Raw genomic sequence first — 244,835 nt, forward strand, 5'->3', positions numbered from 1 at the left:
CCTAGAAGAACATTGCAATAACAAGACATCAAGCTTTTGAGATGAATCCATTTATTCACCATGTGCCATTTCCTGTGAAGTGATTACGATAACCCCTCTGTTCACATCCCTCTTTAACCTCTCATTCACAGTGGTTCCCCACAGAGGCACTGGGCTTGATTGATCTGGCACTGTATGAATGCCCGTGAATGAGCTCCAGATTGTCTTTAAATGGGGATGTGGGGTTTTATGTTAGAGGGACCAGTGCCATGAAGGTCAGTTCACATAGCTGTGTCGTTTGCTGATGGAGCTGGAATGCAGTGAGATCGCTCAGCTTTAAGGGTGACAGAGAAGCACAAGGATTCTGTTTCTTCAGCAATAAAGCTAATGGCTGAAATAAAGAATTTGAGAAATTCAGTTTATTATGGTCAAACATCTATTTCTCCACATGCACACTTTGACTTGTGCCAGATTCCATTATTTTAATGGTGTATATTTTATTTTCTGGCTACTTTATACATTATGCTTTATTTGAAATGTTGATTACTCCTAACCAAGTTTGAAAATGAACAGCTATAAATATATACAGTATTTACATCAATACTACTACTAATAATAATAATAACAATAGTTGTGTCATGACAACTCTCGGAGTGTTTGAAATGGTAATGTATGACAATGTTAATGTTTGGTCTTGGTGGAATAGATCTGCTACTCTGCTGCTGTTAGGATAGGATAAACTTTATTTGTCCCCAAAGGGAAATTTGTCTTGGGAAAAGTGCTACAATGTTACTCTGACCAATAACATAACAATTAAACAAACAAAACAAATAAAAACATACATTAAAACACAACAGTATATAGATATAAAATTCAAGATATGCAAAGTACAAAACACAGAAAAGTGCTAAAGTGCTATATGTGCATTGTTCTTGGTATAATTCAGCAATTTTATCGAAGCAGGAACAAATGAAAGCTTCAGTCTATAAGTTTTACACATTGGCATTCTCAGTCTCTTTCCCAATGGCAACAGCTGGTATTCGCTAAAAAGAGGATCTTATTGTTGATTACTGCTGCTGCTGCAGAGCAGTACAGGGCTTGCTGCTGCCAAAAAAACGAACTTTCACTGTTGGTAGTTTCACTCTAACTATCTTTGTTCACATTACTTAAAAAACTCATGTAACTACATGAACTTAACATTGCTGAGTGAATTAATGTTGACATAACTAACTGGGCAGTGGATCTGTAGTTCCCAGCATGCTTTGCAAGGGACTGCATTAGGAGAGTAAATTTAGGCCCCGTTTACACTAGTGTGTTTTTGTTTTAAAATGGCGTTTTAAAATGAAAACGATCCTTGTCTACCCTGGCATTTCCACAGTGTTTCAGAAATGATATCCGTCTACACTACACGGCCGAAAACTTATGTCACATGACTGTTCACGCACACTGGGCATGCGCGTGCAAGTGTAAACAGTTGTCTCTTGCGCATGTAGGCAGCTGCAGTATTAAAAAATGCAGAGTTTAACTGCACAACGGCTGCTAAAAATTACAACAAAGCCAGCAAAGATTGCAGTTCAGTCTCCATGTTATTGTTTACACGGTCGTCAAGGATACGCAGAGCGAATGTGGGCAGCCACACCATCGTTTTCAAAAGTCTCCGTTTTGGTCCGTTTACACTGAAACGCAACCTCGGCTTTTCCAACTAAAACGGGGTCCGCAGTGTTTTCGAAAGTCTCCATTTTCGAGGTTCGAAAATGCCGGCGGAATGTGTAAACGACAGGCGTAACCATATCAAAACGTATGCATTTTAAAACAAAAACGCACTAGTGTACACGGGGCCTTAGGAATTAAAGTGTTATTTTATGTGTTTTTCAGTAAAGGGAAAGATGTTGTTATTGTTTATGTTAGTGTTTAATGTTCAGTTATGTTGGACATTTAGAAGAGTTTCTGTAATGTTTAATTTTGTGGTTACCATTATGCAGAAAAGTGTTGCCTGTGTTTAGGACTCATATTCGGTTGTTAAGTCTGACGTCACGCGGCAGCGCTTCCGGGTCCAAACGCTCTAATTCATACCACAAGAAAACAACAAACGATGCTAATATACGCACACAATGTGGTGTAATACTATCAAAAACTAAGAATCGTAACCTTTATCTCCTTACCAAAATCCCAGATGGCCAGACAGTGATTCATTTTTTATAAATCGTTAAAATATTAATGTCTGTGACGTTGTGAGCATGGAGACCGTTGTGTAGACTGTAATTTAAATGTTTAACTTTAAAATGTTAAATGTTTACTATGAATAAATAGCGCTCACAAACGGCCGTTGCAATTGCATTCTCAAGTGAAACAAGTTGAGGCTTGGACCCAGAAACGGCGTTCCTTACGTCACGACTTAACAAGCGGATACGCATGTTTAGGATGGAATTCCTGCTCTCAATTCAATTGAGTTTGTTCAATGAATTATTTTTTAGTGCATTTTGTAGAGCAAATAGTTAATTTAATAAGGAAATAAAGTCAATAAATGTGTTCACCTTACGTAATAAACAACATTATAAAATAAACTGCACATATAAATATTATGTAACAGTGACAAATTCAAATTATTTGTATTTACGCAAAGAAATTTTGTCAGCTTTACTGAAATTTCTTTTGTTCATACAACTAAATTGTTAATTGTTAAAATTACTCAATATAGTTGCGTGTAACCACTTAATATCCAACAATTCATTTTTTTGAGTGTACATACATGACATGCTGGTGTGATTAAGTAAGATATACTGCTGCTGTACAATATAGCTGATACAGAAGGAACCAATAAGTTGCGCCCTATTAAAAACGACATGATTGCAAGCAGATTGAATAAGGACCTATCAGCCTGCGCCATCTAGAGTTTCATGGCAGAACTTTGCATTAATAGTAATTTATTGTGATTGTGTTCCTGACAGTATAGTGACACTCTTGCATTGTGGTATTAATACTCCTTTCTCCCTTGTTCTTGAGGATGCAATCATAATTCTGCTCTTCGTTTGAGGAATAGTAGCTCTCTTTGCAGATATTTGTCACATTCCCCATTATATCAGCATTTCATTACCATTCATTAAAATTCTCCTTTCAACCCTTTCTTATGGGATTGCAAACTAAACGCATTTTAATTTGCTATGGCAGACCCAAATGCCTTTGAATGTCAAAGACTTCAGCTTCAGCATGCATACTAAGTCGCGTCTAACAGTAATCACACTCGGCTAACACGACGGCAAGTCCCAGTGCAAGACAGTCACTGTGGACAAAACACCCAATCTGGATGGCAAGGACAACAAGAATTTCCATACTGTCAGAACAGGTGGCAACAACACCTGCTTCCAAACTTTTTAGTAATTTGTCACATTTAGCAGCTGCGTAGAAATAAGTTCTGATGTATTCAAAGGCAGGTTGTACTAGGGGAAAATAATAAAGAACGAACAAGAGACAAGCCCATGCAGCAGTCCGTGTCGTACAGGCAAACGCAGAAAGGAAAGAGTACGACGACTTCCCCATTAGACCTTGCCTATGATCTTGGTCATTGTTCCACAGCGTCTAATGCCATTAGACAGGAAAAGAAAACCTTACAAACAGTTAAGCTGACAGAATCTGAATGAAAGTGAATGAATAAAAGATAAATATCCGCATGAACGGATAGACACAGAGGGCAAAGCCGGCAGCCCCTCTCATCATAAAGTCTGTGTTGGAGAGGCAGCCCTTGCTGACTGTCTTATCTTATTGAGAGTCTCATTAGCATAGAAATTACTTCAGGCAGAGGCAGAGAAGCAGGACCCAGCACAGGTAACTCTCAACTCTCTCTTTCCATTAGTATGGAGAGAAACAGAAGATGTGAGGAGAGGAAAAGTTGAGTAAAAAGACAAAAATGAAGACTGGCTGAGGGCAACGAGAGGGAGCGGAGGTAAGGGGAAAAAGGAACAGAAAAGCGGAATACAATGTCATTTGGATAACCAAGCGATTCCTTCTCTCTTTTGATGTTTTTTCATGGTTGCATAAAGACTCCAGCCAGCGACTAGTTCTGTGAGAGTAGTTCTAAAGGAGGCAGAAAGACAAAAGCCACTTCGTTAACGGAAATGCAATGTCAGCACAAAATTGTTGCGTACATAACTTTGGTACGTTTTAATTAGTGGATAACAGAAAAATACTTTTGTGAACAAAATGCACTCCATATGTCACAAAATGCATTTTGTCCAGGACATGCTCAATCTTTAAATGAGATATGTATTTTGTCCATCAAACATTATCTGGAATCGGATCACAACACTTTGTCAACAAAATGATTTTGTTTATTGCATTTAGTGATTTTGCATGTCACAAAATTTATTTATTCCATGATTTTGCCCATTCTGTGAATGAGATATGTATTGTGTGATCTAGAACATCTTTCATGGACAAAATACGTATTCTCGCCAAATGCATGTGACCAAAAGAAACAATACAACTATTTGAAAATCTGGAATCCTAGGGTGCAAAAAAATCAAAATATTGAGAAAATCGCCTTTAAAGTTGCCCAAATGAAGTCTTTAGAAATGCATATCCACTCACAAAAATAAATTTGATACATTTACAGCAGTAAATTTACAAAATATCTTCATGGAACATGATCTTTACTTAATATCCTAATGATTTTTGGCAAAAAAGAAAAATCGATAATTTTGACCCATACAATGTATTGTTGGCTATTGCTACAAATATACCGTGTGACTTATGACTGGTTTTGTGGTCCAGGGTCACAAGGTGTTTTCTTAAATGAAGTTTACGTTTACATGCTTACATTTTGAGGATGCATTTATTCAAATATAAATACATAGCTGGTATATTTTCTATCACTCCCTAGACATCAAACCCATGACTGTGGCATTGGTTGCACCATGCTCTACTGTATGACATGAAAAGTATAAATCAGTTTTTGGGAGTGCCGATTTTTCCATCAATGGAATGCAACTTGCTTTTGTTTTTCTGTGTACAAACTGCATATTGTCATGAAATACTGCTTTTCGTGTCACACAATCCATTCAGCTGATGAAATTAGTCATATTACACTTAGCGCCCCATACATCTGAGGCTGATTTTGGTTAGGCTTATGGAGACTCCAAACTCTTAACAGGCAGGCCAGTCCATAACCGATGTGACAGAGCAATGGCTAGATCGAAGCTTGCTTTAATGTACATGCTCTACAGAGGCACTTTGAAGATCTCCACTACCCATTCCAATTAGAGCCCCAAAATGGACTCTGTAATGAACATAAACAAATCAGTTTAAAAAAGTGCTGTTACCCTTAATATTTGCTGTAATGTGATAATTAATAAGGAAAGACAAAAACTTGCTTTGTGTTTATCTTGGTAATTATTTTTAGAACCCTGGGGGAAGGTGCCTGTGTCAGAATCCTTCATTAATTCTGCGCTGTGGCTTGTAAAGTAGTTTTAGTCACTGCAGAGTGAACATGATAAATAAAGCCACAGGTAGCAGTGAGGTAAAGCCCTGCGGATGAGTCTGCGCTTGCTGAAAGCTCCGGTATGCAGCCTCTGCTCACCCACACAAACAAAGACCTTTAGAATCATTTCAGTCTGCGAGCCAACATGTCGAGCTGCGAGAACAAGAGGGACCGGAAACAAATTTTGTCACACTGCACTACGTTGTGTGAACAATTTATGTAAGATGTTAAACCGAGCTTTGGATGAGAATGCCTATAACCTTCATTAAGGTCAAACATCCACAAAATAGAGCTAAATTTACATTTACATGAAGAAATGCAGCATTCCCACGTAGCATTAGGTGAACAGGCTGTCTCAGTCTTGGGTGGGCCCAGCCGAGGCACTGAGCCCACTGCAGTTACGGATATCAAGAGTCTGTCATCATCTGTGAAGTGCATTGACCCCGGACTAAACACACATGCTCCAGTATTGCTCAAATTCATCCTTGTCAACTGCAATGGATGATGTTTCTGAACAGCCTCTGGTGCAACGGAGCATCACAGGCCAGACCACAGGAGGACTGCACCACTGTTCATTATAACTGCAAAAGTAGGGGGAGAAAAGGCATTGTGTTAAGACAGACAATGCAGGGACCGACATACCTATTTAATCTAGTATATATATATATATATATATATATATATATATATATATATATATATATATATTGCAGTCTAGTGTATACTATATCAAATCTAAAGGGACATCAGGACCCAACCACAATAATTAAGTATGCAGTAACAGGTTATTTAGTCCAAAACTGGTGTTCAGGCCTCATTCCTTAACCCACAAAGAGCAAAACACAGACACTGATGATGTTTTTTAAAGTGTTTATTATTCTTAAGTGTGAAAAAAAAAAAACACACACTTTAAAGGGAGAATTCAGCCAAAACTGAAAATTATGCCATGATTTACTCACCCTCAGGCCATCCTAGGTGTTTATGACTATCTTCTTTCAGATGAACACAATCGGAGATATATTTAAAAATATCCTTAGTCCTCCAAGGGGGTTAATAAAGGCCTTCTGACGCGAAGCGTTTTTGTAAGAAAAATATCCATATTCAAAACTTTATAAATTCAAATAACTAGCTTCAAGCGGACGACCGTACGCAGAAATGCGCAAGTCAATTTGTGCCAAATGAGTAAACCTCTGACAGGATGTATGACGCAGGATTTAGGAGTATTGTAAGCTTAGTTTAGATGCCTTTCGGGCTGTGCAACAAATGTAAGCTCCTCTTCTCTTATATCGAATTCCTCCGAAATTTCTCTTTAAAAATTATTGTTTTAGACTTGTAATCTGTGACCGGTGATTTGTTTTGCTCTATCCGCTGCGCCTCCGTGTGTTTCATTACGTTGTGTGTCAGGTCAAAGGATACTCTTCCGCCGCAAATCGACTTGCGCATTCTGCGTACGGGCGTCCACTGGAAGCTAGTTATTTGAATTTATAAAGTTTTGAATATGGATATTTTTTTTACAAAAACGCATCATTTCGCTTCAGAAGGCCTTTATTAACCCCCTGGAATCGTATGGATTACTTTTTTTTTTTTATGGATGGATGCATTATTTTTGGTTTCAAAACACGGCCCCCCATTCACAACCATTATAAAGCTTGGAGGACTAAGGATATTTTTAAATATATCTCCGATTGTGTTCGTCTGAAAGAATATAGTCATATACACCTAGGATGGCTTGAGGGTGAGTAAATCATGGGATAATTTTCATTTTTATTTTACTATCCCTTTAAATGTTTTTACAAAGTCACTGCCAAAAAAATCATGATGTTTATGTATATTTTATTCTGACTTGGAGTAAGTGAGCTAACATGCTGGAACTTCAGTATGTTCATGTCAAAGCAGCCATTTGACACACTTTTCATTGGGCACTGAAGATTATTTGAAATCTATAATTTACTTAATGACATTTGTTGTGTGAAACACATTCAAGACAGAAATTACAATTTTCTGTCTTGTATTCATTAACATATTCAAATTGGAAAAAAAAGAGAAATAAATAAGTAAATAAATAGGACACATCAGAGGGCCGAATTTATTTCAGTATTGTGACTTATTTTCAGAGTAAAGCGGAATATTAGAGGGCATGGCTTGTGTTTTTCCCACTGGAAATTGATTGGATCTAGAAAAGTAGACGTTCCGTTCAGCTCGCTTGTTTGCCACAAGACTAGTAATGTGCGCTAACAAAGTAAATAGAATCAATTTTGATTTCATGCTCACTTTAATAATAATAATAATAATAATAATAATAATAATTAATAAGAAAGAAAGAAAAAATAAAGTTAACAGGCTTTAGTTAAAGGGTTAGTTCACCCAAAAATGAAAATAATGTCATTAATTACTCACCCTCCTGTCGTTCCACATCCGTAAGACCTTCATTAATCTTCGGAACACAAATTAAGATATTTTTGTTGAAATCCGATGGTTCAGTGAGGCCTTTGAAATCGGCCATCACTATATAAGTCGTTATTTTGTTTTTTATGGCGCACCAAAAATATTCTCATCGCTTTATAATATTAATATTGAACCACTGTACTCACATGAACTGATTTAAATATGTTTTTAGTACATTAATGGATTTTGAGAGAGGAAATGTTATTACTGGCCATGGAGGCCTCACTGAGCCATCGGATTTCAACAAAAATATCTTAATTTGTGTTCTGAAGATGAATGAAGGTCTTATGGGTGTAGAACGGCATGAGGGAGAGTAATAAATGACAGAATTTTCATTTTTGAGTGAACTAACCCTTTAAATCACAGCCCCAAACCTTGCTTTTCTACTTGCTAGTGAGTTGCAGGTGATGTAGCTGCTTTTTAATATATTTAAAATGTAGAAACACCATCTACTCCACTATGCTTCATACAAACCAGCTTTTCAGCCAAGAGGTCAATCTGTGATGTTTTTATCCTCTACTGGACAAAACGTTTTTGCACTACTACGCAAATTTGTATTTCAAAGTTCTCCAAACACTTCAATCCACATTTGATTGGACTAAAATATTTGTAGTGCAGGATAAGCCATCAATATTTCTCATCCATTTTCCTGGAAGAGAATGTCATGGCAATTTTCGACTGTAATTTTAAATGTGTATCTAAAAGGTCACTTTTAGTCAACTTTTATAAGTACACTCGAATACTAATGCAGGGTCTCAGAGATCATTTTTTATCTTAAGTCTACTGTCTACTTTGTCTACTGTCTACTTTATGCAATGAAAAAAAGTCCATGTTTCTATACTAAACCTGGGAATTGAGAAAAATATTATTTGAGAGGAAATACTAACTTGGAAAATTGCTAAATATGATCCAAAACAAGTCAGCAATGGTGGATAACCAGTGGCAGAGACCATGCTGTGTGCTGGGAGATTCAAATTGTAAATCCTCAAGAAATTGAGAGTGATAGAGTAAAGACCCCAGAGGATCTGATGTGAGAACTGTCAGATTACACACCCTCTCCAAGGCAGAGGAATTTCTGTACGTTTACGACTTGTCAACATGCTTAATTACGAACGGCGCAGTTAGAGTATGACTTTTCACTATGCAGCTACCTCTAAATGACTAATGGCTATAATGATATGATGATAATGAAGTGATTTTCACTCTGCACAGGGTTATGATGAAAGGGATCATGAAGATAAAAGAGTGAGAGCTGAACGGATACAGGTAAAAATGTTTCCAAACATCCCCTGGGAACACAACATGAAGACACCAAAGTCCCAGCGTGTCAGAATGAGCAGAGAGAAAGCCCTCACACAGGTGTGACAAAAGATTATGAAACTTAGGATGGGGGGCAGAGGGAGGACGTGGGCAGAAAGGGCGGTTCAGAGTGAGATGGCAGCAGATAGGAACAGTGATGGTGAGTGACAGGCTCAGACAGAGGGAGGAGAGTTCACACAGGGATGAAAGGACACTTACATAATCAGAGGCTGGATCATGATCAGGCAGCGCTCGCTCTACCTCACTGCCTCTTCAGCACGAGCTGCTGTCGGGGAACAACTACATAAACATGAAGAACACCAATTAAATGTGCCGGAAAGTTTATGACTCCTCAGAGAGGGGAAAAATAGAGAGACAAAGCCAGGCTTCTGCTGGTGTATTCCTTCCGAATAACTTATCTGTTCATTCTGTACTCTGGGAAATATTTATAGAATAAAAAGTTTCCTATGAAGTTTTCTATATTTGATGAGTGTTTTTATAATTCAAAAGCTCAGAGCTATACCACGCTCTCTGAAGATTACCACTGATTGACAAACATGGGTGTTTGAAGGCAAGTAATTACTATTCTCTCGCCGTATCATTTTGGGAGTTATGAACTAGACCCCTATAAAAACACCAGTAATTATCAGTTCCAGGGCTCCTCGTAATTAGCATCCCAGATGCTTCATTACTGATCACAATAGCGGAAAGGATCATTTCTCTCCATCTATACCTTGCACTATTCCCTTGTGTTTTAAGGGGAGGCACAGCGGTGTGCTCGATTCATATTGTTGAAGCGGCTGAAGTCAGTCTGGGTTAAATCTTCTCAGTGGGTCCGTGATGATGCCATATTATTGAGTTTGCTGGAGGAGAGGGCAGTGGAGGGACGAGAGCCACTGAAATGGAACAGAACGTCCATGAACAGCATCTCTCCGCAAAATACCACTAATATAAGAGCACATCAGCAGGAGAGGAGAACGCTTTCATCCATCTGCACCTATAATGATGCTCAGAGAAGCATAGAAAAAAAATTGTGTTGGGGAAGCTACTCAAAAAATAAAATAAATAAAACAAAAACGTCAGTAGCCAAGCTATAAACTAGGCCTACTCTATATTGAAAAAAATAGCAAAGCTTATCTGAATGTTTATCTAGTTAGAAGCTACAGAGAAAAAAGAATAGCTTGCAGTTACTTAACAATATTCATGATATATGGGTCATTGACAGATAAGGATTTTAAAAGTGTGAAAAAACATAATCGAGATATAATTAATTTTGAAGTTTTATTAAGTGTTAACAATGAGATTATGTGTTTTTTATAATCAATTAACACTGCTTTTGTCATTTTTTACAAGATTTGTCACCAAAAAAAGTCATTTCGGTTTTATCGAATGACACTTTTGGTTATACCGAATGATAAAATTTTCAAACAACGCTAACAGGCTGATATCTAATTGGCTTGCTAGCTAGCTAACAAAGGGACAATCAAACATTTTATATTTAGTACAAGTTTTTAAAATACTACAACATTTTCCATGTTTTATAGCGGTTGTCCCGAATGTTTCGGGACATGTGTATGAGCAAGTGTAAACATGAATTTTTCAAATTGTTAAGAGAGAGTTAGTAACTTTGATTCACGACCATGTGGTCCTTTGCATGTGTCTGAATGATGTCACATCCTGTCACATGATACTGACCGCATGACTTGATCCAAAATGGTCCCTTTATATTGGTTACTCCAAATGACATTAATGAAATTCATTTTTCCGGACATTCTTTCTAATAACAAAGCAATGACTTCTACACATAATTTTAATACCATTTTGCACTATGTTGATATATGATGTTATAAAATCATGCCAGAATAAAAAAATCTGTACATTTATTACATTTTAAGATATTTTAATCACAAATGAAATGGCTTTATTGGCCTTTAGACGGTTAAACCGAATGACCTTTTGACACTTCAAAATCTTTAAAATACCTTTTATATGTAGCAAAATATAAACCTTTTTGATTCAATAAAAGAGATCTAGTTGTACTACCTTACATACGTTGGATGTCATATCTTTGTTTTTTATTATCATTAAGGCCTTTGGACAAAAAATGACCCGGCACGTCATTGACCCATATAGTAAAGTTTAGTATAATTAAAATCTCCAAAATAAGAATAAAAACATATTGTAATAAAAACATATGTCTTGAGAAAATGTGACATTACCTCTAGATGACATCATAATGGCAAATTCATTGATCTATATTAATATGAAAATAGATCAGTGGGCAAAATAAGAATCTAGATAAGGTTTGTCCAAGAAGTTGCTAGATTTGTCCCTAAACTTTTGAAAAAATTCTCAAAAGGGGCGGGGAAGTCACTAAATCTAGAGACAAAATCCCTAAATTGGCAACACTGCCTCATACATATCAAGTTGTTACAATATAAAATTGTATTTAAGTGAGTACACATAAGATATATGTAGGCTCCAAAGAGTCATTCTGATTGCCACACGGGATATTGCTTGTTCTGATTGTAAACAGCAGTAAGAACATGCATTCAAAAAGGTATTTTGCGCCCTTGAAAGGTGAGAAGACCCTTACTCGGTTGTTCAAAACAAAAGTGAGCACCCTAATCCCTTAAGGAAGGCCTCTCATTCGAGACCATTAGCGAATGGTTCACGCGATGATAACTAAACTTCAATGTAAGTAATTTTACCTTTTATATCATGATCCTGTGATCCTGATCTTGGACCAGTGATCCTGATGGCGCATCCTGGAGATTCGTTTTGAACACGACGAAATTTGTTCTAAAAGCATTCTGAGATTTGAACCCTGAAACCAACGTGAAATATCCCTTAAAAATATAGACAATTTGTTTAGGCTATTTGTTTTTTAGCTAAATTTATCAAAACGAAGAGACAATAACCATTTTGAATATATTTGAATTAGAAATAAGAGATGCAAGGCTTTTAGTCACAAAACCTATTTTCAGCAAGAGTTGGATTTTTTTAATTTTCACTTTTGTGTTATTAAAATAACACTCTGATTCCAATTAAGGTGGAGTGATGTATAACTTCGACTTGAGTGTGGTCAGAGCTGCTTTAAAGTCCCCCTGAAATCAAAATGTAAGTTTTTTTTAGCTTTTAATATGAATATGTTAGCCTTAAGGTTATGAATAAGCTGGTGTGTTCCAAAACAATGATAAAATTCACATTTGAGAGATATAAGCATTCAAAACTTACAGCCTCTCACTTCTGCTAAAATGGATCATTTTTTTACAGTCTATGAGTTGGACACTTTCTGCCATCTATAGTGATGCACACACTGTGTTTGCATACTTTATCACAGATGAAGTGGATTAGATGCAATATTTGTCAAATACAGACAGTTCAGTTGTTTTCTTGAAGCAGCAGAAACACTTTTCATTCAATACTTTATGTACTGCTGAATACAGCGGCTGTATGTAGGCTACAAAAATAAAGTCACATAAGCCTATACCAGTGGTTCCCAACCCTGGTCCTGTAGAACCCCCAGCACTGCACATTTTTGATATCTCTCTTATCTGACACACCCATTGGAGGTCTTGGAGTCTTCACTAATTAGCTGATGAGCTGAATCAGGTGTTTGATTAGGGAACATCTAAAATGTGCAGTGCTGGGGGTACTCAGGACCAGGGCAAAGAGCATAGAACCCAAGAGGCGAAACTCTGATGCTATTATATATATATTTTTATAAATGCAATTGTAATAAGCAAAAGTTGTTTTATTCCATGTTTCTTCAAGAAGGTGAGTGAAGAGGATTTGTTTATACTATCATAGAAGATTGTTTTCAAATAACCTCAATTAACTAAATCCATGAGCTAGTTACATAAGCTAGTTTAACTGATTTTTTGTTATGATGAGAAAGTACTGCAATCCTATGCATTAGTATGTCTGAGATCATCTTCAGTTGCTAAATGTAAGCAGATTTTACATTTACAGATGCTCACGACTGCTAAAACATGGAATACAACACAAACACAAAATCACGGCTTTTGTTGCTACTAGCTGCTTCTTCACTCAGCATGTTAAGACACACAGGAATAAGTGATTATTTCTCAAAACATCAATTGCTTTTAATATTTCTCTGTTTTGTAGTAATCAAGAGAAGTGTTATCATTGCTGAAGAAATGGCAGATTTTAATCCCCAGACACCGAGTACTGCAAGCCCTGAAGAAATAACACCATAGACATCATCTTTATTATACTTCTCTGACTGAACTAGCAAGGAGCTGTTGGAGCCAATGAGAAAGCTGGTGAGTTCAAGTAAAGTTTGGCACATTCAGTTAGACCATGTTACCTTTATTAATAGATACTTGTATACTATTTGCTCTTTACAGGTATAAAGTAAACCTGAGTAAAGCTACTTTAATGATTATTTCTAAGCTTACTGAGCAACGTAAACTGCTGTCATCCACATCACATCCTTGCTCTAACCGACGTTACCAGAAGAATCCTTTCAGCGTGGCAGATATTCGCAAGCGTCTGGAGTGAACTTATGTAAGTAAAGCAAAACATTTCTGATTTTATTTTTTTTTCTTATTTGCTTTTGTAAGGATATCTTAATGAAGAAAATGTAGGGCAACAATGTTAACGTTAGCAACCTTTTTTTTTTTTTTTTCTGTCATCACAGTCCTACATTTTATAAGTGTTGCTGCTTTTTGTTAAGCGCACTGATCTGAGAAATGTGATTTTTATTCCTACATTCATGTGAATTAACTAGCAGTAGCTTTATCTACGATTAGTAAACCTTTACAATCTGTCTTTACATGCAGGCTGAACTGGATGCTTACTGAAGAGTGAGCTTCAACACTTAAGGTAACTTCAATTGAGTTGAAATGCAAGTTGCGTGACGTCTCCTCAAACAGACAGACTTGACTTTCTCTTTTCTTCATCCACTGTTGGTTGTACACTTGTGTGTTTTTGGTTTTCTAGGTTTGTACAAAGTTACACCATATCGCTGAAAACGGCACACATCAACGAGATTTCAGAGACTCTGCGTGACGTTTTAAATGTTCATGATCTTCAGGTGAGTTGAAATTTGTCAACACTAACTACTTCCATCACTGTCTTCATTGTATATAAAATTAAGTTGGCTTGCTTGTTTAACATGTTAATTTTTGCTTGACTTTGAAGGGTGTGCATGATATCAACATGAAACGCACTGTAGCCCTCCGTGCTCCTCGGTGTACCTGTGTGAGGAGGACCCACAATTCTTCAAGACTTGAAATGTAAGTATTCAATGCATTAACAGAATTGCTATTATCGGTGAATGTAACTGTCTACTTTTAGCCTACTAAGTGAAACTTGCAGTTGGACCCTCTATGCTTATTTCAGGAGGCGTTGGGAGAGCCGGACATCACTGATTTTGTCATTGTGGTCAACGAAAGCACAAGTCCATCAAGCACTGCAGTTGTTATAGAAGATGATCTTCAGTTTTAGCATGTTCAGAAGCACTTATTCACACAGTCACAGGGTTTTAAAATAAAAGACTAATCTTCAAAAAAACCTTCAATTGTACAGCTGGAGGTTTATTTATTTTTTATTTCTTTTAGGTTTTTTGTTATTGTTTGTTTTTTGAGTTAGTATTTTTATGTAATGAAGTACTGCAGAGGTGCCAGGATCTACCTGCCTGCAGAGTTCAGCTAAGTTATTAAGCTAATTATTTTGCTAAATACAAATTATTTTGCTGTTGTTTTTAACAGCAAAACTTTTTCCATTTACCAGTGTGTTTAAAACATTTCAAATTTGTCTATACTTATTACATTTTACAGTCTGTGTATAAGTAAATACCGGTGTATAATTTTTCAAAATGTGGTAAATATTTTATTTACAATAATCGTATAACAACTGCTGTTATTTGAGGTAATATAGTTTTGTAATTGTTTTGTAAATGTCTTCATGCCAACCGGATCGAGTGAGTTCTTTACAAGTAGACATATAATTGCTTTCCTAATAATGTGATGTTTGTATAGATTTAAGTAATGTTATGTATTATTTAATATGTAAGTAAACGTTTTGGCTAGGTATCAAATTTAAATGAAAAAATGTATGAACAGTATGGTAGATATATAAATGGGGCTGGGCCGTGTCTGGCGCGCTGTGCGCATTATTAACGGCCCAATACCGGCTTGATTGCGGCAGTGTCGGCAAGGTAACGGCTGCTGCGTCTGGCCCGATTGATTCGGGCCGGAATCGGACAGTGAATACACAAGCATCCGGTCCGATCACTGCAGACAGAAGCGGGCCGAGCGGTAAGTCTCCGGCAGGCGATAATCTAACCGGAACTGGGCAGTGTATTTTGCTATCTGGAACAGTAAATGTTGTATTGTCTTAGCCTATATATGTTTTATATTATCAGTTGTGGAATCCAACCATTACACATCTGAAGTAACGTAGTTAGCCTACTTTATTGAGTATTTCCATTTTATGCAACTTTACATATTTACTATTAAAAGTAAATTAATAATTAATAAAGTTAAGATCATGTTTGTAGCGTGATCCAGGGGATTAAAGTGGAGTAAATTACTCCACTAGGTCTGAAATATATACGTTTTAATGCCCTGGATCATGCTACAAACATGATCTTATAGAACATGATGCATTGCTGTGTCTGTTATCCCATAGTTTCCACTTTTGGACACAGTGGCTGTGCTTTTTTGTTTACATAGTCTTGCTTTAACGGACATTAATATAAGACAACACTGCAAAAACAGTTTACTGTCAAGCTGTTATATTCTGTTATGTATTTATTGTCCAACATTCCCAATTTTTCTGATGCATGTCCTTAATTTAATTTCATATGTCGGTATTAATTCAGTGTTTACAATGCTAATACTTGAACTTCAAATAATTTCAACCCAAACTGACTGGGTTTCTAGAGAGCAAAGGTTTTGTGGAGAAAAAAAAAGTGGAAGACTTAAACACAAAGTCTGTAAAATAAACCATTAAAAGGATTTGATGATCACTAGTCTAGTGTTTGTACGTTATTCTGTGTTGCCATCATTCAGGTTTTAAGCTAATTTAAGCTTTAATGTATTTTTTTTTTTTTTTTTTTTAAACAAAGCAGCTGATATTGCCATAGAAACTAGTGGACTGCCGAGTCGCTTTCACCCCAAAATGGCGGAAACGCAGGGCTGCTGCTGGGCACCGGTGTTGCAATGGAACGTTCTATTGAGTTTTGCTTCTTGTCAGTGTATATTCTTTGACCATGGTTAAGAACCACTGGCCTATCCTATTTAAATACCAGTAAAGTGGGTCTATATTTTTATCAGTTTTATTTTGATAAACACGACAATATAACATTAAGGTCACATGAAAAGAGTTTTTAATGTTATAAAAACATGAATATTTGAGCATTAGCTGAGGTGACTGTGTCAGAATAAATACAAAACACGTGATCGTTTTCTTCGGTGAATCCGGCCAATGGTGGAACAGCTGTGTCATCATCAGAGCTTGTGCAGCCACTCTGGAGAAGCTGTGCAGAATGAGCCAGCCGGCTGCTCTCGAATCGCTCTCTTTGTACTTTGTATCTATGATGATATCGCCTACTTCGTCACAGTCACGTGGAGTCGGCGCAGTCTCAATTCAGACAAAATGTCTAACCGGCATGCACAGCTTCAAGTCAGATGCAGATCAGTCTGCGCAGCACCGCATCAAGTCGAACACACTGATGCTGAGTCTGAAATCACATACTCCCTTGAGTAGGTACTTATTTTTAATAAGTAATTACTTATACTACTAAAAAAAAAGCATGTTTTATATATTCTATAAATGTTTGTAGTATGAATATAATCCGGACGTACTACATTCGCCATGTTATTATCATGTGACCTACCAGCATCAGTTGCATCGCTTCACTGATATTCACAAATCTCCTGTGGCCTCATAAGTAAAGTGTCCATGGAATGCACACTTCAGACTCTTGCCAGAAGTAGCTCCGGGTAGTTTTCGCCTACTCTTTTATGAGTACTGTGAATTTGGACATACTTCTTTTATCACATACTGTTTTTTGCCTACTATAGGGAAGTATGCAATTTCGGATGCAGCCCTAATGTCGCTGCTAATGCTGCCTTCATGTGCTATCGTAAATTTGATAATTCCCACTTCTGAAGTCGTGATTACAAGCTCATCACGTTCAAATGGGAGGGCGTTCATGTGCAATTTTTACGTAGGAAACTCGTATTTACGATAATTCCGAGAGCATGTCAAGGCAGCATAACTACCCAAATATTGTGGTATTCCGCCATGTTTCTCACTAACATGCCCCCAAATCGTAAACTCGGGGCTCAAAGAAAATCTTGAGCTTCCCACTGGTATTTACGACTTTGTGGTGGTGTTCAAGTGCATTACACTCATAAATACAATCTTTCCAACATGACTTAAACGCACCATAAGAAGCTACAGTACTTGCTACCACCTCACTACTGAGAAATGCAGTTCATCTAATAGCTTTGCTATGTTTAGCCCTGCTAAATTGGCCATCCACTGTCTCCTATATGCAATGTGTTACAAATATGAAAAAGGTAAATGAACATGCTGTTCCTGGTTTGCATTTTTCCCTTTTTGTGTACTACGTTTGTCTGCTCACAGCGAGAGAGAAGCCCTCCCCTTCCACACCATGTCTGTGACTGTACACAGGCTGTGTGGAAGATCCCTGGAGCCTTTGTAATAACTCTCTCGGCTTCATTAGCTCCATGCGGGCCCGCATGCTTGTTTTCATTAAAACGGGAGATTGCTTTTTAAATTGTTTTACCTCTATAAGACAGGACAGCCGGACCACTTATCACAATTAAAGAAAAGAAAAAAAGCATGAGGCTCCCTCTCTCTCCACCTCTCTGTAAGCGAGTGCTACCAAATCCAATAAATCCTTCCGTCATGCATTTCTCCTAAACGTTTTCTAAGATACAATGAATGAAATAAATATCAGACGCTGGGCCTTTGTCTTTTTTTCATCTTCTCTTCTTCAGAACGAGAGTGTTCTCTCTGTGGAGGAGAATATCTCTGCGCTTTGGTGTTTGCCATGTGCGAGAGAGCAAATTGTTTTGCAGTTAATTAGGGATCTTCTTTAAAAGCGAGAACAAACAGCACAAGGAGAGAACACTAATTGAGGAAGAACAAAACGAATTCAAATCAATAGCGGCTTTTCTCCGTTTGTTTGCTCGCTGCACAGGGAGTTGCTGGGAGAATTGAGGGGCATTTAGGGGTGGGGGAAGTGGGAGGGAAGCCACCACTGGGATATAATGCTCGCTAAAACACACACCATGCACCCAACACAGCTATAATTACATCCCATACAGAAAAGTGGGAGAAGGGGCGCGTCTGTTGGTCTGTAAATCTCACTGCAGGGGCCTGCTAGGATGTCATTAGAGGATGGATAAGGGGCCGTTGCACAAGGCCTGCACACCACGAGCTGTGACGCTTAAGAAACAACGCATAGATAGTAGGGATGCACCGATACCATTTTTTAACGACCGAGTACGAGTACCGATACTTTTTTTGTAGTACTTGCCGATACCGATGCCTATACATTTATTAATTTCTCTCTCTCTCTTTTTTTTTCTTCTTTTTTTTTGATGTTGCAGTTTTCCAAGCACAACACAGTGAGACTAATGAATGTAGGACAGCTTCATTATTACTCTAATAAAAAAAAGTAATAATTTTTATGTGCTTGTCACAAACTTAAAGAACAAACATTTCAGTGTCCAATAACCTTCAAAGGGCATAATTACCAATATATATAATTGTTGTTATATAAAAAGAAATGTACAAACAAATTACAAACAATACAACAAATACTATAGAGATACCAATTAAATAAACTTGTTTTTCAGATACAGTAGGTTTATTTACCATGTATACATTTATTTAACATATTTTGTTGTTTTATTAACATTAATGACAAATATAGGCTACGGTCCCTTTAAGACCGAATCCATGGATACTGACACATATCCTGTTTTTACCCAAATGTTTACGTCCACTTAAGCCATAACCGACTGTATTTACGTGAGATACTCCACATGATGGACATTTTGAAAACTATGTTTGCATTTGACATTCAGGCGCGAGGAGAACTGATTGCGCGCTGTCTGAGAGAACTGGGATCGCGCGCAAGAAAGACAGAGCGCGCACGCGAGAGAGAGCGCTTCTGGTCTGTGTCATTCAGCGCGATTCCGCCTATCCCGCCTTCACTAATCGATAACGAATTGTGATTGGAAGCATGCAGTTCGCAATGTGTGGGTTGTCATCATTCATTTTGAAGTATTTCCACACCTCTGAGGCTGACATTGTTTCTGCTGCTGCCGCCGGTGTCTCTGTGCACGGAAAATTCTGTCAGTTACGTCACGTGAGGTATCTTTGGTATCGGGGGTATTTTTACGAGTACGAGAACAAGTACATGAGCTTGGTATCGGGCCGTGCATCCCTAATAGATAGTCTACTAATTGTGCGACTACATACGACAAAGAGGCTGGGCTGAAGAGGTGATTACATTAGCAACAGCAGTGGACATGGCGAGGTGAGACTGTGGCTCACCTGGCGTAGATATATTAGGATGCTGATTGATATTATTTGCATTCAAGTCGGAGAGATCAGTTGAGAGATCAGACTTCAGTGGTTCAACCTTAATTTTATGAAGCAACGAGAATACTTTTTGTGCACAAAAACAAAACAAAAATAACTTAATTCAACACTCTTTTGTGTCATTCTCTTACGCTGTTTACGTCCAGCGCTCCCAGGTTCTACGTCAGAACGCCGACTCATTATTGGCCGGCTCCTGCGTCAGCATCACTGCTCACATGATCAGCTTTGGCCAATACTGAGCCGGCATTCGGACATAAACACGGAAACCTTCACTGTGCTTACTGTGTCATCTGCGTAAGGATAATGGCAGGGAAGAGAAGAGATTGTTGAATAAAGTCATTATTTTTGTTTTGTTTTTGTGCAAAAAAAGTATTCTCATCGCTTCATAAAATAAAGGTTGAACCACTGAAGTCATGTCAACTGTTTTAATTATGTCTTTAGTACCTTTCTGGACCTTGTGTTGATTTTATTGCTGTCAATGGATGAGTCATATACCTCTCGTTTTTTTTTATCAAAAATATCTTAATTTGTGTTCTGAAGATGAACAAAGGTCTCACAGGTTTGGAACAACATGAGGGTGAGTAATTAATGACAGAATTTTCATTTTTAAATGCACAACCCTTTAAATGCACAATATGATTAAGATTAAATGCACAATATGAATAAGATTTTTTGATTAAAATATCAAAAAACCACAAGAACAATGTTATATGTTTTGTTGACTTGTACTTACATTATCCTAAATGTTTCCAAGAATGTTTAAATCTAGAAAAACAAGCAATTTTAACCAGGACACGGACCGTGTCCGTGCGTTGCCTATCAATCAAAGACACTTTAATATATTATGTTTTATTAGACAGGTGAGCAACTGTTTGGATACATTTGTCAACAGAAAACTAATCATGTTATATAGCTCAACACAGTAAGTCTTATTGTTTAAATCTTGTTTTCTTGATTTACATTGAGTACCATGTTTTACCATACGTAATATTGATCTGGCTTACTACAGTGTGCATTAAGTGTCTCATAGTAGCCACCGAGCAAACGCAGAGTAGCACTATAACAACTTTCAACACACAAATGTATCTAATATGATAAAACAGCACTGCTTTACCCCATTTACGCTTGCCCGGAAGAAGCGGAAGTGGCGACTGTTGTATAAAAGCTCCGCTGCTTTCGAGCCGTGTGTCATGCCTGTCTCTCATTAGCAAACACTGCAGCGGCCTCGTTTCTGCTCGAACAGCACTCTGCCTTGCTCTGCTTCATACTACAGTAACGTTAATAATCTGATCCATGAACATGATTTCTGCCCAAGTCCTGTTCCGATTCTTTTCCACTGGCTGTAGACGTGAAGACAACACCTCCCATAATTCCATCAAGCTACACCTTTATTTTGAATAAGTAATTAATTTAATGAATAACTTAATTTTGAATTAATTTACATAGTGTGCCTTTAATGAATTTAATAAAAACAAAAGGCAAAAACACACCTGATGCGCATTCTTTATTGATCATTTTGTAAAAAGTAGAGTTTGGTTGTTTGGAATTATTTTGCAGAAAACGTAAATCACCATCTTGCTCCGACAAAGTGACTTATGCTACCTTCGGAATTATCGTAAATATGACTTTCCTTGTTAAAAATTGGACATGAATGCCCTCTCAAGTCGTATTTACCACAGGGAAGCAAAAATAATTTTGATACTCAAGTTTCCGAATTGAGCGGGCCATAAACTTTAAACAGGGTGGAGGGGAGAATGATTGCTGCTGTGACTTATTGTTTATTAGCTTTTTCCAACAGCTACATTACCTTGTCTTGTCATTAATGTTGTGCATATTTACATATGAATAATTATTTAAAGCATATTGAATGTTTTATACACAGTGAGAATAGCCTGTATTTGACTGAAATTCCAGAATTGTCAGCAAGCTGACTATCTAGATAACACAGTAAATGTTTATATGGTTGTCAGTGAATGGAACGCCAAATATCATTTTGGCTTTAATAATATTTTCCCAATAAATAGGCAAGAATAAACCTTCTGTCCTCCATGATTTCTGTTCTTTCCAACAAAAAGCACTTGAAAGCAAAGAGCTCGTAATCACAAGTTCAGAAATGGGAAGTAGGACGTTTTCTGATAGCATGTGAAGGGAGCATTAAATGCACCTGCTATTGTAATTACGACTTGTAAAAACTTGTACATTTGAACTTCCCAGGAGGACTTGAATGCACCATTAGTCTGTTTTGATTGTACTGAGATGATTGCACGAGTAAGTAGGGAGGATGTATGGGAATCTCTCTCAAATGGTATGCTGATAAATGACTTGTGGGATGTAGTCATTATGAATGGTATTATTCCCTAGCAAGCTTTGCTGTCTTGTCTCTGTCCATATGTTCTCTTTTTTTAAGGCAAACTTTGGTCTTTCCTATGGCAGATTCTTTGTCATGGGGGATGATTTTAATTGGATTTATATATATATATTTATATAAAACCTCCAAAGGGGGTGAATAAAAAAAAAAAAAACAGGAAGAGAATGAAAAAGATCAGAACACAGCAGTCCCAGACAATGCCTTTGAGGCATATAATGAGCTGTTGTCAAAGGCAAATAATTTCATTAGCTGTCACAATGAAAGCTACACCAAAAGTGCTCACTCAGCAACGAGCCTCAGAGAAAGCACCAAGATGACATTTCGAGAATGAAACCTTCATATTCTCATGTGCGCACACACACACACACACACACAGCATCATGATGATTCTGACAGGAGGAGGAGGATTTAGGGTAATTATTCTCATTCTTGTTTATATCGTTTTGCTTTGTCCCAGGTCTGGAGTGCCGGACTCGGGTGAGGGAGATCTTCTTGAAGGATCAAATCATGTGGGAGTCAGCTCTGAGTGATGGCAGGCCAGGGGAATAATTTGTGTCCGCAGATTGCCCATGACTCCAGTTGCATCGTCTCATTTCCCAAACATGAATTTCTGCAGCTGATAAGATGGGACATTTCTTTGGCAGATAGCATCTTGTGCTTAGCAAAACACTCACAGGGGCTGCAGTGTCTCACATGCCTGCAAATACTGTATGTTTGTCTGAGTCACCCAAATAATAATACCTCTAGTGTGGTAAAAACACACAAACACACTTTGTGCCGTTTTAAATTTTCAGGGTCAGTTTAGATGCGGCTCCAAATTAAAGCCAACGTTAACAAGAAAATTGTATTTTATTAAATAACTAGATGTGTGATAAGAAATGCTAAAGTGCAAATTATTTATAATCTGTTATTTATGAACCTGTAAGAAAAACGGTCAAACTATTATATTCACCTTTTAAGCTACAAGAAAATATTTATGATTATCTTTAAAACCACAAAACCAAAGCTAAACTTACATTTTTTTCTTTTCTTTTTTTAATATACAAGATCTTTAAAAGATCTCTGCTATTTAGAAACTTCATGATTATAAATATGAAGGAATACAGAAAAAAAAAAAAAACATTAAATGACCACCAGAATGTGCAACTTGATGTACAATATTCAATATTAGATGTGCAATATTACAATATTAGATTAGAAACTTTTTGATGCCAAGGACCCCTAAATATGTGAGGGACCCACTTTATATAATATAATATAATATAATATAAGAGAAAAACACTGAATATTATAAAACATTCAATATATTATAAATATTACATGTTATTTTGATTATATATACAACCCGAATTCCGTAAAAGTTGGGACGTTTTTTACATTTGAATAAAATGAAAACTAAAAGACTAAAAGACTTTCAAATCACATGAGCCAATATTTTATTCACAATAGAACATAGATAACATAACAAATGTTTAAACAGAAATTTTACAATTTTATGCACAAACTTCAAATTTGATGCCTGCAACAGGTCTCAAAAAACTTGGCACGGGGGCTACAAATGGCTGAAAAAGCAAGAAATTTTGAAAAGATTCAGCTGGGAGAACATCTAGCAACTAATTAAGTTAATTGATATCAGGTCTGTAACATGATTTATAAAAGCTATAAAAGGGATGTCTTAGAGAGATGTCTTCTGTCTCTCAGAAGTAAAGATGGGCAAAGGCTCTCCAATCTGTGAAAGAGTGCGTAAAAAGAATGTGGAAAACTTTAAAAACAATGTTCCTCAACGTCAAATTGCAAAAGCTTTGCAAATCTCATCATCTACAGTGCATAACATCATCAAAAGATTCAGAGAAACTGGGGAAATCTCTGTGCGTAAGGGACAAGGCCGAAGACCTTTATTGGATGCCCGTGGTCTTCGGGCCCTCAGACAACACTGCATCACTCATCGGCATGATTGTGTCAATGACATTACTAGATGGGCCCAGGAATACTTCCAGAAACCACTGTCGGTAAACACAATCCGCCGTGCCATCTGCAGATGCCAAGTAAAGCTCTATCATGCAAAAAGGAAGCCATATGTGAACATGGTCCAGAAGCGCCGTTGTGTCCTGTGGGCCAAGGCTCATTTAAAATGGACTGTTTCAAAGTGGAAAAGTGTTCTATGGTCAGACGAGTCCGAATTTGACATTCTTGTTGGAAATCACGGACGCCGTGTCCTCCGGGCTAAAGAGGAGGGAGACCTTCCAGCGTGTTATCAGCATTCAGTTCAAAAGTGAGCATCTCTGATGGTATGGGGGTGCATAAGTGCATACGGTATGGGCAGCTTGCATGTTTTGGAAGGCACTATGAATGCTGAAAGGTATATAAAGGTTTTAGAGCAACATTAAAAGAAAAATATGTCAAAGATGACCACGAACTCTTAAGCAGCTGGAAACCTATATCAGGCAAGAATGGGAACAAATTCCAACACCAAAACTCCAGAAACTCATAACCTTGATGCCCAGACGTCTTCAAACTGTTTTGAAAAGAAGAGGAGATGCTACACCATGGTAAACATGCCCCTGTCCCAACTATTTTGAGACCTGTAGCAGGCATCAAATTTAAAATGAGCTCATTTTGTGCATAAAATTGTAAAATTTCTCAGTTTAAACATTTGTTATATTATCTATGTTCTATTGTGTATAAAATATTGGCTCATGTGATTTGAAAGTCTTTTAGTTTTCATTTTATTCAAATTTAAAAAACGTCCCAACTTTTCCGGAATTCAGGTTGTAGTATTTAATATATGAGAAAAAAATTGGATTGGATATTTTATAACATTTATTACTAAATTTTGGGAATTATATTATTATAAATATTAAGAAATGAACATAATTTTCAAATCTTTGCAGCCCATGGGGGTCCTCAGACCACAATTTGAAAGACTCAGTTGTTCTAGTCAACACACATATTACACACATATCTTCCACACAGAAACCAGACAAAAGCAGGTTTACATTGAATATCTGTATTATAAATAGAACATATTACATATTCTCTCATAAGTACATCAATAAGTTATAACTTTAATGGTTTACCTTGCATCTCATCCAGTATCTATGTGTTTGTGGCTTCCAAGACCTCACATCCTTTATCCCTTATCCCTGTAGCTGACCTCAGAGTCATAAACTGTTTGGCTAGCAATTAAGCAGACGCTCTGTGCCTTTAAGCCTGCAAAATTTTCCCTCTAAATCACTTCGCGTTCACCCCATGCTCCACGGTGTCAACTGATATATGACTTTTATTTCTCTTTTTGATAATTGTCCGATCGATACGTGGCGGCTTAACTTTCTACGGAGCGAACGGGTCTCAGACAGCATTATGGGATAGCCACACGGTGAGTATAAAATGAAGGCTAGTGACACTTAGCCCAATCAAAACACTGCAACTATTCACCTCACAGAGACAGCACCGCTACACACAAAGCACTAGAGAGGTTAGGATCTGTACAAGAGCGGGCAGAACAGATCAATCCAGCTCCGCTTATTCAGGAGTGAGAAGGCTATCGATTTATGTGTATCTAATCTCAAAGTCATTTTCATTAGAGGTTTCATCAGATACCTTTGAGACAAATGAATATGTTTACATACTAAAAAAACTGAAAATGATGCAAGGGACAAATTACAAGCCATTAATGTGTAGTGATAACTCCAAACATGCAAAACCTTATAAACAGAATGCCTTTATCTTTTAAATGAATGAGAAGGAAGCTAAGAAATAGGCCTACTTGTAATTTCAGAAGGTGCTTAGTTACATTATATACACAAAGCCTATGAGTCATCAGTGCACATAGGTGGCGGACTCGAATCACATTGCTATATACGACTGATCTAGACCGAGCGTTTGGAAATGCAAGTATGATTTTTCTGTGATTGAGTCTTTTAGTCTGATAGATATATCCAAAAGTATTATGCCTAGAGGATAAACAATCTATTGCAATCATGCAAATTAAGCATTTGAAATCACAAAGATGCTTAAGTCCCTTGGAAAATGGCACATTGTGTTTCCTACAAGGTGCATAGATACACAGTTATGTACTATTTGAATTCTGTATTGCAAGACGGCGTCGACTGCGTTTGTTCTATCCGGCTGTTTCTAATCCTCGTCCTCAAGGATAGTGAAATATGAAGTAGTAGCTTTACTTTAGTATCTTCACTCTCCCCAAACCCAGTGATATGAATCCTTCCTGAAATAAAGTGTTATGAATGATAATGACTTTTTCACTTTGCAACCATCTTGACATTTTTGTCTTTCTTTTTCCCTTTCTCCCTGAATGTCACAATAGTGAGGACACTTCTGCCAGGATTCAGCACTTCTGCACGGGATCGCCGGCTCAAGTCATGTGTGGGAGGTAATAATATTTTGGTATAATGGGTTTAAGCCAGTGAATTAAACATTAGCTCAGCTCAAATAGAGACCAAACAGGGGGAAAAATAATGAACCGCAAATAAATAATTGAAGGCGGCATTGTTGTTTTTCAAATTGCTCACTCGGGGTTTGTTGTGTTTGTTCCTCGTTTGTTGCATAGGCCCGCGTTTACCATTGTATAAACACCAACACAGAATGCAATCTCGCAACGCTGGGGGGCTACCGGCTCCCCTGAAAGTGTGAAAGGAAGAGGGAAACGTTTGACTCATGGTGAGACAGATTAGTTGAATTCTGGCTTCTTGGGAACGTGTCTGAATACCGCACAGCTATATACTGAGGTGGTCCACCTGAGCCCTTTGGTAAAATCCTGTTACAGTAATATGAGTGAGCTTTCACGACCCTGAGCATACATGTCACACACATACAGGCAGACAGAGAGATACATGGCCAGCAGTCTCTGGTGCGCTTGCTTGATTAACCCTGAGTGGGAACGACATACTCCGGGTTGGTGTAGGAGAACCCCAGGAACTCGTCCTGGTCCAGATTCATGATAAACAGCTTGTCGGTGGGCGTGAGCTCCACAGCCATTTTAGTGAACTCCCGGTCAAAGTTGCAGGTATCTCGGCTGTTTCGCTGGAAAAAAGAAAAAGGAAAGGGGTGTTAGCTGCATTCAGAAAATAATGTATACCATCAAAATCCTCAGATCTTAAAAGGATAGTTCACCCAAAAATGTCAGTTCTGTCATTATTTACTCAACCTCATGTTGTTCCAAACCTGCATGCTGATATTTTTTCCAGTGAATCCCAAAGGATGAAAATTTTGAGGAAACCAAAAAATGACAAAACACAATAAAAGCACTATAAAAGAAGTATGACTCATGTTTTCAAAGTCTAATAGGTTTGCTTGATACACTGATGGAAATTGAAGTTTTTATTTTCTGAAAATCTTCAGCTGTATTTTGCTCTCAAATCAAATACGCTGCAGGTTGGATATCAATAACATCAACCATCAATACTGTTATTGTGTGACTTCAGAATAACTGGAATATAAAGCATTGTCAAGACAGAACATGGTCACTATAAACTGCTGTATGGCGAAAGAAATCTCAAAAGTATAGGGTCGGTAAGATTTTTTTTTTTTAATGTTTGTGAAAGAGGTCTCTTATGCTCACCAAGCTGCATTTATTTATTAAAAACTACAGTAAAAATAGTAATACTGTGAATTTTTTTTTTTTTTTTACAATTTAAAATGTTTTAAAGTCCCCCTGTGGTGAAAATCAAGCTTTTAATGTTGTTCATATGTCTATCTGGTGTTTTTAACATGCTTTAAGACAAACCATGTGCAAATTCATGTCAACACCATTGCTAAGTATTTTCTCTTTAAAACTGCAGTAAACCAAAGACAGTCTCAAACCTGCGGTTTGAAATCGCTGGTGTTTCTGACGTCAAAATACTGTGTAACCAATCGCATCAACGTGCCGGCGGGCTTTAGCATTTCATTAACTGACTGCGCAAGGGACTATCAAAAGAAGGTTATCCCGGTATATTTTTCTGTTGATATGAAAAATCGGGTAGATTTTGCAATATGGCTGGTGTTTGATCTATATTACGATGTTATGATGAACTATATGACTTTCTCCACTGATGTTCTCAGTTGTTCAAAGCGTTTCTAAGGATACTGATTGTTAGAAGACAGCTGTCTGACTCGTGAATGTGAACATGGTTTGTCTAACATTAGCAACACATTATTAGCTGTTTGATAACATAGTCAAGCAAAACGCTAATCATATTAATTACCGTTATGTGTCCGACGTGTTACCATTGTGAAAAAGCGATACCATTGTGCAGCGTTTACCTCAGTAAGTTGATGGAGTGGATCTAGTCTGAGCTCGTGTGAGTGTGTGGAGGCGGGGCTAATTATTATATTCATAGATCCGTGTATAATAAATGAGGCAAGGTATAGAGTTACATTCATGCTATTTTAAAGCATTAAGATTTTTTTTCACAGGAAAAAACGTTTAAATATATAATTTTGGTGATCAAAGATGTTTTAAGGATAAAATTATTGACTTTAAATGTAATTTATTCCTGTAATGTCAAAGCTGGATTTTCAGCATCATTACTCATTAGTCTTCAGTGTCACATGATCCTTCAGAAATCATTCCGATATGATGATTTGCTGCTCAAGAAACATTTATTATTATTATCAATGTTGAAAACAGTTGTGCTGCTTAATATTTTTGTGGAAACTGTGATACTTTTTTTTTTCAAGGATTCTTGATTCAAAGGTTCTTTAATGAGGAAAAGTTCAAAAGAACAGCATATTTGAAATAGGAATCAGTTTCATGTGTCCTTGCTGAATAAAAGTATTGATTTCTTTAAAAAAAAAAACTATTTTAAAAATGTATAAAAATATAAATATTTAATATAAAAAAACAGCATATGGCTTTGGATCAAAATGAGGGTGAGTAAATAATGACAGAATGTTATTTTTTGAGTGAACTCTCTCTTAAAAATCCACAATTATCCACATTAAATTAGAAGCTGATGGAAAACAGACTCTAGGCAGAAGCCCAGCTGTGTTAAAGGCTGAAGAGGAATTGTGTGCTGAAGAAGAAGGGATTCCACTTCAGGAAAAGACACTGTAACACACAGGCACTTAAAAAGACGCCCAGGCCACTGATGAGACTCATATCTCACTGACAGTCCCCATCCAGAGCTGCTGTAGCAGACGCTCGTTGCATTGACACACTGTGCGGTACTGTTTATTTTATGAGATGCTAAAGCGTAGGCATGGCTGGCCTTTCTCTTTTACTCTATATCCCTCTATCCCTGTCTCTCTCTGCGAGAGGAGTCTAAATGAAAGGGGCAGACGGTTTGTTAGGCCCACAGGCCTGTTCTTACTGGGAGAATTCCTCTCTGCTGTGCTACTGCTGCTGTGGCCTTGTGTGCCAGCGTGCCCGAGGGAAGAGCCAGCCTGGCTCAGAGGACACACACACACATCCAAACACACTGAGTGGGAGGACTGAGAGTAAACGAACGAAATAAGGGGGGTGGGGGCTTAAGGTGGGTCAGAGTAAGCTAGACAAGGATAGAGGAAATGTGACAGAAGGTGTGAGAGAGTGGAAAAGATGGAGAGGGAAAAAACAGAGGGAAGGAGAGAGGACTGGGCCTTCTCTGGGGCTAGACATCGTTAATGCACTGCTTGGCAATGTAAATCCATGAAGGCAAAGGAAACACTGGTGTGGGGGGAGGGGCTGCGCTCAATATGCTGAGCATCAGTGGAGCAAGAAGCTTCAGCAACGCAAATACTGCAAACCAGTCCAATGCACAAATGTACACAAAGTGCTAAGCTATGTTGTCTTGTATCTGTTTGATAGAGGGTTGTGGGGATTTCATCTCAAATTAGAGGGAAGAAAAAAAAAACATATATTTCTGAATGAATGCAATTACATTGCTGTGTTCAATAAGTCACTATGCAAGCTGGTTTCTGCCTCAGAGTAAAATAAATAAATACATAAAAATACTAATAAATAAATAATAGTAAATGTGACTCTCGTACTGTACTTGCAACTCACAAGTCCCCCAATTGGGATTTTTGTTCTCACACTGTAAAAAATTAATGTGATTTTAACAGTGAAATATTGTAAAAACGCTACGGAAAAAAAATGTAAATAGGTTAACAGTAAGTTCCAGTACTATATACAGGGAAAAACTGTAAAAGCTCTTACCAGACATTTTATGTAATTTTCACAGTAAAATGCTGTAAATTTTACAATTTTTAGAAGTAAAAAACAATAAATCAATGTATAATTTACAGTCAAAAACTGTAAACTGATATTCCAACAATTCCCTGTGTGACACTCCATATTTGAAAGTATTTTGTTTAAAAAATCATGTTTCTTAATAGTTTTTGTTATCAGTTATGTACATTAGGGTTTTATGTTACATCTTCTGTTGTTTAATGAATGTCTGTTGCATTATGTAAGTGTTGTGGGTTACCATGATGGTGTTTTGCGTTTGCGTGAATGACTCTTTGCACCCTCTTTACATTAGTATATACTTCAGCTCGTGGAAAAGCTATTTGTGCTGAACTCTGATTCTTCATGTGGCTTTCTCTTTTACCACCTGCATTATTATGGTGGTTGTCAGTATATGTTAAAGGTACAAAACAGATTTTAGTAGTAGTGTGCATTGTTGAATTGACTTGTTTACATTCAAATTTTCTTGTTTGTAAATTACAGTTATACTGTAAAATTGACAGTTTGTTCTGTAAATGTGTTTACAGTTTTTCTGTATTTTTTACAAAATTATTCTGGCAACCACAGCTGCCAAAATTATTTTGTAAAAACTACGGAATATTTTTTACAGTGCATAATTGCACCTTTATCTCTTGCTTTTTTTTATTTTTATTACCTTTATCTCTTGCTTGTGAATGTTTCTCATATAATCGCATTTTTACATCTGACTATTGTGACTGTTTCTCATAATTGTGCCTTCATGTCTCACAATTGTGACTATTGTAATTTTGACTTCATATCTCTCAGACGTGACTATTTCTCGCAATCGTGCCTTCAAATCTCACAACTGAATGAATTCAAAATGATAAAAGTTATTATTTTCTGTCACTATTTATCCATGGTATTTAACAAAAAATATCTAGTCTTCACAAAACAAAACCTGAAATTTTAGTAATTAACTTTATTGTTGACCAGGTGTTCTGAACATCAAAACTTTAAAGGGAGAGTTCAGCCAAAAATGAAAATTATCCCATGATTTACTCACCCTCAAGCCATCCTAGGTGTATATGACTATCTTCTTTCAGACGAACACAATTGGAGATATTTTTAAAAATACCCTTAGTCCTCCAAGCTTTATAATGGTTGTGAATGGGGTCTGCGTTTTGAAGCAAAAAAAAAAAAAAATGTATCCATCCATAATAAAAGTAATCCATACCAGTCCAGTAGGTTAATAAAGGCCTTTTGAAGCGAATGAAATGAATAACCCCTGCAGCGATGTAGCTTATGCTATTTTTAAATATATCTCCGATTGTGTTCGTCTGAAAGAAGATAGTCATATACACCTAGGATGGCTTGAGGGTGAGTAAATCATGGGATAATTTTCATTTTTGGGTCAAAATCATTAGTTATTTTCATTATCATTTATTTACTACAGACTTGCTTTCTGGCTCACTGATCTCTATAAATATTTCAATCATGAAAACTCACTGAATAGTTTTAGCATGTTATTAAATATGGCAATGTTAATGTATTTGGTCTTGGACTTGCTACTGCTAACAGATACACAGACACTCTGCTGTGAGCATGTAAGACATGCTGCTGCTGCTGCCTGAATAGACATACATAAATCCCCTAGCAGATCTAGGCAGGTGGAGCTGGGAGAGGTGGAGGGTTTCAGAGGAAATCTGAACTACTCTACAGCAAACACTGAACCAGATTATTTAAATGATGAGCAAGCAATCTCATTGGCTGCAGGATCAGCAGAGGCCAATCAGCTTTTGTAATGCAGTAATGATGTGATTGCTTGTAGACGTCATGACTGAACTAGATATATTCACGAGTTTACACGTACATGAAATCAAAATAAAGTAATTCGTATAGTAATTTATGCGTATTTGGCGTGCTGTCCGGGGGAGGGCTCCGAGCTCGGAATTTGGCCCGAACCCAGAGTACTCCCCCTCCTTAACTGGGATAGAAACCAGCCAAGAGTGAGGTGATGGGGTGGTGGAGGGATGCTGTGAAACTTGTCGCGGGATAAAGGTGAGAGACGGCTTTATATGCCGGCTTCCTCTTGCACTGATTGGTTGATTACCTGAACGTGCGCCTCCCGAATTTTGTTAAATAAAACTTCATTTATGTCTATAGATAGATTATAGATATTATAGATCAGTGTTTCCACCATGTTTCACACTGACACACCCCTTACGACATCACAACTCTGCAACTTGTAAATTGTCTACAATTTAAATTTTGCTTGGTCATTCTGTTTTTTACTCGGAGTTACATTTTTTTTCTATGTCTATTTTTATTAATCTGAGGCAGAAACGTGGCTTTGTTAATGTGTAATCACTTAGTGTATAATCCTGGCTGTATTTTGAATCATACTTTAGTGCATACACGTTATTCTGAAAAAAAAAAAAAAAAAAAATATATATATATATATATATATATATTCTTTTTTTTGACAATGCTGCTATTCCACCATTTTCTTTTCCTGTCAAATATACTGTTATACGTAAAAAAAAAAAATAATACCTCCCATTTTGGAAGTACAATTGCTTGCGAACGGCTGTTCACACTGACTTTTAGATATCAGCACAGAAAATGATCATAGTTGCCAATATACATGAGTGCTAACCTTTCTCACAAATTAATTACAGTCTGTTGAATGTCTGCTTGGACAATAAGGCCAAAAATGAAGCCTGTTTTGGGAAAACAATGCAATTCAGTTAAGTTATTATTTCCACCTAAATAATTCAGCTTTCTGGTCAGTGTTGGGCCTGAGGGAATAGTGGGAAATTATATTAGAATATAAGAAGAAAAATATTTTAAAGGCAGCATAGCGCTCAGTATTAAAGCAAACATTCAGTACGTTTGAAGACAATAAACCAACAATGACAAAGCAGTGTGATCTCTTGAACATAGCACTTTAAAATGACAAAGAACAGGGACAAGTCGCTTTCAGGTGAAGAAGACAGAGAGAAGGATGAGAGTGCCTTCAAAGCACAGCGAAAAGGATTTACAAACAACCAGGATCACAGACGCAGAGAATACATATGACTCCAAATATTGGTATGCAGATCACATCAAACAAGAGAAAACTGGAAAAGAGACAGTCCAGAAGGGCGTTTGAGATCTCCTGGCACCTTACACATTTACACATGGATGAAAACAGCTCCAGACAAGAAGAATACAGTGGACAGGAAGAAGATATATTATACATCAACAGAAGCACATTTCCTACCTTATGTCCATTTGCTGGTTCAAGCACACCACAGCACAGCGAAGCACACAAGCCACAACTCCAGAGTGATGGCCACTAGATTACCTGGGCTCTCAAGAGCCAAACAATTCAAAGGAAAATGGCACTGGGCATTTGCATGGAAACCTCAGGACTCTGGGTCTATGCAGGCTTGATTCTGAATGGCTAGTTTTAATTCTAGTAACCATCCAACAAAACCTTGAGATTTAATTATTCGATAGATGATTAAAATGTTAGATACAACCATAATAGATAAACCAAAGTTTAATTATCTTATAAATTTGTCTACTGTTGTATGGATCCATGTAAAAGCGTTATATACAGTGCGGTCCAAAAGTCTAAGACCCCACAAGCCTGGGATTCAAAATTTAATTTAAATATGGAAATAAAAAGTTTCAACATTCTAAAACTTAATAATATTACATTAAATTGTTAATTATATAATAAAATATCAGTAACACTTTAGTTTATGGTCCAATTCTCACTATAAAGTAGTTGCTTATTAACATGCATATTACTAGGATATTGGCTGTTTATTACTGCTTATAAAGCACATATTAATGCCTTAATCTGCATGACCTTATTCTACATCCCTTAATCCTACTCAATTCCTGCCCAATACCTAAACTACCTTACTAACTATTAATAAACAGTAATTAAGTGTTTATTGAGGCAAAGGTCGTAGTTAATAGTGAGAATTAGACCCTAATCTAAAGTGTGACCAAATTATTTATATATATATATATATATATATATATATATTAGAGATGATTAGAGATAATCGGTATCGGCCGATAAAAGCAAAATTTCACACTATCGGCCGATAGTTTAAAAACAGCTGATAGTCAGGGCCGATGTATCCTGTCTATCAAAAGAGGGCAGTAAAATGCACTGAATTTGTGCTTTGTGTAAAGAAAATGCTAAGAAACCAGTTTAATGTTCAATATTAATAGTAATTATATGAATTATTAACATTCAGAAAGTTAAGAAATATTAATTTAATCTTCAAAATGTGGTTAATGTGTGTTAATATTAATTTGAGTAATGTGTTAATGTTTATAAATTGATACCAGTTACTCTGAAACAAGTTGATAAAATGGAGAGAATAAAGTGTTTATTTGTTTATTCTTTCAAAATATAATAATTAAAAATATAATGATTAATTATTAATTATAATGAAATTAATATTAATTGAAAAGAAGGTATAAAAGGCAGAACCCCCAAACTATCGGTATCATTATCGGCAGATATCACACTGAATAATCGGCTATCGATATCGGTGGAGAAATTTAATATCGTTGCATCTCATATATATATATATATATATATATATATATATATATATATAAATAAAATGCCATATGAAAAGATTTTGTACTAAGCAAATTTTATGCTGATAATATAATTTTGTATTGAATTTTTGTTGTTGTTGAAAAATCCAGACTAACAACTTTCACTTAATAATTTACCATAATCTTAAAGGCGTTAAAAGATTACAATTAGCATAATTCATGCATCCACATTTAGATAACTAAATTGGCAATTGACCTTTGGAGTTACGTTGACATGGATGTAGTGCTGGGTACCAGGAACTGAAAAAACGGTGTAAATTGTTAACATCACAATGGATCAAAGAGCATAAAAAGAACATCCAGCAAAATATTTGTCATCCTGAACCGTCACTAAATGATAAATGACACTAATTAGAGATGAATGATGGTCCAAAATGGTCTCAGTTGACAGGAATATCCATGCTAGCTTGCCATGCTGATGCAGGCCAGTGCCATTCTGTGTTGATTAGATACAGGTCTGTTTGACAAGATGAGATTAGCACGGGCACACTGAGCAGTTCAGTTCCAATAAACAGCATATGATGCACGTGGACATATAAGATAGTGGTGGATGACAGCAGAACAAGGGACGTCGGCACATTGAGAATACCAGGATGAGACGTTTGTACCTCAGCAGATCTGAATTTATTGCCCGTGGTTTCATACAGATATATAGCAAAGACAGGGTTTGAGATGCATGCTGTACCAAAACTCCCGGAGGGAAAGATAATAAAAAAGCTCTCGGGAAGGAGAGAAAAGACGAGAGACACCCCCCCGCCCCCGCCAAATCCAAGGTGCTCATTTTGCCAGGCTTTAATTCCAATCGTGATTCTGTAATTTCGTGCGATACTAAGGCACAGAGCTTTCTATAAAGGAGCGGATTAGCGGCAAGCTGATGTCAGCGCGAGAAGAGAACAGCAGTATCAAACGCTGACCTGTTTTCAGCTGATAAGCCGCACACACTTCGTGCTAACCGACTCATTTAATTTGAGGCTGCGACATTCAGAATTAATTAACACTTTTGTGTGGAGCGCCAGACTCAACTGTGTACCGCATATATGTATAAACATCAGGTTTGAATGATCTCTAGGACCCCCATTCTGGTTTTTATGTTGGTACTTACATAAGCAGGCAGGCCACATTGTACACCAACAACCCCACCAATATTCACAATAAACGTTCACAGCATGTTCAATACGGCATATAAAGCGTCTCTCTAGTTTTCACCCACCCCTATGTATGTTCTTCCCATATGTCATTGGCTGAATGGTGGTGGAACAGGATGAAATGTTCTCATGTTAAGTGGCAGGCATGAAATATGCAGAGCTTAGCGTGGGCACGTGCTGCACACCGTCCAAGTTTGTTTTATACGGCGAGGCTCCGAGCAAACTGACAAGACTTTCTCTGCCAAGCAGTTCGGAAACACATACAAATAATGCTTTATGTGATAGAATAAAATGTCACATCAGGGTCTTAGAATAGAAAACAGTCTTTTGTTTCCAGAGGTACAGGCACACTGTCATTTCAAGGTTATATACACTCAAAACTGCAATGAGGGAAACAACGCAAAACCAAACAATGGCTATTGATGTTTCAGTTTTATTTCAATGTATACTTGTGTTTTTTTTTTTTTCTGTGGAAAATACTTTGGCACAAGAAAAGCATTGAGGATTTATGAAGCAAAGCACACAGAAAGGTCAAGAGCACTCGCTATAATACTCATCTAAAATGTCTATTACGCTGAATCAGTTCTCAGTAATTCATGCACAAGGCTTCTTTAGTCTATGCACAATTTATGGTATAGAAAACACAAAAAAATCCCCCCTTTTTATTTTATTTTTATCTACAATACTGACCACATAGAATTCATAACATTCAATAACATTTGACACATTTTATTTGCTTATTTTAAGACACTTAAAAAAAAACACATCAAAGCCCTACGCTGCACTGCTCGCTGTATTTTTGGCAGTAATGACAAATGCACAGTTTTTGTTTTAACCAAGTATCTGACCTTTTTCTACAACATATCTGGAACCCTTCTCATGTGAGAAACCATTTTAGAGAGATTATCCCTTCCCTGAAATCCTATGATGAAGATATGATATGAAGCCCCAGTGGTTTCCAATAAAAGCCACTGGCCGCTAGTCAGCACGGATAACCGCTCAGGGAACTCTGATGTCTGAGAGGATCTGACCCATTTCTGTGGATGTGTGGCTCTTGTGGCCTTTCCAGTTGCATTTAGTGATACGGTATCTGTTCCACACTGGGACTTCGCTGCTGTTACCACTGACATGAACAGTGCTCGCGTTTCTAGACCAACAGTCGTATCAGAGCAGTCACCATGCTAAATTAGGGCACCGTATTAAAACACTGAGCAGCCCCTGTTGGACCCATTAACACAATGTCAGATAGCTTCATCGGACCCCTATTGTTGGCGATTATGAGCAATGTTTACACGCTCAAAATGGTTTATTTCTAAAGCTACTCTATTTAATGGTGCTGCAAATTTATATCCTGTTCTTCTCAACTTTGTCTTTGATGCTCAATATTATGTTACACACAAATGTGGTATTCCTTCACATAGCAAGTTTCAGCATATTATCACGTGGCAGGTCTCTATTGACAAGCTTCAAGATGGAATCATTCAAGCGAAGCTATATCAATGGGTCCCAACTTGACTAATTTGCTCATACACAAGCTTTTCAATGAAATCTAGGGTATCATTTTAAAATATTACCCACGGCTGACTACTCATCCTTTTGTCAGTGTAAACCCCAGTGATGTTGAAAAAAGTTTTCTGGAGATTCCAGATCGTACCCATTAAAAATCCTATCGAACATAGGGGTCAGTAATATACGGCCGATGGGTCTTTTACAGGTTATTGGCTACAGCACTAGCTCTTTTCTGATATTAGCACTTGTTCTCACATCCTACCTCAATCTGTAATTGTCTCTAGCAGGAGGTAGTTGATATTTAATATGCCTGTCAAATACCTCTCGATAAAATCCGGCTGACCTTTAAGCAGAAGTCAAGTGTTAAACAAGGAAGAGCCAACGGGAACCATTACAGGAGTCATGCTTCCTGTACGAGGGTGAGTGTTTGCTGATGGTGTGAGATGATCAGGCAAAAAAGCAGATCACTACCACAATCAGGCACATCCATTAAGCTCTATTGGCCCGTACATACACGCAAACAGGATACAGGCATCCTAAAAAAGTCAGATTTACTCATGCTTCGAGAAAAAAACTGGTAAATTTCTGTTATCTACTAGTCTGTACAATGCAAGTCAGAGATTAAGATAAGACTAGGGTGCACTATAGAGGAAACTAAAGTCATATGTATCATAAAAGTTCAGGCAAAACTATCATCAATATCATCATGCAAAAACCTTTTGAGTTTGCATTCTTTTTGAAACAAGCAAAGTATCACTGTCACAGGCTGGATAAGGAGAGCGAGGCTAGCCATTATGCATCTCGTATGCGATTCATGCACCTTTAGTGCAAATGGCTGATTCTGAACACCTACGGTGCTGCAACAGACACATCTGAGGGTAGTTTAAAACAGCGCTATGCAATACAAACCGCATTCAGGAAAGCTGTAGAGTACAAATCGAATAAAGACAAAGGCCTTTAGATTCAAACGTTCCTCCAGCGTGGATACATTCAATGGGATGTTGTGAAAGCCGGAGCGGCCTTTAGGCTAATCTACGAATATTGAAATTTTGCATGCATATGTATGGTATATAGATGGTTTAGTTTCAGTGCATGGCTGTTTATGTACATACACGTGGTCGTTTCACGGAGTGTATGGTACATAAACATAAGGAGGTTTGATGAAGAGGGGGTTTGATGGAGGGTTGGGTTAGTTTTAGGGGGTCGCCCTTAACTCTGGGCTTCCATGGCAAGGTATTCTGGGTTTATGAAGGAAAAGCCCTCAAACTCGTCTTGGTCAAGGTTCATGATGACCTCCTGGTCTGGAGGGGTGAGAACCGGTGGATGGCGGGTGAAAAAGCGGTCAAAGTTCTCTGCATCCCGGCCACACTGCAGGAGGGAGAGAAGAACAAGAGAGGCATGTAATGGATGGGGGATGATGAATATGGTCATAAAGACAGAAGCAAAAAGTAAAAGAGAGAACAAATAAAAGTATGGGAATGGATGTGAATGTGAGGACTGTGACAGGTAATGCAGGTTACTGAATAGCAATTCTGGATACATATCCTGTTAAACAGACCAGCATAATGTATGTCCCTACCAGGCTGCTCATGTAGCTTTAAAGGGATGGTTCACCCAAAAATGAAAATTATCCCATGATTTACCCACTCTCAAGCCATCCTGGGTGTATATGACTATCTTCTTTGAGATGAACACAATCGGAGATATATTTAAAAATATCCTGACCCTTCCAATCTTTATAATGGTAGCAAATGGGGCCGTGATTTTGAAGCCCCAAAAATGCATCCATCCATCATAAATATAATCCATACGGCTCTAGGGGGTTAATAAAGGCCTTCTGAAGTGAAGTGATGGGTTTTTGTAAGAAAAATATCCATATTTACAACTTTTTTATCTATAATAACTAGCTTCCAGCTGACAGCTGTACACATCGATTTGAGGCGGAAGAGTAACCCTTGACCTGACGCAGGACGTATTGACGAACACAGAAGCGCAGAGGATAGAGCAAAACAAAACACCGGTTGTGAATTAGAAGTCTAAAATGAGAAATTTTAAAGAGAAATGTTGGAGGATTTTGACATAAGAGAAGAGGAGCTTGAGTTTGTTGCACAGCCCTAACTGTGCGAGGCATCTAAGCTTACGATACTCCTACATCCTGTGTCATACATCGCTTCAGAGCATTACTCATTTGCCACAAGTCGACTTGAGCAGTATAGGGTACGGTCGTATGGCGGAAGCTAGTTATTTTAGTTTATAAAGTTTTAAATATGGATATTTTTCTTACAAAAACCAATTGCTTCGCTTCAGAAGGCCTTTATTACCCCCCTGGAGCCGTATGGATTATGTTTATGATAGATGAATGCATTTTTTTGGGTTTCAAAATCTGGCCCAAAATCATGGTATAATTTTCATTTTTGGGTGAAATAATGCTTTAAGTGATTGTTTGCCCCAAAAAAATTATTTACCATTTAAGTCATTCCAAAGCTGCATTTTTAAAGAATATCTTGCTTAAAAAAAAAAAAAAAAGTAAAAGAGTCTTACAAGTGGCCATACCACTTCAGCTCTATATTCCAATTATTTGAAGTCAGACGATCATACGATAACTTGAGAAACAGTCCAAAATTTTAATTGAAAATTTCACTAAAAATCTTAACTTCCCTACTTGAGAAGCAATGATGTCTGATTCACACATACATTATAATTTAAGTCAGATCTTGTATTTATTTTTTATTTTTAAGGAGAATTGATTGACAGGCTTTCAAGTTCACCTCAATGACTCAATTATTTGTTTGCAGTGGTTAACAGCTCAATGGAAGAGAAGATTATCAGTGAATAATGACTTCAGTCTGTTCATCAAGCCATCATACAGCATCAGAAGCCATATCAAATATAGTGCATTCGTTGTATTAATTATTTTTATGGCACTTTTGCGCTTCTTTTCAAAGCTTCAAGCTTCAGTGCCCATTCATTGTAACTGCATTTAAAATAATGACAAGCACATTATTTAAATTATCTTCTTTTATGTTCCACAGAAGAAAGTCAAGATTTGGAACAACATGAGGGTAAATAAATTATGTCAGAGCTGCAATTTTTAGGCAGATTGATCTGATGTATCTGATGAAGCTATTGACCAGCATAGGAATTCATATTAATCGTATTTGGGAAGCCTGAAGCTGGTCTCTCCATCAGGGTATTGGGTGTAACTTTGAGGATATGAATGCATGGAGGTGTGTGTGAGACCTTTACAATCATACTGATACAGAAATATGTTCCAGATGTCAATGGCGTGTTAGGGTGTCATTCATGATGCTTTTGAAAACAACAACAACAACAACAGTGAAAACAATAACAACAGCATTAATGCCACCGCAAACGCATACGCTTCAGTTCAAATGTCAGCTTTTGAAATTCCAATGTTCTATTGCGCTTCCAGTGACATTTAAATAGCTCGCTCATCATAAGGGTAAAAAACAGAGTCCACACAAGCAAATCTGTAAATGAGAATGAAATTCCTCGAACCGTTCACACATGCGTATCTCTTTTCGTGGAGAGCATCGATCAGTGGCAGTCCAGTACAACATCAGAACTCACCTTTTAAAGCCCTCTCATGTCATTTTCATGAACAGCAAGCAAAGTCAAACCATCAGAACCTTCCAAACCTGGCCAGTTCTTTACCTCTGGCCCATGATGATGTATCTCAGAATCCTCTCCTTTGGCAAACAATACTGTAGGAGCAGCCACATTAAGAGAGGAAAAATCTGGCAAGTGGTGCAAATTATTGCCGAGGAGCTGAGCTCACAATATGATGCATTTCACAATCCACGTGTTACGATATGTTCTACATATGCATTATTTATAAAAACATATTGTGAATCCATACTTTGTGACTGTAATTCTACTACAGTCATTAGAGCAGAATTAACACTAACATTGTAGATCAGATATGATGCGTATGGATTGAATATATATATATATATATATATATATATATATATATATACATACAAAGACTATAGAATAGAATAACACAAGACATGTCACTCGTATTGTTTTGAATGGGAGAAAGTTCAACGCGCAATATGGCGGAATAAGTCCCGGCTTCTAAATAAGAGCCAATCGCCGATTGATAAAGTCATTGTGTCACTGCAGCGGCCGTTAGAAGCTCCGGTTCCTATAGAAACAGTCAGACGCGCGCCTCCGAAATGAGACACAAGAGACGCGCATTTAGGACTGCACGTGCGCATTAGCTTGATCCAGCCTGAAAAATACTGTTTTTTTTTATCATGACTCGAGTGTTTAGAAACAAAATTTATGAGACCGTTGTTGTCAGATTACATTGGTGATTTCATATATGACATTTAATCGAAAGCTTGGCAAACAACTTTGGAGAATTTGATGTTTCCCCATTCAAAGAGATAGGAGCTGCACTTAAATGCTCGAGAGGCGTTTCAAAGATGGCCGCCGAGTGAAATGACTTGTCTTAAAGGGACTTTGATATATAGACTCAGGACAAATTCACAAACATTTGACTTCACTGGAGTTCATCATTTCCACCAATCAGAGTGAAGACCTCTCTAATGTCTAAAAGGGTCTCTGCTTCTAATGAGCACAATGGGTGGGCAATCAACTTTGGGTCCATTCACCACAGCTCCTTTAATACGAATTTTAATATGAACACTTTTTAAAAACTGGTAACGATATCGTATTTTTTTTCCATTTACCAATGCTTTCAATGTTGTATTACATTTAGATAACTCTAAAGAAGATTTTGACTAAAAAAAGTGCCTAAAATGGATGCTGAAATCATGAGCTTGTATTCTTTTAAAAGAACAGCATTTATTTGAAACAGAAATATTTGGTAACATGTCTTTACTGTCACTTTAGACCAATGTAATGCATCCTTGATTAATAAAAGTATTAATTTCATTTCATTCATAAAAATATATTATAATAATGTTGCACAGACGAGTTTATAATCAATCACTGCCATGATTAAGGTCACTTATCACATCCTTAAATATAGTATGTACCTGAATTCTAGGCAAACAGTAAGACCAAAATCCTTCAAATAAATACCTCCTTCGCCACTGGGCAGCCTAACAAAAGCTTGAGCCTTTAAAAGCCCCATTTCATATAGCATGAAATGACCTAATTTTCTTGACTGTACCATTAGCCCAGAATCCTTAGCGTGGGCCTGGCAGCTAACACAATAGCTTTAGATGTGGCTCTGCATTTTCAGCAAGAGGCATCTGACCACTATGTGAATGATTTACAACCAACACATCTTAAATAAGACAAAGACGCAATAAAAGCTCAGGCTTTCTTGGCAAGTCCACTTGCCACCTTTAAATGCAAAACAGTCATACACACACTCACACACACACACACACACACACACACACACACACACACACACACACACACACACACACACACACACACACAGAGTGACAGACAGTGAGAGCACTGAGGCATAAGATCTGTGTGTGGGAACCATTAAATCACCTCATGCAGCATCTGTGTACCTCTGCATTCAGAAGCTCCTCTAATTTAAACTCAATTAATGGCCCGATGCAGCAGCCACCTGACCCCGGCCGCCCCGCTGCAGATGTATTAGTATTTCCGAACGCGATCACAGGATGCTGCGACTCATGGATCTGCCCACTCACTGCCATACACGCCGTGTCACCTAGGCAAGTGAACCCACAGAGAGTCGAACGACCTGCATCTCATCCGCCCCTGAATATTGAGGCAAAAGCTTTTCGGTGTCCTCTTAAAACCACCTGTCTACAGTCATTAGCATCAGGGGGGCACGTCCACTGTGAACAGTCCCTGCTATTAAAGACACACGTGACAAGTGGCTTGTCTGAAGACCGCTGTGTTAAACACTGCCCATTTACAACTCTCTCTCACACACACGCACACACGCATCCATCGCTCACACACTTTCCCTGTCGTCCTCTCTCAGGCACACGCTCCACTTTTATTTGTGAGAAAAAGAGCTTTCCCTCTGCTCGCTCATATCTCTGAATGACTGCTGCACATTGGGATGAAGGGAGAGGGAATGAAAGGAGAATATTATTCTTTAAAGCAAAAGCTACAGAGCATCACGCTCACACAACCCATATTTGTCACTTCTGTCTACAACATGCTCTCCAACTTTCACTCTGGGCAAACCTTGCTCAAAAGACCATAGCTGGACCTCAGCATGAGATGATGGTGTCTCCACAGTGTCTTCTTAACTAGCTTAACCCCAAAGCTGCTTTTATCCATAGCCATTTACACTACGTTTATTACAGTGACAGTCTTACTGTATATATATTGTGTCTATATGCACTGTAAAAAAAATTTTCATGATTTGTAATCACAACATTTTTTTCTTTTGTCAAATTAACTTCAATAATTAATGTGGCTTAGATAACATAATATTTTGAGTTTCTGTTGATTAAACCATTCGCCTTCATTGTATTAACTCAAATTTTTCATTTCAATGAACTCAAAATTTTAAAGCAGGTAACTTACTTTTTTAAGTTAAACCAACAATTCTTTTTTACAGTGTGGAGACATACCAAGTTTCAGTAAAAAACAGAAATATTGTAAAATATTATTAACCGAAATATTAACTGTAAATAGCTGTTTTCTAATATATTTTAAAATGTAATTTATTCCAGTGATGTCAAAGCTGAATTTTCAGCATCATTACTCCAGTCTTCAGTGTCACATGATCCTTCAGAAATCACTCTAATATGATGATTTGCTGCTCAAGAAACATTTTTTATTATTATCAATGTTGAAATCCCATCATACATTTTTTCCAGGACTCTTTGATGAATTGAAAGTTCAAAAGAACAACATCTGAAACAGAAATCTGTAAAATTTTAAATATCTTCATTGTCACTTTTGATCAATTTAATGTCTAATTAATTTTGGTAAAAAAAAAAAAATCTTACTGAGCCCAAACTTACATTTTATAAACATTACTTTATGAATTGTTAAACCAAAATGTTCCCAAACTACAGTATATCTAAACAGTTACACACACAAAACAAACCTAAGTATAAACTAAATCTAAATTATAATTTAGATAATTAGTATAATTATATTTGAATTGAAAATCAAGTGCTGATTATCCATCTAATTTTATCTAAAACAAATTCATTAGAATTATATGTGGAAAAGCTGTCTGTGCAAATTGGGTTAGGAATAGTTCTTGCAGAAATAATCATTTTATCATTCAAGATTATGAACAATCACTGATGTCAACCTGGTCCTTGTCATTTTTTGGAGCTCAACTACATCCGTTCTCATTCACTTTCACTGTATGGAAAAGATACCCCGGGACATTCTGCAAAAGAGTTCGTTTATAAATTTTTGTGTGTGTGTGTAAACTATCCCTTTTATCAAACTTCCTTGGTGAAATTGGCTTCACCAAAAAGATCATGCTTGACATCATGCGTTTCCATTTTACTGGTGATCACCAAATCCAGCATTAACCAGTATTAACTAGCATAAAAACCTGACAGTATCAGCTGGACATTTCATAATGAATCTGTCACTCTCCTCACCTGGCTTTGATCCCTCTTCACCCCCACCCCATCCCCTTTGTTCCAGCAGGAACGGAGCATGACGGACAGTGTGTGTGTGTAAATGAAAGGGTGAGGCTAAGGTGACCGTGTCCAATCTGCACCGACGTAGAGAAGGTGTCGAGTGACATACAGGAAGTGAGAGTGAGCAGCGCTGGCAGCAACGAGACTGTCAGCGTTCAGAGAGCCGCCCTCCCATGGCTGGCACACACGGGCCATCACTGCCAGTCTTGTACCATGTAGGCAACAACAGTCCATCTGCTGCAGATACAGCCAGAGGCGTTCCACCTAGAGCTGGCTAGCGTCCCAAACAACAAATCAATAGTCACTTCTCACCTGCCACCAGATAATTCAACAGCACCAGCAGAGAAATGAAGAGCTCCGTATGTCGGCCCTCCCTTGTTCTGCTCCAAACCTGAGCTGTAAAGTCACTCTGACTGTTTTGCATCACCTGGGTCTGATTCCCTAATCCACCTCAATGGCATGATCCCCTGCCAGACACTGCTGTCACGCTTAATTTCAGAGCCACAGGCTGTGATGTGTAGAGGGACACTCTATCCAAATCCTACGTCAGACTACCGTGTTTCCCAGCGGAGTGAGATCTGGGAGAGGCGGAGCTCAGCATGAACGGGGCAGATTCTAGGGAGCTGTCCTCAATGACCAGCCTGCTTTCAGCTCTTTAGGTCTTCAACTACAGGTCCTGGACCTTCAAATGCACATATTAGCTCTAAAAAACAATAGTTAGCTGCCTCACTGATTACATAGGCAGCTGCCTTTTTAGGTGGCATTATAAAAGTCAAAAGTTAGCAATTGTGAATGCTCTAAGTGCTCAGGAATACTGAAGACATGAGAAATATACATATAGCGCATACATTATTGTCATTTTGGTCAATTATTGTCAGGTTTTTTTTTTTGTTTTGATGCATAATACATTGAGACCAAATTACTGATTCTTTTATATTTATTTATTATCTGTATATTTATTTGTGACACTCATTTGAATCTATTTTTAGATTATGTTTGCCACCATCTATTTATTCAAAGGGATAGTGATAGATTATGGCAAAGATTTATTTTAAATTTTGATTTCCCACCTCTATCTCAAAATGAATAATTAGCCATAAATCTTGTATATTATACTGTATATTATGTTGAGATGCCTAAATTCATGACAACAACATGAATTGACATTGACAAAAACTCATTTTAACATTGGCCACTAAAAAAAATAAAATAAAAAGGCCATAAAAAGCATCCCCATATTTTGATGAAGTCCTTTACAAGTTGCTTGTGCAATACAGAGCTGCTTCATCATTGACAAATGACAGAAGTCTTGTTTTGATTCCTACAATGGATTGTAGGTGTATATCCACCTCATCCAGTACTATTTTTGTTTTCTGTCTTATAAAGTATCCAATTACAGTGTGAGAAATCACTCACAGATGCAATGCAAAAAATCCAGCGCGTGAGTGAACTGTCTGAACAAATCAAACTGAATCGTGAACAATTTCATACCTTTTGGCAAACCATTTTAACTAATTAGATCAAAAGAGTGACTCATTCGTGAATCTTGCATCGCTAGTTCCATTTCTAAACAGCTGATGGAAAACATTTGCAATTGCTGAAATATTATTAGGGAAAATGACTCTCAGGTTGGTACTCGGTTATCTCTACTGACACATAAGAATTTTTCAGTATTTTTTTACAGTAAAAAGGGTCTACCGTCGCCCCTGCCGTAGCATAAAAATAGTGATCCATATCGGCCACAATTTTCAGTGCATCCATAATTGAATGAATTATATTTATAATCACATTTCTCTCACATTGTCCACCATCTTGGATTTATTTTCACTGCGCTTGTCGATGCATTCTGAGATGGCCTTTTTGTCTGGAGCTTGCCTGTGATGCCTTAACATGATGCCTACGGATGCCTCTTACTAAATTTTGGAAGAAAGCTTATGTGTGCATGTCTTTTTGGTCTCCACATCAGACAAAATTAGTCTTGTTCAGATCCTAATTGCCTTTGATGAAGTTTGTAAATCACGTTATTTGAGTGTCCATCCGGCATGCGGGTGTCGTCACGAAGAGGATCTAAAATCATCCGTCTTTCTGCTCAGCTAATGACACCAGCACACAAATATCCATCTGCTGCCACAGGCAGCACATGCCACGTGAACACTCCTAATCACACACACCTGAACAGTGAGATAATGTACCTAACTGTGCAAGAAAGTCTGAAAAACCAAAGACAGGAATGATTTCAAGCAGAAAATTCTGAAAAAAGAAAAATAGTTGACTTTGCTCCCAGATTAGCCATAGTGAAAGGTATGCAGTGGTATTAAAGAGTACAATTATCATATAATTATAGTAAAATAAAAATTAAATTACAAAAATAGCACAGTGTTGCAACTGATTATGAGACAAGCAAGAACCAAAGACGTTTAATGTCAAACACGTTGCTCTGTTTGGGCATCCCGACTACCCTGACACAGCAACATTGGCTTAAAGGTCCAGTAGGTGATCTGGGAAATGCTAACGCTAGCCTGCTAGCATTGAAAGCCTACAATTCCACCCTTCCTGCAAATCGCCGTCGAAAGCCACGCCTTCTCCAAAATACATGAACACACACACACAGCTTTTCTCCGCAAAGTGTCACAAGAGACGGCGTTAAACTACCTTGCATCTCAAAGCGCATAACATTACAATAATAATGAATGTAAACAACTTAGAGAGCTTGTAGCTGACTGCTGCAGATTCATTTCGGTGTTGATACTGTTGACATGGAAATGCATAATTCTGAATATGACTGAACAGCTCCAGCTAGAACGTCACGGGTTGACATCTCGTTATGGCGTGAACGCAGCATAAGATCGTTGTTTTGATTCGGCAGGAACTGTAAAAGGTGGCTGCTGTTTGTTTGTGGTGCTCCGTGACTGACGTCTGTCTATATAAACTCTGCATAGCATGAAACGTGCGGATGACGTATGATGTCTGCGTGAACAGGGTGTGCGAGGGTATGTAAAAACATAAGCTAACAGGCAGGTAGGACATCGCATTATTTCATTCGGACCGAATATAATAATTGGATGAACATATTATGGTCCTACACCATCCACAGAGGATATATATTTATAAAAATACATTTAGACTGTTTAACAATGTGACTGCTATCAGGATATGCAGAGACTTTCAACCAGTATAACAAAAAATGTTTCTGTAGAGAATCACCTAATGCACCTTTAACCAATGGTTGATTTTGGAGGAAATGCTATCTGTTTGTTCGTCCAGTGGAAGAAAAGGAGCCTGTCAAGGAAACCTGTTTGAAAACAGTCATTATTTCTTTTGCAATTCATTTTGGTGACACTAATGGCACAGAAATGACACGCTTGGTTTCACATTTACCACTTCAACTAAAACTAAAGCATTCAATTCAAGTGCTAAATTAAAACTCGTGACAATCCAACAGGACAATCTGTTCTCAATGATTGTGCCGAGACCTCATAGCCAGGGAGACACTGCAGAAAGGAGATCACTTCTGAGGCCAGTCTGAGTCCGAGCAGAAGGTCAGGAGGGCTGACGTGGAGGGAAGCACAATGCAGCACTGCCTGGGCAATGCCTGCTCCATCTTACAGCTCACACACACACACACGCGCAAGAGAAGCTGTCCTCATTAAGGATCTGACTGAGGCTGACAAACGCGCCTCAGCTCGGCCAGAGCCCTGGTGCACACGCCGCTAACAAAGCTAAGATGCTACTGTGCCTCTTGCTGTGGTGTGTAAGGAGGACATACAGGCTCCTCATTACATCCTACTGCTCTCCACTGCCCTGAAAGTTTTACTTGTTATCTCTGTGCTACAGTACAGCAGAATTTGACTACTTTGACACTGGCTGCAAAAACTACATGTCCAGTTGGCCAGTTTGTGATTTACACAAGTAAGACATTTTCCTGGATAAACATCCTTTGCTGGTCCTGAGACAACATCCCTGTTAACCAATCACAGCCCTCTGATTATAGGGTTAGGTTTCTAGACTGCAGGGTTGAGTGAAATTCAGAATTTAGGAAAAGAAATTTGATCCAATATATATATATATATACAAAACGTAAATTACCAAATACAAATGTCTACAGGTGACATTTCAAACATTGCTTATTAATATAATCTAATGTTTCTAGAAACAGCCTATATGTTGTATGAACACAGTTATGATTAATTTATGCTTTAACTCCATTTTAATTCTACTTCCTGAAATTCAAATTATAATTCAGTTCAAACTGAGTAACTGATGAGTTTGAATCAAGTTGAGGTCAGATTGGGCTTAGGAATAGGCTTTGGGTTGTTAATGTTGATGCAATTTTGTCTTACTTTGGTAAATCATGTCAAGCATTATGTATTAAGTATAGATAAAAGATACTTAGACTCAAATCTGAAATAACCACCAGCGATCCAGATCACAGCAACACACAAGGAGTGAATGTGAGTAAGAGAGAGAAAATATGTGTTTGTGTGTTGGAGGTGAGGTGACTGGCTGGACTTACGGCCTTTGGTTTAAATGGTGGCTGAACTTCCTTGTTCTCCAGCTTCTCCCAATCCATGTAACGGAAGAAGCCGTGTTCCCTGATGTCTCTCTCACCCTCAGGGCCACAGCCCAGACGCTTGCCTGGGTGTTTGGTCATCAGCTGAAACAGTACAGAACAGAGAGGTGAGAGGACCACTGGGTATATACTATGGCTGTCAATTGCTTAAAAATAATCAAATTAAATACATGGTATGCAGAATAATTAAAGTTCAAGTTAATCAGAATTGATATAATCTTTCTGAAAAAAGACATTTCCAATACAGGATGATCAGAGAGTAGTTTCCATCTTACTACATAATTTATGTATGGAGCATGATACATTTTTCATGAATATTTTACATATTTAAATTAATATATTTGTATATTTAAATATATTATATTAATATGTAACGCACAGAGCCCAAATATTGAGTTCAAAATACAGCCACGTTACCTGCCATAGATTTGCCCCACTTCAAAGAGTTTTGTTCAATAGTTTTTTTGTTTGGGTCAAAAATACATGTTCTATTAATATCCCTGGAGGGCATAAAACTAAAAGAAATGAGAATGTCTTTACATTTTTTAGTACAAATAATTTTTATATTTAGTTATAGCACAGCTTCTTCTCATCAGCTTCCTCTGCACACCCATCTCTCTCCCTTTTTCCCCTTCACCGACAGCTGTTTTATTCCCTGGTAGAACATGCTATGTTGAATATAACAAAATCGTTTGGCTATTTTATTCCAGTGAGTGACTTTAGCGTGTGTAGGAGAGATTAGGCGAGGGGAAAAACAACTTGCCGCTTTTTCTTCAGCGCCTCAGTGGGCATGAAAAATTGATGGCAGCAGAGAAAGTCTTTCCAGGCTCTTGTAAGGCACAGGTGGAGGTGGTGGTAGAGTGGGGGAGATGAAGGTCTCTGCTGACTGGTAGAGCCTTAACCTCAGTGGATCAGGAAGGGGCTGGGTCGAGGCCGGTCAGGATGGGTTGGATCAATCCCTGACCCTTGATGCCTTCTGGACTCATGGCGCTTGCTAAGAGGTGTGTGCTCCACTGCCCTCTGAAGCTTTGTCATCATTGTCATCATTAATGTATACAGCAGGGGCCAGGACACACTCGCTCACTGTGTGGCAGTGCTGACATGTGCAGCTGGGCCATGCTGCCACAGAGACACAGCTGGCTAATTCTCTCTCTCCATCCATATGTCCATCCATTAAAAAAAATATATCTATCTATTCAAAACACACATCCTATCTATCTATCTATCTATCTATCTATCTATCTATCTATCTATCTATCTATCTATCTATCTATCCATCCAAGGCGGCAAGGGAGACAGTGCCTCCTTAAAAAATAATATGAGAAAATAATCTATATTACAAAAATAAAAATACGCAAATATTATAAAATGTGACATTAAGAAGTGTATGAATCACTCGTTTTTCTCTAGTAACACTGTCCAACAGCAACAACAGCAGGTAAAGATACAGCGGGAGTCCACATCTCTTGTGCCTCCCCTGAGCCCATTGAGTTTCAACAGACACCCTAAAGCATGCAGTGGGTTTAGTAGGGGGTAATTGAGAATAATTTGGGGAAAATCACACGAGAAAAGGCAATGCCTCCATCACGTTATGATTGGATATGATTTGTTATGATTGGATATGACTGGTTTGTGCGATAAATCCCACCTCTTGTTTTTGTGCACGTTCGCAAATCAATCTGACCGAACAACATTATGGCATTAATGGAAAGACTAATTAAAAAGTAAGTAAACAACTGAGCCACTTAGATATCACCGCTTTACGTCACAATCAAACTTGAAATGGCCTGAAAACATGATGACTGTTGGGGGTGGGGGGTTAGTGAGCAATCAGCTTGGTGAAATTAAAGGTACATCTTCATGTTTACAGAGCTTGATGACTTATGAAAATAAGTTGACTACTAAAATAAACAGCTTCACAAACAAAATGTATTGTTTAAATTGTTACTGCCTTAAGTTATTATTTTGTTATAGATGTAAAAATCCTTAAAAAACTAAATTATATATATATAATTATATTATAATGGGTTTTAATAAAGAGAATATTAATTACATAGCACATGTAAAAATACAAAATAGAATTGTATTTGTTTTTTATGTAATGTTTATTTAACTAGGAAAAATGTGACGATGTATAACTGGGACATGAATTTACATTTGATTTATATACATACACACACACACACATATACATATATATATATATATAAAAACATTAAAAAACTGAGGACTTTGCTAAAACTACCTACCCAATCCATCCATGCATCCATCCATCCATCCATCTCTCATTTTCAGATTGTTTCTAATACAGCTGACCGCTCATTTTCACAGCTGTCCTGCTCTGAATGACAGAGCTGCAGTGAAATCTGACAGCGCAATTCAGGAGAGGCTCTAGAGGCCGACTAAAGCCAAAAACACAAGTGACCTGCAGCATTGGAGTCAAGTCAATTGCTTTATCTCTCCCTCCTGGCCTTCTTCAGCCCACTACACAGAAGTGTGGCAGGAGTGCTCTTCAGAGAATTCAGCACTGAGGCTCTTAAACTTTAACTTCGAGTTAGTGACGGTGACTCAGTTGGTCACATGAAAGACAGACAGTGATAGAAACCTATGGGATTTTATGCCTCATCGCTGTCTTTTCAAATGAACCTAAGATGGATCATGACCAAAGGTTCACTCTTACAAATAAATGTTCTTCAATGGTTTTTGGACAAATTAATTTCCATTACTTTTCTAGTCTTTTATGGTACCGGAATAAGAATTCATAATGGATAAGCATTCATCAACAATGAACAGAATTTCTAATAAATTTAAACCTATACTTTATATATGTACTTTATGTACATTAGGGCTGCACAGGGATTTTCACAAGATGCCACAGCTCTATTTGAAAAGTACATTCTAGAATGATTGCAGTGATTTGGTTGGGGAGTGCATCTGCATAGAAACTGAAAATAATAAAAGGCTTTTTACTCTGTAACTTTGTTAGTGCGAACCATCCTGGGAATTATTTGAAAAATTTGTGTTCACACTTCAGTATACACATAGGCATAATTTTCGGGTGGGACAGGTGGGACATGTCCCCACCACTTTCTTGGCGCTCGTGTCTTCACACACACTCTAATGGAGACTCTCTGTTCATTCCGGCGAAATCACAAAACAAAGTGCACACAAACGTGTCCATGCTCTTGACATATAATCCCTGGTGAACATCTTTCGTTTTAATGATGTTTTTATTTCGGTTTTTGTTTTTATTTCAATGTTCTAATTTTGATTTTAATTTCATTTTTTAAGGAAAAAAAAATTGATATGAGGATGGATTAGAACCCAGAACCTCTCTGACATGCTTAACAAAGTTCTACCACCAGACCATTATGGAACACAAGCATTCTATGAGAATCTGTGTATTTATTCACTAGCTGTGTTTACATAGACCCTAATAATCAGATTGCATTTAGACCAGTAGTACAATCAGAATGAAAAATTCACATGTAACCACATCAATCGGAATGATTTGGCCTGATCTGATTACAATTTCATTCGGATTGTAATGGGTGGTTTATTCCTTTTGTAATTCGATCGAGAGGACATGTAAACACTTGATCGAGTTGCATGTGCAATGACGCAGAAATAGCGTAATGACGCGCGGAACGAGCTGTTCTTCCCGTTGAATAAAGTGTTATAAATGAGTCCTGTCATTCAGAAATTCTCTTTTCACTCATCGTCTGTGAAGTGGAGCAGGATAACTTCCCACCAGCCCTTGTTTTCTACTCTCATCCACAAACGACTGGTTTTGGGCTCGTGAAAAGGCACTTTTACTGCTTTATAAATACAAGAAGCACGACTCAACGGTTCATGTGCTCATCGTCGCCTAATTAGGACCCGAAACAGATAAATATTAAGTCTGCTTTTTAAAACAAAGAAAAGGGGGATGGTTAGTATGCAACAACAGTGGGAAACTGTATATTTGTGAAGTGTGCACATGTCTAAAGATTAAATCCCACCAGAAGCTTGTAACATATAAACGCGCACATCAACCCGATCACTTTATTTAGCGCTCATGTAAACACTACGTTCGGATTCATCAATCGGAACCAATTCATTCAGATTGAAGGAAAAATTGTCCATGTAAACACAGCTACTGATGTGAAGAATCTCGGGACAAGTAAGTATTATAGTACATGTAAGGATGAAACTATCATGTTAAACATGACTTCTGTGTCAATAAATTAAACTCAAATGTACTATTGAAATTGGACTACTGAATTTTTTTGCATGCTATTTTTTCTGCAACTGTTATTGTACATATTGTATTAGCAAATGTGAATGATGATGTAATGGCTCGGTCTATCTTCTACTCAATGAGGAAAACTCAATATATATAAAAGACAAAAGATCTATCTACACTTTTACATTAGCTAGATTCCAACAGTATCAAGAACAGGCATTAAGCTGAGCATGCAGCATGTTCTACACTCAGATGGTTTGACAGATGGCTCAAGATACCATTCTACCGTTAGTGTATGGTGACAAGCACTTACACAAATACAGCATATGCAAAGAGAAAGCGGAAAAAAGACAGGGAGAGAGAAAGTGAGCGAGAGTCTGTGTGCAAGCTCTAGATTGGCCTTAGTCATGGCGTATCAGCCCGTATCAGGCTTGTGTCCCAAGCCTCTCTCAGCGGTGTGCTGGGCTGTGTTCCATATCAAAGAACCACAGCATCCCACTTTAATCCTATGATATCAGAGCTGTACACTCCATCAACACTGATAATACTCTTCAATTAGCACTCAGAGCACCGCAGTCGCACATATCTGCTGTTACCGCTGCTGCACGAACGATTCCTGCAGTACGCCATCCTCTGCCTCTGTTAGCTTCATTAAACAAGTCCTTAAACGCATCCAGCAGGTTATTTTATAGAATTAATGCAATATAATTCATACAAATACTGTGTCTCAAAACATATTGAGCTGTCTATCTACACTTACCAAAATGTACGACCATAATTATGGTGTCAGATGATACTTTACATGTGTGCATTTGGCAGATGCTTTTATCCAAAGTTTACCATCACACTGCATTCAAATAAATACTTTTTATTAGTTAATGAATTACCTGGGAACTGAACCCATGACCTTGGTGTTGCTAGCATCATTCTCTACTGTTTGAGCTACAGGAGCACTTGTTTTTAATATATATATATACACTACAGTTCAAAAGTTTGAGGTATTTGGGAGAGAAATTAATACTTCATTCTGCAAGGATGCATTCAACTTTTCATAAGTGACAGTAAAGATATTTACGTTATGGAAGATTTTTTTTTATTTAAATAAAATTTTATTTTCATTAAAGAATTCTGATAAAAAGTGTCACAATTTCCACAAAAATATTAAGCAGCACAACTGTTTTCAACACTGATAATAAGAAATGCTTCTTGCACCAAATCATCATATTAGAATGATTTCTGAAGGATCATGTGACACTGAAGACTGGAGTAATGATGCTGAAAATTCAGCTTTGCCATCACAGGAATAAACTGCATTTTAAAATAGAAAACAGTTATGTTACATTGTAATAATATTTCACAATATTACTGTTTTTACTGTATTTTTGATCAAATAAATGCAGGATTGGTAATCATAAGAGACTTCTTTTAAAAACATGAAAACAATTTTACCAATCCCAAACTTTTGAAAGGTAGTGTATAGTATTGAATGATGACCAAATTAATTTACCATGGCATTTCTATTATGTTGTCACCATGGCCCCATGTCTGAAAACCATGGTACTTTTTGTAAACAGCATTTTTGGGCATTAGAAATACACATATGATGCCCAAAAATGATGTCTAGGTAGGAGCAGCTTACCACGTTTTGAGACTTGTGCATCAATATATTCATCACGTCTTACAGAGAGTTTAATACACTCACTGTGCTGTTTCTCTCCAATCTGTCGATGTAAGTGGCACAAATGAATATTCCCGCAGCCGATGTTCTGTGCATAAAAGCCTATATCCCTTTCAACTAAAACCCCAGGCTCTTCAGAAGCAAGGAGGAGGATTTGCTTTTTTATGGCGGAATAAGGCATCAACATTTTGATTACGACAGGTTCAATTTGTCCATCTGTCCTCTGAAAGTCACAAGGCCAGACTAAATTAGTCATTCAATTACTGTGCTGGAAGAACGATTGCTCCGCTTGGTTAAGGGAAATACCTCATTTATATTGCATAGCTCCATTGTAGCTCTCCCGGAAGCGAGGGCGGCAGCGCCACACGCCTAAAGCCGCACTTGTCCAAACTTACAGGATTTTCCAATCTGTCTTAAATGTCAAGGATTCATTTAGTATTCCTGCTCTATTTTAGGAGATTGTTGGGGAGAGAGGACTCCAGGATCTGACACACTTGCTGCACTGCAGAATTAAGCTATTAGAGAAGTTCAGCTAGCACTTACAGCAGATCCTATGAAGGAGAGAGAGAGACAGAACTCATCAAGACAATGAGCTCTGCAGACAAACTGAGGAGAAGACAGAAAGAGGATAAGTCGAGGAAGAAAAAAATAGATGAGGGTTATCCAGAGCATCTGTATCTATGAGGGAAAATAGACAGAAAACGAAAGAATGGAGAAAAGAGAGGCAGAAGGAGGGAACAGAGGGAGGAGAGGAGGGGGTCTTTTGTTTATCAGGCTTTACCCAGCAGCATGCTGCATTTTCATGAAGCCAGTCAAAGAGGGGCAGCATTCAGATTCTGAACGCAGAGGGTTGATTCATTATTTAATGCTCACATTAGCATGAATGTATTAGTGTGCAGGTCCCTCTGGAGACACCTGCTCTCACATCTCCCTTTCCACTTTATATTCCAGAACGTGTTGTCCTCCCAATACCAAATATTTCCATTGTCCTAACTCAAACAAAATGGGTCAACAGATGGCATGTTGGGTAGATGATGATCAAAGCCTAAGGAAAATATACTCTGGTGAATCTCACAAACATTTACAGTATTTTCATGCCAATTCAGCATATTTTATTATTTGATTCTCAAATACAGTAATTTTCATAGATACTTTAAAGGCAGTACAACAGATACTACCATGATTTATAAACACTTTGCAGTGTATACTATATATATATATATATATATATATATTATGGTAAAGAGAACTGGTAAATTGAAAATAATGCCACAATGCACCATAGTGTTTTTATGGAAGTCAGTAGGTACTGTCAACTGTCTGGTATGGAAGCTTGTTTCTGCCACTAAATAAAAAAATAAAAAAGGTAATTGCGATTTTTTTTATCTCACAATTCTGACTTTTCTTCTTGTAATTGCGAGTTATAAAGTCAGAATTGCGTGATATAAAGTCAGAAATGTGAGTTATAAAGTCAGAATTGCATGATGTAAAGTCAGAATTGCATGACATAAAGTCAGACTTTTTTCTTGCAATTGCAAGTTTTATCATGCAATTCTGACTTTATCTCACAATTCGGACTTTTTTCTCAGAATTGCGAGATATAAACTCACAATTGCGAGTTATAAATTCAGAATTGCATGATATAAACTCGCAATTGCGTCTTAAAAAGTTTTTTCTCAGAATTGCGAGTTTATATCTCACAATTGGGTCTTATATCATGCAATTCTGAATTTATAAATGCAAAAGAAATGTCAGTTTTTTCCCTCACAATTGGTCATTATAACATGCAATTGTGAGTTTATATCTCACAATTCTGACTTTATATTATGCAATTCTGATTTTATAACTTGCAATTCTGACTATAACTTGTGATTCTGACTTTATATTATTCAATTCTGACTTTATATCACACAATTCTGACTTTATATCACACAATTCTGATTTTATAACTCGCAATTCTGACTATAACGTGCAATTCTGACTTTATAACTCGCAATTCTGACTTTATATCACACAATTCTGACTATAACTTGTGATTCTGACTATACCGCAATTCTGATTTTATAACTCGCGATTCTGACTATAACGTGCAATTCTGACTTAATATCACACAATTCTGACTTAATATCACACAATTCTGACTTTATATCACAGAATTCTGACTTTATATTATGCAATTCTGACTATATTACGCAATTCTTACTTTAACTCACAATTCTGACTTTATATCAGACAGTTCTCACTTTATACTTTGCAATTTTGAGTTTATATATCTCGCAATTCTGTGAAAAAAAAGTCAGAATTGTGAGATATAAACTCATAATTGCAAGAAAAAAAAGTCAGAATAATGAGATAAAAACTCACAATTGCCTATTTTATTTTTTATTTCATGGCGAAAACAAGCTTAGTCTGGTAACCAGCATTCAAAATATCCTCTTTTTTGTTCAACAGAAGAAAGAAACTAATACAGGTTTGGAACTACTTGAGGGTGAGTATACGACAGAATTGTCATTTTTGAGTGAACTATCCCTTTAATGGCCCCCAAAAATTGGCTTTGCCTTTGCATTTAAAAAAAAAAAAATCTTCTGCAATTTAAATTACTGAATGTTTGAAAATGAAAATAATATCATAATGTAACTTAGATAAATTATCTTTTTTTATTTCATTATTATTGTTGTTTTAATTTGTGCATTACGGTAATAAGAACTGGGAAATTATAATAAAGGTTTTAATGGTTCTACAAATAAACTTTCTTTATTTTTCATGTTCTTATTTATTTTTATTTGTTGACAGGTTTTGTGAGATTCACCTGGATAACAGATGTATCATGTCCCAAACACATAAGATTGTATTTGTGTCCTCCACGGCACATGCCTGGGTTTCATTTTTCTACAAAACTCAATTTTTCCTTTTCTCAGCAGCCATATGCTCCACTCTGACACCGCAGTGACAAGGAGAAAGAACAGAAACATGTAAAGAATAAGCAAATAGGAGACAGCTCCCTTTCGAGCACTTTTTAGGGAATACGTTATACTATTGACTGAGATGCCCCTGACATTCAGAGGCTTTTGTCTGGTTTTGTTGGGGCTTTATCTTCACAAAAAATAAATAAATAAATAAATAAAAAAACATTCATATCCATTCAAAGCCAGCCTAGCCGTGCTCTAGTAAAAGCAGGCAACTAACAGAGCTGAGATCCTGGGTCCTGCACACAGCCAAGAGTCATTGGCATTCCCACTGTCTGCCGTCTAAGGCCGTATGTTTGTGTACTTTTATCTGCAGGAGAGAAGATCTCTCAAATAAAGAATTAGATCATGTGTACTCGCTGCTTCACCTGCCAGTGCTGGAGTCTGGAGCAGCACTGGCCTGCTAATAAGAGAGAGAAAGAGAGAGTGAAAGAAGGATAGAAAGAGAGAAACAGACAGAACTGGCCATTTTTGAGAGGCCCGTGACGTGCATATTAAAAGGCTAGGTCAGAGGTTGTGGTATTTTTCAAGGCTGCTAAGAGCAAACTGCAATGACCACTGCCGGTATGAATAAGTGATTCATTATGCATCACATGAGGTCAGAGAATTACTGGACATTTTCATTCAAAGCAACTTATGTGAACGGCAGAGACAGTCACCTTGAAACAACTTTCTCAGGGACATGCTGATGAGTTGGACTGTATCGGCACCTTTCCGGGCCATGCGTCACTCTGAACTGAATTTGACCCTTTTTGGGTTCACTCAGGTCAAGGGGTCAAGGTGTGACTTGTTAGCATGACCCTCTTAGCCCCTGCTGGTAGATGCTGTAACTACACCATTCTGCTGCATCGTTCTCCATTGACGGTCATTCAATAAAAGGCATGTATTCTCATGACATAAATTAATGCAATTCCTTTTGCATTACGGTAATGAGAACTGGGTAAATAAAAAGTAATGTCACAATGCAATTTATATACTCTACCACTCAAAAGTTTGCAAAGCTGAATTTTCAGCATCGTTACCCCAGTCTTCAGTGTCACATGATCCTTCAGAAATAATTCTAATATGATGATCTGCTGCTTAAGAAGCATTTATTTTTATTAAAAATCTGTATTTGACGACGACCAAATAATAAAAATAATAATAATAATGTGAAATGTTTTGGACATGTCCTTGCAGTATGAGACAGGATTTTGGTAACTGCTTCAGGAATGTGATTTATACTGGCTGCTCACCCCTTTGCAGATGGCCACAGCCTCCTTGGACATGGATTTGGGATAGGACACATGGTGCTCCATGATAGACTGAAAAAGCTCATCTTCATCCTCACCATCAAACGGGGGCTGTGGAAAGAGACAGAGAGAGAAGAGAGGGTGAAGATGACAGGAAGATTCCGTTTGTGTTACTATAAATGGTCGACGATAATAACATGGATTATGTCTCGTTTGCTTGCAGTTTTCACCAGTGTCCCTTTAACATAAGAAATTTGAAAGTCATCACCATAAAAGTGCTTTTTTAAGTCTTGTTTATTTAGGGAAGACTAGAAAAGAGAATTACGACATCCTTTTGTCAGGACAGCTCAGCAGCAGCAGCCTCCCCTGGAAACAATTCAGACTTTTTTCTTCAGCGTTCAAAGCTTGACTTGTTTCAGAACAATTCATAAATAATTGACTGAGCCCGATAGGCATGAAATACTTGCCGTTAGTCTCGGGAGATTTGCAGAGCGTAATTAATAAAAACTGACCTTGAGATAGGGAGAGGTGATTTACTGCAAGCAGCAGAGAGGAAATGAAACGGAGCGAATGAGAGAAGGCCAAAAAGGCACAAACCCCTTGACGTGGGCCTTCTTGATCTGGGCTGTCATAACTCTTACCTGCCCAGCCAGCATCTCATAGAGCAAAACTCCAAAAGCCCACCAGTCCACTGACTTTCCATACGGCTGGTAAGCGATGATCTGAAACGGACACACACAGAGCGTAAGGCGTAAACAGAACCAATTACAAATGGGTAACACTCCAAGGACAACTGCAATTATTTAAATCAATCCGCGCCATCACACGTGCTATAGAGTTTCAGGAGCCCTGAAGTGTTCATGGAGCATTCAACATGTGTCACAATGTGTCTTATGCACACAATATGAAACAGCTTAAGCTTTGAGGACCAGATGACCCTGAAATCCTTTCACTCCTACAGCGTATTGTGTCTGGGTTTGGAAGCGTGTTGTTGACATGAATCCATCTCTAGCTCATGCTGCTGCTGTTACACTTGGAGCTGTACCATCTGGTGCTCGGTGAGATGAACATGAGATGTCTAATCAACGTCACTCTCTATTGCATGATGCTGCCTCTGGGTAACACACCCATTTTCTTTACTACGAGCACATGACTTATACAGTATGAGACAGCAATACAATGGTTAATATTGAAAGGATGACTTTCAGTAAAACAATACAAAGCTTACTTGGACATGCTATGTCCAGGTGGACATTTCAAAATCATCTTTTGGCATCTCATTTAAAACATCTTTTGGTAAACTCATTTTAAAACATTTAGACATTTGCATAAATGATTTCTAAAAACAACACAGTATGAGAGAAGCCATTATAAAGAATACTGCAGTTATTATATGTTATGTTTTTTATGTTTCATATTTTGTGTATCATTTATTATTAAGGTGTCTAACCTCTTGGTATTTACCTGACATTTAAGTTGAATTATCTATAATGTTAAACCAGAGCCAGTTATATTAGATTCTGTCATTATGTTAACCTAAGGACTGTTACACTTAGCACAATAAAATGTTTTATATTATTGTTCTTCGCCGTTTTAACATTTTTAATATTGTAAAACCAGCAAAATGTAAAGTCATGAATATTTAAATCAAAATCCTGTATTTGATTAATTTCCTTCTATTGTGGCACAGCGTTGCCAACATACCTCATGAATAATCTCATTACTAATCAGAAACTATTTATAAAAGGAATATTTAGACGAGGTCCTTTTTATACTACCAGTCAAAAGTTTGGGGTCTATAAGATTATTTTTTAGAAGAAAGAAATTAATACTTCAATTCAAGGATGCAATAAATTGATAAAAAGTGACAGTAAAGAACTTTATGTTTACATGTTACAAAATATTTCTAGTTCAAATAAATGCAGTTTTAAATTGTAATAATATTTCACAATATTACAGTTTTTACTCTAAATTTGATCAAATAAATGCAACCTTGGTGAGAATAAGGGTCTTCTTTCAAATAAACATATAAAAAGAGTCTACCAACTTTTGAACAGTAGTGTAAAAAGTACCTCCTCCAAATATTCTTTTCATATATAGTTTTTTATTAGTAATAAAGTCCATTTTATGCAAGACAATAGAATAAAACACTTTCTTTTCATTTTAATGAATCTGGAAAAATGATTGGTGAATCAGTCCAAATCAGACTGAAAACTTACTTTCTCACCTAGTTCAGACTCACTTGCTCACTAAACTCCAAGTTTTCATGTATTATCCCATTATAAGATTAGTCCAATTACTGACTGATGAAAGTGGGCAGGTGTGAGACCAAGTACAGTTGCAGTAGTGAAAGCCCTGGTAGATGTACTACTGCATTAGCAAATGTCCATGAATTATACACACATGAAATATGTAGGCCACTAGCTTTTCTCTCTCATTCAATACTTCAATGCTCATCAGCACACAAGCACAGGACCCTTTCTGAGCACTCACCTCAGGGGCGATGTAGTCAGGGGTCCCACAGAAGGTCTTGGTGGTGATTCCATCAAACATGTTCTCCTTGCACATGCCAAAGTCAGCAATTTTGATATGACCCTCTGCGTCCAACATCACATTATCCAACTTTAGATCTCTGATGCAGAAAGAGGAGAGACGAGTCAGAATGAGCAAGAACACAGAATGACTGTGAGATTGTGTTATTCAATTATGCTTGAGTATGTGTTATGGCTGGCAAAAATTGTGTGTGTGTCAATCATGACAACTCTCAAAATAGTTTTAGCATGTTATTGAATATGGCAATGTTAATGTATTTGGTCTTGGCAGACTAGATCTGCTACGCTGCTACTGCTGTTGATTATTGCTGCTGCTGCAGAGCAAGTATGGCTTGCTACTGCTAATAGACACTCTGCTGTGAGCATGTAAGACATGCTGCTGCTGCCTGAATAGACATACATAAATCCCCTAGCAGATCTAGGCAGGTGGAGCTGGGGGAGGTGGAGGGTTTCAGAGGAAATCTGAACTACTCTACAGCAAACACTGAGTCAAACTATTTACAGTAAATGTTGAACAAACAATCTCATTGGCTGCACACACACACTAGAGTTCTGCTACCTGACACGAGCCTGATGGGTCCCGAAGAACTCGCAATTTTCGGGTCGGTTTCGGGATAAGGTTTCATGAATATCTTTAGGTTCGGGTCGGGTTCGGGTTTGTAACTAAGAAAAACTATATAGACTTAATAAAGGTTTGCGTACCACCTGCTGTGTTGTGGCTGAATGAGCGTGTGAGTTTGGGAGCACATTTATACACTATATTGCCAAAAGTTTTGGGACGCCTGCCTTTACGTGCACATGAACTTTAATGACATCCCATTCTTAATCCGTAGGGTTTAATATGCAGTTGGCCCACCCTTTGCAGCTATAACAGCTTCAACTCTTCTGGGAAGGCTTTCCAAAAGGCTTAGCAGTGGGTTTATGGGAATTTTTGACCATTCTTCTAGAAGCACATTTGTGAGGTCAGGCAGTGATGTTGACAAGAAGGCCTGGCTCGCAGTCTCCGCTCTAATTCATCCCAGAGGTGTTCTATCGGGTTGAGGTCAGGACTCAGTGCAGGCCAGTCAAGTTCCTCCACACCAAACTCGCTCATCCATGTCTTTATGGACCTTGCTTTGTGCACTGGTGCGCAGTCATGTTGGAACAGGAAGGGGCCATCCCCAAACTGTTCCCACAATGTTGGGAGCATGAAATTGTCCAAAATGTCTTGGTATGCTGAAGCATTAAGAGTTCCCTTCACTGGAACTAAGGGGCCAAGCCCAACCCCTGAAAAACAACCCCACACCATAATCCCCCCTCCACCAAACTTTACACTTGGCACAATGCAGTCAGGCAAGTACTGTTCTCCTGGCAACCGCCAAACCTAGGCTATTAACTGTTTTGCGCATATGCTCCCGCTCTCACGCGTTCTTTTGGTTACAACACAGCACACAGCACTCAAACCTTTAACTATGAGCGAAATAAGACAAAAAAATTACGGAGGGAAGACTTATTACAGAGCCAAATGCAGGGAAAGCTGCACTACCAATTCTACCGTATATATAAGGAAAATATTCGTCAGACTCAGTCACTCCTCCTGTTTGCTGCATAACAGGTGAGCCTGGGTATTGCACACAACACGCAACACAACACAATATTTAGCTATTTTTGGTATTTTAAATGAAATGCAATATGGATGAATCAGTTTTAAATGATTCACAGAAAGTTAATGAATTCACCAACTCTATTGCTGTATTTCAATCCAAAACAATATTTAATCATCTTTCTCAAGTCATGAACTAGTCTAATAATGCAAACTTTATGGCCAAATGGCAATAAAGGATATAAAATCATTGCAATTTTCATTCACTCTTTTTATCTCAACTACACCATTAATATTCATTACACTGGCCAGCTTATGCAGCTTTATAAAGGGAAGCACAGGTGAGCTGGATGAAGGAGAAAAAAGGGCTTTGTAAAGAATTCATGAATGTTGTCTGTTTGCAGTGGAAACATGTTTTGTGTTAACAGCCTGGATTACAGCCCTACTTCCTGTTTAGGCCATCGTCCAGGGGCTGTCTTGCTACACTGGTACAAGGAAAAAGAATATTGTTTTTGTAATGAAATGAAACGCAAAACAATTCAAAACTCTGCACTGTTTGATTAAGTCGCAGGTCATGTTTAATTAATCACAACTCAAGATGTCCAATGGAAAGACATTGTGTTCTGGAAGCGAGTCGTCTAATACCCCATCCCCTCTAAAGACCGTTGCTGTGGCCATAATGTGCAGTCAATTGTTATAAGGAAGTCTCTTCTCACTTCTATGTGTGACTGATATGTGTGTTGCTGTCTGGGCTTCACTCACCTGTATATAATGCCCTTCAAATGCAGAAAGAACAGGCCTATGGCGATTTCTGCAGCATAGAACCTAAACACACACACACACACACCTGAATCAATATGAACATCTGAGCACAGGAGATTAATTAGTTTAGCTGCTTTTCTTGGATAATGTGGATGGTCAGAAGCCAGTCAGATGGTCATTATCACAAAATAAACTCCAACACGAAGTAGAACGGTCCACATAATGTGATGACTGACCAATCAGAATCTAGTATTCCAGAGATCTGTCTAATAAATAATATATAAAGGTGCATTTGATAAAGGTGCATTTGATAAAAGTGCCTTTTCTCTTGAGAGACACAGAGACTGGAGCTCTGCCCTCGGAAAAGACATAAGAGAGATAAAGCAAGCCAGATATCTGTTATTAATACAAGCATGTAGTAATCTTTTATTTATCAGGTGGCGTGTTTGTCTGTCCCATATTTTAGAGCAACATTTGAAGAGAATTAGCATTTGTGTTCAGTGACTAATGCAGCTGGGGGTGGAGCAGAAAACAGGCCTCACTACAGAGTCAGATTATGTCAAAAGATAACTTGTTTCCAGGCCAGAGCGGCAACCAGCCTTCGGCTATCGCCACTCAGAGAGAGAGAAAAACGAGAGGTGAATTCCCTAAACATGTGCAACATTTTTACAGCTTCATTTGAGCTTCATGTACAAAACTCAAGAGAGATTTGTCTGCCACAATTAACAGTGTTATTACCATTTGCGGTAAAAGTTGCTGAATGGCTTTTCAGTTAAAACAAGATGTTTGAGTGTATTATGTGAATAAATGGTGGCTATATATCCAGATACTGAAAGAATAGGGGAGGAGGAGCAAAGTAATAAGAAAATAGTAATTACGGAAGCTGTTACACTTGTCACGTTTGCTGTGGTCCAAGTCTAAGTGCAATTGTTCCCGGCACCCCCGCCGCGTGATAGAAAACGCAAGTCAATTTACTCAGACCACCTCCTACAGCGAGTCTCAGATTCGGTACCATGGTGCACTCCCTTGTCCGCATGACATCTTTCACATAACCAATTTTTCATGCGAACTGTGCCCCGTTTTGAACTAAACTGCCAGTGTGAAAGTACCATGTGTCTTACAATCAAATAAGACTGACTCTCATTATGTCTTAATACAGGCAAATAAAAGCCACTCACTGTGTTCCATACAACCATTGTGGGATTTTGCATGTGGAAACCTGGATCTATTCCACTACCAACAGCTACAGCATGCTGCAATCATTCCACGTCCTCCCTGTCATTGGGTGCTTATAATCACCCTGACCTTTGAACTGTGCTGAGCTTCATATCCAACACAATGACAACGTGGCTCTCCTCCAAAGAGACGGGCTAATTCTTTATGATAAAGGGCAGACAGCAAGCCGCAAGCAGAGCAAATAGAGATGAAGCTTGTTAGAGGTGGAGACAGAACGTGGTTCTGAGAGGAGATTACCGCAAAGGTCAGCTCAGTCATCTACTGCCAAGGTGCCGTCCATACTGAGATCACACTCAAATGCCTGTCTATTCGTTGTTGGTTTGGTCTTTCTTCAAATTAGTTACAGGGTGGTTCACAGGAATTTCAGCTTGTATGTGATGACTTTAAATGAATTCAGGACTATTCAGACTATATCACTTGTGATTGTGCTTTGTGAATGCAAAATGCTCCGTGTTCACTTTATTAGTACGAGAACCTCTTTTTCTTATACTAACTTTAAACAAAAAAGTGAAACAAGACGTAAGAGTAGGGATGTGCAATATTGACAAAAAAATGTTAATATTTTCTCGAATTTTGCCGATAACAATAATTAGACGATATTCTTCTGAGTGTGTTTTTGTGCTGGTACCTTGGCTGGTTTACGCCTGTCGTGGACAGCTGATTGCCAAAGCTCATATTCATTTATATTTCATATTCTTCATATTTTGCATGATGGTGGTTAGTTCACAGCAGTGACAGACATTCACATTTCATTAAGGGGTGCTAATCTGACTGGGAGGCATTTGTACCTTTTGAACCATTTTTAACTTTATTAGATGTATGCATCATCTTTTACGTCAAAGTCTTACATTTAATAAATAAATGTTATATAATAAGACAATATAGGGCTGTTACCAATCAAATTAAATCAGTATAAATAAAAAAAAAAAAAATCCAAAAGTTCAAACGACTGATTCATTCAGGAACAAAGTAAGTGACTGTCTTTAAGAATGGTCATTGAATCATTGACTCACCAGATTCGTTTAAAGCACATGACTCATTCAGTAATGAAACACTGCTGTGTGTTGCTCCAAGACACATGAGAGTTAATCCGTGGGTTTGTTTGGAACTATTTTCGTTGGTGAAATAGTGCAAAGACAGACAATACTGACAATACTGTGTCTAAAATATAACTCAAAATATTACCTTCTTGTTTATTGAGATGTTGTACAAAATCAATATCACAATCATGCTGATATTCTGAAAAATGTCACTGTTGCTCATGTAATGTTACTAAACTATGATACAACCTGAATTCCGGAAAAGTTGGGACGTTTTTTAAATTTGAATAAAATTTAAAATTTTACACTTTTATCCACTAAATGCTCATTTCAAATTTGTTGCCTGCTACAGGTCTCAAAAAAGTTGGCACGGGGGCAACAAATGGCTGTAAAAGCAAGAAATTTTGAAAAGATTCAGCTGGGAGAACATCTAGCAACTAATTAAGTTAATTGATATCAGGTCTGTAACATGATTAGCTATAACAGGCATGTCTTAGAGAGGCAGAGTCCCTCAGAAGTAAAGATGGGCAGAGGCTCTCCAATCTGTGAAAGAGTGTGTAAAAAGATTGTGGAAAACAATGTTCCTCAACGTCAAATTGCAAAGGCTTTGCAAATCTCATCATCTACAGTCCATAACATCATCAAAAGATTCAGAGAAACTGGAGAAATCTCTGTGCGTAAGGGACAAGGCCGAAGACCTTTATTGGATGGCCGTGGTCTTCGGGTCCTCAGACGACACTGCATCACTCATCGGCATGATTGTGTCAATGACATTACTAAATGGGCACAGGAATATTTCCAGAAACCGCTGTCGGTAAACACAATCCACCGTGCCATCTGCAGATGCCAACTAAAGCTCTATCATGCAAAAAGGAAGCCATATTTGAACATGGTCCAGAAGCGCCATTGTGTCCATTTAAAATGGACTGTTTCAAAGTGGAAACGTGTTCTATGGTCAGACGAGTCCAAATTTGACATTCTTGTTGGAAATCATGGACGCTGTGTCCTCCGGGCTAAAGAGGAGGGAGACCTTCCAGCGTGTTATCAGCGTTCAGTTCGAAAGCCAGCATCTCTGATGGTATGGGGGTGCATAAGTGAATACGATATGGGCAGCTTGCATGTTTTGGAAGGCACTATGAATGCTGAAAGGTATATAAAGGTTTCCAGACGACGTCTATTTCAGGGAAGGTCTTGTGTATTTCAGCAGGACAATGCAAATCCATATACTGCAGCTATTACAACAGCATGGCTTCGTCGTAGAAGAGTCCGGGTGCTGAATTGGCCTGCCTGCAGTCCAGATCTTTCACCTATAGAGAACATTTGGCGCATCATTAAACGAAAAAAAAATAATTTTCTCGATGCCCAGATGTCTTCAAACTGTTTTGAAAAGAAGAGATGTTACACCATGGTAAACATGCCCCCGTCCCAACTGTTTAAACATTTATGTTATCTATGTTCTATTGTGAATAAAATATTGGCTTATGTGATTTGAAAGTCTTTAATTTTCATTTTATTCAAATTTAAAAAACGTCCCAACTTTTCCGGAATTCAGGTTGTATAAATATAAGACAAAAACTCACACAGGGGCATTTTTGCCACCATATCTTGATTTTGGGGCCATTCCAACTGCATTCTACTAGGCTACATCATGCAGTGAAGGCGTGCACTAGTAAGTTGTGTGTTTGTTTGGTTTTTGCAAAGTGACCATCGATAATGTCAGATAATCACAAAACCATCGTTAAAACAATTACACTATTACCATAGACTAAACATATTGCACACACCTATGTAAAAGGACAAATAAGCTTTTTATATTTTTCATCTCATCTGCCTCAACTGAACATCTCTTCAAATCACAGGGGGAAAGATGAATAGATCTGCAGAAATGGAGATAAAAAGAAAAAAAGTAGAGTAAAAGAGAAAGTCAAAGATGGGGAGAGCAGGTTGACCTGGCCTTCGTACACCTAATTATGAATTATGCTGAGTAGACACCTCATTTCTCCAACAGGAGGGCACTGAGGAAGAGGAAGAGGAAGAGGAAGAGGAGGAGCGACAGCAGCAAGAGTGGCCCAAACTAGTTTGAGGTCACTTTTAAGTGACAACACAGCACAGCGGGAAACTTTTTCTGCCCTTTGAATGTCCCTCCTTTCCACCCATCATCTGATTGGGCAATAACAAGGAGAGCAACTGTTCATTCTACAGTGTGTGCTAGCTAAATGAGTTTAACCACATTCAACTAACAGACACACATTGGTAAGCTTATCGATGACCTAATCATTGTGCTCATCGATGAACCACTGGTAAACTCAACGGTGAACTCATCGATGAACTCGCTGGTGCATCAATGAACTCACCGGCCCTTTTCCCTCAAAAGGATCATTGGTCAGTATTGTTTTGCTTTTGATTTGATTCTGAAAATGACACATCTTTTCAGAGTGGCCACTTGATGGCGCTATGCGGAGAAAGAGATGAGAGCTGTACTTACACAGCGTGGGGCTCCTTAAACTTGCCGACCTGTTGGATATGGTACATGAGATCCCCACCATTGATGTATTCCATGACAAAGTACAGGCGGTCCTGTAGACACACAGAGACAGTAGGTTAAGAGACAAACACTGGACAGTTGAGAATAGATGACAGAAAGACAGCTGAATTATCTTGTAACATCCAGCTGAATAGAGAAAAGTTACAGAAAAGTTTCTTTGTTTTCAGTTTTCCCTGTGATCATTATTTTAGACACATAATTTTTTAGAATACAATAGGACAGAATAGTAGGTATGAAAATGTAACAATTCTGGTACCAATTATATTATGAATCCTTGATGATTCCTTTACTACAACAGAACACAGTTCTGTAAGAGTTATGTTTAGTTTAATTGTGTATTGATTTCGTTTTCCCTGTTCCTGTTTGCCTGAGTACTCATTGTTAGTCACAATGTTTTCAGATTTGAGTTACGTACCCGTTGCTTGTTATGCTGATTAGTCCCTGTATGTATTTAAGCCCTTAGTTCCTTCTGTTCATTGTTCGGTGTCACTTATGTTTATGTGGTTGTACTATTATTACTACAATCTCCAGAGTTTTACTAGTTTGATTGTAATTAAAAGCTTTTCTGTGGTATTCTCCTTTGTCGTGCGTTTGCTGCAGCCACATCTTTACAAGTTCTTGGTTCATTTTAAATTGGACAGGACAAAAGTAATAATTTACAGTAATTCAGTAACTGTAGAGCGATTCTGTTTCTGATTCACTAAAAACAAACAACTTATAAGAGTCATTCATTTGGGAATTTGATGGAATTAGTCAAGCTGTATGTTTTTGATTCATTGACAACAACATTCAGGTATCTGACAACAATAAAGAAACAACAGTTTTGAAGAGTGGTTCATAAATGTTTGACTCACTAGTCAATCACTCAGGAATGATTCATAAGAGTCATTCATTTGGGAATCCGATGGAATTATTCATGCTATGTGTGAGTGTGTATGCGTGTATATATATATATATATATATATATATATATATATCGCATGACTAATTCCATATATTCTGTATTAACAGTCAGATTGTATGAAATGCTGTTCTGTGTATTGGTTTTACTGTCACTCAACCCTCTGCAAAAACATTTACTGTTAGTGACACAGGCCTATAAAACATTTTTAACACATTCACACACACACAACTGCACATTCACAAACAAGTACACACAAGACAAATCCCAGGACCAAAATCCAGAGATCAAAACACACTGGACGTCTTCATATCTGCAAGTTTCAGCCACATTTTCCCTGGGCTCCATTTTATTGGCTTTCTTCCTGTAATGATGAGGCTTATTTTGCATCAGTTGCGGGTGGTGTAATTTCCTGCAGTAGTGGTGATGTGTGTGTGTGTGTGTTTGTGTGATGGTCAGGGGAATTAGAGTCAGGGAGGATTAAGAGACTGAAAGTGATGAAGAGTGCGAGAGGGACAGGGACTGCTAGGCAGCAGTGCTTAAAGGAGGTCCCATCACTGTCAGGAAGGAAAGAGTGCGGGCGGGAAAGAGTCTTTACCTCACTCCACTACACACCAACTACCTAAACCCCCACAACTACAACACATCAGCATACAAAACCACACACACACACATATGCACACACAAACACACACATCTGACTAACTCCCCATTATAGGCTTGAGGATAATCTACATGACTGCAGCTGTTTGGCTGTCAAATACCTCCTGTGACTGATCCCCCTCCATAAAGAAATCCCCTCCCAACACCCCACTTGGGTATCTTGCCGCTAACCGGGCTTTATTTGCTCTTAACGAACGCATGTGCGAAGGAGGAGATGATTTAGAGACGTAGCTTCATTTGAGGTCCAATGCGTTTCCAGAAAAAATCAGGCATAAAAGAGCTTCAGCCACATGACGTCACAATCTTTTCCTCCCTCAGAGTCTCCTTGGTTTCTGACTCAGTACTCTCTATCCTTTGACTCTCACTTCCTGTCTCGATTTCTCCGTCTCTTGCTATCTTGCTGTCGGTGACAGGGGCTCATGCGGTGCTCAGTAGGATGTTGAGAGACGGTGATGCTGCCTGTCACAGCTCTGCTGCGGCCACAGATGAGTGTGTGGCGTGCTGCCCCCACTGCGAGCATGTCACATTCACATGACCACACACACACACAGCATTCTTTTCGATGTACAAATTACTGCAGTCTCTAAGCACCGTGTGGGGGATGGGGAGGGATGGATTCAAGTGTGTATATGTGTGCCCATGTGTATGTTTTGTCGTGCTACAAAATGAAAGAATACAAAGTGACATGTACCCACGTTTATGCTTATGTCAAGAAGAGACGAGAAGAGAAAAGACGAAAAGAGAAGATGTGAGATGATACTACAGTAAAAGAGGCAAGAAGAGACTAGACTATGACAGAATAGATGAGACAAGACAAGAGAAGAGACAAGACTACAATAGAAGAGGTTATAAGAGAAGAAAAGACACGAGAAGAGGTGAGAAAAGAAGAGAAGAGACCAGACAGAAGAGGTGAGAAGAGAAGAAGAGAATAGAAGAGTTGAGATGAGAGGAGAAGTGATGAGAGAAAAGGTGAGAAAAGAACAAAAGTGATGAGAAGACACGAGAAGAGAAGAGACAAGAAGAGATGAGACGAGAAGAGGAGAGAAGAAGTAAGAAGTAAAACAAGACGAGAAGAGAAAAGCAGAGGCGAGTTGAGAAGGAATGAGAAGAGATGAAAGAAGAGGCAAGAAGAGAAGAAACGAGAAAATTATAGCAGGGTCGAGACGAGAAGGAATGAGAAGAGATGAGAAAAGATGCGAAAAGAGAAGAGACAAGAGAGGAGGCGAGACAAGAAAGAATGAGAAGAGATGAGAGAAGAGGTGAAAAGAGAAGAGACAAGAGAAGAGGCGAAAAGAGAAGGAATGAGAAGAGACGAGAGAAGAGGCGAGATAAGAAGAGAATAGCAGAGGTGAGATGATAATGAAGGAGAGGAGATGAGAGAAGAGGCAAAAAGAGAAGAGACAAGAGAAGAGGCGAGATGAGAAGGAATGAGAAGAGACGAGAAAAGAGGCAAAAAGTGAAGAGGTGAGAGAAGAGGCGAGATGAGAAGAGAATAGCAGAGGTAAGATGAGAATGAATGAGAAGAGATGAGAGAAAAAGTGAAAAGAGAAAAGAGAAGACAAGAGAGAGGCAAGAAGAGACGAAAAGAGAATAGCAGAGGCGAGATGAGGAGGAATAAGAAGAGACGAGAAAAGATGCGAAAAGAAGAGACAAGAGAAGAGGCGAGACAAGAAGAGAATAGCAGAGGTGAGATGAGAATGAATGAGAAGAGATGAGAGAAAAAGCGAAAAGAGAAAAGAGAAGACAAGAGAGAAGAGGCGAGACGAGAAGCGAATAGCAGTGGTGAGATGAGAAGGAATGAGACGAGATGAGAGAAAAGACAAGATGAGAAGAGAAGAGAAGAGAAGAGAAGAGAAGAGAAGAGAAGAGAAGAGAAGAGAAGAGAAGAGAAGAGAAGAGAAGAGAAGAGAAGATGCAGTACCATGGTCTGAAAGCAGGAGTGCAGTTGAGTGAGGAAGGGTGGTTTTCCTGACAAGGCCAACACTCTCTTCTCCACCATTGTGCATTCAACATCATCATCCTGGATCACCACGTCCTTCTTCAGGATCTTTATGGCAAACAGCTCATCTCCTCCCTTCCTCTCGGCCAACATCACCTACAAAATGACAAACACAGGGAGAGTGAAGGCAGCAGAGATGTTCAGAGTTATGTTCAGAGCAAACAGGAGAAAATGAGCAAAGCAACACCATAACACAATGCATGAGCTTCATTTATTAGCAGTGGATACACTGGCCTTTGACTGCGGATCAATACAGCAGCGTTTGCACTCATTCAAGGCACATTTAGAGCACGTTAGGCCAGAGAACACAGTTGGGCCAAGTAGTTGGGGCAGAGATGATATACAAAGACGGACAGAAGAGACAAAGCTCTCGTGCCAGTGTGAGGACAATAAGGAGCTGATTTGAGTGTGGCTCAATGGCACGGTGAAGGAAATCATGAGTGATGGGAGCACAGATTTTAATTGTGCTCATTTTTAGGATTGAGCCTAAAGGCACATGCACTAAAGAGAAGAAACGAGACAACTATAGAGAGAGAGGTAAAAGAGTAGAGAGAAAGACTGCAATGAGAGAAGAAGCAATAGAAATTATGCTAATATTATAAAAAAACAACAACAAAACCCATTTTAACTGAAATAAGATTTTTTTAAATTACAAACAAACCTAACAAAAATATATTTTCCAAATATAACATTAAAACAAATCAAAACACAATGAAAGTGTCTAATTAAATTCATTAACTTTAACAGTGTGTTTTAAATAATGTCAATTAAAATAAGGTGAAAACAAATAAAATAAAATAAAATAAATAATAAAATGTAAACAATAATTCCACTGAGCAGAGAGATTGGCAGCAGTGAGGCCATTCAGAAAAATCTTCTCCATTATTGAGACGTCTGTTAAAACATCTGCTACCAAACAAACATAGATGAAACATAGACGACCTAGACAAATGAAATCAAACACTGATCTCAATCACTACCAATTACCAGATTATTAAATAAAAGCACTAACATTTCAGGTTTTGAGTTTCTCTTTCTATACTACATTGCATCCATATGCAAATTAAGTAAATTTTTCAGTAGCGTAAAATAAGTTGAAACACTTAAAACTGTAGCTTTTCCAGTAACAAGCTACTTTCTTCAACAAAAAACACATTAAGGAAGTAAACTAAGGCAGTATATCCTCTCTCATATTTGTAGAGCCAAAAAAACTGATTCTTTGCAATTAATCCATTCATGTAAATAAACCCATTAAAAAAATTACTGGGTGGCATTTTAAGAATTTTTATATAGCAAGTTGATTTTTCAAGTTGTGGAAAGAGTAGCAGGAGTATCTTGTAGCTTGGAAAGCTACAGATTCCAGTTAGCTTCCCCAACACTGTTGTGTATGCATGTGTGTGTGTGTGTGTGTGTGTGTGTGCACACGTGATGCATTTAAACCCAATCCAATACGGCTGACACAGCCACAGCACTTCTTGTCACCAAACCAATGGCGCTTCATCAGTGTGTGAAAACATCTCTCAAATAACATTATTCATTCTGCGTCAAGGTGACACAGTGATATGGAAGGATATTCCAGACAATTTTCAAAAGAAATTGCAAATTGTATTTGCAATTGAGTTTTACACATGTGGATGCATACCCTGTGACATAATCCAAACGCAATTGCAAATCTTGCATTACCTTTTGCGTTTTCGATGTCGCGAACACACAATGACTGCCAAATTTCAAATGGAACCCTCTTGACAGTCGACTGTGAGTGACGTCACTTACCATACGAACACGCCCCATAGTCTAGTCAATCTGTCGTATAGTCCCACCTCTGACGCTGATTGACAGGTTTCCATGTAAGGCATTGGAAATTCAAATGATAAATGAATTGCGATTGCATTTGAGTTTTGGCAGGCTACATACGCAACGCAAAGAAAACGAAAAAGCAGACGTGGTAGTTGAGATTGCAATTAAAATATGACAGGGTCATAACTCGAAAGACATGGGAAAAACAGTTGCAAATGGACTTTGCAAAATTTGGCAGTCATTGTGCATTTGCGTAAACGAAAATGCAAACTCTAATGCGCGATTTGCAATTGCGTTTGGATTATGTCACATTTTATGCATCCACAAATTGAAAATGCAATTGCAAATACAATTTGCAATTCCGTTTGAATAAAGTCCGGAATATCATTCCATACAGTGAAAATCCTGAAAGAGGAAAAGTAATTCTTAAAGAAACTTTACGGACAGTCTGACTCTGCCTTTTAACTCTGTTGAAAATAAATGCACATATTGAAATGAGCAGAGTTATTTCAGTGTAAAGGCAGCCCCAGATGGACACCTTGTGACTGGCGATGGGAAAAGAGAAGCGATACACTTCAACATTACAGAGGACACCATCTGCTCCTCACAGGCTCTACATCCTAACACACACACACACACACACACACACACACACACACACACACTCACTCTACTCTGGCAGCATAGCAAGCAGGTTATGACCATTCCAACGCATTCATTACCGCTGCATACCTGTTTAGAAAAACGCACATCAAACAAAAGGTACGCGACTGCACACGGTGCTCCAAAGTCTCAAGGACATTGTCAGCTAGCGCAGCCACACAAAAGTGTCTGTTGGATGAGAACAGCTCCAGGATCAGCATATTCAAGGACAGAATCTGATCAATGACCATGTCTCCAACTGTGAGATCTGCATCAAACCCATAATCACACAACTGGACTCATGAAAGTGCACATTTGTCAGGCTTTGAAGCTCCTTCTCCCATTTACACTTGAAAATAATTTTCTTAATGAGCATCTTTTTTGCTACTTTAGCTTTTAGCAGCAGTCACTGATGAAGGAATGTTTTAGTAGGCTATCGACTGACAATCTATGTTACATAAAACAACAGTGTTTTTCTATTTCTATAGAAAAGAGAATACTTTTTGTGCGCCAAAAAAAACAAAATAACGACTTTATTCAACAATATCTAGTGATATGCGATTTGAAAACACTGCTTTACGAAGCTTCAAAGCTTTACGAATCTTTTGTTTCGAATCAGTGGTTCGGAGCGTGTATCAAACTGCTAAAGTCATGTGATTTCAGTAAACGAGGCTTCGTTACTTCATAAGTGTTTCGAAATTTCAATGGTTCACCATCTGGGGGTGTGACTTTGACAGTTTGATACACACTCCGAACCGCTGATTCGAAACAAAAGATTCGTAAAGCTTCGAAGCTTCATGAAGCAGTGTTTTGAAATCGCCCTTCACTAGATATTGTTGAATAAGGTCATTATTTTGTTTTTTTGGTGCACAAAAAGTATTCTCATCGCTTTAAGGTTGATAACATTAAGGTTGAACCACTGTAGTCACATGAACTGTTTTAAATATGTCTTTAGTAGCTTTCTGGGCATCTGAAAGTGTTAATTAAATAGCTGTCAATGGAGGCCTCACTGAGCCATCGAATTTCATCAAAAATATCTTAATTTGTGTTCTGAAGATGAACGAAGGTCTTACGGGTGTCATGAGGGTGAGTAATTAATGACAGAATTTTCATTTTTGGGTGAACTAACCCTTTAACTTAACTGTTAACAGTGGTATATACTTTTCTTGAAGCCATCAGCCAGCATTATTTCAACTTATTTTTTAAATACTGGGTTTAACTGCAGAATTCCTGACGAAGAATGACATTACCCATGATTTTGTAGAAAAAATCTACACCAATCAGAGAACTGGAACAAGCAAACGGCGCCCTCCCACTTCCATGAAGCACGGAGAGCAATGCAGAGTCAGTAACCCTACATTCTATATGCATCAACATCTTTAAATCAATAGTTTTATTTTTCTCCATTGCTTTTAATTAGGTTGTCATTTGCAATGCTTCATTGGACTGTTTTCCTTTCCCTCATTAAAGCTGGTAAGTTCTGAAAAACAAATACAGATTAAAATAATTATTTTTCAGACTGCAAGTTCTGGCTGACGTCAGCACTGACTTTCCTATCTGAACATGAGTGTATGAGATTGCAGAGAGCCTCAGAGTCACGTACAGACAATTGTGTCTGATGTTTGGTCGCAGCACCGAACTGGACGGGTCAGACCACGTCTGTCGTGATGTGGACGACATCAAACAGAGTCTCGGCTAATGATGCCGACAGAGGTCTAGCACTACACCTCAACATATCAATAATATCATTTTAAAATCCTGTTGCCATGGTAACTGGCAGCAGCTGGAACATGAGCCTACATGAGGATGCCCACTCACCCTCCTATTTCCCCTCTCGCTGTCTTTTAGTCCTGCGCTCCAGTAATCTTAGTTGTTTAGAGTAACCTCACAGCTCAAGACTACCTGCTGCTCGAAGCACCAGCGAGCCTACCGGATACACAGAGAGAGAGACAGAGTGAAAGACAAGAGTGAGAGTTACCTTTCCAAAGCTACCCTTGCCCAGCACCATGAGAAAGTTGAAGTCGGACAGTTTCATGCGGTCCCGGTTGCCATTGCTGTCGAATTTGGAGATGGCGTTGGAGGAAGAGCCGTCTGTTGTTTTGCTGGGACCGATTTTAGCTCTCTGTTGGGAAACAGCAAAAAGAAACAATAAGCTTGTGTTATTGTGGGGTCAGACACACATACACGTGTTTGTTTGTCTAGCATGCTGGTGACTTCCATTTGACTTCTATTGTTTTTATACTGAGCTAATGATATTTTCTTTCCCCTACTCCTAAAACCAACAATCACAGAAACCTAGGGATGCACCATATTAAAATTTTGGCTGGTAGCAATAAGCTGATAATTATTTCCATGTTATGGCTATAAACAGATAAATTAAAATATTGCACTATATTTTCTAAATAAATAAATGTATTAATAACTACTTAAAGGGGTCGTGAATTGAGAAATCAACTTTTCCTTAAGCTTTTGATATATAAGAGGTCATCATACTATAAGAATATCCTGCAAGTTTCAGAACTGAAAACTTCCTTGTTAGTCCAATAAAAGCGCTTATTGGCCCATTGAACGACCGATCCTGGAATGTGCCTATAGATAGGTGAAACCCCGCCTCCACAGAAGAAATCAACGCCTACTTCATCATTGCAACGTTAGCCCCGCCCACTGGCGTGTTAATGAGATGAGGAGGAGAGAAGAGCGATACAGGACTAAAAATAACATTACCTTTCAAAGGAACCTTATGCTAGGAATATGGTTATTTATTTCCAACAATGTGATTGTCTCAGTTGAGCTTTATTTATTTGTATTCGGTATTTTACTGTGGATTCTTTGGTAAATCAATCGCATTTCCGCGCAGGCTTTGCAAACAGACTTTTACGATATGGACTCGAAAGTAATGCAACAACATGTAAGAAACTGTGTTAATTCTAATGCCTGATCTGATATGTAATGATTCATGTACAGTCAGATGTGTCAGTAAATCAAACCAGTGACTAAACGGTCAACTTATTTCTCTTAGTACGATGAAAATAATCTGTTATTTAAACGATGATTAAATTATATAAAGAAAATGATCAAAGAACGCTCCCTTTCCAATCGTTTGAGCTGTCAATCAAACAGTGCGAGACACTCGCGCCAAAACTCCCGTTTTATTCAACGAATCTCTAGTTATATTGCATTTGCACTGTTAGTGACGATGAAAGCATTCGTTAGTGTGCAGAAATTAAGTTGCAATGACGAGATCACTGCTTTCATGCGCTCAAAAACATGTCTGAGATCGGCTTTTCATGACTGCAGCCTTTCATGCCATGATCTAAATATAATGCCATAGATCTAAATGTAATTCAGCACTTTTCATTATTAGCTAACCTTGAGAGCTGTAATGGTAAAAACGTGCTAAAAGAGAGAGTAATACTTAGCTATTTCAAATGGAAAGATATTAGCCAATCACAGCAGTGGGCATTTACACTGAAGTCTCACAGCAGGCATGCCTCTTAAAACAGAGCGCTTAAATAAAAGGGTTAAAATCAGGGTAGGAAAAATGCCCTTTATTTCTAAATTATGACAATTTTTGATGTAAAAAGCATATTAACATTACAAGTGCACCCCAAGAAACACTATAAAACCATAAAACAACAGTTCATGACCCCTTTAAATCAACCATTTTAAATGCTACAAGTGAATTTGGGCACCACAACATTATAATTCAGTATGATAAATACATATCGATTATGAGATTTGTTAAACATGACATTTAAGAGTCTTACTAAATTATTAGAGTTTTTAACATTCAGTGAGTGTTAGATGAAAGCAATATGGGTAATGTGTATGAAATAATTAGGATCAATAAATACAGATCAATAAAAAAAAACTCTAATATTAGCCGATACAGTACAGATATACCATGCATCATTTGGAGACTTATTTATACACAATTTACAAAAAGGCCAAAAATATTGATATATACATACAATATTGATGATACTGATAAATACTGTAATTGTTTTTAAGTCGGTGACTAGTTGACAGCTAATCTGTGACAAGAAAGTCACAACATTACGTTGCATGTCCACTTGTGAGCCACACTTCAAAATTGTTTGAAATCTATTCGTCTTGTCTTCGAGAATGTGCAACGATTGAGAGCACAGCAATGAGAAGAGGTTCATGAAATAGTGAAAGGAGTGCAAGAAGACAGCGAGGCACTAGGAAGCATGAGCAAATAAATAAATAAAACAAAAAACAACTGCTCCGTATGTCTTCCCAAGCACCGTCTAATCTATATTTCTCGTCTTTTTCTAATTTTTCACTTATCGTTTGCTGGTTTCCACAATGTAGGCGATTTCAGGATTTACACTTGTAGGCAAAACCTGACCCACAGACACACACAAACATAAGAACGAGCCACAGCCTGACATGACTGACATCCCTTGTTTGTTTTTCTCTGTTGATGTTACTGAATTTCTTAAGCAGGTCTATTCATCACGTCCTTGCTAAATCTGTCAAACACATGATTCAGCAAACGCTGGGTAAACCTGTCACCCAGACTGCAGATGAAGCAATTTTTGGCTATTGTGTGCATGTGTGAAAGAGACAGCATGTATCTGTAATACAAAGAGAGATATTAAATATGTCTTTGGCAGCATTTGTAAAACAGCTCTAAAGTGTTTGTTAGACATAGAGGAAGTGGGTGTGTGTCTGTTAAACTGTGGCGGTTTGTGTGTGTGTGTGTGTGTGTGTGTCTCTCGCTCTCCCTGGGTGAACGTTTAGTTTCTGGCAGGGATCTCGCTGCCCAAGCTGGCATGCTACGGAATGACAGACGGCCTGTGTAAATGTCTGTGGTTCCTTCTGTATTAAGTGTGTGTGCGGTCACAGGCCATAGTCATTAGGCCCGGTCGGCTGCAGGTTGAGGTGAATTGTACTGGCGATTTCCTTGTTCACCAACTTTATCCTTCACAGTCCACTGAGAACTGATCCATTATCTACAGCTGTGAGCCAATCACACCTACTGCAGCCTAGCAACAGGTCACGGACACACACACACACACACACACACACACACACACACACAAACACTGTCTCAAATGCTCTAAAAGCTTTTTTCATTCACAACACGTTTGCATAGCACTTGGGCCCAGGCACAAACACAACAGTGTCAAAATTTCTTACTTTGCGTTTTATGCACTGCAAACACTATTTAATATTTGTTTGTCTATCTAGCTTTTTAAATATTTATTTAAATATCTATATTTTATACAAATATTTAAAATATTTATGTGTTTTATTTGAATATTTACTTCTTACTTATTTATTTAAACCTCTCTGTCCATCATCATTTTATAGATATATTTAAAAGATATATTTAGATAAATGTTGTAAATAAATATTTATTTTATTTATTTATTAAAATGTCTTTCTTTAGAAATTTGTTTAAATATCTGTTTTATATAAATATTTTTAAATATGTATGTTTTATTTTAATACTTATTTAAATATCTTAAATATTTAAAAAATATTAAATATATCTGCATTATTTCAATATTTATTTAATAATACATTTATTTATTAATAATCAAACTGACAGGAAACTGATGAACAGATTGAATTTAGGCTTTCATTCACATATAAACATTCATCAACTCACACATCAGGTGATGTAAACGGAAGCTCAAGCATGTTCGCTTGACGTGTGCGAGAACCAACGAGGTTTGTTCTCGCACGTCAAGAATGTTCGGTTGAGCTTCTGTTTATGTTCACTGATCAATGTTTACATGTGAATAAAAGCCCAAATTTAATCTGTTCATCATATAAATCAATCGAGTCTCCTCAGAAAATTTGGACTAAATAGCTACATTCATATGGATTAGTTTTATGATCTCTTTATGAACTTTTTGAAGCGTCAAAGTGGTAGTTCTTCATTTTTTGTTCTGGAGATGAATGAAAGTCTTACGGGTGTGGAACAACAAGAGGGTGAGTAATTAATGACAGAATTTTCATTTTTTGGGTGAACTAACCCTTTAAATTACACATGCCACTAACATGATGTGATGTACAAGAGGTGACTATAATTAAAAACATGCTGAGCTGATTTCAATTCAGACACATTTTCAATCATTCCAAATGAATTTCTGCATGCGTCTCTCTTTTCCCAGGATTCCACTGTTGTTTACCAGCAGAATGAATGTGTAGGATTGCTTGGGTCCCCTCGGCCCATCCCACACGCTCCTGTCTCACTGCCCTCTCTCTCACAGCCTTTTGGAGTACATTCAATTTTAATTTTCAAACTGCTGCCATATTGTGAGGCTGGCATGCAGCTCAGTCTAGCATAGAATTCCATTAACCCAGTCCCTACTGTTCAGACGCCACACTTCACACTGTCCCTGCAGACAAACACGGACCGGCTGCCCAGCACTCAGCCGCACTCACACATCTTTGCCTCTTTTCTACCAAATAAAACTAAAATTCTGTCATTATTTACCCACCCTCGTGTTGTTCCAAACCTGTATGAGTGACTTCCTTCTGTAGAACATAAAATGAGAAATTTAGAATAATGTACCGACTAGGGCTGCACGATAATGGTTAAACTGATAATCACGATTATTTCGCTCAAAATTATAATCACGATTATTTATCACGATTATTCTATCAAAAAGGTTAATGTAGTTATGGTCTTTTTGCACATTCTTTACAAACCTACACTTCACCAAAAAGGCCTGTAGGTGGCACACCGACTTCATTTAACCAACTATGATAACTTCGTTAGATGGTAAATCAATACAAAACACATGGTTTTGGTGAGCGCTTCGTAATCTGTATTCACATTAGATTTTTAAAGCAACACAATTCGTTTGCAAATGAGACAAACCACAGATTCAGATTGCCCTGCAAATTCGTAAAGCAAAGAACAATGCTCTTTGATATGGCTAGGGACATTCTAAAATGCTTAACGTGAAAAACGCTTAACGTGGCTTAATGTACTAAGACAGTGATATTAAAAGACCGTAAACATCATAATAAACCATACTGTACCGCAAAGCAGATGAGCCCAGAATATGAACGCAATGTGTTTAGTTACACGTTAATTGTTTTCCTCCCATAGAAAACAGTTAAAGAAAAAGCTTACGTCACTTAATGTAGCCTAAGTGATATTAAAAGATCAAATTCTGCATAAACCAACTTTTCTGTATAGTATGCTTTATTAGTATAGTGTATACTAAGTTTGGTCTTTTAATGTCACTTAGTTAATTAAGCCACGTTAAGCCTTTTCACGTTAGGCATTTTCATGTTAAGAGTTTTAGAACGTCCTAGTGTCGGGATCATTTTCAACAGATTAACATTATGAAAACTGGTAAAACCTTAGGAACTTCAAAAGATAAAACGGCGAAACTCCTAATATTATTTCCAATAATTAAAAGTTATGTTCCATGTTGCATTTGTTGAAATTAATCGCTGAAGGTTTGACCATGGCAGATTTAGTCACACAAATAGTACAAGTGGCTTGTGAAGAAACAAAGACTGGCTGTATGACACTTTCATTGAAGCAGAATTTCGCTGTGGAGATCGCTAAACTCCAGCGACATGTTTGTTTTCATCAGCGCTTCTTCCGCATTTAGAGGGAGCGCGTGCACAGAGTTGCCAGATTGCACAGATTAAGTAAAACACCGGGAAGAAGGTATATAATTTTAAGGGGAAAAGCACTATTTGGGGGATTTAAACTCTTTGCATTTGGCAACCACAAGCATATCCCAAAGAAAAAACAAGTTTTCAGGCTAAATAACGAACGGACCAATATCGTGACGATTATTTAAAATCAATCGAGAGAAGCAGATATCGTTATCGCGATTAAAATACAGCCCTAGTACCGACTGCTCTGTTCAATACTATTACAATGATTGGGGACTGGAGCCCTCAAGCGTCAAAAAACACTCAAAAGCATCAAAAGTGGTCCAAATGACTAAATATGAAATATTCTGAATAACAAAATTAAAGTAGTTATTCGATGAAAAAGTAGTTATTCGATAAACACACTGTGCAGTGAATCTTTTCATTGAGTTCATTTGAATGATTTGTTAACAAATTGAACTGATTTGTTTTGTGAGTTCAATTCACTGGCTCATCATTCCAGTTAATAGCTCCAGTTAACTGGAGGGGAGGACTGTCAATCAACATCTTATATTTCAATCTGTTCTTCACCCAATCTATTATATAACAGAAGTCTTTGAATATACCACAAAAGTCATATATACCACGTTTATGATGCTTTTACAATTTTAATATCTACTTATTTACATGAAATGAATATCTCTGTTTTTTAAAATATTTATTTAAATATCTGTTTTATATAAATATTTATTTAAATATCTGTTTATATTTTATTTGAATATTTAAATATATCTGTCTACCTTTTTAAATATTTAAAGCTGCAGTCTGTAAGTTTTGCCTCTTTGTCGCCATCTCTGTTTGAAACCTGCAATTGCAGTTATTTGCAGAATTATCATTTTTACGTGGGTTGTGCCTTTGCACGAATCCTCAGCGATGAATCCAATGTTTGGTGTCAGTCACCGCACCGATGTGGATACTGTACTTAGGAATCACAGATTATACATCTTGGAAGTATGTCCAAATTAGGAATTTTCACTGGAAAATGTCATCTGAACAAGTAACATGTCTGCCATTTTTGTTCTGACCAACTGAGAAAAAAAAAGCAATAAATCGCATTGCCAATAGTGATTAAATCTAACGGCCGCTTAACTCATATCACGTCAAACCATGCAAATTATTATTATTGTTACACTTTGTTCTCAAATTGTTGCAATTTGCGTGACTGTGTATTTAGTGTGTATTAGCGTTACCTATAGAGTTCAATTTCTGTAGCCACTCCGCAGTCGGAAGTCTTTTGCTTTTGACTACAGGTGAATCTCTAGTTGTCACTGATGATTGTTATTTGGACCTTTCTGGATTAAAATCCGCAATCAAAATGATTTTTCTTTATTGCAGCTGCTGTTAGAAAAGTCTATAAATGATCCGCCACCTGTAGCATCCTCCCATATGCCATATAACCTACTAGCTGGGACTCATGACGCATGTAATGACGCAAAGACGAACGGTTGCATGCTCGAATTTCCCGTGGAAACCCACCAGTACCATCCGGATTAGAAAATTTTTTTACAAGCTTACCTTTACAAGCTTACATTTTTACAAGCTTACCTTTGTAAATTGGGAAGTCAAAGAGATAGTTTTGAACACTGGCTGGTTATGTACTGGCTCAAAAATTTATTTTGAATAATTTTGAACCAAAAAAAGTTACGGACTGCAAATATTTATTTAAATATATGTTTTATTTAAATATTTTTTGAATATCTGCAAGTTTTCTATTTTATTTATTTTTTAAATAAAATTATATAATAGGATTTTTTCATTTAATTCATGGGACTGACAGAAAACAATAGAAGGGATGTTATCTGGAAATTATTGCTCACTGCTTTTTGGGCACATCTGGAAACATTACAGTTAACAGCTTACTGGAGGAGAGGACTGTCAGTTGTATATATGTTGTATATATCACTTTATGATCCGTTTCAATGGTTTTGCACCCTTTTTGAAGCTTTAAGGTTCCAGTCTCCATTTAATATAATTGTTTGGAAAAGAGCAACCAGCACATTCTTCAAAATTTCTCATTTTGTGTTCCACAGGGGGAAAAAAGAATAAATGATGACAGAATCTTCATTTGTGGCTGAACAATCCCTCTAACATAGCTCATAGAGTTTTTCCCCATCTCTCAGTAGTTCAGTAGGTCCGATCTGTAGATCTGTGGTCAGGGACATGTGGCCTCTGGGGAAAAGCCATTTAAAAGAAGCTCTATCTCTCCACCAAAACCACAAGTTGAGTGGCGCCATTGATCTCTGCTAACACACACACCATACATGCACACACAAAACACTCTCCACCTTCTCCTCCTCCATCGATTGCAGGGCGTGAACGAGCGATTAGCTCTGTATCCAGCTAAGAGCCTCATCACTGGACTAAGGCAGTGTTTCTTTTGTGAAAGCAAACATCTCAGCCATATTCTGCGCAGCAGTAAAACCCATCCACAAGCACTCACACAGACATGCAACAACAAACGCTCTGCCCGACGACCCAGTGACAATTTTATTTGTCTGATTCAGAATGGACAGGATGGATGCAAGAGAGGAAGAAAGAGAGAATGGGAAGGGAGGGATAAAAATGAAAAAGAGACAAATGCTAATGTGGGTAGATTTCCACTGAGCTGAATGCGTCGCTTTCACCGCGCTTCACTGCACACAAATACAGTCATTTCTGCACAGCAGTGTGGAGGGTGGAGTGAGAAAGAACAAAAAAAAAAAGAGCAAAACCATGAGAGGAAGTCATTTGTTCATAGTGGTGAGATGTGGAGGGAGGTGGTCACATCTTGACAGGTCAAATTACAGGTGAATAAAAGTTGAGAAGATGCTATCAACAGGAGGGCAGCTATTAGGCGAGACGACTTAACAGTTCTTGATTACACCTCTGACACACACACATATATAAACAGAAATGCACACATCCACAAAAGATGGCATCATGCAGAAATAATACTGTTTTCATACAGGGATGAAAGGCAGTCTTGGGGAAGAGTTCACCAAAATTAGCAATGCTAACGTGCCAGCTCAGCTGTTTTCAAAATACTTATTTATCACTCAGCAGTATTCTCAGCAGACCCTATTTAACATCTTTTTTTTAGTAGCGAAGAAAATGTTTAGTTAATTATTCCTTTTTATTATTTTTATTCAAGATGAAATCATTGATTAAAATTACTGATAAAAAATTGCATTGTGTGTGAAGCTGAAATACCTCTTTATAAAAGGAGATTTATTTATTGGTGATTTGAACTTCTTTAGATTTCCATGTTGAATCAGTGCATCAGGAAAACCAGAGTAGATATGATTTATATCTACCAATTATATCTACTTTATCTATAAATATACCATACTTTTTCACAAAGCCATAACAAAAATACAGACTGAAAAATGTAATGTTGCAATGCAAATTGCATTTATTGTTAATGTAGTTAGTGCAAATAATAAAACATAATAAAAGCTTTAGTATTATCAGTGTTTAATGTACATTTACACTGTCCTAAAAAAGTGACTTGCAATTCATTAATCACAATAATCATTTTCATAACATAACATAAAATAACATTAAAGGACAATGGTGACATTAAAGGTGCAATGTGTAAATTTTAGCAGCATCTAGCGGCGAGGTTGCGAACTGCAACTAACGGCGCACACCCCTTGCACCCCTCCCTTTCGGAGAAGCTACGGTGGCCGTCTGGCCGACACAAGATAAAGATGTCATCGTCTGAGACAGCAGAGTAGCCAGTGGAGCAATGAGGTTTCTTCTTACTTCTAACAAAGAACAGCCTCTGCTTCTAATAAACCAGGTGACTACTACTACTACTACTACTACTTCTTCGTGCGTATTCAACGTAGCGACGATGCAAGCTACCTCTAAAAACACGAACGATTTAGAAGAACATCAACATAGTAACGAAATTTGCTCTGTAGAGTGTTTGTCTGTTTAGGGCTGCTGTAGAAACATGCCGGCGCATAATGGTGACTTGACATGGAGGGGGGACCCGCGGTGTATGTGATAGAAATGGCCCATTCTAAGATAATAAAAACATAATGATTCATTATGTAAGGTCTTTATGTACCACTGAAAACATAGTTATGTACACATTATACACAGCACCTTTAGTTTTTTTATTCAATAAAATGTGTTTTCATAGTTTGTGTTGTCCCTTATCAATGCAAAGTCATCACAAAATGATAAGGATTTATGCTGATCCAAAATCTAACGTGCTGGTAATCTTTTTGTGCTAATAAATGAATTAAATATATATATATATAAAATCTGACATTTATTATAGTGACTTTTTGTGATTGACTTGTAGAGTAGTACCAACAGAGTGCTTAAGCTTAAATTAAGAAGTGTGCCACTTGGCAAAGAAGTTTCTAAGTAAGTAATTAGTGTTAGAAAATGTTCTTTTTAAATAATGTAATGGATTCGGATTAAAAAAAAAAAGAAAAGAAAAGAAAAAAAAAGAGCGTCACGTCATTGACCCCTGGGCAAGTTGAGTCTATATGAACATTTGTATCCATATAAAACATGAGTTGATCCAAAATGAGTGTGAGATAATGAGTCACTTCCCTGTCTCTGTTTTCATGCTGAGCCAAATCTGGCTATAACTCACGACGCGGGAACAAAAGTTGACATGAGGCTACGGCTCCGAGTGTTGTGAGATGTGGGCGTTCTGGTCCTACAGCACAGGAACAGGAATGACCGTCTCTGTGTTACTGACACGGATCCTGAGGGAGGCCTGCCGGTCAGTCTGTGTGCGTATGTGTGATGGAGCTGCTGGCAGGTAGCCTGATACAGACTCGGACTTAATGAGCTCAATATGAGCACCAACAGGCCAATCCTTCATCTGCCCCCTTCGCCCTGACCGCAAACACCCTATAAAGAGGAACTGACTCGCTAGCCTTTCCTACATCGCCCATCCTGATGCTCTCAAATAGAGCCTAAGCATTTTCCCCTCATAACCATTCGGTCTTGAAGCATGCTGGGAATGCAGGGTCATTTATTCTCAGCCAGCAAAAATCGAACAACACAGATCGGAACAAGACACCAGATGTGATGCTAATCTATGACAGAATTGCTCTAAAGCTTGTGAGCTGCCTACAGAGCCATCACAGACAACACAAAGGCTGCTTCATAATTCAAAAACAACTTAATTATGCTGCCTTGTAACTTAATATAAATTCCAGTTTATATAATTACATGATATAATAAGTCATTTAATATACAGTCGTTTATATAATATAATTATAATCATCCTCTTCAACTTTATAATCATCATCATCATCTTGGCAATATAAACTGTTAATAGTAATAATAAATGTTTGCAATATGTAAAATAAATAAGTTGTTATTATGCTGTTATTATTATTATTTTGAAATAATGTAACCATTAAGTTACTAAAAGAGAGACAGAAACCTCTGATCTTAAGAAAATGATCTTAATTTGTGTTCCGAAGGTCTTAAGGATGTGGAATGACACAAGAGTGAGTAATAAATGACAGAATTTAAATTTTTGGGTGAACTAACCCTTTAAGTTGTGTAAGTTCCAATTCACTATCTCACTGTCTCAGAGTACAAAAGGAGAGAGACGGATAAAGAGAAAAGGTAAAGAGAGAGGCAAAAAAAAGACTTAAACAGATGAGTTTTTCTTCCATGATGTGTGAAATGCCAGCCATCAGATGAGCGACAGATTGACCATTTCTCACATTTTGCATTATGCATCACACCAGTGTAGGAAAACTGCCAGCTCAGACACACACACACACGCGCGTGCGCGCACACATGCACACGCACATGCACACACACACACACACACACATGCACACACACACACACACACACACACACACACACACACACACACACATCGCTAAACTTCACATTGGGCTGTTCATAAATAATACCATCATGCACTACGTCCACAGCTGGGTCTGCTCTCGAGAATATCTGAATTATGCAGAGACCTGCACAGTCCGTGCCCCTTCACACACACACACGGCACAGACAACATGCATGCCACACGCATCACATGCACGCACCAACAGGCACAAACCAACTGTCGAGACCATTTTCACCTATCAACTTAGTGGGAAACATGTCTGAACTACTAACTACTATATGCTCTCAAAAGACAGAGGAAACCAGAGGAAAGGGGATTTTAAAAATGTGCCCGAATCAATCTATGGAGAAAAAAACCCAGGATTCAGGAGCTTTGTGCTGGTACCTCTCAGTCAGCTCTATTCTGTATTCAAATTGGGACGTACGGAGCAGAATGCAGGTTGACATGAGTGTGATTACTTTGGGAGGAAGCTGGGATTTGCCAATGTGTTATTTGTGCCAGATTTGTCAGTGAGTGATATATGCTTCATGCACAAAGACCTCTCTCTCTTTTACCTTCTTGCACTTAGTTGGGAGAGAGAAAATCAACATCAAATCAAATCTGGCCCTATTTACTTTTTTTTTTTCATTCCTCGACTTATTAGGCATGATACCAGCATATTCCAATAAAAATGTTTGCCTTCACAATCTTTTATCAAAATATAATCATTTTGTTGTGTGGTTATTTTGGTATTGAAAGGAAAGCGGGCAGCACATTTACATATTCATCTATACGTCACTCTCAGCAGTGTGGGCGGCGTCTGGATGTTCACTAACAATATATCACTGCTCACGTATTTCGAACTACTTTTTATCCCTAAGCAAAGAACAAAAAAGAACTTCGCTGTGAGTATATCGGGGCCTTTACTTTTTAAGCCTTCCTCCAACCATCTGACTCCATTCTGTTAAGTAACACCCACTTTTCTTAATTCAATCAACACGCAATTAATAAAATCAAACCCCGCCTTACATTTATTTCTTTTCATGTCAGATTGAGTTATGAATAGAAAATGAGTTATGAACAGAGTTTCAGGTTGACTTCAAACCAATGCAGAATGGAGAATATATCTACTACCGGCCCAATACATTACTACATTACATCATACAAATAACAAATAGTGATAGAAAAACAAAACAAGACACAAAATGAAACGAAACATAAAATGAAAGAAAACAAACAAAAATAAACAAAACAAAACAAAAAGAAACTAAACAAAAAACAAACAAAAATGAAATAAAACGAAAAAAAAAAAAACTAAACAAAAAAACAAACAAAATGAAATGAAACAAAAAACAAAACAAAAAGAAGCAAAACTAAACAAAAAGAAACCAAACAAAACAAAACACAACAGCACAACTAACTGTGCCTGTTATACATTGGTCTGGTTCTAGACTTTGAAGTTGTGGTATTCAAGTAGGAATTTAAATACATAGCGATCGACAAACACACACACATATACTCTGGCACACCCCAAAAAAAAAAAAAAAAAAAAGCCCATACACACTTACCTCAAACTTCTGCCGGAATTCCTCATTGCCTTCTTCTCCCTCTGCTGGGACAGGTACATTGAAGTACTCGCCCTCTTCCTGACTGAGCAGCTTAAACCTGTATGTATGTGTGTGTGTGTGTGTGCATGTGTTGGACAGAAAATAAGGCATAGTTAGATGAGTGCAGGATCTCTGCAGTATCACATATGGTTCAGTAACAGACATTAAATCCTCCTCTGATAATGGCTCCATCTGGCTGCTATAGGAATTGCGTACTGCTCGCGCACTTTCCTGAAACGGCACATTTTGCGAAATTACCTCAGCTCATTTAAACCATTCATATGCTTACAGTTTCCCTCACAGCAGGGATGACCTTGACTATGATCATGTGTGGAGAGGAATCCAACCGGTTTGAGTTGCCCCCAAACAGCTTTCAAAAGTCTGAGGGACAGCGTGATACCCCGTCTCATATTTAGCTCTTCTAACATCTGTGCTCCCAGATAGCAGAAAATCAGCTTCCTGTTTAACGGTGTGAGGTGACCATTGCTGGGTTTCCACCTCCTTTATTGCTACTGATGTGATAGGAGGCCCAGTGTTCATCTTGTCTCTGGTCTGTGCGGGTGTGTGTGTGTGTGTGTGTGTGTGTGTGTTGTGTTTATGACTGGAGATGAGTCATGGCTGCAGTGCTCTCCTACTACACTTCTTCCTTCCACAGCTAGACCTCCAGAGGCTTTAGTGTGTGTGTGTGTGTGTGTGTGTGTGTGTGTGCGCGTCTCCATCACATTCATAGAAACAGGAAAGAGCATGAGAATGGCAGTTAGCATGAAATGACCTGGATGATTTTTTTCTTATAGGTCAGGTAATTTGATGCATGAATTTATTAAATTACTTTATTAATATTATTATTTTATTTATTATTATTGTTATATATTTGTTATGTTACACAAAAAATGTTCAATGTTTTTGATCTCTTATGCTTACAGAGGCTGCATTTATACAGTAAAAACAGTAATATTGTGAAATATTATTACAATTTAAAATAACATATTTTAATTTATTTTAAAGTGTAATTTATTCCTGTGATGGAAAAGCTGAATTTTCAGCATCATTACTCCAGTCTTCAGTGTCACATGATCCTTCAGAAATCAGTCTAATATGATGATTTGCTGTTCAAGAAAATTTTTTTTATCATTAATGTTGAAAACAGTTGTGCTGCTTATTTTTTTTTTGTAAACTATGATACTTTTTTATTAATGAATAGAAAGTTCCAATAAAATCTTCTGTAACAAATTGTCACTTTTGATCAATTTAATTAATCCTTGCTGAATAAAAGTATAATAAAACATAATAAAAGTGACACAAAATTTGCATTCTGGGACTGCTTTTGCAAAGGATACATTTGATGCAGTTTACATGTTGGTCAGAGACTTTTATGAGTCATGGCTAAACATGGCCATAAGCAGGTGGTGATATCAGAATGCAGGTCATAAATATTAATTAGCTCACATTGAATTTTGAATGTTTTATACGTCTTTGTCACTGAGAACAAGTTTTACTGTTTCCAAGTTATACTTTATCTTTTAATATTAATTAATCTGGAGATCAAGTGTGAATACAGCTGAAATGTCAACAATTTAATGTCAAGATGCAATTAGAAATAAAATATATCAAATTATTTAAACAATTAATATTATCAATAGTCCACTGATTGACAATTTATCTGCATAAAAGTTTGAATATAATATAATATAATATAGAAAAATATGCACCTTTACATTTTTTGGCAATTTCATAATGCTTTCAGTGAATAAAATGTTACCATAATTCACAATATAAGTACTGTTTTATCTGACACTGTATTGTTGCAAGTTATTGGACAATCAAAACCATTAACTCGTTTTATATCCTGTACAAATAATAATAAAAATAATCTTGTTTCCTTCAACAAAGTTGCTCTTTGTCCCTGTTCTCATACTCTGTCCACTAGCAAATATGAATGAGTGTGGCGTCGAGACAGTGACAGCTCTGACAATGACATTGTGATCATGTGGATCTGTCCTGACTGAAGGTCCACTGGGGAGCAGAAACGTCTCATCTCTAATCTGACACTTTGTGCTTTGCTGTCAGGTGGCAGGAAGCAGCCATTGAAGTCACATATGCTCATTACAGCTACAAAACCTCTGAAACACCCTTACAAAACATACACATGCATCTCATCATTACACCATCCAGTAACAGTCACATCTGGAGAGCAAAACACAGGGTGCTTCTCAATCAGCTCCCTAGTTCAGCAGACAGGGCACTGATCAGGGACTGGGCCATCAATTGCAAAATCCTACCAGTGCACTGAAACGTTCGCTCCTTATCGAAAGCTCTGAAGCGTGAAACATAAACCACGTGAACCAAACCAACTCACTACGCATAATGACACGTGATAGATGTTTTTTTTTAAATAGAAACCATTATTTAATTATTCAACATAAACATACATTGCTAGGCAGGTAATGAACATAATCTAGCTAACATTTATAATTTATGGCTAAAATGTTGCACAAATATGTACCAAGTATTTATCATAATGTATTTTAAATAACATTAATGTTGGAAAGATATCACTTCTGCTGTTGTTCATAAATACCAGTAGTGACGTTGTCACATCGCCGGAAATAGAGTCATCATTGTCCCAATGTGTAGTGAGCCAGGGTCCTTATCGGTGCCTGAATTCATGTACACGATATACTGATTCACAACCTAGGAAGCTAGGGAGCTGATTGAGACGCACCCACAGAGAGAGGAGACGCTAAAAAAGGAAAACAAAAACATAAAACTAGTCAACCTCACTAATCAATGACTTGATTTTTGCCATTGTGACCAAACCCTACAGGTCAATAAATGTATGCTATAAAAAAAGTATTTCAAAAATTCCATTAAAGGGGACCTATTATGCCATTTTACATTTTGAGTTTGTTTTTGGGGTCTACTAGAATATGTTTTAATCTTTGAATGTTCAAAAAACCCCATTATTTTTCACATATTTCACCTTGTTGCAGCACCTCTCCTTCCAGTCTGTCAGTACCGCTCTGAAGTGCATTTCCCAAAAGCATCGTTAGCCAACTATGGTCGTAAATCCCATCAAAATCAATTGGTTATGACGGAACTTGCGACCATAGTTCGTTTTGGGAAATGCACCCTTGTTTAGTTCCTGTCTCTATGAAGCCCCTCTTTCTGAAAAGCGCAATGTGCTCTGATTGGTCAGCTCCGAGTGAATTTAGAAAATGTCTCACCCTTTACCATAACCAAGTTTTCAACACTAACTCAACTCAATCAGGCCTCTGCCTCTTTATTTTGTGTACGCCTTGGACGGAAATTATTTAAATGAGGTATATTTTGACATGTACTGTACGTTCCCAGAAGAAAACTCATCACTTTGAGGGAGTACAGAAACAGTGCTTACTGATATAGAGAATAACTTAATTTGGAGTGACTTTGTGCTAACTTTGCAGACCTTTTTCATGCTCAAGCAACAACATTACACACTAAATTAAGTTGAAAATGTAAAAAAGCATAATTGGCCCTTAAAATGTTGGGAAGGTTAAACTTTCCCATTGTCTTATTTCAAGCAGAATGTTATTTTAAGGTTAGTGTAACATCCTTTAAAGCATTCTCTCAGCTTCATCTGTAACCGTAATGAAGCGTAACTTTATTATTACTTTTTCAATAGTGGGTTGTCCTGTCGAATAGATATAAACTCATTATCTCATGTTTTCAACATCAAGAAATAAGCAAATCTTCATATACTTTTGTTCACCTCTTCTTCCTTGCCATGTATGCATGTTCATAATAACTAGTTTACATACCTGTACGTATTCATCTTTAGGGAGTTTTTAATAACCACTGCCTCCTTTAGCTTGCAAACTGGTGGCATGGCTCTACATTTATTTAAGCAGCTTTGGAAAAATATTTAATTGTGAAAAGTGCTAAACAAATGAAAATAACATTTAATTCAGCTAAAAATGTGTAAAAAACAAAACAAAAACAAAAAAACAACAAAACACAAATATATTGTAGAAAAAAAGTCCCTTGTAAAGGAATCATGATTGAGTGTCCCTGGCATTTAAATGTTTGAAAAGCCCTACCGCAGACATTAATATATTTTTAACGTTTTCACAGGGCCCTATCATACACCCAGCGCAATGCAATGCCAGGCGCGACGCAAGTGTTTTTTGCTAGTTTCAGCCCTACTCAGCCCTATTGTTGGCATGTTGCTATTTTGAGGCAACTGAAAACGCCTGCGCCATTGACCAACAAAAACCTGGTCTAAAGTCAATGTCGCAGTATTTTTCTGTTATATAAAGGGCGCATTAGTAATATGCGCTTATAGGCGGGTACACAACATGCGTACACTCTTCTTATTACACACACAGGGACGCGCAGCAGCATACAAACATGCCAAATATTAAAAATAAAAGGATTCCCCTCTCTGGAGAAGCGTTCAGTCTTTACGCTTGCAAATTCCGCCATGTAAGTAGCGAATCCGCCATGGTGCAAGCGCAACTGGCTTTTAAAGGGAATGGGAGATGAGACTCAGATTGGTTTACGCCCAAAACACACCCATGACTCATTAAGAGACTAGGTACACTCCTTTTGGACCATGTGCCAACCATTTTCCCCATCTTTAAACTAGCCAAAGTGGATTCGGACACGCCCTAAGTGTACCTGCGTAATGAGCTTCAGACCAAGCGCTTAGATCGTTAAAATAGGGTTTACACAACCTCAACATAACGCTATCCCATGATTGTGGAACATTATCTGTTAGGCAGGGCTGTTCGATTCCTAATTTTTTGGAATCGAGCCCGATTCCAATTCCTGGTTCTAGAATCGATTGGAGTCGATTCCAAGAATCGATTTCTCCTTCTGTTTTCGATTCTTTTTCGATTCTTGTTTTTTAGATTTAAGGAACCTATCTCACCATGACTACAGGGTATTAAAGTCGTAGAAAGTAGCCTTCTCATAACATGAAGCTTTATTAATAATAAAAAGGTACATTTTAAATTGTAATTTTGGCTGCATTGCACCTAAATGGGTCATAGTCCATAGCCCAGCAGTATCGCTTTAAAAAAAAAAAAAAAAAACCCTTAGATAGACACGAAGTGTCTACATGTGCACAGTTCAGCTGAATTATGAAGTTTACTTTAACTGTATGCTTTGCCCAGAATAAAAATATAAAGCAAACTGTACAATAACCAGAACATTAACAACAACACTGGTATAAGAGCGCGTGATTCTGTCAATCAGATGCGTGGGGAAGTTGTTTTTTACTAGGCTATATAGCGATTAAGGCTCTGAGCCAACACTGATCTGTGCTCACGACACGTTTTCTTTCAGAATTATTGGCTGATAGAAAGAAAAGGATTTAAAAAAAAATAGCATTTTATTTAAGATAAAAACCAATCGAGACCCTCGATCAAGTCATGATCTATTCTCTCGTAAGTCCATGCAGCGCTCAAAAGTGCAGAGAGCATAAGCCAGATTCACCGTAAAATAACGCCTGAATAGGTTTTTGAACTGGTTCATTGACATGAACTACCCGGAAGAACCCTTTTGAGGAAATGAATCGGACTTCAAGTCACTATTAGCAAGCAATAGGCAAATTTATTGATAGTTTTGAACTAATAAAGGCCCTAAATGAGGAGTCGATTCCCCTTAATTGAATCGATTCCAAACGCCTTGGAATCGATTCTTTTTGGAATCGATTCCCAGCCCTACTGTTAGGTGAGAAAGAACTTCTAGATACTTCAGTCTCTAGATACTTGTACTGGCTAGACAATATAGGCTACAAGAAAAAAAAAGATCTAACAACTGACAGAGAGAGAACATGAAGAAGAGAGCAAAGATTTAATGTGGATCTGACCTTTGTCATTTAACTCAATTCTGTCACATTACCTGCATGTTTAAGCATTCACGGGGGGCTCATGCTGATTCAAAAATACACAGACCCTAGCTGACAAGATGTGTTTTGAGCAGGAATGGGAGTGTGTGTGAGCAGAAAACAGGAGTGGAGAGTTCTTAGATGAAGAGCTCTACTAGAGGGAAGGAAAGACAGGCTGAGGACTTCTGAAAGAGCAAGAGTCTTCAAATCCAGAGGAGACAACAGATGACTGAACCAGTTAGATGTGTATGGACTGCTGCACGTCTGCGAATTCCTGTGATATGCAATGCGGTTTAGCTGACACAAACTTTTTAATATTAGTGTGTACACAATCTGGTTGACCCTCAGGGACTTCCTCATTTCCACTGATGTATATGTGTGTGTCAGCAGGCTTTCTCACCATCCGTTCACTCCTTGCTTCTGAAGCTCCGAGATGCCGAAAGACAGAGAGCCCATAAAGTCGTTCCGGCTGGTCAAGTCCCAGTCCCAGATCTCCACAGACAGCCTGCGGTCCTTGTCAGACTCCTTCAGATTACTGTAAGACACAGAGCGCAGGAGGGAGGAGGACAGAGACGGCAAGAGATGGAGACAAAGAAATCAAGCTGAACATTTGATTTTGCATTTCACAGACAAACAAATTACTGATATTTTGGCAGTGCCACTAAGCTTCCTTACAATGTGAATGTCTCGTTCCACGTGGGATTCAGGCAGCACTTGATGGTCTTGGTCTTCTGTTTGCTCTCACTCTTGGGGTCAGGGATGAGTTTTAGTTTGACATAGGGGTCAGATAGGCCATTCGGGTCCATGGGCACCAGGTTTTTCGCTTCTTTAACTGTAATGTAGAAATATAGGATATATCACAGACACATAAGGACCTAAAGACCAAGATTTCAGAGGTTTAACTTTTGTTAGTGTGCAATCAATGCTTGAATCAAAAGGTATTACAGTTTGTGTCAGTTGGAGCTTTGATCAATAATTATCACATCTTAAGCACTGTTAATGTTTTTGGAGTAGCTACAGCAGAACTGACATAAAAATGCATTATTTGCAATGCAAAGTATTTTTCCTGCCTTCCAATACTGTTCAAGTGCAGGTTGAAGGAGCATTTCATTTGTTGGACCTACTGAACAACTGGAGCATTCTCTGAAAAAGTGACCATTTTGAGTCAGAACAAGGCATCGTGTTTGTGAACTGATTTTATTGATGCATGTTGTTCATGAACAAGGATCTGCTGACGAGATGTTAATCATTCAAGCCAAAATGTGAGTCAATCTCACAATTATCATGGATGTTATTGAAACTCATAACTTATTTTATTATTACAGCTTGATAAAAGTCATGCCGAGCAGTTGACAAAATGGAAACCAAATTGTACACTATCATTCATAAGATTTAAAAATATTTATATATTGTCTAGTCACTTAGTAAAGTTAAAAATTAAAATTAAAGGGTTAAATGGGCCTCCATTGACAGCAAGATAATTAACACTTTCAAATGCCCAGAAAGCTACTAAAGACATATTTAAAACAGTTCATGTGACTACAGTGGTTCAACCTTAATGTTATGAAGCAACGAGAATACTTTTTGTGCACCAAAAAAAACAAAATAATGACTTTATTCAACAATATCTAGTGATTTCAAAACACTGTTTCATGAAGCTTCGAAGCTTTACGAATCTTTTGTTTCGAATCAGTGGTTCGGAGTGTGTATCAAACTGCCAAAGTCACGTGATTTCAGTAAACGAGGCTTCATTACGTCATAAGTGTTTCGAAATTTCAATGGTTCACGTGACTTTGGCAGTTTGATACACGCTCCGAACCACTGATTCGAAACAAAAGATTCGTAAAGCTTCGAAGCTTCATGAAGCAGTGTTTTGAAATCACCCATCACTAGATATTGTTGAATAAAGTTGTTATTTTGTTTATTTGGTGCACAAAAAGTATTCTCGTCGCTTCATAATATTAAGGTTGAACCACTGTAGTCACATGAACTGTTTTAAATATGTCTTTAGTAGCTTTCTGGGTGTTTGAAAGTGTTAATTATCTTGCTGTCAAAGGAGACCTCACTGAGCCATCGGATTTTATCAAAAAGATCTTAATTTGTGTTCTGAAGATGAATGAAGGTAGAACGACATGAGGGTGAATAATTAATGATGGAATTTTCATTTTTGGGTAACTTAACCCTTTAAGTTTTTGAAAGGATATTTATAAGACAATAAAACAACACAAAATACATTTTGTAAAATATATTAATATTATAATAAATATCAATATATTTCCCTTCTCAAGTAATTTAATCATGTTTTAAGGATGTCTAAATATTTCTACTAGAAAACAAAAAGACACTGAATAAAAAAATGTTCAGTGTAGGATGTCAAGCACCTGATCTTGTGAACCCTTTACCCCTCAAAAGCAATAACTACGGACCCGAGATGTGAGTGAATAGCTGTCAGTCATTTATTCTTACATCTCATGAGCCCTCAGAGCCATGTGGGGGCAACGAATGCACACAGACTATCCCAGTAATTGGGGTTGACCTCAGCACTTGACCAGTACAACAATTAATGCAGGAGGCTGCTGTGGCCTTGAGATTTGTGGCTAGCGTAATTTCCATAATGAGTGGTGTGTGAAGGTAGGCTTAGCTGTTCATTAAGACAGAGGCGTACTGCAGCGCGGATACAGGAAGAGAGATGAGTTTCTGCCTGAACTGTCGTGCTCAAGGAGCAGGGTTTATTTTGCCAGCTAATGAATGTTACACACAACATGTTTGTTCGGAAAGACCCCCGCACAGAGCAATTAAGCAAGCGGGATCACTGACCATGTAAGAATATTTACATGAAGATATCAAAAGCTTTGACCTACAAGATACGCTCAGTTTTGTGGCTCGAAGATGTAGGAAGCTCATAATGTTACCCAGCTGATTAAAAAAAATACTCATTAACATAGTAACATATAACACAGTTGATATTTTAACAGGCAAAGATGTAAAAGCCTGTACGAATATAATTAATGCTTCTGCAAATAATTAAGCAGCACTGCTCCCTTTAGGTGAAAAACAGCACTGCAATTCAATAGCAAATGGTCGATTTACTCGAAAAATGAGCTTTATTGGTGCTCGGAACAGATCCAGAACTGACTGGATCCATTAAGCTGATGTAAGGGCAAGAATTTTTTTGTGACACAAGTCTTCATTCACAAAAACTAGCCGCATAACAAGTGCTGACAACACACTAAACACGGTCACCCAGTGTGCCTCACTAACATTTATCAACCCGCAAGAGCTCCGGTGGTCAAACAGAGTGTGAGTGCGAGAAAGATGAGGTGGAAAGGACCTTTTAAAGGCAGAACGGCCGCCCCATTTCCATCCAGGTATTGGTCAATTCATTAGATTTAAGTGACAGGCCTTTGAAATGCGCGACAGGAAGTGGCCCCATTCATCTTACTGTACGCTCAGCAGATCCGCGGCACCACCGCGTGACATTAAATTATAAAGGACAGCGTGATGGATTAAAAATGTCTTTTGCGCTCAGGGCTGTCTGCGCCTCCGTTCTTTCCATGGTGCAGCTCAGCTCATTAGCCGCTAGCGGGCTAAGGGCTGTTAGTTAATTCTAAGGGAAAATGGGAGTTGAGGCTCGCGGGGTGAAATAGCTCAGGATTGAGCTTGAAAAGAGGGACGCATGGCTGAATATGGAGCAGTGTGTTGAGGCTAATGTCACTTATACACACCCGCTGATGCACAGATCCAAGCCTACTTTCCTCCAGAGAGCATTAAAAAACATTATTGTTCCAAACCTGTATGATATTTTTTCTTCTGTGGAACATAAAAGATGATATTTTGAAGAATGTCTCAGGGTGTTTTTGTTTTGTTTTGTTTGTCCACAAGATGAGAGTCAGTTGGGTCCAGAACAACACTGTATAGATAAAAACACTTTTCAAAATACTCCTTTTGTGTTCTTCAGAAGAAAGAAATGCATACAGGTTTGGAATGACATGAGGGTCAGTAAATGATGGCAGAATTCTCATTTTTCGCTCAACAATCCCTTTAAATGCAAACTGATCAATTTTTTGGTTTGTCTTCCAGAAATCTCAGTTAATTGAGCTCATCTTCTGCTCTGAAAAGATGACTAAGTGGAACTAAGTGGAAATTAGAAACAAATGGAAATTCCCCAATGGATATAGTAGTTTTATATCAATGCAATAACAAGTAAGTGGAAATTTATCATGTATATAATTTAATAAACTGCTTGAAAAGCTATCATCATTTTAAATTGTCATATAAAATGTGAAGGGTTTACAAAGGGTCAAGTTAAAAGGATAGATCACCCAGAAATGACAATTCTGTCATCATCTACCCTCATGTCGTTCCAAACCTGTTTTTTATTTCTATTTTGGAATACCAAAGGAAAATATTGAGTAATCTTTACACAACTTTTTCAAAAAAGCACTAAAAACACATCATAAAAGTACATATTTCAAGTCTTCTGAAGTCATACAATGTGTGATAAACAGACCAAAATTTAAAGTTATGTTCATGCAAATCTCTGCAGCTCTAAAATCAAACAGGTCGCTGGTTGTTGGGCGTCAATAACATCAAGTAACACTGATTTTCATGTGTCTCGTGCAGTGATACCTTTTACTTTGAGAGCTGCATAATGAATACAGTTTTGAAACCATATTGTGTGAACTATCGATACAGTCGCTGGGTCTCATTTTGGAGGCTGCGTCCTCCGAAGGTCGCATTTGAAGGCTGCATACGTCATCAAGGATGTCTTATTTCAGAAAAGTAACCGTTATAAAATTGTTATTCCTCGTGAGGCGTAAAAATACTGTAATTTCTTACCTACTTTGCAATCTAAGGGTTACTTTTCTTAAATGAGACCGCCTCGATGACGTATGCAGCCTTCAAATGCAACCTCCAGAGGATGCAGTCTCCAAAATGAGAAAAGAGAAGAGCCTGAGGGTTCTTTTCTCAGATGGGTTCTTGCTGAGAGAATGCTAATAATGCCCTCTGCTGGACACCGAAAGCATTACCATGTTTTTATCTTTTCTTCTCACTGGATGCAACAACTGTGTCCTCAGCATGCTTGTGTTTGTGAGGCATGTTTGTGCTGATGCCAAGGAGAGACAGGAAGACTAAGTGTGCTTTCTTTTGTAGCCATGGACACGTGTAATGTAATATATGTTTGACGTATCCTATAGAATTTCCTAATGAGCTCGAATGTACTTCACTTCATCACTGTCGTGTCACATGCTGCATTTTGGACATACTACACATAAAATAAGATATAATAAGAATAATCCAGTGCCAGTAAATCTGCACTATCAATATTTAACAGAACACCCAACCTGTTATCCACTCATTTAATTCTGTACCTATCCCGGCCTGTTTGACAACCTGAACTGCACCTGCATTAGCAGCATTAAAACAAAACATTTATTCAAACTGTGAATGGATACAGAATGCGAGCAAAGTGCGCTGCCTTTCTTGGTTAGAAACTCTCTCTCTTCGCTTCACTACACTCGTATTTTGAGTGGGATTCATTCGTCAGAGAAAACAGAAAAAATAAAGTAACATTTTTTCAAAATTTCTATACATATTGCGATAATATCATTATTATGAATTTCTTTTTGCCATAATAATCGTATAGTGAAAATCTGATATCGCAACAACCCTAGTGACAAGCAAAACACAATTTGAAAGCTTAATACTAAAGAATCAATATCTGTTTGTGCTCAAATTATGGCAATAGTATAACTGAAAATTAGTTTTTTTGTTTTTGTTTTTATGGATTTCATTCAAGAGCTGTGGTCTAGCAGTCAGAGCTTGTGTTTAGGCACATGAAGTTGTAATGCTCAAATACTTGCAATTCAATTGTGATCAATTATTTATGGGTGAACTATTTCTTTAAATGCAGCTGGGCATTTTTAATACGATCAGCACCTGACATTTTCAAAACTGAAATGGTGCATGCACGTCCTTTTTATCTGGTGATGCTTTGGATTCACCACTAGGAGGAATCAGACACTAAGAAAAATTTCCCACAAGCCTTCACAGCAGCACAATTCATGCCTCAACTGTAAGCATTCATGCAAGATGTGCTGTATAAAGTGCATTTTTGGCTCTTCTTCAAGGGTCAAATGAAGGCATGTGTGTGGTAACGAGAGGTCCAGGATCCACCAGCGATTTAGGAAGACGTGAGTGAGTGAGTGTTTGCTTTCATGCACATGTAAGCAGCAGTGATATGTGTGAGTGGGCAGCGGTGACTCACTGCTGACGGTGAGCACATTGTTCTTGATCTCTGCGGTGATTTGGATGCGGCCCCTCCTCTCAGTGTGGTCAGTCCCACACAGACTCGGCACGTTGGCCACACAGCGCTTATGGATGTTCATCATACAGTCTGGATAGCAGGAGACAGAAAAAGGAAGAGATGTTACACCACAACCCCAAACAACAGATACACAGACAAAGCACACAATTTTAAATCTATATATAACCTTTTAAAGGACAGAGATAAATAGAAGGTACTTTTTTCTTCTACCAGAGACCTGTTGAGCCATTTCAGTAACTATGAATGACCATGTTTAGCCAATCTCCGACCAACATGTAGACTGAATCAAATGTAAGTAAAGGCAATCCCAGAATGCAAATTTAGTACCACTTATATATATACACACACACACACACACATACATATATAGTGACTAGGGGTGTACAGATACAATCATGTCACGATTCGATACATATCACAATACTGAACTGACGAGTGGAAAGTAATAGGCTTGACCTTGGTGCTGGACACAAAATGCACAGGACAATGTTGATACCAGAATAAAAATATTCATGATTCTGAAGCTGAAAACACAGAATTATTTTAGACAAATAATGTAGCCCTTTTTACTGGTAACATAAGACATTTGGTATTATCAGGACCCACAAATATTCCCCCACTGCATTATTATACATTATATTCAACATTATATACGGTCTATATATAGTATTTTAATGTAGTACTGACACCAAAACTCTGTAAACTTTCATTTTTTCCTCACACAGTAATTTTCATTTTTGGGTGAACTATACACAATACAGACTATCCACAATAAATATTGTTTCATTTTTGTATTGCGATATATTGCTGCACCCCTAATAGTGACATAAAAGTGTTCTTACTGTATTTCTGGTGAGCATAATATATATGGTCACAAAAATATGATGTATTATACCTGTATATATATGTATATATATATATATATATGTATATATATATATATATATATACACACACACTATATTGCCAAAAGTTTTGGGACGCCTGCCTTTACGTGCACATGAACTTTAATGACATCCCATTCTTAATCCATAGGGTTTAATATGGAGTTGGCCCACCCTTTGCAGCTATTACAGCTTCAACTCTTCTGGGAAGGCTTTCCACAAGGTTTAGGAGTGTGTTTATGGGAATTTTTGACCATTCTTCTAGAAGCGCATTTGTGAGGTCAGGCACTGATGTTGGCGAGAAGGCCTGGTTTGCAGTCTGTGCTCTAATTCATCCCAAAGGTGTTCTATCGGGTTGAGGTCAGGACTCTGTGCAGGCCAGTCAAGTTCCTCCACACCAAACTCGCTCATCCATGTCTTTATGGACCTTGCTTTGTGCACTGGTGCGCAGTCATGTTGGAACAGGAAGGGGCCATCCTCAAACTGTTCTCACAAAGTTGGGAGCATGAAATTGTCCAAAATGTCTTGGTATGCTGAAGCATTAAGAGTTCCTTTCAGTGGAACTAAGGGTTCAAGCCCAACCCCTGAAAAACAACCCACACCATAATACCCCTCCACCAAACTTTACACTTGGCACAATGCAGTCAGGCAAGTACCGTTCTCCTGGCAACCGCCAAACCCAGACTCATCCATCGGATTGCCAGACAGAGAAGCGTGATTCGTCACTCCAGAAAACACGTCTCCACTGCTCTAGAGTCCAGTGGCGGCGTGCTTTACACCACTGCATCTGACGCTTTGCATTGCACTTGGTAATGTAAGGCTTGAATGCAGCTGCTCGGCCATGGAAACCCATTCCATGAAACTATTCTTGAGCTAATCTGAAGGCCACACGAACTTTGGAGGTCTGTAGCTATTGACTCTGCAGAAAGTTGGCGACTTCTGCACACTGTGCACCTCAGCATGCGCTGACCCCGCTCTGTGATTTTACGTGGCTGAGTTGCTGTTGTTCCCAATTGCTTCCACTTTGTTATGATACCACTAACAGTTGACCGTGGAATATTTAGTAGCGAGGAAATTTCACAAATGGACTTATTGCACAGGTGGCAACCTATCACGGTCCCACGCTTGAATTCACTGAGCTCCTGAGAGCGACCCTTTCTTTCACAAATGTTTGTAGAAGCAGTCTGCATGCCTAGGTGCTTGATTTTATACACCTGTGGCCATGGAAGTGATTGGAACACCTGAATTCAATGATTTGGAGGGGTGTCCCAATACTTTTGGCAATATAGTGTATATATATATATATATATACTGCCTACAGGTATGTATGCAGTGGACAGTGAGGTGACTCACTAGAATTTGGAACAAGGGAACAGTCTTTTCTGAAGGTTGAATATCTGACCAGGAACAAACTAGTCATCAGGCTGTACTCCCCTGCTAAAAACATCAACAGCCACCAGCAAATGTGTTTTGGATGCTAGTGTGCTTCCTTACTAGCTTAAAGGGTTAGTTCACCCAAAAATGAAAATTCTGTTATTAATCACTCACCCTCATGTCGTTCCACACCCGTAAGACCTTCGTTCATCTTCAGAACACAAATTAAGATATCGTTGATGAAATCCGAGGGTATCTGATCCACACATAGGTAGCAACATCACTGCACCTTTTGAAGTCCAGAAAGGTACTAAAGACATCATTAAAACCGTCGACGTGACTACAGTGGTTCAACCTTAATATTATGAAGAGAATACTTTTTGTTCACAAAAACAAAACAAGAATAATGACTTTATTCAATAAATTCGTCTGTCCTCTGTCATACTACTATGCTATTTTCGTTGCAGAGCTCAGTATTGGCCGGCTCTGGTCACGTAAGCAGCACGACGCATGCATGAGCCCGTGTTCAGACATAAACAATGAAAATAGCGTAGCAGTATGACAGAGGACAGACAAATTTATTGAATAAAGTCGTTATTTTTTTATTTTGTTTTTGCGCACAAAAATATTCTTGTCGCTTCATAATATTAAGGTTGAACCACTGTTGTCACGTCGACGGTTTTAACAATTTCTTTAGTACCTTTCTGGACCTCAAAAGGTGCAATATCATTGCTGCCTATATGTGGATCAGATACCCTCAGATTTCATCAAAAATATCTTAATTTGTGTCCCGACAACAAACGAAGGTCTTACAGGTTTGGGACGACATGAGGGTGAGTACTTAATGACAGAAATTTCATTTTTGGGTGAACTAACCCCTTAACAAGCAAGCCTAACCAGCTACATCAGAAACACTCTTTACAGTTGGGTCAGTAGGGGCTTAAGAGCAAAGCAGTAGCGATGATGCTTATCGCTGTTATGAAGTTTTTGTTGTGTTGGAGACCATGGGCCAAACACAAGCAGTCGGACTCAACATAATTTTACATATCAAATAGCAAAAATGCACTCCGGAATTCAGACAACTTCTGAAAATGACTGTGAAACAAGCAAACACACAAGAACACACTTATGAAACACACACACTCCCCCACTGTAATTCCTCATGCACTGCAGCACTTCTCCACAGTTCAGTCAGAAGTGTGACGGAGCGCAAGCCATAGCTGGAGTGTAAACACTGTAGAGGGCCCCGGAGAAGACGACTCATGCATTGGAAACTAAACAAAGGTAATTATAGCTTCCCCAGTCTGCAACCATAACAACTTTGTGTCAGGTTTCAGTTGAAGATGCTGAGCGCCTCATCTTTACACCACCTCTCTGCTCACTTGTTAGTCTGCCTACCTGCCTGTCATACATTAATAAAAGTAAAGAGCTGCAGGTAAATTTGCTGTTATGTCAACGAATATGTGTTAGCCAACAATCAGGTATGTAGCACTGAATATTTGTGCCCCGGAGGCTCAGACAGCTGCTAAGTGACTAAAGCATTTTGAATGTTTTATGTATTGGACACTGGATAAGAGGCTGGCTACCGTGAGATGGAAAATCTCTTTTCACTCAGGTGCTTTGTGGTGAGCGGGTCTTCATACAGCCTGGTTATGTTCTCAGTATAATCGCCTCGCAGGGATAGGTAACACACACGGATCACTCAACCATCATACTAGGGTTGCACGGTTACAGTACACATGGCATCAAAAAAACAGAACAATACTAGCACACATTTCAAAATCTAACAATGTGCTGCTATTCTTATTTGGCAGTCCAAACCAATGTGATGCAAAATGTGAAAGCTAACGCTAAGTTAGGGGTGTCAAAATGTACCAATGGATGATTTGAGGATGAAAAAGTTGAGATTTATTAAAGGGTTAGTTCACCCAAAAATGAAAATTCTGTCATTAATTACTCACCCTCATGTCATTCCACACCTGTGAGTTTAAAAATTAAGATATTTTGATAAAATCCGGTGGCTCAGTGAGGCCTCCATTGACAGCAAGATAATTAACACTTTCAGATGCCCAGAAAGCTACTAAAGACATATTTAAAACAGTTCATGTGACTACAGTGGTTCGACCTTAATGTTATGAAGCGACGAGAATACTTTTTGTGTGCCAAAAAAACAAAATAACGACAATATCTAGTGATTTCAAAATACTGCTTCATGAAGCTTCGAAGCTTTACGAATCTTTTGTTTTGAATCAGTGGTACGGAGCACCAAGTTCATGTGATTTCAGTAAACGAGGCTTCGTTTCGTCATGCGTTTCAAAATTTCAATGGTTCACCACTGGGGGCATGACTTTAGCAGTTTGATGCACGCTCCGAACCACTGATTTGAAACAAAAGATTTGTGTTCTGAAGATGAACGAAGATCTTACGGGTGTGGAACGACCTGAGGGTGAGTAATTAATGACAGAATTTTCATTTTTGGGTGAACTAACCCTTTAAAAACTGATGCAGAGTATGTGAGATCAGCAACTACACTATACCAAATCCTACCTTTTCATATGCAGTCAACCCTACAACAATCCACAAAAAATAACTTGCATCCTGGGATCAGCTTTGCAAACCCCAAAAAACTCAAATTTCAAATTTAAAGATTTTTTTTTTTTAAATCTACTTTTTCAAACTCCTCCTAAGCTGCTTGTCCAATTTCCATGAAACTTGGTGCGCATCATCCTCAGACACTCATGAGAAAAGTTTGTCAAAGCGTTGCAAAGATATTAAGATTAGAATTTAATTAATTTGATCAGGCAACTCCCATTTTTAAGAGTAGACCTATATCAGCTGAACACAATGTCCACACTTACTGAAACTTGACTCAAATAGACAACAGGACATTCTGAGGATGCACACCAAGTTTAATAAAATTGAGTGTGATTGAGTGTCTGAGTGGAAGTCAAGGAAAGTGAGAGATACCCACGGTCACATCTCATGCCCTGGTGGATGAGTCCGTACAGCAGAGAGCCGCAGTGGTCACAGAAGGTGGGGCTGGAGTAAGTGTGGACCTTGAACTTGTGCTTACTGCGCGGGTCCTTCAGAGAAACACACACAAAAAAAGAAGCAGTCAGCCACATTAGCTATAAATATGCATCACCAGACATATTTGGAATTAATGTTGATTGCAATAATACAAATACATGGTGCGAAATAATCTTAAAGTGGAAGTACATTTAAAACAAGCAGAAGTGAAATTAGTTGGGCGCATTCAAGGTCACAGAGGAATTTAAACAGGTATTTTACATGTTAAAAGCACAGGTGAGGTAAGGAGAAGTGGGTGAGAAAAGCCAGCACATAGCTTTACAGTATTTAAATTTGAACTTTTTTTCTATGTGTAAAAGAAACCATTAGAAATCAGAAATTTAAAAAAAAAAAAAACTCTGAAAAAATTGGACTGCTACTGCATCCACTGCACATCATTACAATACATTTCACATTACAGATGTGAGGGGAAAAAAATACTGTACACACACACACACACACACACACACACACACACACACACCCTTGTATATGTGGTTTACGGGGACTCTCCATAGACGTAATGGTTTTTATACTGTACAAACCGTATTTTCTATCCCCCTACACTACCCCTACCCCTAAACCTACCCGTCACAGGAAACTGTCCGCATTTTTTGAATTTCAAAAAAACACCGTTTAGTATGTTTTTTAAGCCATTAGGTTTACGAGGACACAGGAAGTGTCCTCATAAACCATGTTTACGTTGTAATACCCATGTTATTATACACATTTGTGTCCTCATAAACCATATATACAAGAACACACACACAACCAGCATTCAAAAGTAATTTTTTTTTTTAAACATTCATATTTAATTTAGCAAGGATGCATTAAATTGATAAAATTAACAAAAGTAAGGGTAAAGACTTTTACATTATTGTAAAAAATGCTATTTCAAATAATTGTTATTTTAAATTTTCTATTCATCAAAAAACAAATCACAATATTACTGTTTTTACTGTATTTTTTGATCAAATAAATGCAGCATAGGTTAACATTCTTTCAACTAAAATTATAAAAGTCCTTTACATGGTAGTGCATATATATTTCATTTTACAAGAATAAAAAAAAAATGAATAAAGAGCAGATGTTTTTTGTTTTTCAAATCTGTTGTTTGATATAACCTAAATAAAATATTATTTTTTATTCATATAATATAAATAATATATTATATATAATAGAGCGATATATTATTAACATTTAACATTATATCAATTATTAATATAACATTAAATACAGCATTGATGAATATTAGATAGATTATATAATATATATTGGCATGAGATTTATTTATTTTTTTGTCCCATCTGTTTACAATCACAATTATTCTGGGTAGACACTGGAAGTTCTCAACAGAGCACTGCCACCAGAAGTGACATTCAGGTGTCATCCTGCCAATGATACTGGAGCACCGGGTCAGCAGGGCAATGCCAGTCAGCTGGAACACTGGCACACCAAAGAACCCTTCCTATTCGCCTTCCCCCATGTGTTGCATCCATTATTAATTAACCAGGGGCTTTTTATGACTTCCTATTCATAAGAAGCTGTTTTAATATTCTCCCTCTGAATACAGCTCATGGCAGCGATGACACTGGCACAAAAAGAGAGCAGCTTCCATACGGCCTGTGGCCTGAGCACACAGAGAGGCATGCAGCACACACAAAACCCACAGGACTGTGTTACATACTCTTACAGCAGAAGAATATGCAATGAGAAAAGGTCAGAGTGAATTTACAGAGGCTGCCCTCGCCTCTAAGAGCACACTGTGCAGGGAAGCAGAGGTGATGATGAGGCTCTTGGTGTGAAGAAATAAGAGAGGGAGTAGGTGGATGAGGCTAGAGAGAGAGAAAGAGAGTAAGGCTACATGATAACTTTAAAATAAAAATCACAATAACAACTTACAAAAGGGTCAAAGTTTGGCAAGGACCGTTAGCCTCTGTTAGTAGATACTGCAGGCTAAAAGTATTTTTCTCCACTGACGGCCATTTTCTCGGACAAATGCTTTTGCAAGCATCACGCATGATCGTGGTCGGTAAGATCGCATTTATTTGATCAAAAATACAGTAAAAACAGTAATATTGTGAAAAATTATCATTTAAAATAGCTGAATTTTCAGCATAATTTCTCCAGTCTTCAGTGTCACATGATCCTTCAGAAATCATTCTAATATGATGATTTGCTGCTCAAGAAACATTTATTATTATTATCAATGTTGAAAACCGTTGTGCTGCTTAATTTTTTTTTTTTTTTTTTTGTGGAAATCATGGTATTTTTAGGATTCTTTGATAAATAGAAAGTTCAAAAGCGTTTATTTGAAATATAACATTATAAACGTCCTTATAGTCACCTTTGATCAATTTGATCAAATGTGTCCTTGCTGAATGAAAGTATTAACTAATATATTGCTAATATTTCATTATATAATTTTATTTTTTTATTTTGATATTGCTTAAGAATATATTGATTGTTAGCTTATCAATTGCTTGAAAACAATAGGCTAGTTTTTGGTATAGTTGGACAGATTGGCATGGACGGATTCTTTGCATCATCCACTGGAGTGGATCTATTTTCTTGCTTTTTTTCACCAGACCAGTTGTGAAAATATAAATTTGGACGGCACTGCACAAGCATCCAAACCTTGGCAACCCATTAGGCAATATAAGCAGCACTGAGCAAACCACAAAACCTGAATGACCCAGTAGGCAATTTGGACAGCAATATATAAACCGCTAGAGCTGCACAAACCAATTACATTCTAAACAGTGCGCTTTCAAAGCTGTATGGAAAGTGGCTAAGTGCTTAATTAAAACCATATTAAACATCCCCGACATATTAAACAGCATCAAAGGAAGCTCTTGGAAGCAAACGATAGAAGGCATCTACACAGTACATTAAGTCCAAAGTATGCGCTGTAAAGCCTGGGCCTTCATGAATTATGGACCAAGCTATCCATTTTCCTCTTGCCATCAAAACTTACAAGCAATGATTGTCCTTCACTTATTAAGTGCTTGGAGTGAAAAGTACGGAACATGGTGATGAAAGAAAAAATGAGAAAATCTTGCAAAACTATTTTCCATCACAAAAAAAAAAAACTTTCTGATTGAAATAATATGAGATTGGAGGAAAAACTATACTCAATACTTTTGTGAAAACAAAATATTCTCAGGGGAACAATACTTTGCGAGAGAACATGAACTTTTTTGTGAGAACGCAAAAGCATTGGAGCATAATGTTTCCTCACAATATTTTTTTTTCCATCACCACGTACGCTTGCGTAGAAAACAGTGTCTGTTAAGAATAATGAAACAGGGATGAACAAAACTACATGTTTTCCAAATCATATTTCACCTTGGTTGACTAAATAACTAGATGACCGTTATACTTTGAAGAATGTTTCAAAAGTTTTTGTCAATACAATGAAAGTCAATGGAGCCCAAAATAACATCATCAGACCCCATTGATTTTCATTGCATGGACAGAGAAAAAAACACTAACATTTTTCAAAACCTTCTTTTGTGTTCGAAAGAAGAAAGTCATACAGGTTTGGAAAAACAGGGTGATTAAATAATGATAATTGTTATTTTTGAGTAAACTATCACTTTAAACAAACTCTGTTTTCTCATTTAATGTATCCTTATGGACCTTGCGTAATAAATGTATAATAAATGCATTCTGAAACAGTCCAACACATTGGTATATCACATGGCACCAAATTTACAGCACCATCTAAAGCGGAACAGATAACAATATGACGCGCTCACGGCTGTGAAGGTCCATTCAAACAAATAAAGGCACAATATAAGAGGGCTGTGAAATGCAGAGTAGGTGCAGGTGTGAAGGGGCCTTTGTAGACTCATCTGAATAGTCCAATGACAATGTCACCCCTGTAGCGCTGGCCCCCGCTACAAAACACAGATTCACTCATAATAAAGAGAACAGACACAGTATAATTCATTTGTATTATAATTCCCTGTCATCTTATACAGATGGGACACAGGGAGCAGCAAACAAACAATAACAAACAATGAAAGCCTGCAGATGAAATTACGCCCAGCATATGGGTGGCTGTCCAAACAGGGATCCATAGACAGGAAAAACAAAAGACACAAATGCAAATAAAATCATAGCACCATTTTTGTGCTAGTACTGTAACTAATTACTTCGTCAAATAAAATAAATAAATATTTTTTATAATTTATTAAAAATTATTCATCTACTTATTTATCTACACACTGTCTTACAAACAACCTTACAGTATTGATACTGATTTAAGTTTCATGAACATCAAGTTTGAAGAAATTGTTCATTTTGAGATGGTTGTTATTGCAAATAACGATGAACTTCTGGTTTGAGTCAGAGTCAGAGATGACCTCTCTGATGGATACAGTTCACTCTATGATTTGCCAGACTTATTCAAAACAGTAACTCTTGACTATGACTCTTGACTCTTAAAAATAATCATTCTTAACCATTTGCTTATAAATATGTACAACATGAGAATCTCTGCCAATCAGAAGATATGTGGGAGAGGGTATTGACGCTAATTGCCGCAATTGTGACTGGTTTGGACAGTGTAAAACCAACTCTCACAGAAACTTTTTTGCATTTTAAAATTATTAGGAAGACATTATTTAATATTAATTTATTAAACTTTCCATTGGCTGGACCCCACAGTGTAGATGATTTCAGGTTTCACTGGCTGTATGGGGACAATTGATCTTTAAAGCTGCAGTCCGTAACTTTTTTTGGTTAAAAATGATTCAAAATCAATTTTTGAGCAAGTACATAACCAGCCAGTGTTCAAAACTATCTTCTAACCTTTGGCTGATTTACAACGTTAAACTTCTAATAATGTTTTATAATAAAATCGGTAGTGGGTTTCTATGGGAAATTCAAGCATGCAGCCGTTCGTCTTTGCGTCATTACGTCACGTTTGTTTACAGAAAGAAGGAGTCCCAGCTAGTAGGCTATATGGCATGTGAGGATGCTGCTGGTTGCAGGTTTCAAACAGAGATGGCGACAAAGAGGCAAAACTGGACTGCAGCTTTAATAAAGGGAAAACCTGACCCCCCAACACACACACAGTGTGCAGGTGTGGGGTTTGATCACATCCCCGCTCTTCAAAGCAGATGTGATCATTTAAGGTGCTTTGTTCATCGCTGAAACCTCATTACAATGAAAAGCGAGAGCACAGGAACTCTGTCTATTCATGAACGTCAAAGGGAGAATGGCAAAGCCAACCGGTCTGAATCTGATCAAGACCCACTGATCACAATACTAATGTTCCCTTGTGGACATCACAGAAGATGATCCTGACCATAATGACCTTCACAACAAGGGTCTATTTTTACCAGCACTTATATATATATATATTATACTGGAAAAGAGCTCAGCATTAGTTGCAGGGAAAAGATCTTTCATATTTTCTACTACCATGAGTGAGAACAGGGCCATAACCACCATGGACACCTTCTTCAAAATATTCAGATTAGTGCTCAACAAATAAAGGTTTAGGTTTATTCTTAAATTACATTATTACATTCTGAATATGTGGTTACATCCGTATGTGTGACTAAGTGAACTGAAGCGTCTTCAGAGATTGGAGTTGAGTGTTTGGATTGGCTGAACTTGTCATGCAAGAAGTTCACAGTGCCCTCTGAGAAAATGCAGGTGTTTGGGAAACCTACAAAAAAAACCTCACGAAGCACTTCACAGGAAACAACAAGTGTTCACAGGAAAGCCGCAGACTGAATTCTGACATCATAGCACTAAGTTTGACAACTGAGTACTCTCTTATAATTCAAATTGTGGTCTTCTGCAAACCCCCTGCAAGAGACTCACTAAAAGCCCTTTCACAAGTCAGTGCTTTAACATGTTGTTTGTTTGTATGCTGTGAAATTGCTTCAAATTCAATATATTTTTACATGCACTACCAAAATCAATGACTTCTCTGTGACATTTACGATTTGATTTCAATGACTTTTCCAGGCCTGGCCTGCTGATTTCCTGGTCTTAAGGCCATGACACATCGTTGAGCATCCGTCAGCTCAGTTTAGGCGGCGTTCTGTACTTTCGCCTTTTGTCAGAACCCGTTGGTGGCATTTAGGCCTATTGAGCATGCTGAATCGACATCGAGCAGTTGGGGAAAGAGATCACTCTGATTGGCTGTTCAGCTCAGTTAACCAGTGCACAAAAAGAAAAGCGAAAACAAGTAAACAAGGGCACACACAGAAAGCTTTTATAATCTTAGATCATCTTGCCTGAACATCCCAATATGTAAATATTTTCTACATAGCTGTCTGGAATGAAGAAAGTGAAGACCAACTAATCGAATCAATATTATATTAAAAATGGTAATCAAGCACTGCTTTGTTTGCGGTTATTATATCCGCAGTCCTATATTAATTTTCCTTTTTTGAGCAACAAATATAGATTACTGCCACCTGCGGGTATGGAGAGTTATTTCCTCTTACACAGGCAGAGAATTTGTTTTCAAGAGAAACTAGTCGACGCTAGTTCTTCAATGTCGATTTGGTGGTGCGTCACAGCCTTTAGCTGGTTTAATCTACAATCTACAATCTTAATCTGGTTTAGTGGTTTAGTCTGGTTTAGTCACTCAGCCTGGTCAAATTGCCGTTTAGAGCTGAAAAAGAAAGCTGAAAAGTGCTTCCTGAAAAGCAGCGTCATATCAGCTTAGGGTACATTTTTTAGCAGGGTGAAAAAAAAAAAAAATCACAATTTTATAATTCCTTAATATTTCCAGATTTTTCATTAATTTTATTCATTGCTCATGTCCTCTGAAAAACAAAATCAAGTGACAATCACAAACTGTAAAGTTGAACCTGTAAAATATGTTATGCAAATTGTTTGATAATCCTTTTTGCTGCACTTGAAAAGGTCAAAGTTAAATTGTTTGAACTTTCAGCGGTACATCACAATGCCCAAGATACCACAGCAGCTGTTGATACCACGCTCCATAGAGTCTAATGCACTAAGCACTGTTGATGCGAGTCATGCAAAATGACCTTAATACTTCATAATTATCTCACCTAAGCTAGCGCACACTGCGTACAAATGCCATTATGTCTGTCATAGAGGAAAACGCTGCTGTTTTTACTATGACAGTGCAACAAAGATTCTTTTCAGATAGAATGCATGCACAATCCTCCCACTTCCATGCTTCTATCACACAGCACGCATCGCACTGAGTCATCGAACAATCAGTACTAAATAAAAAGGTGCAGGCAGTTCTGTACCAAAGAGTTCAAATGGAAAGACAGGGGAGGGAGAGGAGATGCAATAGAAATGCATTGCAATAGAGCCCTCCCACCCGGTGGCCTTCAGAGGGTTCCCATGGTGATGGCCAAAGCCCATCGCCCAGCAACAGGCTCGTACCTGCCACAGCGAGAGTTCACGGCGGTTGTCGCGTCTGGCTGAAGCAAAAAAAAACACTTGAGAAAGCTGAACATTTCTGTGTAAAGACACACACAAGCACACTTCCATTTCCTCTTTTCTCAAACTATGCACTATTATGAGACATGTTTTTCTTTAGTAGATGTAGATTATGCTCATATCGGAGAAGGGGGTTGTGGGTAGCGTTTTTACCAGTGTCAGTAGCACAGAGTTATACAAAGCACAATTTCTGTGGTTTGCTGACAGAAACTGTCATGACCACAATTTAAATGTTATGGTGGATCATGCAGTAAATGGCACTAAAATTAGAGGGGGTTAATATATATATATATATATATATATATATGCCCGATTTATCTCGATTAAACCGCACACGATTTAGCAAAGGCTGCGATTATTTTATGTGCAGCTTGTCAGAGCTGTACGACTCAGTAGTAAATGCTTCTCCATCTGAAAGCCAGAGGGCGCTCTTGTGCAAAAACTCCACATATGCCCTGCCGCAGAAGTAGATAACAGGCGTCATATCGCTGTAGCTGAATAAACAGAAGATTGAAACACTTTGATTGATTAAACATGACTAATAAACACATGACTGCCTTATTCTGTGTAAGAAGCCACATCATCTCACAGAAGAATGCTCAACTGTCGTTATGAAGTGTGTTTGGAGTAAAAACAGGTTATTAAATGTTGTCTTTTGCTGGACAAGATATTAATAAATGCTTCTCATGTCTGGAAAGATGTTTGACACGTGTTGCTTTTTCAAATGTACATTATAAGCGACTCAAACTCGCAGTGCTTTCAGATGGATTAGCATTTGGAGCCATACTTCATTGACAAGTTGCGCATAAAAAAATAAATAAAAAAAAAATCGCAGCCTTTGCGATTTCATAATCGCACTAAGAATCACGTTTAAGCGATAATCACGTTTAAGTTCGATGTTATTTTTTCGTATTGTGAGATAAATCGTGCAGCCCTAATATATATATATATATATATATATATATATATACATACATACATACATTTACTGTACATACATACACACACACATACAGTATAGTGGCATATACTGTTGCATAAATTGTCTGTCAAAATACTGTCAAATGTGTTTGTCATTACAGAAAGTGTGTTGTTGTTTGGCAAAAAATCAGCGGTCTGGGCAATCCTATTTTTCTCACACACAAACAACCTCAGTTCTGATCAGTCCAGCCATGTTTCCTTCTTAATGCTTTGTGACAAGCAAACAGCCGTCCTGCTCAGCAACAGAGTGACGTTTGGTTTCTCCTTGAAACTGCTCTTTAAATAACTGCACAATGGCTTGCGCTGGAGCATATTCACACAGAGAACAGCACATCCACACAAACAGCATACATGTGAATACAGTTTTTCTCTCTTTATACCTCTATCCCTACAAGCATGAAAGGTAAATCACCCAATCAGTGAAAAGTGTGACTGGCGCAGGAAACGTGTTTATGCAAATGCCTGCCTGGCCTTATTAAACCAGTGCCCCATGGGAGCATGCAACCAGTGTGAGAGGGGTATTTATAGACATCACCCACTTCTGGCAGAGCATGTGGGCGCATCCATGACTATCCCAGTGGGATTTTAAATAATGACAGTGGGGAGTGGGAGATGCCGTGGAAATTTCTAGAAAGGGTTAAGCTTTGTGAATGGCATAAGATGAAAAGGGAGCCTAAGGGGGTCCCTTTGTGTTTCTAAAAAACATTTTTAATCGACCTACAATATTTCCTAATCAGTTATGGGATATCCATAACCATCCATGAATTTGTGCGTCAATATGTATTTGCCACACATATATATAGGGCTCCAGACTGCACCTAAAACGGTCGCATATTAATTTATGAGTGATATTTTTGCTGAGGTTGCCACTGGTGACAGAATGAATTTATTTAACGCCTTTTTACCTGCGTGTTCTGTGATGAGTAACCTATCACACATTTTGTTGTGCTGTTGATGTAATAAAAAGAGATGATGCACATCAAAGTTTCAGTGGAAAAAAGTTTGAGAGCTAAAATACACACAGGGAAAGCGAGGATCAGTTTTGTTAGAACGAAATATTTCTTTCTTTTAAGTCATGAGACTTTTTCAAACAGTCCTCATCTCTGTTGAACACGCTGACGGCACATCTGCTAATAAAACAAGCAGGCTCCAGCATGAGAGAGACAGAAAATGTCAGAGACACGGAGGATCATTCTGTGTCAATGAATGCACACCCAAGTAAAAGTGCAGAAAGGCAGTGTCTATTTTGTACATACAACATGGATAAACTAAAACAGGTAAACATGTCAGCTGTGTGGACACTAACAATATTGTTAACAATTCTCATTTTTAATCAACACTGATATGGGTTCTTAAAATCTCATTTTCTGTGTTCCGCTCCATCTCGCACACAGTCGAGTATGTAAGCCTTTCAAAAGTATACTCTTTTGGTCGTGAGTGCGGAAATACGCATTCAGCGCATGCACACTATCTAGTGGACTTTGTTTCCAAGTGCTCAAGTCGCTCGCACATGTGATGTTGTACCTGGCGGACCCTCCTGATGATAAAAATGATGTCACGCGGCCAGCGCATGGACCGGCATGGAAAGCGTGGCGTAGTCTATGCTGTTTTCTGTTAATGCGTGAACTTCACATTATTTATAGCGCGCCTGCCATCCAACAATCGCAATAAGCTTTGTGCTTAATACAATCAATAAATGTGGTTTTGTGGCTCTTTAACATGTTGTGACTAATCACTGTAGTGACAAAGGTCATCTCTTCCTATTTACTACTAGTTATAGCACCAAATAAACATGAATAAACATAAAAAGAAAAGTTAAAAGATACAGTACGACTTAGTGAAATGTCTCATGTAATCCCTCAATCAGCATTTTAACCACGGAAAGATGTCACCATGTAAACAATGTTACATAACGTTACATTTACCTCAGAAAAGTCACTCAAGGAATAAACTCATTAGTCAGCTAGAAAAAAATAACTATAAAGAAGAGCATTTTGCTAAATATATGCACTATATTACATATTCATTATATTTTTATTAAAAGGGTACTTTTACACTGGCAAAACAGGCTTTCAATAAAACTTTAAAACAAGCGAAAACAGAGAAAAAAGGCTGTTGTCTTCCCTTTTGACAAATAGGTAGGAAAACATCAATACCCATAATACACTGGGTATGTTGATGTCCAAGGCCACTCAGAGCAGTCTTCTATAGATACGCTTGACCAGAGTCAAATACCACCTTGCTTTAGTAGGAAATACTGCTTAGCAAACTTTTAGTTTGTGTCGACATGTATTGTTCCCAGGTGCAAGAATTCAAAGAGTAAATGTTTAGCGGGAGTGAGTTACTTTAGTTTCCAGTGAAGCATCCAGCGTGTTATAGGAAGTTTCTAAAAGCTGCAAAGATTCATAATTATGGAGAGAATGCCACAACGGAAAATCTGAAAAACCTCTGTGTTTGTAGTCAACATTTGAAACTGGATGACCATGAAAACAGTGTTTTAGGCCAAACAGAGGAGAAAAAACTGAAAGAAACTGCCGTTCTGTCAGTTCCTCCCAAACCCCCAAAGAAAAACACCATTGTGTACAAGTATGAAAGCTGTTACCATAGTGTTCCATTATTACCATAATGCTGTTTAAAAAGTAGACAAAGTATGATACAGTTTTCAGTGATAATAATACAATCACCTTGCAATTAAAAAATGTTCTGTTAATAACCCTCTGTCGATCCGACTGTCAAAAATGCGGAAGAATAATCTGTAGTTTTCATTTATGATTGCATGTGAGGAGCTGCCTTTCATCAAATTGACCTTTCAGATATTACTAATGAAGAAAAAATAGACTGGATATGTGAAAGGCACATGATAACATTTATAGGATGCATTGAGGAAGAGGAAACTACACTCAATGGCAAAGGGATACAAACAAAAGTATGGTCCATGACACTGGCTCAGATTCTGTGTAAAGAACAATTCTTTGTCTGTATATGGTTGTCAAGTTGGAAAAGATATTCAGTTCCTAAAACATCCAAAAGATGGATGCAGATGATACTGTAAACACAGGGCAGACGTAAACATGACAGGATGACTGAAATTATGTTTAAAAAATTAATAATGTTTAAAAACATTTAAAACATGTTTGTTCATATGAGGCAGTAAAAAATATTTGGCGCCTATTTTTTTCTTCTAGGAGAAAGGAGTCTGGATCTTCTTTCAGAGGATATATGTACATATATATATATATATATAGAGAGAGAGAGAGAGAGATCCTCTGTTTCTCATGCCAGAAAGGTAGCAATACAGGTAACAAGCTCTGCTTTTGCAGTGAACGACAGCATTGGAACAATTGGCTTGTCTATTGTAGCCAATTATTCCAGTGGAGCTGTTTCTCTCTGTCTGTAGCATTTTTAAGAGGTGACGATCACCAGGGCTGAGAGAATGAACTGGGAGACTCTTTCTCTCTATCTTAGGCCCTGTTTACACCTGGTGTTAAGAAGCGTTTTTATCAATCCAGTCACAAGTGAACAACATTAAATACAGGTGTAAATGGGGTCTAAAACATTTTGAGCTTGTCCACTTTCAACCACTTCCAGAGGTAGTCAAAAACGTGTTCGACCAAACGCTCATGTGGTCAAATGCGTTCAAACAGCCACAAAAGACTGCCTACTCTCCGCCTACTGACCTAATGCATAAACATTATGGGAAGCGTGCTAGCCAGGCGGGATTTAAACTTTGATGGTTGAAGTCCTAAGTTTGGTTTGAAGACAAAAAACATACCAAGCACAATGTTCTCTCACCATTCCTGATTTATTGTCGTCAGTATGTTTTTCTGTCATCTCTGGTCACATTCATATGTAAATTGCGCAATCTTATTTCTACAATTGCATCAAAAGATCTGAAAAAACCCATACAATTACCCCCCATAGACCCTCCCCTCGAAGAAATCAGAACAGAAGTGGTTGAAAGTGGAAAAAAAGAGACGGATTAAAACACCAGGTGTAAACGTGAATGTGTCTCCCTTGTCTACTTGTGATCTGATCGACCAAAATGCATCTTAATAGCACGTGTAAACAGGACATTATAATGGCTTATGTGCAACAGAGTCTGCCGACAGCAATGCTGATATATCACCAATTAATTTATTTATTAAGAAAGTGAACTGATCCAACATGAGAGTGAGGGGGTGAGATATAAAATGAGATATTTTAGGTTTCCCAAGAAACCAGTGGGCGTAAAACACCCTTGAGTGAATGTGCTAAAGACACTTCTGCTTTATAAAACCCTTACTGATCAGAGCCAACGGTCCTTGTCACGTCTGACAAACTCCTTTTAATACAAAACACAGAATTCAGAATAAAACGAGCAAGCAAAAAACAAGTAGTCGCTCACATGTCCCTGAACCCACCTGAAGTCTGTGCAGTAAAAACCAATGGTCTGGTTTTTTATTGCACAACTGCAATCAGAGTTGGGTTTCAATACGATACAGAGCTCTTATAACGTGAATGAGAGTTTAATGAGACTACCGGTACAGAAATCCCTTGGTGAACGTCTAATTAGCCCACTTCTATAATTGAAGCCTAAAACGAGCCCCTTCGAAAACATCTTTGAGTCCGCCTTGCTTGGCTGTCTTTGACATTGACTATATTTATATCTATAATCCCCTTTAGTGGCTCTTCTGAGACTAGCTAGCAGATTTACACAAGAAAAAACTAATGACAATGTCACAAGGCCAAGGCTTCATCAAATAGATATCACGTCTAGTTTACTGGCACACTGACGTCCAGAGCACACGTGGTTTTGGCAGCACTTCTAGACCGGAGGAGAACAAACGTGAAAATAGAATTAAGCATGAACCTCATCACCACGGCTCTGGAGGAGGATGAAAGTGTGCGTTTCATCTGCATGAATGAGATGAATGGCGAGGCTTCTTAGAGAAGTGGTGGGACAGAGCCAGATCACTAATGTGGATTGAGGTGTGGAAATGTGCTAACGACATCCCACCAACGTTCTCCATTTTAGATCACTCTGAATCCCTTTGTGGAGTGTCTGCCAGCCATGTCATATCGCCTGGCCCTGCTGGGTGTACTGTGTAAATATGACGGTATTCTAGGCAAGGGAGCCGACCCGGGACTTGAAGGATGCTCCTCTGAGAGCTGAAGGTACGTCTGACTGAGAGAAGGGCAATGAGAGGGCTGTCAGCACTGGGACTTTCAAGCTTAAAGTACAAGAGTCTGCAGGGTAAAGAATACGACATCTAATCTCAAGGCAGGGCGTTGAATATATCATAAATGAAGGCTGAAGCCCAATCTGAATACACAAAAATGTCATCTTATGTGCAAATGGCAGAGAATAGTGACACACCTGACTCCACAATTCACATGACAATGCCAATGATGGTGGATGCATGTATTTATTGTATTCACACGTATACTTATAAAATGCAGTTTGTACTTGTCAAGAAATAAGTTCGCAGTACATACTACAGCTACACTTTGCAGATTTTCAACTACTTTTTTTACTTCAAAACATACATGAATCATTCTGGAGCGAATGGTCTCGTTCATGGTTTTACTGGATTTTTTTTAAATGCCTATAGTGGGAAATATATAATTCTGTATGCTTCAGTAAAAATGATGGCTTGCTATGGTTTCGGAGAGAGGTTTTTTTTTTTTTTTTTCTGGTGAAAAACGCTGGTTTAGACAGACAGAGAATCAAAAAGTGGCAGAGAGCAAAGCAGAAATGTATTTTTCATAATTACACCGATTCAAAGAGCAAAGCCATTTCCCGTAACTGCACAGCGCCATTCATTCTCCCTCCTGTTCGTGTGTGTAGTAACTGTAATGATGTGATTGAGCTGGCATTCTACGTTCACTCTCATCCACACTAACAAAAAAGAGCTCTGGTCCCCTGTGTGGACGCGCTTCCTGTAGCTGTCACTATAGACCGGGTAATTTGTTGATTTAAATGGTTGTATAACTCAGGGGCCTGAGACAAAGTGAGCGAAGACTCCAGGAGGAAATCTGAAACGGAGAGGGTTATCGTCACTGCAGCTGTCTCACACACTTCCTCTGTGACAGTACGCCTGATTAGATTTGCCAGAGGACAACAACTTTTGCCCACCTCCTTTCCCTGTTCTCTCATGTGGGATTGAGAGATAGACAGGCACAGATTGAATAGGAGAGACAAAGAGAGGAGAGATGGAAAAATAAGGGAGGAAGGATGGGGAAAGAAGAGATTTTTGTACTCACATCTGATGCAGGACCCTTATCTGCTCCGGGGCAGGAGAAGGTGACGAATTCATGGCAACGCTTGTGCACCACAAAGCAGCAGACTGAAAGAAGGAAGGAGAGAGAGAGAGAGACAGATGAGATAAACGGTGAGAATCAGAGAACATGGCACTGACAGACATTTATCTGCAGTGACAAGGATCCTGTTTGATTTCATGTTATGCTCTAAGACCCGATCTGAACCCGCTCATACACATACAGCCATGACAATGGCATCACAATGTAACACTGAATAAGGCCTAACTACAACCATTAAACAAAAAGTGGTACTTGCACACCATGAGTGCTTGTTTATTGCTGTTATTATTATTACATAATTCTTAGTGTTTGAATTGATTCCCAATTTGGGTGCTCGCCACAGCTGAAACAAAAGAGATGTGTGTGTGTGTGTTTTATGGGCGTTTAAAACACTGCTCTGTCTTTTGCCACACATCACGGCAGTTTCTATTTTTATTGCACCACACACAGAATGCAGGCATTTCTGTCTGAATTAAAATACTTGCCAATTAACTCACACGTGATATTTGCCAATAAAATCATTTTATTTATAATTTAAATCACTTATGATGTCAGCATTGTAGATGTCAGCAATTGTCTCCCCATAAACTGCAATAATTCACCGTAAAAGTCAGCGAGCATTGGTTATGTTACAGTTTTGGAAATGTCATTCATGTTCATTCTTTCAAGTTTTCAAAAGCACATTAAGTACAAGCACGCATCTTTTCAACTGCTACAACAAAGTTTTATGATAAACAAAAATAGCCTTAACCAGCTTAACCAGCATTACTGGATGACAATTTTTATTTTTTTTTATTTTTTTTACTGTTGAACAGCATACCTGAGCTGGTCTACCAGTTAGACCACTACCAAACCAATATAAAGCAGAGTGAAATGTATGTTGGCGTTTTCAGCAGGTTCTAATTCCATTTTTGCTTCAAGTGAAAGAAAAAACTCCTTGACTTTATTATTTGGTGTAACATTTTTTAATCATTAAAAAGATAAAAAAATATTTTTATTAAAAAAATTATAATCTATACTATATGTATTTGTTTTTATGTACTTTTTCAGTCTATGTACTTCATGTACTTCAGTTGTAATTGACTTCAAAATAGTTTCTAGTTATTCCCAAAGACTTGTTTTTGATGAAACTTTTATGTGATCTATCTTTGTATCCATTAAATCCCAACAATAATTATATTTTAGCATTAGAAACATTACTGTGAGTAAAGAGCTTATGCATACCGGTGTGGATTAACCATTACAGAAACATAAAAAAATGATTATGGTATGATTTGGTTGTCTAATAAATTTGTTTTAGCTCTCTCTCTTTCTCTAATATATATATATATATATATATATATATATATATATATATATATGTTATATATTTTAGAGAGAGAGAGAGAGCTAAAACAAATTTATTAGACCACCAAATCATCACCGAATCATTAGGGGTGCAATGGTACATGTATTCATCCCGAACCGTCACGGTTCAGTGCATACAGTCAGACGATGAATACAGTTGGTCACAGGCAATCCACACCCCAATCCAGAAGGGGGCGCGCATGTAATGCAACGCTGTTTGCTAACCACTACAACAGGAAGAAGTGCAGAATAAGAGACGATCTATGCATAGATATGTTTACGTGTAAACGCTCAACCAGTGTTTCAACTGCGGAAAGACTTCGATAAAACAGCTTGAGAATAATATCTCACGTAACATTACATTTACCTCAGGCAAGTCATCTAGTGTCCACAGCATGTTAGTTCTCTAGAGAAATTAACTCTAGAAGGGAGCATTTCACTAAATATATGCACTATATTAGCTTATATATTCATTTTTATTCATATTTACTTTACCTGTTAATAAGTAATGTCTTAATTATTTAATATACACTGCCCGGCCAAAAAAAAGTCGCTGTTTGGATTTTAATAGGCAAATACTTAAGAGTCGATGGATGGATCATTATTACAGCAATTGTTTTGTTTCTAGCATGTTATATGTTTGGCAACAGTTCTTTTAACCCTAAAAGATGGAGTGTGTAGCTTTACATTTCTTAAACAACAATGTATGAAGACACATCATGGCCATATTCCAGGATGACAAAGTCAAGATTCATCAGGCTCAAACTGTGAAAGAATTGTTGGGAGGGAGCATAAATAATCATTTTTACACATGAATTGGCACAGACCTTAACCTTAGTGTAAGTTTTTGGGATGTGCTGGAGGAGACTTTACAGAGTGCACACCTCTTGCATTTTCAATATAAGATCTTGACCAAAAAATGACGCACCTCTCGATGGAAATAAATGTTGTGATGTTATTTCCATCAAGAGGTGCATAAATTTTTGGTCAAGATCTTGTATTGACAATGCAAGAGGTGAGCACTCTGTAAAGTCTCCTCCAGCACATCCCAAAGACTTTCAATTAAATTAAGGTCTGGACTCAGAGGTGCCAATTCATGTGTAAAATTATTCTTCATGCTCTCTGTCTGAACCATTCTGTAATAATGATCCATTCATAGATTCTTAAGTACTTGCCTATTAAAATCTAAACAGCGACTTTTTTTTTCTTTTTTTTTTGGCCGGGCAGTGTGTTCAAATATATTTGTCATGAAAACAAGTTATGACTTTAACTGTGTAAATGATTATATTTCAAAATGAACTGGAGTAGAAAAATTATTAAAAAGTAATTTTACAATTACATTTAGAAGTTAATGTAAAACCTGCCTTATGTGCAATTTACATATTGTTTTTTTTTTTGTTTTTGTTTTTTTTGAGTGTTGGGTATTATATCTAAAAATAAATACATGTTCAATTCAATGACTGTCTTTTGATATTCTACATAATATATGTGGGTGTATGCTGTGTGGAATGCTTATAACTGCCAACTACATATATTTTCATATACAGTCCTGTACAAACTATGCTGTAAGCTGCATGATAGTCTTCAACAACCTATGACAGCAGACAACCAGCATCAGAGCTATAGGAGCTGCAGCTACTATGCAAATGATGCGCTGTGCTGGACTGTATGTACAATGCCCCTCTGTTCACATCACTAATGCCCCTGGCACCTCTGCATCAGGACATATCCAGGTCATCATAGTGGCATCTTCCTTCCTGCTGCAGGTTAATGCTCCTATTCACACAGTGTTATTACTGATCCTATCAGATTTGAGCAGATTAAAGCCATTTTCTCACAGGAAATGACATAAGTCTCACGTTCACAGTAATCTCTTTAGAAATCTGCATGCTGCACTTTAAGACTAGTAGCTCTGGCCAAAACACAACAGCCAAACTTTACACAGGCTGAACAGCCACTGTCACCCACACACTCAAAATACTCCAGTGAGAAAAAGAGATAAAGGCACAAAACCAGAGATTTGGAAGAGAACTGAAGCATATGATTCAGTAAAGTTTGCTCTTTTCATCATTGTGATCTAAGCCAGGCCAAATACCACCTATGAGCTGAACATTCAAGCGGCACCTATATTTAAAAACAATGTTGCTTCTAATTCTTATAGGATCTGAGCAAATTTAAATCTTTTTGGATTGTGAACTGGGTGACATAGCACTATATCTGGATTAACTGTAATATTCTTGCAGTTAAAAAAAATCATAGTGCTACAAGTCCTTCATCAGTCCCTCGACTAGCAATTTTGCAGATCTTTGAAAGGACATTTACATTATATTTAAATTTAATCATTCAGCAGATGCTTTTATCCAAAGCAACTTACAAATATGGAGAACAATAGAAGCAATTAAGGCAACAATATGTAAGTGCTGTGATCAGGCATAACATAATGACCACCTTCCTAATATTGTGTTGGTCCCCATTTTGCTGCCAAAACAGCACTGACCAATCAAGGCATGGACTCCACTAGACCCCTGAAGGTATGCTGTGGTATCTGGCACCAAGATGTTAGCAGCAGATCCTTTTAGTCCTGTAAGGTGGGGCCTCCGTGGATCGGACTTGTTTGTTCAGCACATCCCACAGATGCTCGATTGGATTGAGATTTGGGGAAATTGGAGGCCAAGTCAACACCTCAAACTCATTGTTGTGCTCCTCAAACCATTGCTGAACCATTTTTGCTTTGTGGCAGGGCGCATTATCCTGCTGAAAGAGGCCACAGCCACCAGGGAATACCGTTTTCATTAAGGGGTTTACATGGTCTGCAACAATGCTTAGGTAGGAGGTACATGTCAAATTAACATCCAAATGGATGGTAGGACCCAAGGTTTCCCAGAAGAACATTGACCAAAGCATCACACTGCCTCCGCCGGCTTGCCTTCTTCCCATAATGCATCCTGGTGCCATGTGTTCCCCAGGTAAGCAACGCACACGCACCTGGCCTTGCACGTGATGTAAAAGAAAACATGATTCATCAGACCAGGCCACCTTCTTCCATTGCTCCGTGGTCCAGTTCTGATGCTCACATGCCCACTGTTGACGCTTACGGCAGTGGACAGGGGTCAGCATGGGCACTCTGACTGGTCTGCAGCTATGCAGCCCCATACACAACAAACTCAGGTGTACTGTGTATTCTGACACTTTTCTATCAGAACCAGCATTAACTTCTTGAGCAATTTGAGCTACAGTAGCTCGTCTGTTGGATCGGACCACACGGGCCAGCCTTTGCACCCCATGTGCATCAATGAGCCTTGGCTGCCCATTACCCTGTCACCGGTTTGTCGCTGTTCCTTCCTTGGACCACTTTTGATAGATACTGACCACTGCAGACCGGGAAAACCCCACAAGAGATGCTTTGACCCAGTCGTCTAGCCATCACAATTTGGCCCTTGACAAACTCGCTCAAATCCTTACGCTTGCCCATTTTTCCTTGATGGCGACATGGCGGAGGAGGCCAGCCAGTGTGATTATTTTCAGTTTTTTCAAAAACAGTGTCTCTATCTATTGTTTGCCTATTTCTATTATTTTCGTTATTGCCGTTAATGCATCACGCCTCAAAAGCACATCTCGAGACCCTTATATTATTAACAGGTCAAGTGTTGACGAAAAAGATGTTTTCTTGAAGGCCTGCCAAGAAAGCATTACAATAGTCCAGTCTGGATAGAACAAGAGTTGTATAGCATGCTCCGATAGGAAGGGCTTGATCTTCCTAATATTGCACAAGGCAAGTTATCTGCAGGACAAGGCATTTCTATCAATGTGGTCTGTGAAGATGAACTGATCATCAATCACAACTTCAAGGTTCCTGGCTGTCCTGGAAGGAGTTATGGTTGATGAGCCTAGCTGTATGGAGAAGCTGTGATGAAGTGTTGGGTTGGCCGAAACCACAAGCAATTCTGTCTTGGCAAGGTTGAGTTGAAGGACCAGTAAAATATCTAGCTTCCGCCAGACCGCCTTCTATATTCTACTTACAAAGTGTAAAACTCTTGCAGTTCATAACGCTACGTCCTACGCCTTCCCTATTCAACTTACGGAACTGACGCGACGCCAGTTCCATTTTTTCTGCAATTTGAATACTGAAGGCGGTCTGGCGGAAGCTAGATATTTTACTTCATAACTCGTTAAATATGGATATTTTTTACACAAACACATCTCTTCGCTTCAGAAGGCCTTTATCAACCCCCCGGAGCAATGTGGAATATGTTTATGATGGATGGATGGATGTGGATGGAGACACTTTCTTCAGCTCATACTCGGTAACGATTACTGCCATTATAAAGCTTGGATGCATCAGGATATGCATCCAAGCTTTTGGGCTAATTTTCATTTGAAAGTGAACTAATCCTTTAAGTAAGATATATGCTGTTGCCATTTACCATAGAAAGATCTTGAGATGCCATTCCGAGAACAACTTCAATTCAAACACTTTAATAGTAAATAGATTTCTGAATTTGATCTTTAAACTTTTCTTTTTTAGAAGTGCATGGAACTGCTTCAAAAAGGAGTGCTGGATCCTGTGTATCTGAGCCAAAAGCAGACAAAAACAGATGATAGAATTTTTGGCTTTTGGCAAACACGTCTTTTTTTTTTGCCTCTCTTTTTAGTTCTCAGAATTGTGATGTGCAGACTATGATCAGCACTTGAGATCGGTCAACACCACTTATCTCTTCACATCCTGCAGTGCAAAAGTAGAAATTGCATTATAAGGCACAAGCTAAACTAAAAAGAACAATTCACCAAAAACATCTGTCATCATTTATTCTTTTGAACACAACAGTTTTCAATAAAAAGTGTTTTAATTATGTATGATGTGGATCACCCTCTGTCAGTGTATTTCACCATGTTGAAATGACGTGACCTGCGGTGCTTCACTAAACATCGAAGAGAATCCTCACGCTCATTGGCTTCCACCTCCGCAGATACGCTAGTGGCATCGAATAGTGTTGTTTTGTGATGTGAGGAGCCAAAATTAGACAATGAAACATGATTATTGACGTGCTTTACCAGCAGAAACAACAAGAGAATCTTTACGGCATACACAAGTTGGAAAAATCCTGAGTAGTGATGCCCATGTTGTTTCTTTTTTATTGGACAGGTAAGAGAATTAATTATCATGTAGACCACAAGTATCAGTGTAATTTACATAAAATCAAAGACGATAACGCTGATCCACGTTGATGCAGTGCTGCATCTAACACTGCTGTGGTAACTGTACTTAAAAGTAGCTACACAACAGAACAACAATGCTAACGCTAGCCAAATATCTACTGAATGCACATTTAATACAGAATATAGAGCACAAGACATGGACATAAACGATAACTTTATAGCAATTTTATGCCCATTTATAGAAATTGCATGGAAAAGAGGTTTGAAATTTGAAAAGACATGAGGGTGAGTAAATGATGACACAGAAAGACCAGAAATTAGAAATTAAACAAAGAAAATAACATAATACAAACTGAAATAAAACACTTCTATTCTGTTGTTTTGTAAAATTTCACAGCACTGGGTGACAATCTACTCATTGAGATTCAGTGTCATAAACAGAATGCAAACAGATTTTAATACTGTTCTATTCTTTGAAATACAATCCCACAAAAACAGCACAATAAGGAACTAAACTTGTTTGCAAATAACAACAGTTCCTAAAATATACAGGGGTCTACCGGTCAAACGTTTTTGAACAGTAAGATTCTAATGTTTTTAAAAGTCTCTGCTCACCAAGGCTTCATTTATTTGATCCAAAATACAACAAAAACAGTAATATTGTGAAATATTCTTACAATTTAAAATAACTGTTTTCTATTTGAATATATTTTAAAATGCAATTTATATCTGTGATGTCAAAGCTGAAATTTCAGCATCATTACTGCAGTCTTCAGTGTCACATGATCCTTCAGAAATCATTCTAATATGATGATTTGCTGCTCAAGAAACGTTTATTATTATTATCTGTGTTGAAAAGTTCAAAAGAACAGCATTTATCTGAAATAGAAAGCTTTTGTAATATTATCATTACCGTTCAAAAGTTTGGGGTCAGTAAGTTTTTTTTTTTTTTTTTTGGTAAGGAATTAAAGAAATTAATACTTTAAATAGTATACACATTTATAATGTTGAAAAAGCTTTATATTTCATATGCTGTTCTTTTGAACTTTCTATTCATCAAATAAACCTCAAAAAATTATACACAACTGTTTTCAACATTGATAATAATAAGAAAGTTTCTTGAGCAGCAAATCGTCATATTAGAATGATTTCTGAAGGATCATGTGACACTGATGACTCAAGTAATGATGCTGAAAATTCAGCTTTGATCACAGAAATAAATTGCATTTTAAAATATATTCAAATAGAAAACAGTTATATTAAATTATAAAAATATTTCACAATATTACTGTTTTTGCTGTATTTTGGATCATATAAATGAAGGTGAGCAGAAGAGATTTCTTTTAAAAACATTTAAAAAATCTTACCATTCAAAAACTTTTGACCAGTAGTGTATATATATATATATATATATATATTGACTATCTCTCATCTATCATGCAGTATAAGCGTTCAGATACAGGAAGTTTATAGTGACAGGGTAAAGATCGACCCAGAGGTGAGGCGCAGGCTGCCATCTCCAAACAGCTCAGTTAAACAGCCTCTCACTGGGCCTATTGAGCGCACGCTTACATAATGGCCAGCCTGATGGAGAAGGATCAGGCCCAGTAGGAGTTTCCCTGACTCTTTCTCTCTCCAGCACTCTTAAAAGGTCAGAACGAGAGAAAGGCTCATGTAGCAACCCACGTCCCTTCACAGGGAGACTGATCTGGCCCTTCATAATTAAACAGCCCATTAAATATCCATGCCACGCTAGCGGCTCAGCACCTAGCAAACGCACCCATGCCGAACACCACGGTACGACACCAAACTCTGTCCCGGCAGATGCCGCACAGAGCCGTTCAGAGACAAATTCAATTAACTGGGAAAAACATGAGCATTAGTCCGATTCTGCTAATCAGTCAGTCGCTCACAGACAAACAGCAACAGTGTACACCCACGTACTCGCACAGTTACAGCTCAAACGCGCACACATACACAAGTACGCCCACACAAACACACATGCACTCGACATCCAAGCATATCTGCCTTCTGGGCAACTGTGAACCTTTAAAAAGAGCCTCCAGTTATAGCAAGCCGCGTCTGGCCGGAGGAGCTGCACAAGAACCTTTCACGATTTTAATTCACGGGCGCGAGAGACGCGTGAGTGATCCCGGAGATGACTGGGAACGTTCATCTTGATATTGAATTCAGCCCAGCTGTCAGTGAGATGCAGATTAGGAGGAAGGGAAGAGAGTTTGTGTGCTTGTTTACTAGAAACTGAACAGCATGCAAAAGATATTCCTCATGGTGCAACATCATTAAGGGTTCATGAACACAACAAGGTGTTAGAGCTGCTAAATTGAATCAGGCTGAAGTAAGGGAAGGATGAACACCTAAAAACAGCTTGTTTTCCCCCACACAACCCATGGGAAGCCTTTATGCTGAAAGAAGAAAATGAAAATATGAACCATGTTGGTACTGTTAAATACCTCACGTGTCTTTTCATCCAGGTCTATTATATTTGAAGTCATCTATATGCTAGTTTGCTTCTAAAATTTGACAAAATCAACCTTTATTGTGCATTTCTGAATGTAAATAAACTGAGATGCAAATTGTTTGATCTTTTCTCACAGTTTCCATTGTTGAGCAGAGAATTCAAAAACATCACAATATCATAAAATAATCACCATTTTGATTCTCAGCAAGTTTCAAGGAAAATGTAAGTAAATCTGCAGTCTGCACAGATATTGCCAAATCTGACATTTAATCCACAATCCATCTAAATCTGAGGGCTTCTGAAGGCTTTTCAATATCAGTAGGGAAAATTCTGTCATTATTTACTCACACTCATGTCACTCCAAACCTGTTGACTTCCTTTTTACTGTGGAACATAAAAGATATTTTGAAGAATGTTGGTAACCAAAGAGTTTTGGTGACCTTTGACTTCCATTGTATGAAAAAAAACCCCAAAAAAACAAAGACATTTCTCAAAACAACATTTTTTATATTTCACAAAACAAAGCCAAAACAGGTTTGGAGCTACGTGTGGGTGAATAAATCTTCATGAAAATAAATTCAAAATTCAAAACTGTTCATCAAAGTAACTGAAACTTAATTTAAAAAGATAAGAAAAGCTTAGGGTAATAACAAAACAGTATTCTGATTCTAATTATGTTAAAATGCTAACCTAATATTTGTATGCAGCTTTTCCAACCATGACTAAACAACTGGGTTTAAGTGTCTGGAAAATTGATTCCCTTTACAGAGGAGACACTCATAAATTATCAATTTAGGATACATAAGATGTGCTGTGAATTCTCACTCATAATCAGACATTCACACACTGCGACACATGACATGACAATCTTCTGTTCATACACACAGGTCACACTTACAATATTAATTTTTCTAAGCTAAATCATACAAGTCTCAACCCACCAGAACAGTGAGCAGAAATACAATACTGACAATAACAGCTAGCTTAGCTCTTACCACAGCTCATTAAACACTGATGGACTACATCCTGCTGTTAAAAACAAGCTTGTCTTCCAATCTAAAGTACAAGTGCTTCCTCATTCTAAATATGATTATAAAAGCCACTACAGTGGTGACATGGTGCTGATGCTAAGGATACACTTACATGTTGGGGTCATGACTTACATGACTTCCACACTGACCAATTTTTTTTCTTAAATTAAGACAGACAGACAGACTGATCGACAGACTGGTCGACAGACAGACAGATTGTCAGATAGATCAACAAACAGATTGACAGACAAACAGACAGACTGATCGACAGACAGACAGACAGACTGATCAACAGACAGACAGACTGATCGACAGATCGATCGACAGACAGACAGACAGACTGATCGATAGACAGACAGACAGACTGATTGACAGATCGACCGACAGACAGACAGACTGATCGACCGACAGACAGACAGACTGATCGACCGACAGACAGTCAGTCTGATCGACCAACAGACTGACAGACAGACAGCTCGACCGACAGACTGATCGACAGATCGACCGACAGACAGTCAGTCTGATCGACCAACAGACTGACAGACAGACAGATCGACTGACAGACAGACTGATCGACAGATCGACCGACAGACAGACAGATCGATCGATCGACAGACGGACCGACAGACAGACTGATCGACAAACCGATCGACCGACCGACAGACTGATTGACACACAGATCGACCGACAGACAGACAGATCGACAGACAGACAGACAGACAGACTGATCGACCGACAGACAGACTGATCGACAGACAGTCAGTCTGATCGACCAACAGACTGACAGACAGACAGATCGACCGACAGACAGACTGATCGACAGATCGACCGACAGACAGTCAGTCTGATCGACCAACAGACTGACAGATAGACAGATCGACAAACCGATCGACCGACCGACAGACGGACCGACAGACTGATCAACAAACAGATCGACCGACAGACAGACAGATCGACAGACAGACAGACAGACTGATCGACAAACAGTCAGTCTGATCGACCAACAGACTGACAGACAGACAGATCGACCGACAGACAGACTGATCGACAGATCGACCTACAGACAGACAGATCGATCGACAGACGGACCGACAGACAGACAGATCGACAAACCGATCGACCGACCGACAGACGGACCGACAGACTGATCGACAAACAGATCGACCGACAGACAGACAGATCGACAGACAGACAGACAGACTGATCGACAAACAGATCGACCGACAGACGGACTGACAGACAGACAGATCGACAGACAGACAGACAGACTGATCGACCAACAGACAGATAGATTAATACCATTTCCAAAACCCCATTATTGTAAAGCAAAATAATAATAATAATAATAACAATAATAATCAACTTTATTCTTGTGATGAAAAAACAACACCACGTTTAAAATGTAAAGTATTTATTCATCATAATACTATTTGATATACTGTCATTTTTTCAGCGTAAATGATTGCATCACAGTATCAAGAACTAATGAAAATCATCATGACAGTAAGGAAAATTACAAATAAACTGCTGAAGCAACTGTCTGTTCGCATTATGGTAATAAGAATTTCAGAAGTAAATGTGTTTAATTTGCATGAAAATTAAGTAACAATGTAAAAACATATGCTTTGGAAATTTCAAAGAAAATTCTAATATCTTATTTTCATTCTTTTTTTTTTCCCCGAAAGGAAAAATGTGAACAGGACATGTTCTGGTAAAATTAAGCCATGTGAATCTTTTTTTTTTTTCCTTTCGAAAACATATGTACACAAAGTTTTTCATTAAACTTTCAGATTTCACAAACCTGCGGCAATATCAAACACACACACACACACGTGCATATGCACGCACATACATAGAGTACGGATGTTAGATGTGACATTAACTGGATTAGCTGGGCTGATCCTGCGCTCAGTGCTGATGGGACTGTTAAGAGTGAGGCTTCACTGAGATTAACACATCTGAACAGCACAGAAGCATACACACTCCTGCTGTCCGCCACACAATCAACAACAAGATGCATCTTACACAGCCATTACTTACACTGTATATTTACACTGATTAATACTGCACACACTCTCTGCTGATTAAGTGTCTGCCAGTGAACTGGAGTGGAGCCACTCCTGACAACAAACTGCTAAATCAGAGGATGGCAGGCATGGAGGAGCTTGAAATTTTGCCTTTAAGCTTGTCAGTTTCAAATCCCAAAGAGGTGTCACATTTATGGTTTTGAGGTGGTGTAGCTATAATAGAATGAGGATTATTTGTGTCTGCAGGTATGACGTGACAGGATGACGTGAATGGTGAGGGACAGTGTTTTGAGTGTTTTGTGTGTGTGGCTCTGCTGCTGAACAGTTGTTAAACAGTTCACTGAAAGATTCTGGAAAGAAGGCTGGACATTGGATTCTTCCGCACCACATGTGAGGGTTTATTACGTGGTGTCAGAATGCCGATCATCGGGATGGTGAAGTTGAACTCACAGGTAAGCTTTTGCTTCAAGAGATCGGCGGAATGGACCGACTGGAAAAATCGGTATATACTTTACAGAACGGCGACAAAACTGGATAAAGAGGATGGCAGTGTACAAGTAAGCACCCTTATCTATGCCTTGGGGGGCGAAGCAGAGAATATTTTCAGTTCATTCACCTTTGAACTATCGGATCACTGTTCAGGTCATGAGGAACACATTAGAGACTTAATGGTGGTAGGAATCCAAGACAAAGAACTGTCCTGCAAGTTGCAGCTCATGCCAAATCTCAGACTCAAAATGACGGTGCAAGAAACCCGCCAGTCGGAAGTGAATGCCCAAGCAAGAAGAGGCTGTATGCGCTATTCAAGAGGTAGCACACAAATGACACACATTGGAAGCAACACGCTCCAAGGCCAAAGTTTAAACGACGTTCCAGGGACAACGAATGAGAGAAAGTATGCGACAGATGTGGAAAAGAAATGCACAAAAAAAAAAATCAGACTGTCCAACACTGAAGTCCTCGTGCAACAGATGTAGGAAAACAGGGCACTGGGAAAAGATGTGCACAAGCAAACTGGTGAGTGAAAGAGATTGTGAAGAGTATGATTATCATTTTCTGGGCTCAGTTGTTAGCACAACTTTATACAATGATTGGACTGTGCAACTAGAGATTGTTAGTACACCAGTTAGCTTTAATGTGCCGATGTGTGCATTATGACTGAACATTTAGAATGCTCAAGCCTGAGAAAAGACTGTACTGAATAGCCCAGGCGGCCATCTGGTCTTCAGAGTGTTTCAGAGTGTTTGTTATCAGAGAGGAGACTGCTAGACCTACTTAGCCGATCAGTAGCTGAGCTGATGGGCCTGGTGAAAAGAATTCAGAAGGTGCACAGTGCTGTAATGAAGGTTGGCTTACTAAAAACACAGCCAGTGAAGATTTCATTAGAATGTACAGCCCTACGCAGTATATGCTGCACGCAGTATCCCAATTTCCCTCATGAAACCTGTGAAGGAGGAACTCAACAAGATGGAAGTTGAGGGCATCATAGAGAAAGGTACCGAGTCCAAAGAGTGGTGTGTAACGATAGTGCCAGCTCCCAAGAAGTCTGAACAGGTGCGTGTCGACCTCAGGAAATTGAACAAAGCTGTCAAGAGAGAAAGGTTTGTCTTACCCACCACAGAGGAGATCACAGGAAAGTTGAACGGCACAGCAGTGTTTTCCACACTGGATGCAGCTGCAGGGCTCTGGCAAATACCATTGGATAATGACAGGCTAATGACTGGCATCCTTTATTACTCCATTCGCCAGGTACTGTGTCAAACGCCTACACTTTGGAGTTTCCAGCGCTCCTGAAATTTTCCAAAGGAAAATGATGGAAACTCTAGAAGGCCTGGAAGGGGTGGACATTTACATGGATAATATTATCGCCCATGAACGAGACTTCTTTCCCATGAGAAACGAACTGTCAGTGCAAGATGGGATTGTCACCGGTGGTCATACCCAAAAAAACTGAGGGCTGAGATCATAGATTGCATACATGGGCATTAGGGTTTGAGCAAATGCTGGGAAAGAGCAAACACCTCAGTATGGTGGCCCGGCATATCGCCCCAAACTCAGTCTTATCTTAGCAGTCCTGTCAAGAAATGAGAAGAGCTCAGCTCAGAGAACTCCTGATTTTCGCGCCACTTCCTGAAAGGCCATGGAAGAGGACTGGAATTGATTTGTGTGAATACAAAAAACAGACCTACCTAGTCATCTCAGACTACAACTCACGTTTTATGGAGGTACTACTCATGTCTACAACTACGATTACACAGGTATAGCTGAGGAGGTGGTCAGGTACTTTAGGCCATTCACCAGTGCGGAGCTCAAAGAACTGGCTCGTGAGCTAGATTTTAAACACATAACCTCCAGCCCATATCACCCACAGGGGAATGGGCATGCTGAAAGAGCCGTACAAACAGAATCCTAAAGCAAAACGACCACCTTCTAGCACTCATGTGGTACAGATCCACTCCATGCAGCAGTACAGGTGCAAGTCCAGCAGAACTCTTGATGGGTTGCAAGATTCGAAAAACCTTACCCACCCTTGACAGAACTGTGTTACTTAAATGGCAGAACACAAAAGTCATCAGAAAAAAAATGATGCAGCCAAGAAAAAGGAACAAGCTTACTACTACAACCAGCATCATGGTGTGAAAACCCTAGCTTTCCTATATCCTGGGGATCAAGTCCTTACCAAATTGGACACTCAAAAATCCTGGCTAACAAAGGCAGTTTGACAAAGTGGAGTGTCATACCACAATCTTATCTGGTGGAAACAGAGCAAGGGGATATGTTAAGAAAAACCACCAAAAACATCTGTAAATACCTCACAGCAAGAGACCACACTGACAACTACACAGATTGCTGAAAAATCACTGGACAAAACACAAGATGTTCGACCTGATATGAACCAGGCTTTGGCAGGATTAGCAGACCACCACAAACTCTGGACCTATAAATGAGGAGGGAGAGGAAGGAAGAAAGAAAGAAAGAAAGAAAGAAAGAAAGAAAGACAGAAATGCATGGTATAGTTACCTTGAGAAATGTTGAGAGATGTTGATTGCAGTTCACACTACACAGAGTTCTGGTAAAAAATTAAATTATTCCTAGTTACTACTGGTTCATTTGAGACTGTGTATGGTCTACATATGGGAAGAAAAAGTTACAAGTGTGCTTGAACCAACACAGTGAAACAGCTGTCACAAAGCTCAAACAAATAGATTTGCAAAAGGGGGAGATGTAATAGAATGAGGATTAGTTATGTCTGCAAGTATGACATAACGGGATGACGTGAACGGTGAGGGACAGTGTTTTGAGGGTTTAGTGTGTGTGGCTCTGCCGCTGAACAGTTGTTAAACAGTTCACTGAAAGATTCAGTAAAAGTTCAAAGAACAAAATGAAGACTGGACACTGGATACTTCCACAACGCATATGAGGGTTTATTACATTACTACACTGCATAAAGATCTGGTTACCAAATGGGTGCAGTTTTAATTTATAAACAATTGTCTAGTACAGGGGTGTCAAACATACAGCCTGCGGGCCGAATACGGCCCACAAAGGTGTCCATTTCATTTGTGTGGAAATATTTACGAAGTCTGTAAACAGGATGTTAACACAGGCACACGCTGAATACGGACACAAAGAGAAAATACTCTACCATGCACAAGGTCACTGTTCGCGAAAAATAGGAAGAATAATATAAATATCAAATTGGGGTTGATATGAATGTATCTCTGAAGGGAACTTTATTCAGAAAAGTTTTGATGGCTTTTCCTCTTATCTCCGTATAAAGTAGTATTAGCCTATTTATCGACGCAGCGCTGCTTTGTGTATAGCGGCAACCATGGAAACGCTATACACCTACTGTCAGAGAGTGAATTTGCACTTTCATTCAGTCTGTCTGCTGATTTTGTTTTGTGCAGGTGTCTTATGTAGCATAATTTCACAAAGCTAAAGTCAGACCATGCTTTTTTTGCTGTTAATCTTGAAATTATACAATAATTTAAATTAAAAACAACTGCTCATGCTCATGTGCATAACATCTTTGTTGGGATTGTGATAAAAATGCAGTGTTTGCCTCTAATATCAAAGAGCTAAGCATATAAACAACAAATAAATTTGCTTTAAAAAAAATCTGCAACCATTACCAGAATCGGAAAATTTACTTCTAAAAAAAAATGGAATTGGCCATGAAAAATCAAAATAGGTGCATCACTAATAAAAATATATTAAATACAGCATTATTTTAAAAAATAATGTTCACTGTAAAAACAAATGCAGTTTTAAAGAGCAGTGTTCTAGTTTTCTTGCAAATTAATTTGTTGTTTTTATGGTTAATATTAATGTAACTATCAGTGCACTAAGGTTTTTTGTTTTTGTTTTTTTAATTAATTAATTCGGCCCGCACATGGTTATTTTTTTTCCAATCCGGCCCTCAACCTAAAATGAGTTTGACACACCGGTCTAGTATTTTATCACTATTTTGCCCTTGAGCAAGACAACATGTTGGCCCTATAATAAGTGTGAGTGACAAATTATTAGACACATTTGGATTTTATTTGATTGTCTTTATTGCCTTTTTAAACTTCCAGCAGAAATATTTGTATTGTCTGTATGTAAACAAACAGAATTTATAGCATGACATTGTTGAATTCTTAATTATAATTGGTTGACACTCATTCCACAAGCTTTTTACATAATATTAGGCATTAGGGCTGAACAATATTGAGGAAAAATGCGATATGCGATAACTCATTAATGCGATATTTTATAAGCAATACGATACTTTAAGTGTATGTAAATTATATAAATACATTTAAAAACAGAAAATGATATAACCAACATGCATGTTTCACATTCTTTTTGTGAGAAGAAAGCATCCCTACAACTTCTGAAAGTGAACAGCAGTGTTTCACTGTAGCATTACATAAAAAGTGTAATTTTAACATCAGTGTAAACCAGGGAGTTTATTGTTTCAGGTAGGCCTACATTAGGTTTAACAACAGAAATTGAATAATCAAATGTAAAAATTAAACACTGCCTAGTCTTCACTGTATGAATTAAATATACACTGATTCATACTAAAGCAAAAAAAAAAAGAAGTTATTCAGTCAAGAGCAGTGAGCGATTTTCTATTTGTCATTTGCATTAAGCACATATACGGACACAGGAATATTAGGCTGCTGTCACTTTAAGAGCTGCACGGATCTAATATATTTTTACACGTGTTCTTTCTTTCTCAAATGTTTAGTCCACTTAAGACATAACTGTTTACGTAAATACTCACCAAGATGGGCATTTTGATATAATTTTGTGTGCATTTGACTATATAAGCTGCAGAAAAGAACTGAATTCTGGATCACGCGCTGTCCAAGAGGCGCTTCCTGCGTGCGAGTACTTCACTTAATTTGCGCCTAAAAACATTAACCCCCGGTTTCACAGACAAGGCTTAAGCTAGTCTTAGACTAAAATGCATGTTTGACCTGTCTGAACTAAATCTTAAAATATATCAGTGCCACTGTTTTATCTCAAGATGCACACCAGTAATGTTTTTTTTCTAGGGTTCATTTAAGAAGATACTTAAATTCCCTAATTGAACTAAGGCCTAATCCTGGCTTAGACTAAGCCCTGTCTGTGAAACCGGGCCCAAGTATGTCACATGTATGTAACATTCATGTGTCCAGTCTACTCTCTGCTGTCTGCGTCAAACTAAAACTTGGACTTTTTGTAATCGTTTGGAGTATTAAAATCATGCAGTTATCAGAAGCCGTTGCAATATGCATATCGCAATATGCATATTGTGAATGCAATATTCACGATATTTCAATAATTTTGATATATCATGCAGCCCTATTAGGGATGCAAAGATATTATAATTCTATATAATACCGGTAAGCCCACAGTTATTTACATGTAATAGCGATAAATGAAAAATGGCTGATATTGCAATCCTATACTATTTTGTCACAAAAAAAAAATAAATAAATAAAAATAAACCATTAAAAACTAAAAATCAGCCATTTTAAATGCTAGAAGTGAATCTAGGAATTACAACATTATAATGCACAGAATAAAAAAGGTTTTGGAATTTTTATTTATTTATTTATTTATTTATTTTTTACTATTTTTTTGTCTGTAAATGAGTATTACATGATCGCAAAGGCAATGTGTAAAAATAAGAGAAAAGAATATGAATAATTAATTATACATTTTTTTATCCATCCATACATACACACACACACATTATATATATATATATTGCACTTCATCCAAGCATCGTTGCTTATTGTTTTCCAATGTTTACTGTAACATGATATCTCAATGTTTCTGTTATTAGTGTCATAAAGCCCTTGAGGGCTCAGGGTTCCTGTGCTTGACGTGTGCAGACCAACACACCAACCGAGAGTGGGTGGATCTCACACACGCACACACTCACACACATCCTAGCGCTATAATCATCATCATCACTGCACTGAGATGTTCCTTTATTCTATCCAACATAAGTCCAGGCCAATCAAAAAATGAAAAGAATGTGAAAACTGTGAGAAAAGACTAGAGTTTGTCTGATATCCCTTCACTCCCATATGGCCTTTATATAATACAGCTGCTAAGAACTCAATCAATGAGGCTTCCACCCACCATACATTAGGCCACTCAATAAAGGAGCTGAACAGCAAAAGAGAAGTACATTTTTTTTAAAACTACTTCTTTTTCATTCTCCTCTCTTTCTCACCCCCTCACTTGAATCTACGCACAGGCTGGCGCTCCAGTTTGCCATTCCAGCTTTACACTGCCCTGGCAGCGGTGCCCGCATGGTGAATCGGTCGCATGCCAATTAAACCTGGCGTTCATTCCTTTTCTCCCTCTCACTGTCTTTCTAATCTTTCTCATTTCTGAGACATTACAGAGGAAGATGGATCCACACACACACCTCATCCAGTCTTCAGCCAAGGCGGTGCTCCCACCAGCCTCGGCGTTCCCGCTTCCTGAAATCTAGATAATGAGAGAGAATGGCTTTCACTGCTAATGACTATCTGGCAGCTGATGTCTGTCACAGCCTTGGCAGAGCGGTTTGAGCTGGCTGAGAGGGAAGTGAAGCCCAGGGCTTCCTGTTAGAACAGGATATACATGCCAGAGACACTGAAAGCACCTGCGTCTCTCGGCTGAGGAGAACAGGTTTTCATCTGAAGATCTGGTGCTGGAGTATCATGGCTGCTGACTGTGGCTCTTGGTTATGTTTTTAAAACAGATTATTTAAATGTACACCTGAAGGCAATGATTTTTTTTTCTTCATTATATTGAGCACACAGCACAGACAGCTTTCCTCTGAAGTGAAAGTGAACTGTGACTGTAGCTAACATAGGATTGAGACAGGTTGAGTTAGTTTTTCCTGCTCCTTCACCTTCAGTTTTTGATTCCTGTTTCTGTTTCTTAATCATCTGTGACATAGGGGAAGTCTAAACTCTGCTGCTCAGAGAAACAAAGCCTAGCATATACAGAGGGATGCAAATGTCTAAGAAAATGTGGTATTTAAAGGAACACTCCACTTTTTTTTGAAAATAGGCTCATTTTCCAACTCCCCTAGAGTTAAACAGTTGAGTTTTACCGTTTTCTAATCCATTCAGCCGATCTCCGGGTCTGGCGGTACCACTTTTAGCATAGCTTAGCATAGTTCATTGAATCTGATTAGACCGTTAGCATCTCGCTCAAAAATGACCAATGAGTTTCGATATTTTTCCTATTTAAAACTTGACTCTTCTGTAGTTACATTGTGTACTAAGACCGGCGGAAAATGAAAAGTTGCTGTTTTCTAGACCGATATGGCTAGGAACTATACTCTCATTCCGGCGTAATAATCAAGGAACTTTGCTGCCGTACCATGGCTGCAGCAGATGCAATGATATTACGCAGCGCCTGTGACCCCCTGTTTGCACAGGGAGCGTGCCTTGCAACCATGGAGACATTTGTGAGAGACGCTGCGTAATATCATTGCGCCTGCTGCTCCCATGGTACGACAGCAAAGTTCCTTGATTATTATGCCGGAATGAGAGTATAGTTCCTAGCCATATTGGCCTAGAAAATCGCAACTTTTCATTTTCCGTTGGTCTCAGTACACGATGTAACTACAGAAGAGTCAAGTTTTAAATAGGAAAAATATCAAAACTCTTTGGTCATTTTTGAGCAAGATGCTAATGGTCTAATCAGATTCAATGAACTATGCTAAGCTATGCTAAAAGTGGTTTCGCCAGATCCGGAGATCGGCTGAATGGATTCGAAAACGGTAAAACTCCACTGTTTAACTCTAGGGGAGTTGGAAAATGAGCCTATTTTCAAAAAAAGTAGAGTGTTCCTTTAAAATCTAATTCAAAACCTGCAAGTAAAGTTTTAGGATTTTGAAAAAGAAAAAAAGAAACATTACAATTCATTATGTAATACATATGTACAGTATCAGTTGAAAAATATTAAGAAGTTGTGCTGCTTTCAACATTGGTATTAATATTAAATGCTTCTTGAGCATCAAATCATTCTGAAGGATCATGTGACACTGAAGACTGGAGTAATGATGCTGAAAATTCAGCTTTGCCATCACAGGAGTAAATAATGTAAAATATATTAAAATAGAAAACAGCTATAGTGAATTGTAAAAATATTTCACAATATTGCTGTTTTTACTGGTCTAGTTAATGCAGCCTTAGGCCACGTACACACTGTACAGTTAAAAATGGGAATGAATCACCTAAATTATAGTTTCGTTATTATCTTAGCTCATAAAGCAATATTTGGTCTTATTTTCTATATAAAGCATTTCGATTTATTTAGGTTTATTTTGGGCTCATCAAGGCTCTTTCCCTCGGTTTCATACACACTGCATAGAAGTTTGTAAATGTGGTTGTCACTACCTGGAATTTTCTCGAGTTAATTCGGTTGTGGAATTTGGTTGTCACTACTTTTGCACATAAATTACTAATCTGTGTGTGTAAAGAACAGGATTAAACACTAAAATGTGAACTGGCAACCAAATTTAGCCTATGTGGCCTTAGTGGGCATAACAGACTTTAAAAAAAAAAAACTCTTACTCTCACTTACGTGAATCACTTCTTTCTGAACCAGTTCACAAAACAGAATGTGACTTTGCAAAGCTACATAATGAGAGAGAAGAACTTTCTAGGAAAACACCTCAGTGCTGTCTTGTCTCACTCGGTTGTAGAGCTGTGTGCAAAATGCAACGTGACATAAAAACAGCAAAGTATTTTGTCACACTACACTACTACTTGTTAGGAAGCAGCTTGTTACAGGAAAACATGCACAGTCTTGAAATAGCTGAGCTGTCATGCTAAAAAAAAAAAAATTTAGTTAAGGGATACTTGATCCAAAAATGAAAATGTTCTCATTAACTCATGTCCTTACAGTGTATGTATCCACAGAAGAAAATCCACACAACCCCAGTTGATGAATCAATGTCTTCTAAAGTAAAACAATTAGTGTGTGAGAAAAATACTAATATTTTAAACCATGTAAATATATACCTACAGTTCAGAAGACTGATTTATCAACTGGGGTCAACTGGATTACTGCCAAGATCAATTTGTGTGGATTTTGAAGTGTTCAATTTTTTTTTATTTTTTTTCACAGAAGAAAGTAAGTCATATATACATCTGGGTGGGGATGGCATGAGGGTGACTATATGATGATAAAATTTTCATTTTTGGGTGGATTATGCCTTTAAGTGTCAACAGGTACAATTCTTATTTTTTATGGAATATTGCAGTATTTATTAAATGATTTATCAGTGTTAATTATTAAAAAAAAAAAAATCATCTGTCCTTATAACTCTTAATCAAAATAACTTCCCCTCCCTCCTCCATCTCTTCTCTTCTCTGATGATGTGTTTACTGGTGTGAGGGCGGGGCAACCTGTCACTCACATGACATCACAGCAAAAGCAACAATCCCAATGGAATAAATCAAGTCCCACCCTAAATTTTGTCTTGTTCAAGAAGATAGATAAGAAAACACTATCGCAACTTCAGTTTCATGCCAACTTTAAGTGGTGCTATTTAGATACTCCCCAACAATAATTGTAATGCACCAACACATGGCCAGCCACCAATTTAATCTAGGCTTTTGTTATACAAATCAAGACCCAGTAAATCTGTCAAAGTAATTTGTCTTTTGAAAGTTAATTGAGGTCTGAACACACCATCCCTTCAGCACTGTGTGTGATCTCACACTGAATGAGAGATGCTCACAGAGGAGAAGAAACCTTTTATCTGGCCTCTCATCCACTAAAACGAGTAATTCTCACTCAAGCTCAGGAACATTATAAAGTCAAATAACAGAACAACAAAGAGAGAGAGAGAGAGAGAGAGAGAGAGGCAAACACAGGAGGGGAGCTTGAGCGCTGGTAGACAGGCAGCGAACGCTCACTTTTTTCAACAGGAGATACGAGTGATTGTTCACAAAGAAAAAAGATATTTGATTTTCACCTTTCCTGCCTGTGGTAATGGGAGTTATGCAAGTGAGTAGGGCCAGCCTACGCGCTAAATAAAAATACCACGGCCCGCTGAGCGCTACGCTGAGCTGACTTACAGAGATGCAGGGATGAGGTCAGTGAGTCAGCCGTCAATCCACAGCTGTCCTCAACTTCTCCTTTTTTCTCACACACACACACACACACACATACACACACCGGCCTCCTCCTCCTCTGTGCTGCGGCCTGCAGCTAACAACACTTCGCGTGCTGTAAACATGGTGTAGAGTACTAGCCCTGTGCCCTGCACTGGATGATGCCGTTTACAAACCTGATAAAAAATAAATATGAATAATATATGAGGTCGACAGAATGGTGACCAAGTGCGATATCAGCAGTTTGAATGAGGTTACGTATTAACTGTGCCATACTGTATGCAAAGAAAACACGTGTAAGCTTAAATTTGTATGACACACCAAATAATATTATACTGGTGTGCTTAACTTGTTTCACCAGCAACACTTAGCCAGATTAAGAATGCAGGTTGGCCAGCATTTTTGATATTGGACAACATGGCTGTGCTGGTCCATCAGCTAAACCAGCACCAAATCATCGAAGACCAGCATAAAGTAGCTCAAACCAACATAAGCCAGCAAGGAGCAGCACGTAAATTCATCCTGGTCTTAGCTGTTTTCAGCAGGGGTGCCTCAAAACCTTGTAAGCAACCTAAAAAGCATTTGGGTATTATAGGAGAGTTTGATTTAATAACCAGTGTATGCTATGGCTGAAATGACTTGAGACAAATGGTGGGAGTAACGTGTTACAAGAAATTACTCTAAATACATTATATTGGCAAAAGTTTTGGGACACCTGCCTTTACGTGCACATGAACTTTAATGACATCCCATTCTTAATCCGTAGGGTTTAATATGGAGTTGTCCCACCCTTTATAGCTATAACAGCCTCAACTCTTCTGGAAAGGCTTTCCACAAGGTTTAGGAGTGTGTTTATGGGAATTTCTGACCATTCTTCTAGAAGCGCATTTGTGAGGTCAGGCAGTGATGTTGACAAGAAGGCCTGGCTCGCAGTCTCCGCTCTAATTCATCCCAAAGGTGTTATATCGGGTTGAGGTCAGGACTCTGTGCAGGCCAGTCAAGTTCCTCCACACCAAACTCACTCATCCATGTCTTTATGGACCTTGCTTTGTGCACTGGTGCGCAGTCATGTTGGAACAGGAAGGGGCCATCCCCAAACCGTTCCCACAAAGTTGGGAGCATGAAATTGTCCAAAATGTCTTGGTATGCTGAAGCATTAAGAGTTCCTTTCACTGGAACTAAGGGGCCAAGCCCAACCCCTGAAAAACAACCCCACACCATAATCCCCCCTCCACCAAACTTTACACTTGGCACAATGCAGTCAGGCAAGTACTGTTCTCCTGGCAACCGCCAAACCGGCGACTTCTACGCAATGTGCGAGTCCGCATGCGCTGACCCCGCTCTGTGATTTTATGTGACTGAGATTCTGTTGTTCCCAATTGCTTCCACTTTGTTATGATACCACTAACAGGTGACCGTGGAATATTTAGTAGTGAGGAAATTTCATGAATGGACTTATTGCACAGGTGGCAACCTATCACGGTCCCACGCTTGAATTCACTGAGCTCCTGAGAGCGACCCTTTCTTTCACAAATGTTTGTAGAAGCAGTCTGCATGCCTAGGTGCTTGATTTTATACACATGTGGCCATGGAAGTGATTGGAACACCTGAATTCAATGATTTGGAGGGGTGTCCCAATACTTTTGGCAATATAGTGTATATGACTAAGAATATAAATTCAAATAAAGCTTTGCTTGTCAACAATGGTGATAAAATTTTACAAATTTCTGGGTGAAAGTGGCAATTAATTTACTTCCAATCTAGACTATTGAACCCTGTGACTTTTTGGAAGTAACAAGTAAAATAATGTTACTTTTTTTCTATAACATAAATTTATACCAGATTTACACCGGTTTGAAACCGTTATACACAGAATAAGTAACAAGCAATAACGTTCCATCTATTTACTTACAGAAAATGGAACTGAAACCTTCCTCATAATGAAGTGACTGTCCAGGTGCTGAGCAGACAAATCCTTGCATAGCACAAAATACCACGTTGTACTTAAAAACACATTCTGTTCTGAAGGAGATGCTCAACCAACTGACGGTGACAAAAAGAAAAGCAATATGTGTAACACAATAATGCATCATATTCCCATCGCTGCTTGCGACTGCAACACAATAAGACAAAATTATACCAGAGGATAACAGGTAAAATATGCATTTTAACAAATCAATCTATTCCACTGTAACGTAAATTATTTTCACACTGGAGTCACAAGGTTGAGTTATGAGGGAGTGTGTGCGTGTTTGCCCCGTGACAGGCCTGCATCTCCACTCTACCCATCCCATCTGTTTGAAGAAGCCTCTCCACTGACTGCTTGTGAATCTGCTGAAGAGTCTCTCTGTGCAGCTCAACGCCCCCTCTGGACCACGACCCCCCGCTATACCTGTCCCCCACACAACCCTTCCCCCCGCCACCCACGCACACACACACACACGTTTGTTTTTGTGAATTGTGGGGACATTCCATAGGCGTAATGGTTTTTATACAGTACAAACCGTATTTTCTATCACCCTACACCAACCCTACACCTAAACCTTTCTCAAAAAAACTCATTCTGTATGATTTATAAGCCTTTTGAAAAATGGGGACATCACCCTCTCCTTGTAATACCTATGTCATACCCATGTCATTATACAAATTTGTGTCCTGATATGTCACAAAAACGCACACACACACACACACACACACACACACACACACACACACACACACACACACACACACACACACACAGACAAACAAACAGAAAGACAGCAAAATTAACAGAGGCAAATACAGATAACAGAAAGGCATAGATAATGCAGAAGTGGAGGCCAAGTTTTTTTTTTTTTAAAAAGAGCACCACAAATTGAACAACAAATAAATAAATACTCTAACCTAAACTATGTGCAAAACTACTTGTTTTCAAAATCGATTAGTTCACCATAATCATATGTGTTTCTTAGGGGCCTTTACATGAGACACAGAATGGATGGAAGGTTGTCATTAATAAATTAATAACACATTAATAAATTAATAACACATTAATAAAATAGTTTTTACCTTCACTAGCAAAATGTAAACCTTGATTCCACTGTTGAAATATTCGGCCAAATGCATAGTATTCAAAAGTAAAATATATTATGCTTTAAAAACAGATAATTTTGTAAATGCCTGCCTGAGGGTTTTACCTAATTTAAAAAATAAAAATATAAAATTTAAACAAATAATAATAATAATAATAATAATAATATACACTGCCTGACCAAAAAAATAAGCAATTGCTTAAGAATCTATGGATGGATCATTATTACAGTGATTATTATGTTATATATTTGGAAACGGTTCTTTTAACCCTTAAAGATGGAGTGTGTAGTTTTCATTTCTTAAACAACCATGTAGGAAGACACATCATGGCCATATTCCAGGATGACAAAGTCAAGATTCATCAGGCTCAAAATGCGAAAAAATGGTTGGGAGGGAGCATGAAGAATCATTTTCACACATGAATTGGCACCTCTGAGTCCAGACCTTAATTTCATTGAAAGTCTTTGGGATGTGCTGGAGTAGACTTTACAGAGTGCTCGCCTCTTGCGTTGTTAATACAAGATATTGACTAAAAAATTGATGCACCTCTTGATGGAAATAAATGTTGTGATATCAGTTAACTAATCAACCTGTTGCACATAAACACATAAAATTAAAATAGCTTGTTATATGAATACTGCAATCAGCACAATGGAATAAATCAAAGTATTATGACTGCTATTACCCTTTGATAAAATCATTTCACCAATAAAAGTAAGGAAGCAAGAGAGAATGAGATTAAAAGATCAGGAAATGTTGAGAATGAAACCGATTTAGGGAATAATCTCCATTGAATCTAATCACATATGCAGTGTAACCTCCACACAACCCACAGACTGCAGCTCAGTCCTATAACAGCTCTAATGACATCAGTATGACCCAGCAGCACTTCGGCATACAGCGACAACAGCTGCTTTGAGAACAGCGTGTGTGCGCCCAGTCTACAGCCAGCGGTGACAGAGATCCAAGTAAATCACTCCTTATGAATAGAGCTTTACTCATCACTGATATTGAACAACATGAAAAACGATGGGTCATGTGTGTCTGTGTGCACATACAGTAATAGATTCCAGTTAAAACAGAGCAGTAATCTCCCTTTCAACTGATCCAGGATCAGAGGACAGTCAACGACATCCGCAAAGTCTGGCGCTATGATTTATCTATAAATTCGCTGCACACATGTTAAAAATCCTCTTCGGACAAGGCTATCATCCCCTAACGTTAGTTAAATTTGTGTTTGACAGACATACTTTGTCATGTTTGAATTGACCATGTCTGTTTCACACAAATGCAATAAAATGGAAAATAAATAGTATTCAGTACATGTAAATATCTAACAGTATTACATAGCATAACATTCACAGATATCTGCAGATAACTGATAAGGTGCGGATATTTCATGCATCCCTAAATGTACAATTTTTTTGCCAACTTCCTGCATAAAACAACAGTTGGTGGTTCAAGTGCTGGCACCCAATCTCATGGGAAAAGGAAAGATTAATTTAAATGAAAATGAAATCATAGCCACTACAGTATCTATAAAATATACAGCGAATCTTCATGGGACATGTGATCTTGGTCACAGCTTTATTTCGCAATATACAAAAACATTTCCTTTTTATGTAATTGCTGCTGTGACGATAAATAATACGAAGTGGATGCTGAAACTACAAGCACTTAAAACCACCAAAGGGAAGTTAAATTTACTTTGATACACAACTTTTTTTGTACGCTGACCCAAAAACAATTCTATTGAGCTGAATATAATCTCAAGAAGCAGTGATATTTGGGACAGTGTTTCCACAAGAGTAACAGAAAGAGAGAGAGAAAGAAAGAGAGAGAGACTGAGAGAAAGCTTCAAAAGTAGTCATGTAATGTGAGGCTACCCATCTCCTGTTGCCTAGCAACTGCAGCAAGCAGTTAAATGGTCCTATGGGTTAAATTGGTTTGAGGAGCACTGCAGCACTATTACTGTAGCTTTCTTACAGGTCTTTACTTCACCAATCATCATCAGCACCATTTACACACCCTGTTTACTTTCATTCAAGCCAGATCATGTAGAATGTAATATATAATTATGCATAAATAGAGTGCGATATGAATCAGTGTGACACTATGAATCAAAAATGATACATTTCTTGTTCTGTCCGCATTTTGTATAAGTATAAACAGCTCATCATGGATCACCAGAAACCTGAAGAACAAAAACGTTCATGGTTCTTCCTCAGGTCTCTAAGACAGTCTGCTGAACTGAACAAGAACATTGAAGTCAGATATAGAGATTGAATTTATTTATTTATTAATAATTTATTTATTCTCAGGATTTATTTATGTTGGAGCTCAAGAAGTCCTAAATAAGCAAGCAAAAGTAACTCACATCAGTGTTAAAGCTTGTGAAAGCCTTAAATTTAATTCTCATTTAACTTCCATCATAATTTTCTTCTCCTTTCATTCCAAAACTCCTTTCAGTCAGTTGAAAGCTCACATATGCATATTCCCCTTTGTTCTACAGCAGAAGGCTCAATTAAATTGCTGGCCAGAGGGAATTCACTGCATTAACATCGATCAGGCTCATACAATAGCATCAATACCCAGTTGGGTCAATACTGAAAGAACTTGGTTCAACCAGGCCGTCTAAACAGGGGTCTGCCCTGACCCTCATGCATTTATGTGCACTTCCAGACCACAGAACCTCAGTCAGTCGGTAAGATTTTTAAAATTTTGTATAAAGACTCTTATGCTCACCAAAGCTGCATTTATCTGATCAGTAAAAATATTGTGAAATATTATTGAAATCTAAAATAACTGATTTCTGTTTGAATACATTTTAAAATGTTTACAATTTTTTCGTGGATGTCTGAATTTCCTTTAGTCTTCAGTGTCACATGATCCTTCAGAAATCATTCTAATATGCTGATTTGCTGCTCAAGAAACATTTCTTATTGTCAATGCTGAAAACCCTTCTTTCAAAATAAATAAATAAATAAATAAATAAATAAAAGTTACAGACCAGATTTTATGAACGGTAGTGTATCTTTTCAGCAAATCACATAGCAAAAATAAAACAAAAGCATAATTCTTTGAGGGAATTTGTAACACCACATTACAATACTTGTAGAAAGCTAACTGTTAGCATTCCCATTCATCTCAATGGCAGTTGCTGAGCTGCTGCTAGCAGTGGAGGCTAACTGGACCATGCTAACAAGCAAAACACTTGAGAAGTGACCTGAATCACTTCCTGAAGAAAATATCCAGTACTCTGCAGCTATTCCGTTCTTCTGTCTAGTATTCATGAAATCCAATACATGTTGGTTCTGTCAGGTAAAGTAGGCTAATCGTATACCTCACTGCTTTTGATATATTTTTAAACATTCAACCAGAGTTTTCAGTCTTTGTCAGCTCAGGTAAGGCCAGTAGCTGTGCTTAAAAACAGCCCCTGTGTCCTAACATACTTGCATTTCAATTAAAAGTGTGAGTGATAGCCTGGGGAGGCTTTTAACCTAGCTGGCCCACTCTGAGATTGCCCATTTTTAATATGCGACTGACAGTGATCCCAGCGGTGAACCTGACTTCACTTTAATACATACACCCCTGCAGATTCACCCCTCAAACTGCCTCTCCCACTTCACCCAGTGCAGCTCACCAGCACAGATTCGGCTTCTACTCACAGCTATACCATCTGCCAACATTTCAGTCTGAACTCTGAAGTTAAAAATGATCTTAAAGAGACACTTCACCCAAAAACAAAATTCTGTGAAAGCCCTAGCTCTCAAATCTCATTCATATTTTAACACATTTTTTCTCCACCTTCTTGTTGTATATGGTGTTGAGTGTGCTGCAATATCAATTTTTCATAATGAACCTTATAATGTTGTGATCATTAAACTCACCTGTAGCATTTAAAATAAATTTTAGTTTTTGGTGATTTATTTTTTTATTTAATTAGACAAAACAGTATAGACATTTATTATCAGCCATAACATGACATATTTATCAACATAACACTCGACATATTTTAATATTGGTGAATCCTAGTCTACTCCTCATACAAGCTAAAGGCATTTTTTAGTTGCTGAGGCCAATTAATCTGCCGATATTTGATATTATCGGCATCTCACTGTAATCGTGACGAATTGACTGGCTAAACATTTTCTATTTTCATTTATTTTAGTATTTGTTCTATGAATTTTATTGAAATTTAGCAATACTGACCAAATCCAGACTATAACAACATGGTTCACTCATATCACTATGAACGGGAGAATGTATAATGCACATTATGGTGGAAAAAGTCCCGCCTTCCAAATAAAAGAGCCAATCAGAAATTGGTAAAGTCACTGCATCATTGCAGATGCTGTTAGAGGCTCCGGTTCCCATAAAAACTGTCAGTGTTGTGAGACGTGCTTGGGACTGCAGATGCAGATTAGCTGGAAAAACCTGAAATATGTGTTTTTGTTTTCTTGTTTTTTTTAATGCCATTTGAGCATAAGAAACAATATTTATGGAATATTTCAAATCAACAACAAAATCTGACATGTTATTTAAATGTGAGTTCGGAAAGCAGTTTTTGAGAATTCCGGACTTCCCCATTCAAGTAGACAGGTGTTGGTCTTGCATGCCCGAAATAGCTGCCCGGAGGCGTTGCAAATATAGTCACGGAGTGAAATGACTTTCCTTGAAACAGACTTTATTTACAGCATCATTACCTAAAGAGCAGGGTGGCCGATGACCAATATATTGTCATCAGCCATTAAAAAAACCTGCCGGAGTACCTTAAACACAAGAACTGGCAAAAATGCAGACTACTGAAAAGAAGAAATGCCCAGTCTGTACACCTGGGCAAAAAAAAAAAAAAAATGGGCCAAGCCCAAAATGGCTAAACACTAAGCTTTTTTAATTGTCTCAACCACAAATTATTGGCCAAGAAATCAGCTAAATTTAAGCAGATACACTACTTAAAAAAGCCACTGCTGTCTCAGAAAAACATCAAAAACAGAATGAAGTTTTTGGCAGAATATGGGAAGTGTGTGGAGTGATGAATCACAATGAAACACGAGTTGCATGGTGATGCTCCAGAGCGGTGTCTTCGAAAATCTGGTGAGAAATATAATAAATGCATTTCTACCACAGTCAAGCATGGAGGAAGAGGTGTCATTGTGTGGGGAGCTTTTTTAGCTGCTGCTACTGGTGAGCTACTTCACTGTTAAAAGTAATTTAATGATTTAGAGTACAGGAGAATATTGCAGAATGGCTTGCTTTCCACAAATGAAAAGATATCTAAAGAGGAATAATCAGATGTTATCTTGAACAAGACAATGCTTCTGTCCTAAAATGCGAAGGCAACCAAGAAGCGGCTTGAGAACAAGTCCATCAGGCTCATGTTTTGGCCTGGTCAGAGTCCAAATTTGAACTCTGTAGTGAATATTTGGTCTCACATTAAGCTCAAACGAACTGGGAGACATTTTTCAACTAACCATGAACTGTTTGAAGCCATTAACATTGAGTGGAACAACACTGACTCTTCTTTCTGTAAAAAAGCAGTCTGCAAGTTGGGGAAGGCTATTCCGTGTTTATATACTTTATCTACAGTATTTGTGCAATTCTTGTTAATTTCCTGACCAGTGATTTATGATTAAAATGGTTAAGACCATTAAAAGACCACTAAATATTTAGCCATTTTTGGCTTGGCCCTTTTTTCCCCCTAGTCTGTACTAAAAGCTAGGCAGTACAACTTAGCATGTAGAAGTTGTCAGCGAGGTTGATATCTGGACAGTGCACCTCAAAGCCATTTCTCTGGAGAAAGGGCTGCACTCTTGTGTTCTCTGTTCTGACAGCACTCTCAGACTGTGGTCTTTGAATCATTGTCAGTCATCGTGACAATGCTGAGACTCAAACAGAGAGATACAAGAAAGTATTAGACATGCTGATAGATCTGAGACAGGATCCCACACTCAAAGCACTAGCACAGTTAAGTGAAGGCCTGGGTGGGTGATGTATCTAACTTGGCAGATAAGTGTTGGCATCTCAGGTTTACAGATCCCCTTGAATCTCCCTTCAGTTCTCACAGATGTGGGCGACCACGCTGGAAAAAGCAGACACTGTTTACTTAAAAACAGATGATGAACAAAAGTAGTCCTAACACTGCTCCTACTACGACGCTCACATCTATATCAAGCACAGTGAATTTTCTTCTGCCCATTAAAACAAATTTAAACTTTCAGTCAAATTCACCATAACATATAAATCCTTCAAAACATGGATAAAACGAGAATTAATTATTGCTATAAATGTTCTTATTCTATAGATTCTATGAAGATGAACTGACAACAAGAGAAACCTTCTCAAAGCACCATTAAACTAAATAAATCCTCAAAGTATCTATCCTAACTGCAGCTCAGAGCTGGACTGCCTCACTGATGGACTGAGATCTTTTTTTACGGCCCATTTAAAAGTAAGGCCAAATAAAGACAAGATGGTCCCAACAGGACCCTCAGCCAGCCAGTTTCAGACGCTCAGCTAGTGGCTGCCTTTCCTGTCCTCCTAACCCTCTTTCCAACTTCCCGTCAGCCGGCACATACATCAAATGCAGCACCGGCTGCCATCAAACAAAAAGCACCTGACCAGCCAGCTTGAGAGTTGAAGGTCAAAACTCTTCCAAAAACCCCTCACATTTAGTCAGAGTACTTCGGCCATCGAAACTGAAAACTGACAATGACATAAATATTGAAAGGGCTGAAGTTGGTTTTATTTAGCAGAGAGACCGAATAAGGTCCAGCAGAAGGGAATATTGAGCCTCATGCGTCTTGTCCTCTGGGACATTGGAGCCACAAAGGTCAGACATGTTTGTTCTAAACAAAAGGATCCTGTTCTGCAGTAAACAAACAACCTTGCAGTGCCAATAGAGCAGGAACCCTCCCTCAACTGGCTTGGAAAACACCAGCATGATCTAATCTGGCTGAAAGCACTGGGAGAGGCTAACCGCATTCAGGACTAAATTGAGTTTCAACTGTACTTGCTTAATATGGAGGCACTTTTACAGCCAGTTGAACGTCCTTATTGCGTTATTACACGCTTTCTCTTCCTGCAATGTGGCTCTCGGCAGACCTTTTTATTAGGCCCCGAAAGCCGAGCAGATGGCCCTTGTTGGGCTCTTCTATCCTTGCGTAATTGGCTCTCAACATTCATTAGCTGGTTGAAACATCAGCAATCAGCCAGTGACTGCTCAGATTTAACTTCTAACGCAAATGGATTCTGATCAAAATTGGATCATAGCAACAATAGGACTTTTGGGGAATCATTTTTTTATTTCTATTTGGGTTGAGATGACAAAAGAACACAGTAATAGTGGCAGAACCTATAAAACACAGCTGGTCTACATTCACACAGTCAGTGTTTACTTGCATCTACTAACAGGTGTGAATCTTAAAGGGTTAGTTCACCCAAAAAAGAAAATTCTGTCATTAATTACTCACCCTCATGTCGTTCTACACCTGTAAGACCTTCGTTCATCTTCAGAACACAAATTAAGATATTTTTGATAAAATCCGATGGCTCAGTGAGGCCTCCATTGCCAGCACTTTCAATGCCCAGAAAGCTACTAAAGACATATTTAAAACAGTTTATGTGAGTACAGTGGTTCAACCTTAATGTTATGAAGTGATGAGAATACTTTTTGTGCGCCAAAAAAAACGACTTTATTCAACAATATCTAGTGATGGCCGATTTCAAAACACTGCTTCATGAAGCTTCAAAGCTTTACGAATCTTTTGTTTCGAATCAGTGGTTCGGAGTGACAAAATCACGTGATATCAGTAAATGAGGCTTCGTTACGTCATAAGTGTTTCGAAATTTCAATAGTTCATGTGACTTTGGCATTTGATACAGGCTCCGAACCACTGATTCGAAACAAAAGATTCGTAAAGCTTCGAAGCTTCATGAAGCAGTGTTTTGAAATCGCCCATCACTAGATATTGATGAATAAAGTCGTTATTTTGTTTTTTTTGGCGCACAAAAAGTATTCTTGTCACTTTATAATATTAAGGTTGAACCACTGTAGTCACATGAACTGTTTTAAATATGTCTTTAGTAGCTTTCTGGGCACTGAAAAAGGAAATGATCTCGCCGGCAATGTAGGCCTCACTGAGCCATCGGATTTGATGAAAAATATCTTAATTTGTGTTCTGAAGATGAACAAAGGTTTTACGGGTTTGAAACGACATAAGGGTGAGTAATTAATTACAGAATTTTCATTTTTGGGTGAACTAACCCTTTAAATTGTCCTGTTTATACAATGACAAGGATATGCCATTAGTTATTTATTAGCTTCAATTGAGAGCCCAATTAAGGAAAGATGATTCTCAAAATGCAGGTGTGAGTCAATGCAAGGGATTCAATATGGTTACTGAATGCGGTTTTCAATCTAGTTTGTATGTAAACTTTGTGTGAACAGAAGCATATTTAGCACTCAAAATCAGGACTGACGTAGAGATACACAAAAGCTTAAAAATATTTTAGCGGGTAGAAATTAAAACACATCACGTCACACATCACCTCTGTTTTTTTAGAGCAAGTGTACAACACTGAGGCCAACTGTACTGTTCTGTACTGGACTAATGCAATTTCAGTGGGACTAAAGTGTTCACATGACATTTTAAAAAGATGCATGAATTACTGTTTTATTCAGACCGAAATCAAACTTTTAAAGTGCATGTAAATATACTTGAGATCACACAGAGGGCAAATGTATAGACCTCTGCTTTTAAGATCCTTCTCCTAAGGAAAACAGTAATCTCAAATGTGTCTCCTCTAAAAGATCTCAATGTCTTAAACTACTCACATTTGCCACAATATCAAAGTCTGCAATAAAAAGTCAAACATTTCAATATTAACTCAAACATTTCTCATCAAATTCTTCCAAAACCAAATCTGATCTATGCAATCTGCATTCATTTTACAGCTCTGTACTCTTACTGAATCAACAACTGTCTTGTTTGTCTTTATTTTTATTTCTACAGACAAAGTATTAGGAGAAAGAGACAAAGTTGATATTTTAAATGAAAAGACTAAAAACAGAAAATCTTCCTCATGGCTCATACACACAGCTTCACTCCTCCCTACAGTGGAACGCAGCAGTGCCTTATGTCGCCATTGATCATTTATATTTTTCCTCTTGAAATGAGGCTACTGTCTGGAACATGCCATTCCAAAGCTGCAAAAATGGAGCAAACACATGAATTATTCTTGCAAGAACAGGGTGATGACGCATATGAACTAATGGTATGTTTTCTGATCGAGATTTTTCTATACATTTCATATACTACTGATCTCCCCGAACGCCCACACATATCCCCCCCCCCCTTATTTAAGCACTGCTTCATGGAACACTTATGCTATTTATAGATGCTTTAAACGGCCCACACCTTCAGATGTGGATATGTTATGCTATTGCACAGAACAGAGCGAGGTGTGAGACACCCCCTGCATCACAAATATATAAATGCAATCAGAGTCTGCTTCGGTTTCCAAGGGCATTTAGGCAGAAGGTGAGTGGTTGGTGACGTACAAGTGAAATCATCAGGTTGGTTTCGAAAGGTGTTCAAAGATGTACAAATAATGAAAATGGCCATTAAAGAGACTTTCTTGAGTAATTCTGATCAGTCAATTTCCAACAATTTCTCAAATCACTCTGCAGTCCTTTTCTTCTCATATAATAATAATTTTTTTTAATCAAAAAATCAACATTTCAAATCTATTTACTTGTCAAGCATAGATTCAATTTCCCATAAGAAATTTCCCCATATTACTCTGATATATATATATTTCATTCAATTCAAAATTCAATACTTTTTCAACTTCCAGTTTCTTCTTCTGACCATCTCGTTATCCCTTCACCATCGTTCATGAGCTTTTTTCTCGGTCTCTGTTCCTCTCTTCTAGTTCTATCCAGATGTAGCATTCTGCCAGCTCTTCTTCAAACTCGTAATTTTGCAATTAAGACTGAGGAGGCAAAAGAGGCTCTCCTAAGCAGCTGGTTCACCATCAAGCTGACAGCAAGTGGAAATCCTCTTTTATTATTTACTCACTGTTTTCCACACACTGATGATTAAGGAAGAACCACAGCTGTGCTGGTATTCCATAAGGGTCGATCTTCCCCAGATAGTCTATTTCTCTTTTTCTCCATTAACAAAAATTTACCTTATTAAAGCCTTAAAATTGACCTTATAACTTGTCAGTGAGTGTCTATCTTGTTAATATTGTCTCTCCGCTGCTTGATGGCTGATCGATTCACTGTTAAAACCACATTAAAAAGTCTTGTAGGCAAAAGCATTTTCTGTATTTTCTAAGCACTACAATCTCAAGTTCATTAGATAATAATGAATACAAAGTTATGAGTGTTGGACAGATGTGAGCAAAGCTTCATTAATCACTACTTTGTACCTTTCTTTTCCTGCAACATTTTGCTGAAATCTGGCTAATGTCAGGGTGGCCCAGGAACTGTGGAGCTAGTCAGTCAGAATCCTGATCTTCTGCCACTGCAGCCTTCAGCACACCCCAGGTTACTCCAACGGGGACTAGTCTGTAATTAGTATACTGCACTAGACTGAGGATGGTAAAAATACTGCAAGAAACAGTAGGTTATCTTAAAAAATCTGGGATTTACTTTTTCCTTTAAAGGTTTTCCACTAAAGCAGTGGTTCTCAACTAGTTTTTCTTCAGGGTCCATATTTTACACCAAAAAGTAAAATATCAAAATTGTTTATTATACAAAAGCAAAAAAAAAAAAAAGTCCTTCATATCAAAGAATTAAAACATTATTCGGTTTATTACTGGTATTTAAATTCCGCCAATAATTCACCCCAAAGCACAAAGTGGTCTACACAAACCATTCTGTTTACTCTCCCTGCATTTAAAGGTGCAGTAGGCGATCTGGAGAAATGCTAACACTAGCCTGCTAGCACTGAAAGCATACGATTTAGTTCTCCGTCCAAAGCACAATGCTCACACACACAGCTGCTCTTGACAAAGCGTCACAAGAGATGGCTTTAAACTACCTCATGTCTTAAAGCACATAACATTACAATAATAATGAATGTAAACAACTTAGAGAGCTTGTAGCTGACTGCTGCAGATTCATTTCGGTGTTGATACTGTTGACATGGAAATGCATAAGTCTGATTAAACAGCTCCAGCTAGAATGTCACGGGTTGCCATCTCTTTATTATGATAGTTATGGCATGAACACAGCATAAGATCGTTGTTTTGATTCGGCAGGAACTGTAAAAGGTGGCTGCTGTTTGTTTGCGGTGCTCCGTGACTGACGTCTGTCTATATAAACTCTGCATAGCATGAAATGCACTGATGATGTATGATGTCTGCGTGAACAGGGTGTGCGAGGGTATGTAAAAACATACGCTGACAGGCAGGTAGAACATTGTATTATTTCACTCGGACCGAATATAATAATTGGATGAACATATTATGGTCCTACACCTTCCACGAATGATATATATTTATAAAAATACATTTAGACTGTTTAACATAGTGATTGCTAACAGGATATGAGGAGACTTTCGACCGGTATGACAAAAAAAAATGTTTCTGTAGAGAATAACGTATTGCACCTTTAAAGTATAGTCTGGGTTTTATTTTTTATTATTATTTGCATAGTTTTGTTCATGGTTTTTTAAGGACGGGGCACATCAAGATTCTACCAAAGTGACAGATATAATTAAGCCAAAATACAATAGAATTTCATTGAAAAGAAAGGCTTTTCATGTCTACAAAAAAGATTAGAAACTTATTCTCCTCCCTATTATAAACTGAAATGCCTATTTATTTCTCTATCATAAATTTACACAATTATACAGTTAGTTGCATTTCATTATTTGCACAACATTAAGAACAGACACATGACACAAGCTGAAAACAACTGCTGTAAAGGCTCATTCTGTACCATGAACTAAAGTCATACATATACTCTGAATTTGTGCTCTGCATTTATCCCATCCAAGTGCACACACACAGCAGTGAGCAGTGAACAAACACACACACCATGAACACACACCTGGAGCAGTGGGCAGCCATTTTTGCTGCGCCGCCCAGGGGCAACCCAGGTTTGGTGCCTTGTTCAAGGGTCTCACCTCAGTCGTGGTATTGAGGATAGAAGAGAGAGCTGTACATTCCCTCGCTCCACTGACAATTCCTGCCGGTAATGAGACTCGAACCCACAACGTTTGGGTTACTCTCTAACCATTAGGCCATGACTGCCCCTTAAAGGGAGTAATCTAGCAAAACATCCAAGCTGTTCTTTTCTATTCAACAAAAGTGGATGGGAACTTTTTGGTAAGATTAATTGTCAAGATTCCAAAAAAGATGAAAAGGTACCATAAACATTTAGTGCTATATTCTTTTAATCATTAGGAGAAAAGCTTGCTCTTCTGGTGCATTAACAATACACACTCAAAAGGAGAAGAAGAAACTGCAAAACCACATCAATAATAAACAAGATGTATAGTTCCTACATAGCTCTAACAGAGCTTTACTCTTCTAGGTATAACCTACAATAGGCACAAACAGCTTTGCTCTCCAGCAGAGACCCTCAGGTTTCAGCATGTCTGAGCATGACCTTGCAGAAGAATTCCCTTTCTCCCTCAGCTCCTTTGGGGTCCGGCATTCTAGATACAGTCAGGGCTGCTCTCACAAATCAATAGATTTGTGTTTCAACAGGTTTAGAGGAGATGTTAATGTATTTGAGAACGTGACTGATAGAAAAAAGGAGCGAGGAACAGAGAAAGAGAGGAGCAAGATAGAGAAAAGAGTGGGTAAAGTCATCATACACTCATCTGTGCACCTGTAATTAGAGCTAGTGCCGAAGCCCGCGGTGGAAAAATGGAGAAGCGCAGCACTGCAGAGGGTGCCATTGACCTGCCGTGACCGGTAATTGCAGTCGCCTTAAAGAACATTAAGTTTCTTTAGTGTGTAAGAGGGGAGTATGAATTCAAATCACTTTTCAAGGGTAATTTAGACTCATAGAGTGAAGAAAACTGCTATCCAATGGTCTTCAGGTACAAACTGTAACATTAGAAAACGTGCCAAAACTTCACCACTTCCCAGTGATACTGCCGGTGCAAGAGTTTGACAAAAAGCTGTCCGGGTGGTTTCTAAAAATTGCCAAATGCCAAACTTGTTCATACTCCAATGTGAATGGCATCCCTCACAAATTTGGTAATAAGACACAAGGGACAAATGGGACACATTAACTTCTCCAATGAGGATAACAGATGCTTCAAATCTGGACAGTTATGCAGGTAGAATCACCTTAAAACAGGCTAGAGATTTGCTGTGAAAGATGATATAAAATGTAACTAACGACATGATATGAAATGTAGCTATCTAAATGGTGTAATTTAAAGGGATAGTTCAACCAAAAATGAAAATTATCCCATAATTTACTCACCTTCAAGCCATCCTAGGTGTATATGACTTTCTTCTTTCAGCCAAACACAATCGGAGTTATATTAAAAAATGTCCTACCTCTTTCAAGCTTTATAATGGGAGTGAATGGTGCCATTTTTTTAAGCCCAAAAAAGCGCACCCATCATAAAAGTAATTCATACAGCTCCAAGGGGTTGATAAAGGTCTTCTGAAGCGAAGCAATGCAATATTGTAAGAAAAATATTAATAATTATAACTTTATAAACTGTAGCTTCTGTTAACGTCCGTCCGCATTGAGTTGAATTCCGGTGTATGAAGTAGGCGTAATGTAAGCTTAAGTCCAAAGTATACTTCACTTTTTAAGTATGATGCAAATTTCGAGAGTAAGCGCACCACCGTATTTATACTTGTACACACAAGTCGCACATGCGTATACTTGTACGCACTGCGTATTTATTTTTTAATTAGTTTATCCACAAGGTGGCAACCGTGCCCTGGGGGCATTGATTCACAAGGTAGTCAAAGAAAAACTGCATAAACAGAACAAACCAGAATGCATGCAAGCTAAATTGACAATGGAGGCCTACATAGACGAGAGATTGCACGAACAGGTTAGAAAGTACCCTCATTTGTACAACTCAAGCGAAGATGTTTACATGGGTTGTAACTCATGGTGAGAGATTGTTAAAAACTGCGCATGTGTCGAATGCATGTGTATGCATACGAGTCAAATGAAGAATACTTTGCAAGGCTGTGCATTCGACTGTGTACATACACTAGCGTAAGCGTTATATAGTATACCCAGGGCTTGAGGTGAGAGTAGACACCTCTTGCAGTTCAAACAAATAGGGCTGGGCAACAAGTTTTTTTCTCTTTAAAAATTCTTGTTTTAGACTTCTAATTCATGAACAATGTTTTGTTTTGCTATATCCTCTGCGCTTCCGTGTTCGTCAATACATCATATGTCGGGTTAGCAGCCACTCTTTGACTGGAACTAGACTCATGTACGGTCGTTACCAGCAGCCAGTTATTATAGTTTATAAAGTTATAAATATGTATATTTTTTTCCTTACAAAAATTCATCACTTTACTTAAGAAGGACTTTATTAACCCATCGTATGGATTACTTTTATGATGGATGAATGCGCTTTTTTTGGGCTTCAAAAAATGGTACCAGTCACTCCCATTATAAAGCTTGGAAGATCCATTTTTTTAATATAATTGATTGTGTTTGACTGAAAGAAGAAAGACATGTACACCTATGATGGCTTGAGGGTGAGTAAATTATGGGATCATTTTCATTTTTGGGTGAGCTATCCCTTTGAGATTTTATTTGAGAATCTAATTTAACAGAGATATGTAGTTTTTGGAGACTGCTTAATAAGGGATATCTGCCTGATCATGTATTTTACCAATGTGCAAATCTATAATTTATTTAATGCCCCATAAATAAATAATAAATAAATTAAATTGCCATTATACAGTAAAACTGCTTTGTATGATACCATCATATCTTCACTGTGAAAATGAAAAGATACTTGAGGCACCATTTTAAGGTTCCTAAGATCATCACGCTGATGGAAGCCTCTAGAAAACCTCAAGGCATCTTTTTTTAAAATAGACCTTACAAGTTCCGGTAAGACACTGTCAACAAGTCCTCCCGTCACACTAATACAAGGGAAAATCTTTGAGACGTGTCAAATATACAATACTGAAGGTCCTCGAAAAGACTACCATTTCATTTTACACTTCCCAAGATGTTTCAAAATATGCAATGAATAGTAAATTCTTACCTTGACACTGAAATCCTTGTTTCCCAAAACCCCTGAAAGATAAAAGCAATGGTTCATTAAAAATATAATAAGCGAACCATCATTTTTAAAAAATGTACACTTTCACTAAAATAACTTTATGGTTTGACTGTTGTCTCATGTAGCATGACTCATTTCATATTCTTGTATTCTATACAGCTACAATCAAGTCTATTTTCCATTCACATTTTCATTTTACTTTGACTTTACATCCTTTATTTAGGGAAATCAATGAAGCCGTGGCTCAAACCTAGTGAGCTTCTACCGCTCAGCATTTTGGACACTTTAGGGATGTTCTGAGTCAGATGAGCCCTAAAATGATGCCCATAAATGAGTGCTGTTTAGGTAGACAGTACTATATCTAGAGACAGTGTAGAGTGTTACACCTGAGCTGCACCAGTAACAGGTCCACCCTGTATGGAAAGCCATTTTAACATATATTCCTCAAAATCAACTAGAATCTCATTTTGTTACCATTTTTTGTTATTAATTTATTAGACAATAATGTGATTTCCACTGTATTTTCACTATAAACATTTCTAATCTATTGAGAGATTTAATTTAACTACGAAGGATCAGTTTTAAGAAGCCATTTCATATTACAAGAAATTTTAAGACAGATACTAGTGTCTTGTATACAGATACTATCACTTTATTAGTTAAAAAAGTGTAATAAAAATAAATAGTAACCATGTGGATAGTTACTACTAAGGAATGAGTCATACTAGTATCTAATAAAAAAGTAGGCTACATGTATCTAATACATAGTTGCTTGTAAAATTGTAAAGGCTACTAGTCACTACTGGATTACTTACTAGTAATTAAAAAAACAAGAACTAGTGACACAAAATACTAGTTAGTTTTAATAAAGGAATGTTAAAGCAGCTTGCCATACACGTCAGTAAATGAATTGTAGTTTTAGAGCGCCCAAACTCTCTTACCAGATAAAGTCCGTGCAGTGGCTGCAGAAAGTAGGCTGCTTGAAGAAGCGAGCGATAAACTTGTGATTCTTGACTTCGTGAACGTTCTTCTGTCTCAGGGCACCTTGTCGGGCAAAGCCTCTCATTGGTTCGCTCTTCTCCTCTCCATCGCTGTTCGATTGTGCCGGCTCTGCCATTCTCAACGCGGGGGAAAGTTTGCGCGAGCCTGTATACTGGAGTTAGTTGTGCGGAGTGTGTACATAAAATGCGGAGCTTCAGACTGCGATGAACTCTCAGGCGCGATGCTTTGCGTCCCTCTCCGCCCAAGTGCCCTCCTTACGCACCGGTACACGCACACACACACTCTCTCACACACACTCTGACGCGCTGTTACAAGACTCCTCCCACCCTCCCACTCATTTACCTTTGGCTAGCAGAGCTGATTGATAGAGATTCTGTCAAGCCTCTCACACATTTACATGAAAACGCTCAACAGCATAATGAGACAATAGGAAACGTTTACGAGAAGATTATGAAATATGTGGCTCATGAAAATTTACATTGCAAAAAAACTGTCAATCATGCAGCCTTTCACTGCCTTGCCGATACTGTATGAAGTAGATTGCGTTAAAACAGCAATTCTACGTGATAAAACTTAAAGGGCACTCTGTATTTTTTCTAAAACAAAAGTTTTACAAAAAAACAAAAGAAATATCACTTAAGATAAATATTAAAATCATACACAGCCACAGGAGATAAATACTAGACTGTAGTCATCTAGAAAAAGAGACTTTTTTTCTACATGGAGCGGGTCGCCCCCTCATGGGCACTAGCATGACATCACATGACCTGCTGCATGCGCTACAAAATGCACAGAAAATTGTCCAAATTAAAACTGAGAAGAACAAAAAACGAACAAAATAAGAGATAAACAGTCAGCTTCGGTGTAAGGGCGCATAAATAAAGTAAACAAACTTTATTCAGATGTGTTTTATTTCACAACCACTGTAAATTGGGATGGATATACGTGCCAGTTAATAATAAAAACTGAGTGCACCTTTAAAAAATTATTTTAGCACTGCATATTCTGAAGACCTATGGCTAATATTAAACCATATCAAGACTCTTAAATTTAATTAGCATGCATTTAATTTCATATATGATAAAAATGACAAAATATGAAATAATAATTAGAAGTAACCACCATACAATATGTGATTTGCTGATTCATACATATTTTTGGTCATCCTAATGTGGTTAAATTTGGCTATCATGAAAATGCCTCATTAGCACTGAGGAATCTGTACTTAACAAAGTTCAATACTGGAAACAGAACCCTTTGGTTAAGAAACCTATTAACGTATAATTCTCTTACAATTGTATCAAAGTATTATTTTAGGGGTTCAGATGCAACAGGCTGCAGGTTCTCAGATCTCCCTAAAATCTGAAGCTCAACGTATAGTTATTTCGGTGGCTGCTCAAATAAATTGACGTCTAAGCTTTGTTACATAAATTTTTGTGTTGTGTCCCAGCTGACTCTTTTCAGCAGAGTTGTTTCATTCCTGTTCTGTGACGCACTAACAAGTAGGAGGCAAGGACAACCAGTGGCTGAGAGTACAATGGCACCAGGCATGCACTTACCGAGAGAGACTGAGTGAACTTCAGCAGGGAGCTTGAACTTCTTGTGCTCATGCTGTCATATGCCTGTATCAAATTGTGTGATTCATGCTTGTTGCTGAACTATAGCCTACTCCAGGGCTACCTCATATTCTATCGGTAATCGATTTTTTCGATGACAAATCGAGTATTGTGTGAACATTAATAATAAAAATAATTAGCGCAATATCACCATAAAGCGCAATACAGATGGCATAAATAGAGTCTGTGCTTATGCGTATGGTATTGCAATCGGCTTTGAGGGTTAGCGAAAGAAGCAGTAGCCCCTCACTGCTGAACCTGTGCAGAACACACGAGATCCAGGCGGCGGAGACGGGTAGGTTAGTCCCGCTTTACAATTAAAAGAGCCAATCGCCTTTGTCTTAGATTTGTCACCTGTTTTTTTTTTTTTTTTTTTTAATCTAGAACGCGGATGCGCATTAACAGTGAAGCAGAAATACATATTTTGCGCGTTTTTAGCTGTCAGATTTTTATTCCTGATTTATAAATATTTTATATAAGGCCTAGGCCTACATATTTAATATACAGCATATAAGTACCACGGGTGCTGACATGTCTTTCTTTTTTAAGGAATTAAAAAAAAATTCAAAATTAAAATGGATTTAAAGGGTTAGTTCATCCAAAAATGAAAATGCTGTCATTAATTACTCACCCTCATGTCATTCCACACCCGTAAGACCTTCGTTCATCTTCGGTAGTCTACACAAATTAAGATATTTTTGATAAAATCCGATGGCTCAGTGAGGCCTCCATTGCCAGCAAGTTAATTTACACGTTCAAATGCCCAGAAAGGTACTAGACATATTTAAAACAGTTCATGTGATTACAGTGGTTCAACCTTAATGACTTTATTCAGCAATATGATGGGCGATTTCAAAACACTGCTTCATGAAGCTTCAAAGCTTTACGAATCTTTTGTTTCGAATCAGTGGTTCAGAGCCTGTATCAAACTGCCAAAGTCACGTGAACCATTGAATCTTTTTTTTTTTTTTTTGCAAGAAAGGAAACAGCACTGCCTTAAATACGTGAACCAATGAAAATTTGAAAGGTTTCGAAACACTTATGACAAAATGAAGCCTTGTTTACTGAAATCACATGACTTTCGCAGTTTGATACACGCTCCAAACCACTGACTCGAAATGAAGCTTCGAAGCTTCATGAAGCAGTGTTTTGAAATCATCTTTGAACTATTTTAAATATGTCTTTAGTAGCTTTCTGGGCATTGAAAGTGTTAATTATCTTGCTGTCAATGGAGGCCTCACTGAGCCATCGGATTTCATCAAAAATATCTTAATTTGTGTTCTAAAGATGAATGAAGGTCTTACGGGTGTGGAACGACACGAGGGTGAGTAATTAATGACAGAAATTTCATTTTCGGGTGAACTAACCCTTTAAAAGGAATAAAGAAAAAGAAATAAGAACTGTTAAGAAGTTCTAGGTCTAATGTATTTATGAAGTAATCAATGTGAATTATTTGCATATAACTTTTGCATATAATAATGTTAAATCCAAGAAATAATTGTGTAGTAGGCAGTTGTAGACACAAACACATAGGCTACATGGCTAGCAATGTGCTTAAAAACGTTTCTCATCACCTTTTACACTAACAGGAATAGTTCACCCAGATTTACACACCATGTTTCTTGAAGCCTGTATGACATTCATCTGTGGAACATAATGGAGATATTTATAGCAGAATGTCCCAATTCACTTTTATTGTATGGAAAAGAGCAGTGTTGACATTATTCAAAACAAATTATGTCCCTTGGAAGGAAGAAATAAATTGGCTGGAGTTTGAAACAACATATAAGGATGCGTAAATTATGGCATTTTCATTCATTTTTGAGTGAACCATCTACACAATTCTCTTGCGGCTTTTAGCCTACTCTTTAAAGTTGTTTAAAAATCTTTTGATGTTGTAAAATTCATCTCTGTTGGAGGTAAAATTGCTTATTTTGGCCTCTAGAGCTGCTGTGAAATTTTGTGTTGTGAAGTCCACGTTAAATATAGGCTATTTTCTCTTAGTTGACAACTGTCTTTTCCTGTGTTAAAGCTGTCAGAGGAAACCGTTAAATGCACAGCAGTATGTGAGATGGACAGAAATGCAACCTAGAACTGCGTAGTTTAATGGTGGTACGGAAGATATAGTGTTAAGGTCACAGAGATCACCTGTGAGTAGTGATGCCCACAAGCTAACAGCATCCAGAGCAGCTTACCTGCTCTGCGCCCACTACGCTTTGCGCTGGTAGTCGCCCACGCACACACATACCTACATGCACTGAAATCCTGCGATTTCCAATCTTCTTTATGAGTTCGTGCATTATGTGAGAGAGGCTCCTCAAGACTGGAACCGCAGACACCTATTGATGTAGTTTCTTTGTAAAATGTATTTGATTTTCAAGCACATCCATCATTGCAAAATCTTTCCTTTTTTTGTCAGCAGAGCAAGATTCAGCAAGATAAAATACTGCCACCTACTGTTGGAATATATGTGTTAAACATACGCTCCTAAAGGTACAGTGCACTCAAAAACGAAAATTCTGGCATTTTTACTCACCCTCACGTTGTTCCAAAACTGAATGACTTTCTGTGGAACATAAAAGAAGATATATTGATAAATGTCTCTCTCTGTGAGTTTTTTATATATATGTGTCTATACAATGAAGTATAGTCGTCACCAAAATCGTTCTTCCTTTAAAGTTCCACAGAAGACAGTCGTACTGGACATGTTTGAACTGGACATGAGGGTGAGTAAATGTCTCGAGTTTTTCAGCTTAAATCACTATATTTGTGATTTTCCTACACTAGAAAGTTACTGCACTTGTTTGCATAATCCACAAGGAGATGAAAATTATATTTAGCACAGGCTATTGTTCCTAAAAATGTCTTGTAACCTTTTCTACTGCCTGATCTCGACCTTTCTGTAATGCTTTGGTTTTAAATGGAATAATAAAGAGAGAATGAGTCTCTTCTCCTATGGTTGCTATGGAGATGCCTTTACATAATTATAAATATAGGTTGATCACATCCTTTAATACACTTGGGATCTTTGTTCTTCTAGAGGAACAGCACACGCACGAAATCTCCAACGAACAAGGCAGTTTGGAGTTGTTCATTCATCTCTATTATGTGTTTGTTACACTACTTGCGTTTAAATGTCTATATTTCTCTTGTCTCTGCAGATCATTAACGTTTTTTGGTCAGCATAATCGAATGTAATATGGACGCAACTTTAATCTAAAAAAATAGATCAAAATAGAAAAGCTGAACCCAATACATATGTCTGAAATGAAAATATGTGCTTATTCTCTGAATAATAATAAAAACATTACCGCTTTCAAATGGATTTTGCTAGAGGGGTTTAAAATTAGATTTTGATTTCAATTTCAAAAGACTTCAAACATGTTTGGACTGTAATTGATATGCAAAGCAAAGTTTTCCAGATTTTGTACATTCCACTCGTTACTCGTAAAATTTGTAGCAGCGGTTGAAATACTGCAAAGTATTTTCTTAAGCAGACCTGAACGAGTATTCCGCTTTTAAATATATTAAAATAAAAAAAAAATAATAAAATCATTGGCTTTAAAACTTGAACACAGAACAACCTATTGGCAAAACCATAAGCAGACAACGGAGGAAAAAAAAGCAGATGTTTAAAACAGACATAGAAATCACTTTATTGAGGGAATATCTTCCAACAATACAAAACAATAATCCAGAGGCTTAAAAGTAATACCATTTCATGAAGACGTTAACAGAGCAATGTCCCTCTGCTCTGCGCGGTCAATCTGGAAAATCATGACAGTGTAAGCATGGCTTTATTTTAAAAAAAAAAAAAAAAAAAAAAAAAAAAAAAACAACTAGAATGAGGAGAAGAAGAAAAAAAAAAAACAAAAAAAAAACTACAAACCACAGGCTCAACCAAACTATGAAAGGATGCAACAGATATACCATAAAATAACTGCCACAAGTAGATAAAACATGGTAAGCGACAGCAAATAACCTTGAAGTTCTGCTTTTTGCAGCCATTTGGTGACTGTAGGATGAAAGAGTTACATTTTATTCAACATTTGCCCTAGTTGCTTCCACTTTAGAATAATAAAAGCTTTTTAATGGCCAAGAGGCTCTAAAGTACTCAAGTGGGCTTGTCACATCAAGGTCAGCGTTTCAGATCAAGTAAACAGGTGTGCCTGAATGAATATGTGTGGAAAGCAAATTAAGATTGTTGTCCTTACAAAACATTTAATTGTAGAATATTATGGAGGGTGGGAAAAAGTAAAAATGTTCACTGTTCTCACTCACTGAACTGGCAGGTCACAGGATTAAATGGCAATCCTAGAGGACACATGACTCTACACAGAGTGAAGTGAGACTTGGTAAATGAACATGTAGATTAAGTGAGCGGGGTTATTGTGTCTGGGTGGGCAGCCGCTCCTCAGGGGTGTTGTCTGAGGCCTGGGGTTCTGCTGGGGGTCCGGAGCTGCTCTCAGATGGAGCGGTGCTGTCGCTGGTGCCCTCATCTGTTGCGCCCTCTGCAGGCTCAGGCTGGGCCGGTTTCTCTCCCGCTGCACCCGCGCCTTGCTCAGCCTCCTGAGATCCTTCAGAAGCTTCAGCGAGAGTCTCTGCAAGTCAGACGCCACAAAGTTCAGTCAAACATTGTTTATTCTACTATTTTTGTTCAATATTCAAAGTTAGAGAGAGGTCTGACCAGTCTCCATCGGGGTGGACTTGTCTTCTCCATCCTTGCTCTCGCTGGCGGAGGTTTGTTCTGTGTTGGCATTGGCCTGGACCCCTGCTGGCTGTTGCTCTTCTTGAGCAGCTCTCTCCACCTGCTCTGCTGCTTCCCGCTCTCTCTCCTCCGCCCTCCGGCGAGCTGCCTCCTCTGCAGCCGCCATTTCGGCTGCCAGCTTCTCCATGTCCACCTCCACTTTTAGACCGCAGAGCTAAATAAACAAACACAAACCGCACATCAATCACTGACAGTGCGTTTGGCATTTGAGATCAGGCTAAACAGAAGGTCTATCAGTTCACCGATCAAACTGAATTTCACACCCGTTTGAGCTCGTTATTGAAGGAGTCTGTGCTCTCCAGGAACCTCCTCTTCTTCTCCTGATGTCGGTCCTCGATTTGAAGAAGCTCTGCTTCAAGCTTTCTCTGTTTAAAAACAAACAAACAAATAAAATCCAGGAACAATGATTAAACCATGTGTGTAACAGTCTTGCATTTTGTCTTTAACATGCCCAACCTACCTGGTGCACCATGAGGGACTGGACTTGCCGTTTGAGGACCTGCATGCGAGCGGTGGTAACCACTGAGCGAACATCAGGCACCACAACCTCACTCAAGATGTCGCTGATAAGCCTGTGGTTCCTCTGGAAACGAGCTGCCGCTGTATGCTTCATGGAGAAACCGTCATCATAGTCTAAGAGACATTTCACATTTGGAATTAATTCGGAATATGAAGCTTTTTAAACCTTTTAAACTCTAGCCCCATTTGGATGGTAACTACTTCTCAGCAGGACATCTGCAAAAGAAAATCTGAATGGCTCTACCATTATAAAACTCTTTGGATGCCAATGAAATCCTGATAGTTTACTTACCACATGGTCATACTACATACATGCTTATATCTCAAATTATTGTGTCATATTTAAGCCCCTGGCATTTACTAAGATCTATATATTTTTTTAAAATTACACACGTTGCCATTATAATGGCCCATTTTAATTGGAATCTAAAAACAGTAGGTAATTCAGCCTGGGATGTCAAATTGTGGGATGAAAATTCAACACATTTGGGAGAAAAAGCACAGACATTTTTGAATCAGACTTTAAAATCAGAGTGATATCTCTGTGAGAAATAATTAGCATGTGAATATTACGTTTTAATACATGGTATCAGAAGTGCGGTCACTTATCACCGTTAAACGAATTTTCATGGGCCAAATCCAGCCATTTCAAAAGGAATCCATGCAATCATGTGATAGATTTCCCCACACAGATTTTGCAACAGGTTGGTAATGTGAATTCACTATGTTGACCAAGAGAAAGAAAAAAAAAAAAAGTGACTTGTGACACTATTGACAATGGACCTTTTTTTGCAAATGTGACCATACCTCAATGCTTAAAAATATTCTGCAAAGATACCACTGTTTCAAAACACAATTGGCATTAAATTTTCTAAAACAGGTCTAAAATATTAAGAAAGCACACAACCGTGTAAAAATGTACAATTCAATCTGAGAGGACACAGTCTCAACAATATTCACATAAATCAATGTATTATGTTTGTGCCATCCAAAAGTGACATTACGACGTCACTCTCACCATCAGGATCCTCAGCGGGCTGGATGCTCATATAGGGCTCGCCCTTGTCTAGGCGCGACTGTCTCTGCCGGCTCTCTTCTTCTAGAGCAGCTTCCGCACGGTTCTTAGCATTGACGTACGCCAGGTAGGCTGGAGAGTTGTGGTAGGCTTTCAAAGAGTCATTATATTCAATCTGCAGGGAAAGAAATTACTTAGTGCCTGTAACAATTTCCCAGGAATCACTTTCAAAAAAAAAAAAAAAAAAAAAAAGGCAAGGAACAAACCTTTTCAGCCTCGTATTCATTTAAATAGTCCTGTTTCTCCTCATCAGTGAGGTCCCTCCACATGCCACCAATGATCTTCCCAATCTCCCATAGTTTCAGGTCAGGATTAGAGGCTTTAACTTGGTCCCAAACCTATGAAAGACACAAGTGTCAGTTCAGAGTCGACACAGAGCAGTCTGGGTTCCTGGACGGAGAGGGTTGCATTTTCCCAAAAGGAGAGAGAGAGAGAGAGAGAGAGAGGAGAGAGAGAGAAAGAGAAAGAGCACCAATTTTTGTCTGCCTTTCTTTCCAAAATTAAAAGGATGAATGCAAAGCAGGAGAGAAAAGTAAGAGTAATTGATCCGAACATTATGTTTAGATTTGAAGCATTTATTTTTCTATTCAAATAGCAGTGAAAAATCTAACTGCCCTATGTTCATCTTTTAAAACACTTTGCTCAAAACAGAAAGGAAATGGAGCAGGGTTTAGTCTCAAATGAGTAGATCAGAAAAGATGTCAGCTTTCAGCCTTGTTGAACAGAAGAAAGCAATGAAGCGATGTTGGGGTCTACCATGTGAAGGGGCGGAGTCAGCCCACTGACCGCCCCTCAGCATTCGAGATGATCGCAGAAGCGCTCTCCTCAATTTACAAGCAGTAAAAGCAGACACCGTGGGTGTCTTACCTTCCTGCTTACCTTCCGGCTATACCGCATGTAGGGCATCAGCGGCTTGTCGGGCGGTTTGGGTGGCTTAGGAACGGTGATCCCTGAGGAGTTCTGCGGGAAAGGGAAAGAGGCCCACGCGGAGCATTAGAGATCACAAAGGGCACACTTGGTCATCACAGAAAACATAAAACTGTCATAATGGAGCACTATGGAGAGAAAGGGACAGGAGGCAAAAAGTACAACTTAAAGAAACAATGACAGCGTGAAGCGCTTCGCAAAGGGGGTGGGAGACGAACCTGAACGGCAAACCAAATACAGCACGACAGCACGTTAACATTACGCCAACAAGGCCATGCATTACGTTCTTTTGGACAACTGTGTTTTACAGCCGAAAATGATTCTGCAGAGGTTTGGATGAAACCAGCCAACAGCTAAAATGCCTCAAGCCTGCTAAGAAGTCGTGCCAAGTTGGCATGGGCGTCTAAAGCCATGCGAGCGGACGGCCGTTGGCTCTCGTGCATGATGAAGTGATAGGATGGCCGACAGGGGAGAGGGGGAACATTTCTGAGAAGCAATCACTCTGAAGCTACAAGTCATTCTGCGTCACTCACACCCATCCAGACATTACAGAGAGTGACTGCTTGACAGAAGCATGAGGATTATGGAAGCTACTAGTTGAGAGCTACACAACTACCCAAGACTCGACTCTACTACCCGACAGACACCTTCCACTCTATGAAATGAGTCTGTACAGTGTAAGAGCAAAGCATTTCACTATTTCATATTCAGGCCATGTAAGTTAGCTTTAGTGTCCTCTCGTCTGGGCTTTTAGTCCCTCGGCTGTCGCTAGGGCCCTAGTTGGCACCGGTCGAACCATTACCCTGTTGTTCCCGCCGGGGTTCCCTCCCAGCCTGTAGTTGTTGTAGGCCAGATGGCTGTATGGGTTGTACCCCACAAACCCAGGGGTGGTGGGCATTTGCTGATGGAGACAAATGAGACAAAACACGAATGAGAAATGACACAAACAAGGGAGGAAGGGACAAAAAAAATGAAAAGGAGAACCTGCTTTTGTTTTCTGTCATGATTTGCATAAAACATGCAAAAAGCAGCAATCTTTGATAGCAGCACAACCCTGGCATTACTCTACATCCATTTGTAGCAAAGCCACAGGCACTATGGGTGGTGGTGGTAGTGGTGATGGGACGCAATGACGTTCTAAAAGGCTGTGTTAATTTTAGGGATTAAGATCGGAATATTTGAGCCAAATCTCATGGTGGTGTCTGACCTGAATAATGGGTCTCTAACCTTACAGGAATAACAGTTCTGGGACACTAAAAGTAATTAACAGGGATATTTCAACCACACAGGATTCAAGTTTTCCAAGGATGCATGTGGAACAACGCATCAGTGCTAAGTTAATGTTCTCAGTATCTATTTTAATGTACAATGATTAAATGATATGTGAAAGCCTCAAAAGCACAAGAGGAGGCTCACACACTTTACGCTCCAAATTTAGTGTTTAATGAATAACCATTATCTTTTCATTGGTCCTTGGGTCATTAGGGCTCCACGATATATCAAAGTAAAATCAATAACGAGATATGGCTTAGTGAGATTCTTAAATTGTGAAGGCTGCAATTTAAATAAAAATGTGCACTGCAGGTTTCAGAGCAGAGCGTAGCACTGTGTTTACATGTGCAGATCATGATACAGAGACAGTAAATAAACTAAGGCCTGAAAGACCAAACCATGACCTGCACGTGTATAAATGAACAGTGCCACGCTTCACGCTGAAACCCCAAGCGCATATTTATTTGCCAACAAACCACCCAAATAAAAGCTTGACAGTTTAACGTTTAAAAACATGGAAAGTAAGACATTCATAGTAGTATTGTAATTTTATAGTTGTATTATTAGTAGTAATTAGTATTATTTTAATACTTTATTTAAAACTATGACAGTATTTTCACTCTAAACATTTTGTTTAATATTATTAAATCACAATAGTCACCCCAATCATTCTAAAATGATTAGTTCTTTCTATTTAAGTCACCAAGCAAAAATTCCAGAATCTTTACATATAGCAATTTATAAATCATATTATATTATATTATATTATATATATATTAAAAAAAAAAAAAAAACACGTACAGTAGTCAACATTTCAAGTGGATCAAAAAAAGTTATAAAAAAAAAAAAAAAAAAACTTTAGGACAACTTTGATGAACTTTTTTGATCCACTTGAAATGTTGACTACTGTTTGTGTGCGTATACACATATATATAATATATACATATACAGTGGGTACAGAAAGTATTCAGACCCCCTTAAATTTTTCACTCTTTGTTATATTGCAGCCATTTGCTAAAATCATTTAAGTTCATTTTTTTTCCTCAATGTACACACAGCACCCCATATTGACAGAAAAACACAGAATTGTTGACATTTTTGCAGATTTATTAAAAAAGAAAAACTGAAATATCACATGGTCCTAAGTATTCAGACCCTTTGCTCAGTATTTAGTAGAAGCACCCTTTTGATCTAATACAGCCATGAGTCTTTTTGGGAAAGATGCAACAAGTTTTTCACACCTGGATTTGGGGATCCTCTCCAGTTCTGTCAGGTTGGATGGTAAACGTTGGTGGACAGCCATTTTTAGGTCTCTCCAGAGATGCTCAATTGGGTTTAAGTCAGGGCTCTGGCTGGGCCATTCAAGAACAGTCACGGAGTTGTTGTGAAGCCACTCCTTCGTTATTTTAGCTGTGTGCTTAGGGTCACTGTCTTGTTGGAAGGTAAACCTTCGGCCCATTCTGAGGTCCTGAGCACTCTGGAGAAGGTTTTCAAGCAGGATATTCCTGTACTTGGCCGCATTCATCTTTCCCTCGATTGCAACCAGTTGTCCTGTCCCTGCAGCTGAAACACACCCCCACAGCATGATGCTGCCACCACCATGCTTCACTGTTGGGACTGTATTGGACAGGTGATGAGCAGTGCCTGGTTTTCTCCACACATACCGCTTAGAATTAAGGCCAAAAAGTTCTATCTTGGTCTCATCAGACCAGAGAATCTTATTTCTCACCATCTTGGAGTCCTTCAGGTGTTTTTTCATGTGTCTTGCACTGAGGAGAGGCTTCCGTCGGGCCACTCTGCCATAAAGCCCCGACTGGTGGAGGGCTGCAGTGATGGTTGACTTTCTACAACTTTCTCCCACCTCCCGACTGCATCTCTGGAGCTCAGCCACAGTGATCTTTGGGTTCTTCTTTACCTCTCTCACCAAGGCTCTTCTCCCCCGATAGCTCAGTTTGGCCGGACGGCCAGCTCTAGGAAGGGTTCTGGTCGTCCCAAACGTCTTCCATTTAAGGATTATGGAGGCCACTGTGCTCTTAGGAACCTTAAGTGCAGCAGAAATTTTTTTGTAACCTTGGCCAGATCTGTGCCTTCCTTTGACCTCATGATTCTCATTTGCTCTGACATGCACTGTGAGCTGTAAGGTCTTATATAGACAGGTGTGTGGCTTTCCTAATCAAGTCCAATCAGTATAATCAAACACAGCTGGACTCAAATGAAGGTGTAGAACCATCTCAAGGATGATCAGAAGAAATGGACAGCACCTGAGTTAAACATATGAGTGTCACAGCAAAGGGTCTGAATACTTAGGACCATGTGATATTTCAGTTTTTCCTTTTTTAATAAATCTGCAAAAATGTCAACAATTCTGTGTTTTTCTGTCAATATGGGGTGCTGTGTGTACATTAATGAGGAAAAAAATTAACTTAAATGATTTTAGCAAATGGCTGCAATATAACGGAGTGAAAAATTTAAGGGGGTCTGAATACTTTCCGTACCCACTGTATATATGTGTGTGTAATATAATAATATATATATATATATATATATATATATATATATATATGAAAGCTGGAGCTTCGAGCCCTTTCCAAATCTGTTTTTACTTCTTTCATAGCTTGTCTGTAACAAAAGTTATGGTTATCTGAAGTCGGCTGATCGCTCTGATTTTCATGAACAGAATTTTGAGAAAAACAGGTTTAAGTAACTGTCACCCCTTTTGTCGCATAGACATGAAAACGCACTATCCAAACATAAATGTTTGTAATTCAAGAATGCTTTGAAATATAGACCTAAGGTTGGTCTTGTTTTAAAGAAGGCACTTGTCAGATTATTTTAGAAGTGAAATAAATAAGGAAAGTGAAATAAAAGTTATAGAAGTTTAAGTTTATGAAAATGTAAAAATAAAACCGTTTATATTTTATAATATATTACAAAGCATGTTTTACTCTTAAACTGCAAGAAAATAAAAGCCAAAAATGTCAACATTCCAAATTTTAGGTTGAAATATTTAAAAAATGAGCTTTCAGTAAAATTTTGTTTGGGTGCAGTACCAAACTTTTTCACTAGATGACACCCAAGCTCCATTACTGACCCTGTAAGGGCACCTCCATTTATTTGAGTGATCTGATCCATATATTTCCATATTGTCATACATTTTATGAAGCAGACATCCTATTTAGAAGTAGTATGAGCAGTTTGGCAGTATTTGATTTGAATTCAACCTCTAATAAACACATAATTCGAACATGCATGTTCATTATAGCTCCGTTGTTCTCTGGTGCTCCGCCTTCTCACGATAACATTGTATTAGAAAAAAAACAATCTTTGCGTGCCGTAGTTTACACAGGACTGGCGGGAAATTTGTATTGATACACCTTAATTCTACATGTTATGTGGTTTATTCTGACAGGTGAACAGTCTTTGTAGTGTTAAGAGAGGGAAAGCTATGGCTGTTTTTTTTCACCTCCGCCGGGTGTGTTCTTAAACAGTAACGTTAGAGAAAGACAGCCTTTTCAGCTTGCCACTATAAATCTCTATTTTTCTGCACTTAACAGGCGAATTTTGCCAAGATATTTTCAGAGATGATAGACAAAATTTTATAGAATAATAATTTAATGAAAACCCAATTTTGACCAAAAAAAAAGAAAAAAAAAGAAAAGACATTCGACCTATTTTTTGGCTTTACTGAAAACGTTCCATCGCGACATCCAACAGGTTTTCCCAGATCGCATCACACACACATAAAATAATATATATAAATAAATAAATAGTAATTTTTTCCAATACCACGCAGCCCTAATGGTTATTCATTAAATACTAATTTTGGAGTCTAAAGTAAGTAGCATCCTCAGCAACTTACGGATTGATAGAGGATTTTCTGTGTTAAGCTGTACAGAAAAATAAAAGCCACCCCATAAGATTCTGTGACTTTCCCACAATCCTCTCCTCTCATCTCTAAGGAACCTAAGGTATGGCGATGGAGGGGAGGGGCCATATGGATGATCGGCATGTTCTGGATACTTACTGTTGTGGGGGCTGGGGTGGGGGCAGGGGCATAGGGTGGCCGCTCTGCGAGAGGAAGAGAAGGGAGGGGAAAAATTAAATCGACTTTATTGAAATTATTTGAAAATTATTCACCAGCGGTAAAGCCTACTTATTCGTCAAATCTTCATCAGTTCAATGTTCACAAATTAATTCACATCACAGATGTTACTGTCAATTACATCTATAAGATAAGCACACCCATATTTACACATTAGTTAGAGAAAGTGGCAATATATCAAATAAAAAATAATTGTAAGGCATCTTTAATAAAGTCATTTCTGAAGATCTGATAAAGATGGGTGGGCTTTAACGGGGCCTAACCAATCAATTGAAATGTGCTCTTACTTGACATCTTGTTTGTAGGATTGAGGATATCAGGCTATCCCCATCATTTGGTTCTGCAATAGGGCAAAAACTTATTAGACGAATAGGCATGCTTTCAATGTGTGCAAAAACATGATCAACTTTCTCGAAATGCAAACATATTCATTTCAACCTGCTTTTTGAAGAAATATTTGTTTAAAACAACAATACACCCACCTGATTTAGCTTGAATGTGAAATTCGAAGACATTGTTTGATTGAACAGCCCACAGTGTATGTGTTTGTTATCAATAAAGAGGAGGATTTAATAGGAATTAAATGAGATGTTGTGTTTATGGTTCTCAGGCCTGTACTGGATGAGGATAATGGCGCACACAATGAAGCGAGTGGGCTTGCAGCTCGCCAAGAGGCTTATTTATTGATGAACTTAATAAAATGACAGCTACAAGGAGGAAAAATAAAGATTATTAACACGAAATGTAATGTAAAGGTGTTGTACTTGGCGAGCTATAAGCAACGTGAATGCACGAACGGTGGAGATGCTAACATGCAAAACATCAATGAATGAAACTGGCTAACACTAGCTGAATAGCATAACAGTGAAATATCATATGAAAAATAAATTCATATTCGCATTTCAGGCAGAAAATGTGTTTTACGTTATTTGGATTGTGTTTGGTGAGTTTAAAAGTTTTTTACTCTTCATATTGTATAAACAACCCGGTGTTATCGAAACAGTGTTAGCTAGCGGGCTAAAACTAAAGTCCGACAACCGTTTGATATATAAAAATCACGATACGTATCAAAAAACGGCATTTTAAAATAGGCATGTTTGTTAAATTACAACACAGACAATAAGTTGTTTGCTGAAACCAGTAATTTGTAATAAAATGCACAACATTAACGAACACTCACCCCAGCTTCTTTGTTCCCTCAATGGTGCTCCGCCAGGATGTGACACATTTTGAGCTGCATCTGACCTGATTTTCTAGCACATTTCTGCCCTCTAGAGGCCACAATACAATACTGTACTGAGTCTGACCAGACGGAGGTTAGAGAGAGATATAGGCACAGAATGCAAAACTGCCCATTATGTTTAATTTAGCATCAAAATCTGCCCATTTTAGACAGATTTAGCAAACAAAGTTTTCCAATTTAGTCATATACAAAATTGTTCAAAAGTTTGGGGTCAGGAAGACTAAGAAATTAATACTTGTATTCAGCAATGATGCATTATTATTAATCTATACAGTTATAACTAAGGTTACAAAAGATTTATATGTTAAATAAATGATGTTCTTGTGAACTTTCTAGTCAACAAATAATCCTGAATATTAAGCTGCAATGTTTGAGAACCAAATCAGCATATTAGAAAGATTTCTGAAGGATCATGTGATTCTTCCATCACATTAATAAAATACATTTTAAAGTAGAAAACAGTCATATAAATCATTACAATATTATGGTTTTTACTGTTTTTTATCAAATAAATTTAGCCTTGGTGAGCACAAGAGACTTCTTTCAAAAACATTAAAAAATCTTACCAACCAGAAACTTTTGAACGGTAGTGTATATCAGCAAAAACTTCAATATTTTGCCAATTTTTTAGCAGTACAAACAATTTGACTGATTTATTCTCTTATAAATTTCTCATATTTGTACATTTATGATTGCGACATCACTATCACTACTTGGCATGCCGTATAATCTCACAGTTTAGATTATACATTTATATTTACTGCAAAATGTACATTTAGATGCAAAAGATTGTATTTAATGGTAAATCATACTAGTATAAAAAATGCACTATTTTTTAAATGCTAAATCCAGCAAAATAGGGTAGTTTTTGTTATTAAATCTGACCAGATTGGTCTGTTCTCTGTAACACACTTTATTTCACATTCGTCACCCTATAAATATTCATTAAATCCATTACATAACACGACTGAAACCTTCCCTTCTGAGCACTAAGTAAACATATTTTATAATTCACCAATATACAACAGACTGAGTTATGCTTTATTTTGATTGACAATCCAACTTTGCAGCTTTGTGATACCCAAGATTCAAAAATGTCATTAAAGGGTTAGTTCACGCAAAAATGAAATTTCTGTCATTAATTACTCACCCTCATGTCGTTCTACACCCGTAAGACCTTCATTCATCTTCGGAACACAAATTAAGATATTTTTGATGAAATCTGAGGGTATCTGAACCACACATAGGCAGCAACATTATTGCACCTTTTGATGTCCAGAAAGGTAGTTAAAAACATGGTTAAACGTGACTACAGTGGTTCAACCTTAATATTATGAAGCGACAAGAATACATTTTGTGCGCAAAAACAAAACAAAAATAACAACTTTATTCAACAAATTTGTCTGTCCTGTCATTCTGCTACGCTATTTTCGTTGGCTCTCACGGCCAATGCCGAGCCCGCGTTCTGATGTAAACACGATGACATGAGGGTGAGTACTTAATGACAGAAATTTAATTTTTGTGTAAACTAACCCTTTAAAAAAGAAAAGAGAAACACGACCACTTCAAAGATTTATTGGGCAGATATCACTCGATTCATTTAGCACTGTAAACACTTATGTAGAGAAGGCAACATGCTCCAAATAGACCAAGATATAGGCTTGAAATCCTTTTGTTTGCCTGGTGTCAAAGTAAAGTTTTAATCCCTGTGCACAGAGCAAAGGTATTTTTTCATTCGCTGCAACAAGTCTTGAATGCACCTGCTGTTCGGATGCAAAAAACAAGAGCAGACAGTTCCTCTAGAGTGAGCCGAAGAGCCACTGAGAACCAGTCCTGTCCGATTGAATGGTCTAAGCAATTGCTTTCAATGTCTTTGATATACATATATATTATTATAAACTTGTAAACAAGTATAAAAGTAATTTAATATATTTTTATTGAAGAGTCCTCTGTCTCTCACTGATAAGCCTCATCCCGCAGTATGTATCCCATCTTCCTCTGAAGTACGTAATCCACGTCAAGCCTTTATTTCAGAAGCCATTCATTCACTGAAAAGAGAAGCAGAGAATGTGCTGTCAGATACATTTCTTTGTGAAGCATAACACTTATTCACAAAGACAAATGTTTAATTTCCATCTGTTTCAAGAGCAATAATTATAAGTATCTAATTAGTGTGCTCAGCTTTATTGAACGCAGCATGCACGCAGCGGTGTGTTTACGACGCAGAGCCTGTGTGTGTTATTGATGTGGAGTGTGACATAGACCTCGGTATTGCGGCCTCAGCACACGGTTGTTAGGACAGTCCCGTCTCTGACTGAAGTTGATGTTGGTGCGGATGCAGCGTTGGTGCAGTGGCTGGGTCGGCCGCATGTTGTCACCCATACTGAGGAAGATCTGAGACGGCTGGTTTTGACTGAGGAGACGAAGAGACTGCATCTGAAGAGATATTGGAAAGGTGATTAAGTGTTAATCTGTGCTATATTCAATATATAATATAATATAATATAATATAAGCAGAGTTGTCAACATTTCACCTCTATCTGTGAGATGTAAATTGGCCTATTCATTAATATCCAGGTGGCTGTCTCAAGGCACGGTGGAATAGTTATCGACCCTTCATATGTGATAAAACGGGAGGTTTCGGGATACAGCTCCTCAATATCGAGCCCCATCAGTAAGTATGCATCATCTGAAAAGTCATAGTATAAAACGAGAAAAATCACACACACACTTACGATAAAATATTCAAAGGATTTCATCACTCCAAGATGTCTAGACACATTACTACAGGACAATACAGGATATTATCATAGCTATTATTATTTTGTTCTGATGGTAAATTCTGAGAGAACAAAATATCACTTCTTATCCAAGACCACCAGGTGGTAATACAAAGCCAAGTTTGTTTTTCCTGTCTTTTTTCATTAAGAGTTATGAAGGTCTTCGCAGAAGCAATATTTCACATTCAGACTGTGGAAGCCATTCGATTTAATAATACTGTTGGAGGTAGTTTTCAATCAAATGTAATTTAAGATAACAATAGTAACATTAATTCAATTTAATGTTAATACAATTAATATAATTTTAAATTTAATGCTAATAAAAAACAGCTTTAAAAGTTAAAAAGTGTAAAAAAAAAAAAAAGGGCACTCCCGGCTCCACTGACATTAGTAATGAAGTACATGGGTATTTGTGGGCACTTACGTTTATATGTAATCCTTGTAATGGTCTCTCTGTTCAGCATACGGTTTAGAAATAAATTTGTAGGCTCTGAAATCTGAAGAGTCAGATATCAAAAAAAACATTATTTAAAACCAGATTTCTCCAGCTTTTTCTGATAAAAAGGCAGAGTTTCATAAAACATGGTGCTGTTCAGTGCATTAATCACAAATGACATGAGCGTTAACTTACTGCTGAGATATTTCATTACGGCTTCACCATCCCACAAGCATAATCAATAATAGTCTAGTAGAATTTATTCTAGGGGCATCTGGATGTGTTTTTTCCATGTACTGAAGATGAATGGCTTTCATCCATGGGCCTTCATTAGTAGCAGAATGGTGGAGATTCCCTGACTTCACGATCACCACGAAGTGGGTTGAAAGTGAACGGGGAGGAGGTGGAGGGGGCTGCAATACTGCAACACCTTCATCTGAACTGTGGCAGTTCTGCCCTAATTTACACAGAAGTCACGATTCAAACCATCAGGGAGGCAACTCCTGCTGCAATCTGTGAGTTTTACGTCATGCTTTGTGATGAGGTTAAATGCCAGGGAATCTCCACCATTATCTCACTTTAGTTTGGAGGAGAAAAGTGGTAAATAAACAGAAATCAAGATGAGTGAATGGCTGTTTTGAGATTTTTATGTAAACATGACATTTCACATGTCTTAAAGGGTTAGTTCAACCAAAAATGAAATTTCTGTCATTATTCACTCACCCTCATGTCGTTCCACACCTGTAAGACCTTCGTTCATCTTCAGAACACAAATTAAGATATTTTTGATGAAATCGGAGGGTATCTGATCCACACATAGGCAGCAATGACACCTTTTGAGGTCCAGAAAGGTACTAAAGACATCGTTAAAACCGTCTACGTAACTACAGTGGTTCAACTTTAATATTATGAAGCGACGAGAATACTTATTGTGCAAAAAAACAAAACAAAAATAACACCTTTATTTTTTTGTTTTTGCGTACAAAAAGTATTCTCTTCATAATATTAAAGTTGAAGTTACGTCGACGGTTTTAACAATGTCTTTAGTACCTTTCTGGACCTCAAGAGGTGTCTTTGCTGCCTATGCGAGGATCAGAAACCCTCTGATTTCATCAAAAATATCTTAATTTGTGTTCCGAAGATGAACGAAGGTCTTACAGGTTTACAAGTTTGGGATGACATGAGGGTGAGTGATTAATGGATAAAAGATATTTTACTTCATAACTTGTTAAATACATATATTTTTTTTACACAAACGCATTGCTTCGCTTCAGAAGGCCTTTATCAACCCCCCGGAGCCGTGTGGAGTATGCGTTTATGATGGATGGATGCGGATGGAGACACTTTCTTCAGCTCATACTCGTTTGGTACTGCATACTGCCATTATAAAGCTTGGATGCGTCAGGATATTTATTAATATTTATCCGATTGTGTTCATCAGAAAGCAGAAAGTCATATACACCTAGGATGGTTTGAGGGTGAGTAAAGCTTGGGCTAATTTTCATTTGAAAGTGAACTAATCCTTTAAGCAACTGAACGCCAGTGGGCAGGGCCTATAATGCAATGATCTATATCTATTCGTTGATGTCTTACTCCAGAGGCAGTGATTTCCCGATGTTTTTGCCCGTGTGACGTCACAAATCCCGCAATATCAAAACAAGCCATTTTTGGAGCTTAAAAAAAAAAAAATGCTTTGTTCATAATGAGAAGGACATTATAAGCTATGAAGCTATGTTTTTATATTAAGAACTTTCAGGAAAACAAGTCATGCATCTCAGTGCACCTTTAAGCATAGGGGGTGACTGCAGTTTTTTAGTTCAAATAAACCTACTCTGAAAAAAATAGATTAGTGGTTCAATCCCATTCTCCCTTTTCCCAGTATGCACTGAGGCATGAATTATTAATATGGTTTGACCATATGCCAGTTTTATTTACACTGTTGTTGTTTATTTTGTAATCATGCGTGTGAAGTCAAACAGAAGTCAAGCACTTCACTCACCATGACATGTTAATATCTCATAAAAAACAAAACAAGTAATAAAACAGATTTCATAGAGCTCTTTTGAAGTTATGACTTCACAAATCTTTTTTTTTTTTTTTTTTACATAGTTAACATAAGAACAGCACGTAAAAATAAACTACAGTTATCAAGTAAATCTTTGGATATTTTTTCACTATTACTACTTAATGAATCAGAATCTTTTGCAGTGCACTTTGCAAGCACAGGATGAATATGACATGGCAATACTGATGATTAATAATGAAGAGTTGACTTTGAATAAAACAATAAAAAGCTTTTAGTGGTTATATTTTATTCTGGTTGTCAATTAGAATACCTTTTTCTAGCCTGGTGCACCAAGTCAAGGATGCACATTTTTGCCCATGAGAATTGTTGTCAGAAAAGTATTTTTTATTTATTTTATTTTTATTTTATTAAGCAACATGAGCAACATGGATGCATAATGAATGTAGTGGATATGAGACAATGGTGGCCAAATACTGCAGTCAGATTTCTATATATTTGCATAACATTTGAGAGGAAAAAAAACTGATTAAAAAGTTAATCTAAGAGCAAATTCAATTAGATTATTCCATGTTAAGTATTCATTGTTAATTAAAGTAACATTACTTTAAATAGGGCATGCAAAATTTCAATGAATAACATTACTACATTATATAATGCTTAAAAATAACAAAACATTACATTCAAGCTTGAACTTTTATGGCATGTTTGACCTGATCTGTTGAGTGTACTGTACATAATGTTTGCTAAAGATGAAGTTTAAGACTAGTTAATGAATAGTCTCCTTTCCACTGTATACATTTAGAGCAACTGAAGTCTACTAACCTTCATGAAGATAGAAACAACTGCAATTCCGTTAGGACTCCTGGCGGCATCACTGTAATTTAAATACAAATCCTGATTATAATGGATGAGTTGCACCTGTGAAAAAAAACAAGAAAACTAAATGAAGTGTGACTTCCAGTAAAACACTAACAAACACCTGCTAGGTAAAAGTGTGCACAGCCAAACCACCGTGACTGTACGACTGGCTGCGCTCTACTTTCAAAACAGCCATAATCCATGAAATATGCCCATAAATGATGTGTATATAACAGCATAACTCCATTAACTTCCTTTATGTCAGCTTGTAATCTCATGTGCCACTGTAATGAGGGTCAGTACATTTATCTGTATAAATATTTTGCTGTGTGTTGTGTATAAATTGTTAATGAATTGTTAATGGGAACATTATGAAGCTCCTTTATGCTCCTCCATCCTGCTTTATCGTTCTTTCAGTGCAGCTCAATGAAAGCAGAGAGATGGAAGCCAGGAAATCTGCTGCTTAATTTTCAGTGGCTCAAAATTGCATTGGAACTCATTAGGAAATATGCTTCAGTCATCAGTTATAATGAGCGTGCTTGTCAGCTTCAAAATGAAGTTGTTGGAAAGCTGCTACCCATATAACCTCATTTGGATTAGGAAAATGAAGAGAAGCTGCTGACTTCAGTGAAATCAGAGGTGAGGTGAGAATCAGAGAGGGCCGCGCATTTTTGCACCAAGATAAAGTGTAAAAATTTCAACTCATTAAAATGATTTGATATGTCTGGCACAAATTGATGGTCTTGACAGTTTGAAAACGGACTCTTGTTGTGTATTAATAATTGTTTGCTCTCTTTCAAACTGTGTCCACAACTTTATACCCTTTTTCTGTTACACTTTTTTAATGTTTTTGAAAGAAGTTTCTTATACTCACAGATGCAGCATTTATTTGATCAAAAATACAGAAAAAACAATAATATTGTGAAATATTATTACTATTTAAAATAACTGTTTTCTATTCGAATATATTTTAAAATGTAATTTATTCCTGAGATCAAAGTTGAATTTTCAGCATCATTACTCCAGTTTTAAGTGTCACATGATCCTTCAGAAATCATTCTAATATGATGATTTGTGCTCAAGAAACATTTATTATTATTATCAATGTTGAAAACAGTTGTGCTGCTTAGTATTTTTGTAGAACGTTATAACATTAACGTTGTAACATTACATTGTCACATCAATGTAATGTACCCCTGCTGAATAAAAGTTTCTTTTGAAAAAAAAAAAAAACATGTACTCGCTATAAACGTACATTTACAGCACAAGACCAATTCATATCCTGTGATTGTGCAAACTGGAAGATGACTCGTTGCTTTTTTTTTTTTTTTTTTATCCTGTTCTTACAGCAAAATCACTTCCATAATCCTGACATTTGCCCTTCTTTAATCATGAACAAAAAAGACTTTATAAATGCAAACTCAGTGACACTGCACAACGCACACATTTTCAGAGAAATCACAAATGTATATCTCTAGTGAAAGTTGCAACAATTGATTTGGCTTTGGAAAATGTCTTTGATCTGCTTGAATGATATCTCATTGTCTTATTCCGTTTCATGTTGTCGAAGGAGAGCGAACCGAGGGAAGAATATTTTTCATCTCTAGTGTAAAACTAATGTGATAAAAGGGACTAACTTCACAATTTTGCCTACTTCATTAACTTCAGTGCCAGTACTTCAAGGGTTTGTCGCCGCATCCAGTTTGAAGGAAGACAGTTTTAATTGAATCCCACAGAAGTGATGTATTTCCAGGCTCTATGTTGGCTCACCTCTCCAGGGAAGGCCTGGCCGTTGAGCAGGTGCTCGGAGCCCCGGCTGTCCTCGCTGCCAAAGTGAAGCCGGATCTCCTCCAGCCTGTAGCTGTAGCTCAGCGGCCCGCCAGAGATGTTCACCAGGTGTGACTTGTCTGGGCGCAGGGACACGTGTCGGCCTGTGTTATACATCGTTCCACTGACCTGAAAAAAATAAATAAATAAATAAATTTCTGGATCAGACATTCTTATTTCTGACCTTTCATGATAAAACAATATAAAGTGATTACATATTTACAGTGAGTACATTTCGTCCCCTTGGAATTATAAGGTTCTATCTGACATTTTAGTCAAAATTGAGTTATTCACATATTCTGTGACAACTTATTTACATTATGTGATGTTTTTTTAATGTTGTGTACATTTTGGGACTTTTTTTTTATTTAGAAAACAAAAAGGTTCTGTCTACAAAGTTGAATGGAATGCAAAAACTTTAAAGCTCAAAATCTCAGAACTGCTTAGAATGCAGATAGAACCTTATAATTCCAAGGGGACGATTTGGGAGAACAAAGGTGAAGCCGTTTTCAACTGGCTAGGCTAAAAGAAATTACATGCGCTGTTAGACATTGTGCCTTTTCCTGAAAAAATAGGCACAAATACAACGAACACATTAGTTACTTCTGATGGACTGAGGTTTTTCCAGGTAAACCTGGTTGACAGGTGCAACTGCTGAGGTGGGAATTATGTAGAAAATGCATCGTAGCTGAAAGATGAGAGCCTATTAATAGAAAACAACACCTGGAATATTTTGCCTTTACTTGGTGGTAACTTTGCTAGTTATGATTACTAATTGAGACCAAAATGTGTCTTGTTATGGCGCCCTAGTGATCAGAACATATTTGTAAACAGCTGTGAGAGCATTTGTGAATGTATTCTAATGGGAGATTTTAAATTAGTGAATATAGTTGGCTCATTTGTAATCTAGAGACAGTTTAAGAAGCGCTGATCCCTCAGGAACATTTGAATGAGCAATACATTTAGCCGGACATTTCATCTGGATAAATTCTGAGCAAGAGGTAATTACGATCACTTTGAACTGTAGCTCTGAAATAATTTAGAATAAAATGGCAAGTTAAGCTGAACTATAGTCCTAGGAATGACACTCATTATTCACAGCATTAATCACAACTGTCCTCCGAAACACAGAAGACTGTGGAAGGACTTTTTTTCCCCTCTTAATTGCAATTTTCACATAATTGATTGACTTTATATCTCACCGTCGTCACTTTATTTCTTACAATTGCAACTTTATATCTCACATTTGTGCCTGTTTCTTATAATTGCAACTTTATATCCTGTAATTGCCACTTTATATCTCACTACTGCAACTTTATTACTATTACTATAATAATACTACATATTATTCATTAATATTTTGAATTAGCTTGTTTTTATATATTTTTGTTTTTATTTTATTTTATGTTTTAGTAACTTTGTTATGTGCTTTTGTCATTTTATTAGATTTTAATATTTCTATTTAGCTTAAAGTTATATTTGTTTCAGTTTTAGTTTTAGTAATTTTAGTACTACAACTTAAATTTCATTTATTTCAGTTAGTTAAAAACAAGAATGTTTTTAAATTTAACATTTTCATCGAATATTTTATTTCAGCTTTATTTCAATTAACAAAAATAATTTTTAATAGTTTAGTTAACTGTTTCTCAACACTGGAAAAATGTGGAAACTGCAGGATTTGTTAGAAAACCGTTTGTGCTCTGGACTCAGCGTGGAATTGTTCACCATGAGCTCATGGTGAGATCACTGTAAGATCCAATTGTTGACTGGGAATCTCACAATGTGACTTTATTTCATATTTTAACCTATATTTCACAATTACCTGAACTAAAGAGACATGAAAAAGAACAAAATAATGTTTACACGACAACGATATGGTTAAAATGGAGAAGTTTTTCGAGTTTTCCGCGTACAGAATTGTCAAAACGAACCCCATTCATACGAATCCGTGAAAACAACTAAAAACGCTGTATTCTGCTGGCAGGCCATTAGATGGCAATGAAACACTACAGACCAGTGGTCACCAACTTTTTTTAAGCCCAAGATCCCTGACCTCGACCTTTATGAAAGACAAGATCTAGCCTACCTACTGAAGAACTGATAGAAAAAGACAGCCCAGATTGTATATAGTATTTTTAGTATTTCATGGCCTATTCCGATTTATGTATTTATTTTTACAAGGAAATTGCCCGATTCCGATACTGGTTGCAGATACTTTATTATTATTACTATTATTATTATTATCATTATTATATTGTTTATTTTCTCTATAACAAGCAAACTGGCCTTAAACAAAAATATCTAGCAATTTCAAATTAGAGGTAACCACTGCATTCTAATCAAAGATGCTACACACTTTGCATGAGCAGTTTTTTTTATTATTATTTGAATTATATTTAATTTGAAGATTTAATGCAAAAACAGAACGGTCTTTATCTTTTGTGAAATTATATTCTACACACACAAAAAAGCATGAAACAAAAACAGCAGACAGGCTGAATAAGACGCAAATTCACTCTCTGACAGCAGATGGCGCTTATGGAAGAGCAGTGATGCAGCGTTTCCTTGGTTACCGCTGTAAACAAAGCAGCACTGCGCTTATAAATAGCTACTTTATTTGGAGGTAAGAGAAAAATAAAATGCCATTGCCATCTAAACTTTTCTGAAGACAGTAGTTCCCTCCAGAGATACATTCATATAACCACTCACCCCCAATTCAGCACTTATATTTTCTTCCTGTATTTCAAGCATTGTGAACAGTGAGCTGCTCTGTCTGCTACAGATTTTCCTCCTCTTTGCGTCCGTCTTCAGCGTCTCTGGCCTCTGTTAACAGCCATTTACAGACTAAGGCATGATGTGGGCTATTTACCTTTATCACTGTCCCAGTAGCTCCCGAAAATAACAGAAAAATTAATACAAAAATACAGTACAAGCGTTGGAAAAATGTAATGTATTTTTCTACTCATATTTCTGTTATTTTCGGGAGCTACTGGGACAGTGATAAAGTTCTCGTGATCGACGGGTTGGCGACCACTGCTATAGACTAAACATGTAATGCGCATGTGCATGACGTCACCATCGTTTTCACAGGTTCGCGTTTTTGTTGTTTACACAGAGACTGTTTTCAAAAACTTGCACTTCGAAACCTGTTTTCAAAAGTTTGCATTTTCAGGCCACCAAAACGCCGTTGTCATGTAAATGAATGGCCAAAACGCATAAAAAAGTTTTCTGTTTTTAGTTGAAAACGGTGTCGTGTAAACGTCCCCTAAATCCGATATTTCCATTCAGTAACTTAAGGATGAATGAGCGCCTTGTCTATCTAAAAGAGACCATAAACTTTTCCATTACAGCCTATAGTTTTACCCATGCCACTAACCAATCAAACTGACTTGAATTCATGGAGAACATTTAGGTCTCCTTTGGAATTTTCTCTAGGAATAACATCAACTCCCCACATACAGAGCGCAGTCATAACAAGCTCAAAGGAGCAATGCATACATAAATGTAATTGGGTCTCCTGAAATAAGAGCAGAAAAACCTCCAGAGGAAAACACCAGCACACTTTTATTCCGGGTTCCTGACTAAGTCTGGGGTACTAATGTATTATTGAGAGAAGATGAACTACGGTGTATCATCCATAACCACAACCTCTTGGAGCTTCATTGGAGAATTCTTCACTGACAGTCCCTGTCAGCACAGATGGTGAGCCTGCCTAATCTCCCCCAGCAGATGCACAGCAGCATTAATCATAAAACAGGATGTTAAATGAGGAATTAACTCCTTCCTTTCCCTCCTGCTCTGTGGAATAAATCCCCCCCTTTGCGCTCAAGATCCGTATGACAACAACCGCCTGAAACCCTTTAGAGGTTAGAGTGATATCTGATGTATACCAACCGTCAATAATCAAACGCTGGATTTGTGTCTGGTAAATGAGTTTAGTCACACTAATTTGCTGACCGACTGCAGGTGCACTTCACTGAAAGCAAATGGCAAGCAATATTGCACGCCGGAGAGAATTAGCGATCTCATTACAGCACCGTTGTAACAAACTAACAGTCGTGGAGCATTAGCCATCTTCAAAGGCTTAATTTGGAAGGCTTCACTAATATGCTTGGCAAAAATAATTGAAGATCTGCTTCATTGGCCAACAGAGGTACATAAAAAAGTCATCCAATGAATTAAGATTCAGCAACACCCAAGCAGCTAGCTGTCTAAACAACAGCCATAGAAGTAAATACAGAACGTGATTAGATTTGACAAATGGACCGTTAAGCTGGGGTTATGCCGTGTGACCCGATCTTGTCAAAATCCCAGTGAATTATGGGACAGTGGTCTAAACTGAATAATGTGTGAGTGTACATCTTCTACCAGTTTGAATAATGTGAAAAATAGCTATTTCATGATTAAACGGATATTATAGAAAGGATTATGCTGCAACTGTCAATCACAGTGTCAGTGTTATGTTAAGAAAATACGATACAGAGCTACTTACCTTCCGTTGCCCTGCATTAAGTCGGAGTGGGTTGAGGAAGGGGTCAAAAATCATTCGACTGGTTTCGATGTTGACAGGCGACTGTCTCTTCCCAATCGCACACAGGTTCCAGGCAGTGTTAACTAGTCCCCAGAAAGATGGCACTAGTAAAATATAAACATAAAAAGTGAAGTTTAGAGCATTTGCTTTAAATTTCAGCAGCAGACTGTCGCGTTTGCCGTTTTGTAATGAATCATGATCTGATTGGCGGGGGATATGTTTGGGATTATCTCATATTGCTCATCCCAAATTTCCTCCGTTCGCCCCATCCATGGTGTAGATGTTATTTTTGAGTTTGGATCTAGTGGTTGATATCCTTTGAGACATCCTTTTGACAAGCAATCAATTTTACCACTTAATTAACAGGCGCAGCGCCAGTTCTCTTTTGAGGTCATTATTGTGCATCCAAATGAAAGAACTGAATGTTAATGCGTTTCGCTTCGCAAAAACAAACTCGTGAAAAAAAAAAAAGAAACACAGATGGAATTAGTCACATTAGCCGCACAGCCAAAGGACATACTTGACCTTATATGATTAATTTATTCTCTGAGATGTTTCACAGTCCTAAAACAGTAAACAACTTTATTGCTGACTGCAATGAGACTTTTATTAGTGCACTGAACCTCAATATTTGTTGTATCGAAAATTAATATGACAAATCAAGGGAGGAGCCTAACACCTAGGAAGTCTCTGTCTTTAAAAGGATATTTCAGCTAAAAATGAAAGTTCTGTCATGATTTACTTGCCCTCATGTCGTTCCAAACCTTTCTATCTTCTGTGAAACAACAAAATACAACATTGGAGAACATTGACTTCTATTGTATGGGCAAAAAAACACAGAGACATTTTTCAAAATATCTTCTTTTATGTTCTGCAGAAAAAAGAGTTATAGTGTTTTGAATGACATGAGGGTGAGCAAATCATGACAGACTTTTATCTTTGAACTATCCCTTTAATGGAATCCAGCATGAGTTTAGTGACAGGAGCGCGAGAGCAGATGATATTGTGACCCTGACCTCCACACTGGCCACGTCAACCTCATTAGATCACTAAGAGCTTGGATGCTTCAATGCATAGAGTATCATCTTTTGTCCCCATAGGCTGAGATTATAAACAGATTTATCCAGCATGAACAAGCGATCCTCTCATCATGCCTGGCTCTGTGGGAGTGAAACCGGACTAGGTTACGTGATGTGTTGCCGTATTAAATCAGAATGAGAAAATGCATTAGATACAATGATTACGCTATACTAGGAAGCTGTGGAATAACACAAGCTATGTTCCTTCGAATGCATGAAAGCTATTTACACGCCATTCGCTTATTTTCAGCATCTCTTTGTACAGTGACCTAAATAATTGATTGTTTCCATAACTGTGATCTAACTAAGGTGTAATCCTGCTTTTGTCTGGCAACCTAACAGCCACTGAGCTCATTATGTGGAATTGGTTTTTATTTTTTTCTCTTCTCAAATGCCTCTCTCTGTGGTTTCTTAAATGTCAAGGACAGACAGAATATGCAACTGCTTATAAAATTGTAGGAAGAACAAGTAAGAAATTTGTGCTTATTTAAAAGTAGGCTCAGCTCAGCACATAAGTTTGTCAGACACTAGTTTTGTCATTTTGAACTGGAAAATGGAGAAATACAAAAACTGTAAATATGAACATATTCCTACATTGTGAAGAAATTGTGTGTGAACGATTAAGTATCCAATATCACCTATGTCTGGTAAGGATTAATTTTAAAATATTTTAAAATATCCGATTCTGGCCAATAAACAATATGGTATAGATACAGTGGTGGTCAGAATTATTGGCACCTTTGGTAAATATGATCAAAGATGACTGTAAAAATAAATCTGCATTGTTTATCCTTTTGATCTTTAATTCATAAAATTTGCAAAAATCTAACCTTTCATTGAAGGAAAATAATTGAAAGTGGGGGGAAAATCACATTATGAAATAAATGTTTTTCTCCAAAACACGTTGGCCACAATTATTGGCACCCTTTTATTCAATACTTTTTGCAACCTTCTTTTGCCAAGATAACAGCTCTGAGTCTTCACCTATAATGCCTGAGTTTAGAGAACACCTGGCAAGAGATCAGAGATCATTCCTTCATGCAGAATCTCTCCAGATCCTTCAGATTCCCAGCTCCATGTTGGTGCTTCTTCTCTTCAGTTCACTCCACTCATTTTCTTTAGGGTTCAGGTCAGGGGACTGGGATGGCCATGGCAGAAGCTTCATTTTGTGCTCAGTGACACATTTTTGTGTTGGTTTTGATGTTTGTTTTGGATCATTGTCCTGATGGAAAATCCAACCACGGCCCATTATAGGATTTCTAGCAGAAGCGGTCAGGTTTAGATTTTTTATCTGTTGGTATTTGATAGAATCCATGATACCATGTATCTGAACAAGATGTCCAGGACCTCCAGCAGAAAAATAGGCCCACACCATTAAAGATCCAGCAGTATATTTAACCATGGGCATGGGGTACTTTTTATCCATGTGTGCGCCAAACCCATCTGGTGGGTTTGCTGCCAAAAAGCTCTTTTTTTAGTTTCATCTGACCATAGAAGCCGCTCCCGTTTGAAGTTCCAGTCTTGTCTGACAACTGAATATTCTGGAGATTGTTTCTGGATGAGAGCAGAGGATTTTTCTTGAAACCCTCCTGAACAACTTGTGGGGATGTAGGTGCTGTTTGATCATTTTTTTTAGGCTTTCTGAGACTTAAGACTCAAATAATCTCTGCAATTCTCCAGCTGTGATCCTTGGAGAGTCTTTGTCCACTCAAACTTTCCTCCTCACATTAGGATGGTTTAGACACACGTCCTCTTCCAGGCAGATTTGTAACATCTTTAGTTGATTGGAACTTCTTAATTATTGCCCTGATGGTAGAAATGGGGATTTTCAATGCTTTAGCTATTTTCTTATAGCCGCTTTCTATTTTGTGAAGCTCAACAATCTTTTGCTGCACATCAGAACTATATTCTTTGGTTTTACTCATTGTGATGAATGATTACGGGAATTTGGCCTTTGTGTTTCCTCATGTTTGTACTCCTGTGGAACAGGAAGTAATGGCTGGACAATTTCATGTTCACGATCACCCTGGTGTGCTAAAAAATGTAAATATGAATGGGAATATACTTCAGAGATATTTTACTAGGTTAGATTTTTGCTAATTTTATGAATTAAAGATCAAAAGGATAAAGATTTATGCAGATTTATTTTTACAGTCATCTTTGATCATATTTACCAAGGGTGCCAATAATTCTGACCACCACTGTATATCATGCATTCTTTTTTAAAGAGAGACAAGACAAAAAAGTGACAACTCTATAACAAACCATGCATTCAATAAAATAAATAAAAACAACAGTTTATGTTTGAGGTCCTGTTGAGTGTGTTTGTATTTTTATCTGAACTCTCTCTGAATCCATTGTTAAGGTCAGCAGAGCGTTTTGAGCTCTGATGCTAACAGTCTGTCCTATCCAGAGTGATATAATGATTTTGCTGTAGCAATTGATGAGTGGTAGACAGATGGCACCCTCATCCTCAGGGATCTGTGCCAGATTTGGCTTTGGGTTCAATACATTAATGAGAACTCTCTCAAAGTGCTTTTTAGGTATGACAGGGGACAAATACATCAACCGAACAGTGTACAGTACAATGCAAGGCTGAGCGCTGATGTTACATCATGCTGAAAGCTGCATAACGTCTTAAATATGTAAGAAGCACATTCATTTTAATACTACAAATATTTATTTTCTTACATATTCTTTACAAGTTTCTGCAACTGAGAATTTATTGAACAGTGCAGTTTTCCAGATGGAGAGAAAGACATTAAAAGGTTTCGTTTCGTTCAGATTTGCTTACACAATGTTTGTTTATAGCACAAGTGCTGTTGGGCGATAGCTGAACATATACATTTAATCAGAGTATAATGGTGAATTGCTTCTTCAATTTCGCTAATAGTAGCACATAAATGCAATCACCTGAAACGTTAGCCCAACACTTAATTATTGCTTATTTTTAAAATGTTAAAAGCAAGCAAAAAGCTTTCCACTTTATATTGTTGAGCTTTTGAAGGAATTCTCTTATGTTCAGGATTTATCAGAAGAAAACTGTAACACTGTGAAAAAGTCTTACCATTTCAAAATAACTGTTTTCTATTTTGACATATTTTGAAATGTAATTTATTCCTGTGATAGCAAAGCAGAATCTGAGTCGCATGATCCTTCAGACATCATTCAAATATGCTGATTACACATACACACAAACCGTCTCTGATTTTGTTTGTGAAATACAACACATGTTGTTTTTTGTGCAAGTTTTCACCATGCATTTCAAAAGCAGAACATCTCATGAAGCAGCTTCAGCATAACCCTCAGGAGAATAGAAAAGATGTTCTCAAGCAATTAACAATGTAGAAACTTTCTGCCACAGCTATGTAAGCATATAATGAGCGTGTGCCAAAAACAGGACAGAAATATTCATTCATGAATATGCACACATTAAAAAGAAGTTCATATCTCACTGGAGTGAAATAAAGTCCATGACTGAAAATAGCCATGCATGTCAATCATGAGACTTTTTGGCATATCACATTCAACTGATAAGACAAAATTATAAAACGGAAAAGGGTTTCTTCCCCCTAAACTCAAATTAGTCTCTCGAAACCTCTTAAAATAAAACCATTTTAAAACCATAGGCCATGTTAATTGTACGACATGAAAGACAATATGTGTGGCTGACATGATCAAAGTGACTGAGAGTTACATTTAATTCCTGTTGTAAGTATGATGAACCAATCTTAAATGCACTTAAAGCTGATATGTGTAATCGTTTTAGTGTTAAACACTTCCTCCTAAAAAGTGTAAAAGCTGCCTCTGTGGTGTTTTCAGAACATTTCTTTTCTTTTTTTTTTTTTGTTTGAGCATCCAACCACAACAATCCAGCAAAAGTGGCTCAACCGATGGTTTGCCTGACCGACAAGGGGCAGACAAGGGGAGACAAGGATGGCAGACAAGGGGAGTGTTTGGAGAACCTGTTTTGAAAAAATAACAGTTGTTTCCATTTTATTTGGTGGTGCAGAAGTTTTACACTTCACCTAAACTATGCCTGATATTTTTTTCAATAAGATCAGATTTAACTGTAACTGATATATCCTTTGACACAAGTGTCACAAGCACTTAAGGCAAACACTGAAGTTTAAAAGATTACTACTAAACCGCTGCCTTTAGTGTTTTTCGAACCATTTGGACAAGCAAAAGAGTGTTTTACTTGTGAGGACTGTCTTGAAATGAATTCGACATGCTCTGGGAAAGGGATGATGTTTGCTCTTTGAATGCTTTCTCGTCTTCTTTCTTTCATAGTCCCTTTTAAGTCTCAAGGACATTTATGCAATATAAATCCAGAGAGTTTTTCTCCCTTGCAGAACACTTAATAAAGAGGTAAATTTATGTGCGATACATATATTTATGAGTTGCTATAGGGCTTACTTGATATCCCTTACAACTATGATTGATTCTGCTGCACTGCTATGTCCTTGTAAGTAGATCTAGCGTAACTTTTTATGAAATATAAAGACCCTTCTTTTTGAATAAGAAATTGTAGGAATATCTTCTTTCTCAAAAGATTTTAAGCATACTAAATAGAACATACCAAAGAAAATCCTTGTTAGTGTTCAAAGGGCTTCTTTGCTGGTTACATACATTACTGACTGACTACATAATTAAGTACTTTGAATAAAACTCATAAAGTGTCTCAGACCTCTGCTTCAATAGTAAGCATTAATCAGCTGAGACCACAAGCTGTAAAAATAGATTAAGCTATAACCAGGCCCACACGGGATCTGCGCCTGCAGAACAAGATATACGGAAAAATAATTCATCTAGTGTTCTACTCCTGCATGTTCAACTATTAAATATTCTAGCTAATTTGATTATTATTACATTTTACAATGTTTAAATCAATTTTTCTGAATTCTACAGATTTTGTATCAGAAAAAGTCACGAGACTATTAACCTCTATTCAAAAGTCTGAGGTCACAAAGATTTTTAAATGTTTTTGATCTAAGTTTTGCTCACCAAGTCTACATTTATTTGATTAAACGCACAGCAAAACTGTAAAGTTTTAAGATATTATTACAATATCTATGTTTTCTATTAGAATATATTTTAAAATGTAATTTTAAAACTGATAGTTACTGTTCTAGACTAAATGTGAGCATGCATTTACGCAAAAACAGACTGCGTATTCTCGAATAATGAATAAGAACAGTGAAATGCAAATCTCAGAATATTACGTAAAACTGCAATAAATATGCTAAATTACACAAATATGCTTTATGTATTTAATCTCACTTTATGTCTTTGCTGCTGACCTTCAATGATCCAATTTCACCATACTAATAAGCAAAAATGACTTTAGATAAACATCACATTTGTATTTAATTTTTTTTTATTGGTGAAGAAAGAGTGTTCAACTTTCTTCTCCTATGAGAACTTTCTTCTACAGAATAGCAGCAGCTGAAAAGGTTTATTTAAGCTGTGCAATCTGTACAGGAGTGAATTTGCATTTCCTTCAGCCTGAGGCTTATTCATTTCACTTTTAGTGTCTTAACATTTGCCAAAATATAACTTTTTTTGTTATTTAAAAACAAGCAAGCCCAGGTGAGAAAAATAACGCAAAAGTAATGTAACGCATTACTTTCCATTAAAAGTAACTAAGTAATGGAATTAGTTACTTTTTTAGGGAGTAACGCAATAGTAACTTTCCCCAACACCATTAAAAACTGTAAATAAAACAAAGATTGTTGGAGTACGTTTTACAAGAAAATACAGTTGCAGTCTTTCTATATCAAAATATCTTGTTTAATTCAATGTCTTACTTGCTGTTTCTTTGTAATTGGGTCTAAATAATAATAAAAAACAAAGATATGACATCCAAAGTATGTAAGGTAGTACTAGACCTCTTTTATTGAATCCAAAAAATTTTATTATATTTTGATACATATAAAGGTATTTTAAAGATTTTGAAGTGTTAAAAGGTCGTTCAGTTTAACCGTCCAAAGGCCAATACATTTCATTTATGATTAAAATATCTTAAAATGTAATAAATGTATATATTTTTTTATTCTGGCATGATTTTTTAACATCATATATCAACATAGTGCAAAATGGTATTAAAATTATGTGTAGAAGTCATTGCTTTGTTATAAGAAAGAATGTCCGGAAAAATGAATTTCATTGATGTCATTTGGAGTAACCAATATAAAGGGACCATTTTGGATCAAGTCATGCGGTCAGTATCATGACAGGATGTGACATCATTCAGACACCTGCAAAGGACCACATGGTTGTGAAGCAAATTAAACTCTCTTTTAACTATTTAAAAAATTCATGTTTACATTTGCTCATACACAAGTCCCGAAACATTCTGGACAACCGCTATAAAACATGGAAAACGTTGTAATATTTTAACAACTTGTACTAAATATAAATCATTTGATTGTCCTTTTGCTAGATAGCTAGCAAGCTAACTAACTAGCTAGCTAGATATCAGCCAGTTAGCATTGTATGAAAATATTGTCATTTGGTAAAACCAAAATTTTGGTGGAAAATTTTGCCCATCTTGTAAAAAATGATAAAAGCAGTGTTAATTGATTATAAAAACCACAATCTCTTTTTTAACTTGTAATAAAACTTCAAAATTAATTATATCTCCATTATGTTTTTTTAAACTTTCAAAAACCTTATTCGTCAATGACCCAATTATTAGTAAAAATTTACTAGTAATTTCTAAGTAAAAATGGTTTCAAAGCCCTAAAGTAATTCCCAAAGTAAATTTCAGTGTACTAATTTCTTTAAATAAGCAGACTGGGGGAGTGTCTGGGAAACTTATTCGAAACAATCGTTATTTTTGCAGACAATTCTGTTTGGTGATGCTAGTGTCACAAAAATTACACCCTTTAGCTTTAAAGTTCACCTTTTAAATAACCTCTGTCTTGCATGTATCATTTAACAACATTTATCATTTATCCTCCAGTTTCACAGACAAGACTTAAACTAGTCCCAGACTAAAATGCATGTTTGAGCTGTTTTAACTGAGAGCAACTTGCACTGACAGATCTTAAAATATTTCAGAGCCATTGTTTTGTCTCAAGATGCACATCAGTAATTTTTTTTTTTTTCTTATGCATGCTTATAAAAGCTACTTAAATGTCCTAATTAAACTATAAGGCCTAATCCTGGCTTAATCTAAGCCCTTTCTGTGAAACCGGGCCTAAAAGTATCTACTAATCTAGTGAAATGTATGCACTATAAACTCCCTGTTTAATCTCTTAATTATACTGCAGCACGTGCAAAGTACTGTTAAACACAGTTCACACTATTTGTGTAAAATCCACCTCCTTCACTCCGCGCATACATTCATTAAACGTGTGAATCAAACAGAATAAAATATTCATTGGCACCCTGAAGTTTTTTGTCCTATACGTCAACACACGAAGCCTCTGCATATCTTGCAAGTCTTAGTGTGGCAAGCAGCATGACTCTTGACAAGACACATTCTGCATACTCTCACAGTTTCATTTTCTTTTTTGAAAGGCTTACCTGGTATAAAGCTCCCTTGGACAAGATCTTTGTATGCCCACCAACCATCGTGCAGCTTTGATGACGCTGGCTGTGCTGCGGGAAAAGAAGAAATTCACACATCACTCACCCACGGCTCTTTGAACATACAGTCACACCTGTAATAGACCCCAGCTCCCCGTGGAGAGAAGTTTCTGCTGTCAAATGAGAGGATGAAGTCGTCTCTAATGCTTCAAGGCACATTTAAAAAGTCTTTTTGAGGCAAAACTCAACGTATTTGACCAAAAAAAGTAGCGTGCAAATTTAAAAAAAAATCAATATTTGCCAAGCGCAATTGCAAGAAGAAAAAAAATTGTGAGATGACGACAGATGCATCCTGGATCCTCTGCTCTGGGCCCTGTCGGCGTAGCTGGAAAGTAGGTCACAGAGGCAGCAGACTCCAGCATTCTGAATTCACTCTGTTATCTCACATCACTATTCCCCTCACCTCTCTCCCTCTGGCTTCAGACTGCAGCTTGCATCATATCCACTGCCAAGTCAAGCACTCAGGACTGCTCTTTAATACACCACACCACAGCTCTACTCTCAAGCCAGGTTGCTTTGATGTGCCCGTCCTGAACGGAGCAGAGGATTGGAGCCCAATTTGCTTCCACCCCAATTTATCGACATCTGTATCTAAGATATGAGGAGCTTGTGCGCTTTCACTTATATGACTCATAGGAAGCTGCTATTTCTTAGGCTACAGTATCTAGAAGCATCAAGAGCCAAGGATTTGCTGTAAGTGCAGGCGCTGAGATTCATACACCGGGAGATTCACGAAATGCTGACACTCAATTGAGCCCCGCTACCCATATATCCTCTCTGTCGTGTGTGGCTCCCTGTGCGCACTGTGCGATATTGAACTGAACATAAAAAGGCTTGTGTATTATTTTACACAGCACGTTTTTGACACGCATGAGTCACTTTGATATTATTGGCTGGAATGAGGAAAATAATCCTCATGCATTTAACCAGATGGCTTGATTTTGATTTTTCTCACACTCACAGCCTTCATCTCCTCTGTACTAGACTGACCTCGAATCACACGTCAACTTCCATTCAAACAAATATTAAGGGCTTTTCTGTAAAAACCCTTCATGCACATATCTCGCTCTTTGAAGATCTAGCTTCTGTCTGTATTTTATAGATTCCCTTTCCCAGAAGGAAGGATGACGTCAAACTCAGAATTGCCTAAACAAACTGGGTACTTCAATAGTGCAGAAGAACAGGATAACCCTATAGAGAAAATAATTTAATACTTTTTGCGTCTTTCTTTTTTATTTCTTAGCAGTGAAAAGCATTTAATATTACTATTAGATGTTTGTACTCATTAGAGAAAGATTTGATTTGGTCATACTCTTCTCAGGTTTGAAGATGGAAAGGATTGAGAACTCTGCTGAAAGAAAGCAGTTGAAACCAGTCTAAGATGGTTTGCTGGTCTCCCAGCCTGGTCAAACACATCTGTTGGCTGATTTTAAAAGTGTTTTGGCACTTTTTTAGCCGATAAGCCTGGCAGACCACATGAAGACTAGCTTGGAAGCCATCTTAAACCACATTAAAGACCAGAAATCTATCTTAATCTTGTTTAAGACTATATTCTTCAAATCCCTGGTCATTCTTTTCTCAGAACCTGTGTTGTTGTTGTTGATGTTTTAGCCCAGAATAGCCTACAAGAAAACAGCTGAATTAAATTTTTGGGAAGCAATCTTCCCCCTCCAAATCCTTGCTGTTCCATTTAAAATCTTTTTATTTTTGAGATGTCGACCTTGCTGGGGGAAAAAAGCCTACCTGGTCTCAAAATCTGGTCAAATTATTCTGTAGAGTGGTTTTAGAAAGGTTCTTGGCACTTTTCAGATTGGTCAAACCAGTTAGACCAACATAAAACCATCAGGCTGGAAGACCATCTTAATAGCTAAAGCCTGCTTAAACCAGCCAAAACTAGCAAACCATCTTTAGTCTGGCTTCAGATTTTTTTTCCAGCAGGACAGTCAGTAAACAATCGCTTCAGACAGTAAATATCCAGTATTTTGTTATGAGCAAAAGAAAAAAGGACACATTTAATGTAGCTAATAATTAATACAATAATAATTAAAAATGTGGCTTTGGATAGCCTATTTATGCATTGCCAGCATAATGAAAATTCCGCTTTAGGCTATTAACAACAGAGCTGCCAGCAGTTAAGCATCCTGAGAGTGAGTTTTCATATGTGAACACAGTTTACTGTACCTTCTACAAAGACGACATTGACGTTGAGAATCAGAATGAACTCCCAAACGTGCGGCATTCTTCATTTAGTCCATCCGGTAATTAACTTGATAACACTTGGTCAAAGTCTGAAGCGTCATTCGCCGCGAGCTACGCTGACTCGCGCGCTCCCGTCACTCTCAAATATGATGAACATCGTCCTCTCCAAAAGATGCGACCCACCGCGCAGATTTACTCTGAAATGTACTAAAAGATAAACCACTTGACAGCTCACAGCGTGGAAACTTGCAAGTCCAGACACCGACCTGTCGGCTGGTATCGCGAAAACCAAATTAGACCAAACCAATATCTTTATTCATCCTTGTTTGTGCTGTTAGGTTAATCGTGGATGGTGTTTGCGGCGTTACCTGACAGAGCGCGCGGATCTGAGGTTTAGCGCGTGCTAATCCCCCTGCAGGCGGGGCTCGCGCTCCCGTGACGCTCGCTTGAGAATGCGGTTAGTTTTGACATCTATTCAAACTCTAATGCAATTACTTTCCTGCTGGTTTGAGGCTTAACAGGATTAGAAAACATCACATTCCTGTTCATTACTTACAAAATTAGTAACATGAGCGCGTATTAAGGAAAAACATGCAATCATTGTCTTTTATTAATCTACCACTTTATTTATTTACTAACGCAGATTTGAGTGCTAACTAACACACACGCTTTAAAAAACATTATCTAGCTGCGTAGATATACAGGCCTGTTGACACGTGAGCACATGACTTATTTTCAACAAATTAACCTTTAACAACATCCACGTAATTATTAAAACATTTTTAATATAAATACATCACTGTGCCTCGTCACAAAATCAAGACTCTTGACTTTTCTTAGACAAATTTAATTCTAACATTTACATCGTACTACATAACCCCCACAATACCTAAAATATAAAATATGAAATTCACTAACAAGAATCAGGCCATGAAACGCATATACATGTACACATCACCCAACAGTGGAGCTAAACAGGCTGAATTTGAGATTAGGTCTTGTCCCAATTGCATAGGCGAGGAATACTTGTGTGTGTCTGTTTACTGTTCTGTGTTGAACGATTCATTTTTTTTTTTTTTTTTTTTTTTGTTGAAATCCATCACTGTTTCATAAAAACGTGACCTGATGCAAGATAGAAATATATAAAGCAAGAACTGAATGAGAAGGATGAAATAGTGAGTCACATCTGGGCAACAGATTTCAGCACTATCGGAAAGTCTGAAGAGAAAATTCAGTACTATTTTCAGTTAGGGCACATTATAACATATAAAATCCTCACACAAGTAAATGTGTAAGAACAAAAATAAAAATACAACTCAGAGCTCAACAATAAGTTTACATTTATACTGATTTAACATTCACATTCATTGATGTTTAAAGGGTTAGTTCACCCAAAAATGAAAATTGTGTCATTTATTACTCACCCTCATGTCGTTCTACACCTGTAACGAAAGTCCTTTATTCATCTTCTGAACACAAATTAAGATATTTTTGATGAAATTCGATGCGCAGTGAGACCTCTATTGAGAGCAAAGCCACCGAACCTCTCAAGATCCAGAAAGCTACTAAAGATGTGTTTAAATCAGCTCATGTGAGTACAGTGGTTCTGTGTTAATATTATAAAGCGACGAGAATACTTTTTGTGCGCCGCAAAAAAAAAAAAAAAATTAACGACTTTTCAACAATATCTCGTGATGGCCGATTTTAAAACACTGCTTCTGAGCTTTACGAATCTTTTGTTTCGAATCAGTGATTTGGATCTCCTATCAAACGGCTAAACCGCAGAAATCACGTGACATAGGCACTCCAAACCACTGATTCGATTCATAAAGCTCCGAAGCAGTGTTTTGAAATCGGCCCATCACTATATATAGAGGGTATGCACATGACGTCCTCGTTGGCCGTTATGACTGCGGTTACGCCCACTGAGTGACAAAAAGACTGAGTGGCAGCAATGGTTTTCAGCGTGAATACTGCGAAAAACACACAAAACACATCCAAAATGGAAAAGAGCTTTGCGACTGACTACAAATAGCTTTTACACAAAATCTGGGGTATATTTTTATAGACTGCCGAAAGCTACAGAAAAAAGAAGCAAATGGATCGCTGAAATTCACAGATATAACTGGACTCCAGGCAGAGAAACATGGATTTGCAGTTATCATTTTGTGTCAAAACGTTGGGTTTTGCCGTAAAATCCTACCCTATATATTGTATTGTTATATATTGTGTTGACAACTCATCAATTAAATATTTACCATCTTATATTCTGCATAATTGGGTGTTTTTAAATAAACACTGACAAAAACTATACAAGTTTTAGGGCTGGACGATATGACGATATACATAACATTGATATAAGTGATCACTGCGATTTAGACCTACCTATATTGTAGTTATATAAAGCGTTTTTTTGGCGCACAAAAAGTATTCTCGTCGCTTTATTATATTAAGGTACAACCGCTGTACTCACATGAACTGTTTTAAATATGTTTTTAGTACCTTTATGGATCTTGAGAGGTTCGGTGGCTTTGCTCTCAATAGAGGCCTCACTGCCATCGGATTTCATCAAAAATATCTTAATTTGTGTTCTGAAGATGAACGAAGGTCTTACGGGTGTAGAACGACATGAGGGTGAATAATTAATGACAGAATTTTCATTTTTGGGTGAACTAACCCTAAGGGTTTGGATTTGTGACAATTCAGCAGAATTTGGAACAACAACATTATCTTTTTGTCAAAATTGATCATTCCTTTGTGGTGGGGACTAATCTTAACTGCTGAGCCAGTAAAAATCCTCATTGTTGAGCTCTCCAGCATACATAGTACATGTATTCAGTTGAAAAACAATAACAAAATAAACATCAAAACAGAAATCTCACATAGAGTCTTCTGTATAATCAATTCATATCAGGCAGTTTTGAATGAACATGTTCAATTATATCTGATATCCATATGAAGTTTCAATCCAATCAGGTAGTCAGTTGCGCTGATTCAGATAATAAACATCTGTAAACATCCATTCCACTGTCTAAGAGAGACAGTTTGGCAGTGCATTCATCAGTAGTACTGTTTCTTCTCAGTCCAGTTTGTGATCCAGTGTTTCTTGTTGTTCGTTGAGTCCACAATCAAAAAGCCCTGGTTTACCTGGTACTGTTCCTTCTTACAAATCTTCACACCCTGGTATTTTGGCATAGTTCGGAAGTAGGCAGCCCGCTTAAAAAATCCACTCTGCGAGAAAGCATAAGAAAGAGCACTGTGAGCGAGGTGAGCATCTTACCACAGGATGTATGTATTCAGAGAAGCTTCGAGAAATCTTGACTAGTGTTTTATGAGATTACAAGATTAACATTACATAGCAACTGAGAGAAAGCATTCTTTTAACTCAAGTGAAATTATGAAGAGAGCAAATTGTTATGAGTATAAATGTGTGATAAATTCAGCAGCAGATTGTGAAGGGGAAAGGAAAGCTTGTTATCTCTGTAAGAGAAGATGTGATCAGAAGGAGTTTGTTGCCTCAGTTGAAAGCAAGCCCTCAAACGGCAAAAAAGAAAAGAACATGGTAATGCAGAAGGAAGTTATTAGTCTTGTCAAAGCAAGAAAAAGCATTTAGAAGTTGGATTAAAGCAATATACAGTTCATGTTATAAGACATCATTCTATCTCAAAAGATAACAGCATCCCAAGCCTGAGGACATAACAAAGAGCCTCACATATCAATTTGTTTCAGGAAAAAAACAACCTCTAGTGTTTTTGAGAGCAATGATGAGAGTCGAAAACAGACGAGGCAAGTGTTGTGTCTCAAAAGGGAAGAAGAAAGATATTATTAGCGGAGCTTGCATGGAATATATTATTGTTAATCAAGCCAAGCGTTTTAGCTAGAGAGCTGTTGGCTGTGGCACCTACGAACTTGCTATTTGTGTCACAGGCCCACAAAGGCCAGGGAATCTCAGTCCTCCTCTGTAAGCCGGTCATTTTCTGATGGCTGTGTTTTCATTTCTGCTTTCTGGGCCTTGGCCTCATAAAGCTCTCTGGTGTTGGCTCTCTTGAAGAAACCACACTGGGGAACAGGATTCAGATATGAGCAATCAAACAAAACACAAGACATGGAGAGAGAAAGTGATCTAGGCGTGAATTGACTGCTCTTCTGGTACAAATGTTTTGATATGTGTGTGATATATTTAAAACTATAATTTGAAATATATCCATACCCTATGTGCAGCATCTGCTTGTATGTACTACACCGTAAAAATATTCAAAGTAAAAATTGAATACATGTAATTTGACTGCAAAATACTTTTTAACATTATATATGACCCTGGACCACAAAACTAGTCATAAGGGTCAGTTTTTTTTTTTTTTTAATTGGTATTTATACATCACCTGAAAGCTGAATAAATAAGCTTTCCATTGATGAATGGTTTGTTATGATAGGACAATATTTGGCAGAAATACAACTATTACTACTAAAAATCTGGAATCTGAGGGTGCAAAAAAAAAAAATCAAAATATTGAGAAAATTGCCTTTAAAGTCCAAATGAAGTCACAAAAATACATTTTTGATATATTTATGGTAGGAAATTTATAAAATATCTTCATGGAACATGATCTGTACTTAACATCCTAATGATTTTTGGAACAAAAGAAAGATAATTTTGACCCAAACAATGTATTGTTGGCTATTGCTACAAATATACCCGTGCGACTTATGACTGGTTTTGTGGTCCAGGGTCACATATTAGTTAACGAATATATGGTTATGATTAGTAAGTTTATAGGCACCAAAGTGCCATCCTGAACGCCTGAAATGTTGGCACACAGAAAAGGATGATTAAATTGTGTAGAAATATGTGTTATTGCTCCTCTCAAGGTTGAGTTAAAAAACAAAAAACCAACACTTTGTTTATGGTGTTAAAACATGATGCGGTAGAATTAAGTTGTTGTTTGTCACTCCATCCAGAATAACTTGCAGATGTGAGAACAAAAGGAACGTGTGAAGTATTGAAGCACAAAAAGTTCCTTACTTTCCACAGTAAAATGATAATCAGACCCAGCAGAATCACTCCAGCCAGCACAGACACAATGATTATCCACAGAGGTGCTTTATATGGAAGCTCTTCTGGCATCGCAGGGTCTATAAATACTGTCAACTAAACAGAGAAAAGATGTTTACTGTCATTAATCTTCAATGCACCAGAAAACATATACAGGAAAATTGCCTCATTTTAATAATTATTTGATTTTCTCTCACTTATGCTAAATGTATGCAAGAGTGTTCCAGATAGAAGAGGAAACTTGAGTTTGTACCTCACGGGTGAAATTGTCCATCTTGATGGTTGGTTTGTCTGTTTTTAGAACCAGTGTGGCACTACCCAAAACAACTACACCTAGAGCTTTGTAGTCCTGTAAACAGAGCAGCACAAATGTTATTTTCAGGACTTTACAATGAGTATCATGTACAGTGAGGGTTTTCGAACCCTTCCTGGAGCTTCCCCAGCATGGGGAATGATTTCCATAATGATTCCATATGATCAAAGATTGTGGATGTGAACATGTACGGGGAACTTGGCTATTCAAAATGGAACATTTTCACTCTGTTCAAATGAACAAAGTGACTTGAATAAAGATTAGTTAATTTTGCTGAATGAGAGACTCAGTAAAATGATCCGATTTTCCCCATCACACATAATGGACACACTCAGCTCAGGTCATGGAGTAGTCTACTAATCAGCTGATGAGTTAATTCAGCTGGGTTAAACACGGGAGACATCCAACATATGCAGTGCTGGTGAGGATCCAGGAAGAGTTTCAAAATCCTTACAGTGCTGCGTTTCCCAAAAGTCTTGTTTCTGCAGTAGTTTCTATACAGGCCTACGGTACAGTAAATGCTGACAAATATTAAAGTCATTTTAACATTCTTAAATGTATTTCACACTGTAGATCATAATTACATTTTACATTTGCACATACACTGGCTCCAAAACGCATTTGAAAGCAGAATGCAGAATATAATGTATAATCTCGTCCCCTTGGAATTATAAGGTTCTATCTGACATTTTTGTCAAAATTGAGGTATTCACATATTCTTATTCTGTGACAACTTATTTACATTATGTGATGTTTTTTTTAAGGTGTGTACATTTTGGGTCTTTTTATTATTTAGAAAACAAAAAAGGTTCTGTCTACAGAGTCAAATGGAAAGCAAAAACTCAAAAAAGCTCTATCTCAAAACACTCAGAATGCAGAGTTCAGAATGGGGTCGGTGAGATTTGTTTTTGTTGCTGTTTTTTTTTTAAAGAGATTAATAGTCTTATTCAGCAATGACATATTACAGTGATCAAAAATGACAGTAAAGACATTTAAAATGTTACAAAATATTTCTATTTAAAATAAATGTTGTTCTTTTGATCTTTCAATTTATCAAAGAATAACTTTTTTCAACATTAATAATAATAAAAATGATTCCTGAGCTCCAAATCAGCACATGTGACACTGAAGACTGGAGTAATGATGCTGAAAATTCAGCTTTGACATCACTGGAATAAATTACAGTTTAAAATATATAAAAACAGTTTGAAATTGTAACAGGGTTTCTGCAGATTGGATAAGTGTTAATTTAAGACTTTTTAAAAGACCTTTTTAAGACCAAGTAACAAAAATTTAGGAAATAAATTAAGTAAGGAATAATTGACAATAGGCCGCTGAATTCTTAGAAAATAATGCACACCCGAGGTGGTAATGCGGCCACGACGTGAAGATTTCTGAGAATTCAACGGCCCGGAGTCAATTATTCCGCTTATACTACGGTTACCACACCTCAAGACACTGTTCTGATGTTGTATTTCAAGACATTTGTCAGGTTTTTGTCCTTAAAACACTCTTGTGTGTGGGACTAATTTCTTACGCATCTCATCCCAAGCCTCGGTTGCTAATTCCAAAACATAATTTCAGAACTAGAAACGAAGGCTTGAGCCTTGATAGCAGAATAATACCGTTGAGACAGTTATTAAGGCAGTTTGAGAGAGAGAGAGAGAGAGAGAGAGAGAGAATAAGCAGAATAAGTGAATTACCTGATCTGTGCGTCTCTAACGGCAGCAGCAGTGTCTCTACTAATAACTATACGTTTATCTGAAGAACCCGCACAGTTATTACCTCGCTGGTGAGTCATGTTAAGTTTAAGTTGCTAAACTATTTTACTGATTAATTCATCAGAGCAGCGCTGACCAAACGTTTCTGTGCGAGTGTGTGTCTGTACTATACAGTACGTGTGTACGTTTGAAAGAGAGAGCGAGCGCGAGAAAGTATCAGGACACAATAAAACGTATTTTGTGGCAAAAATCATGACAATAATTTGCCATTTTCATCCTATTGTTTATCGGTATTGTTGGTCGGTGTCGTTGTGGGTTTTGTTTATTTTGGTTTATTTTGGTCCTGTAAGGACCTTTTGAAATAATTGAATTGGCGAAGTGATATGGAACTGCAATACAGTCCAGACCTGCTAGAACTACTTTAGCCGTGCGTTTCCCTGAAAATAATTGCACACCTTAGAACGTTGATCAACCAATCAGAAATGAGCATTCAACAGCCCCGTAGTATAATGGGAAAACAAATGTAAATATGTTCTGACATATTGTATTAGCAACCCTTCAGAGTTTGAAAAAACAACATGCAACAGATATCCATTGCTTTTTAATTCATTTTACAAAAAAAGTATCTAGAATCACTAGAATATGGAAATTTATTTTACTGATCACATTGCAAAAAATGATGTTCATCCACTGTATTTTTGTCTTATTTTCCAGTGCAAATGTCTAAGTTTTCTTGAATGTTCTAAATTTTAATGTCTTGTTTTCTATGAAATTGATCAAAATAAATTGAGTTTATGATTAAAACCAGAAGAAATATCTGAAGAGAATACTTTTTGTGCGTTTTTTTTTTTTTTTTCGTTTCTTCATAACATTAAGTTTTAACCACTGTAGTCAAATGGACTATTTTAACAAAGTCTTTACTACCTTTCTGGGCCTTAAAAGTGGTAATTGTGTTGCAGTCTATCGGAGGCCAGAAAGCTCACGGATTTCAACAAAAATATCTTAATTTGTGTTCCGAAGATGAACGTCATGAGGCTGCTTACTTAATGACAGAATTTTCATTTTTGGGTGAACTAACCCTTTAAAGATGTTTAGATACTTGTTTTGAAAAACAGGACAAAAATACTGGGCAAGATATTCAATATTTGCAATGCATGCAACATTTAATGTCATGACTTTATAAATTTAAGACTTTTGGCTCTGATTTAAGACCTTTTTAAGGCTTTAATTTGCATAAGGGCAAAGTAAGAAATTTTAAGACCCTTTTAAGACCCACAGGAACCCTGTGTAATACTATTTCACAATATTACAGATTGTACTGTATTTTTCATGAAAGAAAATGCATCCTTGTTGAGCATAAGAGGCTTTTTAAAAAAATCTTACCGACCCCAAACTTTTGATTGGTAGTGTGTGTGTGTATATATATATATATTATATATATATAAACATAAATAATTCACAAAAGAATTTTAGATGATAAAACAATAGATACTGTGTTCAAAATTAAGGCAAAAAGTATCTGCCCACTTTATGGTTGTGAAATGTAAGTAGAACATTTCCAAAGTTAATGTGAAGAAGTACTTGAAGCGATCTGATTTCACAAATCTACTAAAAATCACATTGGGACCAGTTAAAATTAATGGCTTAGAAAAGTTACTGTAGTTCTGAGAAAAAGTCTAGCATCATTTGTTTGCAGATGCCCCTTAGTTTGATAATATGTTTCTATTGATATTTGTGATTATGTTTCTTAGTTTGATATTCTGTGGGTTTTAGGTTTGTGTGGCCACTGTGTCAACTTCAAAATCAATAGTATGGTGTATTCTGAAGGACTGGACCTGGTGTAACAAATGAATCCGCTTAAACCACTTCATAAACAATGTCACAAAGCAAGTGTGGGATTTATCCTTGAGAGTCTGGTATGCGACAAGCCTGCAGTAATGAGATGAGGAGGTGAAGTTTGAAATGAAAATGGAGCTCTGACCTCAAGCATCGTGCTGTTCCATACGCGCGCTCTGACAGTGAGATCGGCCGTGGTGTTCATGCCAAACAACGGGCAGGTGAATGTCTGACAGAGGGCAGAACCCTTGGAACAGTCCTGACATTGAGAGAGAATGAGCAGTGACAGCCAAAACACTCTTAATTTTGTCTTTGTCTGGTCTCTGTTGCATACTACATCATGCAAAGTATCAGAGGAGACATGACATGCTAGAATCATCCAGTTGCTTAGCAACTAAACAATGGTTGAGGGAGACGGATATACTCACCAGTTTTTCAGTTTTTTTGCTCTGGAGGGCCCGCGCGTTCAGGGAGGCCTGCGGTTCAGTCTGTTCAGGCTCCAAGGAGCCCTCATCTCTTTTCCTCCTCCCAGACTTGCGCTCTGACACCTAATCCACAAGAGGTAATACGTCCATCACATTAACATGCACATTATATTAAGTGCATGACAACAGAGTGCTGGAGGAATGACGTATTTTTGTAGGCCAAAACCCGGAAACAAGTTGGCATTATAGCACCTTCAGTTCCATCGTCCCAAAGAAAATGGCTTTTTTTATGTTTTTTTGGTTAAATGTCTGAAAACATTTTACTCTATGACATAAATACATCAGTAATACCCATTTTTTTAAAGCTTTTACTTGTCTTGGTAAGGGCGGTTGCTAGCAAGTGGCTAATTGGGACCACAGACATCAGGGACATTAAACGCAATCATGCCAAACAGGAAAACTCCTACTAGTCCGCTTTCATAACCTCATTTTGTTTATAATCACACTCATGCAAACTATTGTAACTCAAAATTTCTGGGATAAAAGTATTTTAAAGAAAGGCTGAAAGAGTTGGAAGCTTAATGGTGGTGATGTTGATGTCATGTGACCGTGGTGTTGTTCATTTATCGCCTAGGCTATAAACGACTAGAATCCAAAAGCCAATGGAAAAAGGTTTTTTTTTTTTTTTTTTTTGTCATGGGGAACCAGGGTGATGCTAATTTCTGGGTTGGCCTACAAAAATACGTCACTGCAATGCTCTATTGGACTACATCTCAACACATTATGTAATTCTATTTCATGTTAATAATTATGCATCACCTTGAATTTGAATATTTTGATTGAGCTGCTTGGTACGATACATGATGTTTCCATTCTCTCTTGAGTTCTTGTGCTAAATAAACCCATGTCACACTGATTTATAGGCACAGAGAGATAGATAGTCCACGAACCGCCCTCTGTTTCATATTAGGAGATGGACTTTTTGAAAATAAATCCCACACGGCTTTGTACATTGAGCGAGATTGCAGTGCGAACTGTGAGTAATATAGTTCTGGGAAAGGAGGAGGTCCCAGTCCCAGCATGATTTCTTCTGCTGCTTCTCTGAGGGATTCAACTCAACTGGCAGGATTCTGCTAAACTGCTCTGTCATCAGCGCAGTATTGCAGAAAAAACAGTGATAGAGACATACATACATCTAATCACTTACTGTGAGATTAAGAGGGTTTACGATGTTATTTTTAGGTACACAGAAGGGCTCGGACGTTCCTGTCATCTGAATCTCTGACAGGTAAAGCAGCCACTTCTTATTAGCCACAGCATAAGGCCACTGAAAGACCACTTCCAGAAACCCCAGATTTCCCAGAGGTTTTCCAGAAAGATCCACCTGCAGACAAAGCAATAAACACAAGTAACCAATTATAGTAGTTGTACACTGTCTAGTAAACAACTTGTTTAAAAGTTTGGAATAATTAAGTTTTAATAATTAAGTGCTTTGAAATAAGTCTCACCAAGGCTGCATTTATTTGATCAAAAATACAGTAAAAACATAATACATAAGCAATAAGGTACTCGAGGCTGTTCTGTATCGTGAATAAGTCATGGCTGAAGCACGTTGTTAGGCACGACGCAAAGCGTTGTGACTTATTCACGATACAGCACTAGCCTCAAGTACCTTATTGCTTTTATAAAACGATTACCACACAATACAAATATTAAAGCCAGAAATATGTATCAATGCAACTTTATGAAGTAAACTTTCACTAAAAGTCCTCCTTCCGCCAGAAAAAAATATCCCTGACTGTGAACAGCAACAGAAGTTACATTATTACGCCATTAGATGGCGGCAAAGACTGTCTTTATGAGTGAAATCTCATTGGTCCAAAAGCTGTATGTTACAGTATTTTTTTCCTTACAGTGTGGACAGACAAATTATCCAACGCTGGAAACTTGCCACATCACGCCTAGTTAGGACTCAATGTTAGACTGTAAAAAATCTTACTGTGATGTTAAATTCCACTGGGCTTCCAATATCACTGGTACTTTTCATGGCTGATTCTCCAATTACATTGCCACTGAATTCAGTGGTAATGCTGGGGTTAAGACTAAAAGAAAAATAGACATTTTTCAGATTAATATTTTTGCATACTCATTTGATTTTTATATAGCTCTTACTAAAGTTGGATCTCAGGCAAAAAAGTAAGAAATGCTTGTATGCAATGCTGAAGTGCAACATGAGTCATTCTGACATCACTTTGAAATGCGGTAAGGCAGAAGTAAAGATACAGTGAAATGCTCTAAGGATAGAAATGGTGCATAACTCACATATTAAAGTTGGGCTTTAGGATGTACTCCACCATTAGCACTCTCGACAGGGGTTGTAGATCATTCTGCTCGCTCCACCTGTGAAGTGTAGATGAAATCATCAGCTAGTGTCCAAACCTGAATCATACCCTTTGAACAAACCTCTTTCACAGACAATTGTTCTTTCATATGCATATAAGCCGTATGTTAGTGGTTAAAGCTGCAGAACTGAGCAGTGAATCAGTGTATGTATTTGGCCCTGTTTATTCACCTTCCTGTGGGTGGGTTGGGATGTGAATGCTATTCTTTCAACATAGAATCCTGCTCAACTTTACATAACTTCTTACAGAAAGATCATACAATTGTTTTTTCATTTAGCACTACCTTGAAGCTATTTGATGTGATATAATGACTGAAATTACACAAACCTATACAAATAAAAGCCATTACACAATGCAACATACAATATTAAATAAAGAGGATATGTAAACATTTAAACACCATAATTTGCAAGTAAATTTTAAATTTTATAATCATAAATTATAAATTTTATCTCACTTATTTTTTTTTTTTTAAATGCTAAACATCTTAGAGATTCTGCACAGGGTATGTATGAGCTCAACGGTTTCTCTTCAGGATTGTGTGTCTTTAGTAGAGATATTGATTTTTTTGCAAGCTCATTTCCTGCAGAACATCTCTCCATAAATATAAGCTTATTTGAGAATCTGAAGAAAATCATGCCGATTTCTCATACGTTGAGAGCTGCAGTTCAGTCTGAATCTCCTGCATGTCTATTGTGATTCCGCTCGTTTCAAAGGTGATCTCAATCTCCACCTGTGAAAGACAGAAGTGCTCAACGGTTTCAAGAAAATAAGGACATCTTTTTTTTTACATTCATTACATCTGCTCCTAGAAATGCTTTTTACTTCAATGCTGTTAAATAAATTCACATCCTATTATTATATCTTGTATACAGTAAATAATCCTAAAGTCTCATCTGATACCCATCTATTATGGTTGCTGCAGTATGTCTGCTTGTAAATCCCAGGTTAACACTTCAAACCTATTCATGTCAAGTCACTGATGCCAATGAGGACTTACTCTCTGATTTCGTTTGAAGGGGTCCCCCAGTGTACACAGAAGATAAGCATCCCCGAGTTTATATTCAACATTCAAGTTCTGCAAGAAACAAAAAGAGGAGATTTGCAAAAGTTTATCTACACTAATATTCAAAAGTTTCATTTTTTTATGTTTTTGAAAGAAGTTTCTAATGCTCACCAAGGCTGCAAGTATTTGATCAAAAATACATTAAAACAGTAATACTGTATCTTATATCTTATCACAATTTAAAAAAAATATATTTTCTTTCTTTTAATATATTTAAGTTGATCTGCTATATAAGCTTCTTCTTCTTCTTCTGAGCCAAATTTTAGACTGTTGCTGTGCCCAATTCATATACTATCCATCCTAAATAGTATTCGAAATTAGAATTAGTGTGTCCCAAATCGTAGTATGTTGAAATGAGTATTCCAAAGATACCCGGATGGTCTACTTTTTCCAGTTAGAATCCGAAGTGCAGATCCATGCACATTCTAATGGCTAATATTGCCCATAACACATTGCGCTGTAAACGAGGATTCGATTAGAACTACAAACACGAATAAAAAGTGTTAAAAAACTACAAACATGACGGATGTGCGAGTCCGACGGTTAAGCAGAGCGGTTAAGATAAAGGCATTTGAGTGATTAATAATCAGTATCTAATCTGACGAAAAGGTATTTATTACATGTTATCCACATTATAGTAAGAAGAAGAGATGATTGGTTCACGAGCTGCTTGAGCTGAGGCGCTACAGCGATCTGTCACAACACATTAAAGAGCCACAAAACAGTTTTTATTGTTCCAATTTCTTAAATTACACAGTTTGAAAGATGGGACTTAAAAGACAAAAGCTCTTCGGTTGCTCGTGAAGGCACGTCGGGTAAATGTAGGCTGCTCTCAATAAAAGGTCCAACATATTAGAAATACTTTTCGCTGTGTTGCTATTTGTCATGAGCATTGAGCAAGCAAATGAGTAAACTAACAATGTCTAGAGAGAATGCGAGTGTCTCGCTTATTAGCTAAAAACCCATTCAACGTAACTGCACCGGCTACATTTTTTACATAACGCAAAAAGTCACCGCTATAATACAATTATTTTAATTTATGAGAATTTGTCCTAGATTAAATTAATCCGTGGTCTTGATATGGACCGTGGTCTGCTAACTGGTGACCTCTGACATAGACTGTTGCATGATAAAAGTGAGGTGTAATTTCTGAGGACATCTAATGATCTTACCTTGGGATTCAGGCTGGCGTAGCTGAGTGAGGAGGGAATGGTGACATTTAGAAGAGCTCTGTAAGCGTCTTCTGCTTTCCTGTTCTGTGATTCAACGTTGGACACATTCACCATCAACTTCAGCTTCTTCTTGTCGGTACTGTAGTGGAACATCTGGTGGCCATTTTGCCTGCAGAAACACACACCGACAGGTTAGAGGCATTTCACATCACCTCTATGATGTCATGACAACTTCCATTCAATTTACAGCTCAGGTAATTGGATCAAAAGTGTTCATGAGAAAAAAATGTGTCATCCTTTAAAGGAAGTAAGGGTCATATTGGATAGATTCTTTCTTTGTAGCATGATGGGAGATATTCAGTTGATAAAATTATTCAGTCATCTCTTTCTTCTTTCACATGAAGAATGATACCAAACTTACGTGGGGAACGGTGTGCTATGATCATCTGTGAACATAGCCGTCATCTGAAGGTTGCTCTCACATTTGTTATCTATTCCACATTCTTTCTGTATGTGGATCTAAAGAAAAAGATGACATTGGTGGAATATAAGGGAGAATGTGAGCAGGTGGTTAAGAGCATACATTACGTTTCCAATAAAACATCAGGTGTGTTTGAGCGAGGCAAAGTACGCTGTCAAAGGTACCTCAGCTCTGGCAGTCAGAGCGTCTCTTTGGCTGATCACAGGAAAAGCACTGAGGTCCTCCAACGTCTGCCCGCCTGAGGGAAGAGGCTCCACCAAAGACACGCTCAGCAAGAAAACTATCGGAGCCACCTTGTTTTGGATCGTCTTGGACTGTGAGAGATACATGCAGAGACAATAAATCAAATCTCTGACAATTAGCCCCAATTTGAACACAGGCTTAATGAATCGACCCAAACATTAACATATCGGCCCACTCGATGCATATGTTAGAGCCTTTCCATAACAAAGATTAAAATGGCGATTAAAAGGATGGCCTTGAGTCATACCTCCAGCTCAAGTTTCAGAAAATTACAATCTCCAGACGGATTAATGGACATTTTGCCAGTGTATTTGCCCTCTTTGTTGTCAAGGAAACGAACACGAGTGCTCCGAGACGAGTGCAGATCGGCTTCCACCGTATATTGAAAAACTGAGAAAACAACGGATCTTTCTTACAGCTACTTCATGTCACATATGAATTCTGACAGTCAGAATGTGAAACAGCACAGTGAATCATACATTTCACATGACAATAACATTTAAGCATTTATATTTTGGGTAATAAATCGAGATGTGGGACTTACTAATATTCTTCTGGGAATTGCCAGTGCCAGTGCTGAATGTGTAGGAGAAACAGACCTTTGCTTCAATACTGTATAAGGAAAACACAAACAGAATGAACTGATTTTGTCACATAGTCATTAAAACAACATTTGTGACTAGAGCTGTACAATTAATCAAATAAATTATCAATATTAAGACTGCTGCTGAGATTAAATTTGAAAAAATATACATTGCAGCATAACATTTAGATCTATTCTCATTATGTCAAAGATTTCTATTTACAACCTGTTTAATTATTTATTTATTTGAGCATAGGAATGCAATGATCAGTCACGGGTGTTTAAATTAGTCCATAAAGAGTCAGTAATGACAACTGATCCTAATAAGTTTTTATCAGTCTGATTCAGTGTTTAATGTTTTGGGAAATAATCGACAATTATTAATTACTATTTTGTGACACTGTAGTCTTTTGTAGTGGACTGCCTCCATTTCCATGTAAACAAACAAAGTGAAAGTTGGATCAAGATGTTCAGGGATTTATTACCAGGCATCACAGGTTTGAGGGTTGATAACTGCTGGTGTCACAGTGAAAGTACTCTTTAGGTGAATCACAGGACGTGCCCTTAGTAGGTGAAAGATAAAGAAAACACAGTGAGGTAATGACACCGAGCCTGAAGAACATCACTATGCTAATCAAAGTACCATAACTTAGAATTGTAATATAATAGTTAACTGATTGGTTAACTTTTTCGCTCTTTGTCTTCTAACTTGATGCTAAACAACTAAAATATATCAAATATGTAAAATAGGAAAAGTTACACTATCAAGTCACCTCAGCAGGACCACACGATCATCTAACGATCCGACCGCTATGTCTGGGTAACTGTTTCTGTCCACATCCATGCCCCCACTGATGGAATAGCCAAATGTCTGAAACCCAGCACCTGGGATGTCTTTTCCATCAATGACCTGAGGAAATAATGTTGGAGCAAAAGTTAGACATTTGCAAAACACTGTCCTATCTAAAGCAGTTTTGAAAGCAGTGTGGATATATAAAGTAAACAACTGATATTACACAGTCAGATAGTCAGGATTAACCCCTTAAAGAGTAAAACCAAACCTACACTAACAAAAAGGGTCAAGGACACATTAAATTGATCAAAAGCGATAGTAATTGTTACAAAAGATTTCTGTCTCAAATACATGATGTTCTTGTGAATTTTCTATTCAGCAAAGAATCCTGGAAATAAACATTGTATCACAGTTTCCACAAAAACATTATGCAGTAACTGTTTTTAGCATTGATAATAATAAGAAATGTATTCTTGAGCATCAAATCATCATATCAGAATGATTTCTGAAGGATCATGTGACACTGAAGACTGGAGTAATGGTGCTGAAAATTCAGCTTTGACATCACAGGAATAAATTACATTCTAAAATATATTCAAATACCACTATAGTGGTTCAACCTTAAAGTTATGAAGTGATGAGAATACTTTTTGTGCTCCAAAAAAACCCAAAATAACAACTTTATTCAATAATATCTAGTGATGGGCGATTTCAAAATGCTGCTTCATGAAGCTTTACAAATCTTTTATTTCGAATCAGTGGTTTGAAGCATGAAAATCACATGATTTCAGTAAACGAGGCTTCGTTACGTCATAAGCAAAGCCACTGGAAGGCAAGCCTGCAACCTTTAGCCAATAAAGCGTAACAGCTAATGCTAACGCTCCGCTTCTGGCGGTACGCAGGGAAGGAGACCAGAGGCTGTTTTTTGAACGGATGTCAATGGATGAGAGGCTTCACTATGCTGGTTAAACAGCTTTTGTGGGGAAATAGCTAATCATTTAATTAATCGACAGCCTGTTTGCTAATCTTCAGCATGTTTTACACTAAACAATACTTTCGTTAGGAACTATATGTAGATTTTAGCTTGATAAAAATGTATTTTTTTAAGAGAAGGCAGACTAGGGAATGTTGCGACAGGTAGGACTTATTTACGGTATTACCAACAGCAAATGTGCCGCATTACTGTTTAACAGAACAATAGATGTTGTGTAAAAGCCACTGGAAGGCAAGCCTGCAACCTTTAGCCAAAAAAGTGCTAATGCTAAGGCTCCGGCTGTGGCGGTACGCAGGGAAGGAGTTTTGAACGGCAGGCACTGATGTCACTGCCATTACACAATAGGCTGAGTGGTGCCGCACATGATTAGCCATTACACTTTCTCCAATGGTAAGAGATACAGACCCTCTCATCTCCCTATAATATACAAGGCATTATATATAAGGCATTTCAATAACTGACTAATAACCTTTTCATTGCTATTAAAGTGAAATTACTGAACCTGAACATAGGAGCCTGGTAAAAAATGCTGATTTAAAAGAAAACATGTCAGACGACCTTTTTGCAATTGAACTCTTCACTTACAAAATATAATACAATATTCAATAATTGTAAACTTCTAAGACTCTAAAAACTTCTTAATATTTCCATCTCACCTGACTAGGCGTTTGGGAAATACCCTTGTTGCTGCCCATCCATATAGATACTCTGCCTTTATTATGATATGGAGCACCAACAGCAAAATCTGTGAAGGAAAGGAGGAGTGAGAAACTGTCAAAATACTTCTTAGTAATGCCACAAGAAGGCAGCAAAGTAAAACGTCCTTGACTGTTACTGACTGAGCACTGCACACACACAAGTGAATTATTGCAAATAACCAGCACATTAGCAATAAAATGTCCAAAAGCTACATACATGTTACTTGTACTGAGCAAATACAGAGCAAAGAAACCCACAAATCCTACCTTGGAAGCCATCCTGGTTCACATCACCAATAGCAACAACAGCCATGCCAAAAGCTGAGTGCTTAGGCCCAGTGAGGACCACATCAGATTTGTTAAGAAATTTCCCGCCTTGGTTCAAATAGATATAGACTGCCCCGCCTGTATCATTGCTCCGGTCAAAATAGAAAGGGGCTCCAACAATCAGATCCTTCCAACTATATGGATAATATGAAAACACCTCCATGTCAAGATCTTCTGTTTCATTAATGACCTTTAATTAAATGGGAGAAAAAACCAAGAATCACCTTTACCTATCATTGTTAATGTCCACAACAGCAATGCTGTTGCCAAAATAGGATCCGACTTGTTCCCCCATGATACTACTGTGGACTTTTTCACTGACACCATTATCAGAAACTTCAACCATCATCACCGATCCTCTGGCTTCATCTCTTGGAGCTCCTGTTACCACTGTGTCTCTGCCTTTGCTTAGTACATCTTGATCCACAGTCACAGAGTAACCTGCAGAGCAATCAGTCAACAATAAAGGTGTCAGTGAACAATCAGTTAACAACAAATGTTTTAAAATCAGAATGCAACCCACATACACACATAAATTTAAACTTAAAATATTTTTTCTTATTGTTATTCTAAAAACTGAGTAGATGCCAGAAAAAAAAAAACTGAAAGCATGTTTGTGGCACTGCCTTACCAATGTAAATATTCCCTTTGTTGTTCATGTTTAGAAGCTTGCTCTTCACTTTATCAAACTCATCGACAGGGTTATGCCAGTGTGAAAATGTATTTCCTGCATATGATAGAAAGTTATTAGAGGGGAATTTAAGAGAAGTAATTTAAATATAATTATTTACAGGAAACAAATTCCCCTCACCTTGCCAGTTGAAGCATCCAGGTGCACCGAAGAAGATCTTTGTCTGAGTGACGGCGGCAGACATTCCAGCAAGACACATGCCTTCACTAGTCTGATCCTTACTGGGGTCACACACCTCATCGTTTGACTGCCACTGAGAGTCTGTACTGTCATACTTTAAATCATTTCCACGAACAAAACACTTCCCAATCATGCGAAAGTTGGTTGAAAAGTTTCGTGTATAACGATGACCACAGGCCTATTAAATAGAGTGATAAATATTATGTAAAGCTGGGAAGAGCAATAGATTGACTTTTCATAGACACAAGGCCAACATTATAAGTAAGAGGGGTCATTATTATGAAACTCACCAGTACACGGCCCCCTGGTTGACTCTGACTGACTATCGACACACCAAGCCACATCCCATCTATTATATTATTTTTAAGGTACGAAGAGTCTTCAGAATCTGCATAACACAAAGTTCTTGCAGTAGTAACACAGAGACATGGTTGCTGTCACACCTCATCCCACAACAACAGTACTCAATTGTAAATTTCCTTTCACATAATAGTAATAATAAATGAAACAAAATAGGGAAAAATTAATAAAGCATATTTAAGTCTGGAATGAATGGCAGGAACAAGAAGAGTTAAAATTTATTATTAGTATAAAAATGCAGAATAACAATAAATAATATTAAAAATATTAAATAATATTATCATTATTAACTAATATTTTTAAATATTGTCATTATTAATTAACATTTTATTACTATTTTATTATTAGATAGATAGATAGATAGATAGATATGTCTTATTACGTGAGTTGAGAAGATTCAGCCTTTCGCAGTCTTTGGGGTCTGCAGTGATTTGACAGGCATATATATCTCCAGTCTCATTGGCTAACAATCCAGACTCTGCTTTCTCCTTCGGTGCTCCTACAAGAAGTCTAAAACATGTACAAACCTGATTGAGCTCAAGTCCTGAGGCAGGGTATTACACCAGTTGCCACAGTACCACAGCAATGGTTGTCAGAGACACACACAAAAAAAAAAAAACATTTTTAAGGATAAGGCAAAAATTCAGCCATGCGCCAGGTATTGCTTGTATTTTCTGAAAATTTAGGGTTCACTGCAGATAAACTTCAGCAGCATGTCTAACGCTTATCTGTCTGGGCTTGTCAGGCTATGTGAACTGACTTTGACTGGAAGGACTTGTCAGAACCTATTACTTCCAGGACATAGTGCAACTATGGACAGAAAACGCCACTGAAAAACCTGGTCTTTTAACTACTTTCAGAAACCTGCTGTTAAAAGTGTCTAATTAACATAAAGCATCTAAAAACCAGAATGAGTACCTTCACACATCTCTCCTTCTCTTAGTTTTATTTCCATAGGTGAGTTATTATGATACATGCTCTTCATTGCTTGCAGGAGAAATTGCTAACACAAGTTTTACCTATGGATGAGTAACCGATTTGTTTTTGATTATTAAATCTAGGCAGGTAAGAGTCAAGCTTAAGATAACCACATCAGCCATCAAGAGACAGATGCAATCCTTGAGTAAAGTGAGCAGAATTAAAGAGGCATTTCATTAAACTATAATCACAAAATCAATGAATTTTATTTTAATATTTGTGAGAGCACGACAGACATAATAATGACTAAAGCAGTGCTGCCTGCGAGCTCGATTCATTAATGTTTCATGATTTTTGGAGACACGCACCCTAGTTGCTATTTTATCCACCTTGCAGCCTGAGGCCTCATAAATATTCCACTCTGTGAGGGATGAGATCTCATCAGATCATGACTCGTGTCAAACGGGATTATGAATGGGCTTTAGTGGCCAAAGCAGTCATTTCAACTTCGTTAAAATTCAGTTTAGTGAATTTTAAAAGAAATGTATTATGTCTGACAGTCTAATCATCATAGATTTCAGAACTTGGGAACCTGGGTTATAAATAACATGAAGTTTGACACCGAGTAGTATTTTTGACAACTATAAGTAAGCTATTGTAATTCTGAAAAATTTTACACAATTAAAAATCAATCTTATGTAGACTTACTTAAAGCCAAGGTTTACTCAAAAATAAAAATTCTCATCATTTACGCACCCTCTTGTCGTTCCAAACCTGTAACACTTTCTTTCTCTCTTCTGAACACAAAAGATGATATTTTGAAGAGCTGTTTTTGTTCATTTAAAGGAAGGGTAGGTCATTTTTGGAGAGGTTAACAATAGCGAGGAGATGAGATCCCACCCTCCCTTCAGAGCATCTCCAAAACACATGAACGAGTACAGCGGGGAGCCAACAAAAGCATCACAAGACGAGAGATGGCAGTAAACTACCTCATGTGTCAACGCACATAACATTACAATAATAATAATAACGCACGTAAACAACTTACTTGTACCAAATGACTGCTGCAGATTCATTCATGCAGATTCGTTGACAGTGTTGCCAGTGAAATGCATAAATTCGAGTCACAAATTGCTTCGAGTATAACGTCACAGGTTTCTATCTCTTCCAAATTATGGTAGTTACGGCGTGAACGCAGCATAAGCTCATTGTACTGGTTCAGGAGGAACCGTAAATGGTGGCTGCTGTTTCGGTTGCGGTGCTCAGTAAAACTCTTCATAGCATAAAACACGCTGATGACGTGTAGGACATTGTACCATTGCATTCAGACCGAGTGAACAAACATTTTATGGTCCTATGCCTTCCACAGACATTACAGTTGTGCTTGAATGTTTGTGAACCCTTTAGAATTTTCCACATTTCTGCATAAATATGACCCAAAACATCATCGGATGTTCACAAAAGTCCTAAAAGTAGACAAAAAGAATCCAATCAAACAAACGACAAAAAAATATATACATTGTAAATTATTTATTGAGACCCCCTTTGTAACCCCCTTGTGCAGCAATAATGGCAACTAAACATTTCTGTACAACGACTTGAAGGAATTTTAGTCCATTCCTCAATACAGAACAGCTTCAACTCTGGGATGTTGGTGGGTTTCCTCACATGAACTGCTTGCTTCAAGTCCTTCCACAACATTTAATTTGGATTAAGGTCTGGACTTTGACTTGGCCAATCCTTGTTGACTTGCTGCATGACTCACTTTCTATGGAGTTTCAGTTCACGGACAGATATCCTGACATTTTTCTTTAGAATTCGCTGGTATAATTCAGAATTCATTGCTCCATCATGGAAATTTTTCCTGGCCCAGATGCAGCAAAACATCTGATACTACCACCAACACATTTCACAAACGGGATAAGGTTCTTATGCTGAAATGCAGTGTTTTTCTTTCTCCGAACATAATGCTTCTCATTAAAACCAAAAAGTTTGATTTTTTGGTCTCATCCACCCAAGAAACATTTTTCCAATAGCCATCTGGCAGTTTAGCAAACTGCATACAGGCAGCGATGTTCTTTTTGGAGAGCAGTGGCTTCTGATGGTGGACTCATGAAAATTAACATCAGCCAACATGAGAGAGACTTTTAATTGCTTAGAAGTTACCTTGGGACTCTTGCAGACTATTACATGTCTTGCTTTTGGAGTGATCTTTGTTAGTCAACCACTCCTGGGGAGGGCAGCAATTGTCTTGAATTTCCTCCATTTGTAAACAATCTGTCTGACTGTGGATTTGTGGAGTCCAAACTCTTTAGAGATGGTTTTATAACCTTTTCCAGTCTGATGATCAACAACAACTATTTTTCTGAGGTCCTCAGAAATCTCCACTGTCCGTGCCATGATACACTTCCACAAACACGTTGTGAAGTTCAGACTTTGCTAGATCCCTGTTCTCCGTTCCAGAGCACAAACTGACACCTAATTGTCATCCCATTGATTGAAAACATCTAAAAACAGGTAGAGCCTAATTTCACCTTCAAATTAACTGCTAATCCTACAGCTTCACATACTTTCGCCACTCACAGATATGTAATACTGGGTAATTTTTCCTCAATAAATAATTGAAGTATATATTTTTGTCTTATTTGTTTGATTGGGTTCTCTTTGTCTACTTTTAGGACTTTTGTGAACAGCTGATGGTGTTTTGAGTCATATTTTTGCAGAAATATAGAAAATTCTAATGGGTTCACAAACATTCAAGCACCGCTGTATATACATATAAATACATTTAGACCACTTGGTGATTGCTATCAGGAGGTAAAGAGACTTTCAACCAGCATAACAAAAACATTTAACTGGAACAAATCACCTACTCTGCCTTTAATTAAAGTCAGTGTGGTCCAAAAAAAAAAAAAACATGGACCACACTGACTTTTATTATATAGACATAAAAAACTAAGGTATTAAAAAAAAAAGTCTTCTATTTTGTTCTGCAGAAAAAAAAATGAGTCATACAGGTTTAGAATGACATGAGGGTGAGTACTAATTTACATTTTGGGTGAACTATCCCTTTAAATCATAGTTCTAGTCCTGTCATGTACGCAAATGCTACGAGTGAACATATTATTAGAGAAATACGCTGCCCCAAGTGAACAACAAATGTACAGTCTGAGGTTTCCTTTGTGCTCATTTTGGCAGCACTCCTTTCGCTGGTGATTTGTTCTCGTTTCTGTACTTGTTCATATGCATCACACATTGTGGTGAGGTAGACTGTGATGAGGACACAGACTAAGGTCAAAGTCAAAGGGAAGGAAAGAGAGGGGGAAGACAAGGAGGGACAACGAAAGACAAAAGGTGAAGTGAAAGACAATTCCCGCTCCCTTTGGGCCTAATTTCATTTGGACCCCCACTATCATCCCCCTCAAACCACCATTACCAACCACAATCAGCTTGCGTCTCCACCTCATTCCTGTCATGTGACTCCAAATCTGCTTCCAGCAAGGACAAGACAGGAAATGAGAAAGTCAAGAGAAGGTGAATGAGCAAGAAGGAATTTCAGATTCTTCCTCGTCACTGCATGTTCAGCACAGCAGAACCTTTTATGAGCGCTGTTGCTCATCTCATATACAAAAAAAAGGGCATTTACTTAAAGTCTTAAAGGTGTGGATACAACAAAATGGTCTGTTTAATTCTAAGTGTTTAAAATAGTCATTAAAAACTAAATTATAAGAGGTTTTGGTGTAAAAAAAAGAGAGAAAAAAAATAGAAGGGTGATTAACTTCATAAATGGACTGCATGAGGAAAAAAGGGATAGTTCGCTGAAAAATTAAACTAAGTCCATACAATGGAAGTCAATGGTAACCAAAATTGTTACTAACATACTTCTAAATATCTTCTTTTGTGTTTTGCAGAAAAAATTAAGTCATACAGGTTTGGAACAACATGAGGACAGGTAAACAATGACAGAATTATCCTTTTTGGTGAACTATTATTTTAACCTTTTAACACAGGCTAGAAATCGGTCATCTATAAGCATTACCTTTTAACCCTATAATGGTCATAAACAGTTCAAAGGTGACAGACAGATAGATGCGATAAATATCTGATTTATAACAGGGAGGTTTCCTGCAGTTTGTTCAGTGAATCATACTACCAGTACAGAACAGCCCGTTCATCCTTAAACAGATACCAGTCACATGACATGGGTTTCACCACTACAATTATCTACAGGTTTGGTGGTGAGCAGCACATACCGCAGAGGCAAGTTTATGAAACACAAGCTGGTTTGGGAGTTCGCATACACTGGTACTTCATTTTATCAAAACTGCTCGGTTTGAGAGCATATGACTCGACCTGAATAGATTAAATTAATCTTTTCCACAGCATTAGTCTTCATTTTGCTTTTCTGTCAGATGGAAACATCATTCAGTACTTTTGAACTGCAAATAACACAGAGATTTCACTTTTATTTTTTTTGTCTAGTGAATCTTTTGTAGTTATATGACATTTTCCTTTAGAAGTTTGAAAGCTAGAACATTTTAATAGAATGACTCTTTTACATTTACGTCTCTTTTTGAGTTAAATGAGATATTGAACGTTTTTGACTTGGGGCAGAAAAAACAGCTATGAGTCAGATCACAGGGAACACAACTTCCTATAACCTGCAGAAGAAGGTGTGTCTGCTTCAACCGTTTCACTGAATGAATTTCAGGGCCAGAGTTCACATGTTGTACCTTTGTTTGATGTGTGCGCCTACACAAAAGGACCCGTTCTAAAGGCCTGACCTTTCGGTAAACAGTCCTTACAGAACAAGATCCTACTGGCCACGCTCAGTGTTTGATACTGTCTAGCCAAGAACAAAGAACTTGATTAGGAGAGAAAAACTTGCTGGCAGTGTTGCACACATTCAAGTTCAGGCAGGTGAAATGCACGTCCCTTACCTCCCACATTTCCGCAATGAATGAATGAATGTGAAAGCAAACAAAAATAACCTTCACAAAGTGGTACAGTAAATAACACGTACAGTTCCAGAGAACTCTGTACAAAAAGTGATCAAAAGCTGAAGGAATATGTCACAATATTACTATTTTTACTGTATTTTTAATCAAATAAAATGCAGCCTTGGTCAGACTCAGCATAAGAGATTTTTTTCCAAAATATTCAAAATTACCAACCCCACATTTTTTGAACAGTACTGTATATTCATATTTCAACAATTCATATAACAATTCACTTCTTTATCATTTATCAGACACATTTAACAAACGTGATGTGACATATGGCCAAATATGGTGTCCATACTCGGAATTTGTGCTCTGCATTACCAAAGACTATAGAATAACACAAGACGTGTCACTCGTATTGTTTTGAATGGGAGAAAGTGCAACACGCAATATGGTGGAATAAGTCCCGCCTTCTAAATAAGAGCCAATCGCAGATTGATAAAGTCATCGCGTCACAGCAGCGGCCGTTAAAAGCTCCGGTTCCTATAGACACAGTCAGACGCAGTAGTGAACACACACACACACACACCATGAGCCATACACCACGGTTGTGGGTAATGAGAGTGAAAGAAAGCGCTGTTCATTCTCTCACCCCACCTACATTTCCTGCCGGTACTGAGACTCAAACCCATGACCTTCGGGTTAAGTCCAAAAGTCCAAATCTCTGACCATTAGGCCACAACTGCCCTAAGCATTTCATTCCATAAGCATTCCATTCATTCAAGCATTACAATTAAGCATTTCTTTACAGGGACGGCATGGATCAGAGCTGCTACAGTCCCTAAACTGACTAACGCTCTGCACCTTGAACATTCACAAGGTGACAAGTCTCATGCTTGACATTCCAGCTCAGATTAATGAATAATATCTAATCCTAAAACCTATGATGCTCCACATGCATGGCAAGTTATTATCTCTCCAGGCCTTCCAGCCCAGAGGCGAGACAAACCTACTCTACTTCAGATTAAAGTGTTTTATGACATGCTGTCTAGACCACTCAATGATTTTAAAGTAGTGCTTGCCAAAGTTTTCATAGTTCCTATCCTATTCAATTGATAACTCAATCACCATAATAACATTTTATAACTATAATACTCAAATGTAACTTCATAGTTTTGTTGATTATTATGGGAGATTATTATGTCAGGGAGATGAATATTATGTCAGATGACTCGCTTGTAGACATGCATTTCAAGGTAGAAAGGCATCAACGCACATCCAAACCCAATGCTAGCTTCACTTCCTGTCTCATGAGATACCTTCATCTGATCTATTTTTCAAGGCAGCATAGATGTATCCTTCGCTGCTTTTGATTTCCCACAATCCTGTGCTTTCCATTATGAGACAGCTGAGCTAAAAAAAAAAAGAAAGATGCCGTCTGGAAACTGCGGTTGGCGGTCGGTTTCTGTGTAAATTTACATTTTTGACAAACATTTCCACTTTTGATGTAATATCTAGTCTGAAATTACTATTGTGGCAATTAAATATTCACTTGGTTATTACAAAAGATCATTAACAATTAACGCTGATTTGTGAGGTACCTTCATGCGCAAACGCTGCCTGCTAAGTCATTGCCTGATAAGGCAGTGAGGCATGAATATTATGTCACATGGTGCAAGTTTTGAAGAATGGGCATGCATGTGCGCAATCAACATCAACAATAATTTAGCACACTGTATAGTTTTGCTACATGTAAAAGAGCACCAAATACCAATTCGGGTAAAGCTTTTAAATATATGTTCATCTAACATTAATCTGTTTCACAGTAAATATGCATAAGGGTTCAGACAGACAACAGACTTATCTGACACGTACAGTTGTGAACCGGATAACCACAGCTATATCAGACAACTTAAACAGACAGGAAGTCACACAGGAAATTCACATCACATATGTTTGACTTAATTTAAGAACTTTCAGGAAAAGTTGCAGTGTGCAAAAGTTTTCAATGGGGCAAGAGCACTGTGATTACAGATACATGAATTAAATATAATTATATAACAGTTGGTTGTGGCCCTCTAATTTGAATGGCCAAGCAGCGCATCAGCATGCTAGTGTGCACCAATGGTGAGCTACAGTAACTGAAATGACTTAGCAATTCTTAGATTTTTATTTATTTATTTATTTTATTTTTTTTATTAGAGATTATTCAAATAGCCTACAACATTTAAGGCATATTTAACAAATATAGATCAGTTTTTTTTCCCGTGTTGATACAGCATTTAAAGAAAAACTGAACAAAATAGAAAATAAATAAATAAATAAATAAATAAAAGGAGTCTGAGGGTCTTAATCTAACAACATATACAAGTCCAAAGCAGAAAGAAGTTTCAGGGCATTTCTGTCCATCATCCATTTAAGGGATTTTGCAAATAACTTCAAATCATTCTTCCATCCAGTGAAATGGGGTTTAACTTTCAAATACTTACATCTGTGGATAAAGTGTTTGCCTAACACAGGAGTTCTCAACCTTTTGCAAGCTGGGCCCCCCCAAAGCTGGTTCATTGGAGTTGGGGCCCCAGTCCCCCCCCCTCAACCACCACACCCCACGCCCCCTACACCCCCCACCTATTGCTATAATTGGGAATTGGCACCAGACCTCTGATATTAATTTATGCTTTATTATTGTTATTATTACTAGGCCTTTTAGTAAGCATCATCTGCATTTTTTACAGAAGCTTGCAGGTAAAGGAAAGCTTTAACTGTAGCCTATATTCTGACTAGTTTATTAGTTCATATTATATATATATATATATATATATATATATATATATATATATATATATATATAAATAAAAAACTAAATACAACCTCACGTTTTATACGTTTGCAGCCTCTGAAACTTCCGTCTGTCATAAAAATTAATTCGGATGGTTCGATTTACTGCATTTTTCGCATCCGTAGCAAATATTTTGAGGGGTGTTTTTGACAATTGAGAGCCACCAAATGCCGAATATGAAAAAACGAATACGACAGTTTCGGACTCAGTCAGGGTGCAAGGACCTTAAACTTTTGAGGCTTGCGCAGCTTCTCGAGGAGAAATCAAACAAATGAACGCCGTTTTCTAAAGTCTATGAGCGCAGCACACACAAATAAACTAAATTGACATACTGCAGTTAAATTCCAAAATGTGGTGTTTTCATATTTATAACATTTGAATACAGTTCAGCAACATACATCACACGACCTGACGACCAAGAGAGCTGACAACTGACCATCACTTATTTTACCATCACCTCGCGATTGAAAATGTGACACTGATATGACAGTTCAACAAACAAGTTAATAATATTAAGTCACTTACATTTTAGACGAAATAATGACTGTTTTGGTCTATTTTAGCAGCGAAAATAGATCCGATGAATCCAAACAAAGATCACAACATAGCGCATCTCACAGACTCAATTGTGTTTTGAATGATTCAGTGTTTTGAACAAATCGTTTGAGTCAAAGATTCAATGACCCATTCACAAACATCTGTCTCATTCTTGATGAATCGGCCGTTTGAACGAATCGTGAATGAACGACTCAATGACTCGCTTAATAAAACCGCTTATCACCTGCATTTGCGCTCACTATCGACAAACCTCAAATTTGTTCAAAACTTTTTTTTTTTTTAAATCAGTCCAAACACATTTTAATTTTATTCAGGAGTTATGTATATACAAAACTATAACTTTTTATGACAGTAGTTTAGTGATTAAAAAAAAAAAAAAAATGTGCAAATTTTTTTCAGGTTTTTTTTCCTCCCATCCCATGAGGGTGAGTAATTAATGACAGAATTTTCATTTTTGGGTGAACTAACCCTTAAAACATAGTTCTGTTTGTCATTCATTAATTGCCATATCTGAATTCATGCTATAGCAAAAAATCTGTTAATGCCTCACAAAAGCAGAACACTCACACAGAACTATGAACCATGTAAGGTTTGTGTCTAGTTTTGAATAATGGGACAGTACAGCAATAGAGGAACTACAGGTGAGAAAATGGAGAGAAACAATGTTATTTCCTCAACAGCGTGTTTCAAAAAACCATCACAGTGGTCAGCTGTTACAATCAGCCACTGCTCAACCCTGCACTCTATATCAGCATCAGCTATTAAAAAGTCCATAATGATTGACCAAGATCAAGCCATTTTTAAAGTCATCCTGGGAGACAAAGACAGCAGATATACTTTTACCCATTTCTACCATTTACCCATACTGACTTTGCTATGTATCTTCTGACAGGCTAAAGTCATCACCACGTAGGCATTCGCTGCAGTTGTTCAGCCGATAGCTGGACCGCAGTCGTGACAATTTCAGCTTGTGGTTTCCCAGAGAACTTAAACATGATGAGTTGTCACCTGTGGTCATGAGGATCTGAGAACTGTACTAAACTTTCAGCAAACCAGCAGCGCTAAAGAAGCCAAAGCCATCAAATGAAGGAAACAGGTTATTAGGCTATGAGAGTGCGTGAGAAAAATGGCCACAGGAAGACAGAACACACAGGACTTCCTTGTGTGTCACTGAGCCAGTCCTTTATGTATTCGACAAGATGATGAATGTCTAGCCAGTCCAATTAATACCATCGCGACTAGATCTCGGTTCTCAAATTGTCCTTTGTCAGTGCAGACAAGATCAGGAGGACCTCTGAACAGTTTTTGCGTACATAAATCATGAACCGGGGGCAGGGAAGTGTTTTCTCAATATGTAAAAGCAAACTCCTCCATTTTAAATCAGCATCAACCATGAAGATGCATGGAATGAGACAAATGCAGTGCTCTTCCTCAATGACAGGCAATCAGGAAGTCTCCAGGAAATTTATTTAGCAACGCAGACAGCTTCACATTAGCTTGGAATGACTCCTCTAGGACAATGACAAGGGCAGAGACAAACACTGAATCTGTTTTTCCTTTGTTTGAACTTTAGTCGCACTACATTTGACAAAAAGCAAACATTTACACCACACTGCTTTTAAGACTAAAACATTTATAGACCGCGGAGGGAAATGAGGCGGTTCAGACACCACTACTCTCTTGTGGTATAGTTTCTTACATCTGTTAACAATGAAGAGACATGTTTTACGATTCATTTAGTCTGCTTTACTTCATTCTATGTCCATCGTGTGTCCTACACAGTCAAATCAAAGCATTATAAAATCCAATCAAAGACAATTTGATTATCTCCATTGTGCTTGCAGAAATCACACCTATATAACATAAGACTGGACAGATTTATGGTTTCATTGTGTAAATTGCTTTAGGCATTTATATACTGTATAAGAGTCTATAATGTGTTGTGGTTTTCAACATGTTTATAAAATGCTACTTTGTTGCTCCTTCATTCGACTGTTGTTTCTGTTATGGCACCATTTATATCTGTCAGCAATTAACATGCTTCAGCAATAACTCCGTTTTAAATAAAAGCCACGAAGCGCCAAAAATATTTTGCCTTAGCCACAAATTGTTATTTTGTTCTGTTATGGTCACAATTATTGTTTATATGCTCAAATGCTGTTTTCCTTTTTCAGTTTTTTTCAGCTGGGCTATATGTTGCGAAGGGCATTATATCAGCCTGCATGAGTCAATGCAGTTACGCGGCTGGCTTTTGTTGTGAAATCTGTGGAATTCTTTTTTCCTGGGGATATGAAGAGGACGCATTGTGCAAACCTGCACTAACCCACACTTTCTGCAAAGGTGGTGTTTTTCTACTACCTCCCACCGAGCATCTTTCGAAAAACGATTTTATGTCACACTATAAAATGAATTTATAGGTGTTAGACTGCAGATAATATGATATTGTTGTTGAGTTCGGTCTTCTTGCATGCTAACTCACTGGACGGCTCCGTAGTAGTTATTGCCTTGTGAGGCTGGCGATACAGGTCTCATAGCACTCATAAGATCCTATTCATTTACAGAGAATCATAAATAAGTGAACTACAAAGCAAAATTTACTGCTTCAGTCATCAGCAAATGGGTCTCAGAGGAACTTACTGACTACTATAAACGATTAGCTGGTTTATAATTGACTACAGCAGGGAGTAATTGGTCAATGTGTAAAACTCAGAAGACCTCAACTAACATCTAGTTATTTTGTTTAATTTATTCAGTTATTATGCTTATTTCACAGATGTTATTCCTGACTCTTTGCCCATCCATCAGGACTTTCATTCATCAATACATTACTACATTAAAGGGATGGTTGATTATGATTTCACTTTTTTAACTTTAGATTAATGTTGCTGTTTGAGCATAACATTTGCAAAGTTACGACGAGTTCAATGCAAAGGGAAATTTTACAGAAATCGCTTTTTAAGGACTTCAACAAACAGCTGGTAGGGACTACATTGAGCTTCTTCCCGGGTTGGTGACATCACAAACCCCAAAATTTACATAAACCCTGCCCCCGGGAACACGCAACAAAGAGGACGAGGCCATGCTGGGCTCCTTTAGAGAAGAGGAAGAGTTGTTGTAGTAGAGTGTTGTTTCCATGCCGTCATTTTACGCCAGACTGCTTCACAAACGAGGGTCAATTCAATGCTGGATTTGCACAAAAGATTAACATGACGGCACATGCTAGTCGATGAGTTGAATCAACTCCACAGCAACTACATAAATTTATCCACTAACCCTTCAGAAACGTCCAGGTCTATTCTAAAAGTTGTAACTTCTTCCTGAGTCTCTCCATCAGTGTTCGACTCCGGATTGAACAATGTAAGGCTGAACACCGTTACTGACAATCCTCATTTTGGCTGCGTGAGATTGTCCAGCTTTGTTGTTGTTGAGCAACCGAAGCGCAAGATGTTAAAGAAGCTCTGCCCTCTTCTGGAAAGGGGGCCGGGAGCAGCAGCTCATTTTGCATTTAAAGGGACACACACAAAAACGGCGTGTTTTTGCTCATACCCAAATAGGGGCAAATTTGAAAAGCTATAATAAACAATCTGTGAGCTGAAACTTCACAGACACATTCTGGGGACACCAGAGACTTATATTACATCTAGTAAAAGGGGCATTATATGTCCCCTTTAAATCTCAAAATAAGTGTTGTCAAAAATAAATATTTAAGCTAGTGCTTTTTAGAACAAAGACGGCGAAGTTTGTTGTAGCAACCATAATGGCTATAAAACATTAGACAAGAGGGTGCATAACCTGCCCAGCCCTTGCCAGCCACAGAACAGCAGGTCTTATCATGGTTTCATATCCTCTTGTGAAATGGAGCTTTCATGTTAATCATTTACCTAAGTTACTCGAGTTAATTCAATGCCACAAAAAATGAAACAAGAAGATGAGAGCATTTTAAAAAATTTCTACCAAAACATTCAGACATGCACAATGGCATACATAATATTTTCAGGCTTTTAAATCTTCTTCAAGACACAACAGAAAAAAAACATAGTTTGCACACTTTAGTAGTAATAAGATACAATTGTTACATTAAGTATCTATTTTTTCCTTTTATCCTCATATTAGTTTTTTTTGGTGCAATAATTACAGCCACCTACATTTTTTTTTTTTTTACGTTAAACACTTAAAATGACTTTTAAAGGGATAGTTCACCCAAAAATGAAAATTCTGTCATCATTTACTTGCCATCGAGTTGTTCCAAACCTGCAAGAGTTTCTTCTGCTAAACACATAAGAAGATATTTAGAAGAATACAGGTAATTAAACAGTTGATGGACACCACTGACTTGCACAGTATGGAGAAAAAAAATATTATGGAAGTCAATGGGGCCCATTAACTGTTTGGTTTCCGGCATTCTTTAAAATATCTTCTTTTGTGTTCAGAAACTCATTACAGGTTTAGAACGACTTAAGGGTGAGTAAATAATGACATGTGTTTTTGGGTGAACTATCCCTTTAATTAAAAAATGAGAAACATGATGATCATATGAAAAAATCATGCATTCAGGTAATTTTTCTTTTAAATTGCATTTGTAATGTATTCATGCATAACAGATCCGGGGAAAAATAGGCGTGACTGACCTATAGCCCTATAACAGTAACTCTTTATAAAACAACGTTAATGCAAAGATCAAACGCTCAACAGGTGCTCATCCGTGAGAAGATATTGTCCTTCTCATGACATTTGACATGAGGTCAGGTAATTTACACTGAAATAATATACTTACAGGTATCTCTTCTCTCCGACGACCTGCTCGTGAAATGCAACAGAAAATCCAAACAAACTGCCAGCTGTTTTTCCCTCTTTGACGACTGGGAACCTCACATCCAAGTTATACGCTTGACAGCAACGAGCGGCGCTCAACACAAAAACGAAGACAACCGTGTTTTTACTGAGCCCGTGCCGGTAAAATACATTCATTTTTTCTAATAGTCTCTGCGAAGTTTTTGTTTGGCGAGACAAGAACAAAGAGCGGAGGCAGATGAGTCTATCAGAGTCTGAACAGGAGCGGATTTGTCAGACGCTGTGAACTGATTGTTCATATTCGTCATTCTTCCGGGATGCTCGGTGAAAACCTGACTGGAGGGCATTGAAATATAGAGCGCGCGGACACCTTGTTAGAGGACGGACTTACACGTGCTAGACTACACTCACAGTTGCATTCTGTTATTATGTCTAGAAAAGGGCTTTTCAAACTTTTTAATATGGTCCCCTGACCTAAAATGTTTCCTCTATATTTTCATGTATAAAAAATTAGAAAGACGTTATAAATGTGTTTCTATATAATATTGTAAAGACAACATATTGTTTGAAATATAGCTTTTATTTTTTACTTGTACTAAAACCGAAATAAATCATTAATCTATTTTCCTGATTTTTTTTTCCCCCTTTTTTTTTTTGACTGTTTTTTTTTTCTACCCACTCTTAAGATGTAGCCAAGGTACAGTCTATTCTTGACAACATCTGCACTGCAAGGAAGGAGAGACAATATTTTTACAAGACTGCAGATTTTGTTAATGTTAAAAGCTAGCGCTGTCAACAGAATCAAATGATTATTCATCTTATGATATCCAAGCAGAATGAAACAATAAAAATGTGAAGCTAAAATTAAAATTACAGTCAGTGTTCAAATGTGTTTATACTTTTTCCTTTAAAATATTCTACTGATTCTTAAATATTAATGGAACTTAAATCTCTCAAAAGTTAAAATGGACATAGCACAGATGGGCACTCGAGTTAGTGACTCGGACTCGAGTCGCATTTTAACAGACTTCAGACTTGACTCGACTCGACACAAAAGACTCGTGAATATTTTAAAAACGACTCAAGTCTTTTACTCTTAACTACTGACATAATAAAGATTTTTTGTTGTATTTGAATGGTTTTATAATATCTGCGTCACATATATTTCCCTATCTGTCGTGGTAGATCGGACTCTTGTCATACACTTTGGCCACGTACACACTGCAGCTAAATTCGGTTGTCAGTTCACCTTTTAGTGCTTTACACACAGTTCAGTAAAATACGGGAGTGACAACCGCATTCTACAACCGTATTAACTCACGAAAAATTCAGGTAACGTTAGTGACAACCGCATTTACAGAAATTCTACGCAGTGTGTACGGAACCGAACTGAACAACTATTGTTAATGACATTTACTTGCACCGGTGTAACGTTTGTCTCTCGTGTAGGCGCGGCGAATCACAGAGAAAGCACAAGCCTATCCAAATGCTTTATGCTGAAAATCGCGATTCATGTCTGCTCACTTTAATAACTCCATAAACCCGTTTGCTTTATGAGACGAGCTTAAACAACAAGCTTATAATGAGTGACCATGGCAACACAGAATGAGTGCCTCGCGCTGTGTGAAACTGGCTAAGCATAAACAAAACACGACGCCTCCGTCGACTGTGTTAGTGTGTTTAGTTAAATTGCTGAAAATAACAAGTGTTTTGCCACTTTAATATAACTTTGGTCACGATAACGGATACCAAACACGAGAGACGCCAGAACGTCGCTATGGTTTCCAAGCTGTCACTCATCGCATTTTCGAGAGTGAGACGTGTTCCGTACACACATATAACGATAATTTAGGGGATTCACTCCCGCATTTAAATGCGGTTGTCACTCCTGAAACTTACAGTGTGTATGTGGCCTTTGATTACGTATGTCCGTGTATTGAGCATAAACTCCGAAATGTCATAAGAGTCCCATTAAAACATGACGGGAGCCACATATGTTCTTTCGTTTGGGTTTATTATCATGTCAGATCGGTTAGATGCACAGAATGCGGGAAAACAATTAAAGACACCGGAACGACATCATCAAATTTTAGGAGACATAGCATCCACAAAGGTTAGTCACATTAACTCACACAGCTAGCTATATACTGTGGTGTAATGTTTTTTTATCAATCTTTTCGTATTATATGCAGCTTTTCTCTTTCTTAATGTGTCCATAAGAGAGAGAGATATATAAAGAGATGATAATCCATTACTTAAAGCTCATATTTTAACGTATTAACGTGACATTCTTAAACATTCAGAGGTTTGATATTTTCTGATAATGACTGTTGTCAATAACAACGAAGCTGTATAACAAACCGTGACTCACTGGCGCCATCTTGCGTCCACTTAGCGACTGTATTGAAAATGACTACTCGCCAGGACGATTGTTTTGTACATTTGTAATGGATTATAAAGTAACAAGCTGGATGTCCATTATCCCTTACATCATAGGACCTTAATTTCAAATAAAACAGATGATAGAAAGATAATATTATTTTGTCTATATAATACAACTAGGACAAAAAAAATAGGATTATGAGTTTTTATTTATTTATTAATTTATTTATTTTTAATAAATGACTCGAGACTCGATTCGGACTCGTGACAAAAGACATCAGACTTGACTCGGACTCCAGCTTAAAGACTTCAGACTTGACTTGGACTCCAGATAAAAGACTCCTGAACATCTCTGGGGCATAGTCACCACATTCACATCATCATGATTTAAATCAAGTTTAATCTTAAAGGTGCAGTAAGTAATTTCTGAGAAGCACAGTTTTTATTTTAAATCAGTTCCTCCCTTCATTGCTCCACCCCCAAAATGCACAAACATACAATGCAATAGTGGATCTCTCTTTGGGCCCTATCATACACCCGGCGCAATGCGGCGCCAGACGCGACGCAAGTGTTTTTTGCTAGTTTCAGCCCGACGCAGTTATCATTTTCACGTGCTGCGCAAACGTTGTTTAAATAGCAAATGCATTTGCACCCATTTGTGCACCCATGGGCGTGCTGGTCTGAAAACAAGGTGTGTGGCAACTGAAATAGCGCCATTGACCAACTGAAACCTGGTCTAAAGTCAATGGCACAATATTTTTTTGTTACTTAAAGGGCACGTTAGTAATATGCGCCTACAGACGGGTGCGCAACGCGCATACAATCTGCTTGTTACACACACAAGGACGTGCAGCAGCACACAAACATGCCAAATAATAAAAATAGAAGGATTACAATGTAAAAGACTATTAGTGCATAAAGATAAAAATGCTTTGGTGGAATCTGGCTTGTCCCGTAGATGGTCTGCTCGCACGCTTTAACATGGCACATGAGCAGATCCGTTTCCTCTCTAGTTTTTCCGCTTGCAAATTCCGCCATGTAAATAGTGAATCCACCATGGTGTGAGCGGAACTGGCTTTTAAGGGGAATGGGAGGTAAGATTCGGATTGGTTTATTGCACATTACACCCACTACTGGTTGCCTAGTAACATTTGTGAATGACATTCACTGATGTTACTTCATGTTGTAGACAACAAATCAAAATAAACATTTTGGAAGGAAAAGTCAAAATATAAATGGAATCAGTACATAAAAAGCCTAATATTAAAGATGAACTCTTTGCCATCGCGACTATTTATCTGCAGCAAAAGGGCAAATGCCGGTCTATCTGGGCTCACAAAACCATTCAGTTTCGGAGTCAGCATGGTGAGTACCACTGTATGTACACTGACACATAAATTATAGGACTGTTGCTGACTGCTAAAATAAGCTTCTACTTCATCTTTCCTCAGCACTGAAGAGCAACAGATCAAGTGTGCTCCACTGACTTCACTCCTATTGTTGTTGCTCTTCATTTGTAAGTTATACAGATCTCAACTTTGTCGCGTCGCCAATAATGCTTTGTGAAAAAAAAGTGAAGATGGCGAACAAACAAGGAAGAACAGAAAATGAACACTCAAAACTTTCCTGTTATTAGCTAACTTTACAACAACAGCATATCTTGATTTTGTGAAACAGTAAAACTCAATTTACTAAGTTAGAGTGCAAAACCAGTGTTACAATGTTAATGTTATGGAGCAGAAACAACACAACCTCTTTGTAAGTTTTCAGGCCTTCCCACTTAGTTCTCTCCAGCTCAAGAAAGCTTTTCTAATAATAACACAGGTCCTGCCTGATCGTAACCCTTCTTTTTCCAGTGATATTCCTCTGGACTCCGATCTTTTGTAATGTCTCTCAGCCATCTCTCTTTCTACAGTCTTTCATCACATCTCCCTTCTTGCTCTCTCTCTCTCCTCCCCCATCCTGAGTGGACACACCCCCTACCGCTGATTCGCTGTGTGTTGTGCTGCCCGGTCCAATCCACTTTCAACAGCGTTTGATAAAATGGGAACATGGTAGCTGGTTTCTAGCTGGTCTATAAACTGGTACATCTTAAATTGAAATCAAAATCACCATGAAATCAAAATGGACAATCCTTTTTTTTTTATGAAATATTGCAGTATTTATTATAAATGATTTATCCATGCACATCAATATATTTTAAAATTCATGTGCCCTCGTAATCTTTAATCAAATTAACTTTCCCTCCATTTTGCAGCAACATCTCTTCTCTGATGATGTGTTTACTGGCACGAGGGGAGACAACCTGCCACTCACATGACTTCACAGCAATAGCAAATTCGAACCATCCAATCAATTCCCCATTAACAAAATCAAGTCCCACCCATTTTTCTTGTTCGAGAAGCCGTGAGAACACGTCAAATTAGGGAAGAAAACACTATCGCATCTTCAGTTTCATGCCGACTTTAAGGCTGTAAATATACAGTTGCTTGTATTGCTTGGAGATCTGTATCCCAACTTAGAGTCCTCTTAGATGCCCAAGAAAGGAGCCATGGGTTCCTGGGTTTCACTTATTGTTCATCCGAGTTATCAGCCCTCCACATACACTCACATTTTCTCTCGATCTTGCTCCAGGCTACTGATCCAATAAGGCCAGTGTGCATGTGCCATGGGAATGTATGTCTATGTCTGTCAGAATCAAGTAATTTCTGTTATTCCAGAGATCTGGATCAGATTAGTGTTTTATCTGCTGTAATTATTTGTAATGTTTTATAATGTTTGAAATACACTCAACACTATGTGCTCATGTTGTAAAACATTCATCTGTTAACCTCACTAAAATGTCCTTACATATCACCATGTCAACAAACACTAATTAGACTCAGTGGGTTTATTCTTTCTTGTTAGGTGTCCTCTGGATACACAGTCAGTGATTAGAATCAGAACATGCCATGTAAAGGCTGCTTGATTTACTCACTTGGCCCAACAAGATCATGTAGCAGTTGTGAAATGGTTTTTTTTTTTTTTTTTGTCTTACATAAGTACATGCCAGATGTGCTCTGATAGTTTTGAGAACCTGGTCTAGGCAGATGCTTCAGATCTCTGTGAATTCTGAGGGTACAGACGAGTGCAAGTCACAGATAATGTACTGCAGTTTGTTGTCATGTTGAGATAAAAGCAGAGCTAGTACAAAATACTTAAATTCAAAATCCCTTTAACTCAAGGAATTATTCACTTAGTTTAAATATTACATACGAAGATTTGATACTGTTGCATAATATTAATTATAAGAGAAATAATTTTAACTAAGCACATTCGTTTTTTTTATTCACTTTGGTATTATTTCCACAAGTATATATAGTGTTTACACTAGTGCGTTTTTGTTTTAAAACGGCGTTTTAAAATGAAAACAGTCCTCGTCTACACTGGCGTTTCCACAGCGTTTCAGGCCCCGTCCACACGGAGACGCGTTTAGGTGTATAAGTAAAAATGTTGTATCGGATAGGCGTTTCGTCCAGACGAATCCGGCGTTTTCAGAAAGTGAATCCGATATTTTTTTAGACCGGGTCCCAGAGTGGATAAATCTGAAAACAACACCCTTGCGTTTTCGTGTGTACAGCCTATCCATATATTTTGTGAAACGATGATGTCATCACCCCACGTGTCAATCCTAGTCAGACACCGCTAACAGCAACAACAACAACAATAGATGCTTGTGTTCCTGCTGCAGAAGCTACTGAGCCAAAATAAAGCATTATTTCTAAGCTTTACTAAAGTTTGTATACAGTGCGCAAGGTCCAAGTCTTATTCTCTGTTTAAAGTGTATCTCTGGGGCAGAATTACAGCGCCACATACTGGTCTGGCATGTATACTACATCATTTTGAGCCGGTTTCAGCGGTTTCGTGTGTACGCAGATATTTCTTGAGACGAGGGAAAAAAAAGATCGGATAGGGAAAGATCTGGCTTCGTGTGGACAGGGCCTAAGAAACGATCTCCTTCTACACTACATGGTCGAAAACGGATGTCACATGACCGTTCATGCACACTGGGCATGCGCGTACAAGTGTAAACTGTTGCCTCTTGCGCATGTAGGCAGCTGCAGTATTAAAAATATGCTGAGTTTAACTGCACAATGGCTGCTAAAAATGACAACAAAAGGTGCGTCCCAATTCGCGTACTTGTGCACTATTCTATGACGTTTTTAAGTACAATTAGTGCGAGTAGCGTGTTCACACTGAAAATTCCAAAAAGAAAAAGTACACTTTAAATACCCAGATGAAGCACTAAATTAACGGAAAAAACGAAGTGTGGAATGTTGGACACTTCATGCACTCAACTGTCGCAGCTTTAATTACGTAGCGGAGGGGGAAGGGGTATTGGACTCCGTTGTTAAATGACAAAATAACCTTATACAATTCACGCACTACATGGATGAGTAAATAGTGCATAAGTACATAGTGTATAAGTGCATAGTAGTGTATAGTGCGTCATTTGGGACGCAACTAAAGCCAGCAAAGATTGTAGTTCAGTCTCCATGTTATTGTTAACACGGTCATCAAGGATACGCAGAGCGAATGTGGGCAGCCACGCCATCATTTTCAAAAGTCTCCGTTTTGGTACGTTTACACTGAAACGCAACCCCGGTGTTTTCAAACTAAAATGGGGTCTGCCGCGTTTTCGAAAGTCTCCATTTTCGAGGTTCGAAAACTCCGGCGTAGTGTAAACGACAGGCGTAAACCGTAGCAAAACTTAAGTGTTTCAAAACAAAAACGCACTAGTGTAAACGGGGCCTTAGTACAAAAATCCAAACTGATCACACTCGTAACACACAGGGTTGGGCAAAAATACATCAAAATGTATTTTAAAATAAAATACCAAATACCTTAATTTTAAGTGTATAAAAATAAACTACAAAATACAGCAGCCACACCATGTATCAAAATAAACTACTGTATTTTTGTATTTTAAAAATACTGAAAAATACTTTTACAAGGGAGCATGAAATTTCTTCGCAAACCTTCCATAAACTGGCCTATTAGATCTATAACTTCACCATTACACTGACTCAGTTGATTAAGTAAACAATGTTTGATAGCAACTGCCTGAGTCATGCAATAAATCTGACATATGCAACCATTTAATAGCACAATATGTACAGTAGGATTTGGATTAAAATATCAAAACACCACTAGAGCAATGTTATATATTTTGTTGAGTTGTGTATTTACATTATCCCAAATGTTTCCAAGAATGTTTAAATCCAGAGAAATAAGCAATTTTAACCAGGACACAATTGATAGGAGACGGACTGTGCCTGTGC

General features: G+C 37.7%; 4 protein-coding genes and 2 long non-coding RNA genes across 17 annotated transcripts; 2 read left to right on the forward strand and 4 right to left on the reverse strand.

Moving 5' to 3' along the window:
* Positions 1–25,172: 25,172 nt before the first annotated feature.
* On the reverse strand, positions 25,173–165,176 carry prkcbb (protein kinase C, beta b). Of its 3 annotated transcripts, none has more exons than XM_051887476.1 (17): positions 164,831–165,176; positions 163,872–163,903; positions 122,859–122,941; positions 108,085–108,196; positions 102,796–102,924; positions 97,203–97,359; positions 96,928–97,062; positions 90,620–90,716; positions 77,571–77,714; positions 73,076–73,249; positions 69,531–69,622; positions 64,770–64,832; positions 62,367–62,505; positions 60,515–60,595; positions 59,877–59,984; positions 49,716–49,856; positions 25,173–27,221 (listed from the first exon to the last, which is right to left on the reverse strand). In XM_051887476.1, exons 1-17 carry the CDS (start codon positions 165,004–165,006, stop codon positions 27,063–27,065), a joined length of 2,022 nt encoding a protein of 673 aa, XP_051743436.1. In that variant the 5' UTR covers positions 165,007–165,176; the 3' UTR covers positions 25,173–27,062. The 3 variants fall into 3 exon arrangements, with proteins under 3 accessions (XP_051743436.1, XP_051743435.1, XP_051743437.1); XM_051887475.1 differs by lacking the exon at positions 25,173–27,221 and adding an exon at positions 36,500–38,963 and having other exon boundaries at positions 164,831–165,174; XM_051887477.1 differs by lacking the exons at positions 25,173–27,221; positions 122,859–122,941 and adding an exon at positions 36,500–38,963 and having other exon boundaries at positions 164,831–165,034.
* Positions 165,177–166,213: 1,037 nt separating this feature from the next.
* Positions 166,214–170,346, forward strand: LOC127508692 (uncharacterized). Its single transcript, XR_007928871.1, has 2 exons — positions 166,214–167,831; positions 168,930–170,346. It is a non-coding gene; the product is annotated as an uncharacterized LOC127508692 (long non-coding RNA).
* On the reverse strand, positions 170,139–180,464 carry smarce1 (SWI/SNF related, matrix associated, actin dependent regulator of chromatin, subfamily e, member 1). Of its 5 annotated transcripts, none has more exons than XM_051886846.1 (11): positions 180,351–180,464; positions 179,458–179,510; positions 179,093–179,136; positions 174,599–174,697; positions 173,737–173,829; positions 173,076–173,207; positions 172,813–172,984; positions 171,736–171,908; positions 171,539–171,640; positions 171,195–171,429; positions 170,139–171,108 (listed from the first exon to the last, which is right to left on the reverse strand). In XM_051886846.1, the coding sequence occupies exons 2-11, from the start codon at positions 179,462–179,464 to the stop codon at positions 170,894–170,896; spliced, it is 1,272 nt and encodes a 423-aa protein (XP_051742806.1). In that variant the 5' UTR covers positions 179,465–179,510; positions 180,351–180,464; the 3' UTR covers positions 170,139–170,893. The 5 variants fall into 5 exon arrangements, with proteins under 5 accessions (XP_051742806.1, XP_051742808.1, XP_051742807.1 ...); XM_051886848.1 differs by having other exon boundaries at positions 173,749–173,829; positions 180,351–180,463; XM_051886847.1 differs by lacking the exon at positions 180,351–180,464 and adding an exon at positions 179,653–179,855.
* Positions 180,465–181,774: 1,310 nt separating this feature from the next.
* ca10b (carbonic anhydrase Xb) lies at positions 181,775–204,198 on the reverse strand. Its single transcript, XM_051886852.1, has 9 exons — positions 203,728–204,198; positions 201,484–201,558; positions 192,833–192,975; positions 188,284–188,469; positions 186,478–186,573; positions 183,618–183,690; positions 182,948–183,102; positions 182,678–182,849; positions 181,775–182,461 (listed from the first exon to the last, which is right to left on the reverse strand). The coding sequence occupies exons 1-9, from the start codon at positions 203,783–203,785 to the stop codon at positions 182,439–182,441; spliced, it is 981 nt and encodes a 326-aa protein (XP_051742812.1). The 5' UTR covers positions 203,786–204,198; the 3' UTR covers positions 181,775–182,438.
* Positions 182,733–188,284, forward strand: LOC127508691 (uncharacterized). 3 transcript variants are annotated; one of them, XR_007928870.1, is made up of 5 exons: positions 182,733–182,868; positions 182,991–183,087; positions 184,904–185,107; positions 186,931–187,152; positions 188,182–188,284. It is a non-coding gene; the product is annotated as an uncharacterized LOC127508691 (long non-coding RNA). The 3 variants fall into 3 exon arrangements; XR_007928869.1 differs by having other exon boundaries at positions 186,931–188,276; XR_007928868.1 differs by lacking the exons at positions 186,931–187,152; positions 188,182–188,284 and having other exon boundaries at positions 184,904–186,467.
* A 2,138-nt stretch (positions 204,199–206,336) lies between the features above and the next one.
* On the reverse strand, positions 206,337–237,934 carry itga3a (integrin, alpha 3a). 4 transcript variants are annotated; one of them, XM_051888605.1, is made up of 26 exons: positions 237,116–237,933; positions 223,466–223,593; positions 223,014–223,111; positions 222,664–222,901; positions 222,484–222,579; positions 222,083–222,293; positions 221,793–221,986; positions 221,484–221,572; positions 219,814–219,950; positions 219,526–219,603; positions 219,002–219,069; positions 218,705–218,847; positions 218,379–218,528; positions 218,155–218,252; positions 217,734–217,902; positions 216,496–216,573; positions 216,149–216,228; positions 215,416–215,493; positions 215,093–215,195; positions 214,301–214,477; positions 213,097–213,216; positions 212,814–212,927; positions 209,052–209,147; positions 208,769–208,894; positions 207,655–207,804; positions 206,828–206,976 (listed from the first exon to the last, which is right to left on the reverse strand). In XM_051888605.1, exons 1-25 carry the CDS (start codon positions 237,307–237,309, stop codon positions 207,694–207,696), a joined length of 3,174 nt encoding a protein of 1,057 aa, XP_051744565.1. In that variant the 5' UTR covers positions 237,310–237,933; the 3' UTR covers positions 206,828–206,976; positions 207,655–207,693. The 4 variants fall into 4 exon arrangements, with proteins under 4 accessions (XP_051744563.1, XP_051744565.1, XP_051744564.1 ...); XM_051888604.1 differs by having other exon boundaries at positions 206,830–206,976; positions 207,647–207,804; XM_051888606.1 differs by having other exon boundaries at positions 206,835–206,976; positions 207,651–207,804.
* Between the last annotated feature and the right edge of the window lie 6,901 nt (positions 237,935–244,835).

This window comes from Ctenopharyngodon idella, chromosome 3, assembly GCF_019924925.1.
Source record: "Ctenopharyngodon idella isolate HZGC_01 chromosome 3, HZGC01, whole genome shotgun sequence".
Taxonomy (NCBI): Eukaryota; Metazoa; Chordata; class Actinopteri; order Cypriniformes; family Xenocyprididae; genus Ctenopharyngodon; species Ctenopharyngodon idella.

Excerpts from the sequence above, each read along its gene's own strand:
- prkcbb (XM_051887476.1), bottom strand. The coding sequence starts at position 165,006 with ATGGCAGAGCCGGCACAATCGAACAGCGATGGAGAGGAGAAGAGCGAA. Across the intron at positions 69,623-73,075 it reads ACTCCTGCTTTCAGACCATG|GACCGCCTGTACTTTGTCAT; the intron begins GTACTGCATCTT and ends GTGTGTCTACAG. Across the intron at positions 59,985-60,514 it reads ATGAGATGCTGGCTGGGCAG|CCCCCGTTTGATGGTGAGGA; the intron begins GTAAGAGTTATG and ends CTCTTTCCACAG.
- smarce1 (XM_051886846.1), bottom strand. Across the intron at positions 174,698-179,092 it reads CCACCCCAGCCCCCACAACA|CAAATGCCCACCACCCCTGG; the intron begins GTAAGTATCCAG and ends TGTCTCCATCAG. Across the intron at positions 173,208-173,736 it reads GCCGGAAGGTAAGCAGGAAG|GTTTGGGACCAAGTTAAAGC; the intron begins GTAAGACACCCA and ends TGTCTTTCATAG.
- ca10b (XM_051886852.1), bottom strand. The coding sequence starts at position 203,785 with ATGCCGCACGTTTGGGAGTTCATTCTGATTCTCAACGTCAATGTCGTC. Across the intron at positions 186,574-188,283 it reads GCCAGGCCTTCCCTGGAGAG|GTGCAACTCATCCATTATAA; the intron begins GTGAGCCAACAT and ends TTTTTTTCACAG. Across the intron at positions 182,850-182,947 it reads TTTACATCTCACAGATAGAG|ATGCAGTCTCTTCGTCTCCT; the intron begins GTGAAATGTTGA and ends ATATCTCTTCAG.
- itga3a (XM_051888603.1), bottom strand. The coding sequence starts at position 237,309 with ATGAATGTATTTTACCGGCACGGGCTCAGTAAAAACACGGTTGTCTTC. Across the intron at positions 219,070-219,525 it reads CCTCAAACCTGTGATGCCTG|TATTGAAGCAAAGGTCTGTT; the intron begins GTAATAAATCCC and ends TTCCTTATACAG. Across the intron at positions 218,529-218,704 it reads TTCTGAAACTTGAGCTGGAG|TCCAAGACGATCCAAAACAA; the intron begins GTATGACTCAAG and ends TATCTCTCACAG.